This window comes from Podarcis vaucheri (genome assembly GCF_965113315.1).
Source record: "Podarcis vaucheri genome assembly, chromosome: 8".
Lineage (NCBI taxonomy): Eukaryota > Metazoa > Chordata > Lepidosauria > Squamata > Lacertidae > Podarcis > Podarcis vaucheri.
This window is the reverse complement of record NC_138766.1, coordinates 2,453,113-2,698,231: the sequence shown is the minus strand read 5'-3', so window position 1 is coordinate 2,698,231 and position 245,119 is coordinate 2,453,113. Positions and strand designations below refer to the sequence as shown.

At 44.5% G+C, this 245,119-nt stretch overlaps 1 protein-coding gene across 2 annotated transcripts; it reads right to left on the bottom strand.

The window, feature by feature from the left end:
- Positions 1 to 1,615: 1,615 nt before the first annotated feature.
- ADCY2 (adenylate cyclase 2) lies at positions 1,616 to 127,113 on the bottom strand (the record flags this gene model as incomplete). Of its 2 annotated transcripts, XM_082234240.1 has the most annotated exons (25): positions 1,616 to 2,392; positions 3,142 to 3,266; positions 9,672 to 9,786; positions 11,651 to 11,758; positions 13,446 to 13,592; positions 15,275 to 15,433; positions 34,259 to 34,343; positions 36,142 to 36,326; positions 37,159 to 37,281; positions 38,561 to 38,698; positions 44,968 to 45,052; positions 46,963 to 47,060; positions 49,041 to 49,110; positions 51,680 to 51,760; positions 55,090 to 55,133; positions 55,889 to 56,065; positions 57,355 to 57,487; positions 58,963 to 59,121; positions 61,106 to 61,233; positions 65,485 to 65,596; positions 67,801 to 67,949; positions 75,801 to 75,950; positions 82,901 to 83,062; positions 112,179 to 112,376; positions 126,877 to 127,113. In XM_082234240.1, the coding sequence occupies 25 exons, from the start codon at positions 127,111 to 127,113 to the stop codon at positions 2,240 to 2,242; spliced, it is 3,321 nt and encodes a 1,106-aa protein (XP_082090366.1). In that variant the 3' UTR covers positions 1,616 to 2,239. The 2 variants fall into 2 exon arrangements, with proteins under 2 accessions (XP_082090366.1, XP_082090367.1); XM_082234241.1 differs by lacking the exon at positions 112,179 to 112,376 and having other exon boundaries at positions 126,877 to 126,898.
- Between the last annotated feature and the right edge of the window lie 118,006 nt (positions 127,114 to 245,119).

Sequence of the window (245,119 nt, the reverse complement as noted above, 5' to 3'; positions counted from 1 at the left end):
ACTGCTTCAGTCCACTGTTTTCTGTGAGAGCTGATTTATAGTGATTTATAACAACATGTTTGTAACTCAATGCAGCTGCAGCACCAGCCTGTCTAGGTATAAAGTACTACAGTGGTCCCTTGGTTCTCAAACTTAATCCGTTCCGGAAGTCTGTTCCAAAACCAAAGCGTTCCAAAACCAAGGCACACTTTCCCATAGAAAGTAATGCAAAACGGATTAATCCGTTCCAGACTTTTAAAAACAACCCCTAAAACAGCAATTTAACATGAACATTTAAGGACACCATTGATCCATAAAATGAAAGCAAAAAACAATGCACTGTACTATAAAATAAAACAGTATTGCAGATGATAAAAATTCTTACTTGCACTGATGATAATCATTGTTTGGATGGGGGGGCTTTTATTCATTTCTGGAGTCACAATCAATCAATCGGTAGCTGAACTGGGTTCCACACAGTCACAAAAACAAATTAACCAAAAAAGCCTCAAAAACAAAAAATGCAAAATAAATAGCAAAAACAAAGGCACCAAAATATAAGCTCCAAATACCACCTCAGAACACTGCAATCGGAAACGGAAGCCTTGAATTACAATGGGGGGATGGAAATTAGCAGTACAACAGGAAACACAAACAGAAGGCTTGAATTACAATAGGGGACGCAAATTAGCAGCGCAACAGTAAAAACAGAAGCTTAGGACTCAAAACATGTTCGGCTTCCGAAAAAAGTTCAAAAACCGGAACACATACTTCCAGTTTTGTAGCGTTCAGGTTTCAAGTTGTTCATGAACTAAGCTGTTCGAAAACCAAGGTACCACTGTACTTAAAAGCTTTTCAGGGTTCTTGTACCTTTGAAATTAAACACTTATTTTTCGCAGGTCATCTGTTGTTACTGCTTCCTGTTGAACCCAACTGGGAGATTAGTGAGGAGGAGAGGAACACTGTTAGTTGCTACTTGAATTGCTTCCCCGATTTGCTTGATTCTGTTCCCAGTGTGGAGGAGATTTTAATTACTGATTTCCTTTCATTACTATTTTTAAAGAGTGAACTGGTTCTAACAAGCACTAGGGAGGCTATAGGGTGAAAGTAACCCACATGAAATAAGTGAAGTTGCTATCCAGTGTGGTGAGAGCCAGTGTGGTCTATTGGTTAAGAGCGGTAGTCTCGTAATCTGGTGAACCGGGTTCGCATCTCCACTCCTCCACATGCAGCTGCTGGGTGACCTTGGGCCAGTCACACTTCTCTGAAGTCTGTCAGCCCCACTCACCTCACAGAGGGTTTGTTGTGGGGGAGGAAGGGAAAGGAGATTGTTAGCCGCTTTGAGACTCCTTAAAGGGAGTGAAAGGCGGGATATCAATTCCAAACTCCTCCTCCTCCTCCTCTTCTTCTTCTTCTTCTTCATCCATAAGAGGGGTAAAGTATAAATTGCTGCACGGCCTCACATCCACCCTGGCTTGCCTGCCCCGTCTCTCCCCTGCCTCCTCTCCCTTCCTGTCAGAAGTAAATTGTGAACTTATTGGGTCTGCCTTTTTTAGGCTATAAAACATCACATACTTTGATGGTGCTGTATGTATTCATGCAAGAGTCGCAATAACCTCACATTGCAAGACAAAAGTACATATAAAGTTTTAATGAATTAAACTTACAAAAGACAATGGCATCAAAACATTTGACACATTTTGTACAAAACTGGTCCTGCTCATCTATAGTTCTTTTGAGAAGGTGGTTAGTCAGGGGCTCCATTTCCTGTCCCTGGCATCTAGTGAACACACCTTAGTTGTAGTAGATGAAGGGACAGAATTAGAGGTTACAAATTCAGGACTAGAAGGTGATATTGGGGAGCTACCATACTTCCCACAACTTTCCATGCAGTTCCAGATTTATTGCTATAAGATATATTTTTTTGTATTTTTCTTTCTTAAAACCGTCTTCCCCAAGGTCTCAGACCTTTAATATCTCCAACTCCTGTCCAAATTTTCTCTTTTCCACTGAAGAGTTGACAGTGCAAGTTCAGTCTTCCCAGCCCAGAGCATACCTTGTTTCGGCCATCCTAGAACATTTAGACTATTAAGGTCTCTGGATACAGAATGGTGAGAGGAGACCGTAAATATGACTACAGCAACATTTCTATGTACCAGAAAATTACACACATGTTCATGGTATGGGCTGAAAGAGACTTAAGAGAAAATGGGCAATGCTTCTTTTAAAATGCGGCACTGCCTGCAGCTGAGAGCCTGTTTCAGGACACCACGTTCCCTTGTGAGAGGGATTTTGTCATTTCAGTATGTACAAAATAGGTCTGCAACTCCCCTTTTCCTTTGACGTTAATTATGCCTCGGCAGGTGCAAATGTAGCCCAATGTTTGTAAAATGTTACTGGTCTCTTCTGTGACCTGCAATGCAAGAGACAGACAAGCACACCATACTTTAAGAAAAGGAAATCTCAAAGCCTCCCTCCCTCCCCCTCTTTGCCCTAAGTGACGTAGCAGTGAGGAAAGCCCTTCACACAGGGCCTCGTTTTTGCTAATCTTAATGGACAGGTGAGTGAATACAATCACAGAAGATCCACCACAAATAATTTACACAACAGGATAAAAACAGCACCTTGAACTGAACAGATTCTAAAAAACTTTGAAATATATAAATAAAAAGCATATCTACAACTTTATCAATTCACAGGAAAAAACAACAGCAGCAGCAACAACAGACAATGCTGTCATCTCTTGGAATCAGTTCGTCCATCACCACCCTGCAGCCGCCGCCACCGTCACAGCTCCAAAATTTGCTCCAGAGAATTATGGGCCCCTCAAAAGAAGAGATGGCGAGTGGATGGAGTTGGAATTACTGAAAATTGCTTTCCTCCCCATTCTGCCGATGGTAGATTCCCTGTCAGCTGAGCAACCCTGTTGGATACCCACCTAATAAAAAATGTTGAAGTATGATTTTGGATCAGATTTTAACCAATGAACCTTCAACTAACCTACAAGTTGTCCCCCCCCCCAGCTGTGCTGCTGCTGTCTTCACTTGATGAGCTTCCCCCATGTGTGTCATAGCCTGTATCTTTGCCTGCGAGGGACTTTTAGTGGGGCGATTCCCCTGCTGTGCAGGGGCACTTGAGTAAAAACACAAATAGAAGCCAAACCTGAATTTTATCTAGGACACCAGTGCTATCCATTCTGCTGGCCACATTGACAGTGTTGCCCCAGATGTCGTACTGTGGCTTCTGTGCTCCAATGACACCCGCAATTACAGGTCCATGGTTAATTCCTGTAAAGAAGATGGCAAATTAAGGGTGGTCCCCCTCACCAAATATATATTTTTAAATGCTACAAATTGCAGAGCTCCCTGGAGGAAACATAAATGTTTTGAAACACATATGCACATCTGGTGGCTTTGCTGTCAAATTTGGGGTCTGGAGTTATGCAGAATTTATTCCTATGGCTGGGATTCAGATCAAATTAATATTTAATTTATTAATAATAGTATTGTTCATTTAAGAAGTGCAAAATTCCATCAAATAAGCATTGAACAATTATAATGGGAAAATTGAGAAGTATTAATGCATTGACGGAACAACATAGGCAATACTAGGGAATGTGTTAAGATGCCAGCACAGACTTGTATGAGGCTGATGGTTATCTTTCTGTGGCAGAGCTGTAAAGCATTTGCTTTTACTCCAAAAGTAGTGGGTGGCTGAGGGCAACTTGGGGCTGGTCCACACTAGAAAGGCTGGGTCCAAGCAGTTTTCCATTTGTCTCCTGCTTTCTATGCATGGCTCATAGTAGTTCTGCCTTTGGCCTGCCACTTTCCCCAGAAAATCCGCTCTTCAGCATTAAATTGGAACAAAAGGCAATCTACAGAAAAGCCAACTGCTTTGTGTCCCTTAGTTTCAAAGCATTTTTCCACAACCTGCTTCTGCCACTAGGTGACACTATAAGCTAAAATGAACAGAATCAGCCAGTGAGCAAAACTAGAATTATACAAACTGGGGTGGGGGTGGGCGGCGAGAACCCCAGAAAGAAAAATACTGTTACATTAAACATGAAATATTTCATATTTATTTATAGGTTGGTTCCATTTTCTTGCATACATTTAAAACTTCTGAAGCCTTCAAAAATAAATGGCATTACTAAAAGGATATTAAAATCCTGGAATGACCCCTCTGTCAGTCAGTCAGGAATTTAATTTTCTGCTGTTGCATTCTACAAACCCTGGATATTTTGGGAAGATGGCAATATTTGAATTTATGTGAATTTGCTGCATAAGTATTTAAATGAAAATAAGAGAATGAAAAAATGCAGTTAAGTAGAACAGACAATTGTGTGGTTTGTTTTTGTTTTTTTAAAAAAAGGTTTAAGATTTCTGAGAGCAAGCAAGCAAGCAGGAGAGAAGAACTCGAACCTCCATTAGGTGGGATTCTGCCCACACCTCTAAGGTGATATGACACCCTCTTGCTTGGAAATGGATTTATTATCTCATTTTTATGTTCCTTTTAAAAAGGAATTACCAAGATAGGAAAAGAGGTAGTAAGGGAACACCAGGCTACTTTAAATGAATTCAAATCTCCAGGGTCTGATGAGCTGCATCCAAGGGGACTAAAGGGAGCTTACGGATGTAATTTCAGAGCCTTTGTCTATTATCTTTGAGAATTCTTGGAGAACAGGTGAGGTTCCTACAGACTGGAGGCAGGTGTCAGGGGCTGGACTGAGGAGGAATGGTGGGAGCCCCCACTCCTTCTCCTGAACCTTCCCAAGGGCAGGAGGACACTATTGATTTCGAACAGTGGTTTGCAGAAGAGCACAGTCCAGAGGGGAAAAGCTGGGAAATACTGGATGAGGAACAGCTAGAAGAGGAAACACCAGGAGAGAGAGAGCTGGCAGATTCATTGTCCTTGGACAGCATTCCTGACTCCCCCTTCACCTAAGACTAGACGGGCTTTGAGAGTGATAGAAAAGAAAGCACAATGGCAACAAGCTCAGATTAACTGACGTAGGAGTGACATAGATTAAGGGGGACGGAGGGGGTGAACCTTAACTGGGAGCAACACCATTTCTAGAGAGAGATGCATTCCTTTGTCTCTCACTGTGATTATTAAAGAAACTAACTGATAAGAACGCTACTTTTGTTTGATCTGCTTATTTACTGCCACTGGGGAAGGGATTCCCCAAAGCCTGACAGTGGGCAAATGTTGTCCCCATCTTCAAAAAGGGAGGAAAGGAAGACCCAGGTAACTACCAACCAGTGAGCTTGACATCAATACCAGGAAAGGTCCTAGAACAGATAATTCAACAGTCGGTCTGTGAGCATTTAGAAGAGGATGCTGTGATTAATAAGACCCAGCATAGGTTTCTCAAAAATAAGTCATGCCAGACCAATCTGATTTCTTTTTTTGGTGGAATTACAAACTTGGTGGATCAAGGAAATGCTGTGGACATAGTATATCTTGATTTCAGTAAGGCTTTCTTGTGGAGATGAGGTAACTGTGAGATGGATTTGTAGCTGGTTGACTGACCGAACTCAAAGAGTACTCATTAATGGTTCCTTGTCATCCTGGAAAAAAGTGACAAGTGGGGTTCTGTCCTGGGCCCATTGTTGGTCAATGTCTTTATAAATGACTTGGATGAAGGAATTGAGGGGATGCTCATCAAATTTGCAGATGACACCAATTTGGGAGGGGTAGCTAATGCCTCAGAAGAAAGAATCAGAATTCAAAATGACTGTAACAGATTGGAGAACTGGGCGCAAGCTAACAAAATGAATTTCAGTGGAGACAAATGTAAGGTTCTGCACTTTGGCAGGAAGAACTAGATGCACATATATAGGATGGGGGACAACTGGCTTATTAGCAGTACATGTGAAAAGGATCTAGGGGTCTTGGTGGACCACAAGCTTAACATGAGTCAACAGTGTGATGCAGCAGCAAAAAAGAGCTAACGCTATTCTTGGCTGCATCAGCAGAAGTCTAGTGTCCAGATCAAGGGAAGTAATAGTACCATTCTAGTCTGCCTTGGTCAGACCACACTTGGAATACTGTGTCCAATTTTGGGCACCACAATTTAAGAAGGATGTTGACAAGCTGGAAGGAGAGCAGAGGAGGGCAACCAAGATGATCAAGGGTCTGGAAACCAAGCCTTATGAGGAGTGCTTGAAGGAAGCTGGGTATGTTTAGCCTGGAAAAGAGATGACCAAGAGGAGATATGATAGCCATCTTCAAATATCTCAAAGGCCGTCACATGGAGGGTGGAACAAACTTGTTTTCTCCTGCTCTGAAGGGTAGGACTCAAACCACTGGCTTCAAGTTGCAAGAAAGGAGATTCCAACTAAACATTTGAAAACACTTTCTGACAGTAAGAGCTGTTCAGCAGTGGAACAGACTCCCACGAGAGGTGATGGATTCTCCTTCCTTGGAGGTTTTTAAGCAGAGTGGCCATCTCTCATGGATGCTTGAGCTGAGATTCCTGCATTGCAGGGGGTGGGACTAAGATTCTATGATTCTAACTTCCAAGAAAAAGAAGAGTGTATTACATAGCATGATTCTACATGCTCAAACTTTTAGAGTGTGTCCAAAAAAGAAAAAAATTTCGCAATATGAATTGAATTCCTCTTATTTATAACAATATTTATGCTGTCAAAGCAGTCTGGTTAATTTCACACACAAAAAAAGAAGCAACTCAAATCGGTGTTTCCCTTAGATGTTACAATATAGGAACTTGCAGAGCTCTGCTGGATCCCCCCATCTAGTTCCAGAGTTGTTTCCACCGAGATGCCTATGAGCAGCACATCAGCACAGCAGAACTCTCCCAGTCACATTTCCCAGATATCAGCATTCAGAGGCATATTCTCTCTGATGCTAAGGCGTTCATCTAACCATCAAGTATACCAGCCATTGCTTTAGCCTTATCCTCCAAGAATGTAACCATCTTTTTAAAAATTGTGTCAAGTTGGCACCTATCTCTATGTCTTGAGGTAGGAAATCTCATCATTTTAACTATGCACTGTGTGAAGAACTGCCTCCTATGGTCTGCCCTGAATTTCAGCTTCATTGGAAGACCCTGTGTCCCAGTATAAGAGAGTGAGAGACAAGCAGGTCTTTTAAAAAAAATTCTTCCAGGCAACTTCCCAAAGAAAATAAAACTGACAAGCTGTTTTTGCCTTTCCCTGCCTGCCTTAATTTTCCAGTTTAGGAACTTGAGAACAGTGATAACAGCAGCTTTCTCTATTAATATAATTTTATTTACTTTTAATATTTTTGCAGTGCCTTTTTGAAAGCCACGAAGATGGTGTACAACAGATCAAGTATGAAAGCAACGTCATGAAACATTAAAAAAAAGGTAAGGGTAAAGGACCCCTGACAGTTAAGTCCAGTCGCGAACACTCTGGGGTTGTGGCGCTCATCTCGCTTTACTGGCCGAGGAAGCCAGCGTTTGTCTGCAAACAGTTTTTCCAGGTCATGTGGCCAGCATGACTAAGCCGCTTCTGGTGAACCAGAGCAGCACACGGAAATGCCGTTTACCTTCCCGGCGGAGTGGTACCTATTTATCTACTTGCACTTTGACATGCTTTCGAACTGCTAGGTTGGCAGGAGCTAGGACTGAACAACGGGAGCTCACCCAGGTTGCGGGGATTCGAACCACCAACCTTCTGATCGGCAAGCCATAAAAAGGAACACTGATGAAAAATATATAAAAGGCCAAATTACAATCATATTTACTTTCTAGAATCTCTGTTTATAATGTTTAATTGTTCTTTAACAATGTTTAACTTTTTTAGTGACATCCTTCACCCTGTTTTTAGCTGTTTTTATTTTATCTGTAAGCCACTTTGAGTCCCTATCAGGGAAACCGGCAGATATAGATAGATTACAGTTTACTAACTTAATCCATTCTGGAGGTCCGTTCTTAAACCAAAGTGTTCTTAAAGCAAGGCACCCTTTCCCTAATGAGGCCTCCCGCCACCGGCGTTCAGCTTCCGTTCTTCCGGGGCAAAGTTCGCTAACCGGAACACCTACTTCCGGTTTTGCGGAGTTCATTGTCCGAAGTTTTCATTAACAGGGCTGTTCGTAGAGCGAGGTACCACTGTATATCCTTGATTTAATTCATTATGAGCCATTGTTCTTCAGAGACTGGCTGCCGTCACATGTTTTGGTAAGCCATAATGTACAGAAGTGAGTTATTTGTTTGTTCTGTGAGGAAACAAGCCATGACCCCCAACTTGTGTTAAATTTGAAGCAGCAATCGTGGACTGCTTTGCTCCCCCAAAGCACAAGATGTGCTCTTGACCTATTGACCATGGTTTGTTGGAGTACAACAGGCTAAGCTAGGAACCATTGTTTGTTCCCTCCCAGAGCAAAGAAAGCATAATTTGCTTGTACACAGTAAACAATTGTTTATGGCTTATTTTGATGTGTGATTAGTAGGGTTATAACTTTTTTATAACCTCATGTGCTGTAGCTTAGTTAGATTAACTTTTGCCTAAAAACAAAGCTAGCGGGAAGGTAAACGGCGTTTCCGTGTGCTGCGCTGGTGCCGGTTCACCAGATGCAGCTTTGTCACGCTGGTCACATGACCCGGAAGTGTCTGCAGACAGCGCTGGCTCCTGGCCTCTAGAGTGAGATGAGCGCACAACCCTAGAGTCTGTCAAGACTGGCCCGTACAGGCAGGGGTACCTTTACCTTTACTTTAAAAACAAAGCAATGAACTGTCATTTGAAAAAAGCTTACCCCAAAATCAATAAATCGATTTTAGTATATGTAACTGTCTAATGTACTGTGTCATTATTGTGCCATTATACATAATAATAATTATGCATTATAATACAGGAAAATAGCTTGCAAATTTTCCAATACTTGTACAATGTTCTGTACATTGTATATCAATTCTTATTGCTTAGAATCATCATCATCATCATCATTTATACCCCGCCCATCTGGCTGGGTTTCCCCAGCCACTCTGGGCGGCTCCCAACAAAATATTAAAAATAGAATCAAACATTAAAAACGTCCCTAAAGCCTTCAGATGTCTTCTAAAAGTCAGATAGTTGTTTCTTTCCTTGACATCTGATGGGAGGGCGTTCCACTGAGAAGGCCCTCTGCCTGGTTGCAATTCTTCTTTGTTTCTGCTGCAAGCGCCATAAAGTTCCCACATCACTTTAATTGCGCCTTCTGCACACTGCTTGCTTCTTGGTATCTGGAGGGTGGATGGCCCCTGCTTCCAGTGAGTCTCCAATACCCACAATGCTTTTTTTTCAAAAAAAGGGTTTCAATATTTCTGACAAGTTCTTGAAGTCATTTTCAATGAGTGGTAATGTTGCATATATGGTGATTCCCACTTTTCATTTTGGGGTGACCTTTTTTCACAGCTCAGAAGAAATAGTCCCTTTTCAGTGTTTCTAAGCAAATACTGAAAAGGGACTAATTTTTTCTGAAATAAAGTCCATTTTTAAAAATGGGAAAAAATCCATTTTTTGAAAATCAAAAAGTTATAACCCTAGTGATCACGGCCACAGCCTTACAATATTCAATGCAGTGATGTGCTGAAATTAGCAATGAGGGGGGAAGTTCTGCAAACACAATGCTGGAATAACAAAGTGGAGGAACTTGAACTGTTAGCACTATATTAAAAAAGGATATTATTGCTGTACTTGGAGACGAGACAAAATATTTATGCTGCTTACCTACGCGTAGCTTGAAGTCATTGAAGGAATGCTTGTTTATGACATCCAGTTTTGCTCCCAGGGCAAATGCAAACTCCACCATAGTCCCAATATGCATGTATTGTCTGTCAGGCTCCTGAATGTAAACACATAGACATATCCTGTAATGCCACTGCAATTATCAAAGAATCCTCAATAGAGATTTGCTCTCTGTAAATGTTGCAATTTACTGAAAACTTACAAGAAGCCAGTCTTTTAATTCTAGAGTTACAACCCTATATACTTTTACTTGTTCCAACAGAATCACAGTACTTTGGGTTTATTCCTGATCAAAGTGGGATATAAACTAACAAATATAAAAATTTAATTAATTAAATTGAGCTCAGTGTGATTTATTTCTGAGTAAACATGCATAGGATTGGGCTGTATGTTATTTACGCCTGCGCACAGCTCAGTTTTGTATCAGCTATGTCCTTGTGGAAAATCAATGTGCCTGGTCAAAATGAGTCCTGGAATGGCTCCGAGTGCTTGTTGGCCCCTGGGTAAGAGATCTGCTTTTGGTTCCCAGTAAGTAACAGACTCGCAGCTCCCCTTGCAAGAACAGGTCACTCCCTCCCTTCTATGATCCGTTCCCTCTTTGCTCCCCTGCTGGTCTCCTGAATGATGGGAAGTGCAGGAAAGAGGATAAGGAATGGTGCAGGGTCTAAAGCTGGACGCCGTGTTGGCCCTAGACATTTTGGCACCTGAGGCGAACCACAAAGTGGTGCCTCCTCCTGCGAGGGAAGAAGGGGTGAGTGAACAGCTACACTGGGAACAAGCGGGTGGGGAGGGGAGAGGATAAAGAGCTTCATTGGGAACCAGGGTGGGAGGGCCCAGCAGTGCCTCCTATTGGCTTAGAGGCTGCTGTACAAGTGGCATGGGGGAGGCTGCCAGGGAGGTGGCAGAGCTGCTGCCATCACCATGGGCAACACATTCCTTGGAGACTGGATTTCCTGTCTCTCTGGGTCAGGCCACCCAAGGCGGTGGCCTCGCTTTGCCTCCTGGCTGGGCCAGCCCTAGCTTGATGCAACAGGCCCTTCAAGTCTCGGGCCTTAAGACAACGGCCAAATGGGTCACCTGTGCACGCTCTCAGTTCCAGGTGGCACTGCCCATTTCATACCGTACAGACAGAGAGAGCCATCCCACCTGAGAGGCTCATATCCGTCCAGTTGTGAGAGGGGAGGGCCCAGCTGTTTTTTGTGTGCCAGGTCTTCACACACACTTAATGTACACCAGTGCACAGGACCCTCTGAGCTGCAACCGTGGACTGTAGGAGAATAGGATTGAGCTGTTTTAATGTTCTGTGAATATGAAGCATGATTCTTCAAAAATATCCTACTTTCTCTATAGGCATAAATCCATTCTCACTCAGAAGCTGAGTGGGAAGAGAAGGAGAAAGAAATAAAGGGTGGGGTTGAAGTGTGGATGTTTTTTTTTTTGGGGGGGGGGTAAAGTTTAGCACCACTTCACAAAATGTAGGTGAGATTCTTCAAATATTGGAACACCAGGGAAATTATGCAGGAATATCATTTTGCCTACCCACCCACATTAGGCATTGCTATATAATGCTGTAACAGCAATAAAGAAATAAAACACTGTTCTGTAATAGCAGGGGGTTTATGCAGGGAATGAAAAGCATATTCAGAGTTAGAAAATCCAAGTGCTTGAGTGTTGTGTTTCATTGGAGGGGAACTGTCTTAACTGTATTTCCTGAGATCAGGAGCCAAAAGTTGCACAGGCGCATGCAAATGCTTCTGGGAACACTGGCATAGCTGAAGTTGGCAAGCCCCATTTGGGATGCTCCTAATATTCCTCCCAAGTTTTGGGAGCAGCTTTTCAGAGCCTTTGAACCAGCTTGGTGGGGAGATGACTTAGAAGCTTCACTGCATTCCCAGATGTGGCCTTTTGCACCCCAGACAAAATATGGTCCCTACAAAGTGGACACAGTAACTTTGACGTACCTGACTATATTCCTGGCCGGGCATTGCACTTAGCCCTGTGGCTGCCATGTAAGTGCTCCCAATGGTCTTGATCTTTTCAACGCCGCTAAATTTGGGTTTCGACAATAGCTGTGAAGAAATAAGTCACTCAGGTGTCTGATAGCCAAATAATGCATCAGCAGTGTTAATACACACGCTTCCCAGGGCTGCTTCCGGGCTGCACTTGTTTGGAGCATCTTTCAAGCACATTTAGCAGATCCAGAAGCAGCCAAACTAGTTGAGACAGCAGTAAAGCCTTTTATTTAAGTTTGGCCCCATCTCACATAGGACACGGGTAGGGGATCATATTTTACAGCAAAAGGTGCTTGCAGGTGATAATAGCTCCCTGAAACCCAACACATTCTGAGCCTTAATGCAACTCTTGGTTTCACTGAGAAACTATTTTAACATTTTGCAAAAGGAGATCTGGCAATTCATTTTCTGCAGTCAGTGTTACTGCGACATCTGGATTTGCGGTGCTGTTCTCTTCAGTGGTGGCTTATATAAACTGCCTTAGGCATTTTGACAAGGTAGAGTGCTGCTTTTGTGGTGGGGGAGGGGAATCAACTGCACTTCTGAGCAGCGGACGCAAGAAGGCAATGACTTCTCTTCTGACCTGTCTTTGTCACAACCTCTGCTGTTTCCTCTCTGCTGCAGTTTGGCCTCCACCAAATTCATCTCCCTGTCCACTAGTCAATGTGATTTACATAGTTATTCATGTAAATTAAGAACTTAAATGTAATTAATGATGCAATTATTTCCACACCATTCATTTCAATAATGCCAAGGACATTCATCTCAATGCAAAGGAATCTAGAATGAATCATAACCTAGAATTCTGGTAAACATCAAAAACCACTACTGGCCATTTAGGAACACAAAAGTCATCCATGTGCCCCTTAAATGCTGCATAGAAAATTATGCCATTTTATGCAGAAGTGCCTATAAAGACTGCCTTGGTGTGGAATTCTACATTTCTACAGCAGCTGGTACCCTCTCCAATTCAGAGTGCAGCTTCTGCCAGTACAAGCCTCTGCCAGTATTGGCTGTGCTGGCTAGGAATTATTATTATTATTATTATTATTATTATTATTATTATTATTATTTCTTTCCTTTATGAATTGCTTCCCACAAAGCATCTCAAAGTGATAGTGATTTACAGTATAAGAAAAATATATTTATTCTATTGTATTTTATTATTTGATTATAGAAAAACCCCTCAAAGTGGTTTACAAAAGATAAAAAGTAAAATCAATGGAAGTTTACAACCCAAAGCTTAAAATATACAAAAGTTAAAATACTAAAACAGATTAAATCACATTTTTACATTCCTTTACCTGTCACAGAATTGCTCTACAAGTCACTATCCTGTGTGTCAAACCATAAACATTGCTGATTCTCCCTTGAGTCTTCCTAGGCACTGGTCAGATTTATAAGCCCCTCCTACATAATCTTACGAGACACCGGAGGGTCTTGTATGGGCTATACTTATAAGAGATGACTTAAAGGTTGGTGCAAAAATGTCTGTCACACAATTCCAAGAGACATGGAGGCAACAGCTTATTCTGCCTTAGAAGGATAAGCAAGTTTTAGGCTTACAAACAAAACATGGAGGCCATAGTCCAGGGTAGAGTTAAATGTGTTTAAGTTAACTGATTTAAATGGAATAAAATGCACTTAAATCTGTTTTGAATTGGGGACACAATGTGGGAAACTCTTCTGTAACGAAATAATTTCTTGTTTGTCCTTTAGCCAAACACAGACATGATGTACTTACATCATCAAAGTCAGCAATGATCTCATTTAGAAGCCGGAGGCATTCTAAGCCCTCTTTGTTGACATCAGATTCTGTATAAAATTCTTTGAAATCTGGAATGGAGGCAAACATGACGCAAACACAGTCATATGATTGATGGTATAAATCCTGTTCAAGAGAGAATGAGAAACCAGTCACAAAATGTTCTCAGTAGAAGGCGTTCATAAAATGAAGTACAGATTGGAAAGAAAAAGGATGGATGAAAAGTTTGTGTAAGGTGTGCTTGCACCTATTTAGTACAAAGATAATTTGCTGATGTTTACTACTTTTCGCTTTATAATAAGCCATGCACATCCATGAATAATTTCATCAAGTTACACTACCTAATTAACCTGTTTTATTCAGTTAAAGTACCTCTCTATATAACTGGCTACACATTTTACACCAGTGGATATATTGGAAACAGCTCAGTGATATTCAAGGAACAGGTTTACCAAGCAGGTGACAAAAGCCCTGAAGCCTTGCACCTGACGGGATCCCATTTCTAGCGCAGTGCAAAAGGACCAGGGCATTGTTCCAGGGAAACTGAGAGATTTCTGTCATTTGGAAGCCTGGCAACCATGACACTGTTTTCTCAATCTTTTTAATTAAGTTGGAAGTGCTTGAAAAATGCTACAGCAAAAGGAAGTCAAAGTTACTTATCATCATCATCATCAAAGTTCTTCATCACTTCTAGGCAAGAAAAATGGAAATGAATACTGTTCCAGAGGCCCATTTGCTCCAATGTACAAAAGAAGAGAGCTGCCAGATCAAGCCAAAGACCCTTCCAGCATCCTGTTTCCAAAAGTGCCAGCCAGATGCTGATGCCCACAAGCAGAACACAAGTGCAAACTCTTCCATAGTTGTCCCCCAGCAACTGGTAACTCACAGATAAAAACTGCTTGTTCAGAGCAGACATAATGCAAGAAGGTATCATTGAGAAAGCAGTAATCTCCTAACATCGTTAAATATCAACAGACTCTAGAACACAAATAATGCTATTTGGACTGAGTATGTTTGGTCTCTTTACGCAGTTTGTCACCAAAATCTTCACTGATGTTTCTCTCATATTGGTCATCACTGCAAAGGTCATCATTTGCTATGGCTCACGACATAATAGCTGGGGATGTTTCCTCAATAGGCTTTCTCCTCTCCCTTTTTTTTTATCAAAGATTTTCTTGTTTTACAAAAGTGTTTGCAATGTCTGCTTTCTTAATGGGCAACCTATGTCCAAGTGGGGCTAGGGAACAGTGTCTTTCCAGTGTGTTTGAGGGACTAGAAAAAAATATTTGGAGTTGGTACATAGACCTCAGGAGAGACAGAGGTCTGATTTTTGCAGCCAGCTTGCAAAAAGCAACCACAGAATTGGAGGACTCCAAAGACACATTGATCGCTTTGGAAAGGGTGGACCTGTGGCAGCTTCTCAAAGGCTTGCATTGCCTGCCTGTTTTCTCGTGTTTTGAAGTTATTTGCAAGCAAACAGTTATTATAAAAGGCAAAGTAAGGCCTGTGTGATCCACTCTGCAAAAGAAAGCAAAGCCCAGTAGCCTTGCCCTTGAAATTATCACTGGGCAACTGGGGAGTGTGTAAAACCCACAGTGCACACCAGAAATAATCTGTCACAGTCTATCTCTCTCCTGTTTTATTCTTGGAAACAAACTAGAAATGGAGGCAAGCTGGTATGCCAATTCTCACTTTCAGTGAGAGGGCAGTCTATAGTATGCTGTGTGTGCACTGGACCAGATTTGTTCCTGAAGGTTGTCAGTTTTATTTCAGAACAGCGAAGAAGCCTAAAGGTGGTGAGGACTGACCTCATTCTTCAGGTTCCTTGCCAAGAAATGTTCGGCCACGTGAGCAGGCAGCACGTTCTCCAGCAGCAGCCGGTTCAAATTCTCCATGGTCTCAATCTCCTCACGCTCTTTTTTGAACTTGTTCTTCCACAGGAAATCTAACCTACAGTAATATTCATTCTGTTACAAAGAGGACACAGAAGTAAAGAAACAATAGGCATCTTGTCCTATCAGATGGTTTTAAGAGAGAGAGAAAAACACACCCCTCCCCCCAAAACAATGAAGCAGTAGGTTAAGGTATTCATTCCATTCCATCTGAGGCCCAAAGACAGAGGCGGTTTTAGGGCAGTGCAACCAAGGCAGCTGCAACAATCCTGTAGAAGCAGGAGGGGATGCCAAACTTCAGTGTCACATAGGACGCTGCTGAAATCTGAGAGCCCAAAATCTGCCAATGTTAAACAGGCAGATTCTGCGCATGCATATTATTACCCAGCTTGATCCAGCAAATATGACAGTGTGTGTTTGTGTGTGTGTGTGAGAGAGAGAGAGAGAGAGAGAGAGAGCGCCTTCAGGTCAGCATCCTCATTATTATTTACTTAATTTATTTGTTAGTTGGATGGTGTCATGCAGCCAAGCTGGTGCTCAAACGCCTTGCTCTGCTTTCCTTTGGACCACATAAGCAAGGTCGAGAGAGGGGGGTGGTGGTCTTGTCACCTGGGCAGCCCAGGATCTCCCATACACACAGCACAGCCTTGCACCCCAGGGAGATCACTTTGGTGCTCCTAATGCAGAAAACAACAACGCAGGAGGCAGCAGTTACAAGTTACCAGGCTAAGAAGTCACAGCAGGTGCTGCGATACTCTAGCACTTTGACTTCACCCCCGGAGGCACACTCCATTGTCTCCTGAGACAGATGGATGACAATAACTATTTGTCACTTTTCACAAACTTAACTAGTGATCATCGGATGGGGAGTGAGGATGGGCTGAGTTTATAGGGCCAGAGGGACGATGAGAGATGGTCCACTGTGTGAACAGATAACAGCTGAACCATCAAGTGGTGCTACTCAGAGGAGGCCCCATAGCCGGCCCACACTCCCACTTGTCCCTTGCCTAGAAAGCTGTCAGAGTGGTTATCCACTTGCCCCATAGAGAAGAAGAAGAAGAAGAGTTTGGATTTGATATCCCGCTTTATCACTACACGAAGGAGTCTCAAAGCGGCTAACATTCTCCTTTCCCTTCCTCCCCCACAACAAACACTCTGTGAGGTGAGTGGGGCTGAGAGACTTCAAAGAAGTGTAACTGGCCCAAGGTCACCCAGCAGCTGCATGTGGAGGAGCGGGGAATCGAACCCGGTTCACCAGATTACAAGTCCACCACTCCTAACCACTACACCACACTGGCTCACCATACTTTCTAGATAATAATAATAATAATAATAATAATAATAATAATAATAATAATAAATCACCTGCAGGTCTCAGGGCAGTTCACAGGATAAAATTACAATATAAAAACACAGAATACATAATCAAAATATAAACAGAAGCAGCGGAATAATACCCCCCCCAAAAAAACCCTCTAAAAAGTTTAAAACTATTAAAATATTTTTAAAAGACAATTGAAAAGCAGTTTAAAAGAATGAAAACAGTCCTCTCTGCTTGGCAGCAGCAGTCCTTTTCTAGTCTGTCCGGCCCCTCCCTCGGCCTGGTGGAAAACGGCAGGAGCCGGACCCTCTCAACAGGGGGCTGAGTGGTTTTGCGTTTGCCCCACAGCTTGCCCCACAGCACCTGCTCCTTACTGATGAATCAGAACAAACGGGAGTCCATGGAAAACTCAACTGCTGTTTCTTTCAATCCAGCAGCAAAGAGTGAAAGTGGCAGAGCAAATGGAGGTGTGAATGAGCCCATCCTATTACACAGGAGAAGTTACAAAACAGTTTTTTGAAAGAGGGCTTCCAGCCCAGTGGAATGGGCCCTTTCTATTTGCCCCAGTGGAAACAGCAAGTCATGAAGGACTTGAGGGCGAGCCCATGTCTGGGTCTAATCTAGAGTCTGCAGACGAATCACTCCTGGTGGTTTGGGATAAGAGCCGAGGACGGGAAGTCTCAGAGGCCACAGGTGTCCAAAACCTCCTGTTATGCCTACCGGCGTGGTTGCTCGAGAGCGAACAGGCAAGATCCCCACTGGTCTTTTCAAAGGCTTTATTATTGGTGCAAAAACATTTACAGTGCAGAACATCTCAATTCCATGTCTTGCTCGGTCACTAGCAGAATCTGAGAGTGGGCGGTCCTTAAACTTCCCCCAGCAGAGTAGTCTCTTGACCCCCAGCCGACGGCTCCCCTCTCTGCGCGTAAACCTACTGCGCAGAGAGGGCGTGGCCAAAGGGGGACCTGCCTCCCCCCCCCGCTTTGCTCATGCACAGTTATTTGGCTCCCTTTTGCATCCTCCGAGCCCTGCATCTCTTCCCTCCTCCGCGGAGGAAGTGCTGCTTCTCACGATCTTTGGAGGCTCCCTGTAACCCAGCTGCCCTTCCACCTCTCGCCCCTGAGCGGATGGCAGTTCCCTGACACCTCCGGATCACCTTTTTAGAGCAGTGGAGCTGAGGGAAGCGAATGACAACGGCCAACAATATATTTGGGGATGGATGGGGCAGCCTGCCTTCCAGGCGTACCTTTATACCAGCCTCAATTCTGCAGCGACAGCATGAACAATGTTCAAACAGAACAAGCTCTAGTAAGGCGGGGGTGGGGGGGAAGCAAAGAATTGAAAATTATAACAAAAAGAAGAAAACCTTGGGAATAGTAGCTGTTATGTAGTGTAGTTTCACCCTGGGCCAACAGGGGGATATTGTATATAGTTTTCACTCAGGTCTGTAGATAGTTTTCACTCAGGTCCGCGGCAGTTATTTTAGGCGGGAACTCTGGGCTGTGGTGGTTACAATGTTGACAGCCGGCTGCCTATAAATACAGGCCGGCTGAGCTGTTCACAGTTAGTTCTGTTCCAGCTTACCTTAATAAAGAGCTACTTGAAGGAATCGCTGTGCCGGCTGCTATGTCAACCCACAACTTAATACTGGCGACGAAGGTGGGATAGATGGACATCAGAGCACAGTCAGATGCGGCCAGCCTCTGAACTGAGCGAAATCACTGAGCGAAATCACTGAGCGAAATCACTGGGCAGAACCAATTCAGAGCTGACTGTTCTGGCTAGAGCGCTGTGTTCCATCTATCGCCCTTCACGTCGGCATCGGAATCATGGCTTCACTTGTGCCTCTACCGCCGTTTGCGCCAGCCTCTGAATCATGGGACTCCTACCTCGCTCGGTTCGACTGCTACCTCCAAGCCAACGAGCTGACAGCAGTATCAACGGATCGGAAGCGGGGCCTATTCCTCAGCCTCTGTGGGCCTGAGGTGTTTGAGACGGCCCGAGCATTGGTTGCACCTGAAGCAGTCCAGGCAACACCATGGGACACGATCCAAGAGAAGCTCCGCAACCACTACGCACCGAAGCCGTCCAAGATTGCTGCCCGCCATGCGTTCTACCACCGGAACCAGGCAGAGGGGGAGTCAATCAACAACTACACCACCGCCCTGCGACAGGCTGCAATGCACTGTGAGTTCCGAGACTTAGACGATGCCCTGATGGATCGAATCGTCTGCGGGGTCCGGGACATCCATCTGCAACGGCGTCTCCTAGCCAAGCCAGACCTCACGCTACAGAAAGCCATTGAGGAGGCTGTGGCCTCAGAAGCTGCTGAACGCTCCGCCCAGGAGATCCGCAAGTCCAGCAGCCCGCGTCTTGCTAGAGAGCCAGTTCCGGTGCATCATGAAGAGGCCAGCAGTGATGAGGCATCCTCCAGTGAAGACGATGACGTGCACCAGACAAAGCGGGAGCGCAGGAAGTTCCAACAGAAGTCCAAGGGCCAACCGGAATGTGCTGGCTGCGGAGGCAACCATTCCCGTGCCAAGTGTCGATTCAGAGACGCCATCTGTAGGAAGTGTTCCAGAAGGGGCCACATCGCTAAGGTCTGCCGATCGGCTCCGTCTGACACCCCCCCTTCATCGACTCGCAAGTTCAAGTCTTCACTCCAGTCTGCCAAGGAAAGTTGTTTCGCTCTCACCAACTGCCGCTGCCCGTCTGGAACCATGATTGGCCAAACCAACTCGCCTACGCGACGCAAGCTGAACGTCACGGTGCTCATTGAAGGAGCTCCATGTGACATGGAGATCGACACCGGGTCTGCCCTGTCCATCGTGTCATGGAGCACCATCAAAAGACTGGTACCCAGAGTGTCCAAAAGGCAACTCGACTCTCACCGCGTACACCTGAGAGACTACCAGGGAAACGATGTTCCCGTGGTAGGCGTTGGCCGGTTCCGGATCGCCTTCAAGGATTTTTCGGGCCTGCTCCGGTTGGTGGTGGTCGAAGGTCAGCGGCCAAGCCTCCTAGGGCTAGACTGGTTTGATGCCCTCGGCCTGGAAGTCACCGGCATCAACTGCATCTCTAACGCAGAGACTGAGGGTCTGGTCAAAGACTTTGCCGAGGTTTTTGACGGCACCTTGGGACAATATACAGGTATGCCCATCTCCTTTAGCCTTGATCCACAAGTCGCCCCCATCAAGCTAAAGCCACGCCGGGTTCCCTTTGCGCTCAAGGCTAAGGTGGACGAACAACTGGACAAACTGATCGCCCAAGGAGTTTTGGAGCCGGTTGACCACGCAAAGTGGGAAACCCCCATCGTCACGCCTGTCAAGCCAGATGGGTCGGTGAGAATCTGCGCTGACTACAAGTGCACGATCAACAAGGCACTTCCGCAGCACGCTTATCCGGTTCCTGTTGTCCAACACCTGCTGCATTCCCTGGGTGAGGGTAAGGTCTTCGCTAAGCTGGACCTTGCCCAAGCCTATCAACAACTGCCAGTCGATGATGCCACTGCTGAAGCCCAGACGATCGTCACCCACCGGGGGGCATTCCGTTGCCGCCGGTTGCAGTTCGGGGTGAGTGTGGCTCCTGGCATCTTCCAAAGCCTTATGGAGCGTCTCCTGCAAGGGCTTCCTGGCGTGGTACCATATTTTGATGACGTCTTGGTGTCCGCAGACTCACACCAGCAGCTGTTCGAGCGCCTTCGTGCCGTGCTGACCAGGTTCCAGGAGGCCGGGCTCAAGGTAAAGAGGGAGAAGTGCCAGATTGCCGTTCCACAGGTAGAGTTCCTGGGCTATCTTATCGATGCCTCCGGCCTTCATCCAACCACATCCAAGATCCGCGCTATCCAGCAGGCCCCCACCCCAAAGAACAAAACGGAATTGCAGGCATTCCTGGGGCTGCTGAACTTTTATAACATGTTCCTGCCCCACAAAGCCACAGTGGCTGAGCCTCTTCACCGACTCCTTAGCACTAAGACGCCTTGGGCCTGGGGTCATCGAGAGACGGCGGCCTTCAACGCGGTCAAGGCCCTCCTTTCCTCAGACAGTGTGCTGGTACAGTACAGTGAATCCAGGCCGCTGGTCCTTGCCTGCGACGCCTCACCTTTTGGCATCGGTGCTGTCCTTAGTCACCGTTTTCCAGATGGAAGAGAAGCACCGCTCACCTACTTTTCCAGGACACTATCTCCGACGGAACGGAATTACAGCCAGCTCGACAAGGAGGCATTGGCACTTGTGGCTGGAGTGAAGAGGTTCCATGAATACCTCTATGGCAGGACCTTTGACCTCATCACTGACCACAAGCCACTCCTGGGCCTCCTCGCCGGTGATCGTCCAACTCCACCGGTCCTCTCACCACGCATGCTACGATGGACTGTTTTCCTGGCTGCCTACCACTACCGGCTCATCCATCGCCCGGGGAAATCGATGGGCCATGCCGACGCCCTCAGCCGTTGCCCTCTTCCAGCATTTGTGGAAGACCCGGCTCCAGCGTCATCGCTCCTTCTGATTGAGGATCTTCCGGCAGCGCCTGTATCGGCTGCCACTGTGGCCTCCGCGTCTGCCCAGGATCGCACCATCAGCCGGGTGCTCAACTGGGTGTGGAGGGGGTGGCCACAAGGGCCTTTTGCATCGGAGTTCCAGCCCTTCGCGACCAGACAACATGAACTCTCAGCTCATCGCGGCTGTCTGCTGTGGGGAGACCGCGTCGTGATTCCCCAGGGACTCCGTCAGCGCGTCCTGGAGGCTTTGCATGTTGGCCACCCGGGAATTGTCAAAATGAAGGCGTTGGCTCGGTGTTTACGTCTGGTGGCCTAATATGGACGATGCCATCACTGCCTGGGTGTCCGCCTGTCAAGCGTGCCAAGAGTCGAGGCCTGCACCACCGGCAGCTAAGGGACACACCTGGGAGACGCCAAAGACACCCTGGTCGAGGGTGCACATCGATCTGGCTGGCCCCTTTCACGGCCGGACCTTTATGGTAGTGGTGGACGCCTATTCCAAATGGCTGGAGGTCGCCCTGATGCCCTCCACCACTACCGAAGCTGTCATCCGGGTGCTGCGAGGCCTGTTTGCAACGCATGGGTGTCCTGATGTCCTGGTCTCTGACAACGGACCGCAGTTCACGTCAGGCACGTTTGAGCGGTATCTTTTGGGACTGGGCATCCGCCATGCCCTAACGGCACCTTTTCATCCATCCAGCAACGGGCAAGCGGAAAGAATGGTGCGCTCGACAAAAGAGGCACTGGCGCGCCTGGACCGGGGAGACTGGCATGAGCGGGTCGCCGAATACTTGTTCGTGCAACACATCACCCCTCATGCGGCCACAGGGAGGAGTCCTGCTGAACTGCTTATGGGCCGCCGCCTCAGGTCACCGCTTGACCGGCTACACCCAGACTTTGCCGTGGCCGAACCACCAGGCTGTGCCAACGCACCACGGTCATTTGTCCCAGGAAACCAGGTCTTTGCCCGGAACTATGTGGGGGACATCCCTTGGGTGCCAGCCACAGTAGTGGGAGTCACTGGACCTCGCTCGTACCAGGTGGCACTCGAAGACGGACGTTTGTGGCGACGGCACATAGACCAGCTTAGGCGCAGGGTTGGCGACTTGGACACTACCGAGGTGCCCCCAACTGCGCTTGCGGCTCCAGAAGAGACACGTACAGATGGCGAGGCCCCACCTACACCTCCCTCGCAAACTGCCAGCGTGGAGCCGAACCAAGCCGTTTCAGAACAGACTCAGACCACTCCACTTGCGGAGACTCCACCCACAGCAGCGGATCCAGGGGAGTTGGTTCCAACGCCACCTAGGGTCGCACCACAGCCTCAGCGAGAACTGTGTGGCCCTCCGGACTTGGCTACCAGTCCCCGGCGGTCTGGCAGAGTTTCCAAGCGCCAACTTATTTAAAGGACTATGTTGTTGGACAGGTATCACTGTTGGTCTAAGTATGGGAAATGTAACCGATATGCTTTTGTGCCTAATTGAACCATTACGCGTAGTGCTGTATATAAGGAAACCATTACGATTGTAACTAACGCCTTATCTCGGTGGGGAGGGGTGTTATGTAGTGTAGTTTCACCCTGGGCCAACAGGGGGATATTGTATATAGTTTTCACTCAGGTCTGTAGATAGTTTTCACTCAGGTCCGCGGCAGTTATTTTAGGCGGGAACTCTGGGCTGTGGTGGTTACAATGTTGACAGCCGGCTGCCTATAAATACAGGCCGGCTGAGCTGTTCACAGTTAGTTCTGTTCCAGCTTACCTTAATAAAGAGCTACTTGAAGGAATCGCTGTGCCGGCTGCTATGTCAACCCACAACTTAATAGTAGCTCTGCTCCATGGCTCCTATTTAACTCACGTCAGAGAAGGGAGATTTTCAAAGCAGGGCAGCTCCAAAGCGCAGCAGAAGACAGGGCAAATATGGGGAAAGCCCTACTAAATATATAGGCTGTTCTAAGATAGTAAAGGAAATGCTAAAGAACCACAAATCTGCAGCTGAATTAATTTACAATGACATTTTCTGTTGGATTTAAAGGATTGGGGAAGAGAGAAGGAAATCTGAATTGGAGAGTTTTGCAAAATGGAAGCCAAGGTTGTGCTTAAAGCACTGTACTGCAAGAAACTAGGAAGTCACAGTATTCAGAAGGCTTTCCTTCCAAAGACAAATTACAACTTTCTTTGAATTCCCCCTGCTTCAAAAGAGGTGTGGAGAGTCATACTGGTCTTCAAACTTGCTGCAGTCTTCAAAAGAGATATTGTACTGTGTTAAGTTTTACATCTTTCCTGTTTCCCTGGAGAACAGGTGCAGGGACCAAGGAGCAGTTGACACTTGAAAGACACAAAATAAAAGTGCCTGTACCAACTTTTATTCTGATGTCTCAATCTTCAATGCAGAAACCACAACTGTGTTCTTTCTCCCTCCCTCCCTCTTTGCCATTTCCTTATCCCTCTAAAAGCAGCCGTGGGGGTTGACCTGGTCTTTAAATCTGAAATTCAGAATTGAGCCCTAAATACACGCATCACATTTCACTTCACTATCTTGCAGATCATCAGTTATTACAGTGGTACCTCGGGTTACAAACACTTCAGGTTATAGACTCCGCTAACCCAGAAATAGTACCTCGGGTTAAAAACTTTGCTTCATGATGAGAACAGAAATCACGCGGCGGAAGCAGGAGGCCCCATTAGCTAAAGTGGTGCTTCAGGTTAAGAACAGTTTCAGGTTAAGTACGGACCTCCAGAACGAATTACGTACTTAACCCGAGGTACCACTGTACTGTGTTATTAAAAAATTAATGGAATGCCAAATGGATGACTTACCGGTAAACACTGAAGCTGATGACATTCCTATGCAGAGCCAAAGAATAAAAACCTATTCATCACCAAATAGGAAATATCAGTCTAGCATTATCAATGTACTCGTGATGCATATTAAATTACTGGATGCTACTCTCTTATAACTTTTATATTTAATAAATCCTTTAAAGACGGCCTCCTGGGAAATATGAAAACACTAACAGCTAACACTCGTTCAAACAGCCATGTCATACTTCCTGTTTAATGAGTGGACAAGTCCTCCTTCACCAGAGGTTTGCTCCACCCTCCCATCACCTCCCACCTCCATGTTCTGCAGGTGAGGAAGTGTGGAGAGGGGAGGGAACCTGAACTGCAGAAACGTCTCAGTCTTTTCTGTGGTGGTCTCCCTTGGGGTGTTAGGGGAAGGGGAGGACCTCTGCTGGAGAACACCTTGTGTTCCTCCTGGGGGAGTCGGTCCACCTTTGGTCCCCACCCGGCACTAGGACTGGTTGGCTAAACCAGGTGGGGGGAACCGATGGGTCTCAAACCCTCAATGAGTCAGAGACTCCCCTGCTTCCAAAGACAGGCTCCAGCAAGTGAGTGGACCAAGAAATTATAATAAAATGAATTTGGGGAAGTGGCAGGATTAAAATTAAATAGAAATAAAACTAAATTATTATTTAAAAATCTAAAAGAAGAGAAAAAAGATTTGGTGCAAAGCATTGAGATAGAAATCCACAAAAAGTAAAATATCTAGGGATATGGTTAACAATAAGGAATATAAATGTGTTCAGCCTGAAAAACACAGATATATTAGATCTGGAGGGGTTTGGAAATAGATACGGGTGGCATGCATACCTTTGGTAGGACAAGGTCGGAGTACACCAATACTTTTTAAATCATATTGTAAAAAGATCACTATATGAAGTTTGGAGGAGGTATAAAGAGTAGTTTGAAAGGAAAACACCATGGTGGCTGTCACCCCAAGAAGCCTTCTCAGTGAAAAAATTAAATATGAAAGGAGAATGGTTAATGTATAGAGACATGCTGCAGGAAGAAAATAACGTAATTAAGATCAGGCCGTATGAGGAACTAAAAGATAGATTATCAAGTTGGATGGAGTACCACCAAATGAATGATATTGTCTCAAAAGATAAAAAAAGCAAGAGGTTTTGAGCAAACAAGATCAATATTAGAAACTGCAGTAAAACAAAATAACACCAAAACACTGTCTTAAGGTTTATGAGTTTTTATTAGAATGGCACACAAAAGATGAAGAAATCAAGAGTGTTATGATTAAATGGGTAATGGATGTCGGCTATAACACTGAGTATGAGAAGTGGTCAAAATTATGGAACACTGGGCTAAAATTTACAGCATGTACATTGTTGAAAGAAAGCTGTTAAAAAGGTTGTATAGATGGTACCTCACTCCAATTAAACTGACAAGGATGTATAAAACAGGAAACAAGAATTGCTGTAAATGTGGGGTGAAAGAAGGTAGTTTCTTTCACATGCAGTGGTCATGTGATAAGGTGAAAACCTACTGGGAAAACACATACAATGAACTAAAGAAGATCTTTAGATATACGTTTTTGAAAAAGCCAGAGGCATTCTTGTTGGGAATGGTAGGAGAAGATATTGTTAAGAATGATCAGAAACTGTTTTTATATGCAACAACAGCGGCGAGGTGATTATTAGCTCAGGTTTGGAAACAACAGCAATTACCAACAGTAGAACAATGGCGACAGAAGGTAATGGAATACACAGAGCTAGCTAAATTAACGGCAAAAATTGGACAACAGGGCAAGGAAACATTTCAAAAAGAATGGGGAAAAATATGTTGTATATAGGAAAGATAAGGTGAAATAATGAAACCAGTAGAACTGAAATAATCTTCATAACGTGAAATACAAAGAAATTCATCGGATAATAAAAATAATAAGTAAAATGTATAATGTGACTAATGTAACTAATAGCAATCAAAATGAATATATATAGACAACAAGAATTGTGTAAATAGAAAGATTTATTCATGTACAAATACTCTATGGACAAATATGGAAGAACAACAATATGCAAAATGGATAAAGACAATGTGAAAAAGTTAGATGCGATACAAAAAAGCCAGAAGAAGGAAGGAAGGAAGCCAGCTCTCAGGAGCAAGGATAAATGTAAAATGTAATACAATATGTGTATGTGGAGTATGAAAGATTACTTTTTAAAAAAGGAATATAAATGTGTATAATGACAACTGCGAAAAAGTATGGTGTGAGATAAAAAGGAATTGAGAAATTTGGGGCAGAATGAATCTCTCCCTACTAGGAAGAATTGCTGTGATTAAAATGAATGTGTTGCCGAAGATGCTCTTCCTTTTTCAGACAGTCCCAGTAATGGTTAAGGATGATTGTCTCAAAAAATGGCAAAAGGATATTTCTAAGTTTGTCTGGGGGGCCAAAAGGCCAAGGATTAAACATAAGATACTTACAGACTTAGGGACTTAGGTGACGCAGGTGGCGCTGTGGGTTAAACCGCAGAGCCTAGGACTTGCCGATCAAAAGGTCAGCGATTTGAATCCCCGCGACGGGGTGAGCTCCCGTTGCTCGGTCCCTGCTCCTGCCAGCCTAGCAGTTCAAAAGCACGTCAAAGTGCAAGTAGATCAACAGGTACCGCTCCGGCGGGAAGGTAAACGGCGTTTCCGTGCGCTGCTCTGGTTCACCAGAAGCAGCTTAGTCATGCTGGCCACATGACCCGGAAGCTGTACGCCGGCTCCCTCGGCCAATAAAGCAAGATGAGCACCGCAACCCCAGTGCCGGTCACGACTGGCCCTAATGGTCAGGGGTCCCTTTACCTTTACCTTACTTATAGACACAAGAGAAAGAGGAGGCCCTCGCCCTCCCAGACCTTAAACTGTACTATGAGGCTGCATGCTTGGTTTGGATTAGGGACTGGATAAAACTGGAAAAGGAAGAAGCATTAGATTTAGAAGGTCATGATAACAGATATGGATGGCATATTTATGCTATGGAAAAGGGAAAGTACATAAAGGATTTTACAATAATTTCATTAGGAAATCATTAATGAGAGTATGGAAGAGATATAAAGATTTAATAGAACAAAAAACACCTTGGTGGCTATCACCAATTGAAGTTTCATTACTCAAACCGCTCGGTAAAAAGGGGAAATGGCCTGTGTTAAGCGATTCTTCAAACAGCTCTTGTTTATTCACAAGCCAGGACAGAACTGAACTGAAGGGCTCAGTCAGCCTGCTTATATAGAGCTCCAGTACCACGTTACTGTAACAACTTTCTAAAACTATCCAATCACTGAACGTCACTTTCGATCCTTCATTTGCATAACTATCTACAGTATCCCCCTGCTGGCCCAGGGTGAGAACTTCAGTACATAACAGCCTACATACAGAGACTTATTGAGAGATCAAGAAGGAAAATGGAAACTAAAAGATTATGATGAAATTAAAGACCATTTTCAGAGTTGGTTGCATTACAGACAATTAAATGAAATTTATAAGGAAGATAGCAAAAAAGGGTTTAGTTATACAATCTCTAGATTCCAAAAAGAGGTTATAGAAGAAGACACAAAGTTATTGAAGAAAGAATATAGTATACTGCTAGAATGGGAAACGAAAGACGAGGAGGTCAAATCGGTTATGATTAAATGGGTGCAAGATATAGGACATAATATACAATTTGAGAACTGGGAAAAATTGTGGAAAGTAGATTTGAAATTTACAGACTGTTCTCTTCTGAAGGAAAACTACAGTGGTGCCTCGCAAGACGAAAATAATTCGTTCCGCGAGTCTTTTCGTCTTGCGATGTTTTTCGTCTTGCGAAGCACGGTCCATCGCAACTGCGCCTCTTCAAGCGGCTTTAAGAAAAAAGCGCAAGACGTTCTCGTCTTGCGAAGCAAGCCCATAGGGAAATTCGTCTAGCGAAGCAACGCAAAAACGGAAAACCCTTTCGTCTAGCGAGTTTTTCGTCTTGCGAGGCATTCGTCTTGCGGGGCAACACTGTATATGAAAAAGATGTATAGATGGTATATCACACCAGTAAAAATGGCAAAAATGTATAAACTGTGTCAAATATATGTTGGAAATGTAAGGAAAAAGAAGGTACTTTGTATCATATGTGGTGGGAATGTAGAGAAGTTAAAAAAAATTGGAAGATGAAATATAATGAACTGAAAAAAATGTTCAAAATGACATTTGTAAAAGAACCAGAAGCATTTTTGTTAGGGATTTTAGGACAAATTAACATATAAACTACGAGAGAAGGACAACCGTGACTTCAAGGAAGAATGGGAACTTTTTACAAACTATTTAAAAAGACAACAAAAAGACTTGGATTCCTTGGCAGGTTTTGAATAAACATCCACAAATTTATTAGTAGAACATAGGATAGATAAGGTAACGATATGTATAACTTTTTAACATGCAGAGAATAATATGTGCAAACAAATCAGAGTGTGGAGCTGAGGGAAGTCTCTGGAGGGTGGGAGAGGAAGGAATGGGAGGGAATAAAAGGGGGGGATGTAATTGGTTATATTGATTGATAATTTGTCTGTTAAAACTATTCAATAAAAATATATTTTAAAAAAATTATAATAAAAGATGGCAAAATATTGTATACAGATTTTTAAAATAATCTAAATAAAACATTTTTTTGAAAGAACAAAGATTGCACTGGAATAGATGTGTGTGTGCGCACCGTGCAATCCAGCAGCTAACTGGGATAGCTCAGTCAGTAGAGCAGGAGACTCTTCATCTCAGGGTCATGGCTTCGAGTTCCACGTTGGGCAAAAGATTCCTGCACTGCAGGGGGTTGGACTAGATGACCCTTGCAGTCCCTTCCAACCCTGCAATTCTATGATTCAAGCACTAGTTGCCTATGAACCATGTTACATGCCAGAAGCTCAACGGCTGGAGAGGTTGAGGTTGTGGGGCTGGCGAAAGATTCATAAGATCTGACCTTTAACTGCAACTCAACAGCAAATTAAAATACTCCTCTTGCTCAGCACTAGCCACCAAATAAGAGTTAAAGTCTACTCACAGCTTAATAAGGTACTTTATCACAGTATTAATATTCCACAGTGGTAAGGAGAGTTTCAATTAAATTGCATTCCACAAGCACAATATTGACACAGCCCACAGGAGAACAATATCTGGATGGAATTAAACAGCCCCCAGTCTTGGGCTGGTTCCTGCTGGCCCAGCTAAGCCCCACTGGCACGGCCGTGCAAAATCACAGAGCAAGGCAAGGCAACAAATCTGCAGTCCTGCTGAGGCAGCCCTAAGGAGAGTCAGGCAAAGAGGCAAAGCAAAACAACAGCAATGCTGCTCCTTTTTTGCTCTTGTTTTAGCTGATATAAAACAGATCTGCTTTATGAATCTTTGGGTGACATATTTCTAGAGGGGATGGACTGGCAATAGGTTCAGGACTGGGAAAATCACAGTGCTTCACCACACAACACTAACACAAAATGTGGTAAGGGACAACATTACTTACTTATTTCATAAACTTTATACCCCGCTTGATTATAAAAAACCTCAGAGCGGTTTACAAAAAGATGAAACAGTAAAATCAAGTAGTAGTTCTGCTTTAAAACATACAAAAGTTAAAATACTAAAGCAGATTAGAATTACCTCAACTTTCCAAGCATCTGAGTAGGGCTTGTTTAAACAGGAATGTTATCAGCATGTGCCAAAAAGAGTGCAGTGAAGGCGCTTGCTTGATCTCAAGAGGCAGGCAGTTCCGAAGTCCAGGCGCAGCCACACAAAACAACAAATTTCTTACGAAGGCGCCTGTAATAGTGCCAAATCCACCGACCGAGGCAGCTGAGAGGGCACAGGCAGGGTCAGAGGACCTCGTAGGTAAACTGGCCCAAGTTGTTAATGGCTTTGTATGACGCACGGCGTAAATTAATAATGCAGAGTTTTAAAGAATAAGAGCTTTACTGAGTTAAAATAAACTTCTTCATAAACAACATGGTTCCAAACAGTTTGCCTGAGATTACACACTGCTCTGCTCACAGCTGAGGCAGACGGACTCTGACTGAAAACTTACAGAGAGCACAAAGAGAAACTGGCTGCCGAGTCCCCGGCCAGAGGGACTCCCCAGTTAGCCCAGTTAGGCCTGGAGAACTTGAGTAGGCTCAAATGACTGTGCAGTCCCAGCACCTCCCTGCCTGCTTGGCTGCTTCTGCTCTCATGTGTCTTTGTCCCATGACATTGTATACTGACAGTGACACCATGAACTCAGCCTGGCAGCAGATCAGCAACCAGTGCAGGTCTCTGAGCACAGGCGCCATAGCTGTCAACCGTCCCTTTTCGGTGGGAAACTCCCTTATCCCAGCGCCATTTCCCGCTGCTGTCCTGGATTGATGATGTCCCTTAAATTTCCCGGGTTTCATGCTCGCCCGGCTCAGGAGGGAAGCAGCAGCTCGGGGTCCTCCGCCTCGAGAGAGTGAGAGAGAGAGCACGCGCACGAGCTGCCGTGTCTCCGTCTCTCCCTCTTCCCCCTCAGGGGCGTGTCGTGAGGAGACGGGTGGCGGGGGGTGGGCAGGCAGCCCCTCTCTTGCGTTACTTCCGCCACGCTGCCAGGGGAAGCTGGAGGGGGCAGCGGCAGCGGCTGAGGAGGCAGCCTGAGGGAGGAGGAAGAGGAGGGGATGGGGAGGGACGCTGAAGGGCAGTGCTTCAGCGGCCGCGGCACAACCGCCTCATGCCAGGCTCACAGGCGCCATGGGCAAGAGTCTCTCCCTCCCCCCCCTCGGGCGGGGAAGGGCCGATGGAACTCCTGGCACCAGGACGACGGCAGCCCCGACATGCTGCTTAGCATCCCCTCCAACCAGTGCAGCATCTTAATGTAGTGATTTCCCCCTCTGCATCCCTTTCCTAACTCTATTTTTATAAATCATTTGTCCATCCATAGTTCAAATTTTTACTACAAGTTTTCTGTCAATCCTACCAATGTATGTAACTCTTTACAATAGCTTTTCAACTAAATTATAAACTTTCCCCATTCTTTATTAAAGAGATCTTTATTAAAGGGTTCTGTCTTGGGCCCGGTCTTATTCAACATCTTTATCAACGACTTGGATGATGGACTCAAGGGCATCCTGATCAAATTTGCAGATGACACCAAACTGGGGGTGGGGGGGTGGGGTGGCTAACACCCCAGAGGACAGGATCACCCTTCAAAACGACCTTGACAGATTAGAGAACTGGGCAAAACAAACAAGATGAATTTTAACAGGGAGAAATGTAAAGTATTGCACTTGGGCACAAATACAAGATGGGTGACACCTGGCTTGAGAGCAGTACATGTGAAAAGGATCTAGGAGTCTTGGTTGACCACAAACTTGACATGAGCCAACAGTGTGACACGGCAGCTAAAAAAGCCAATGCAATTCTGGGCTGCATCAATAGGAGTATAGCATCTAGATCAAGGGAAGTAATAGTGCCACTGTATTCTGCTCTGGTCAGACCTCACCTGGAGTACTGTGTCCAGTTCTGGGCACCACAATTCAAGAAGGACACTGACAAACTGGAATGTCCAGAGGAGGGCAACCAAAATGGTCAAAGGCCTGGAAACGATGCCTTATGAGGAACGGCTAAGGGAGCTGGGCATGTTTAGCCTGCAGAAGAGGAGGTTAAGGGGTGATATGATAGCCATGTTCAAATATATAAAAGGATGTCACATAGAGGAGGGAGAAAGGTTGTTTTCTGCTGCTCCGGAGAAGCGGACACGGAGCAATGGATCCAAACTACAAGAAAGAAGATTCCACCTAAACCTTAGGAAGAACTTCCTGACAGTAAGAGCTGTTCGACAGTGGAATTTGCTGCCAAGGAGTGTGGTGGAGTCTCCTACTTTGGAGGTCTTTAAGCAGAGGCTTGACAACCATATGTCAGGAGTGCTCTGATGGTGTTTCCTGCTTGGCAGGGGGTTGGACTCGATGGCCCTTGTGGTCTCTTCCAACTCTAGGATTCTATGATTCTATGATTCTTCCTGGTTTCTAATTCTGCCTGTAAGCTTTGCCATCTCTACGTCGTTCATCAGTTTTGTCTGCCCTCTTCTTTGGTGGGGGTTGTAGACCCTTAGGATCATCTAGTCCAACCCCCTGCAAAACCCAGTCAGTCACAGCCGAAGCAGCATGGCTCCATCAGTGCCGGATTTCTGCATAAGCTAAGCAAAATCCCTTATTTTGGCTGCTGATCCCTTATTTTTGAGGCTGCTGGTCCCTTATTTTCAAATCTGTAAGTTGTCAGCTATGACAGGTGCTGTATCCTGAAAGGGCCTCACTCCCGTCAGCAATTGTGCTGCAGCATCCTGCACCAAAAGTAGCCTCTGGGTCAAGTGTGAGGGAAGCCCCCCACACGAGTGCCTTGCAGTAATCCAGCCCTGAAGTAACCAGCGCATGAACTTTGGCAATGAGTGCTGTCAAGTAGACCTCTAGTAAAAACAAGAAGGTGGGGAAGTAGCTTGGCAGGGCACGTCCTATTTACACCCTCTTCAATTGGATCCAGGTGGACTTCAGAACAGAGTCACTAAGGCAGGCCCTATATTTTTAATAAAAGCCCTCAGAATTGATTATCTATGTGAGAATCAAGGAACTGACTTCAGTTTCTACTCAAAAGCATTTACAGATAGCGCCATGAGGCAAACTCAGATGATGAACCATTTTCCAAACTGACCTCATAATGCAAAATATAGCCAAGAGATGCTTTGTTCAAGTGCATATTTATCATGAGAATTAGAACTGTGGCCTTTCAATGCCTCATTTCTATCCTAGGCTAATTTACTGAGCAAAACAAAGAATGTCGCTCTCAGCTCTTGCTAGCAGAGCTCATAAAGTGAAAGAGCACCAACCGTTGTAACACAAAAATAGACCTCTTAGAAAACCAAACTGCCGAAATTACTGCAGTAAACTGGTCATTATCAGTAAATTGGTATGGGCAAACACAATCCTGAATTCATATTTAAACACCTCTCCCAACAGGTTATGAAAAACCTGTACTTTAATGGATAATAATGTGAGAAGCTCAATGCTATAGAAATTGTCATTTTCAAAAAGTTGACTGTTTAGTTTTACAAGTAACAACATACTCTGTTTTATATTAGAGTTCATCTACAAAAAGCAAGAATGTATTCATGTATTAATTGAAAAGGTTTACGTGCTACTTTTCAGAACAATAATCTCACACAGCAGTTTAACAAGATTTAAAATACAACAATAAACAACTCTGATTCTGATGACAAATAAATGTAGGACTAAAATGAGCCTTGGCCACAAGGCCCAACTAGTCTAGCCCAACAATCAACCTTATATTTTAATCACAGACTCATAGAATTGTAGAGTTGGAAGGGACTCCCCTACAATGCAGGGATCTAAAAAGAGCCCAATGCACAGCAAAGCACAAAGACAATCCTAAAGAGGTGTCTATAGAGCTTGTTTAAAGACGTCAGCTTGCCTCATTTAGCCTAGAATTAAGTTCCACCAATTGAGAGGGGGCACCACAGAAAAGGCCCTGCTCTTTGTACCTATAGCTGACTAGCTTTCACCAACAGCTGAGAAGCATATCATCACAGCATTTCTTATGGTGCCAGTGTGGGGTAGTGGTTAGAGGGATGGACTAGGAAAGCCCAGTTTTAAATCTCCACTCCACCATGAAGCTCATTTGGTGACCTTGTGGCTGGGGGTAAAATGTTCACAGAACCTTGAGATCCTTGAAGGGAAGGCAGGATATAAACGTAATAATAAATAAACAACTTTTCTTGGTCTTGCAACCTACACTAAATACAAAGCAACATGCAAACAAAATTCTTGATACTATGAATAGAGGTTTCCAGAACAAGTTTTTCTGAACAACACTGTATGATCAAGATGCTGTAACCAATAAAACAAATAAACCTGCGTGGCTGCTCACCACTATGGATCTAAACGGGGCGGGGAGGCAAGTTGTACACAAACAAATGGAATCTGAGCTAAAATCTCAAGGCAAGCTTCTAGGGTTTAAAGGTGTAAAAAATGACAATTTCAAAGAAGATTTAATTATTTCACACCTCAGAACCAATATGATATTCAATTGGGTTCTCTGGTGATTGTTTCATGCCACAACATTTTGTCTAACAAGCATAAGGCGATCCAGCTGTTCAATGCGAGAGGCAACAGTGACAATGCAGTAAGCGAGAAACAGTGGGAGCCTCCTAAACAAACGCAGAGCGAACCTTTCAAGTGGTATGAAAAGGTGGGAAAAGATGGAGGTTCCTACCTGCCTGCTGAGTACCAGCAGAGTGATGAAGAAAATGAAGAGGGACACCGAGCCCATTGTCTTGAGATCTTTCAGTATCCCTGGTCTGTGAAAGCAAATGCGTAAGTAGAATTGGCAGGAAAACAAAAATGCTATTCATATTCTGGCCTGTCCATCTTCCTTTGAGTTGCTGCGATGGAGGACCAGATTATACTATGAAATACAAGCTGTAAAGCATTTCTTGCACTATAACACTTCAGGCTGCTTTCTGATGTGAGCAAATGTATGAGAAGGGTTCAATGAAAGTAAGTCAAGTTTTCTCTCTGACTGACTAGTTTCCAACGTATTTTGGGATCTCCCCCTTGCCATTAGTTTTAGTGCAGCAAGATTCCAGACAACACATACATCTGCTGTAAAGAGGAACTATATAGGATACGAGGAACAATTTATGCTCTAGTGGGGTCAGACCAGGCGCACAAAGCTTTCAGACTGTTATTTGTTCCCATGCCCCTTTTCATAAAGAGATCAGATAACTAGAGTTATGATCTTTATTTTTATTTATTTATTTCATTTATGAATCACATTTCCTTTGAAGAAATTTGTATTGAGAGAATGAAATTTTGGTCACGGTAAAAAAAATTAAATACCTCATTTGTGGAACATATTAGTTTCCTATGAATAATGCCACAGTAATTGCACATATAATCACTAATGCTAGAGAACATTATCTCTTGCTAGCCTGACAAATCTGGAGACAGAGTTTCCATATTTAATGGGTCAATTCTGCAATCCTGAAAATTAACGCGTGCCCTGCTTGTTATTGCCCTTGCCTGCTTGGCGATATTTGCATTATTTTTATTTTGTCATGCTACTTATAAAACCTAAACCAAACAGCTGAACTGAACGCAATTGTTTTTTCCTCCCTCCTCCAGGAAGCAGGGCCCAAGGGAGACAGAGCTGCCACTGCTGAGCCCACGTGTGACGTGACACCGCCATACTATGGATCTCCACACCCCACATAACCAGCAGGCGAACACAGGGCTTGTCCACACTTCTGCTGGCCCCCCCCCGCTTTCCCAGGGGGGAAACCTGCTCTTTAGAGCTCCGGTAGAGAAAACATCCATTGGGTTTTCCACGGAGTGATGTCTGATCCAATTCAGCACTGTTGTTGGCATCCATCTGTCTCATGAAGCAATGGAGTGCATCTCCAGGGGTGAAGTCAAACGGCTGAAGGATCACAGTGCCTGCTGTGGCAGCAGAAACCGGCACCTTGTAACTTCTGCCTCCTGCGTTCTTTTTGCTCCGGTAGCAGTACTGAAGTGACCTCCCCACACTCACTGGACAGTGTATATGGAGGTCATGAGCTGCCAAGAGGACAAGACCCACCTCTCAGCTTCACTGATGTGGTCCAGAGGAAAGCAGGGCAATACGTTTGACACCAGCTTGGCTGATGGAATTACCAGAAGGAGGCACACAAGGCACCATCCAACTCCATTCTGGATTTGTGTGGAATTCACTCCTTAGCCTTTTCTTTCCCCAAAGATATCCCACAAGGCAGTGGAGGTATAGAATCAGTTTTCCTTCTCCCAGGTGGGCTCCCTTCCCAGCTTGAGAAGCCCCACCTGCCCCATCAGTGCTAAAGAGCAGGTTTCCCCGGGGAAAGCTCCAGGGCAAAAGGGAAACGGCTTGGATCCGTGCATAGAAAGCACAGGAGAAGCAGAAAACCTCTCGGCCCTGTGATTTCTAGGCACAGGACAATCAGGAGGGTGGATGAGCCTACAAAGTATGTTGATGTCATGCCACATTTGTTCGACTACTACACATTACCAGAGGAAGAGCGCAGTGCAGGCACCTAGTTTGATCCTAAGCAGCTCCTTCCCTGAGGCTCAGATTCGCTGGCCTACCTTTTCAGAGGGGCCATTGTATAGAGGGATTTGCTGTAGTTGTCCAGCACAGAGCCATGTGTGTGCAGAAGAATGACATTATAGGCCACCAGAGCAAGCAGCATGATTGCCATTTTCAGCTCATGATTTATCCGGAGGAAAACAGAACAGGAAATCAAGCCCAGGATGCAGCTATAGATGAAGTACTGGAAAAGGAAAGCAAATATTTGGATTTAGTTTGCAGCTAAGGCCTAGTTCTCACTAATCTGTGGTTGGGTTGTGCCCTCAAGTAGAAAATAAATAAAAATAAATTCACACATACAGTGTGTGTGTCAGGGTGAAGAATCCAAGTTTTCTCCATGACAAGTGAGTTTTCCATGCACAAGAGCCTATTTTCACATGCTCCATGAGATCGGAGGGGGCATTATCACAATGGTTTCTGTGGTTTCATCCCATGCCACTGTGGTGACATATAAAACGCTGGAACCACATAATCAATTCCCCAGGTCCATCCTGCATAATTGTTGTACTTGCTTCCCAACCAGGAGACAACTGGATGAGAAGGACCTACACAATAGCCCCTCCCTCTTGGTTCAGGACAGTGGAGGTTGCTCCATTAAGGCCAACAGGGCAGTGCCCCACCACGCTCAACATGCCCCCACATTTACAACCAACCAAAGGCTGGCACTGCCTGCTGGTTTCCTGCTCCTTAGTCTCCTTAATTGAAGAACCTGAAGGAGCATGGATGTTCATGCAAATGTAGTTAGGACTGGACTAAAAGACTCCAATCCTATGTACACTCACTTGGGAGTTTGTCCCAGTGAACCCAGCAGAACTTCTTTCCCCAAGGCCCTTTGCTAGAATGTCTAACAGCTCCTAGGAAGGTGTGACATTTCCTTGGAATGGAAACCTTTGCATAGCAGTAGCAACTATGGAGGGAACGTTAAGAGGTGCCTCCAAAGTGGACCTTAGTCTTTCTGGCTCTATTGACGGTACCGGAACAAGCTTATACAAATAAGAAATATAATATGAACTTACTGGAAGGAAAAAATAGTTGTTTTGCATATATGAGGGGATATGACTGCTTGCATTCAGAGAACTTGCATTTGATGTATTTAGCATGGAGAGGAATTCAAGCACACCATCATCGTCCAAGAAAAACTAGAACAAACATGAAATCTCTTAGGATCTGGAAAAACAAGACATGAACCTACCACCTTTAGAGGCAAAGGGGACACTAATTCATCTTCAAACAGCCTTTAATGCCCCCATGGGGGTGGGACAACAACTACCTCAGTCTATCTTGCTTTGGCCCAGGACTATGAACCTTCAGGTTCTGGAGACCTGAAATGTGCAGCAGTGCTTAGCAAGAAAGATTTGTTGTATCTGACGAGGTGGGAGGTAGTCCATAAAAGCTGATACCATCATAAATTTATAGTCTTTAAGGTGCCGCAGAACTCTTGTTGGTTATTATGCAACGAGAGTGACACGGTACCCCTCTGGAAATTGTCAAAGGTACAGCAGACTAGTTGAGGTCAAGATCATTGACCTAGCAACCATATACCCACTTTGCCACCCAGGCTATGGTCCACAGTTCTCAAATCTCCCTTGCTGGTCTAGTTCCTTCTTGCCAATGGTGTATAGACCCTTGTAAGATTTTTCTCTAGGCCTATTTCACCCGCAGGGACGCGGGTGGCGCTGTGGGTAAAACCTCAGTGCCTAGGACTTGCTGATCACATGGTCGGCGGTTCGAATCCCCGCGGTGGGGTGAGCTCCCGTCTTTCGGTCCCAGCTGCTGCCCACCTAGCAGTTCGAAAGCACCCCCAAGTGCAAGTAGATAAATAGGTACCACTTTATAGCGGGAAGGTAACGGCGTTTCCGTGCGCTGCACTGGTGCTGGCTCGCCAGAGCAGCTTCGTCATGCTGGCCACGTGACCCGGAAGTGTCTTCGGACAGCGCTGGCTCCTGGCCTCTTAAGTGAGATGAGCGCGCAACCCCAGAGTCGGACCTTTAAGATTTTTCTCTAGGCCTATTTCTTCCTCAGCACCTCCTTTCTTCAACTCCTTTGTTTCCTCAGACACTGGCTTTGCCCCATTTCTTTATTTATATTAGCTCTATTCAGGTGATCTGACCTCAAAGTTGCATCAATCCACAAGTGGAGCTCTGTCAACAAGCCAGCCCCAGCACCGGACTCTTTGGTAAGCCCTGGCCCCACTGCAAACATCTGCACAGAGAGGACTCTGCATGTACAGCTCTTTCCTTGCAGATGTCATCACCGTATGTGTGGACACCAGGGGCAAGGCTAACCAGAGTGTGCAACTTTGGGGGCAGGTTGAGTCAACCCCAAACCCGAGTGAAACTGCTGCATGTAACAAGCATCACAGAAACACGCCAGAAAAATAGAAAAATAGCAATGGAAACAAAATCCCGTTCAACTTACCATATTGAATACAGCCATTGTTAATATTATAGCTGTTGTTATCAAAGTGAGCAGGATACGTGGCCAGGGGTGGTTTGCGATGACTCCGGAGGACTTCAGAATCCACATCAGTGAGACCGAGACTTTCTTGTTGCACTGCTGTACACGGAATACAGGAAAATGCATCTCTATGAATAATCTGTTTCTTCCACGTTCGCTTCAAACAAGAATTCTCACAATTTTAAACGGCAAGAACATGCAGGCGATGCGCAGAGAGCAGATGAGGAGAGGCTCTCAAGCATTGCTCAGACACATTGATGAATTGTTCTTGAGTGGATTAAAATGTGCACTGAATTGCAACTATTTCCATATTGGAGCTGTAAGGTAGGAAATGACTGGCTAACCACAACAGTAGATAAAATGGGAATTAAGCGCAAAGGTCACTGATCAACTGAGTCTTATGTAGGATCAGGGGATCAGACAGTTTTTATTTCATTTTTTGGCAAATGCAGAGACTCCAGAGTAGCTAGCAAGTGTAGCATAATTTTAAAATTTGCAGTATATTAAAGAAAGGATCCAGACACGTTAAAAACCCATTAGCAATACTAAACATTAATAGCAGAATGATAAACGCAGTATTAAAAACCATTCGACTCACAGAGCCCTAAAGCCAAGCAGCATGAAAAGTTATTTCATTTGCCTTGTAAGGACTACAATAAATCTAACCAGGGAGACCTCTCTGGGAAGAGTATGACATCATAAAAAAATTAAACCCTAAAAGCTTTCAGTACTACAAAAGTCCCCACTATCAACATCTCAGTCTTGAGCACTTTTATTTCAGATACATGTGAACGGATTCTATAAAAACATTTAAAACTGAAGTTACCATAACTGCTTTCCACTTTCACACAAGTAAAACTCAGCTACAATTAAATTAAAAAACTGCTAAAATAAACTACAATTATTATGACATGATCAGCCCAGAAGGAGCATCAGCCATTTATCCATAACCTACTTCATTTTATTCTCTCTCAGTTTCTGCTTAGATTACTTGCCATGAACACACATTGCAAAATTCCCATGGGGGACATTTCTCTCCATCCCTTTAACTTTTATTTAAAAAGCAACGAACTAAAGGTAACTTCGGCTTCTTCCACATTTTCTTCCGTTTGTCACAGGGCACATGAGTAGCACCACAAGTTTTGTCTGGGTCCTTCTGCCACACCTTGTTGTTGTTTAGTCGTTTAGTCGTGTCCGACTCTTCATGACCCCCTGGACCAGAGCACGCCAGGCACTTCTGTCTTCCACTGCCTCCCGCAGTTTGGTCAGACTCATGCTGGTAGCTTCAAGAACACCATCCAACCATCTCATTCTCTGTCGTCCCCTTCTCCTTGTGCCCTCCATCTTTCCCAACACCAGGGTCTTATCCAGGGAGTCCTCTCTTCTCAGGAGGTGGCCAAACTCTTGGAGCCTCAGCTTCAGGATCTGTCCTTCCAGTGAGCACTCAGGGCTGATTTCCTTAAGAATGGATACGTTTGATCTTCTTGCAGTCCATGGGACTCTCAAGAGTCTCCTCCAGCACCATAATTCAAAAGCATCAATTCTTCGGCGATCAGCCTTCTTTATGGTCCAGCTCTCACTTCCATACATCACTACTGGGAAAACCATAGCTTTAACTATACAGACCTTTGTTGGCAAGGTGATGTCTCTACTTTTTAAGATGCTGTCTAGGTTTGCCATTGCTTTTCTCCCAAGAAGCAGACCTCTTTTAATTTCATGGGTGCTGTCACCATCTGCAGTGATCATGGAGCCCAAGAAAGTAAAATCTCTTACTGCCTCCATTTCTTCCCCTTCTATTTGCCAGGAGGTGATGGGACCAGTGGCCATGATCTTCATTTTTTTGATGTTGAGCTTCAGACCATATTTTGCACTCTCCTCTTTCACCCTCAATAAAAGGTTCTTTAATTCCTCCTCACTTTCTGCCATCAAGGTTGTGTCATCTGCATATCTGAGGCTGTTGATATTTCTTCCGGCAATCTTAATTCCGGCTTGGGATTCATCCAGCCCAGCCTTTCGCATGATGAATTCTGCATATAAGTTAAATAAGCAGGGAGACAATATACAGCCTTGTCGTACTCCTTTCCCAATTTTGAACCAATCAGTTGTTCCATATCCAGTTCTAACTGTAGCTTCTTGTCCCAAGTAGAGATTTCTCAGGAGACAGATGAGGTGATCAGGCACTCCCATTTCTGTAAGAACTTGCCATAGTTTGCTGTGGTCGACACAGTCAAAGGCTTTTGCATAGTCAATGTAGCAGAAGTAGATGTCTTTCTGGAACTCTCTAGCTTTCTCCATAATCCAGCGCATGTTTGCAATTTGGTCTCTGGCTCCTCTGCCTCTTCTAAATCCAGCTTGCACTGCTGGGAGTTCTCGGTCCACATACTGCTTGAGCCTGCCTTGTAGAATTTTAAGCATAACCTTGCTAGCGTGTGAAATGAGTGCAATTGTGTGGTTCTGTGGTGCCCCGCAAGACGAATGCCTCGCAAGACGGAAAACTCGCTAGACAAAAGAGTTTTCCATTTTGGAGGTGCTTCGCAAAACGAATCTCCTATGGGCTTGCTTCGCAAGACAAAAATGTCTTGCGAGTTCCTGTGGGGTTTTTTTCCTTTCCCCCCTTTTTCTAAGCCGCTAAGCCGCTTATCAGCTGATCCGATAAGCCGATAAGTCGCTAAAAGTACTAATCCGTCAATGGGCTTGCTTCGCAAGACGAAAAAACCGCTAGACGAAGAGAATCACAGAACGGATTCTTTTCGTCTTGTGAGGCACCACTGTAGTTTGAGCATTCTTTGGCACTGCCCTTCTTTGGAATTGGGGAATTGGGGTGTACACTGATCTTCTCCAGTCCTCTGGCCACTGCTGAGTTTTCCAAACTTGCTGGCATATTGAGTGTGGCACCTTAACAGCATCATCTTTTAAAATTTTAAATAGTTCAGCTGGAATACCATCACTTCCACTGGCCTTATTATTTGCAGTGCTCTCTAAGGCCCATTTGGCTTCACTCTCCAGGATGTCTGGCTCTCCAGGATGTCTGGCTCAGGATGTCTGCCACACCTTACACTGAACTATTTCAAGGGTGCATCCCTGAAAATGTTTGATATTCCACCCAACAATGCTCCACATTGTTAAGACACTGAAAAGCGTATGAAATAAATCTCTGCCTTCGGTAGCATGGCTGCTTTAACAACATACCCTAAATGTCTACATACCAGTTTTATTACACTAACACCACTTACCTAACCACTTTCATGGAACCTTTTATCAGCATTGATAAAAGTTACTTTTAACCAAAAAAGTTTATGTTTGAAGAGAGCTGCACCATTCAATAAAGGTACTGCATTAAGAAAGGGGGGATGATCTTTGTGCCTTTCACTAGAATGAATGCTTTATTTTTTCCAGGTTCCTCCTGTTCTTTTATTTGGCATTACTTGGAGTAGGAACAGCTCTGACCTGAAAACTATCTGTACATTTCAAGCTCAAGAGATATTTGGCATCCATCTGCTAAGTAACAATCAGGGACACATCAGGTCACATACCCTTTTTGCCTTTTTCCTCTTATACATCAAAAACCAAGTCGCTTTGGAAAAACTGTCCAGCTAGTAAGACAGTTTCATTTAACAGAAAACACAGTGGGCGAGAAATAAATTGCTTGCAGTCTTGACAACAGTGAGTGATGTGAACTCTAGAAATCACCACAGGTTGGTAAGTAAAAGTGAATTAACTCCAGGGAAGAAAGTCCTCAGCGATCTGTTTCCTTACCCAAGCTACAAAGAAGGATATTATGCTGAAGGAACTTTTCTTTATAAGGTGGTCTTCAATAATGTTGAGATATCACGGCCTCATTACTGGAATTGAGGTTCTAAGAAAAGCAACATGCTCCCAGCACCTACTGAGCTATTCAGCAAAACAGATAAACAGTATTACTGAAAGCAAAAGACAGGCAGCTGCAAAGGAGACTGGAATTAATATAAAAAATGCCAGGCCTCCCTTAAAATATCTCCTTTTTGTAATAATATGATGATGACTGTACAGGAAGGAAATGTGTATGTTCCTTAGAGGGAGGAACACAAAGCACCTTTGCAGTAATGTAATTACCTCTTCAGAGAAAGAAAACAATCAAAAGCCATCCTTTCATTCTGAGCACAACTTTTGTCTTAAGGCACTTTTTGTCTAGCGCAGTTTGAGAGCAGCCTCCGCTGCAGCACCTCCATCATGGCTTCATTTGATCTGATTTTGTCTTTTCTCTTTCTCATTTGTTCCTGGGTACTCTTTACCAACTTGTGGTGCAAGTGCACTCCACAAGGGACAAATCCATCCATTTGCATTTGCAAGTAGGTGCACTGACTTGCCAGCTTCAAGCTCCAAACAGATGCACAAAAGTGCAAGTAAAAGTGCTTGAGAGCAGGCTAGGATATAATGCCACTAACAATGAGGGACGTTGCCCTAGTTGTCCAAAGCCCAAAGTCTCAAATCCCTACTAAACCCCCCGTCAAGTTCTTCTTCCTAGCTGAGATGCAGGCTTCTTCAGCTGCTCTCTTCTTCTGAAACATTTGGGGAAAACAGGAGACAAAGTATGTTACTGCAATGTAGTCAGCACCCGGTGATACCTATATCTGGTCAGTGTTAGCTGGATTCCCTGCAACTGCAGGACAATCTCATTTCCCTCTTGCTGGGATAAGTAACAAAGAACATCACTCAGAGCCTGGATCTCCTTAAAGTAGTTTCTTCATTTTGATTCATTGTCCTGAGAACACTGACCCAAAGTTTTGATAAGCCGAGTTACCAGTGGTGGTGGTTGTGCTGCAATGGAACTCCTGGGGTCAGGATCCGGTAGAACAAGTTCTGTGTTCCCATAGAGACTTTAGACTTCTTTTTCTCAGTGCATAACTATATGTGGCCTTAACTGTGTAGTTCTGGCCTTGAGTACAATTTCTACGCACGCTTAGGGCCCAGCCATGTTTCCCCTTAAATCCAGAACTCTTCGTGCCATTTTCAATTTGGTCCAGGGCTGGGTGTTCCCACTTGCGATTTTTGCCTTGGATTTTACTTGGGAAAGACCCCCAAAACCCAGTGTTTTCCCCTTCATTCTTCATATAACCAATAGTCTGCTTTTCGTGTTGTCTTCACCTTCAGCTCCCCCCACCCGTGGCAGAGAGTCAGAGAATCAGAAAACCAGAGAATCAAACCATCATTTGACATATGCAAAAGGAGCTGCGACCCTTCCAATACCTATTAATTAACACTTATTTTTAAAGACAGAAAATAAAGCTGTGATTGGAATCATCACAACAAATCAAAGAAAACGAGCAGGAACACACATTTTGCACATGTATCATTTGACCACAGTTTTTATCAGCGCTAAACAGGGAAGAGTAATAAAAAATTAAGCACTCAGAGAAAACTGGAAGTGCACTGCAACCAGAGAAATTATCCTGTAGGTGATGGGGGGAAAAGAAGGAAAGGAGGGAAGAGCAGATTGCCCCAAACACAGCTCCCAGGAAAGCGTGCTTATTCCCCTTCAAGATCTATTTTAGGATTAGAAGAGGGACAAATATTTCTTCCAGTTTTCTGTAGACTAATGTTTGTCCTGATTCAGCAGGAAACAGCGCGTTTTCCTAGGAAAGGCAATGGGACAAGAAAAAACCCTACTGGACCCGTGATAATGGATAGATACAAAAGGCTAGAAATCACAGGACAAACAGCTGTGTGGACGGGCCCTTACTGTCGTGAGTGAAGACTCAAGCTGTATTAGGGGCCTCCTACTTGCAACTTGCCCTGTAAACAAGTCCCCTTACCCTTCCATGCTATAATCCCAAACTGAACTGGAGGCCCGGTGCTGTCCATTTGCGTGGGGGTAGAAACCTGCACTCCAGAGCAAAACTGTGCAGTTTGGTCCTGAAACAGCACCCCCTCCATCCCACACAGTAAACTGTTCAATTTCAAGAGCCACTTGTGACATGAGATGTGCGGGGTTTAGAACCTTTTATCTCAGGATGTTGTATATTACTTTAAATTCTTGATTGGTTACACTTTTTTTGGGGGGGGGGACTTAATTAAAAATTATTCATGCTTGTCAGCAAAGGTCATTGGCTATGACAGGTCAGACAAGCTACAATGCAAGTCTCTCAGTTTTTCATCTCCAGTAAAGGTCAGTACATAGCACTGCCTATATGAAAAAGCTTCAGCATTTCACATCATTGAGAAAAGTGTTAAGCAAATTAACTCCAAGAAAGGAAGTTCTCAAAAGGTTTATTTCTCACCCAGAAAACTAACAGGAAGGGAAAGTAACCTTGGCTGTATTGTATGGGCGTTAAGGCCTCATTGCTTATGCAGAACGAATTGTGTTGCTAGGGCATTCTCTTAATACCTACCAAAAGCTGTCCAGCAAAACAGATAAAAAGAATGAAGGAGAGCACAAGGAAGGCAGCTCCAAAGGAGATCCCAAGGGCAGACTTTCTACAAGACAGGGAGAAAGGCCTGTTAGAGAAACCAATGTACAAATAAAAGACACAGAAGGAATTCTGGTTGATGGATTGTTCAAGCACGTTTGCAGTCACTTAATGTGACTGCAACAGCCATGTGGGTCTGCCTCCTTTGAAAATTGCTTAAAAGGAAAAAAGAAAATGCATCATATATTATTGTATCTTAAAGAATAGGCAGAATGAATTCAGTCTTGATTGGTCTACTTTGGTTGTATTGAAATCCCAATGGTACATTCTGGTATGTTTTAAATTTTCAAAACAAGAGTGAATACTAAGGAATGGATCTTTTAATAATTGTAGGTTAGATTAGTTTTAGGTATAAGTAATCTAAATGAATATTTGCACTTGTTGAGGAACTAAGAAGTGGCTTGCTGAATAACACCAACTTTTATATTCCTGCTCTTTTCATCTTTCTTTGTTTTTGATTGCAAGCTGATTTGCATGGGCATTTGCCCAGAAAAGCAAGCTAAAAATTATATCTACCATCGATCTCCATTTGGCCCCAGATGGGAGTCAGAATGCTGTAGGCCCACCACTAACCCCTCCTGCAAACTTTCCTATTAGAGTACCCATGTGGATTTTGACATGGACTATGATCTATCCAACATGGAAGCAGCAAGGACGTTTACTCCTTCCAGGCAACACCTCTCATTCCATGTGGCAGCAATCTTTCCTGGAAGCCCTTTTGCCAAAACAAACATGCTTTAAGACTAGATGTGCTTATGTACTGGGTTTGGAGAAACGCAATGTACCTTCTCAAGGTTGCTGTCGTTTTCTTTTTTACATGAGTAGGAACAAAAAAGATCTGAGGGGCCAATGCTAGTGTATTGCCCAGGAACTCCCAAAACTGGAGCTAGCTAAGCAGTCCAGCATCCCAGAAACAAGGAGGTATTAAGTAGGCTACTACAAACTAGTCTGTCATTAACCAATGGCACCTTCTGTCTATCCCTGTTTTTAAGATTTCAATATATGTATGGGAAAGATGTTCATTGACAGATTCCTGCAGGGAGCTAATTTTTATCTTCAAGAGCTTCGACTTGAGTTTGATAATTTCAGTATCTTTCACTCTGTGGGGCTGGGTGTTCTTTTTTTTTTTGTTTGTACATTCATGTTTCAACAGATTTCAGTCAGTGCAGAGGCTTGGACTGCATAAGAGCTTCATTGTTAAAACATCTTTTGAATATAAAAATCCATGGCAGCCCTCCCTTTTCTTTTACCAGGTGCAGGAGAAAGAAAGCCCTTATAAACACGAGTGGGTTTTCTGAACTTCTTTCTTTCTTTCTTTCTTTCTTTCTTTCTTTCTTTCTTTCTTTTTTGTCAATTGCTTCCTGACAATCGATAGTACAAGTGGTTTGTTTTTTTGGAAATTCAAGTGTGCTGTACATACTGTTCTACTGCTCCCATCCCAATATTCTGAAAGTTTCCTATTTATAAATGCATAAAATTCAACAGCGGTTTGAATTGCACAAGGCTTTTGAGCAGTTTTGTATGACTTGAACTGCTCCCACCCAGAGGCTCTTTCCCAGAAACCAGTCATTTGTCTGTGTGTCACAACACAGTGTCCTATCCCAGTCCCATCCAGATATGCTGCAGCAATACCAGTGTTGGAAGGCCAGCTCTGTAGCTCTGTTCTAATGGGCACTGATGGGTCAGAAAGATGTAGGAGGGTAAAACCAGCCAGAATTACATGCCAGGATTTATTTATTTATTTAATCAGCCAGCCCCTTATTGCATTTGGGATTAATGGCACAACCTTCCCAGACCTGGGGTTGGACTCGATGGCCCTTGTGGTCTCTTCCAACTCTATGATTCTATGATTCTATGAAAAGGGTGACAACAACATGAATGGAGATAAACAAAGAGCTGTGCAAATTTCTTACTTACTTGGGTAGTACTAGGATCTGCACAAGAAAAATGCAGAAGAATATAAGACAAGCACAGGTCACATAGTACTTGAACGCAGGAAGCGTTGTTGCTCTATACTAAAACAAAATTAGAAAGAGATTACAAAAAAACCCTAATATAATTTTTAAACAGTTGGTAAAATTAACTCAGTTACTAGAACAGAGGCTTATTCTTCCTGAGCTGACGATTAACTCAAAGACTTTAAAGAAAAGAACTGGAAAAAATCACGGGGAGCAGGTTCATCAGCTGCTCTTAGCTATAGGAGCTAAAGAGACCCTCCATGTGCCACGGTGATGCACCTCTGCCGTGGCAGAGGGACCAATTATGGGAAATGGGTCTTGCTTTCATGCCCAGCTGATGGACTTCCTGGAAGCATCTCTTTGGTCAGGGGGCAGGAAACTAGATGGACTCTTGGACTGATCCATCACAGATTTTATATTGTTATATTGTACCTCTTCAATGGTTTTCCAGAAAGAAAACAGCAAGAGGAGGCACTGCCACTAACAGTTGTGCCTCTCTTGACCATTTATTTAAAAAATGTTTTACATAAACAAGGGGCTCAAAAACTGTGACTATTTGGGGTACGTAACTATAATTATAGGGACGTGGGTGGCGCTGTGGGTTAAACCACAGAGCCTAGGGCTTGGCGATCAGAAGGTTGGAGGTTCGAATCCCCGCTACGGGGTGAGCTCCCGTTGCTCGGTCCCTGCTCCTGCCAACCTAGCAGTTCGAAAGCACATCAAAGTGCAAGTAGATAAATAGGTACCGCTCCGGTGGCAAGGTAAATGGTGTTTCCATGCGCTGCTCTGGTTCGCCAGAAACGGCTTAGTCATGCTGGCCACATGACCGGGAAGCTGTACGCCGGCTCCCTCAGCCAATAAAGCGAGATGAGCGCCGCAACCCCAGAGTCGGCCACGACTGGACCTAATGGTCAAGGGTCCTTTAGCTATAATTATAGGAAACAAACCACCAATAAGTTCTCTTGCGCAAGTCCTATCGAACTGCACCTGATGCTCCCTTATGCTGCGTTTTAGTGGAGCGCTTCCCAGTTGATTGTAGCAAGGCCTACGGGGATAACATGTTTATCATGGAATGTTTCCCTTTCTCCCTGCAATGGAATATGGGCAAAACCAACTTGGCCCAGAAATCCCCAAGCAGCCCACTTCTAGCCTTAGAATAAGCTGACATAATTGAACCAGAAATGTTGAAGACGGAGCAGGAGATAACCACTGTGTGTTAGCACTGAAAACATTCAGAGCAAAAAGAGAAAGGAAGGACGACTCTCTCGTTTGGACCAAATGCTCTGATTTGTTAGGCCTGGTGGACAAGCATATATAATACACAGCAGTGGAAGAACTCAAAACCAACAAAGTTCAAGTTCTCTGGTCAGTCAGATGCCACTTCTATGAAATTTACAGTGCTTTGCAGGAAGAGCCGAAAGGCTGCAATCTGGAGAACAGGCATATCATTTACATTTCCAGAAGGAATCCAATTTTGCTCCATGTCAGGAAGGAGATTAAATAGAAGAACCGGTGAGAAAAACCGTTCTACCTCAACTTAGACACCAACAGGGCCACACATTCAGGTAAGAGGACTCCCATGTAACTAGAAACAACTAGTGCCATGACTTGCTTTTACAAAATGAACACAGAACCCTGATATTGTATGCTAAGTGTTAAAGGTAAAGGTAAAGGGACCCCTGACCATTAGGTCAAGTCGTGGCTGACTCTGGGGTTGCGGCGCTCATCTTGTTTTATTGGCTGAGGGAGCCGGCGTACAGCTTCCGGGTCATGTGGCCAGCATGACTAAGCCGCTTCTGGCGAAACCAAAGCAGCGCACGGAAACGCCGTTTACCTTCCCGCCGGAGCAGTACCTATTTATCTACTTGCACTTTGACGTGCTTTCAAACTGCTAGGTTGGCAGGAGCAGGGACCGAGCAACGGGAGCTCACCCCGTCCCAGGGATTCAAACCGCCGACCTTCCAATCGGCAAGTCCTAGGCTCAGTGGTTTAACCCACAGCGCCACCCGCGTCCCTTCTATGCTAAGTGTTACTTACTTCTTTTTCCAGTGCTTTGTTATAGAAGAGCAATGATATCCTTTGAATATCCTCAGACTTAAGCCACTGCCTAGAAGAGGAAGAAAGAACATACAGAATATTATACATAAAGCTGGATAATTATTTGCTTATTATACTTTTCTGAAAAGTTTAAGTAAGAGGCACAGGGAAGCCTGAGAAAAGAAACTATAGCCCTGTGAGGGAATACAACCAATTTCAATTTTTAATATAGGGAGTTTGCGTTTCTTAGTGCAGAAAGTATTGATGTGATGTGTAGAGATCTTTCCTATTCTGATTAATTCAAGAAGGTTCTGGAAGCTTCTCTGTATGAAAGAAGCTTCATGATTGTTTGGGTTATACCTTCTGGGAAGCTGGTTTGAACTGGTTCTCTTATCTCTTCTAATTAAGGTCATGCTGACTATAAATATAGACCAGAAGGAGCCTGGGTTTTACTTTCTATCTCTCTTCCTTTTGGTGTGGTATTCTGTGCATAGTATGCCTAGTGTTAAGGTTTAGTCTTGCTATAGGTTTATAAGTTTTGTAAGTGCTGCAACTGGATTTTTATGGACTGTACCAATCCTGAATGTACTGGTCTGTGACCATTATGTTTATTTGCCTTCAGTAGCAAGTAAAGCTCTTCTGGATGAAGTGCAATTGCCTCTGGTCTATTTTTGGGAATCTCTGCTACATGTTTAAGTTTTTTCTCTTTCTCTGGCACTGGCGCGTCAAATAGCCACGGTCCATACTGGCAATGAGACCTTCTGATTTCAAACCTTCTGAGTAAACAACACTATATGATCATGTGTTGGTGCTCTTAGTTGATCTAGTCCCAAAAGAATATTTGAGAGAGCAGCTTCTTGACATTCAACTCATTTAAGCAATTATAGGTTAAACCCAGACCTTGAATTATGTCCCCAAATTATAAACAGCCAGTGAGGATTCTGGAGCTCTGCTACACATGCTCTGGGCAGTCCACTGAACCAGAAGGCAAGAGGAACAACTGCAGATCAAATTTCACACTTAAATTCAGTTTAAGTAGCTGAGGCTTAAGCATGCAAAACAATACACATAAATAAAAAATGTTTGCATATGTATCAGCAACCTTAGCAAACAGAATCCAGCAAGTGATAGTATCTGTTATTAAGAATGACCAGACCAGTTTTCTAAAACAAGACAAGCAGCAGATAATATTAGAGAAGTGATGAATTTGGTAGATTTAAAGAAAAATAAAGACCATTTTCTAATTTTATGACTAGATGCTAAAAAGGCTTTGACAAAATTTATAAACAAAGGTAAAGGTAAAGGTAAAGGAACTCCTGACTGTTAGGTCCAGTTGCGGACGACTCTGGGGTTGCAGCGCTCATCTCACTTTACTGGCCAAGGGAGCTGGCGTTTGTCCGCAGACAGCTTGACTAAGCCGCTTCTGGCGAACTAGAGCAGCACATGGAAACACTGGCATGCTTTCGAACTGCTAGGTTGGCAGGAGCAGGGACCGAGCAACAGGAGCTCACCCCATCGCGGGGATTCAAACCGCCAACCTTCTGATCGGCAAGCCACAGCATGTTTAGACCACAGCGCCACCTGCGTACAGAGGTAGCTCTAACTAAATTTCGTTTTCCTTTGTGTTTTATAAAATGGATTAAAATATTGTATGACTCGCCTACATCTAGAGTTAAAGTGAATGGCAAAAGTCTGCTACTTTTCCACTGTCCCGAAGAATTGGGCAAGAGCGTCTACATTCACCTTAGAAACCCCACCCCCGGCTTGTGCTATTACAGGGCAGTTCACAATTCAGTTGAATATAAATTGGTTTTATCTGCAGATGATATTCTTTTGTGTATTTTGAAGCCTCATACTAACATTCCTATGTTGAGCCAAACAATAGATACCTTTGGTAAAATATCAGAATATTAACTGGTCCAAGTTGGAACGATTTTTCTTGCATTTTTGATAATTTTCTCTCTCTCTTATTCTTTTTCTTTCATCACTTTGTTTTCAATAAATGAAATTCTTTTAATAAAGTAAAAACCACCACCACCACCACAACAACAACCTATAGCACATTCCCCAACAATGAAGAGGACCAAAGAGCCTCACCTCATATGGTGTTCTAAATAGGTCTCTGAGTCATTTAGCATAGTCTTTGCTCAGTTCTCATTTGCTTCCAATAAACCAGACACCCCAGGTAACTAAAACACTTATTCCTCATCTATAGGAAATTCAGCAATGGAGTGTTTTGGTCCTTTGAACTCCTGACTTCCAAACACAGTGAATCACTGGACTTACCAGAGAGAGGGGTGGGGGAAGGACAGGGTGAAGAGAGCTCTGTGTGGAGTGGCATAGCCAATGAGGCACTCTTGCCATTATGTTGGCAGAACATGAGACAAATCTTCTCAGGGTCACATTGGGCAAGTTACCGGCATTGCAGGGGGTTGGACTAGATGGCCCTTGTTATCCCTTCTGTGTTTCTGTGTGCTTGCACAGTGCCAAGGTCTTGGTGCCTTGCCCCTCCCCACATTGGTTAGCCCCAGTGACATGCTGTTTTCGGAAGCCAGGAGAGCAGCAGTGCCTCACCTACACCACTGCACAGAGCGCTACTGGTGGTATCAGTATCAGGGCAACCTTGGGTGCAAACATACTTTTGAGCGTTTATTCCATCAATTGCTCGAATCATCCTTTCATTCAGTTCTTCTTCAAACTTCTTCTTCTGAGATTTTGTTCTGTGGAGGACAAAAGGGCAAATAGGAGTTAGTAGCCTTGGGGAAAATACCCGAATAAGGCATGGCAACGATTAGAGAGAACAAAGAGAACAGAGAACAAAAAGGAAGCCAGCTCTTTGTATTCCTGTTTTCCTGCAGCAGTATATAAAACAGAGTCTACACAACTTGCCATATTTGGACCTGCATTTAACATCAGCCATTCGTTTTGCAACATGAAGTTGACTTGTTGCTGAGATGACTTTAGAACAACATAACCAACAGTTTGACTTCAGGTCGTCCCAAAACTGCAGGAAACTAGAATTTAGGAATTCTCTTAGAATAACTGGGTCTGATATAGTTGCCCTCAAGGGGACTGGTAAAGTTACACATTTTGTTACCTATAAACTTGACCAGTTACCTTATGTGATTCTGTGGTATCGTAACATTTAGAAGTTTGCAAGAAATGGCTTATTTTATCTCTTCACTCTTCATGATGAAGCCTCTGAATGAATGAACCAAGTTTATCTGCACCACCTGAAGTCTCTGACTATATGCCTCCATGGGCATATTCTTCCTTTCACAAGCCCAAGGTAGCCTAAAAGCCCTAAGAGGAGAGCCTTCCTTTCTGACCCAACTCAGAGCACCCACCAAGATGAACATAGTTCACAGCTACATGTGGTAGGTAGCTCACTAAGAGAGTAACTCTTCTGCTTTTCTGTCTTGCCTGAAACTACAAAAGAGTCACCTGGCAGGTAGGTGTCATGGGACTGCCAGAGAATGCCGGGAGGAGGAGGAGGAACATTCAGAGGGAGGTGGGCAGGAAGGGGCGGATGGGGAAGGGGGAGAGAGCCAGGAGGCGGAAAGGCCCTTAGATGCAGAAGAGCAGAGCCCCAGCACGCACAGGAAGTTCTGGTACTGATGGTGAGGCGGTGCCTTTTCCGTCTGCCCAGGAGAGGAGAGAGTTAAAGAGGAGGGGCGAGAGGCGTCACAGGAAACTTCCTCGCCTTTTCTGTTGGAGGAGAAGCCGGCAAAAGCCACTCCCAGAATCTGAACTGGAGGATTCAGGTGCATGATTGTAATGTGCTGCCTGTACATATGTAAAATAAAGAACTGTAAATATCTCTGAATGAGCAGAGGTGCTTATTGCGAAGAGCATACATGAGCTATCACAGTAGGTCACAAACATTGTTATCTATTTATTGAGCTTGGACTGCTCTTCATCCATTCCAGATTTCAAGGTGGTATATGGGGTCCTACCAGACTGAATTTTTTTGCAAGTGTATTCTGCATTGGTACAATAATAGTACATTAGTGGTTGGATTTATAGTGGAGCACCATATATAACTCAGTTTTATTAGTTGTTCCCTAAAGCCACATTATTGCCATCTGGAAAAGCAGTATAGTGTGACAAAAGTGGTACCAGCCCACCCCCCAGAGCCCTTGTGGTATGAAGAGCTGCAGAATTTCAGCAGGAAGCTAAGGGACATGAAATGATTGGAAACAGAGCAAAATGTCTGCCCCAAAACTTTTGCAGGTGCAAACATTATTGAAAGTAAGATTATACATAAATGAGCACAGATCTTCAGGAATGGACAATAAACGATGCCTGGAGGGACCCACAAATAATATTTTAAACAATTACCATGTCCAATAAAAAATTAACAAGTTAAATAAGATATTAACAATTGGAAGCTGCCCTACACTGAGTCAGACCATAAGAGTTTGAGCAATCAACAACCACAGTAAGACTTTGAACCATCATGTATCTCCAAATGCCTGGCTAAGCCTGGAACTGGAAACCCAATAACATAACGGCCATCCATGACTCCAGGAGAAAGGAATTTCACAGTTGGGACATCACTGCAGAGAAAGCCTTCTCCTGCGTTGCCACCCATCAGGCCACAAGAAAGGCTGGCTGGCATTGGGAGGGACATGTCCTCAAGCAAATGGGTCCCAAGTCAGTTATGGCTTTATATAATGACATCATGAGAAGTAGCACATAGGATGTCAGAACAGATCCCATGTGGTTGGTTTTATGTGGGTGTACCAGGTAACAGGGACGCGGGTGGCGCTGTGGGTTAAGCCACAGAGCCTAGGACTTGCCAATCAGAAGGTCGGTGGTTTGAACCCCGTGACGGGGTGAGCTCCCGTTGCTCGGTCCCTGTTCCTGCCAACCTAGCAGTTCAAAAGCACGTTAAAGTGCAAGTTGATCAATTGGTACCGCTCGGGCGGGAAGGTAAACGGCGTTTCCATGCGCTGCTCTGGTTCACCAGAAGCAGCTTAGTCATGCTGGCCACATGACCCGGAAGCTGTACACCGGCTCCCTCGGCCAATAGAGCGAGATGAGCGCCGCAACCTCAAAGTCATCCACAACTGGACCTAATGGTCAGGGGTCCCTTTACCAGGTAACATCCAACAGAACTCTTGCATTCTGCACTAGCTGAAGTTCCCAGACCACCTTCAAAGGTTGCTCTATGTAGAGCACATTACAGAAATCTAACTGTGAGGTTACTAGGGCATGAAGTCCTGTGGCCAGACTATCCCAGCCCACAAAAGGCATTCTTACAATTACTAAGCAGTTGGCTGATTTCAAGTCTCAGGGCTGAATTAGACATGGCATCTGTCATATGACTTGACATTGTATAGTGGAGTTTCCCCTCAATGGTGGGGCAGATCAAGACCACTGAATAGGAAAGGGGGGCTTTGTCCTCACCAAGGTCCCCAAACTAGACTTCCTTCCACGCTTGTTATTCATAATGGAAGGAAAGCTTTTATTGTGAACTCCCCTCCCATTGTGAATAGCCAGCGTTTGCAGGGGTGGGGGTGGGGGGTGGGGGTCCAGTTCTAATCAGGACTGCAGCAGCAACAAAATGCTTAAGTCACCCTCCAATACTGTAAGTACTTCAACAAATCCAGGCCAATACAAAAGAGCAAATGTGCTGTAGCATCAGCTTGCCTGAGTCAAATTGTAGCGGAATTATATTATTTCAGCTTAATCCTAACTGCTGTTCAAAATGACCCTAGCTAACAAAGTGAATGCTTATATAGATTAGAATTGCTGGTTAAAGAGAGTACAGTGGTACCTCAGGTTACATACGCTTCAGGTTACATATGCTTCAGGTTACAGACTCCGCTAACCCAGAAATAGTACCTCGGGTTGAGAACTTTGCTTCAGGATGAGAACAGAAAATGTGCAGCGGCAGCGAGGCCCCATTAGCTAAAGTGGTGCTTCAGGTTAAGAACAGTTTCAGGTTAAGAACGGACCTCCAGAACGAATTAAGTACTTAACCCAAGGTACCACTGCAATGCATTTTTCTCATAGAATCAATGTCTGAAAAATCAACACATACCTTTCTCTACAACGCTGGAAATTATACTGACCCATAGGCATGTCCTAAGAGAAATTGAGAGAAAATGTCCACATAGTATTATAAAAAAAATTCTTGATTCTCAGTATATAAGGTTGTATTGTAAAGCAAATGTTGTGTCAGAGAACATTTTCTCCAGCTCAAAAATCCCAGTGAAGTATATGATAAAATCCTTATTAATTTTAATGGGCCAGGATTGCATCAGTGCAATTCCTTGCATGTCAACTCATAAGCAAAGTCCTACTGAGCTGAATATGACTTACTCCCTGGTCAATGTGTATAGCCTGAGTGGTGCAAGCCAAACGACGGCAACACACCCAGCTGAATTAAGCATGAGAGACTAATGATTTCAGGATCATATTAATACAGGCCAAGCTCTGACAGAGCAGAAGACAGGCTGATCAGTATCCTCTTTCTCAGTCAGACACTTGCAGGAAGTCCGCCTGACAGCCATGAAAGCAACACCAGTCCCTAGTTTATTTTCCCAGCTGGTCTTCAGAAGTGTCCCACCCTGGAATTAGGAGATTCCAGGGCTTCAGAGTCTTGTAGCACTCTATGGAGGCTGGTGGAGTTTGTCCATTTCCCTTATCTCCCCTTTCCTACGCTGCACCCCTTTCTTAAAGGGCTCGGGTTCAGGGCTGGTTGCCAGTCTCAAATCTGAGAACTGAATTGTTGTCTGGGGGTGGGGGAAGGAGAGAAATCTGGAGAGGAGGGAAGGGCATGGTTTTCCCTCTCCTCCACTGTGCTAGCGCTGATATATAACGATGCAGAAAACTCATACCATAGTGCTGATCTTGCCGTTTTCTGTAATCATGCTGTCCCGATGGTGCAAGTGAGCAAATGGCTTGGCTGCTCCCCATGACTCCAAGTACCGGGTCATACGAACAGATGCTCTCATTTTAGCTCCATCTAGAGTATTCCGGGGTCGGAAATGATGCTGCGGACTTCGTTTTTCTTCCTGGTTAGGGAATAAATAAACCCAAGAGGTACAGATAGCATAAAGCTTGCACAATTTCTATTATTTTGCCCAATTCATTCTAGTTTTGCTCATCATGGGGTGAAGCCGCGGAGAGCAATAAAACACAAACTACTGAAAATCTTATTTAGCCGCCTCCTGACTTTTGAGATTATAGCTAGTGTTGTGGACAGATAAATAAGGGCAAGGGACTTGTTCCTTAAAATCAAACAAACCAAGATCCTCAGGAAGACGACAATACCACACAGCCACCTAACATAAAGATCTACCGTATTTTTTGCACCATAACACTCACTTTTTTCCTCCTAAAAAGTAAGGGGAAATGTCTGTGCGTGTTATGGAGGGAATGCCTACAGGTGGCATGCCTACGGATTTTCCTCCTCTAAAAACTATGTGCGTGTTATGGTCGGGTCCGTGTTAAAGAGCAAAAAATACGGTAGGTAAGTAAATGCTCAGTGTTGCATTTCTTATTGTCGTGACAAAGCACAATCCAGAAGTGGTTCACCTGATGGGATGGAGCCACAAGAGCAGCTTCTCAGCAGGGATGCCACTGCTGCTGCCGGGAGGAGGTGAGCCACTGCAGGGCTCGCACCACTGCACCTGTGCTGTACCTGTCTCCCTGTCTACGCCGGCCTGCCCACCAGGCAGACTGAAGCAGCCACCTTAGGAGGTGAAATCCAGTGGGTGGTGTGTCCCCCCCACCATGCACATCCCCCGTCCCCTGAAGTGATGGCTTCCAGCAAGATCGCACAAAATTTCTGCAAGATCTCGCTATATCTCGTCGGAAGCCGCTGCAGCAAAACAACCCTGGTAAGCAAGGCTTTGGGGGGGGGTTTCACCTCAGATGGGTCACCCCTCCTCCCAGTCATCTCGACCCTCCCTCTTCTGGGAAGCAGGCATGACATACCTACCAAGAGGCGGCCGCTGTGGCTCTGCCCCACTGGGCAAGCCAGGTCTGGACATGGCCCAGATCACACAGCTGTGAAGCAGAGCTGTGAAGGCAAGCCTGGTGCACTTTTCTCCCCCCCCCCCCGACCCCATCTTATGGCTGTGCCAGAAGAAGAAAGCAAAAGCTTCCACTTTTAGATCAGGCACAGATTAGCCCCAAACCCTAAACTGCGGTTGTACTTAACTATGATTGCCTAAACTCATTTTCATGTCTGAACGAGCCCAATGTAAACCCTAGAAGCCACAGAAGCAAAATCATGGCTCTTGTCTGCTTATATCAGTTTCAAATACAATGTGGAGAAAACAAATGAAACATTACTAACCTTGGGGTTGATAATGAAGTAGGTTTTCACCTTATGCTCCTTGAGATACGGGTCCCTTGCGTCTCCATCCCCATCCTCCACTTGGTAAGCTCCATTCAAGTGGGCCAAGGTGACTGAAGTAATGTGAACACGGCTGAAATTATGGTTTATTTTAAAATGACCATTATACAACATTAAGAATGTCACACTGCTTTTTTTTTTTTTTTACTATTGGGAAATATTCCCAACAGCTATACAAAATGAAATACTTGTGAACTAAACAACACATTGTAAATGAATATATATATATTTGCAGGCAACGAAACTGGATTGCTGTGCACAAAAACAAATGCAAACTCTGCCCTCATTCACGCTGACGTAATCAGCCTAAACTTGTCTGTATTGTTTCAAACTTCAGCAGGAGCTCACGATTCCTGCATTCAAAAATAGAGAAATACATCTGTACACAGAATACGAGCACGTCCAAGGACTACATTAGAACCTCTCCCACCATCCTTCTCTAGACTTTTTATGTGGAGTGGATTCAGTCACTTGAACCTGTAGAACAGAGCAGTAAAACCCTGATTCCAGATGGCCACCTCAGTGAGAACTGGGCCCATCTTTCAATTGCACTCCAGAAAAAGATTCTTATCCCATTATACATAACTAAGCCATTTCTCACCTTTTCACCCCTTGCCTTTTCCTGTAAGACCTATTACAGTCGTTAAGAGTCGTCAACAGTCTCATCTCAGCTGTCTGCCAATCTCCTATTCCCACCACCCTTCTGAGTAATACCCCTCCCCACCTTCTCACTATATAGAAGGATCTGGCAACTTCTGTTTCAGTGTATCTGAAGAAGTGTGCATGCACACGAAAGCTCATACCAAGAACTAACTTAGTTGGTCTTTAAGGTGCTACTGGAAGGAATTTTTTTATTTTGACTATGGCAGACCAACACGGCTACCTATCTGTATCCAGAAAAAGAGCCAGTCTTTAACATTCTCATTTGTTCCAATCAAGTTATCCCTTGTGGGTGAAAAGGATCCAAGGAGCACAAGAAGCCCCAAGGCAAGTGGCTTCTCCATTCAACTACGGTAATACATTTGAAAGGCATGGAGCTGTTCCCTATCCACTTAAATGTTTCTCTTCTCAAGATAGATCAGAGCAGCTTCTATTTGGGGGGTCTGCTTTCTCATCAACTTATGGGAGCCAAACCTATATGCTCAGCAGTTGAACAGTATTGTGTGCCTTCCAAGACTATTGCATTTCAGTAAAAGGGAAAAATCTCTGTTTGCTCAGGATCAGAGCAAATAAACAGGGTAAAATGCATGAATTTTAATAGGGGAGTGGGCACAATCTAGCCACACCTGCAGGCCTACTACTTTCAATTGCAGAGTTAAACACATGGCTTAAAAGGACTTAACTTTGGTGGGATCACATCCAATGTTTAAAAGAGGTAATCAGGCCTATTTAAATCTAGAACATTCCAGTGGGCGAGGCAAGGCCATCCCCTTGGCTGAGGACTACAGGGCCCTCTTAACTGCACAGAGGCGTTTTGGGTGACCGTGTGGGCACCAATTTATTTGGGGAAATGTATCCACACCCATCTTAAATAGAGACTAGTCTTACCCAGGAACTCCTCCGGCTTCCATGTGATTGGCTAGTGTAACATCATGTGACCATACATCATACTGCCATTTCTGCAGTCCAATCACGCCACAAAGGACATTCCCAGAGTGCACTCCTACTCGCATATTAATATCAACTCCAGTTGCATCTCTGACCTTCCTATTGATGAGAAATTATTATCAATTGCAGCTGTTATTTTCTGGACTCTGAAAAAAGCGCACGGTGCTACCATTACCACACAATGACTTTTTCATATGCTACTGTTCATGTCTTAATTAAAAAGTGGTATTTATACTTTTATAACTAAGATATTTGCTGGTTAAAGCACAGCCATGTTAACATCAATATAAAAGTAAACAAGCTAAAAAAAATGGCCACAAATTCAATTCAAGCTCACAAGTATTATTTACAAAGAACTGTTTCTAAATAAAATTGAAACTTGCCTTTTATTTTTTGAGACGAACTGGCAGTTGTCATACCTAGCCTGATCTGGAATCAGATGCTGAGTCCTTGGGAGGACAAACCAAACACCCCACAGGCAAAGGACCTTGAGGAGCAGTCAAGGCGAGCTAAATACAGTGTTGAAGATCCTCTTTGAGGGGCCCTTTGCGTTAATACCTGACAAGGAACCCCTGGAATGGTCCGAGGAGCAGGTGGAGCCATCCTCCAGCCTTTGAGTGCTGGCGCCCAAGTCTTTGGGTTCAGGCCAAAGAGTGACAACACAGTAGAGCTGTGGACCCAGAGTCATTGGTCAACTCATGAAAAGGGGCTTTAGTTGTCAGTAAGCAATCCCTGATTCTCCTTCACTGCTGGTAGCTGTGGTTAGGATGTGATTTAGGAGGCTATGGTATATAAGGTTTCTTGTTCCTGCTGCAAGTCATCATCCTATTCCCCTTGCTATTGTCCATGGTCTTCTCCACCATCAAAATTCAGATTCTAAGCTTATTGGATCAGGGCCTTGTTTTGTGTTACTCTGTAAACTAGACCTAGACGACATGGTGCCCTCCAGTTACTCAGCCCTCAGCCAATGGTCAAGGATGGTGGGAACTGTAGTTCTCAACATCTAGAGACCACCACCTTGGCTACTTCTGCCATAAAGCACTATTTACATTGATGATGCTAGACAAATTTGTGGCTGCTCAAAATTATTGTATACACTCCAACATTGGGCCCTGTAATTTGCACATCAGCCAGCCTCTGCTCCAAGATGGGGGCAGTTAGCCCACTTTTAGAATATCTTCGGAAAATCTGGGAAAGTCGATTGCTGTCATTAAAAAGGTCTTAGCAGATCTAGATCTTCCAACATGGTCAGATAATATAGATCAGTGATGGCCAAACTTGGCCCTCCAGATATTTTGGGACTACAACTCCCATCATCCCTAGCTAACAGGACCAGTGGTCAGGGATGATGGAAATTGTAGTCCTAAAACAGCTGGAGGGCCAAGTTTGGCCATCACTGATCTAGATCCATAACGGGCAGGGAGTGGACACAAAAAAATGGGCAAATCAGTTTCTCGCTTTTGCAATCAAAAGTTTAGTTCTCCACATTTCCACATCAATTTGCTTTTTTAAAAAAAGTCCTCCTGCAAACACCCCAGCATTTTAGTGTTAATTTCGCCTAACATACACATTTGCAAAGCATTTCCCTCTAAAATGATGCTTTTTGTATGTTATGTTCACCAGTATGGACATTTTATGGATGCTTTATCTACATGCATTATTGCACACATTACCTAGCTGGACAACTGGGTTGCAAAATTCGGAGAAGTACAAATTCCCAAGGATGGCTGTACTTCATTTCTTGCATTGTTTGGGAAAGTCTTTAAATGCAAACTGAACAGAATTCTTTGCCATCTCTAGTGGGCACTACATCGTGAGGGAAAGATTGCCTTTTACCTCTTCTGTGTATTATCTTACTGCGCTGCAATGCTGTTTCATGTGGTATACCCCCAAATCCATACCATCCCTCACTGTTGTAGCTATGGAGAGAAACATCATCATCTCATTTGATATGGAGCTGAAAATGTTAAACATACTGAAGCACAAACCAGAGCAAAAGCTTCAGATTTAAGGCAACCATGTGAGGATTACTGGGAAGGTTCAAGGTAAGGACAAGGACAAGTTACAAACCGCCTCTACCTACTTTATGGCTTCACACATGTCCAGTCCCATTTTCACACAGTTCTTGGCATGGTTTTGGAGAGATATAGGGAGGCCGGACACACAGTAGTAGCAATCTCCCAAAATTTTAATTCTCATGCATTCATTTTCCTGAGAGGGGGAAAGAAGGTTCAGTTAGGAGATGGCCAGCACAGCAACTACTCTATTCCGAACTTAAAAATGGAAAGCGTAATGCTGGTGGTCAACAAAAGAGGTTTAAAGTCTCAAGGCAAATTTTTAAAAATGTAGTATAAACACCAACAATTGGGAAACAGTTGCCTGCGAGCACTCCCATTGGAGAGCAGCCTTTACCAAAGGTGTCATGGACTTTGAAGACACTCGAACTCAGGACGCAAGGGAGAAATGTGCTAAGAGGAAAGCACGCTTGGCAAATCCACACTGTGATTAACTCCCGCGTGGAAACCAATGTCCTCCCGTGTGGAAACCAATGTCCTCACTGTGGAAGGACGTGTGGATCCAGAATTGGGCTCCACAGTCACTTACAGACTAACTGTTAAGACTGTGTTTATGGAGTACATGACCCCCGTCAAGCTTGCAAAAATCTACCATTTGCCTGATAATAAATGTTGGAAATGTAAGGAAACTGAAGGTACATTCTTTCACCTATGGTGGACGTGCCCAAGGATTAAGACTTTCTGGGAGATGATTTATAATGAATTATATGGAATTGGCGGAAATGACTGGCAGAATCCGGGACCAGGGAGAAGATTCGGTGGAAGAAGATTGGAAGAAATTTAAAGACTATTTACAGAAATATTGTAAAATTAATGAATGTTAGAATGATGTTGGGTTTTTTGTTAAGGGATTTCTAGCTGTAATGGTATAAAAGAATATGAAAAAAATTGGATTCTTAACAGGTAAATTTAGGTTACAATATATCAAGATTAAAGATCAGGATAAAATAAGGAGGGAAAGGAATTGCTGAACTAATAAATTGAACTGGAATACAAAAAGGGGAGGTATGAGGAGGTCCGGGAAACAAGTAAATGAAAGATAAGTGATGAAAAGATTGAATTATTTTTAACTATTTTTATTTTGTATTTTTTCTTTTCTCTTTTTCATTTTGTAACATTGTAAAAACCTTAATAAATACCGTATTTTTCGCTCTATAACACGCACCAGACCATAACACGCACGTAGTTTTTAGAGGAGGAAAACAAGAAAAAAAATATTCTAAACAAAACAGTGGATGTATGATTTTTGTGGTTCATGCTGTGGCCACAGACATGTGATCTGACGGTGAGTTTGGGGTAGCCCAATGCAAAAATCCTGAGGATCCATGTGGATCCATGCTTTGTAACCACGTTTTTGCACCACTGCGGCCCCAGGCAACAGCGGGTGCGTGATTTTTTTGGTGCAAGCTGTAGCCATGGACATGCTATGTGATCTGATGGTGAGTTTGGGGTGACCCAGTGCAAAAATCCTGAGGATCCATGTGGCTCCGTGCTTTGTAACCACGTTTTAAGTGGGGAGGGAAGGAAAAGCACTCAAGGGACAAGGAGCACGCATGGGGTGTGTGGAGAAGGATGCTGCTAATAATGCAGAAGAGGGGTATAAGAGGAGAAGGCTCCTCACCTCTCCCACTTTGCTCCTTTAAAGAAAGCAGGCTTTGCTTCTCTCCCTCCTCCCCAGCTCGCTGAAAAACTTTGCTGCTATTTAGCCAGCTGAGTGGGGAGGAGAGAGGGACAGAGAGCCTGCTTGCTTTAAAGGAGCCAACTCGTGTAAGCAGCTCCTCTCCTCTCCTGCTTTGCTCCTTTAAAGCAAGCAGGCTTTCTGTCCCTCTCTCCTCCCCACTCAGCGGCTCTTCTCCCGCTCTGCTGTTTCAAAGCGAGCCACGAAGGAGGGAAGGAAGGAGAACCATGGATCTTCTGCTCACGACTGCAGCAGATCCCCCCCGCCACTCGCAGGCATTCGCACCATAACACGCACAGACATTTCCCCTTACTTTCTAGGAGGAAAAAAGTGAGTGTTATGGTGCAAAAAATACGGTATTTATAAAAAAAAAAGACTGTGTTTATGGAAGAGAATCTTACTCAGCTGCGAGTGATCACTCAAGAAAGAAAGACCATGCCTGGAGTACTGCAGAAGCACAATATTCTTGGTGCCATCAAATGTATTTCACATAACGATGGGGAGGAAGATAGCTGGGCTGGACATGCGGGATGAGATGCTCTGCCGAGAGCTATGTGCATCCCATTTCCACTGACCTACTTTTCCTGAAATGTGAAATCAGAAGCACACACAAGCTATGCAATATCCAGAGACCTAGGAAATTAAATGAAAACTCCTCCTGCCTGGTACAAAAATAGATATCTCTGTTGGGAGCACGGGATATTTGTTGTCATCCCTATTCCAGCACTTGCAGGAAGAGCAACACCAGTTCCTAGGCTTAGTCTTCAGATTTATATTGCCACTTTGCCGTGCTCCTTCACGACAACATGATTAGTCTTTTAAATTATGCCCACCAGCGTTATTTTTAATCCATTCAAAAGCAAATACTGTTCCATTAGATGTTAGTGATTTGCAAACCATTTATCATAAAACTCTAGGGTTCCTCAGAGGTTCCTCAGGGTTTTCTTGGTGAGATCAGTGCTATGGGCCAGTGCTGATCTTCCTCAGCAATGCTCACAGACAGGCAAGTCTCAGGTGCAGAGCGACTTTATCTGCAAAAAACTTTGCAAAAGCATTGCAGGAGATCATGTGGCCCATACTGGGTCCCGCTGGAGCAGGTGGTTCCACTAAATTGCAAACCACCTGAAAGAGTCTCTTGCTGCTGTTTTCTGCAGATGCAATGGAGGCAGTGAAGAGTCTTCTTCACCGTAGCTACCGCCACTTGGTAGGCTCAACATTGAGCTCTAGCCCGTGTCCAGTCAGCTTCAGAATGAGTTATCCGCCACTGGCGCTCTAGCCATCTCAGCGATTGTTTCATTACCCTCAGATCCATGGAAAATCACGGGGCTGTCCGGGCTCATGCAATCGGAGAAGGCGCTTTGGAGCCAGACAGTCAATAGCCCTGGTTAACTCCACATTCCAGTGGGCCACCAGGGAATCAGCTGAAAGGCCATCAACATGGGATAAAACATCCCCTACCACTCTCTGGAAACCATTTGGATCCATTAAGTGGCGGGGGTGGGCTATCCAAATCGGTCCCACCTCCCTGCAGAGGGGAAGAGTCAAGCTGACCATGGCACTTCTTTAGTTTCGCTTTTACTTAGTGTCAGATCACCCACGTCACTAGAGGTGAACACCAAGTCCAAGGCATGTCAGCGGCTATGAGTTGGGCCAGACTTATTCAGGGACAGCCCCATGGAGGCCATGCTTTCCACGAAGTCCCAAGCAGCCCCTTGTAAGGTCGTGTCGGCATGGATGTTAAAATCCCCTAGGACAACCAAACTAGGTGTCTCCAGAAGAACATCCGCAATGACCTGAAGCAGCTCGGGCAGGGAATCCTTGGTGCAGCGGGGAGGTCAGTACACCAAAAGGAATCCTGTAACTGCCCCTATTGCCCACTTCCAGAACATGCACTCAGAGAACTGGGTCTTCCCAATAGGACGCCTGGTGCAAACTAATGACTTCCTAAATATCACTGCAAGCCCCCCCCCCTGCCCACAAGGCCTGGGTTGCTGTGCGTAAGAGAAACCTGGTGGGCAAGCAGCGGCAAGGACAGGCCCATCTGCTTCATCCAACCAAGTCTCTGTTACACATGCCAGGTCAAGTCCTCCATCCATGATCAAGTCATGGATGGCAGTGGTCTTATGAATCATTGACCTGGCATTGTACGTCAGTACCTTAAGGTCATGTGGGTATCCCTTGCTGATTCCAGTATCCATCTGGTCAAGACCAGACCCCTCAAACAACGACTAAACCTGCCTCCTCAGTAATGACATGGTCTGGTCTTAGTGTAACTCCTCTTCCTACTCGTGATCACTGAAATCAGTTGTCCCAGTGCATCCCCCCTCCCCCCTGTGAAACCTGCCCTAGCCATTTTGTTGGCTGGGACCCATAGCAGATACACACAGAATTGCTGTTTTTATCCTCTTTCTTTGTGCCCTTCCCCCCACCACATTTGTATTAGCTTGTGACCAAAGGACAGTGCAAATTATAGATCAGGAACTGAAAGCCCCAGGGTCAACCTGAGAACTACGGGCTGGCTCCCCAATTTCCCATGGCACTCAGCATTGGCCCAGGATGTGAGGGTAGCCTGGTGGTTGTGAAAACTGCATTCGCAGCAGACCCCAGGTCAACAACCTGGCATGCCACTCTCACGCCACAGCTATAAATCTTAACATCAAAGACAATGATAACTTAACAGCCATTACTGAAGCCCTCAGGGGTACTTACTTTTGCAATCTGGTCAAACTTGCCAAAGAGCTCATTCAGCATGTGCACCAGTTCTCCAGGAGAGCAATCACTAGCCAAGCGAGTGAATCCCACAATATCAGCGTATAAAATGCTACAAGTGAAAAAGGGGATTTTACCATTTTGCTTAGCTTAAAACTATTCCTAGAGTTTCTTGGAGAAAACAAACAAGAGAAAAGGGAATGCACTAAATACCTCACCAGGAGCAGATACAATTTGTCCAAAACCATATGTTTGGATGCTGAGCTCATACATCCTTTTTGGATGGCCTGCTGTTGTGGTCTGACTCCCCTTCCATTGTGTCCACTCAGGCTGTGACCCTGCCAGGACCGCTTGCCTATAAAGGATTGTGCCTCACCCCGTAGTTTGCCGCACTGCGGTCGGAAGCTGAACTCCCAGCAGACCTCTTTGAAGAGAAGGGCAGGTTACCAGTCTGCAAAGAGGAGCTGCTAATATCTTCTGGTGCCTAAACTGAGCCACCCACCAGGCAAGATCGTTCTAGAGTTTCCACCGGAAAAGGCAGAGGAGACAGCCAGAGGTCATTCAACTGCTCCACAGTGTGAGACATAAAGCCAGAAGACAACCCTTAAAGCGTACTGCAACTCTCCTTATGTCAGGCACGGGTTGGGGGCTTAACCAATTACAGTATTAATTTCACGCAGAAGGGTGGGCCTACAAGGAGAGAAGGAAGGTGAGACAGGAGAAAAGGCAAAACAGGGGAGTCTTCTGCAAGGGCCCGGCAAGGGTGTGCTGCCCCTCATGAAGCAGTTCATTGGGGGGTGGGGGAGAAATGGGAAGCCCCATCTTATTTGAGCTCTGCCTCACACATCATTGGCATGCAACCCACAGCCTTTTACCCCTAGCAGCACCTTGAGGGGGAAAAGATTCCCTATTCCCATAGTGCTTTGTTTATTTTTCATTTTTGCTTGCTATTTTGTTAATGTTGTTAATATTGTTTTATAGATTATATATGTTGTATTGATTTGTTAACCATACAATATGAAATTTGCTTTAATTGTGCTTTGTTAACCATGTTTTATAGATTGCAATATGACTTAGGCTGTATTTGTGACATTCTATTATGTTCTGTAGGGACGCGGGTGGCGCTGTGGGCTAAAGCCTCAACGCCTAGGGCTTGCCGATCGAAAGGTCGGCGGTTCGAATCCCCGCGGCGGGGTGCGCTCCCGCTGTTCGGTCCCAGCGCCTGCCCACCTAGCAGTTCGAAAGCACCCCCGGGTGCAAGTAGATAAATAGGTACCGCTTACCAGCGGGAAGGTAAACGGCGTTCCGTGTGCGGCTCTGGCTCGCCAGAGCAGCGATGTCACGCTGGCCACGTGACCCGGAAGTGTCCCCGGACAGCGCTGGCCCCCGGCCAATAAATGTGAGATGGGCGCACAAACCCCAGAGTCTGTCAAGACTGGCCCGTTCGGGCAGGGGTACCTTTACCTTTACCTTTATTATGTTCTGTAAAGCTACTGTCATTTGTTGTTTGTAAGGTGCTTTGGGATAAAAAAGTATAATAAATCACATCAATTCAAAATCCCTTCTGGAGATGCCACAGTTAAAGCTCAGTAACATCTACCTTTCCTAGATCATCCACTGGTGACTCTCTCAGGTCCTTCGGAGTCTGAGGCAGCGCTGCCAGGCCAAAACTCGTACTCTGGGCATCAATGTATGGAACCTGCCCCCTACTCTTCTGTGACTTTAGCTGAAGGGCAGTATAGGGCATGAGAGGCCTCAAGGGTGCAGGAGGGGACCAGAGCCTGAATGAAACAGGCCAACATGACTTCCACCACATTTCTCATCTCCCACTTACCCGTCCTTGAGACTGAAACACATTCCAGCTTTGCCACACTGAAAATTGCCCCCAAATGACTGTGTTAATCAGTGCTGATGGCAGCCATACAACAAGTTAGCTTGTATCAAGTGCAAAGCGTGTTCGCTTTTTTTTTGCTTTCGATATTTACCACGAAAAATTTAAGGCCATTTGTTCAAGCAATAATATTTCAGCCTCTAGATTGCTTTTAAATTTGATATGCCTAATTGAATTCAGCTGCCTTCCCAAAATAAACATGTCACAAGATCCACAGAGGTTATCTATAGTCACAGTTCTATGGAATCAACCTGCAATATCTGTGTGCCTGAACACCTGCATCCAATGAAAGAAAAGAAAAAGGAAAGAACAAAGCAACCACCTCCCTCTAAACAATGTATAGCTGTGATTAAAACATTTTGCTAGTAATGGTAACTAATGGACTTCAGCACTGAGAATGGGCAAGTGTCTGTTCCAAACAATACCTTACATTGGTGTGCCTTTTGACATATAAATTATGAAAGTTGTTTGTATTTTCCAGCTGGCCTGCTTTGGGTCCTTGTAACCTCTGGATGATCTCAGCTTTCATCTCCATGGCTATGTGAGCAGGAAGTAAGGAAAGCAGGAGACGCTCCTGGGTTGGAGAGAGGAAAGACAAAATGGCCCAAGCTTCAAGTGAGCTTCAAGCAGGAAAATCTGCTAAGTAGTTATTACGAACACATTTTCTATGAGCAACAGTGGGATGGAATTTATTTCAAGGATTGGGAGGAAACTGCACACGACGCACTATCATTTGTGGTCCCCACCTCCACTTCAAGTTTTCTTTTCGTTATGAAATGCAGCTGCAAAAGATGAACTCTTCTGTGGAAAGCTGACCGGGGGTGGGGGTGGGGTTATGTGAAGAGGAGCATGAATGGCTTCAGCGTCCTTTCTCCTCCAGGGCTTTAAAAAAAAATTAAAAAATGGGTAGAAAAGCAGTGAGAAGGAGGGGGGGGAATGGGAAACACACAAACCTGCATCAATACACACAATCTGCTCAAAGTTAGCTCTTACAAAAGAAAAATTATTTCATGTCCTCATAACTCTACAAGCACTTGCCTCCAGGACTCTGAATGCCTTTGTTGGCAGGGTCTCCTCTTACTTCCTCCTTGGCCCTTATTATCCACCAATTGTCTTTCTTGTTTGTCAGTTGCTCTCTGTGCACATGAAGAACACGCATGCATAGGTCAGGACAGGAAACCAAGAGGATAAAGGGACCAACAGTAGGCTGAGAATCCACCGTACAAGTGCATCAGTTCACAAACTAGAGAGATGTGGCATCCCTGCACAATGTACCTGCAGGAGGCAGACTGGGCATTAACGCACAAACAGATCTACTTATAGGCAGGTGGACCAGCTTCATATTTCAACTGAAGGAGATTGTGAGGGACATCAAGAATATATTTAATCAGGTAAATTCCCATAACAAAACTGGCGCTTGCTAATGACTCCATGGATAGGTATTCTGCTGGCAGAGCCTGCCCCCCACAAAGTTACTGATCCCACGGGCGCAGCTTTGATGTCCACACCTTGGCTGCTTTTATCATTCATGTCAAGAAGGAGCCAAAGGGCTCTGTTAGCTTCTTCCACACACAACGTAAAAACCTAAGAGGTTTCGACAGAGTCCTCTTGTCTGACTTCTCTCTTCTTGCAACTTATTTCAGGGACAAAACAGAAGGAAGACGGGTCTACAAGTAGATTGGAAAGGATTTCTGACTTCCAATTGTTTAACAATAGCAACAACAAAATGACTCCCCCCCCCCCAAGACAAATCTGCAGCAATGAAGAAAGCTAGAGGTGATGAAGAATGGGTTTGGGTTGGGTGTTGTTGTTTTTTAGCAGGACTGTGAGCCCAGCTCAGTTCTGGCACTCAAAACAGGTCAGCAACTGCTCAAAAGCACCAAGTTCCTTAATTCTATGAGGATGTCATTTGCTCCTGGCTCCGACCAGTGGATCACAAGGTTTCCAGCAAAACAGAAATGTAGGTCCTGCAAGCCAGAAGTTTGTCATCTGCTGTGTCAGAAGGGAAGCTAGCTGTTCTAACAGCAGATACTCATAGCTGCTGTTGGTCACAAGGAAGAAGATAAGGAAGAGCTCACCTGGGAGGCCTCTGTCAAAGCTATGCTTGCTCTGGAGAAAAGCTGGTTTCAGTTGTATAGGAGTCAGTGGAAACAACCAATGGTGCTGGCCTTTCAGCACTCATCAGGTTTTCCCTTGTAAAAAATCAGCCATTGACCTGGTGTCTATGTGCCACCCTGAAGCCTTTCAGAGCTATCCACCATACTCTATCGCATCTTCCTTCCTCAGAAACCATCCTGCTGGTTCCTGATGCTTTCAAACAGGGAGAGGTGCAGCAAAAATGGGAGTTAGCTGTAGTCATTCTGTCTCAGTTGACTTTGTTTTCCAACCCTTGAGGTTCTTTTCAGCACAATAGTTCTGTGTCAGCTCTAATGTGGGCAACACAAAACAGGCTGCATTTCCGACAGATACATGACAAGACCTTGATGTGCCTATTTATTCTCCATACCATACTAGGCAAAAAAACAACAACAACCACCACAATCTTTTAACCCGCACACCACTTTCTTGGAACCAAAGCACAGCTCTGATATGGAGGCCAACAAATTTCCATATATCAATGCTAATTCATTTAACATCACTGGATAAATCACAGAGTTGGGGAAACAGGTTGGTTGGCTTGGTACTGACTCTCCTAACAAAGCATTACAGCAGGGAGAAGTGAAACATATTCCTTTATACACAGGTTTTAATCACTCCCACTATAATCTCTCTGCCCCCAGATATCCCTTCCTGCTTTGATCCTCCATCTCTCCTACCAGTAGCAGATGGCAAGGTGGGGCAGAGGCACTTATGGCTGACCTTCCCGCCAGTAAGTCACTGTTGTTTACTGGGAAGGGGAGTGGCAAAGCAGCAGAAACAGCAGAAAAGCACTGGCAGGACTGCCCAATGAGCTCTGTTAGTGTTCTTGCCTTGTGCTCACCTCACTGCCACCTTGACCCTCCTCCTCACTGCTGGGAGGTTAGGTAAGTGTCTCCACCCCACCAAGCTGTCCACTACAGTATATTACCACAGTCAAACAAGTTTCCTTCTTGTTCATCTACTCTGCTCATTCTCCCTCACTGCCCCTCATGCCGGGAATTCCCTCCCAGAACGTTTGCGTGGTGCTACCTCTCTCTTCTCTCAAAACCCATGTTTTCAAGTGCTGTCTTTGGTTTACCTTTTTACTCCTCATGACCACAAAAACGAAGCACCTTAAGTGTTTTTGTGGATTCTGTCCCCACTATCCTTGCCTCCGTCTCCCCCATCCCCCCCTCTTGCTTTCAAAATTGACACTAAGCTCCTCAAGGAGAAAGAACATGCCTTTTCTTGCTTATGCTACTCTGCAAAAATATTGATCAAGTTATATAGAATAAAGAGTTCTACCACCAGTTTTTTAAACCTAAATATTTCAGTGCAATCCTGAGCATGTTCAGTGAAAGATAAGCTCCTCAGAGTAGTAACTCAGGTTGCACCAGAAATGCAATTAAAAAGAGTGTTTGCTAAACTTATCCCACTGGGAAGACAGAGTCCTTGGCCCTGACACTTTTGTGCAGTAGTGACTCTGCAGGGGCCCGATCCTATTTGTACAAGAAAATGCTCCTTCCTTGCCCCGCCTTGTAAAATGCAGACCAAAACAGTTTGCTGGTGTTTTTCAGGTTGTCTTGAGGGCTTTCCTTTGGCTGTCCATGAGGAACTAGCTGGCTAGAAAGACACTTGGCCCAACCCCTCAATCTCCTTGAGGGCACAAGGCAGAAGCAGCAGCTTTAAAAAATCCCAGAGCATGGTCTGTGCAGGCACTAAAGCCTGTATGGATGACTGCACAGGTGTCCGGCTCAGTTACAGGTGAGCCACCTATTTCTGCCTGGGCTTTAATAGGAGCACGGGGGATTCATAAGATCTTAGATGGAAAGGGGGAGGAGCTTGGGAAGACACTTTTACTGAGAAAGTCACACAAAGGTTATGTTAGGCCAGGGGTAAAAAAAGAAAGAGAAAGAGAGACATTCTCGACAGCTTGGTAGCCTTTCATTATGTACACCAGTTCTGAAAGATGCTGCTAAACCTGTGCCATTGGTCTTTTAAAAGATTTGGACTAGCAAAGGACAAGAACTATGCAGACTATGGAGATGATGATGGAGAGATAGATAGAGAGATATTTACACACACACAGTCTTACTTTATTGTTTTGGGGTTTATTTTATTTTGGGATGGGGTGTTGGTGTTTTCTGGCCCAGATTCCATTCATGAGATGCTCCTCCCAGACTCAAGGGCAGGTTCAAAGGGCATGGGAGGACATTGTGGTGCCCATGGGGGGGGGTGTCAGCAAGAGCACTGCAGGGCTAGGATCAGCCTGTACAGAACAGGAGGACAGCTTGCTGCTTCTGGCCGCAAGAGCCTCTGTGCCAAACGGTGCCTTCCTTGGCTGGAGACTTTTGCTCCTCTTGTGAAATCTCTCCACAATTAAAACCCTGCTCAAGGCAGCGTACAGCAAGAAGAGATTTGGGCAACTGCAAAAATATAATGAAAGCAGACTTAAGCAAGAAATAAAAACATACCAGAACGTATGTGACAAAATTAAACCACCCCAACATAAGCCATAATGAGATCTAAAAATAAAAATACAAAAAGCCAATGGCAATAGCAGCAAAATTAATGTCTCCGAAATGAAATCTTCACCCCAATGAAAACTCCTAAGCAACACCCCAAGACGCAGATCTCGAAGGACGCCTCTCAAGCAGGCCTCCACTCTTGTGGCTGGAGTCTGGGTTGTGGGGCCAGAATGTCCTTGCGTGGTGAGTGCTGGCACCTTTTTTCTGGATGTTGGAAATATTATCAATACATTTTCAACTTCTTGGTACACAACGACAGCCCAAAAGACCTGCCCAATGTTTCCATATGTCTTACATCTCAACCCCAGTATTCCCAGCCAAAGAGAGAGAGTTCTGAGACAAACAAGAAAGGTCCCTCAACTGGCAATCTGAAATGAAAAGGACTCTCCTAAGCCAACACCCTATCAGCCTGGCCAAACCATATCTAGTTCTCCTCCTCCTTCCCCTGCAACCATAGAACTGAAAAGAAAATCTGTTTCTGATGTCCTGAGCATTAACCTGACTGAAATAGCTTTTCCTCTCCAGGTATGAGTGAAAAGATAAGTCATTTAAAAAAGAATAAGCCAATGTACACTAACACTCCAGGGGAGCTATTTTTTCCTGAAATGTGAAATTAGTGCATTGTTTTATGTAGGCATTAATGTTTACAGCATTGCAAGTTTGAGTGACCTACTAACTATGAATGGCTGCTCAGAGCCCATTTAACAACGTTAATGTTTCTTAATGGCTGTGGGGGCTTCTTGAATGCTCAGGTAGGGCAGAGATCAAGGCCTGATAAGCACATGATACAGTCAAGTTAAAGCTAAATCACATTCAAGTGGAATACATATCTGACATTTCAGAGGAATACATTTCATTCAAACAGCAGCCATGCTTGCCTTCTTCCTGATGAAAACTCTCTGCCCCATTAGCACAAAACTACAGGCACACAGACTCCCAAAAGGATCTTCTACCTGCACTGGGCGTGCCTGTTTGGGCCTCCAGTTCAATACTGCTTCAATATTGGCAAATAAAGTAAATACCTAATAAATCTTCCATTCCAAATCCTATAGCCCTGCCCCTGGACTTCCTGCTGCTCAGAAATGGACAGCATGCCACTTCTACAACTATGAATTAATCGGATGTACAAGTTCAATACAATAATGCTTCACTAGCAATTAACAAGCTTTCTTCCTCCATCCCAGTTTATTTAGAATGAAGATCTTTCCTACTGGATTCATTTTCTCTTGCAAGCTGGAAAATGCTTTTCACCATAGTAAAGAAAGGCATCGCTTCAGTTACACATCTAGTGTAACCACTCGGTTACCTTCTTCATTTAAACCTGTCACAGCTCCTGACTCCAGTTTCTAATCCCATTATTATTATTATTATTATTATTATTATTATTATTATTCGGATCCTGCCTCCTCACTGAGAGTGACATTCAGTTAGCTCTCTCTGAGAGACGTCTGCCGCCTCCTGCCAGAGTCTTTCAAAACATCTTATAAGTCATAAGATGCAAAACACCTGAAATGAACAAGGCTAATTATGCTAACTACTTCTCAATGTCAAAACCAGGCATGCAAGCTTTGAAAGTGCCTTAGTTTATTTTCTGCAACAATTTATCAATGGGGCAAACATAGGGTAGCTGAAATATATGTGCTAAAAGAGCTTACATACATATATATTTAGACACACATATATACATACAGAGCATGCATCTATTTTATATTTGTCATAAAAGCAATAAATGAGACAAAAAGATATATAGACACATGCTCATTTTACTTTTTTAATATTTTTTTATTAAATCTGTATACAGGACAGTTCACAGCTTAAAAATACAAAATTCTAGCAAAGTGTCAGGAGAAAGCCAGGGTGCAGGCAGCGTCTGAGGGATGAGGGAAAAGCTAAGAGCAAGAAAGCTAAGAGCCACGCTTTGCCCTTGCCGTTTGTTTGTTTGAAAGTCAGGTGGTCCCATTTTGCTTGGATAGCAGGACACTCCTGGGGGCAACAATCCCCTGAGATATATGACAAGCTATTCTGTTCTGATTATCACCCTTAATCATTTTAAAACCGATATACTAACTAGACCAGAGGAAACCCAAGCTGCTCTGGGACAACCACTGAAGAGTCCTGCGAATTCTTCTGCTTGAGGAAACAACTCTTTCAAATTGCATCTGGATTGATGCAATGCTCACTAGCTCATCTTTCAGGCAAAATTCTTTATCAGTAAGGATTTTAAGAATGCATTATGACATTTTTCATTGCCTTTTTAAAATCTGCCTTTAAATTTATCAGAAAGTTATGAATTCGGGCTTCTACTTTGATTATTAAATTATTAATCTATCACATGCACTAACACCTGACACAAAAGCCAGGGTTGTGCATATGCTAAAAGTCTAAGGAAAAACAGACAGAGTAATGGTATAAGGTACTGTATTTTTCGCTCTATAGGACGCACTTTTCTCCCTCCAAAAATGAAGGGGAAATGTGTGTGTGTCCTATGGAGCGAATGCAGGGGGGGGGAGGCAGGCAGGAAAAGCCCCCAAAAGCCGCACACAAGCTCTGCGTTGCTCTTGCGGGCTTTTCCTCAGGAGGGACAAGGGACTGAAGCGGCCAGTCAGTCCCTTCTCCCTCCTCGTAGAAAAGCCCACAGGAGCCGTGCGCTCCTTAAAGGGTGCTTTTGCAGGAGGTGGGAGTATTGCCATAGCCACACGCCACCTCACCAGCCGGGAGAGGGTGCGAGGGGCTAAAGAAGCCATAGCCCTGGGCTTCCCCGGCAGCCCCGAGAAGCTCGCGGAGCAACGGGAAGGCTGCACACCTTTCCGCTGCTCCCCGACCTGCTCTTTGGGGCTGGCGGTGGGGGAAAGCAGCACTTAGCCCCACAAGCTCGGGGAGCAGCAGAAGGTTGCGCGCCATTCCGCTGCTCCCTGACGTGTTCTTTGGGGCTGGTGGTGGGCTTCCCCCCGCCAGCCCCAAAGAGCAGGTCGAAAGGAACCTGAAGCCTGGAGAGCAAGAGGGGTCAGTGCACACCAACCCCTCTCGCTCTCCAGGCTTCCAAGGTAGCCGCCTGAACACACCTTGAACGGCACCTTGTTTTACAGGGGGGAAACAAGGGGGGAATTCTCCCCCTCTCTGCGCAGCACCTCCTGCCGCTCCGTGCGTCCTATGGTCCGGTGCGTCCTATAGAGCGAAAAATATGGTACTTCCTGTGCTACTGGGAAGTTTTTAATGTTTGACTGTGGTTTTATGAATTGTTGCAAGTTTCTATAGTTTCTATAGCCCTGAATTTATCTGAATAAGACCTTCTATTTTCTCTAATTACAAAACAGAATCTTCTTGCATTTCCCCAAGGCTTCTGTAAATCACATGATCCTTCCACCTAAAGGGAAGACTCATCCATTAACAAGCTATGTCCATTAGTCTGGATGATGCTCCTTGAAATTGCTCTTCAGCATAAAGGATGAATGGCCATTGATGTTCCACAGCAAAAGACCATACCAAAACAAGAACTTTGATGATATCAGCCTAATATTCCTTTTATCTCACACTTTCTCTTATTACTGTTTTTTCTTCTTCACTTATTTTGGATTACAAGTGAAGGAGGGGAAAAAGCACAAGGACAGCAGCAGCAATTACATCTCTACGCCTGGGTGGAAATTGCAAGTCGTAAATGGATTTCTGAAGAGCTTCTTGCCTCTCCTGCCTAATCAATAATCATTTCCACACACCCAACAAAGGAAAACAAAGAACTGGACAAAATGGAAGGGTAAATGAAATCCTGAGAAGAGCTTTACCTGCTGCCGCTTCTCAAACTCAAGCTTGATCCGGGACTTGATGCAGTTACAGGTGTCCTGATATGTTTGCTGCAGAGCAAGTTCCATTAATTGTTTGTGATACGCTCCTGCCAGGTTCCCGCAGATAAAGATGATAACATTGGCCAGGATCTAAGCACACAGACACATATACAGACACACAAAGAAAAGAGCAATGAAACAGTCCGATGTCACTGTCAGACAGTACAGACATACCTTGGAAGTTGAACAGAATCCGTTTCAGAAGTCTGTTCGACTTCCAAAACATTCGGAAACGAAAGCACGGCTTCTGATTGGCTGTAGGAAGCTCCTGCAGCCAATCAGAAGCCACGGAAGCCCTGTCGGATGTTCGGCTTCCAAAAATAGTTCACAAACCGTAACAAACCGGAACCGGGTTGTGGCGTTCAGAAGCCAAAATGTTTGAGCACTAAGCTGTTCAAAAACCAAGGTACAACTGTACTTGGTTTATTTGTGAAGATTTTATAGTTTCCTGCATCCTCACAGTCTGGGCTTTCTTTCAGCTGGAACTTGTTGGAACTCAGTCCCAGCCCCTCTCAGGTGGGGCCGTTGCCATTCTAAGCTGTTCGTGAAATAGCACTGCTCACACTCCTTGTCACAAAAGCTATCAAACAATATTTGGTATTTTGCCATGACCTTCCCTTTTCTAGGCAGACAGGTTTATTTTTCAGCACAGGAGAGTTAAAAAAATACCCCCCCCCCCATGTCACATACAAGTGAGATTTCACCTGAAGTGGCTCAGTCTGAAGCTTCTGACACCGTTAAGTCTGCCATCATGTGCTCCCTCTGACAATGCATTGGATAATGTACACCTGTCATTTATCTGCACAAGAGAGTTGTTTCCCTCAATCTGCCCTTTGTAACTGGCTTTTTGCACTGAGGCCTATTTGGGGCATGGCAGGGGTGCCCAAGCTTTTTTCAAAGAGAGCCAGATTTGATGAAGTGAAGATGCGTGAGGTCCAACCGAAGTTCTTGAGCTTTCTTGAGGATTGAAGATCTTGAGCTCTTTTGGGGATTTTACCATAGGAATTAAACTGCCGCAGGGATCGGATTAAACCAACCGGCAGGGGCCAGATTGGGCCCCCAAAACGGACTTGGGCATGCCTGGTGTATGGAGTTCTGGGTGGGGATAAAGATAAATAATAGATATATCAATAGGCTTAGAATAGTTTTTATTAAAATAGATTTACAAGATACAGTTCTTTATCTTGGCCTTTGACAGGTATGATGTACATTTTAGGACCCACTATGTTTTCATAGAATCATAGAATCATAGAGTTGGAAGAGACCACAAGGGCCATCGAGTCCAACCCCCTGCCAAGCAGGAAACACCATCAGAGCACTCCTGACATATGGTTGTCAAGCCTCTGCTTAAAGACCTCCAAAGTAGGAGACTCCACCACACTCCTTGGCAGCAAATTCCACTGTCGAACAGCTCTTACTGTCAGGAAGTTCTTCCTAATGTTTAGGTGGAATCTTCTTTCTTGTAGTTTGGATCCATTGCTCCGTGTCCGCTTCTCTGGAGCAGCAGAAAACAACCTTTCTCCCTCCTCTATGTGACATCCTTTTATATATTTGAACATGGCTATCATATCACCCCTTAACCTCCTCTTCTCCAGGCTAAACATGCCCAGCTCCCTTAGCCGTTCCTCATAAGGCATCGTTTCCACGCCTTTGACCATTTTGGTTGCCCTCCTCTGGACACGTTCCAGTTTGTCAGTGTCCTTCTTGAACTGTGGTGCCCAGAACTGGACACAGTACTCCAGGTGAGGTCTGACCAGAGCAGAATACAGTGGCACTATTACTTCCCTTGATCTAGATGCTATACTCCTATTGATGCATCCCAGAATTGCATTGGCTTTTTTAGCTGCCGCGTCACACTGTTGGCTCATGTCAAGTTTGTGGTCAACCAAGACTCCTAGATCCTTTTCACATGTACTGCTCTCAAGCCAGGTGTCCCCCATCTTGTATTTGTGCCTCTCATTTTTTTTGCCCAAGTGCAATACTTTACATTTCTGTTTTGTGATTGCAATTTTTAAAAAATTGTTTTTAATGTCATATTTTAAAACACCAATATATATATATCAACTGAAATTATAATGACAGTCCCTCTCACCCACGAAAGGACAACTGCAGCACACAGAGGGATAAGAAGGTAACAAAAGAAGAAGAAGAGTTTGGATTTGATATCCCGCCTTTCACTCCCCTTCAGGAGTCTCAAAGCGGCTAACATTCTCCTTTCCCTTCCTGCCCCACAACAAACCCTCTGTGGGGTGAGTGGGGCTAAGAGACTTCACAGAAGTGTGACTGGCCCAAGGTCACCCAGCAGCTGCAGGTGGAGGAGCAAGAAATCACTTCTTTGGAAACTGAGGAAAAAATAGTTCCGAGCTAATGAAACAGATCCCTGCTGAGATTAGGGCTGTGTACACACTATCAGTTTAAAATGAATCTAGGTCCTTTTCCCCCCTCAATTCAGGTTGAAGCTGGAGTCGGGGGGGGGGCAGTATTTCAGGCAAATCTGAGCGTCCTGGATGAAATAATATTGTTAATGCAACTGCTTTTCGAAAGTTTTTAACTGAAACTGTTTTTAGGTATTTTTAATTGTTTTAAAAATGTTTTAACTATTTAGCTGTTTTGTTTTTTGTTTCTGAAATGTCTCTGTGTTTGTCACTCTGGGCAACTTTGGAGGAAGGGTAGGAGGATATATACTCAATAACTGAATATTTCAGTAGGAACAACAATTGCATGTGCACCGCTTCCAACACCAGCAGCAGGAGCACCTGGATGCAGGGGAAACCGGAGTGTGTATTTTTATTATTTATTGACTGGTTGAATTTATATACCACCCTATACCCAGAGGTCTCAGGGAGGTGCACCGAATAAAATCAAAATATAAAACCACAAATGCATAATCAAAATAAAAACAATAACAACCCAATTGCCCCCCCTCTAAAAAACACACATTTTAAAGGGTATAGGATGTCAAACAGATCAACCAAAGGCCTGGTTAAAAAGGAACATTTTTGCCTGGTGCCTAAAGGCGTATAATGAAGTCGCCAGGCGAACTGCCCTGGGGAGAGCATTCCATAGACAGGGAGCCACTGCAGAGAAGGCCTGTTCTTGTGTTGCCACCCTCCGGACCTCTTGAGGAGGAGGCGGCACACAAAGAGGGGCCTCAGAAGATGATCTCAGGGTCTGGGTTGGTTCACATGGAGAGAGGCAGTCCTTGAGGTATTGCGGTCCTGAGTCATTTAAGGCTTTGTAAGTCAAAACCTGTACTTTGAATTGGGCCCGGAAACTAACTGGTAGCCCGTGCAGTCGAACCAGGATTGGTGTAATATGCTCAAACCGTCTTGTCCCGGTGAGCAACCTGACCACTGAATTCTGCACCTCTGAACCATCTTCAGAGGCAGCCCTACGTATAACACATTGCAGTAATTTAACCTTGAGGTTACCAGAGAATAGACAACAGGAGTCATGAGCGCAGGAAGGGGGGGTCACAGTGGGGGGGCCCGGGTGTCACCACTGAGGGGGGTGACAAAATGCTGGCTGGCACTCACCGCAGGGCCTGTAGTGCTCCTGAGCCACATGTCTCTCCTGGGAGAGAGACAGTGGCTTCGGCGCATGCAGGCTCCGTGCTGCCCAAACGGTCCACTCACTGCCTCCCCCCAGATGTAGGGGGGCTGAGTGGGAGGAGGCAGGCAAACTCTGGAGGCCCCTATGGGTGGCTTGCCCCGCCCTCACCCTGCCCCTAAGCATGCCGCCCCAGGCGCCCAAGCGGCTTCCTCCACCACTGACAGTAGGCAGGCTATTCCTGTCCAGGGAATATAGGGGCATAGCTGGGCCACCAGCCAAAGCTGAAGGAAGGCACTCCAAGCCACTGAGGCCACCTAAGCCTCAAGCGACAGCAAAGGATCCAGGAAGACCCCCAAGCTACACTGCCTAAGTTTATGTTGAATCTTCCTCTGTCACCCCCAAATAGCGATGGACAGATCTGTCCATTTCAGTTTCTCTCGGTTTCTTATTTTTCCATTCTTGGGTTAAGGTCACCATGTTTTTCACACCAGTATGCAGATATTTCAGAATCTCAATTCTCTGGTAAATGGTAGCTACGAGTTTCTCTTTCAAATTTCACAGAGTGCTAGATAGCTATTCCAAGACAAGAATATTATGTCACCTAAAAAAAAAAAAATGCAACCTGACACTGGGCAACAATTTTTTACTTTTTGAATGTTGTCTAGATTTCTACAACTGATTTAGGGTATTTTTGCACTGCTGAATCAGGAAATGGCATCCGTTTCTCTCCATCAGGTCAGGTTTTTGTGTTATGTTGATTTGAAAAAAATCAGATCTTGTGACAAAATCGATTACATTTTTGTGGCATTATCAGCTGATTTTTGTCAACACATATCATCCTAAATATGTTTTTAAGAGAAAAAAAATGTTTTTCCAACAACATATATTGATTACCTGATAGAAACATCGATTACTGTAAACTGAATGGTGGGCATTGATAAAGGTAAGTCCACATAAATTGCATGTTGCTTCACCATTTTTCAAACTTCAGGGCTTGAACTTCCATTTCTTGGAACTCCTGGAATGCTCAGCGGCAGGGAGGTCTCTCTTCAGAGTCCAACAGTAGTCAGCCATCATGACTGTGTCCCAGCGACCCTGATACCTGGTCTCCATCTCTTTCATGTCCTGATGGAATCTCTCCCCCTGCTCGTCACTCATTGAACTCAGGTTCTCAGGAAACCGGTCCATATGTGAAAATAGGTAGTGCATCTTGACGCTCATGTTGCAGCCCAGGTTTCTGAAAGCAGTCAGCATGTTGTTGACAAGTTCTGCGTAGTTTCTGGCCTTATTGTTGCCCAGAAAGTTCTTCACTACCAGAACAAATGCCTTCCACGCTTCCAGTTCCACTTCGTTCACTGAGTTTCCGAACTCTGGATCTCTGATGAGCTGGCGGATCTGAGGACTGTCAAAGATGCCAGCTTTCAACTTCTCGATGGTCAATCCTGGAAAAGCCTGGCACAAGTAAGTGAAGCAGTCACCATCCTTGTCCAGAGCCTTGGTGAACTGCTTGATTAAGCTGAGCTTGATGTGCAGCGGTGGGAAGAGTATTCTGTCTCTGTCCACCAGAGGGTCGTTGATGACGTTCCTTTCTTTGCAAGGCACCAATTCCTCCTGCACAGGCCAGTCCTTCTTCGTGTAATGCTGAGCACGGTCCCTACTATCCCACATGCACAGAAAACATGGGTACTTGGTGAAGCCAGACTGTTGTCCCAACAAAAAGTTCACCATTTTCAGGTCAACACAAATAAACCACTTATGCTGATCATAACCAATTTTCTCCAGCACATACTTCACCGCTTCATAGTTCTCCTTCAGTGTAGTCGAGTGAACCAGGGGTATAGAGGCAAACTGGTTGCCATTGTGTAGCAGAACACATTTCAGTGATCGCTTGCTGCTGTCAATGAACAGTCTCCAATCTTTGGGTTCGTACTGTGGCACTCCAAGCTTGAGCAGAAGCTGCGCAATATCTGCACAGTACACCAAGTCCTTCTCTTCCGAGAAAAAACCGAGGTACTCTTGATGCCTCTTGCGGAAGAAGCTGATGCGAGCACTGTCAGAGAGGAGGTTTTTCCCCTTCAATCTGGATGCCAACAGTTCGGCAGAGTCCTTTGACAAGCTGAGGTCGCGAACTAGATCATTCAACTCCTTTTGGGAAAATGGATGTGGAGCATCATCTTCAAGAACCACTTCTTCTTCTTCATGTCCTTCAACACTGGAGGCATCTTCGTCACTAATGTCAGGAAGTTCTCCGAAGATAGGCACTGGAATTTCATCACAATGAGCTACAGGACAACGTGCTGATTGAAGCTCAGGATACTTGAGGCTGCTCCGGTTCTTTCTGTTGATCCCAGTCACATCAACAGCGCAGAAGTAGCAGTCAGTGACATGGTTTGTCGGCTCCCTCCAAACCATGGGAATTTCAAAGTTCCATTGGTCCACCCACGTAGAGTCTCGGTGCATGCCTTGCACACCATGTGTGGCACCCAAGCTTTATCCTGGTCACAAAGTTTAATACCAAAATAACTTTATGCTTTGCCGCACCAATTTATGGACGATTTCGAGGTTTTATGACTTCCAACTGATCCCTTTTCGACATAATCACCCAGAACTATCGGACCTGTTACTTCATGTAAGCTGCTGAATTGCAACTCATTACCAAACTTAAAACCATGGAGAGACCTGGTCTGAACAAAGACATTGGATTCTTATCTCATTATACATGACTTAGCCATTTTTCACCTTCTCACCCCTTGCCTTCTCCTGTAAGACCTATTGCAGTCGTTAAGAGTCGTCAACAGGCTCATCTCAGCTATCTGCTAATCTCCCATTCCCACCTTCTCTCTATATAGAAGGATCTGGCAACTTCTGTTTCAGTGTATCTGAAGAAGTGTGCATGCACACGAAAGCTCATACCAAGAACTAACTTAGTTGGTCTTTAAGGTGCTACTGGAAGGAATTTTTTTATTTTGGTATTGAAGTAGTTCTAAGAAGGACCAGACACTCTCTAAATCAATAGGACCACAGCTTAGGGGTTCTCTTTGATCCAGCTTTGTCACTGGAGGCCCAGTTTGCCTCTGTGTTGTGGAATGTATCATCGTAAGTAGCAAGCCTTGATCTGTGTGCTTTTTAAAGGATCGTATATTATCCTTGGTAACCATGAGAAGTTTTGCATGACATAAATGCTATGAAATGTGCACAGGCCCATCCATGTAATATTCTTAAGCATTCTACATCCTTTTAAAGTTGGAAATATGAAACTGCAATTGCCCCAGTGCAGCATCTCCTTGCATGCAAATGGCAACCCCAGGGCATACAAAGAGCTTCTACAGAGTTTAGGAGCTGACTGTCCCAATGAAAAATAGGTGAGTAAGCAATGTACAGTGCAAGGAGACAATTATGCTTCTAATCACAGACCACTTATGCTTGATGGTAAGGATGATCATCAAGTCATTCACAGCACATAATGACCCACATCACTGGAAACATACCTGCCAAACCAAGTGTTCCTTGATTATGTCTGTTGATGACAGGCAGATACTTAGCACAATGGTATGTGATGCAGAGGTGAAAACGCTGGCGATTATAGCATCCTGCATGTTGAAGGGCAACATGGTATAGACCACAAAAATGATGAATAAGAAAAATGACACCTGTGCAGAAAAGACAAAGACAATACTTGTCAAAAGTGATTCTAAAAATATTTCAAGTACATGTTATCTAAAATTACAAAAGAGCTATTTTAAGTATGCACAGGATTTCTTAAAATGATTTTTTAATGTGATCAACAGATAAACTTACACGGCCTTATCACCACCAGCTTTTTTTAAAAGTCCTGTTTGTTTCAAAAGCAAATTGCTATAGGGTATGGTTCAAGACCCATAAGCCCTCTCAGCCACACAGAACTAGCTGCACTGCTCAGCATCAATAATCTTGTTGTGCATAAATTCAGGAAGAGGTTTTAAAACAGGGGTATGTTTGCCAGGTTTTCTGGCTTACATGTGTTTGGGGATTTGTTTTTACTGCAGTCTGCATAGTCTGCTGATGTGCTTTAAGTTTACAAATTTATTCGGGATTTCTTTGCAGTTGAGCCATAATAACTAATCTGTGTGAAAAAGAGGCTCTGTGGTAAGTGGTCCTGCTACTTAAGACTATAAGCAATCCCTTGCTGAATCAAACAATGGTCAACAGAGTCCGACTTTCATTGCAAAACTCCCAGCAACCAATCTGCTTGTGGTCCATCACAAATTTTCCAGTGGTTCACCAATAGCTCACATTCTACTTTTAGTTTTAAAGGGATAGAATCATAGAATCATAGAATCATAGAGTTGGAAGAGACCACAAGGGCCATCGAGTCCAACCCCCTGCCAAGCAGGAAACACATTGCACATTGTTGAAGAAGTATGTGACATTTAGAAACACGGAATGTTGTACGATGCACCCATAATCATATACATATAAATTAAAACGTCAGCAACCAGTTTGCAAAGCTGGAATTAGTCACTGTAAGTTTAGAAGATTTAGCTTTGATGTCTCAAATATTTGACAAGCAAGAAATATGCAGCAAGAAAGACAATATCCTCTTCAAATATTGAATAGCCACCCAAAAATGTGGATATGAGATATGGGGAACATTATACTTTTCAATAAGAAATGCCACTGTGTGCTAGAATTACCGTACTTTTCATCCCCAGCATTCAGCTTCATTTGGGGAGATTCGGAAATGAAAATGGGATTTCATATGTGAACTTTCTCTAATACCACGTCAAGTCTTAAAGAGAATGTAGAATAATTACTCCATCCTTCTGTTCCAGAATGAAAAACAAAACAAAAACACGTTTATTGGAATGCTGCCTCCTTCACACCATTGGGGGAAGGAGTAAGAAAATGACACTTTGCACATCGCCAATGGCCTATAATTATCCAGGTGGCATACTTATTCAGAGTTAACACATTCTGCAGAATTAAAGGTGATTCACAAACAGCACTGGACAGAAATACATAGGATTTCTATTTCCATCTGTCTCAGACTGTGCTATATTAGAAGGCTGTGCAAATTCTAATGATTAAAATTCTAAATTTAGCCTAGAGTTTCTGGCTATCAGTGTCCAGCTTGTAATACGGGTATGGAGCAAAGCTCTCACCACAAGCTCAAGTGTTTTACAGTGCAATTTGATATATGTATGATCAGAAAAATTACCCCATTGGGTTCAACAGGACTCCGTTCCAGAGAAGAGTGTACATGTTTGCATTCTACTGGCCTAGGCCCTCTCAAACGAGAAGAGCTGTCTCCCTGCACCAACACCAGCCCCGGGAAGCAGCCTGATCACTCCCTTTCCTTGGTCAGGATTTATTTCCCATGGCAAACCTTGCTCTCTAGAATTCTTTGCTCCAGCATCTCCACTTGCAAATCCGTTTGAGCACATTGAGGCACCATCTGAATCAGCATTATTTTAATATAGCCTGGCAGGCTGGTGTAGTATCCTATCTCCCTTGACTTACTGGCTTGATGATTAGGCAATGTTAAGGTCTTCTTTTTTATATATATATAAGATATTTATTAAGATTTTCAAAGTATTACAAAGTAAAAATAAAAAATACAAAATAAAAAATAAAAATGGTTAAAAACAACTCATTCTTTCCATTACTTATTTTTCATTAGCTTATTTCCCGGACCTCCTCACGCCTCCCTTTTTTGTATTCCAGTTCAGTTTGTTAGTTCAGCAAATCCTTACCCTCTTTATTTATCCTAATCATTAATCTTAAAATATTATAACATTAAATTTTTGCCTATTAATAATCCATTTTTCATATTCCCTTATCGTATTACAGCTGAAAACCACTTAATTTCTATCCAACATCATTCTAACATTCATTAATTTTACAATATTTCTGTAGATAGTCTTTAAATTTCTTCCAATCTTCTTCCACCGACTCTTCTCCCTGGTCTCAGATTCTGCCAGTCATTTCCGCCAGTTCCATGTAGTCCATTACCTTCATCTGCCATTCTTCCAGGGTGGGTAGATCTTGTGTCTTCCAATATTTTGCAATAAGTATCCTTGCTGCTGTTGTAGCATACATAAAAAAAGTTCTGTCCTTCTTTGGCACCAATTGGCCGACTATGCCTAGGAGAAAGGCCTCTGGTTTCTTCAAGAAGGTAATATTTAAATACCTTTTTCAGTTCATTATATATCATCTCCCAGAAAGCCTTAATCCTTGGGCACGTCCACCAAAGGTGAAAGAATGTACCTTCAGTTTCTTTACATTTCCAACATTTATTATCGGGCAAATGATAGATTTTTGCAAGCTTGACTGGGGTCATGTACCACCTGTATACCATTTTCATAATATTCTCTCTTAAGGCATTACATGCCGTAAACTTCATACCTGTGGTCCATAACTGTTCCCAGTCAGCCATCATTATGTTATGTCCAACATCTTGTGCCCATTTAATCATAGCAGATTTCACCGTTTCATCCTGAGTATTCCATTTCAACAGCAAGTTATACATCTTTGCCAAAATCTTAGTTTGGGGTTCTAACAGTTCTGTTTCTAATTTTGTTTTTTCCACCTGGAAACCAATTTTCTTGTCCGAATTATATGCCTCCATTATCTGATAATAATGAAGCCAATCTCGCACTTGTTTTTTAGTTTCTCGAAACTCTGCAATTTCAGTCTATCTCCCTCTTGTTCCAGAATTTCCCAATATTTCGGCCACTGGCCACCATATTGAGCTTTTTCTGTGCTTTTGCTTCCATCGGTGACAACCACCTTGGGATTTTGTTTTCCATTAAATCCTTATATCTTATCCAGACATTAAACAATGCTTTCCTAACAATATGATTCTTGAATGCTTTATGTGCTTTGACCTTATCATACCACAGATATGCATGCCATCCAAATACATTGTTAAAGCCTTCTAAATCCAAAATGTCTGTATTTTCAAGAAGCAGCCATTCTTTCAACCAGCAAAAAGTTGCTGATTCATAATAAAGTTTAAAGTCCGGCAGGGCAAATCCACCCCTTTCCTTTGCATCAGTTAATATCTTAAATTTTATTCTGGGCTTCTTGCCCTGCCAGACAAATCTAGAAATATCTCTCTGCCACTTCTTGAAGCAATCCATTTTGTCCACAATTTGCAATGTTTGAAACAAAAACAACATTCTTGGCAAAACATTCATTTTTATCGCAGCAATACGACCCAGCAGTGAAAGCTTCAAGTTTGACCAAATTTCTAAATCTTTTTTCACTTCGGCCCAGCATTTTTCATAGTTGTCTTTAAATAAATTCCCATTTTTTGCCATCATATTAATCCCCAGGTATTTCACTTTCTTAACCACTGTCAATCCTGTCTCATTCTGAAACCTCTCTCTCTCAATCGGTGTTAAATTTTTCTCTAAAGCCTTGGTTTTTAACTTATTCAGTTTAAATCCTGCAACCTGACCAAATTCTTGAATCAGTTCTAAAACCCTTTTAGTACTAGATTCTGGCTCCTGTAATGTCAATACTAAGTCATCCGCAAATGCTCTCAATTTGTACTGTTTAGCTCTGACTTGTATACCTTTAACCAACTGGTCCCTTCTAATCATATTCAGCAAAACCTCCAGGACCGATATAAAAAGCAATGGAGAGATTGGGCAACCTTGTCGTGTCCCTTTTTCTATCTTAAATTCTTCCATCACTACATTATTTACAATTAGTTTAGCCTTTTGTTCTGAATAAATTGCACTTATACCATTTTCAAAGCCTTGGCCTACCCCCATCCCCTGTAGGTTCTTCTTCATAAAACTCCAAGAAATATTGTCCAAAGCTTTCTCCGCGTCCACAAATATCAAAACTGCTTTAGTATTTATGTTCACTTCTAGTTTTTCCAAAATATCAATTATATTCCTCAAATTGTCAGACAAATGTCTTCCCGGGAGAAGGCCGGTTGGTCTTTATGAATCTCTTCCATCAACATTTTTTTCAATCTCTTGGCCAAAATGTCTGCAAAGATTTTGTAATCCACATTGAGTAGTGATATGGGGCGGTAGTTCTTAAGCTGAGTCTTTTCAGTCTCTGTTTTCGGTATAAGTGTAATGTACGCCTCTTTCCACGACTCTGGTGCCCTTTTCCCTTCCAATATTTCATTGCAGACTTCCTTTAAAGGCTGTATTAACCACTCTTTCAAGGATCTATAATATCTAGAAGTCAGCCCATCCGGTCCTGGAGATTTTCCCAATTGCATGTTTTGGATGGCACCTTCTACTTCCTGTTCAGTTATTTTATAATTCAACATTAATTTACTTTCTTGAGAGATTTTTTGTAATCCATTTGTCTTCAGAAATCAGTGTATGTCCATTTCTTTCGGTGGCCCTTGTGTGTATAGTTGTTTAAAATACCTCTGGAAACAATTTCTGATCTCAATTGGATTGTGTATGTTCTTTCCTTCCACTTCTAAATTTGTGATAGTATATAATTTTTGCCTTTTTTTTCATTTGCCAGGCCAGCAATTTCCCACATTTGTTAGCTGATTCAAATGTTTTTTGTCTCATTTGTTTAATTTTCCATTCTATTTCCTGATTCATCATTTCCATATATTGTACTTGATATAGCTTTATTTCTCTCAAAATCTCCTGCGACTTTGGTTTTGCTCTCAATTTCTTCTCACTTTCTTTTATTTTCCCCAAAATTTTATCTTTCTTCTCATTTTGACTTCTCTTCTTTATTGCATTCTGTTGTATCAGAAACCCTCTCATGACAGCTTTGCTTGCGTCCCAGATTACTCTCTTTTCCACATTGGTGCTCATATTTATCTCAAAATAATCTCTTAAGGTTTTTTGGGCCTTCTTAAGCACTTCTTCATCTCTGAATAAGGTGTCATTCATCCTCCATCTAAAGGAGCCAGTTGGTGCTAGTTTCATTTCCATCTTAACAGCATTATGGTCGGAGCAGGTTTTTGGGCAGATTTCCACTTTTCTTGTCTTTGGTGCCATTCCTCTAGTTACCCATATTTGGTCAATTCTAGTCCATGTCATCTTGGCTTCAGAAAAGAAAGTTCCCTCTCTTCCCAAGCGATTCTTTGTTCTCCAAATATCGACTAAGTCCAAGTTGTCTGTCATCTCGAAAAATGTTTTCAGTAGTCTACCATCCTTGGTGACTACCTGTCTTTGTGCCTTATCCATATTTGTAGATACTACTCCATTCATGTCTCCCATCAAGATCAGATTGTAATCCAAATAATCCAATAAGGTCTCATGCAACTTTTTAAAGAATTCAGCTTTCCCCTCATTCGGTGCGTAAATTCCTACTATCAAAAATTTCTCTCCTTGGACTTGAATTTCAATTGCCAGAAATCTTCCTTGGTCATCTTTAAAAATAAATTTCGGTGATAGTCTCTCCTTTGCATAAATCACAACTCCTCTTTTTTTAACTTTGTCAGATGAAATAAACTCCTGTCCCAATCTCTTGTTAGTCAATAGTTTCCTATGTAACCTTGTTACATGTGTTTCTTGTAGACAAATCAAGTCCAATTGTTCCTTTTTTAATAAATGGAAAACACTTTTTCTTTTCTGAGGAGAATTTAGACCATTACAATTCCAACTTAACAGTTGCAGAGCCATGATGGGGTTACTTCGCTTTACCTCCAACTGCACCAAGTGTCTGTTCTTGTTCTGTCAGTGGTGTCACTTTCTCTGGACCATGCAATCCAAAAGATAAGTTTGCTATATCTAGTATTCCTTTTTCCAGTGGTTTTGGCTCTTCTCCGGATTCCGCTTCTTTCTGTAGATCTTCTCCGTGGTCCTTCAGAAACCTATCTTCATCATTGACTGATCTTATTTTTATCTTTCTTCCTTTATATTTAAAGGACAGGCCTTGAGGGAATTCCCACCTAAAGATGATTCTATTTCTTCTCAACAGGGCAACCAGATCTCCATAGTTGAGCCTTAAATCCAAAAGGTGTTTTGGAATGTCCTTGAATATCTCCACACTTGAGTCGTAAATTTCTAAGGTCTTTTGGCAATGCAGATCCAAGATTTTGTCTCTCTCCTCTTTTGTACGAAGGGTAATCAAGCAGTCTCTCACCTTGTTCCTCCTTCCTCCTCTTCCAAGTCTAAATGCACTCACTATCTTAAATTCTTCCTTCCCCAAATCCTATTGCCAAAAATCTGCAAATTCCTGCGTAAGAAAATCAGCCAAATTGTCTTTCTCACATTCTGGTACAGCCCTGATTCTTAAATTTCTTTGTTTCTCCTTCAATTCAATCATAGACAACGTCAAACCGTGGTCCTCAAGTTGCTTATACACCGGTGGTATCTTCTCTTGAGTAGCAGTTGCTTCTTCAGCTATCTTTCGGGTCGAAGCAGATTCCTGTAGTAATTTTTCAATAGACTCTGTGTTGGTATTCACCTTTTGTCCCAAATTATTAATGCTTGTGGTATTCTGGTCAATTTTAACTGATGCTTCGGCTACTTGTTTATTTGTTTCAGCTACTTGTTTAGCTAAGTTTTCCAAAGATTCATTAATTTTTCCAAGTGCCTGTGCCAAAACATCTTCGGACGACATAACTTTTGATTTAACTTGTGGAGGTGCAGCCCCTGGTATTCCAGATATTCCAGAAGGACCAGATGTTGAAGCCCTTTGCTGCAACGCAGTATCTGTCCGATAGGGTCTGCCAGACCTAGTAATTTTTTCCTGCGTCAACTCTAACTTTCCTCTTCCATCTGCCATAACACTCTCATGAGAGTCCAAGGTCGATCCCACGGCTGGAATTTATTTTGAAATGGAAAATTCCTCTAGCCCAGTTGTTATTGTAACAATGTCAAGCCTCCTCTAGGGGGACACAGTAACGGCCAAAGCTTGCAACTTTAAGAAAGGAAAATAGTCCTTATAAGTCCCCCAGTTGACATAAAAACAACAGTTTCAGTTGCACTTAATCAGTTACTTTAAAACCAGGAGAGGTTCAGAAACACTGTATCTCTTTTGCAGAGTTAACTGTCAAAAGTCCTCTGCTTACTGATAGGCTTTCCACAGAGCAGTATTTCTTATCTCGGGGCAGTCTGTTCCCAGGTTTTAGGCGGTGGATTTTAGCTTCCTTTCCCCCCTTTTTTGCAGATAAATACAGTTCAAACCTTCCCCCCCCCCTCTCCTGCAATCCGGAGGGGAGATCGCTTTCCTGATGTTGAGATTTAGATCTTTTTTTCAAGCATCTTTCAGAGTTTCCGCTTACAGTCTCTTTGCTTTGATCTATTTACAAGAAAGGAAGGCAGACTTCCTGTTTATACCTTCCCGCTTTGGTGCCGAATTTACTTGTTTTTCCCTTTAAATCCAATTTAATCCTACTCACGGGTAGTTGCTTTCAAAGTCAAATTGTCCCAGGAAGAAGTCAGCGCTCTCCGATAACGGCTATGCGGCTTCACTCCGCGGAAGAAGCAGTCGACTCTCAGCAGCGCGCTGCTCACCCCGTCTTGCTCTGGAGCCCTTAAAAGGGTTCCTTTCGCAATTTGGGGGGCGCAAAAGGTGCCCGCTGAGTCCCCACGTTCACAGGCTTCACCCGCCTGTGATTTTTAAATGGCTCCCGCTTCACCGCAGCGGTCAGACCCGATCCCGCGGAGCTGGTCCCTCAGAGACTCAGAGGGAATCTGCCATTATCGATGGCGCTGACCCGGAAGTCGCAATGTTAAGGTCTTCTTCTCCAAACTGAGAAGAAGCCATCAGAGGAGATGCCAGCATATTCTTTAGCCTGAGTAGAAACCAGTGCATGAACTTGAGGAGGATTAGAGAACTGCCAGCCATTTAATTACTACCACTTTGGACCTACTCTTACTCTCTTTATAAGTGAAACAGTCCCCCAGAACATGTTGAGTTGAAACCAACAATCACGGTTAGAGGGAGAATGCTGTTCTAAATATTTGGGATGATGTCCACTGGATTTTCCGTTTTCGAATTTCCAGAGCTACTCTCTTCAAGATTGCTAAAATCCCTTGGCCACATCTCCAGGGACAGAAAATGATGATGAGGGAACTAGTATCTGCTGTGAAGCATGCTGCTTTTGCTGTGTGGTGGTTCTATGTGCTCAAGTGATATGGTTAAGTTGCACTGAAGTTTGGCCTTTGGAAATTCACTGTGGACGAGATAGGCCCTGGCATGTGCTTCACCACAGAGCCCTGTCTGCTGCTGCACTCCACTCTGAAGTTAGAGGACTACCGTAAAGTAGTTGCAAATTGAGTTGTATTCGTGCAATCTCTCTCTCTCTCTCACACACACACACCCCGTGTGTCTTGGTCATACTGATACCCTGAAAAAATGATATTCCATTTCTTCCACCTTCATGGTTTCCCCCTTCACTTTCCCCTTTCTTTTGATAGGTGTTTCAATAAAACTTATTTTATCCACTTTCTTTTGGTTGGTAATTTAGAGGTCCCAGTAGTCTCACCTTGATGGTTAGTAATAAAACTGCACAGCTGATGTCTCCTGGGAAAAAATGTATTTGCTAGGTGCATTCTTCTATTACACAGATCAAGGACAGACCTGCCTAAATGGGGTTCCAGCATACAATACAGATTGTGGGCAGGTGCTACTTCCCTATTATTGCTCCAACTGACAATAATAGGTCACCTCATGAGTGGGGCTGTGTAACATGGGTGAAACTAAGAGCCTAACTAACTAACATTAGCTGATAATGGGATTATTCCTTAGGATGTGGCACTGCCTCCTTATGGCATAGAAGACCAGCCAAATGACAATTAATAAGCCCAAGAGGGAAAGTGTACACTTGTCTGGCTTTTGTCTGCAAATGTATAGCTTGCTTTATTGAAGTCTTGTTTGCCTTTTGTTCATTTATTAAAATGCTGACTCCTGTAAATGTGTTTAGAATTTTAAATACATAGTAAATATTTTTATTTTCAAACCTGCTAGAACAATACGTTATGGGAGGAGGAGTGCTCAGCAAAGAGGCTCTGTACGTTCTTTCCGAGTGAAGGTTCAGGGGAGTAAGCAAGAAATTGGGACTGCCTGTAATTCCAATAGAGGCCCCTGGTGTGTAATAAAGGCATATCTAAGATCCGGACAGGCAGTCTGCTTACAAAAAGGATTTTATTGTAGAACTGAGGAGGTTTGGCAGCTGCTTTTGCTGCTAATGGAAATGGGAACAGCAGAAAGATTTATAGCAAGAACTCCTCTTCTTGTTGCTTCTGTTTTTAGATAGGTTGCAAAGCAGCTGGCCACATTTGGATACAAATGGATGGCTGACCAGGTTTGATCCAAATCCAAAAGGTTAAAAGCTAGATGCGTTTCAGGGCTACAGACAAATATGACGGTGATTTTTGTCCCAATAGCAAGCATTATACTGCATTTTACAATTTTTAAAAAGCTATGGGAGACAGTTTGAAAATCAAGCCGCATGGCCTCCAAATAAGTGTATAGTAGCTGCAACAAAGGGATGATAAGAGAAATCAACCAGAACAGCAATACAAATGACTGCCACTCCTGTGAATTCTATAAACAAACAGGACAAATAGAACTATAAAAGGTATGGCTGGAAGAGCCCATGGAGAAAACAGGAACAGGAAAATGCTATTGTCTGTCCAACTGATTATTCACCAGGGAGTATTCACCAATTCTCCGGATAATATTTTGACACCAATTAATTTCAGCTCTGCAAACAGACATCAGAACAATGCTGTGGCTTTCCAAGAGATTGTGCAGCGTACAAGACTTCACTAAAGGATATAATTACATGTCACATACATACATACATATACACCTGCAAACAGATTAAATGAAGGCAATCTAGGGAAAGGGATTTAGAAGTGGTGCACAGCTATGTGTTTGGCATGTGTGTGTGCGCACCTAACTCTTTCCCTATCCACTCCAAACCACCAGCACCCAAGCCATCCCCCACATAGGGTACCAAATGTGCATTTGCCATTCAGTAGACCTATTTGGAGTCTCCAAGTGAAGAACTTTGGGACAAGTATGAGCAGAAATAATGGGCAGAAATGGCAGGAAGCTCCTCATCCCCCCCCCAGCTCTCTCCGTGCTCCTATCACCAGCCTCACAGTGCTGTCAGGATTGTGCTTGGAGAGGCAGGTTCTGATGCAGGAGGAGGAGGGATCTCCCCCCCCCCCCTGACTCAATGCCAGCTGCTTCAGAAGGAGGTGCAGGGATGCCGGCACTCCCCCCCCCCCAGCAGCCTTCCTGTGGAGTGCAAAGCCTCAGTGTAGCCTAAGGAGGGTTTGTGGAAGCAGAAGTGGGAGGCGGAAAAGGAGGCGGCGGCAACCAAACAGAAGCCAGAACTGGAGAGTGCAGTCCTGTCAGCAGAACAGGGCACTGCCTTCGCAGAATGGAGCAGACCCACCTATCCCGACTGAATGTGTGTTTCTGCGTGCATGCACACGCACCATCTCAACATTCCTGCAAGGTGAGCAAGTCCTCTGAGCTAGCGCACCCCGCCTCATATATAAAAGCTTGCTGGACAGGATGTGGAAACTTGTTGGGAGATCTATGTCATTTCCGTCCTGTTCTTAACTTCTCGCTCTGCTCTGGAATACCTGAACCATGACTTCTGAGCCCTGTGTCTGCTGCTGAACTTGTACCATTACTTGCTTAAATAACAACTGAATTCATATTTCATATTTTTGCTTGCATCATTTGAGGCAGGTTAGTCCCTGCCCTCAAATGCTGCTTTTCCCTATTCAAGATTTTCAGAGGCTTTAGAAGGGTAAGATAAGGATGAAGGAGTGTTTGTAAACTACAGGTCTCCCAAAGTGATATCAACTGACAACAAAATATTTTAAGGTGGAAAGAAGTGGATTGCAAAAGAGGATGAGAAGAGATGGAAAATGACCCTGTAATACAGTACATCTCTAATTTATTTATTTTAAAGTGCCTTTCCCTTCTCACTGACAGTTTTGGCCATAAAATATTGTGTTGTCTGTTGCTCAGAGACTGAGATAACTTAATTCTGAAATTTAAACTGTTTTCAATACATCAAGCAGACAGTAAAGAAAAGCAGCCTGGACCAAGATATTTTACAGAAATGTTATTTCACTGGTGCTGTTGCCCAACTGACACACACACTTGCCTGCTCTTTACATCAGCGAGTCAGATTAACCCAAATGATTAGGCAGATGTTAGAGATCTGGGTTTTAAAACAAAAATTATGAGATGTACCCCCGATTTCCTCCTTCGAAAGGGCCAGCTTTCAGCACCAGCAAAACAACAACTGCTTCCCCCCTTCTCCCAGGCAGCAGGGCACTGCCACTGCCAAAAATAGCACATGAAATAGGAATGTATTTGGTTTCATATGCTACACAGAAACAGGTAGAACATCTTGGTGTGGAAAGATTAACTGGTCTGCTTTGAAGCTCTCTGCGAACTGCTGGGCCACGGGAACTCAGTGTGGAGTAAACACAAATAGAATCAGAAGTACTCGCTCTCATTGATGTCTGCATGAAATGTAGAGCTACTGAATAAAGTGGCCACCTTTATTCCTTCAGTGCAGCATGCCTAGCTACCGCCCAATATATTTCTATCCCAAACCCTCAGCCACAGTGGGGGCCTCCCTATGTTTTGAATTGCAGGCCCCCTCACCCCTGACCACTGGCCCAACTGGCAGGGACTGATAGGGGTTATAGTCCAAAATATTATTTGTTTATTAAATTTATATGCCACCCTCCATCCGTAGATAGAAACACATCATAAAAACACAAAATACATAAACAACAAAATAAAATCAACTCCCTCCTCCCACAAACACATCTAAAAGGAGTACATTTTATTTATTAAATTTGCAGGGCCCCATGTTTCATAGAATCATAGAATCATATAGAATTGGAAGAGACCACAAGGGCCTGTCAGGACTGGTCGTTGTCCTCTTCAGATCACCACACAAACGCTTCTTGTTCTTTTATAACCTTTTATTGCGTATTAACAAAACATTCTTATAAACGGTTCTTAACTCTTCTTCCTCAGCGTCACTTCTTTCAGCTACCTTCTGAGCTCTGCTTCTCCATGACCAGCCACCTTCAAAATGGCGAAGGCGCCCTTCCCTTCGCTTTCCCGCTCTTTTTCCTACCCTCCTGGCTAGAGCTGGCCTGGATCTCCTCTCCTCCCAATCTGAGCTAGAACTGAACCCTGGCCCTTCCTGGGAACAGCCGGTCCCTCCCTGCCGCTCTCCTCTCTTCAATTCACTGCTCTCCTCCCCCCCCCCCCCGGGGAATGCTTTCTCCCTCTGGGAAACTGGAATCTCCTAACTCTAACTCTTCCCTGACAGGGCCATCGAGTCCAACCCCCTGCCAAGCAGGAGACACCATCAGAGCACTCCTGACATATGGTTGTCAAGCCTCTGCTTAAAGACCTCCAAAGTAGGAGACTCCACCACACTCCTTGGCAGCAAATTCCACTGTCAAACAGCTCTTACTGTCAGGAAGTTCTTCCTAAGGTTTAGGTGGAATCTTCTTTCTTGTAGTTTGGATCCATTGCTCCGTGTCCGCTTCTCTGGAGCAGCAGAAATGTTTGCTACTGCTCACCTAACCTAATTAAGGCTAAAACCCTATGCACACTTAACTGGGAGCAGGTCCTACTGAAATTCCAAGTATAAGTGCATAGGATTGCACTGTCTGAATAATACCTCTTCCATCCCATTTTAAAGACTATTACTTACTGCAGCTTGGCTTTTCTTAGTCCCAAACAATACCCTCTAACCTGCTGTCTTTTTTGTTGTTGTTAAACATCCAGTTAAAGGAGAGTTCTGGGAAATTCATAGCACTAAAAAATAATACCACTAAAAAAAAGGTATTATTCTACTGCTTCTGTTTAAATAATAATTTAAGGAAACCCTCCCAGATCTCATGAAGACTTCAAGCCCTTTGCTCCTCCAAAGGCAGGGAGGCAGTGGGAGTAAGCAAAGGTTGCTTTGCCATCACATAAAAAAGTTGCAGTCACACCCTGCTCAGGGCCAGCCCAAGACATTTTGCTGCCTGAGGCAAAGGACAAGATGGGTAGCTGACTCCTACTCCAACACTGGCAATGTGACAGCATCCTCCACTGCATTTGAGAACAACAGATAGCTTAGGGGGCACAAGACAGGACACATGGCACAGATTGCTCTGTTCTCTGCCACCCAACATTGTCCCACTCTGCAAGGTAACACTACTCCACTTTTTGTAAAAACCAGTATTTTCTTCAATGCTGAAATCCAGGTATCACAAGTTCATTTTCTTTTTCATGCAAAAAATCTATAAGGGGTTTCCAATCTTCTGTAAATATCAACAATGATTTTTCACTACTTAAACACATTCACTTTGTCATCTCAGCCAAATCCATTAACTTTAGCCACCATTCCTCCAAGGCAGATAATGTATCTTTCCATCTTTGTGCATATAAAATCCAATGTGATGATATACTGAAATAATGTTCTATGGTTCTTTTCTAACTGTATATCCTTTATTCCTAGAAGGAAAAGTTCTGGCTTCAGTTGAATGTTAACCTATCCCCAGCTCCCCATTCTGTTTCTTCAGTCTCATCCATTTGCTTGAATTTTTCCATAGTCTCTTGTTTTATGTACCAAATCAAGTCAAAATCTTTCTAATTAAAGGTAAAATCACTCCGTCCAGTGTGTCCAATCTTTTCTGCTTAATTTTATTTGTTATAAAGGAGTAGCCTTTTTGTTTTACGGAGTATCCTCAGTGGAATTTCTTTCAGTATACAGTTGTACCTTGGAGGTTGAATGTAATAATAATAATAATAATAATAATAATAATAATAATAATTTATTTATACCCGCCCATCTGGCTGGGCTTCCCCAGCCACTCTGGGTGGCTTTCAACAAAATATTAAAATACAGTAATACATCAAACATTAACAGCTTCCCTAAACAGGGCTGCCTTCAGATGTCTCCTAAAAGTCTGGTAGTTGTTGTTCTTTTTGACATCTGGCAGGCTTTCTTTATGGCGTATTTTTATTGCATGTGGACACTTGATAATTAATTTTCTACTTGTAAAAAACTTATTAGGCATTTTGGCGTTATATAAATTAAATAATAATTGTTTTTCTTTTTCCTTCCTTCCCTCCCATTGTTGGAATGTTTTGTTAATCTTGTTACATAAAATAAAGCATTAAATAAATAAATAAGCAAGCCATTGTCGCTGTGGTGAAGTGGCCATGAGGAACCAGCCCCCTCTCACTTCCACCACCTCCAGAGCCTGCTGTTGCGTAACAATCGGATCCACTGTGCCAGCAAGACCTGTGCCTGCTCCTTGGTTTGTCTGCTTTGCCTTGTCCTAAACCACATAGCTGGTTTTGATATTTCAACCTTCTTACTGGGATGCTTGCAGAATTCAGACCTGACCCACACACCTCCCAGACTACTGTGCAGACTAGAACACAGATCTCCTACAGATTGTGGAGTTTTGCAAAATACTGCAATGTAATTCTCAGCTCAAAGCTTGCACCAAGCTACACAGGAATGCGTACATTTAGGACAATTTAGGAATTAGAATAAGAAAATACGTAATATTTAAATATTTATTATTTTTGTTTCAATTTTTAAAGCAAAAATCCCATTGATATGAAAACAGGAGGCAAATGGAATTATGAAAGGAACGCATGTGCAAATGACACTGACTGGAATTTGACCTCTCTCGCTGCCTGCCTTCAGATTTGGAAACACTTTCCCTCACCCATTATCAAGGGATCTCTCTTAGCCCTAAAAAGCCTCATCAGGCTCAGTTGACAACTGGCTCCAGAACTTTCATTCTTGAGCCAATTGCTTCCAACTCTGGACTGTGAGACTCCCCTGTTACCCTGTTGCTTCAAGGTTATCCCTGCTGCTCTCACACTGGCCACCTTGAGATCTTTTCCTAAAAAAAGATTTATGGAACATTAATGTTAGCTATGCAAAAGGGTTGACCTGAGCTTCTGGAACCATGATTTCCATACCTGGCACAGAAGTCACAGCATAAAGCAGTAATGAAAATTTTGACCTGCCACTTCATTATTTCTTCACTAATTTTTCCAAGCAGCTTAGATTAAAATGCTTCCATGACAAAATGTGCTGGCTATGTGACAAAAGCATAAAGAGGAGCAGTCAATAAATGCCACTTCTCCGTATACTTTTATTGTGGTCTGAAGGCTTAATAGTCTTCTCCTAAGACAGACACAAAAGCTATCAAAAACTGCAATAGCTTTGGCTCCTCAGTTTTCAACTTTATCTGGACTGTTCAGATTAATGAGGATGTGCATTAATCCAACACCTGGAGGAAAATGACACCTAGCCGCAATTTCTGGCACAAAGCAGTATCCTAAGCAAGGTATTATGCTCATATTGAAAACAACTGAAGGCGATTGCTGCAAGCTACAGCCTTCAAGCTATGTTTCATTTTCGAGAACAACTCCGAGCAGATTGACAAGCTATGAGTAGCGTCTCTTAGACACTGAGTCTAGCTGAAGAACAACAAGCAGCTCCGAGGTTGATCAAAACTACCATACTTTTCCGTGTCCAACACGGCCCCTATTTTGGGGGACTCAAACTTAACAAAAGGGGGGGGGGAGATTCCCTGAAGTTGTTGCGCTTTTGGGGGGGAGGATTACCCGCAGTTGTTGAGCTTTTTGGGGGGGTGCCAAGAGTTGCCCACCTGCTCTACCCATGTATAAGACGACCCCGAATTTTGAAAATGATTTTTGAATAAAAAAACATAGTCTTATACACGGAAAAGTGTACATAAAGCAACCACAGCTACAAACAGTTCTTTACATCACTAAAAAAAGTGATGACAAAAAGATACAACCTTCAGCACTGTGTTTTGACTCTGGTACTAACATTTTTCATTTGCTACTTACATACATTTTAACAGATTTTTATGGGGATGTGAGTTCACATTTCAGCTTGATATGAATTCGTAAAAGGATGTTATGGAATAATGAAATGTTGTGTGTGTGTCTGTGTATCAGTGGTTGCACACATGCCAAACACATGCAAATGGAGAGCTGCCTGTACTCCCAAACAGAAGAAGGTAGAGCGCTGGACAACCCCTAGTATGGGAGGTCTTATGGGCCTTTTAGACACCAAGAATACAGCACAAGACTTTGCCAGCTTTTTTCTGCAACCTAATCCAAGGGATGTGGGTTGGCATGGCATGTCCCCATCACCACACCTATAAAGAGCCACACAATCAGGTTGGAATGGGCTAAGCAAGCCTTTCTTTCACTTCTGTATTCCAAAGGTGGTCTTTCAATGAAAAATCCCTGGTGACTTATAACAATCTATCTGAAACTTTAAATGAGATTTATTTGAGAGAGATATTTGGATTCTTTGATAACACAAAGCAGATGGAGTAAACCAATAATAGAACTACAGTTTTTAAACTACTCTGCTCTTGTCCCTTCCCCCACCTTTCCTGCTCTGCCGTTTCCCGTCTCATTAAACACTTCACCAAACAAAGCCTTTACACCATCTAATAAGAGTCCCAAGACAGCAAGCCGCAAATATATCCATCACAGAATCTGCATGGATTTCTGAATTTGACATTCTTAGCGCACGTCCCCATTGCACAGAAGGCTTGGAAAGGAAGTTTGATTGGGAAGTTGGTAGGTGAGATTCTGAAATAATTAAAGAAGGACTTAGGTTTCAGGGTGGGCAACCTACCAAAGGGGAGATTGGTTAATTGATGGCCTATGCACACAGCTAATGTGGAACAACGAAGATACAGTTCTCTACCTCGAGAATCTACATTTGGATTTGTGGAAGGCTTCAGGGTAGGGAAGACCGAGCAGCAAGAGCAAATGGGAGTGAATAATCCGCACACTCCTTGAGTGATTTCACCTGCTGGGCATGATCCTTGAACTACAGTAAGTGGATGGACCATGGAAAGATGTGCATTGGTGTGCATGCGCAGAGAAGCCACTGACTTTTGTGGGAGGTAGAGTGCAGCTTACAGTGAAAAGCAAAAGTGACACATGCTGCTCTGCTCCCTTTTGCCTCTGGTCTACCGCATCAGTCACATGTGGCCCCCAGAAAATTGCCCTCAGGCTAGAAAAAATGACTCACTCCTGGAGGACAGCAGCCTCAATTGTGTACTCCGTAAAAAAAAAAAAACCCACTGGGAAAGCATTGCTACTATTGTTAAATCGCTTGACATAAAGTAATTCAAGAGCTACGCAATAAAAGTTACACTAACAACTGCAAGCAACACAAGGCAGACTTCAGCCATGTGCCCAAGTTGCCTTTTGCTTAAACAGCAATACAAAATGGAAAGCTATAGCTAAACAAGCTGTCTGAGCCCAATATAGTGCAGTTTCTGGCCCTTATTTGCTTGGCATAACAGCAGCAACACCGATGAACATCCTCAGGGGTTCCCCTTCAGTCACTCAGCTGCTATTCCCTTTGCATCCACAGAAAGGGATTCCCATTACATCAGGAGTCAGGGTGGACTAGAAGAGCTGCAGGAAGCTGGCGTTCTACAGTCATACTTCGGGTTGAATATGCTTCAGGTTGAGCACTTTCGGGTTGCGCTCCGCGGCAACCTGGAAGTAACGGAACGCATTACTTCCGGGTTTCGCTGCCCGCGCATGCGCAGACGGACAAAATGACGTCATGTGCATGAGTGGAAGCGGCGAATCTCAACTCGCGTACGCACAGATGCGGGTTGTGTTCACTTCAGGATGCGAACAGGGCTCTGGAACGGATCCCGTTCGCATCCTGAGGTACCACTGTACTTACAACTTACAACTGCTCGTCCTGTTGAATGATGAATCATGACAGCATCAGGCCAGCAGGCATCCTTGTTCACAGAAGAGGACGTGATAAGATTTTTGCCAATTCCCCTTTCTCTTTTAACAACCCTCCCCCCCCCAATAATCTGCTTTGGATGATTTGGGGAAATAAGGGGAAGTCATCTCCCTTCCTCTTCTGTGAGCAGACACTTCCCACTGGCTCAACAGCTCTTGCAATTACGCAGCAGCGCAATCAGATATCACCCCGAGACCTTCCTCCACTCAATAGCATCATATATAACAAGATGTACAGAGACTGGAGAAAAAGAGATTTGTGGATGTTTATGTCCATAAAGATGTTGTCAGACTGAGCAAAAGTTATGTATGGGTTGTAAACATTTATCTGCTTGGCAGGGGGTTTCCTGCTTGGCAGGGGGTTGGACTTGATGGCCCTTGTGGTCTCTTCCAACTCTATGATTCTATGATTCTATGATCTCTGTTGCTGCATTTGTAGAATATCAGTTTGCTACAAATCCAGAGGACAGGATCACACTTCAAAACGACCTTGGCAGATTAGAGAACTGGGCAAAAACAAACAAGATGAATTTTAACAGGGAGAAATGTAAAGTATTGCACTTGGGCAAAAAAAATGAGAGGCACAAATACAAGATGGGGGACACCTGGCTTGAGAGCAGTACATGTGAAAAGGATCTAGGAGTCTTGGTTGACCACCAACTTGACATGAGCCAACAGTGTGACGCGGCAGCTAAAAAAGCCAATGCAATTCTGGGATGCATCAATAGGAGTATAGCATCTAGATCAAGGGAAGTAATAGTGCCACTGTATTCTGCTCTGGTCAGACCACACCTGGAGTACTGTGTCCAGTTCTGGGCACCACAATTCAAGAAGGACACTGACAAACTGGAACGTGTCCAGAGGAGGGCAACCAAAATGGTCAAAGGCCTGGAAACGATGCCTTATGAGGAACGGCTAAGGGAGCTGGGCATGTTTAGCCTGGAGAAGAGGAAGTTAAGGGGTGATATGATAGCCATGTTCAAATATATAAAAGGATGTCACATAGAGGAGGGAGAAAGGTTGTTTTCTGCTGCTCCGGAGAAGCGGACACGGAGCAATGGATCCAAACTACAAGAAAGAAGATTCCACCTAAACATTAGGAAGAACTTCCTGACAGTAAGAGCTGTTGGACAGTGGAATTTGCTGCCAAGGAGTGTGGTGGAGTCTCCTACTTTGGAGGTCTTTAAGCAGAGGCTTGACAACCATATGTCAGGAGTGCTCTGATGGTGTTTCCTGCTTGGCAGGGGGTTGGACTCGATGGCCCTTGTGGTCTCTTCCAACTCTATGATTCTATGATTCTATGATTCTATGAAATCCTGCAGACTTGAGAGTTATAGCCTTTCGGGTATCTTTTCAAAACATGCTGGGCTAGGAAATGCAATGAAATTCCCATGAGATGCCTTTCAAAGCTAGAATAGTTCCCTTAATATGTCCTTTGAATCTTTGAGTAGCCAGTACAAACTCACTATATTTCATTTCATCTAATCATTTCCAACATGTTTGCAAAAATATCAGTCTCTAATGCCCCATGAAAACCTCCAGCAGAGTCAAGTTCTTCAAGCTGGAGAAACATTCATTTATATTCCACGTTCAGAACACCTTTGGTTTATGTGAAAAATAAAGACTCTTTAAAAAAAACCACTTGTGTACTAAAAAGCATAGGATCAACCTTCAGCTCTAAAATGTGCTAACTGGAAAACAGTCTAGAATCTCACGTATTACAACCCAGCCTCCCATGCAGTCACATTTTACTTACATTAGACACAGGATAGAAATGGCAGGATCAATGTGAGTTTCTCTTACGCACACACACAGATAGAGAAGCAGCCCCAGAAGCAAACAGCACACAACACGAAAGCATCCCCCCCCCCCCGACTACAGACTTCTGTGGGTATCTGCCAGCTCAGTTCAGCAGTGACCATTTTTCCCTTGGGAAGGAAACTCAACAAACAGACATGTGCTCATAACTTGCCCTTAATTAAATGGTTGATTAAAATGGGATTTTTGAAACCTCAGAACATTACGAAGACACAACAGATTTTCAACAGACCAGTGGAGCGCACGCCACTGCAATATTTGTGAATGTTTGACAAAGCCCAAAGCAATGGAAGGAGAAATTGAAGGTGGTTACTATAATGGCCACAATCAGAAGATGCCCTGAACCTCAAAGCAAAAATTTAAAACTGCTGCAATCCAGCCATTCTTCACTGGACTCTGTTCTGAATTTAGGCCAGATTATACCTTTCACCAAGTGGATTCTCCTTGTCAAAGACAAGCCATCCCATTCTCATAACAAATTGAATTTGCAGGCTCTGCAATGGCCAGAGACTGAAAAAGTCAGCTGCCTCATCTATACTGCCCTTCCTTTTAATGTATAAATATAAACGCCTGTTTTCAACAATCCATCCCGATCTCTTAACATTCAGTCAAATTAAATATATATACTATTTGTTCAAACTTCTGCTGTCTTAAAGGGTTTGAATGAAGCAGGCCGGGCACATGCTTCATGACTGAAGGGTTAAGGAAGCAATCAACTATGTTAACTAGTGCAAATGCAAAAATGTTATGTTTTATTTCATACATGATTTATAATACATGATTATGATTCAGACTTAATGCTCGCTGAGGTGGTAAATCTGTGTATGGGCTGCCACATTTCCTACATCAAATGGAGGTTCTTATAACTGAATGCCCCTCCAAACAAAAGTGACCCCCCAAGTGTCAGGGGAAAGGGTCCTAACCTAATGTTCTCACTGACATTCTAAACTTCCACACATGAAGAATATCTGCATATCAAGGCTATTTCCAGGTAATTTGGTTTTGTACTATTCTGCACACCATCGCTGTAGCATGAATCACTGATTTTGAACATGTAAGCATGAACACTTAATTTTGTATATGTATACAGCCTGATGGTTGCCAGGGGGTGATTTACAACAAAACTCCCAAGAGGAGGCGTGTAGTGGTGATAGGGGATTCCCTACTGAGGGGAACAGAAGCAGTGATCTGTGGGCCTGACAAGATGTCTCGGGAAGTGTGCTGTCTCCCCGGGGCTAAGATCCAAGATGTAACTGAACGACTGCAAGGAATCATAAAACCCACTGACGAATACCCCTTCCTCTTGGTTCATGTGGGAACCAATGACACTGCAAGCAATAGCCTCCAGAAGATCAAAAGAGACTACGAGGCTCTCGGCAGGAAAATGAAGCAACTAAATGCACAAATTGTCATCTCGTCTGTCCTCCCAGTTGAACGACGTGGCCCAGGGAGAGAGGGGAAAATAGTGGAAGTGAACAGCTGGCTTCGCAAATGGTGTAAACAGGAACGGTTTGGATTCTTAGATCACGGACTGCAGTTTCTTGAAGATGGACTTCTGGCAAGCGATGGGCTGCACCTCACAACGGTTGGGAGAAATGTTTTTGCCAAAAATCTCAGAAACCTCATCAGGAGGGCTTTAAACTGACTAATGTGGGGGAGGGAGACAGTGCTCCTGAAGGTAGGAGTCTATCAATTAATGAAGATGATCATCCAAATGTCATAGACCAAATGGAGCAAACAGCACGCGGACCTAGTGGAGGGAGGAAAAAATCCTTAAATAAGAGACACGGGGGAATGATTAATGGACTTCAATGTCTGTACACTAATGCGCAAAGCATGGGAAATAAACAAGATGAGCTTGAGCTCTTGGTACAGCAAACTAAATATGACATAATAGGCATCACTGAAACCTGGTTGGATAAGTCCCACGATTGGAATGTAATAATGGAGGGATACAATCTATTTCAGAGAAACAGACCAGACAAGAAAGGAGGAGGAGTGGCGTTATATGTCAGGGGTGTGTATACCTGTGAAGAGATCCAAGATTTAGAACCTCAAAGCCAAAGTGAGAGCATTTGGGTCAAAATTCAGGGAGAGAAGAATAACAGAGACCTCATTGTGGGAGTTTACTATAGATCCCCAAGCCAAACGGAGGACATAGATGATGCCTTCCTGGAACAGATGGCCAAGCATGCAAAAGGAAGGGAGATAGTAGTAATGGGGGACTTCAATTACCCGGATATTTGTTGGACGTCAAACTCAGCCAAGAGCATAAGGTCAAACAGATTCCTCACTGGCCTTGCAGACAACTTCATTGTCCAGAAAGTGGGAGAAGCAACAAGAGGAACAGCCATTTTAGACCTGGTCCTAACCAATGTTGATGACCTGGTTAGTGGGGTAGATGTGGAAGGATCATTAGGCGCGAGTGATCATGCTCTTCTGAAGTTTACTATACAGCGGAAAGTAGCAGCCAAGCATACTAGGACTCAATTTCTTGACTTTAAGAAAGCCGACTTCATAAAACTTAGGGAAGTGCTGGGTGAGATCCCATGGACAGCAATACTAAAAGGAAAGGGAGTTCATGATGGCTGGGAGTTTCTTAAAAGGGAGATAGTAAAAGCACAACGTCAGGCAATACCAATGAGACGAAAACATGGAAGGTGCCTAAAGAAACCAGGGTGGCTATCTAAAGAACTTTTAACTGAATTAAGATTAAAAAAGGATGTGTACAAAAAATGGAAAAGGGGGGAAACCACCAAAGAGGAATTCAAACAAATAGCCAGCACGTGTAGACACAAAGTCAGAAAAGCTAAAGCACAGAATGAACTCAGGCTTGCTAGAGAGGTTAAAAGCAACAAAAAAGGCTTTTATGGGTATGTTCGTAGCAAAAGGAAGAACAAAGAAACAGTGGGGTCACTCAGAGGAGAAGATGGTGAAATGCAAACAGGGGACACAGAAAGGGCTGAACTCCTCAATGCCTTCTTTGCCTCAGTCTTCTCCGATAAAGAAAACAATGCCCGACCTGAAGAATTTGAAGCAAATGATTCAGCAAAGGAAACACAGCCCAGAATAACTAAGGAGATAGTACAAGAATATTTGGCTAGATTAGATGTATTCAAGTCTCCAGGGCCAGATGAACTGCATCCAAGAGTATTAAAAGAACTGGCAGATGTGATCTCAGAACCACTGGCAGTCATCTTTGAGAATTCCTGGAGAACAGGCGAAGTCCCGGCAGACTGGAGGAGGGCAAATGTTGTCCCTATTTTCAAAAAGGGGAAAAGAGAGGACCCAAATAATTACCGCCCAGTCAGTCTGACATCAATAGCAGGGAAGATTCTGGAGCAGATCATTAAGCAAACAGTCTGTGAGCACCTAGAAAGGAATGCTGTGATCACCAATAGTCAGCATGGATTTCTGAAAAATAAGTCATGTCAGACTAACCTGATCTCGTTTTTTGACAGAATTACAAGCCTGGTAGATGAAGGGAACGCAGTGGATGTAGCCTACCTTGATTTCAGCAAAGCATTTGACAAGGTGCCCCATGATATTCTTGTAAAGAAGCTGGTAAAATGCGGTCTTGACTATGCTACCACTCAGTGGATTTGTAACTGGCTGACTGACCGAACCCAAAGGGTGCTCATCAATGGTTCCTCTTCATCCTGGAGAAGAGTGACTAGTGGGGTGCCACAGGGTTCTGTCTTGGGCCCGGTCTTATTCAACATCTTTATCAACGACTTGGATGATGGACTCAAGGGCATCCTGATCAAATTTGCAGATGACACCAAACTGGGAGGGGTGGCTAACACCCCAGAGGACAGGATCACACTTCAAAATGACCTTGACAGATTAGAGAACTGGGCAAAAACAAACAAGATGAATTTTAACAGGGAGAAATGTAAAGTATTGCACTTGGGCAAAAAAAATGAGAGGCACAAATACAAGATGGGTGACACCTGGCTTGAGAGCAGTACATGTGAAAAGGATCTAGGAGTCTTGGTTGACCACAAACTTGACATGAGCCAACAGTGTGACGCGGCAGCTAAAAAAGCCAATGCAATTCTGGGCTGCATCAATAGGAGTATAGCATCTAGATCAAGGGAAGTAATAGTGCCACTGTATTCTGCTCTGGTCAGACCACACCTGGAGTACTGTGTCCAGTTCTGGGCACCACAATTCAAGAAGGACACTGACAAACTGGAACGTGTCCAGAAGAGGGCAACCAAAATGGTCAAAGGCCTGGAAACGATGCCTTATGAGGAACGGCTAAGGGAGCTGGGCATGTTTAGCCTGGAGAAGAGGAGGTTAAGGGGTGATATGATAGCCATGTTCAAATATATAAAAGGATGTCACATAGAGGAGGGAGAAAGGTTGTTTTCTACTGCTCCAGAGAAGCGGACACGGAGCAATGGATCCAAACTACAAGAAAGAAGATTCCACCTAAACATTAGGAAGAACTTCCTGACAGTAAGAGCTGTTCGACAGTGGAATTTGCTGCCAAGGAGTGTGGTGGAGTCTCCTACTTTGGAGGTCTTTAAGCAGAGGCTTGACAACCATATGTCAGGAGTGCTCTGATGGTGTTTCCTGCTTGGCAGGGGGTTGGACTCGATGGCCCTTGTGGTCTCTTCCAACTCTATGATTCTATGATTCTATGAAAACAGAATAAAATCAAAACCGTATTGGGGGGGGGAGTCACACAATCAATTTTTAAATCACAAAGCAATTAATAAGAGCAGCAATTTAGACAGAAGTTTACAGCAAAATTCAGAACTTAAAAGTTATGGGAGAATAAAAAGGTCTTTGCCTGGCATCCAAAACACAGCAGGGCACGCCTCTCTAGGGAAGGAACAGCAATAATGGGGTACCATTGCTGAAAGGATTGCTTTCCAGGTCCCCACCTCAAATGGTGTGGCTTGGGTTTGAACGCGGGAGACCCAGCAATCTGGGTGGTCTTGGCAAGTCTGCTACATGCTAATCTTTCTCAAAGTTTTTACAGAGGTATAAAGAGCAGAAGATGTGTTGTAATCTTGCCCTTTGGGTAGATGAGAAGGTAATGTAAATTAAAGAAAAATATTGTTAATAATATCACATACAAAACCAGAAAAATATACCCTCGCTGGAAGACGAAAGACATCTCAAGTTCTATAAGGTAATATGTTTGAATTTCCTAATCCCTCTTAATTCAAATGTATAAAGTTTAAGGATAGAGTTAGTACAATCACTGGCTAGTTTCAGCTTTGGGGTTTTTTGCATTAGCCTTTGACAAATGCCAGGTGACCCACCTTACTGGGGGGGGGGATTGCCTTCCCTCATTTACGAGCCCCTTTCAGTTTTGACTTCCCTTCTTTAAACCTGGACACATTTCATTTTTAATCCACTAATGTTTGTTCATTTCAGTGAGTCATTGGAAAGCAATGAGGGAGATGGTTCCTGCTGTCCGGCTGGTTGCAACGCACTCCTGCAGCTGGCAAGAAATTCCTTGATGGTTGCCTAAAAGGCACTTTTAAGACATTCTACTGAATTCCAAAAACGATACTTCAAGCAGAGATACTTTGCAATGCATTCCATCTTCTTGGCCTGCAAAATCTTCTGACAGTTAAATGAGAATCACAGCTTGATTTCAGCAACCTGATAGGCCTCCATCAGATCTTCGGATACCAAATGTTGACACACTTGTGCTCCTTTCCATCTCCAACCTGTGCCATTTCCCATATAATCCTGAATCTCCTTAGAAACCTCAACACTAAAGAAAATATTTGCCACCACTGGCACGTGATGTCTGTGGCCAGCACTGGGAAGACTAAAGAAATGAACACAGGAGACTGGAACTGAGTTGAATTAGGCCACAACTTTAGTGATTAAAGGTAAGAGTATGTTTGGTTGAGGCACCAGACATGCATCCGGCATCTGGCAAGCTGCCTGATAGGAACCCAGCAGGGTTAATCCTGTGCTGACGAGTCACTGCCGACATGGATCAGGTGCCACAACCCCGCACAGGTGCTGTGGTCAACCAGTAGACTCCCAGATAGAGTCACACACCCACACCCGGGCCACCTTAACAGGGTACCCGCATTATCCAGCCCAATGCCTTATCTGCCAGAGTTGTGACGGTTCTCATTAGGAGGCAAAAACTTGAAAACCAGCCCATTTGCTTGCAGGACAAAATTCCACCCTGGCCCCAAATATGGCGACCAAGTAAACCATAGCAAGGTCCCTGCACCAACTTGCCTGCTCCCTCACTGAGTGGGTGGGTGGTAAATCCCACACCAGCCAGCAAAGAGGGCGCTCTGCCCACCCAAGCCCCTCCTAAATACAGCAGAAGTAGGCACGACCCATGGCTGGAGGAGGGTGGCATCAAGGGACCAGCCCTCTCCCGGCCTCCTGAAACTGCCACTCTCCCAGAGTCTCATCTGAATGACATTTGCTTAGGCTTTTCATAATGAAAAAACAAACTAACGTAAACAAAATTTAAAAAACAAAAACAAAGAAGGGTTTCTCCAGCTCTGCAAACAGGCTAGGGCAGTTGAACCTCCTTGCTGACATCAGCAAGACCCTCATCTGCACATGGGACACTCTGTCCTCACACCAACTAGACTAGGAGGAACTCAAGGATGTGCTCATGCACCAGGGAAACATGTGATGACAAAGGGATAACATGAAGAAAAGGGCAATGAGATCTACAAATTTAAAAACCAAGCCAGATAAATTACAACTGAAATAAAGATTTCCTAAAACTTTACACATCGTCTTACAAATGTCATTTAAATGCATCCAAAAACACTGCATAACATAGTCATATAACTGTAGTGCTGACCCTGAGGGTTATCCAATCTCTGCAATGCAGGGATCTCAACTAAAACATCCATGGCAGATGACCATCCAACCTCTGCTTTAAAACCTCCCAGGAAGGTGAGTCCACCATCTTCCAAGGGAGGCTGTTTTGCTGCCAAACAGCTCACACCATCACAAAGTTCTTTCTGGTATTTAGTCAGAATCTCCTTTTTGGTAACTTCATGCCATGGGTTCTGGTCCTGGCCTCCAGAACAGGAGAAAACAAGCATGTTCCACCCTCCATTTGGCGGTCCTTTTGATATTTGAAGATGACTCTCCTATCCATGGCTGAGTGGGGATTCCAACGCTGCTCTCTCAGGAAGAACATTAGGAAGAACTTCCTGACAGTAAGAGCTGTTTGACAGTGGAATTGGCTGCCAATGAGTGTGGTGGAGTCTCCTTCTTTGGAGGTCTTTAAGCAGAGGCTTGACAACCATATGTCAGGAGTGCTCTGATGGTGTTTCCTGCTTGGCAGGGGGTTGGACTCGATGGCCCTTGGGGTCTCTTCCAACTCTATGATTCTATGACTCTATCTCCTCGCAGCCTCCTCTTCTCCAGGCTATGCATCCCCAACTCCCTCCACCGTGGTCAACGTAATGTAACCGTCTTCTTAATGGCTGGTGTAGCAACAAGGCATGTAAACGGTAAGCATCCGGTTGTGTCCCTGCTTCAGATCTCTGCCTGTGTTAGGGCTGAAGGTGGTTTGCCCAAATCTAGAGATGGAGAGAATCTCCTCCAGTCCAGGGTCCCTCAGGTCACTGACTGAAGCTGCAGAAGCTGAAGCCTGAGCTGCAGCACCCAGAAAGCGCTGCTCTGTTTAACAGGCAAAGTCTGAAGGCCAGCTGCCCATTCATTTCAATTGCGCTTGTGCAAGAATACAAGTTACAGTGGTGCCTCGCAAGACGAAATTAATTTGTTCCGCAAGTTTTTTCTTCTTGCGAGTTGTTTGTCTTGCGAAGCACGGTTTCCCATAGGAATGCATTGAAAATCAATCAATGCGTTCCTATGGAGACCGTCCGGGGACAGAGGGGAAGCGCCGCGCGCCTTCCCCTCTGTCCCCGGACCTGTTTTAAAGCAAGGGAAGGGGCAGCGGGGAGAATCGCTTCTCCCCGTTGCCGCCCCTTGGTTCAAAAGAGGTCTGGGGACAGAGGGAAAGGCGCGCACACCTTCCCCTCTGTCCCCTCTTTTGAAGCAAGGGGTGGAGGGGAGAAGATCGCTTCTCCCAGTTGCCGCCCCTTGGTTCAAAAGGGGTCTGGGGAGAGCGGGGAAGGCGCCTTCCCCTCTGTCCCCGGAGCATGCAGGGCAAGCTTCGTTTTGCGAAGCAAGCCCATAGGGAAATGCGTCTTGCGAAGCGGCTAAGAAAACGAAAAACTCCTTCGTCTAGCGAGTTTTTCGTCTTCCAAGGCGTTCGTCTTGCAGGGTACCACTGTACAGTAAATGCCTCTAAACAAAGCCCATTGAAACAAATGGAACACTGTATGTTTGTGAGTGTATTTGCGTACACAATAAAGTAACAGAAAAAGAAACGAATGAAAATCAATGCATTGCTGCAGCTGACCATTAATATTTGTCTTTGTCTTTTACCATACTTCTGCAATCTTTCAGAAATTCATGGAGGAAAAATGCGCAGCATAATTATATTTGATACCTGCTTAGTTATCCGTGGAAGACTATGACCTACGGCTATTACACCTTTACAGGCTGTGTTTATTCTAGGTAACCATAGAATAAATTAAAGGGATTTATCAATTTATGACAATATTTCCCTGTGAAAAAATGTCAAATACATCCACTCTACATCTCTTTAGGACTTTCTGCATATTAGCCATTGCCTTGCTTTAAAATACTATTTGAAATTAAAGAGGGATGTAGAAAACAAAGCAGACTATGGTGTGAGCAGCCCCCCTTCCAGATTATTCTATGACTCAGCTAGCTGATCTGCTGACCCAAAAGGAGAATTCTTCTATCACTTGACCAAAATTCTAATAATTAGCTCTTTATAATGTTAGAGACATCACATGGGATGTTTTAAAGGGCAGTCATCAGACCGGCATGCCCTTCTCCAGTGCCCATTTGTTTCAATAGGGTTTGTGCAGAAGACTTTCCCATATGATTGTGTCCTACTTAAAATACATAATTATTTCTATCTATGTTCTCTAAAAATGTTCTTTGGGAATGTTGGATTTTCAAGTAGAGATCTGCAGCCTTTGCACTGGATGTTTTCCCAACTGGATCAAGGAGTCTTAAGTGTCAATTCTTGAAATCCGTGACCTTTTTTTCCCCTCCTTCACATTCCTGGCAAAATAATATGGCCCTCTCAAAACCAGCAAGAATCAATTTCATACAAAAACTTACCTGGTCCCATGGACAGATTATTCCACCAAAGCACATGAAGAGATATCCCATGGCAACCAGACACACCCAAACGACCAAAGAGAAAACACGAAGGAACTTCTTGAATAATGGCTCTATACAGGCAAGGATAAATATGGTGAAGAAAATTGCCAGGGCTGTTGGAACAGTTACTAAGAAGGCCACATGGTCCTCCGTTTCCTGAAAACAAGAAGAAAGGAAAGCTTACTACTTAACCCGTGCAACAGGAAACCAACATTTTGCTTTCATTACAGTGGTACCTCTAGTTACGAACTTAATTCGTTCCGGAGGTCCATTCTCAACCTGAAACTGTTCTTAACTAGAGGCATGCTTTCGCTAATGGGGCCTCTTGCTGCCGCTGCGCCACCGGCACACAATTTCCATTCTCATCCTGGAGCAAGTTCTCAACTTGAGGTAACTCTTCCAGGTCAGCGGTGTTTTTAACCTGAAGAATTTGTAACCTGAGGCGTTTGTAACTCAAGGTACCACTGTATTATGAATCAAGTAACCACCAGATTTGCCAGTTCATATCAATTGCCTAATTAAGTGTGAGACTTACAAAACCTGGAATTAAGTTTTCAAGAGCAAACTATTCTCTGATTAAATCAAGAGGTGGAGAATGACAAGGTGTACTGATTTGGTGAGAGCAATTTAAGTCACTGAGGAGGGAGGAGCAATTTTGTAATTCATAGAAAAACTTGTAATTATTTCCTGGTTGCTTGAACAATTAAAAACATATCAGTTTGCAACTAATAGTGCATAGCTGTCAACTTTCAGATTTGCAAATAAGGGATCAGCAGCCTCTCCTGTCCCGGGGACAGTCTATGGGATATCTAACAATGCGAGATAGCAGCGGGAAGCAGCGGGAAACAGCACTAGAATAAGGGAATTTCCCGCAAAAAAAGGGAAGATTGACAGCCATGTAATAGTGCAATCCTGTATTTGCATGCTCAGAAGCAAGTCCTACTATGTTCAATATATGTTACTCCCAGGCCATTTCTATACAACTTCTTTATTTAACAATCATCCTGATTTTGTTTCCAAAAATTTTTGCAGGAAGGTCAAATTGTGCCAGCTATTTATTAAGCACTCATCCTGGTTGTTTGCAGAGAGGTTATACAACATCAAGCAATTGTTATCTCACACTTGCCGGCATTTTCTCCCATTATTGCTTGATTTACCACAAAAAGTAGCAGAAGGGGGGATGTGCTTGCTGCACAAGAACACCAAATCAGCTTTAACGGAACAACCTGCTTCTCTGCCCCAAATTCACTCAAATCTCTGCCATTGTTTAAAATTGCCATTTTAAAACCTGCCTTCATTTTTGCTCCCTCCCCAACTTCATGCAAATCCAGGATTGTGATGAGGCACTACAAACCCTCCCATGGGGGCTGCGTGATGACAGCCTTAGATTTTTCTGTGTATAGGAAATCACAGAAAAGCAGACTAACTCATCAATGTTTGATAGTTTCATATGGGTTCACTAATTTCCCACTGATCCCTCCTGGAGTCAGTTTTTTGGAAGCTGCTGTGGTGAAAGAGATGCCCTGCTTTTGATCTAAGCCATTTCTTCCATATGTATTACTGCACTGATTCTGTCAGAGGTTTTTAAAATACCAGCTCTTAAACCATCTGAACCCAGAACCTTAGTGTTTCAAATTGAGTTAACCACTTCTTCTGATAAACTAATCCATAAATTCATTGACCATCACTTGAATGTGGAATTAATATAATCCATTTAGGAAATTATTAATATAACTCTGTCTTTTATGAATATATAATGATTCTCAATAATCAAATTCCTCTCCAGTTCTTTGTCTAGAATAATCTTTTTACAGTCACATCCAATCTTCCGTATTTTTTTAAATTTATTTGCTCATTTAGAGGCAAGTACGGTAGTTTTCTTGAGCTCCCTCTGCTTTCAAAAGTACTTTAATTTAATGTACAGTATATTTCTGCAAACTAAGTAGGGATCTTTAACATCCAATATTCACCAAATATTGTTTGCACTAACCCCCCCCCCGAAATGCTTATTTCATTGTGCTTAGGGCTGCAATTATATACTCTGGGAGTTGACATACATAGGATTGCATTGTAACTGTTTATTTCTATTATCTTACCAGATAGTATAATTTGTGCATACAAAGACTTATAACCTAATAAATGAAGATTCCACATAGGAAGCAAGCGTCCTCAATCTTTCCACTTTCTAGAACACCCTTTCCTACTCCTGATGTTGTAGACTACAACTCCCATCAACACCAGTCAGCATACGCCAGCACACACACAGCATGGCCGTGCTAGTTTGGGATGATGGGAAGTGTAGGGCACAATAGCTGGAGGGCACTGGATGGGGGAAAACTGTTTCAGAAGTTGGCAGACCCTGCATCCTCTCTTAAATAACAGAATAGGTTAAGCATGGCAGAGCACAAGAGCTTGAGAACTCCACGGGGCAAGTTAAGCAGAGGCAGGGTGGCCATCTGTCATGGATGCTTTAGTTGAGATGTCTGCATTGCAAGGGGCTTAAACTAGATGACCCTTGGGATCCCTTCCAATGCTACAGTTCTAGGACTCTATTACTGTAAGTCTGTGCTGCTTACTTAGAAAGGGCAAGTCCCACTAATGGGGCGTGTTTCAAGGAATGTGTGTCTATGACAGCGGCCTAATTCAGCCAAACTTCATGCAATTCATGTTTCATGGTGAAAACACTGAAGAGAGATCATATACTTTTGCATCATAGTTAATTTATTTGTTTATGAATCTTATACACAGATAGCTTGTGGGACCAGTGAAAGGCACCTCAGTTTGCTTTGCAACCTCCTGAGTAAAGGATGTCATGCAAAGCACTGGGGGCAAGAATGGCTCAGTTTTATATTTCCTTGCTCCAATTACAAGCAGACCCTGACTTGGGCAATACTCTTAAGCCAGGGATCTGTGGCAGAATAAGCACGTCCACTGCAACCATTGCAGGGGAAGACTGTCCTGCGCACACCTGTCTATGGGCATCAAAGCATCCGGCCGACCACTCTCAGAAAGACCAGGCTGAATGAGGCAGACCTTCCATCTGATCCAGGAATGCTCTTATAAATATTGACTTGGCTTGCTTACTAGGCAGCCTCTGCTTGTCCTGCCAGCAGGGGAACGTTCCCACTTTACGGGGCTGAATAAGCTCCACTGCTACGTGGTAAAAAAGAGAACTTAAAACCCCTATGCACTCTCATCTTAACAGTAAGCCTTCTATCCATTCCTTCCAAAAAGTTACTAGGATATCCCCCTGAACGTGAAGCCACTCAGCCTGGGCTGCTTCAAAAAACAAAGCTGGATGTTACTCAACTTGGCAATTGTATTAGAAATATGGCATACAAATGAGTTAGTGAAGCTGTTTAAAGCACCGCTGATTTCAGTGGGAGACAGGTATGCTTACTTTAACTTCCCCTCTGAAACAGTGGCCATCAAAATGTTCATGCCTCCTCACATCTAAAATAATAACTGTCAGTATTAGGCAAAGTCTAAGTACTGGCACACTTGCACACCTCTGCTTCCAGGAAAAAACAGCCTTTATTTTACTGTTTCATCATGCCAAGAAACCATGCCCTCCAGCTATTAAGCAAGTATTTTAAAAATCCTAATTAGAATTACTGTATATTTGATCAAGTGTTACTAAATCTATGCATTATTCAATAAATTTAATGGGAGCAATAAATAGTACTGATTTCATAGAATATTATAAAAAAGAAGACAAAAATGCATGTTTCATCTTATACCACAGCAAAATAAAACAATATCTATTAAAAATATTTCTCTATAATTCTGTATTTAGGAACCCAAATCCGCAGTGGAGTCCCTAAGATGGTTGGACGGCGCCTTGTACGCCTCCTTCCAGCAACACCTGCAGCCAAGCTGGGGCCAAACATATCGCCCTGCTTTCCTTTCCTTGTGTGTACTCTTGTCATCTGGCCAGCCCAGAACCCCCCCACACGCTGCCCAGGCTTGCACCCCAGAGAGGCCACTTTGGGGCTGCTGATGCTGTGGTTTGACTTAACCCCCAGAGGCGCCTGCCATAGTCTCTCAAGACCTACCCAATGCTACTTCCACCAAGTTGTGATAATGAAGATGAGACATCTAACAAAACTGCAGCTACCCACCCACAGAAAGGCGAAAAACCTTTGAACCCAGGGCCAGTTGCAGTTGGGAGTAAAACTCTTTTCCAGCACTGTTCACTAGTAGCCACTGCAAGCACGTGGGAGCCCCTATTTGCAGTGGGAGCCCCTAAACAGAGAAGGCGGAGGAAGTTTCCCCTACAGGAGGGGAGGAGAGGGAGGAGGAGGCTGGAGAATATGGAGGCCAGTCTTCTTAAAGGTGAGGTGCGAGGTGCCCCCCAGGATCCTGCAGGAAGATCCTCCTTCCTCTTTGGACAGGGTGGCAGCTGCAGTGCCCCACAGACTGGCTGTTGAGTTTCTGAAGCAAAAGGCACCCTCCCTCCTTTGCCTGTCTGTCAGCATCCCCTTTCAGATATGTGTGCTCAGTTTCAACTCCATACCAAGGAGGTGACAAGCAGATACAAATAAATTATTTTTAAATGATGGATGACTATGTGTTTTCATACTATTTTGTTTAATATCAACATTACAGAGAAACGGAATACGCAAAGCTAATCGCTGCAAAAGTGTCACACTTGGGAGGCTTACAAATTGTGTTTTTCTCTCTCCAGGGAAGCTTCTCCCTGCACCAGTTTCCAACAAGATGAAGAAGAGGCAGAAAAAGAGGAGAGGAAAATGATTGCAAAGTTCTACTTTATTCTCCTAATTCTCTTACTACAGACCAAAATGTATGCAAATCACTTATTGAATCCAAACACATGCAATCTAATAAAGGCTTTCAGAAGGATAAGGCTGGGAAAGGCATTTGTTGTGGCAGAGCACTTGTTTCACATGCAGAAGCTACCAGGTTCTAACCCCCAACACATTCAGGCAGGGCTGGATATTGTGGAGAGCTACTTCTGGGCAAGATGGAGCAATGGTCTAGCTCAGGATAAGGGCAGGTGCTTCTATTCTAGCCAAGTGGACACAAATGGCCACAGCTCAGCCTGGAACTGAAGGTGCGCCTTGGAATTTTATGTGCCGCACACAGGTGCCAAGACTGAAAGGGGTCCCTGAAGTTGTTGCAAAATCACAGGCCCACATTCCTACATCTTGTCCTGTTCTTAGTGTGAGCAACTGCTTCTGCTCTTCCAAACCCCCCATCAAGTGAGCTTTCTCATTTTATTGCCGCTGTATCCCATTCTTTCAAGTTCTCCCACTTCATTCCCACCACAGCCACGCAAAGCAGCTCAGCAGCCCAAGGTCAAAAAGTCAACTTTGTGCTTGAGCAGGGATTTAACCCAAAGGCTTCCCAAACAAAGTCTGCCTACTAAATAATGCTGGGGGCCTTACTTTGCAATGAAGAGAATACAGTGGTGTTCTTAATTCAAACTTAATTCATTCTGGAGGTTCGTTCTTAACCCGAAACCATTCTTAACCTGAGGCGCGCTTTCGCTAATGGGGCCTCCCGCTGCCGCCGCACAATTTCTGTTCTCATCCTGAGGTAAAGTTCTCAACCCGAGGTACTACTTCCGGGTTAGCCAAAGTGTTTGTAACCCGAAGCGTTTGTAACCTGAGGTACCACTGTACAGGATGCCATGCATCTCCTACCAATGGCAGAAAGCTAGGCACTCACACTGGGAAACTCCTTTGGGAAACCCAGCTGACACTTCCCTCTGCATCTTTAGGCAACAGGTAAAAACAGCAGGGTCCCGATGTGCCCCTGTTTCAGTGTGCTCCCACAACATGAAGGAGCCTGGCATTATTTATTTGCTTTCTGCGCTGATGTACCATTACTGTTGCTTTGGTGCTTGTTCCTTTGTTCTCCTATTGCCTTATTGAGATTTATGTTCTTTACGAACCTGTTATGGGAAAGTAAGGTGGGACTGAAATATTTTAATAAAACATGCTGCTGACTCATGTTTAACTGATTGACAACAAGCCCTGTACAGAATATGTCTCACAAGTGCTACTGCCCTAGCCAGTTAAACTCTTTCTTCCTAATTTGTAAGATTCCATACTCTTATTTTCTCTGCTCTTCAGGTTACTGAAAACCACCAATGCCAAAAGTGCCTTTCTCATGTCACTCAAAATATCTGTGCAAATTCTTTAGCGACTAGAGTTAAGACAAGCACATGAAAAATTCTAGTTGTACTCCTGTAAATAATGGAATCGCAATCCAAGAATATGTCATGTATGTGTAAACACCCAAGCCACCCAAAGAATGCCTCCCAGCAGCAGCTATCAGTTATTGAGAAGGGCCCAGAAGCCTCAGCCCAAGCTCCCTCTTGGGCCTTCTTGGTGGTGGCGCCCGCCCTGCGGAACGCCAGGTGTCAAGGAAATAAACAACTATCTTTTAGAAGACATCTGAAGGCAGCCCTGTTTAGGGAAGCTTTAATGTCTGATGTTTTATGTAAAGTATTGCACTTGGACAAAAAAAATGAGAGGCACAAATACAAGATGGGTGACACCTGGCTTGAGAGCAGTACATGTGAAAAGGATCTAGGAGTCTTGGTTGACCACAAACTTGACATGAGCCAACAGTGTGACGCGGCAGCTAAAAAAGCCAATGCAATTCTGGGCTGCATCAATAGGAGTATAGCATCTAGATCAAGGGAAGTAATAGTGCCACTGTATTCTGCTCTGGTCAGACCACACCTGGAGTACTGTGTCCAGTTCTGGGCACCACAATTCAAGAAGGACACTGACAAACTGGAACGTGTCCAGAGGAGGGCAACCAAAATGGTCAAAGGCCTGGAAACGATGCCTTATGAGGAACGGCTAAGGGAGCTGGGCATGTTTAGCCTGGAGAAGAGGAGGTTAAGGGGTGATATGATAGCCATGTTCAAATATATAAAAGGATGTCACATAGAGGAGGGAGAAAGGTTGTTTTCTGCTGCTCCGGAGAAGCGGACACGGAGCAATGGATCCAAACTACAAGAAAGAAGATTCCACCTAAACATTAGGAAGAACTTCCTGACAGTAAGAGCTGTTCGACAGTGGAATTTGCTGCCAAGGAGTGTGGTGGAGTCTCCTACTTTGGAGGTCTTTAAGCAGAGGCTTGACAACCATATGTCAGGAGTGCTCTGATGGTGTTTCCTGCTTGGCAGGGGGTTGGACTCGATGGCCCTTGTGGTCTCTTCCAACTCTATGATTCTATGATCATGTTTTTAATATTCTGTTTGGAGCCACCCAGAGTAGCTGGGGGAACCCAGCCAGATGGGCAGGGTATAAACAAACAAACATTATTATTATTATTACCCAATCCATCCTTTAGAGAATTGGTAAGAACAAGAAATGAAAGATATTGGAGAGCGGAGCGGTAAAATTAATGGGAGGACATTATTACATTATATTGTTGATCAAGTTACTTTCTGAAACTCTTGCCTGATTGTTTTGCAACAGGGACACTTCCATTTGAGAAGTCCACATCCAGCATCCTGCTGAGAATATACTAAACTGGCCTCATATTTTTCTTGATCATTGTTATGGAAAGGCAGATTATGCTCTCAGCAACACAAAGCACATATGGAGAAAAGCAACTCTGGTTCTGTTATACTGCCTTGAAATGTACACTTGAATTTACAGGGGAATTAAGAAAATCAGGAAATCAGTGAATTCTTATTTATTCATAAAAAAATCAAGATTATAAATAAGCTGCCCAGATGGAAAGCAAGACACTTTTATTGCTTATTTATAGTAAGTAGTTCTTTAAATACAGACCTTGCCAACAAAGGTCCGTATAGTTAAAGCTCTGGTTTTCCCAGGAGTGATGTATGGAAGTGAGAGCTGGACCATGAAGAAGGCTGATCGCCGAAGAATTGATGCTTTTGAATTCTGGTGCTGGAGGAGACTCTTGAGAGTCCCATGGACTGCAAGAAGATCAAACCTCTCCATTCTGAAGGAAATCAGCCCTGAGTGCTCCCTGGAAGGGCAGATCCTGAAGCTGAGGCTCCAAGACTTTGGCCACCTCATGAGAAGAGAAGACTCCCTGCAAAAGACCCTGATGTTGGGAAAGATGGAGGGCACAAGGAGAAGGGGACGACAGAGGACGAAATGGTTGGACAGTGTTCTCGAAGCTACCAACATGAGTCTGACCAAACTGCGGGAGGCAGTGGAAGACAGAAGTGCCTGGCGTGCTCTGGTCCAGGGGGTCAGGAAGAGGCAGACACGACTAAACGACTAAACAACAACAAAGTTCTTTAAAAAAAAAAAGTCAGGAGGAAATCATGGGTTATAAACAGAGTAGCCCTTGGCCATACATAAGCAGAAAATAAAAGTACACTTCTTTGTTAGTACTGTACAGTGGTACCTCGAGTTACAAACACTTCAGGTTATAGACTCCGCTAACCCAGAAATAGTACCTCGGGTTAAGAACTTTGCTTCAGGATGAGAACAGAAATCTCGCGGCGGCAGCACAGTGACAGCGGGAGGCCCCATTAGCCAATGTGGTGCTGCTTCAGGTTAAGAACAGTTTCAGGCTAAGAACGGACCTCCGGAAGAAATTAGGTTCTTAACCCGAGGTACCACTGTAGTGAGCTTCTGAAGAGGCTCAGAGGGAAATGCTGCTTGCTTTCACTTAAAAAATATGTAAAAACCTGAAGCCTGATTTCCTCAGTGTGCACTTTATTATTCTACTGTAAATCAGTAATAAAGAGGCAATGCAGGTACTTGGTCACAGAGAAAGTAATATGATGGTTCAAAAGAATGTCATTTGAATGCATGGCACTCCTAACCTTGAATGTTCATTTCCAAAGTTGCCTCAGGAAATGTTATATTTAAGAAACTGTATATAGAAAAGTGTTACATTCTTAGAAGCAAAATTGATTAGTAAATTTTCAAGCCATTCTGGATTTGCCAAAGCTGCACACTGATATTTTAAAGAAGTAGGCTGAAATCCTATACACACCTACCTACCAGTAAGTCCCACTGAACTCAGTGGCTTTACTTCCTCTTTTAAATGCTGTTTCTCTAGAGTTATGATAGACTTTTAAGTATAAACTAGTCTGCCTAGTTTATACTTAACGCAGTCAGAAGGTCGGTGGTTCGAATCCCCGCTACGGGGTGAGCTCCCGTTGCTCGGTCCCTGCTCCTGCCAACCTAGCAGTTCGAAAGCAAGTAGATAAATAGGTACCAAAAGTGCAAGTAGATAAATAGATACCGCTCTGGCGGAAAGGTAAACAGTGTTTCCGTGTGCTGCTCTGGTTCGCCAGAAGCGGCTTAGTCATGCTGGCCACATGACCCAGAAGCTGTACGCCGGCTCCCGCGGCCAATAAAGTGAGATGAGCGCCGCAAGTCGGTCACAAGTGGACCTAATGGTCAGGGGTCCCTTTACCTTTACCTAGTCTGCATCACCATACCTGGCATTCTAGAAGGACATATTGAATAAATATTTATTTTTAATGGCCTGTTATATATTGTGGAGCATTTTGTGATATTTGGGTTGATATTTATAATCTGCACATTTATTTGAGGCAATCCAACTAAAATTAAAGCCGTTCTGATTTTAATCAGGAGGTTTGAGCTTAAACCCAGGGCTAAATGCCCAAATCCATTGCCAGCTGGAGTGTCCTTGCTATTTGTAAGCTGCATCTTATGTTTTATTTCCTTTGGAACTGCCAGTGTTACATTTCTCAGAAAAATTAATGCACTCACAGACACAAATCAGGAATGATATTATTACAGTAGACCATTTACTGCAAATTTCAAAAGCAACGCAGAAGAATAGTCTCATTATATAGGAATATGAAAATGCTGAATAATATGTTTCAATTTATGCAACAGATGTAATTGCAGGATTTACATTGCAAATAATTTTGCAAATTATGATATGAAAATCAGCATTATTATCATAACTTTTTATCTTTTATTACCATGTAACACCTATGGTCAGTCAGTGAATGAAAATGTAGTTTGCATAGTCTTACAATTTATAGATAATCAGCCGTTCTCTTTCATCTTTCTGATTACCACTTAGTAATTATGAATTCTCAGACACAGCAAATTGCAGCACAGTACATTGTAAACAATAAAAGGAAAATTATACCTGATAAAATACTTGACCCTTGATAGTATCTAGGGTAAGAGAGACTGGGGGGGGGGAGCTTTGAAGTATAAAACGTCCAGTGACCTAATGGTTCTGGTTCAGCAGCCAATGGAAGATGAACACAAGGACAAATATTATGTTATAAAGCAAACTTCATGGATAAAACAGTAAGTGGCTAGTTCTTTCTCCCTCTCTAGATCCCATTTTTCACTGCTAGCCATTGGGAAATAAAGCCTCCTAAATACATTATAAATGAGCTTTCTCCCCCTTCCTATGGCATGCCTGGAATGCCAAAGACAAACTAAACTATAACATTCTTTCTGGTGGTGAGAGCAGTTCAGCAGTGGAAAGGACTCCCTTGGAAGGAGGCAGCCCCTGCTTTCTAGGAGGTTTTCAAGCAGAGGTTGGGTGGCCATCTGGCAGGATGCTTTAGCTGCAATTCCTGCATTGCAGCGGGTTGCACTATTCTATTTTTCTGTGATTCACAGCCTGTCTCTCAGCCTGCCCAGCCTCTGCCAATGAAAACCGTGGCTTACATACCACTCAAGAGCCCCTCAGTTCAGAGCTGCAGCCATGATGACACACTTGCAGCGAGGAAAATGTTTAAACTAGCCTAAGAATGTTTCAGATGCATGACAAAATCAGGATCAAGGGGATTGTGCCTTTTCAACACAGGCTCTTTAAGTGCATTTCAGTTCTATGACGTCCACAATGGAAGCTTTGGATTTCGTAGGCAACACCCTCCCTCTAATTATTTTATGCACTGGACTTGAACATATCACAGAATATTTAGAGCAGGGTGATGGGAGAAGACCATCAGTCTAATCTGAACAGAAATACTACTGCTCTAGCTTACCTCTAGCTATTTCACTGGCTTCAGTGTTTTTGTTTTATATCTGCTCTGAAATTGACATAGCTCTGTATACCACAGAAACGTTTATAAACTTTGAAGGTCTATTAAAACTCAGAAAGTAACTTCCAATGGCTCATGGCCATTCCTGACCCAGGTGACCCACTTCTCCAGCAGAAACCTCCTTGACCAGAATGCATCCCCCCACCTTCCAATTTAACACCTCTGCAAAACCTTCATAAAATGGGAGACGGGTGCAGAAGAAGTTTCTAGGCAGTTCCTCCATAACAGTCTGCTCCAAATGTGAAGCACTCAGATTCCCAACTGACTAACCACTATGGTAAAAATCAAGCACCCTTCCGGTTTACAAATGCATCCTCGTTGCAACAGAAAATACTGCTTTGGAGGTGTGAAGAGTCATCTTAGACTTCATACCAACAGTACAATTCTCACATCACCTCTGAGTGTCATAGAATCACATTTCTATTATCCTCTAGCACCTAGTCTTCTTGTATTTTGTTTTCACTGCCTATTTAATGTTGTTTCAATGGCATTTTATGCCTGACATATTATTGTGGATTTTACGTTTACATGAACATAATTGCCTTTTGTACATTGTCCTGCTATCAAACTGATGTAAAGTGGTTTTTATTTATATTACATATGCCTTCAAATGCAATGTTTTTGAATAGAGTCCGCTCATACATTCAATTTATTATTATTATTATTATTATTATTATTATTATTATTATTATTATTATTATTTATTACTTATACCCTGCCCACCTGGCCATGCCTCCCCAGCCACTCTGGGCGGCTTCCAACAGGGGATTTAAAACACAATAAAACATCAAACACTAAAAACGTCCCTAAACAGGGCTGTCCAAATCATCAAGTATGCAGTAATCTTATTTTATAAAATGAGGGTGGGATGGGGAAGAATCAGATTTTATTTGCATATTAGTGAGAAACTATTTAAGTTGTACTTCTGGAAACAATATGTGAACCAAAACTGAAGGCATCCTTCAGAAATTAGCACTTCTCCAAATTTTGCAATGTCTACAAAAATGCATAAATTAGGGAGGAGTGATTGCATGAGAATACATATATGTGATTGAAAAAAACATAAATGCATGTATTGTATTACAGAAAATTGCTTGCAAAAATGTGCATACTGTATTAGTCAAAACTGCATACCAAAGGTGTTCATTAGGGGGAAAAAAGGCTAAGGCTAAGGATAGGACATAGCTTAGTGGCAGAGCACATGGTTTCAATGCAGAGTCACCCTGAGAGTTGCAACCTGGAAATCCGCTCTGTGCCTTTAAATTCCCCACTGAATCAGGCAGTCAGTGATGAGGCAGCCATGCCTTCTCCCACCTAGTTTCCACAATTGGTTTGCCTACTCTCCTCCAAAGCAGGGGAATATGCCAGGGATGTGGAGAAGGATAGGCAAAAAAGGAGTGTGTGAGAGTTTCTTTCTGTGCGCAGAGAATGGGTAGGAAAATCCTCATTTATTCCAACTCTCGATTCAGGGAGAAATTAATAAGGTGTAAGTGCAGCTCTTCCGTGTGACGTTCATTGATAAGCAAGATTGCAGCTCACCGTGGTTCACAGCATTACATTCTGAACATGGAAATACTTCACAAGAATGGAAATCTCTTTGACTAACTGCGGCAATCAGGAGGGGGAAAAGGAGCATTTTGGCTACACCTGATTACGGTTTATTTCCCTGAACTTTAGACTGAGGGTGCAATCCGGCTCCTATACAGAAGTCAAGAGCAAAAACTCCCATAGATTTTAGTGGAGAAGAACTGGAGCCCTGGAACAAGCTAATAAGGAATTCGACAAATGGCACAAAGTTTTCCTCTGCTGAAAATTAGAGGGTTGTTAACTACAGTCAATCTTGCATGTGTAGCAAATGATGTGAGCAACAGACTACCTTTTAACTGTTTGAAGCAAATGAAAAACGTGGATAGCGAGTGTGACCTGTAACAAGCTGTTCCCGTGTGCGGTGCTCCTTATTCACTGTTCCACTCAGCCAGTCAGACCTTTTCTCTAGAATCCTCCATTCCAGCCTGTTCCTGCCCACCCCCACCATCAGTCAGCATTCTGTCCCATGGCGCCCCCCCAGTCCTCCCTCCTCCTCCTCTCCCCCCCCCCCCGCCCCACACCATCTTTTCCTGAATATTTTTCTCACTTCTGCAAACCTTGGGGTTTTCCCCAGCCTGCCCAAACTTCTTCCTGACTGTGGGTGCTTGTCCTTTTTGCCACATTAGCAATGGCACTCATGCCCAAACATCAAAAATGGAGGGAGGTGGCTCCTTCAACTCCTGTTTTGAGGTGAAAACATTTAAGTGTTAGTTAAAGCTCTTTTGTAGCTTTAAAACCTTCACCTGAACAACAAATACCAATAAGGTTAATCTGTCAGCAGGAAGGAAAACAAGCAAATGAATTAGAGGTATTAAATTTGGACTGCAAGCCTAAGCACACTTACTCGGCCAGAAACTCTGCTGAAATCTGCGGGAGGTTTCCAAGTAGCTATGTTGAGGACTAGAGGCCTGGCAGTTTTATTCCACTTGTGATCCATGAACAGAATATTTAACTAAAAGGACCCAGCAGCCTTCCCAAGCAGGCGTGTCCTCTGCTATTTACATGAATACATGCAAGTTGCCCAAGAGATTGCACAAAGTAATTTTGTGCTGAAACAGATCCGAAGGCAGTCACAATTCAAACCTGCTTTGAAAATATAAAACTGCTAGAAAGTGCAGGGGTTGGGGAGGCCAAGGAGAGTCTCTGCTTTGCCAGACACACCATGAGGTAACAATTGCAGCGGCTTATCTGAAATTAACTGCATCTCCTGAGCAGAAATGGGTTATGAAGTTATCTGCCAGTATAAGAAATGTAAAAGGAAAACGCAGCAGAGGCTCTGGAGTACAGAAAAGAAGGGATAAATCCAGACCAGAACATTCCAAATAGCTCCACAACGGGATTACAGCAGAGTAGAACAATCCTTTTTTAAAAGCAACCTGAAAAAGCTGAGATGGAAGTAAGGCTACAATCCCTCACAAACTTTCCTTGGAGTAAATGCCACTGTATAAAGTGGGACTTCCTTGGCGTGGGATCAGGCTGCCCGACTAATCAACTGTGGTAGGTCGCAAAATGCATACATTAAGCATGATCATAATGTCACTTGCGTTTCAAAGCAATACAGGCAGGGCTACGTTTGAATTTCTAATCACATGAAATGCTTTTTTACAAAACATTTCTCCATCGGCCCATCACCTCTGGATCGTGGTATTCCGGCAAGTTTGAGAGCTGCCAAATCTGTAAGCCACTTGCACCAAAGTTGTCCAGAATTGAGGCTTCCCATTCATTAGAAACGCAAAGCTACAAAAAATGTGTACCGTTATGTGTGAAACTGAATAATCATACATTTTTTAAAAAAGAAAAATCAATAAAGCTCCAAATTAAAATCCAGCCCATTCATGTGAGAATAAAACGAGACGATTTAAAAAGAAATCATCGATGAAACTATTCATATATATATATACACGGTATATATATATGGAAGGAAAATAAGCTCTGCCTATGCTGGAAGCCTTCCTTTCTCTCTTGGCAAGTTGAGGGGGCCGCAGCCCAGCCTGCTCTCGGCTCCCCCGGGCGGCGGCGGCGGGGGAGAAGCCCCTCTGCGCCCCTCGGACTCACCATCCCGGCGGCGGCGAAGAAGAAGACGGCCAGCAGCGCCAGGCAGGCGCCCAGCACGATGAGCAGCAGGAAGACGAGCAGCGGGTGCTGCTGGCTCAGGCAGTAGTACGACTCGTAGAGCCAGTCGCGGCGGCGGCGGCGGGGGCAGCACAGGCGCAGCCGGCACCGGGGCCCCTCCGAGCCCTCCGGGGCCCCGCAGCCCTCGCCGCGCTCCGCCGGCTCCCGCTGCCTCCGCATGGCGCGCGGGCGCCGCCGATCTGGCCGGCCAGGCTCCGCTCCTCAGGACGACGCCGCCGCCGCCGCCGCCCCCCGCCCGCCCCCGACGGCGCAGCGCCCCGGCCGCCTCCACATGCCGCGCCGGGAGCCCGAGGGCGCTCGCCTGCTGCTGAGGCTGCTGCGGCTGCGGCTGCTGGCGGCGGCGGCGGCGGCGGCGTCCCGGCGGAGAGGCGAGCGGCCGAAGGCGCCCCAGCCAGTCCCCGAGTGGCGGCGACGCGCGAGGAGAAGGCGGGCTCCGGCTCCGGCTCCGCCGCCCGCCCCCTGCCCGCCCCCCCCCCGCCGGCAGCCGCCTTGGGCGCGGGAGCGCGCGCTCCGCCGGCGGGAAGGCCGCGTGGCCCTGCCGGGGTTGGACTAGATGACCCCGGGGAGCCCTTCCAGGGCCACGCTTCTCTGCGGTGAGCGCTGCACTGGGCGACGGGGGAGGGCAGCTGGGCGGCGGGCGCAAGTGGATCCATTCCGGACGCCGACAGCCAGGACAAGGACTTCGCGGGTTCGAGGTGTTATAGAAACGGGAGAGAGTGGAAAGGGATCCCGGGGGACATCTAGTCCAACCCGCCGGAACGCAAAAATCTTTTGCCCAAGGTGGGGCTCATGCTTTACTGACTGAGCTCTCCTTCAGCTGCGTGAAAGGGGTCGCCTTGCGCCGGAGCGCGCGGGTCGGAAGTGGGGCCAGGCGCCGGGCTTCCCGCAACTAGATCCACGCCCCAAGCAGGACAACCCTGGGCAATCGCAAGAAAGTCCCCGGGGCTTACTCCAGAGTAAGTGAGTACAGGCGTGCAGCCCAAGTGCCACTTGCTTGGGTGACAGTTGCATGGGATGGATCGCAACCTCTGCAGGCGCGTGTTGGCTCCGGACCAGGAGGAAGCCTCTCTGGATTCAGGGGCGCTTACTCCCCAATGTCCAGGGGAGCAGCTTTCAAGAGATTTCCTCCGGCGGCTGGGAGACGCCTGTCCCCAGGGCTCTGCCGTCCTCTGTCTCGAGCAGCGCTCAGGCAAGCAGCTAATAGCCGGGTGTGCGAGCGCAGCGAGGCTGCCGAGTTGGCTCCTGGTGAAGGCGCAGCAAAGCAGAAAGACAGACTTGCTCCCCTCCTGGAGCCCCAGCGGGGGCACCTGAACTGCACAGGTGGGGGGGTGTTTGTTTGGGAACTTGGCAGCTTACAGATAAAAATAAGAACAGCTAAAAACATTGAAAATAACAGTCATAAAAAATAAACACTGATAGAGTTATCATTGTGTATAAACTTACAGGCTCAAGCAGTATGTGGACCGAGAACTCCCAGAAGTGCAAACTGGATTTAGAAGAGGCAGAGGAGCCAGAGACCAAATTGCAAACATGCGCTGGATTATGGAGAAAGCCAGAGAGTTCCAAAAAGACATCTACTTCTGCTACATTGACTATGCAAAAGCCTTTGACTGTGTTGACCACAGCAAACTATGGCAAGTTCTTACAGAAATGGGAGTGCCTGATCACCTCATCTGTCTCCTGAGAAATCTCTATGTGGGACAAGAAGCTACAGTTAGAACTGGATATGGAACAACGGATTGGTTCAAAATTGGGAAAGGAGCAAGAGAAGGTTGTATATTGTCTCCCTGCTTATTTAACTTATATGCAGAATTCATCATGCGAAAGGCTGGGCTGGATGAATCCCAAGCCGGAATTAAGATTGCCGGAAGAAATATCAACAACCTCAGATATGCAGATGACACAACCTTGATGGCAGAAAGTGAGGAGGAATTAAAGAATCTTTTAATGAGGGTGAAAGAGGAAAGCTCAAAATATGGTCTGAAGCTCAACATCAAAAAAACGAAGAACGTGGCCACTGGGCCCATCACCTCCTGGCAAATAGAAGGGGAAGAAATGGAGGCAGTGAGAGATTTTTCTTTCTTGGGCTCCATGATCACTGCAGATGGGGACAGCAGCCACAAAATTGAAAGACGCCTGCTCCTTGGGAGAAAAGCTATGGCCAACCTAGACAGCATCTTAAAAAGCAGAGACATCACCTTGCCAACAAAGGTCCGTATAGTTAAAGCTATGGTTTTCCCAGTAGTGATGTATGGAAGTGAGAGCTGGACCATAAAGAAGGCTGAAGAATGGATGCTTTTGAATTCTGGTGCTGGAGGAGACTCTTGAGAGTCCCATGGACTGCAAGAAGATCAAACCTCTCCATTCTGAAGGAAATCAGCCCTGAGTGCTCACTGGAAGGGCAGATCCTGAAGCTGAGGCTCCAATACTTTGGCCACCTCATGAGAAGAGAAGACTCCCTGGAAAAGACCCTGATGTTGGGAAAGATGGAGGGCACAAGGAGAAGGGGACGACAGAGGACGAGATGGTTGGACAGTGTTCTCGAAGCTACCAACATGAGTCTGACCAAACTGCGGGAGGCAGTGGAAGACAGAAGTGCCTGGCGTGCTCTGGTCCATGGGGTCACGAAGAGTCGGACACGACTAAACGACTAAACAACAACAATAAACTTACAGATAATTACAATAAAAACAGCATGGCACCAGCCCTTTCAGTAAAAGCCACCTGTCCCCCAGAGCCTGCTGTTCTTCATCTCCAGGCAGAACAACAAGGAGGGAGTCAGTTTGACTTCCCCAGAGAGAGTTCCATAGTCTGGGAGTAGCCACTGAAAAGGCCCTGTCCTGCATCCCCACCAAGTGTGCCTGGAGAAAGGCCTCCATGGAAGATCTCAGAACCTGGGCAGTTTGGGATGAGGGAATACAGTCTTTCAGATAGCCTGGACCAAAGCTATGTAGGGCTTCATAGCGGTGGCATAGTGTGAGAGGATGGGAGGGGCACAGTTTTTTGGGGGTGTATTCCTCACAATGCCCTGCTGTGTTGTGAGCTGTCGCGTCCTTCTCACACTGGAGGGCACCTTGAGAAGGATGCAACAGCTCACGGTGCTCTGCCACACAACTGCCATTTTTGCAAGTCTCACGAAACAGCACTGGGCTCACAGGGCACCCTGAGTGCACCCCTCAAAGTAGGGTGTCGTTGCCTGGGCAGACTCCCCGTTGTGCGGCCAAGCAGGTGGTGCAGTGCTGCCCTATTTATCTCCAGTGGGTGGAGGGTGCAACATATCCAGTGGGCTGACATATGCAACTTTTATGACTTGACGTGTGGAAAACCACATGAATTTGACCTTTGGAGAGTTTGTAAGTAAACCATTTTCTAACTTACCAAACGTGGTCTTTTCCTATGCTGGGGGAAGAAGGAAACTTGGAAGGAACTTTTAAACGGGACAATTTTGGAACTCATCTGGAAAGGCCTTAAAGCAGGGGTCAGCAAACTTTTTCAGCAGGGGGGCGGTCCACTGTCCCTCAGACCTCGTGAGGGGCCGGACTGTATTTTTTTTGGGGGGGGGGAATGAATGAATTCCTATGCCCCACAAATAACCCAGAGATGCATTTTAAATAAAAGGACACATTCTACTCATGTAAAAACACGCTGATTCCCAGACCATCCATGGGCCAGATTGAGAAGGCAATTGGGCCGGATCTGGCCCCCGAGCCTTAGTTTGCCTACCCATGCCTTAAAGGTTTTACAGCCTATATTTCCACATTTTACTTTGCTGCCTTTTAAAACATTTTAAATCTACTGGGGTTCTTTGACCAAAGAGTACTTGCTTTGCTCTCAGGCGGGTAGCTAGCTCCTCCAACACCCGGAGCGGCCAGGGCGGGGCGACCCACCCACGGGGGCGCTGCGGTGAGCTGCCCACTGAGTCCGCTTGGCAGACGCAAGCCCCACGCTGCCATTTTGGGCAGCGCAGGGCCCTGAGCCACCGCGTCACTCCCAGGAGAGACATGTGGCTCAGGCGCGCTGCAGGCCAGGCCCTGTGGTAAGTGCCATCCCCAGTGGTGTGCCATTTCGTCCCCCCCCCCAAGGATGATACCTGGGGCAGACTGCACTCCCCGCGCCTCCGTTCCTACGCCCCTGTTTGCTCTGTACTTGGATCCTGGCACCCACAAATTCTGTTCCCAGATACAGATACCAACTCCAATACCAAAGGTAATACAGTGGTATCTCGGGTTACATACGCTTCAGGTTACAGACGCTTCAGGTTACAGACTCCACTAACCCAGAAATATTACCTCGGGTTAAGAACTTTGCTTCAGGATGAGAACAGAAATCATGTTCCAGCGGTACGGCAGCAGCAGGAGGCCCCATTAGCTAAAGTGGTGCTTCAGGTTAAGAACAGTTTCAGGTTAAGTACAGACCTCCAGAACGAATTAAGTACTTAACTCAAGGTACCATTGTATATATTAATAATGGCAAGCAGGCATTGACAGCTTTCTCTTCCATGAATTTGTCTGAAGTCATTCCTTTCAAACTGTCTCAAATTTGTAACTGTTACTACATCTTGTGCTGGCAAATCCCAGTGTTTTTAATCTGGCCAGAGAAAAGAAAATAGAATCAGAATTCTCGAATCCTTTCGGAGACAGCGTCCGAGAGTTGGGAAGGTGTGTTGCGTTGTTGTTCCTGGGAAGGGGCGTCTCATGCTCCACTGGTCTGCTTGTTCCCCCTGTATTATATGTGAATAGTGGAAAGGTCTTTGTAGAATGAAATTTAACCCCTAAAGCCGTCACTCAGAAAAGTCGAGAGTTTGAAATAAAGTTTTTGGTTCTGTGCAGTCTGTCATATAAGGCATTATTCCATGTACCGGAATAAAAAAATACTAAGGGACTACCTGCAGCAGCATTAAATTTTCTCCTTTAGGCACCTACATTGTTGGCCCCAAACATGGAATGAACTCTGACGGCTAGCTAGCATTCCTTCCATATAGCAGCCGAGAGAGATGCAGTCTTGTGGAAGGAAAGGGTGAAGAAAAGAAAAGCTTCCATCATGCTTACATGTGAATACATCAGCACATGATCAAGTTCAGGATTTATCCTTCCAAACCATGAGGTGTAGACAAAAGTGAGCCTAATGAGCTCTAATCATGTATTTCTCCATATTGAAAAAGGCTATTAGGAAAACAAAAGGAGAGAGCGATAAAAGGCAGCAGGAGAAGAGAGACACGAAACACTGTGTCGCCCCATTATTGTGCTTGCTAAAATGCAGACCAGCCAGGCATGTAATCAGGAGGAAAAGGGAGAGAAAATATAGGTTAGGTGACATCATTTATTGAACCAACATCTCCCGGCAGAAGAGCATGCAGCTCCCTTCTTCAGTCTCTCCTGAGATAAGATTCTGGGATAAAAGGAAACCTGAACAACAGGTACAGGAAGGGCTACAGCTCAGTGGAAAGACACACAAACCTGGGACCTCACATATTCCCATCTTTGGTCTCTGGCATTTCCAGCAACAATGATCTGCAGTAGCAGAGCTAAGAGGGAGTGTCGAGAGAGGCTGAATTTGCCCATTCCTCCTGCAAATATAGGGATGGTGGTGAGCTACATGTGGTTTAAGTAAACCATGATCAAAGTATCCAAGGCAGCACTTCAGTGAAAGGATGAGACAGGAACCAGCATGCGTGAGCCCCGTCAGTAGCACCTCTCTGTCCCAGCCGGCAGCAGAAACGCAGCAGCAGGAGGGAAGCCAGCTGTTCACCCTTTAAAACATCCATGAGCAGAGGACAGCTGGAGGCAGAAAGACACATTGGGACCCAAGATAAAGACAAATCAGGGATGGGCGAGGGGGTCCATTTCATTTTCTCTTTTTTCCATTATTCACTTCAGTTCTCCCCACTTCCTCATCAGTGTGCAATTGGAAAACAGTCCTGAAAAATTATCAGCCTTTTACAGCAAATTTCTCTCAATATGCATATTTTTGTGTGCAGTTTTGCCTAATATACACAGTTTTATAAAGCAGCTTTGCCAAAGGTAATGCATTTTTATATGTTACTTTCAATAGCATATTCATTTATATGCACAGTTAAGTATATGTATCTTTCTACACATTCCTTGGCTAAAAACTGCATTGCATAATTTCAAGATGTGTGACTCTCATATTTCAGAAAGTGTGGATTAGGTAATTTCACCTTTACATTTCACCTTTAAAGGGAATTTCTCCTCCATATACCTATGTCAAGCAGTGGGGGGCAAAGAGAGGAATTCCCCATCCATATGCTTTTGTTAGTTGTGGCATAGAAGGTGCAGGAAATTGGGCAGGAGAAACTCTTGACAGATGTTGAAATGGAAAGTGTTGCTAACAGAGGGACCTGTGCAGAACCCACAGACTCAATAACAATACTTTTGCCTGTACAGTTTTAAATCTGTGCCCATTCTGAACTGCCCGTGCTGTTCAACTGTTAGCATAAATTGCAAGCTTTCACTAAGCCCATTCCCCATTTTTCTTCTTTCATAAATGAAAAGCAATTTTGTCCTTGATGCAAATTAGTATTAGTAATAACATTCTCTCTATAAAGTACATTCAGGCTGGAGCTATACATGCAAGGAAATGAAGTGATAAGAGTCTGGAAGGTATAGTCTGTGTATGTGTGTGTGCGCGTGTCTTTGCATGGTGTGGAGGTCCCTAACTCACCAAGGGTTTGAGACATGTTGGCTCCCCTCACCCAGTTTAGCCAGCCAGTCAAAGCTCTTCCTGGGATGTGGCTGCTGCCCCATGCTGACAGCTTCCAGGATCATAGAATCATAGAGTTGGAAGAGACCACAAGGGCCATCGAGTCCAACCCCCTGCCAAGCAGGAAACACCATCAGAGCACTCCTGACATATGGTTGTCAAGCCTCTGCTTAAAGACCTCCAAAGTAGGAGACTCCACCACACTCCACCACACTCCTTGGTGAGAGCTGAGTGCAGGGTGGGGACCGAAGGTGGACAATGTATCCCAGAAGAAGCACAACATGCCCCCCACCAGAGGTACCACCACTCCCCTAACACCAATAAACCACAATGTTTTGTGTAAACCCCTGTAAAATTTATCTACTTTGTTTTTTTTTTTATAATATTTTTTATTAGTTTTACAAAAGTTTTTATAACAGACAAACACAAAGAAGAAAACAAACAAACAAACAAGTATACTTTCATAATGTCATTTCATAAACTTCTTTCCTCGGACTTCCCCATACCTCCCCTTTCTGCATCCTCATGTCCAAATTTTATAGCAACTTATAAATGTTTTTTCCAACTCTAATTCATCATAGTCCTTTCTTATTCTAATCTTATATTACTGCAGCCCTTTCTCTCTATAGAATCTCGACATTCTAAGCTTCATCAAGTTTATAATAGTCCTTAAGATAAATCTTGAATTTCTTCCAATCTTCTTCCGCAGTCTCCTTTCCCTGGTCTCGAATTCTGCTCGTCATTTCCGCCAATGTCATATAGTCAATCACTTTCATCTGCCATTCTTCCACGGTGGGTAGATCTTGTGTCTTCCAATACTTTGCGATCAATATTCTTGCTGCTGTTGTTGCGTACATAAAGAATGTTCTATCCTTTTTTTGCACCAATTGGCCGACAATGCCCAAGAGAAAGGCCTCTGGTTTCTTAAGAAAGGTATATTTAAATACCTTTTTCATTTCATTATATATCATCTCCCAGAAGACCTTAATCTTCGGGCATGTCCACCAAAGATGATAAAAAGTACCTTCAGTTTCCTTACATTTCCAGCATTTATTGTCAGGCAAATGGTAAATTTTTGCTAGCTTAACTGGGGTCATGTACCACCTGTATACCATTTTCATCACATTTTCCTTTAAGGCACTACATGCCGTAAATTTAATTCCGGTGTTCCACAACCTTTCCCAGTCAGCAGACATAATATTATGACCAATGTCCTGTGCCCACTTAATCATAGCTGATTTAACTATTTCATCTTGTGTGTTCCATTTCAACAGCAAGTTATACATTCTTGACAAATTCTTAATATTGGGTTCTAGCAGTTCTGTCTCAAGTTTTGATTTTTCCACCTGGAAGCCAATTTTCCTGTCTTGTTTAAAAACCTCCATTATTTGATAATAGTGGAGCCAATCTTGTACTTTGGGTTTTAGTTTTTCATGGCTCTTTAATTAAAATTTATCTACTTTGGTTGGGAGTACCTAATACAATATATTCCCAAGTCTCAAAAATAGCAAAAGTTCTTGAGTGGTTCAGAGATAATCATTATAAATTTTTACTTGGGGAGCAGGAACTATACAAGATACAACTATGGGAATTACTTTTCTATAAACCAAAGAAGAACATAAATCACCACATTCTACTCACTTAAGCAAAAGCAATATTAAAAGTTTGGAGCAGCAGCTCACAAAAAATAACTCCAAGTTTATCCCCCTTAATGTCAGTTCTAAAAAAAATGATTGTATAACACAAACTGACTATTGATTTGTCTACTTGGGATAATCTCCTTCACTATGGTTTTACAATTTCCTATGAACAGGCCAAAAAAGTAACAAACACACCACTATTTCAGTTTTTGTCAATGAAATCACACACTGGGAAAATTGAAAACAAAATATGGTATACATCATCCTTTTATGGCATTTGAGAAGCTTCTGTTAAAAAACTGATAAAAGCAATTGCAAAAGCATTCTCAGTACCAGTTGACAAGAGAATGTTTACACCCATCATATAAGAGGGAAAGGGATCTGTCAAAATTTAATTTCACCATCTTACAAACAGAATGGGATTGGATGTTTAAGATTTTCACTTAATTTTCACAGTTGGGATATTTCAAAAGGATGTCTTTTCCAATTTCAATGGAACCTGACTCCTGATTAAGCAAAATTCACCATCAATGGAAGTACTGCTGGAGGTATAAAAGAGCAAGAGCAGCTTTCATGTCTATATTCTGGAGCTGCAGGGTTCAGGAACTAGAAGGGGCTCAGGCAAACAGCCCACACACCTCCCAACTCGGAACATCATGCACCTGAAGCAACGTGGTGTGGTTTATGATGTACACTGTTTATTATGAAGGGACTGTTGCTGCTTACTTGGAAAGCTAAGTATGCTCTAAAACTGACCAGTGGATGAAAGAGACGTTGATTTTGGCCATGAGGAAGTGTGTGTATATTAGTTACAGATAGGTAGCCGTGTTGGTCTGCCATAGTCAAAATAAAAAAATTCCTTCCAGTAGCACCTGAAAGACCAACTAAGTTAGTTCTTGGTATGAGCTTTCGTGTGCATGCACACTTCTTCAGATACCTCACCAAGAAACTTGCACAGGTACAGACTGATATCTTCTGTATCTGAAGAAGTGTGCATGCACACAAAAGCTCATACCAAGAACTAACTTAGTTGGTCTTTAAGGTGCTACTGGAAGGAATTTGTGTGTATATTAGACACAGTTGAAGAAAGGCATGAGATGCTTCTCTTTCCATGTGAAGGAGGTTCAGAGAGATGCCTTGCTGGTGAACCAGTAGAAGGACACTGAAGCAACACCACAATCACACTAGAACAAGGGAAAGAACTGTGTGTTCCTTCTATTCCTTATCTCCCTTTTGTTTCAATACACACATGCACACAAATAAAACCTTTCTCCAGCTCCTTACTATAGTTTGGGCTTTATTTTCTATTGACTTTTTTGCTATTAATACTTTTTGCAAAAATGTAACAAGATCCAATAAAACTATATATAAATCTGTATAATAAAAATAGCCAATAGCCCACACCATTTGCATGATTCTGAGGAAAGAATTTGTGTTTTCTTGGAGTCAAACTGGGTTGGTTTTTTTTGCAGCCCAAAAGAGCCCCCAGCTTCTACTGAAGTTCTCTAATTTAGTAAGAGAGTTTCGCTACTGTGAAAAGATTTTAAGGAGATGGGGAAAGCGCTGTATTAATATGTGATGTGCAAAAGCTATTTTGATACCCTAATCTGCATGAGGCTTTCTAGATGATGGGCCATCTGCTCTTTCAATCATTGTTCCTTCTTATCCTTTGCATTGAGCCTGTAGATGCTCTATAAAAGTCAGCATTCAATTGTGAAATTATCTTACAAGCTCTTTTCTCCTACATCAAAATGATTTCTGGATCCTTTGCTAGAGTATCCCTAAAAATCTTTTGAGTGGAGTCATCCACCCCCCCCCCATAAATGATGAAGATTAGAATCCTCTTTCTCAAAGGAGATACTGCAGAAAAGAGGCAGCCAGGAATAGGAAGCCAGAATTGCCAGATGAACAGCAAGTTAGAAAGAAGCAGAGCTAACGTGCTAGTGATGTCAGGACAAATGGACTGGCAGAAGAACAGCAGCCGTGTCTGTAGAATTAGAGGATAGGCTACAGCCCACAATGAGCCAAAGAACCTTGCATCTAGAAAGGCATTATCAAGGGACTGTTTAGAGAGTGGCAAGCTACCCTGGCTCTCCCTGATTTTTGCAGTGATAAGATATAGCCTTCCAATCTCACATCCACGTTACCTTCCTTAGTACATGCTTGAAAGTACCTTCACAGTACATCCATCATTTACGTCCCTTTCAGATTTGGTTTCTGGGGCACTGTGCAGAAGGACCAGATCCAATTATTGCGTGAACCAAAGTTTGGTTTTGAGAAGCCATGATGGTCATTATGCCTAGATTGAAGACTAGGTAAAGGTAAAGGTACCCCTGCCCGAACGGGCCAGTCTTGACAGACTCTGGGGTTTGTGCGCCCATCTCACATTTATTGGCCGGGGGCCAGCGCTGTCCGGGGACACTTCCGGGTCACGTGGCCAGCGTGACATCGCTGCTCTGGCGAGCCAGAGCCGCACACGGAACGCCGTTTACCTTCCCACTGGTAAGCGGTACCTATTTATCTACTTGCCCCCGGGGGTGCTTTCGAACTGCTAGGTGGGCAGGCGCTGGGACCGAACAGCGGGAGCGCACCCCGCCGCGGGGATTCGAACCGCCGACCTTTCGATCGGCAAGCCCTAGGCGTTGAGGCTTTAGCCCACAGCGCCACCCGCGTCCCGATTGAAGACTGTAGAAGCAGAAAAGATGCTGGCTACATGGGCCATGTTTGCTACCACATGAACTTTGAGATAAACACAGTGACTATTCCTTCCTTTGAAGATGGCTGTCTTGACAGTTGGCATCTCTCTCTGATAGCTGCACCAGATGGACCACTAGACAAGAGAAACCCGGTTGACCATATTCCAAGGAAAAGCAAGACAAAGTAGAGAATTTATCTCCGTGGCTGATTTAAGTCTGTGATGAAACAACACAGAACTATTGTTTTATTGGGAATTAAAAGTCTTATTACTTCAATCCACTGATATAGTTGAGTATCTTTTGGTTTTCCTTTTATTTTATGCTGTGAACCATCCTGTGATCTGTGGATGAAGGGTGGTATACAAATTTAATAAACAATATATAGAATAATAATTACCCATGTTTCTTTTATATCAAACCAAGAAGCAACCCAATTATAAACTCTGGGAGATGGAGTGAATGAGGCGGTGTAAAATATCAACTGGACACCTCAAGGTTGAGGTGAATAATGTATTTTTCTGCTGTCTCATAATTACGTAAGTGTGTGCCTTTATGATAAACTCAAGGATGGTGAGTCATCTCTTAGAATGTCCTGGTTGGTCATGAGACAGAGCAGATCACTTTTAATTAATACATTGTCATCATCATCATCCTTTTATTCGACCGTCAGTCAGAAAAAAGTACATTTGTCAATACACGGTTAAAACATCCAAGAAGATTTTAGACTTAGCCAACACTAAAATGGGCTAAACAGATAGCCCCATATCAATACAGTCAGTTATAGTCTTGCGGCGCTTAAAAGCTAAAAAAATAAATTTGGCCACCAAGGAAGGTATAGCTCTAGCGACATTATTCAGCAAGTGTAAAACCTGGTTTTCTCCGGATAGGAAGCTAGATTGACATAGGAGTGGGTCTATAAAATTTTGTCTAAGCTCTGCATAAGAAGGGCAAGTCAAGAGAATGTGTTCAGTGGACTCAACCACACCTACGGCACAATGACAGGTTCTCTGGGCGTATGGTACTCCCCTGTACCTTCCCCACAATATCGCAGAGTCAAGGACATTTAATCTAGCCGCTGTAAGAAGTCTACGGTATTCCACATAGTGGATTTCTGCAAGGTAGGGGGCTGGTATGGTCCGATAGATCTGGTCCCCTAGGAACATCCCTGGTTTTACCTGGGCTATGTCCTCTTGTCTGGCAATGTCACTCAGTCTCCGGGAGATCACAGCTCTAGCTTGATTGTACGTCATAGACTCAAAGTAAAGATGAGACAATCCACAGGATTGAACCTCGTTTGTGACCTCCCTTTCCCACGATGATTGGAAATCGTCCCTCAATATCAAGGGGACAATACCCACTGGTTTAAAACAAAGCTTGAGCCATAGCCAGAGCTTCGTCTTCAAGGCCACATACCGTAGAGCTTGCCAGCCGACCTCTAATCTCATAACCGCACCCGCTACCGAGGGGGGAATCCTAAGGATGGCTCTAAGGAATCGCGTTTGGATAGAATCCAGTTTCAAAAAGTCCCTACGGGAGCCTAAAGAGATGCCCACCAAAAGAAGGGGGAGGACTTTCATTTGAAAGAGTCTCAAAGCTATCTTCACTGATTGAGCCTGATTCTTAGCATATAGAGATCTAATCTGGATGGCTGCTTTAGATGCATTAGTTGTTATATAGTCTCTATGGGCCAGAAAAGACCTATTTGACCGTATTACTTGTCCCAGATATTTAAAGCAGTTAACCTGCTCTAGGGGGATCCCGTTCATCGACCATCGATGGAGTCTCGGTCGGGCAGAGAAGACCATGATCTTGGTCTTAGCATAGTTGGGTTGGAGCTCATGCTGATCACAGTATTCATGTAGAGCTCAGTCCAATAGGGGATCTAGCAAGAAGTGCGGCGTCATCCGCATACAGAAGAACATTCAGAGATCGGCCTGCTAATTTGGGGGGGTGGAAAGCATCATTGGCCATGTGAGTCACCAGTGAGTTAATGTAAAAGTTAAACAATGCTGGGGCCAATAAACAACCCTGTCTTACCCCTCTAGTGGTGGTAACAGGGTTGGAGACTAGGCCTTTATTGTCTAGCCTGATTCTCAGAAAGGTGTTTGTATGAAGGCTGATAATCAGATGAAGGAGACGACGATCGATCTTTGTTGCAGCCAGTTTTGTCCATAGCTGCTTTCTAGAGATTCGATCAAATGCCTGCTTAAGGTCAATAAAAGCCACATGAAGGACCTTTGGGGCTTTGCCGGCATACCTTTCCGCCAGATGATTAAAGGTTAATATTTGGTCTGTGGTAGATCTTCCAGGGCGAAAACCCGCCTGTTCATCGGCAATGATATTGTCGTCCTCCATCCATTTCGATAGTTTGTTTAGCAGGTACCCCGAGTAAATCTTCCCAATGACATTTAGCATGCTGATTGGCCTAAAGTTGCTTGGCTCTGTACGTGGGCCTTTCTTATGTATTAATACAATCAACGCAGAGCTCCAGCTTGAGGGAAATTTTGCTGTTTTGTTTATATGCGTGTAAAGTGCTGCTAAAAGTGGGATCCACCAATCTTTATTAGCTTTGATGGCATCAATGGATATAAGGTCGTCACCGGGGGCCTTGCCTGCTTTAAATCGATCTATGAGAGTTTCAACTTCAGGGCATGTAACTGGGTCCCAATCGGGCAGTGCTTCCGGCTCCACCGTATCTCCGCAGGAATCATGGGCTGCATACAGATCGGCGAAGTATCTTTCCCAAGTGTCCGCTGAGATGTGGGGTTCTATTCTTGCAAGCGGCCTACCCAGGTATCTGGAAATTAACTGCCAAAAAGAGGCTGGATTTCTATTCTCTGCAGCTATCAAAAGGTTGTTCCAATTGTTTCTTTCTGCCTCCAGCTTCTTTTCCTTTAGTAGGGCTTTATAACTTCTCCTGAGGGTGATAAGACGGTTATTTGGCATGGGGTCATTTGATGCTCTGTATGCCAACCATTCATTGTACAGATGATTCTTGAAGTTTTTGCATTCCTCATCGAACCATTTTTTGTGGAAAAACTGTTTACCATGCTTTGTGGGGGACCGAGCTAGTGTTGGTTTTAGAAGTTCTACTATATCGTCATATATTGGTAGAGGCTCATCCGCCTGCATAAGGGAAGCCCTTTTTATTTGAAGCTGATCAGACCAGAGAAGTTCGTTCAACTGCTGGGCCGAATTGGAGGTCCATTTCAGGGCTGTAGGTCTTATCTCCAGATGATCATTTGATAGGTGCACAAAGGAGTGCCTATCAAGTTCGTCAGCCAGAGTCAGGGAAATTTCTAGAGGGAAGTGATCACTCTCCAATCTTGTAGCCACCTTAAAGCTGGATATTTTGGGGGTAAGGTCAGGAGATATCCATACAAAATCAATAGTGGATGCACGTGAACCTGACCAATAGGTGAATTCGGCAGGGTAGTCCGAGCTGACTGCCCCATTTAGCAGAAGGAAATTGAGGGCCAGCAAGGTTTGCCTGCATTTGAAACCTGCGTAGGTGGCTATGTTATCTTTGAATTTCCTTGGTAAAAGATCTGTAGTCACAAGAGGTGAAGAAGGGTACTTGCAAAATTTAGAGAATAAGATTTGGTCAGTATGTGACAGGCATCCATTAAAATCTCCCGCCAACAAAAAAGTGGCTTCGGGGTATTTATCAAAAAGTGTTTCCAATGCCACTTGGATTTCCTGCCATCTCAGATCAACCAAATTTCTCTTATAAATTGGACATAAGTAGATATTGATCACTACTATCGTTTCCTCTGCTGTTTGCAACTTTATAATCAGCATGAGTGACGACTGGATGTCGATTTTTTCGGCCTGAAAATTTATGGCTAAGGAAACAAAAGTAGCCAAGCCTCCTTGCGGTCTACCATGTGATAGCGAGTTCTGCATGGCATTCAGGTAAAAGCCCTTGTATCCTGTTAGATAGAAGTCCTCACAGGCCCATGACTCTTGGAATAGAAGGATGTGGCTGCCATTTATATAGGCAACAAATGATGGATCTGTCAGTTTGGATTTAATACCAGCCACATTCCATGATAGTAGTGTAAGGGGCCGCTTTGTGTTTCCCTCAAGTCATGATTTCTCTTGCGTGGTTAATCCTGGAGAATCCAAATTGGGGAGCACGCTGTGTGGAGGGGCAGTAGGGTGAAAAAAGGCGGTGATTTTTGATTGTTTGCATTTCAGGTTCAAGTTGTCACATGTCACAGGAGCAGCCAGTGGCTGGGGCGAATTTGTAGATCGCTGTAAGAGAAAATCTTGATACGAGGGGGTGTTACTAGCCGACAAGTCCATAGACTCGTCGTTTGCCGTATGCTCTGTAGTTGCAGGAGTCGTGCCTTGAGGATCGAGGCTTGTTGATGGGAAAGCACTATGTAAGACAGAAGAAAGACATCCTTTTCGGTTAGCTTCCAGTAGCATGTTTAGCCTTGCCACTGCCTCAGTGTTTGTCCAAAGGGCTACTGGATCTCCCAGTGTCTCTTGCATCGTCATGGTATCAACACAAGGAATGCAGCCATTTTGAGGATTGGAGATCGTTATCGCTGCAGGGGAGTCCACATGGGCTTGTGTCTGGCAATCTTTAGGAGCATCTATAATGGCCGAAGCTGGGCCCGTCAAAGCTCTACCCCTTAAGGCAGTCCCTTCTTGCCGGTGGGATGGTCGGTTAGTAGATCGTGGGGAGGGGTTCATAGGAAGGGTCCGTTGCTGGGAATTCCGGTCATAATCCTCAATGCTCCTTGTAGGCCGGCTAACCAAATTTGCTGAGTTTGGGATTTTCCCAATAGTGCCCCTACAGTTGTTAAAGAAGCATCTTTGTGGGAAGATTCCAAACCAGTTGAGACGATTTTGAAGTTTGCTCAAAAGTGCAGGAAGCCTGGGAGAGTCGAACTTGAGCAACAAGCGCTTAAATTTTGGAGTCTCTGGCAGCCATTCATAGAATCATAGAATCATAGAATCATAGAATCATAGAATCATAGAGTTGGAAGAGACCACAAGGGCCATCGAGTCCAACCCCCTGCCAAGCAGGAAACACCATCAGAGCACTCCTGACATATGGTTGTCAAGCCTCTGCTTAAAGACCTCCAAAGTAGGAGACTCCACCACACGCCTTGGCAGCAAATTCCACTGTCGAACAGCTCTTACTGTCAGGAAGTTCTTCCTAATGTTTAGGTGGAATCTTCTTTCTTGTAGTTTGGATCCATTGCTCCGTGTCCGCTTCTCCGGAGCAGCAGAAAACAACCTTTCTCCCTCCTCTATGTGACATCCTTTTATATATTTGAACATGGCTATCATATCACCCCTTAACCTCCTCTTCTCCAGGCTAAACATGCCCAGCTCCCTTAGCCGTTCCTCATAAGGCATCGTTTCCAGGCCTTTGACCATTTTGGTTGCCCTCCTCTGGACACGTTCCAGTTTGTCAGTGTCCTTCTTGAATTGTGGTGCCCAGAACTGGACACAGTACTCCAGGTGTGGTCTGACCAGAGCAGAATACAGTGGCACTATTACTTCCCTTGATCTAGATGCTATACTCCTATTGATGCAGCCCAGAATTGCATTGGCTTTTTTAGCTGCCGCGTCACACTGTTGGCTCATGTCAAGTTTGTGGTCAACCAAGACTCCTAGATCCTTTTCACATGTACTGCTCTCAAGCCAGGTGTCACCCATCTTGTATTTGTGCCTCTCATTTTTTTTGCCCAAGTGCAATACTTTACATTTCTCCCTGTTAAAATTCATCTTGTTTATTTTTGCCCAGTTCTCTAATCTGTCAAGGTCGTTTTGAAGTGTGATCCTGTCCTCTGGGGTGTTAGCCACCCCTCCCAGTTTGGTGTCATCTGCAAATTTGATCAGGATGCCCTTGAGTCCATCATCCAAGTCGTTGATAAAGATGTTGAATAAGACCGGGCCCAAGACAGAACCCTGTGGCACCCCACTAGTCACTCTTCTCCAGGATGAGTGAACGACTGAACGACTGCAAGGAATCATAAAACCCACTGACAAATACCCCTTCCTCTTGGTTCATGTGGGAACCAATGACACTGCAAGCAATAGCCTCCAGAAGATCAAAAGAGACTACGAGGCTCTCGGCAGGAAAATGAAGCAACTAAATGCACAAATTGTCATCTCATCTGTCCTCCCAGTTGAACGACGTGGCCCAGGGAGAGAGGGGAAAATAGTGGAAGTGAACAGCTGGCTTCGCAAATGGTGTAAACAGGAACGGTTTGGATTCTTAGATCACGGACTGCAGTTTCTTGAAGATGGACTTCTGGCAAGCGATGGGCTGCACCTCACAACGGTTGGGAGAAATGTTTTTGCCAAAAATCTCAGAAACCTCATCAGGAGGGCTTTAAACTGACTAATGTGGGGGAGGGAGACAGTGCTCCTGAAGGTAGGAGTCTATCAATTAATGAAGATGATCATCCAAATGTCATAGACCAAATGGAGCAAACAGCACGCAGACCTAGTGGTGGGAGGAAAAAATCCTTAAATAAGAGACACGGGGGAATGATTAATGGACTTCAATGTCTGTACACTAATGCGCAAAGCATGGGAAATAAACAAGATGAGCTTGAGCTCTTGGTACAGCAAACTAAATATGACATAATAGGCATCACTGAAACCTGGTGGGATAAGTCCCACGATTGGAATGTAATAATGGGGGGATACAATCTATTTCAGAGAAACAGACCAGACAAGAAAGGAGGAGGAGTGGCGTTATATGTCAGGGATGTGTATACCTGTGAAGAGATCCAAGATTTAGATTCTCAAAGCCAAAGTGAGAGCATTTGGGTCAAAATTAAGGGAGAGAAGAATAACAGAGACCTCATTGTGGGAGTTTACTATAGATCCCCAAGCCAAACGGAGGACATAGATGATGCCTTCCTGGAACAGATGGCCAAGCATGCAAAAGGAAGGGAGATAGTAGTAATGGGGGACTTCAATTACCCAGATATTTGTTGGACGTCAAACTCAGCCAAGAGCATAAGGTCAAACAGATTCCTCACTGGCCTTGCAGACAACTTCATTGTCCAGAAAGTGGGAGAAGCAACAAGAGGAACAGCCATTTTAGATCTGGTCCTAACCAATGTTGATGACCTGGTTAGTGGGGTAGAAGTGGAAGGATCATTAGGCGCGAGTGATCATGCTCTTTGGAAGTTTACTATACAGCGGAAAGGAGCAGCCAAGCATACTAGGACTCAATTTCTTGACTTTAAGAAAGCCGACTTCATAAAACTTAGGGAAGTGCTGGGTGAGATCCCATGGACAACAATACTAAAAGGAAAGGGAGTTCATGATGGCTGGGAGTTTGTTAAGAGGGAGATACTAAAAGCACAACGTCAGGCAATACCAATGAGACGGAAACATGGAAGGTGCCTAAAGAAGCCAGGGTGGCTATCTAAAGAACTTTTAACTGAATTAAGATTAAAAAAGGATGTGTACAAAAAATGGAAAAGGGGGGAAACCACCAAAGAGGAATTCAAACAAATAGCCAGCACGTGTAGACACAAAGTCAGAAAAGCTAAAGCACAGAATGAACTCAGGCTTGCTAGAGAGGTTAAAAGCAACAAAAAGGGCTTTTATGGGTATGTTCGTAGCAAAAGGAAGAACAAAGAAACAATGGGGTCACTCAAAGGAGAAGATGGTGAAATGCAAACAGGGGACACAGAAAGGGCTGAACTACTCAATGCCTTCTTTGCCTCAGTCTTCTCCGATAAAGAAAACAATGCCCGACCTGAAGAATTTGGAGCAAATGATTCAGCAAAGGAAACACAGCCCAGAATAACTAAGGAGATAGTACAAGAATATTTGGCTAGTTTAGATGTATTCAAGTCTCCAGGGCCAGATGAACTGCATCCAAGAGTATTAAAAGAACTGGCAGATGTGATCTCAGAACCACTGGCAGTCATCTTTGAGAATTCCTGGAGAACAGGCGAAGTCCCGGCAGACTGGAGGAGGGCAAATGTTGTCCCTATTTTCAAAAAGGGGAAAAGAGAGGACCCAAATAATTACCGCCCAGTCAGTCTGACATCAATAGCAGGGAAGATTCTGGAGCAGATCATTAAGCAAACAGTCTGTGAGCACCTAGAAAGGAATGCTGTGATCACCAATAGTCAGCATGGATTTCTGAAAAATAAGTCATGTCAGACTAACCTGATCTCGTTTTTTGACAGAATTACAAGCCTGGTAGATGAAGGGAAAGCAGTGGATGTAGCCTACCTTGATTTCAGCAAGGCATTTGACAAGGTGCCTCATGATATTCTTGTAAAGAAGCTGGTAAAATGCGGTCTTGACTATGCTACCACTCAGTGGATTTGTAACTGGCTGACTGAACGAACCCAAAGGGTGCTCATCAATGGTTCCTCTTCATCCTGGAGAAGAGTGACTAGTGGGGTGCCACAGGGTTCTGTCTTGGGCCCGGTCTTATTCAACATCTTTATCAACGACTTGGATGATGGACTCAAGGGCATCCTGATCAAATTTGCAGATGACACCAAACTGGGAGGGGTGGCTAACACCCCAGAGGACAGGATCACACTTCAAAATGACCTTGACAGATTAGAGAACTGGGCAAAAATAAACAAGATGAATTTTAACAGGGAGAAATGTAAAGTATTGCACTTGGGCAAAAAAAATGAGAGGCACAAATACAAGATGGGGGACACCTGGCTTGAGAGCAGTACATGTGAAAAGGATCTAGGAGTCTTGGTTGACCACAAACTTGACATGAGCCAACAGTGTGACGCGGCAGCTAAAAAAGCCAATGCAATTCTGGGCTGCATCAATAGGAGTATAGCATCTAGATCAAGGGAAGTAATAGTGCCACTGTATTCTGCTCTGGTCAGACCACACCTGGAGTACTGTGTCCAGTTCTGGGCACCACAATTCAAGAAGGACACTGACAAACTGGAACGTGTCCAGAGGAGGGCAACCAAAATGGTCAAAGGCCTGGAAACGATGCCTTATGAGGAACGGCTAAGGGAGCTGGGCATGTTTAGCCTGGAGAAGAGGAGGTTAGGGGGTGATATGATAGCCATGTTCAAATATATAAAAGGATGTCACATAGAGGAGGGAGAAAGGTTGTTTTCTGCTGCTCCGGAGAAGCGGACACGGAGCAATGGATCCAAACTACAAGAAAGAAGATTCCACCTAAACATTAGGAAGAACTTCCTGACAGTAAGAGCTGTTGGACAGTGGAATTTGCTGCCAAGGAGTGTGGTGGAGTCTCCTACTTTGGAGGTCTTTAAGCAGAGGCTTGACAACCATATGTCAGGAGTGCTCTGATGGTGTTTCCTGCTTGGCAGGGGGTTGGACTCGATGGCCCTTGTGGTCTCTTCCAACTCTATGATTCTATGATTCTATGATTCCCGGACAATCCATGGGCTGGATTTAGAAGGTGATTGGGCCAGATCCGGCCCCTGGCCCTTAGTTTGCCTACACATAATTTAAAATCTTCTGATTCAGGAAAGCATCAGCTTGACTGATTAATGTTGTTGTGATGGCTTGCTTTTGCTGTTCCTGTGTGTGATTCTAATGTTTTATTGGCATGCATCGGAACATGGCTGCTATTGCCCTTTAGATAATCAGATAAATTAAGGTGCTTCTGCATGGTAAATTGGGCTGTGAAGTAGCCAGCTAAATTTGTAAATGGCACACAGTTTGCATTATTACTATCAGAGCAGCTGGATAAAACTGGATTTAGCATGTCAGCTCTGTGGGAAGGGGGTTACATTTGCTACTAGCAGGCCAAGCACCATGTTTGAAGCAGCCCTGGTCAAGCTGTCCTCTGGGCACCCCCAGCACCACCTTGGTGGGTCCTCCCCAGGGAAATGGAGGCTGATTCAGTTGGTGTTCATCTGATCAGCCAGCCCCCCCCCCGGCCAATGCCCGCTGCTGCTTCCCACAGCCCCTCTGCCCCCCACCATAAGCCTGCGGGGCCGTGGTTAGCAGAAGCAGATATGTCAGACCAAGCACGGAGGGAAGTATCCAAAGCACCCATTTCTCTGGCCTCTCACAGGAGGGGTCCATTCAGGAATCACACAATTCAAAGTTGGAGTTAACTCATGATTAGCTAAAGCATGATCTCCACAGACGTGGCTGAGAGTCAGGCCAAATGAGCACAGCAGCTCATTCTCGGTGGTCTTACTCCGTGAAAGCCAGCTGCCAAAAGCCCCTCCTCCCCACAGTCCCCTCCTCTCCAGGGATTTTTCCAAGCAATCAGAGATTGCACCTATGTGCAGCCAACCTCTCCTCTGCCCTTTTCATGGCTCTTCTGGTTCTGGGAGAAGAGGGGAGAGGGAGACATCTGTGACTCTTCCCCAGCCTGGCCCCTCTTGGCCTCTTGGCCCCCTTCCTCGCACTCTCCTGCTTCAGTGTCTGCCCTGGATTCTGACTCTCCTCGCCCACTAAGCCTTGTTCCCTCTTCAGCTTCTGACCCCTCCTCTTCCCCATCTTCTCCCTCTGGCCCCTCATCCCACCCCCAGCCGTCTGCCCTGGCTGCTTCCTCCCACCATTCCTGACATGACCTGAGAATGCTCCTGAGCTCCAAGAGAGCATCCATTGGGACTCAGAGGCCTCCTGGGGTAGCAAAGATGGCAGCAGCTGTGGCCAATTTGCTCAGCACTTCTCTGTCCTGCTGCAGCTGTCACCAACCAACACACAGGAAATTTACAAAATTTCATTCCATTTTTTTAAAAGGCATGACACCGTTAGCCCTGCTGGACCCAACATTTATATTGGTATTGCCTATTCTATCTTTGGCTCTTATACTTGGTTCAGGTTTCTGGTAAGGTATATATTAAAAATGGGGACGCGGGTGGCGCTGTGGGTTAAACCACAGAGCCTAGGACTTGCTGATCAGAAGGTTGGTGGTTTGAATCCCCACGACGGGGTGAGCTCCCATTGCTCAGTCCCAGCTCCTGCCAACCTAGCAGTTCGAAAGCACGTCAAAGTGCAAGTAGATAAACAGGTACCACTCCGGCGGGAAGGTAAACGGCGTTTCCATGTGCTGCTCTGGTTCGCCAGAAGCGGCTTAGTCATGCTGGCCACATGACCCAGTAGCTGTCTGCAAACAAACGCCGGCTCCCTCGGCCAATAAAGCGAGATGAGCGCCGCAACCCCAGAGTCGGTCACGACTGGACCTAATGGTCAGGGGTCCCTTTACCTTTACCTTGTATATTAAAAGGTGCAGATAACATTTGTGGGAATAACTCACATCCAATGTGAAAGTCTTGTGAAATTAGGTATTTTTTATTAGAACAAGGATGATTTCTAACAATATTTATAACTCAAAGGGGAAAGTGAGAGCAAATTGAGCATGAAATGTGTGTTATGGCTGCTGTCACCCAGCAGATGTAAGTACAGACACCATGGGAAATTACAGAGTTTTAGCCTTAATAGGAGCTTTTTATAAAGTAGCTTTGTGTTTGCCAGCTGGCATTGCCACTGAATGACTTTCACACTCTGTATTGAATTTGCTCTGCGCTGGCTTCTGAACACGCTTGCATTTAGGCGAGGCTTTGCAACTGTGCTCAGATGCAGGAGCCTATTAAAGTGCTCTCTGCTTCTGCCCCAAATGCTGGAGACAGGGCCAACATTCACATCTGGCAGCTACTGGAGCATTTGCAAAGTGCTTTGAAGCTCTATGAATCTATAATACTTAAGATAAAAGCAAGCCCAAGAAGGCAGAAGTAAACGGCATCTCTGCTGACTTCCCTGTCATCACAGAAAATGCTGCCCTTTGGAAAATATCCAGCACCTAAAAGATAAAAGCTTGGTTAAAATGTTCTCCTTCCCTAAATCCCCAGTTCTTAAGAAATTTCATAACCCCCTCAAGGATGCTCAGAGACGAAAGAATGTTTCTTCTGCCAGTTTGAGGTATTCAGAAGCCCCTTCCATTTGTTCTTTCCTCACGTAAGCTGGGGGTGGGGGTGGTGAGGGGGTCTACACTGATGGCTCCTGCCCAGAATTTGCTGCACCACACAGGTCTATTATACACGACCAGGAATTGCTGATGGTGCAAGGGCCGTCACCATCTCAGCTCTCAAACAACTTCTTTCTTCTCTGCACCCAAACAGGGTTTGTGTGGACGTAACACAAATCCCTGTAGCCAGTGCTCCCCCACCCCGAAAAATAGGTGCTGGTACTCACCATGAAGTTGTTACAGTAAATGCCACACTTTTAAACAACAACAAAAAGGTGTGCCAGTACTGCATACCCTTGAGTACCCCCTGGAGAAAAAGCACTGGCTGCCACCATCATCAATGTAGGACACTGAAGTAAGCAACAGGGTGGCTAGCTCTTCCCTCGATGCCCCATTCTCTGCTGTTGTTGGCATCTGTCTGTCTTGAGAGACAATGGCATGCATCTCCAGGGTGATGGGAGCCCTTGGCTCTGCCCCAGCCTGACCGCTCTCTCCCTCCTCTGGCACCTTTTCCCACTCGCCCATCCTGCAGCTTCTCCTGCCTCTGCCTCTTGTCTCCTGGGTGGTGCAGGTTCTTCCAGGTCTCTGCTCCCTTCTTCCAAGCCCTTCTCTTCTCCCCGTGCCCCCTCCTCAGTGTTCAGCCAGTCCCTGACAGAACTCCATCCAGGAGCCTTTCACTGGCATGTTTCTCTCTCCTTTGATAATTTTCTCCTTTAATTGATGGAGAGTGGTAAAATAAAAATAAAAATTCAGGAGACATTTTCTTCACAGCACTTGCACCAGGTAAGCAGTAAATACGCTCAGCAGCCTCTCACATTGTGCTAACTTCCAAACCAAGAAGTATAAACTTACTAGCCCACAACCATGCACAGCTAAAATGTGGGTACTAATTTCAAAAGAGGTAGACTGTTCAGTTAGTTGCTTGGATTTAATTACGGGGGAGATATGCTTTCAATGCAGCATGTCAGAATAGAGCCATATGACTCCCCACCAATGCTATTGAAAGCAGCATGACTAACTTCTGTATGTTATACTAAACATCTGGCCCACCCCATCAAACCAGCAAATAATGGAAATAACATTCTGTAATGCTTCTGTAATGCACAATCAACCGATTCTCTCAATAGGAATGCTCCAGAAAACTTGATTATCTCAGCGTGACACTGAGGATGCCAGTGTCAAAATCATGAAATTATAATTGTAACTTATACTTTAAAAAGGGAGCTGAGCTAAAGGCTTGTTTTATAAATAGAATGGTAAAGATCACAGAGCTCCAGCTTTCAGCTCACCTGCCATTGACCTCTGATTATGATTTCTGCCTAAAAACTATCTCCTGCAGGGCTAAGTTTCAGCAGGAGCTGAACAAGCTAAACTTGCAGAATGATTAAAATGAGTTTTCCAGGTTACAGGAAATGGAACAGAATGTGATCATTTCCCTCTTGCTCATTCTACAGACACTAGTAAAATATTATAATATTGCTCTCTGTAGGAATGGTTTTATTGCATTTAGAATTTGTGGATTTTGTATTTATTTATTTATTTAAAAAACTTGTGGCACACCATTTTGATGACTTTAGGCTATAAAATACAGTGGTACCTCAGGTTACGTACGCTTCAGGTTACATATGCTTCAGGTTACACACTCCGCTAACCCAGAAATAGTGCTTCAGGTTAAGAACTTTGCTTCAGGATAAGAACAGAAATCGGGCTCCAGTGGTGCGGCGGCAGCGGGAGGCCCCATTAGCTGAAGTGGTGCTTCAGGTTAAGAACAGTTTCAGGTTAAGTATGGACCTCCGGAACAAATTAAGTACTTAACCTGAGGTACCACTGTACTTTATAAATTAGTTAAATAAATAAAATAATTGGTCCCTACCCTGTACTCAGCTCTCACTTGTGGCTCCTAGAAGCTTCATACACACTGCCTAGACTTGCGCCCTGGAGTGGTTTGGCTTCACCCCCAGACATGCACTCCATTGCTTCTCGAGACACACAGATGCCAACAAAAAATCCCCAAACTGTCCTTGGAGATTTTTGCTTCTTTAATAGCAAAAGGAAATACAAAGAATCCCTCATGAATTTATCTTAAACAAAACCCCAATTAAAATTATTCACCTTCCCAACAACCCACAGGAATGATTTTTCAAGTTATTTATGCACTGTGGGGGTGGGAAGCCCATATTTTATTTTAAACCTTCTGCCTGTTAATACATTCAAATACACTTAATTGCCTTCAGAAATTTCCTGTTAGCATGCAGATTTCAAAGTGCTTGTATATAAATGGCAAACACTTTTGCTATACAATCAGCATTACTAAAGAAAGCTATGCACAAATGTTATTCAGATGTTCTTGTGAAACTGAATATGCATATTCATAAGATGTTTTAGAAAACGTAAGTAGAACAACATTAAACTTGCTGAAGAACTTATTGTAGATTACCATGACAGATCTATAAGAGCCATCTGTTTGGTAGGCTGCAATCCTTTGCACACTTACCTGGGAGTAAGCGCCACTGAATTCAGTGTGTCTTACTTCTCACGAGGCGTGCATCTGACTCAGCTCCCTTTCCAGCCCAAGCAACATCCTGGCTTCTGATTAGATCCCCAAATGTCCCTATTTTCCTGAGCTTGGGGGGGGGGGGAGGAGGAGCTGGCACTTGACCTGATCAGCCTGGCGGCTGCAAGGCTCCGTTCCGTAGCTTCTCCATGGGGGAGAGGCTGTCACAGCTGAGGCCCAGCCCCACATGAAGCACAGGCTCTGAGGGGCAGGCCGAGGACAGAGCTGCCCTGGGTGGGAGGACAGGGAGAGCAGAGCAGAGAGCAAGAAATTTTGCTTATTATTAATCAAATGCTTTGCGCATCTAGATGGGTCATTGGCCTGCATAAGACTCACCTTATGAGTTCAACAAAACTTACTCCAAGTAGGCACGCTGAGGAATACTGTAAGTGAATTGATACACTGGAAGAAAGTTGGGGATGGGATGATTTCACAACACTGTTCTGAAATTACCAGGTGAATTTCATCCATTTTGGGGTGAAGTCAAGTGCTTCAGATTAAGTGGCTGGGTTGTAAAGTGAGGAAGTCAGGGTATTTCTCCCGCTCACCTCAGGTTGGTACATTCTTAACCTCTGGTAACATCACTAGTGCTGTGTATTATGAATTACTCAAAGCTGCAGAGTGGCTCAGAGGAGAGCGTAAGTACAGTACTGCCGACTTCAGGTTCCATCTTCCCACCCGTCCCAAGACAGATCCCTGCTTCTCCCTCACCTGGCTTGGGCCTGCCTAGGAGTAGGCAACTGGGGGCCCTCCAAATGTCGCTGGGTTGCATCAGTCCCAGCCAGCTTGGACAATGGTCAGGGATGACAGTAGTCATAGTTAGGGCTGCCACGTTTGGTTGGGCAAATAAAGGACAGGTTGGGCAAAATACGGGACAGTCGGAGGCAGCGGATTGAGGGGCTAAAAATCACCTGGTGCAGAAATTACTTCAAAGCAATCCATTACTCTCTCACGCTCTCTGACTCCAAGTCTCCTCCAACCACCCTGCCTCTGCCTGCGCGAAACCTCTCTCTCCCGCACCAGACCAGGCCCCTGCAAAGCCTCCCTCTCGCTCTCCATCCCACTGTTACAGACCCATGCCTACAAGCCCCCTTTCTCACAGTCGATGGCCCATCCTCTGCCTGAGCAAAAACTCCACTGCTCTTTATATCAGTCCTTGAGGTTTTGTTAAAAATGATTAGAAAGGACCAAGAGGTTAAAGGTATACAAGTGGGAGCTAAACAGTACAAACTGAAAGCATTTGCTGATGACTTAGTATTGACTCTACAGGAGCCAGAATCTAGTACTAAAAGGGTATTGGAACTGATTAAGAATTCGGACAGGTAGCAGGTTTTAAGTTGAACAAGATGAAAACTAAGGTTTTAGAGAAAAACTTAACTGTGAATGAGAGAGAGAAGTTTCAGGAGGAGACAGGACAGGTTAAGAAAGTGAAATATTTAGGGGTTAACATGACTGCCAAAAATGTGAATTTATTTAAGGATAACTATGAAAAATGTTGGATTGAAGTGAAAAAAGATTTAGAAATATGGACAAATTTGAAGTTATCATTGTTAGGCCGAATCGCTGTGATAAAAATGAACGTGCTGCCAAGGATGTTGTTTTTGTTTCAAACATTGCAAATTTTGGATAAGATGGATTGTTTCAAGAAGTGACAGAAAGATATTTCCAGATTTGTTTGGCAGGGCAAGAAGCCTCGAATAAAATTTAAGATATTAACTGATGCTAAAGAAAGAGGTGGATTTGCCCTGTCAGACCTTAAGCTTTATTATGAATCAGCTGCTTTTTGCTGGCTGAGAGAATGGCTGCTTCTTGAAAACACTGATGTGTTGGATCTAGAAGGTTTTAATAATGCATTTGGCTGGCATAGAATCATAGAATCATACAGTTGGAAGAGACCACAAGGGCCATCGAGTCCAACCCCCTGCCAAGCAGGAAACACCATCAGAGCACTCCTGACATATGGTTGTCAAGCCTCTGCTTAAAGACCTCCAAAGAAGGAGAAGACTCCACCACACTCCTTGGCAGCAAATTCCACTGTCCAACAGCTCTTACTGTCAGGAAGTTCTTCCTAATGTTTAGGTGGAATCTTCTTTCTTGTAGTTTGGATCCATTGCTCCGTGTCCGCTTCCCTGGAGCAGCAGAAAACAACCTTTCTCCCTCCTCTATGTGACATCCTTTTATATATTTGAACATGGCTATCATATCACCCCTTAACCTCCTCTTCTCCAGGCTAAACATGCCCAGCTCCCTTAGCCGTTCCTCATAAGGCATCATTTCCAGGCCTTTGACCATTTTGGTTGCCCTCCTCTGGACACGTTCCAGTTTGTCAGTGTCCTTCTTGAATTGTGGTGCCCAGAACTGGACACAGTACTCCAGGTGTGGTCTGACCAGAGCAGAATACAGTGGCACTATTACTTCCCTTGTCTAGATGCTATACTCCTATTGATGCAGCCCAGAATTGCATTGGCTTTTTTAGCTGCCGCGTCACACTGTTGGCTCATGTCAAGTTTGTGGTCAACCAAGACTCCTAGATCCTTTTCACATGTACTGCTCTCAAGCCAGGTGTCACCCATCTTGTATTTGTGCCTCTCATTTTTTTTGCCCAAGTGCAATACTTTACATTTCTCCCTGTTAAAGTTCATCTTGTTTGTTTTTGCCCAGTTCTCTAATCTGCCAAGGTCGTTTTGAAGTGTGATCCTGTCCTCTGGGGTGTTAGCCACCCCTCCCAGTTTGGTGTCATCTGCAAATTTGATCAGGATGCCCTTGAGTCCATCATCCAAGTCGTTGATAAAGATGTTGAATAAGACCGGGCCCAAGACAGAACCCTGTGGCACCCCACTAGTCACCCTTCTCCAGGATGAAGAGGAACCATTGATGAGCACCCTTTGGGTTCGGTCAAAATAATGAAAATAATGTTTGTCCATCCCCCAGTGCTGCAATGCTGCAATTAACTCCCTAGTGAATTTCCCTAAAAAAGAAAGAATCAACCCATAATGCCCAAAGACTTAAGGGGTCACCCACACCTCCCTTTGCCCCATCACTTCACCCTGGAGAAAAAAGCAGGCTATATGCTGAGTCAGAAGAAGCCGCCATTGGGGGTTCTGTGGATTGCTGTTTGTTCTGATAGAGAGCTGGACCGTGGGCTTTCTTGGGGAAAGCCATGGGTGAGGGCAAAACTGCTCAGCCTCATGCCTAGAAAGCACAGGAAAAGTGGGAAACTGCTCAAACCTGTGCTTTCTAGGCATGGGACAAGCAGAATTGCTAGCTCTCCTAGGCGTTGCTGCTTCGTGGAGAATTTAGCTTCTCAACCCCACCCCACCCCACCCCCCACCCCCCGTCCTGACCACAGGTATTCCAGCTATGCTCCATGGCTTCCTGCCTGGTCTGCTTGTACCTCTGGCTGCTGAGGTGCTATGGCAGGCATTTGGTTCCTCTGGCTTCAGGGAAGTTTCCCAGCTCTGACTCTACGGGCCCCGGGTCCATCTGAGGTTATTCTGAGGACTTCAATCTCTGTCAGCCTGAGTCTCCCTGGTCTCTTAATCTCCAGCAGCAGACACAGAGTCCTGAACCTGGTTTAGCTTCTTTGCTGGGGACTCTGGAGACTCCGAGTTGTGATGGCTCTTGGACTCATGACTCCTAGAACTCAGCTACATCGGCAAAGAAAAAGCGCTTTATATGCATTGAATATGCACTATAACACTGTGACACCAGATGGCGCTGTGGAGTTCTGTTTTTGCCAGCTTTCTCATACAAAGTTTACAATGTGTTTAACTGGAACACCTTTGACGCGTCTAGATCCAGTTCTGCATAGATTCAGCAAGGTCATGGCCTAGTGCACCTCTAGAACAGATAATGCATGATAAAATCTTGTAGTATCTCATCGCAGGACAGAGAAGGTAAGTGGTAAACCAGAGGAGAATAACCCTTACACACAGGAGAAGGGAACTGGCTTTGGGGGCATCCTTCCCAGTTATCTAAATTGAGCTGGATGAGTTAAACTATCATTGAATGAAGATGCCACACACATTCCCTTTTACTATAGAAATGACATGACATGTCCATGAATGGTTGAACATCAAATTGCAAGTCTGGCTCAAAAAAAAATCAGGCAATTTATGCAGGTGTTATGCAACTAAAAAATTTGTAATGTTCATAGGGTTGCCATGCGTTCAGAATACTGCATCTGGCAGAAGCATCCGGGTGGAAATCAGCAAAATGCTCAACTTGGCAAAAAAAAGGGGGGAGGGGAAAAGGCAAGCCTATTTTCTATAAAATCCACACAAGGTTTTTAGCAAGGTTTTAGGGGACGCAGGTGGCGCTGTGGGTAAAAGCCTCAGCGCCTAGGGCTTGCCGATCGAAAGGTAGGCGGTTCGAATCCCTGCGGCGGGGTGCGCTCCCGTTGTTCGGTCCCAGCGCCTGCCAACCTAGCAGTTCGAAAGCACCCCGGGTGCAAGTAGATAAATAGGGACCACTTACTAGTGGGAAGGTAAACGGCGTTTCCGTGTGCGGCTCTGGTTCGCCAGAGCAGCGATGTCACGCTGGCCACGTGACCCGGAAGTGTCTTCGGACAGCGCTGGCCCCCCGGCCTCTTGAGTGAGATGGGCGCACAACCCTAGAGTCTGGCAAGACTGGCCCGTACGGGCAGGGGTACCTTTACCTTTACCTTTTACAGCAAGCAAAAGACCAATCATGGAGATGACAAGGAGGAAAAACTGGCCAAATCTCAGGAATGTCTGAATTGCCAGGCTAGTTTCATATTAGTGAGAGTTACTTCACATCCTATGGGCTTGAAATGGGTCTCTGAATATCTGCTTTTGTGCTCCTGAGCAAAAGGACTAAGGAGAGACAAGCCGTCCCTCTTAAGTTGGAGTAGTACAAAAGTGGAATTGTACATTGGGTCTTCATTTCTTCTTGTAATGTGTAAAGTGTGTCTGAGAAGGGAGGACACCTGTATCCCCAACAGTAAAAGGGATTTTGGATTGGGGTGGAAAGACAAGAAGCTCTGTTCAAACCGAAACGTTGGTGGCATATCAAGGAAAAAATGTCCAAAAGGCACTTTGTTATATGGGAGTAAACAGACTTCTGGAACGCAAGAGAAACAGCAATGTTAAGGACATGATTATGAAATGTGACAAAGGTGATGGGGAAAACCAGGGAAGTGTGGGACAGCAGGTCTTCCACAGAGAGCATGGGGGATACAGAAGGACATCAGAGAAGGCTAAGGGATTATGGGCTGTCCAGAAAGGGACCGCATCATGGAAGCTCCGTCTAGGGCCAGAGTGTGATTGACAGTGCCAGAGGTAGCAGGCAAGGCAACAAGTTTGAGAAAAGACCTTTAGATTTGCCAAGCCATAAATCATTGAGAATAGTGGAACCAAATCTTGTTATGTTTGATATTGCATAACATTGATATTTGCAGGCTTCATATCCAGGGTGGCATTAATCCAATGACTCGCAACTGACATGCTAGGAATAGCCTCCTTTTCTGTGAACTACCTTTTGCAATGAATCCTCATGTTTGCCAAGCCCCGTCAATCAAATACCCGCTTGCTTATCCTTAACATTCATAATTCAGTCAGGCTTCCACCTACTCTTTCCCCCCTCGAGCTATGGCTACTGAATACATTATTTAATGAGAACCAAACATTTCCAGAACATCTCCCAGCATCTCCCACTACTCCACATAGTTCACATTCTGCAGGCAAGGCTATTTCTTGTGTTACTTTGTACTTAGGTGCACAGTATAAAGTGTGCTTGGCAGAATCACTCCAGGACACTCATTTCAGAGACACAGGCAAAGTGTAAAATTCTACCCAGAGCAGAGCTTTGGTTGAAAATCCCTGTTGTTGTTAATAATAATAATAATAATAATAATAATAATAATAATAATAATAATTTATTATTTATACCCCGCCCATCTGGCTGGGTTTTCCCACCACTCTGGGTGGCTTCCAATTAAACACTAAAATACTATAACCTATTAAACATTAAAAGCTTCCCTAAACAGGGCTGCCTTCAGATGTCTTCTAAAAGTTTGGTAGTTATTTTTCTCTGACATCTGATGGGAGGGCGTTCCACAGGGTGGGTGCCACTACCGAGAAGGCCCTCTGCCTGGTTCCCTGTGACTTGGCTTCTCATAGTGAGGGAACCGCCAGAAGGCCCTCGGCGCTGGACCTCAGTGTCCGGGCAGAACGATGGAGGTGGAGACGCTCCTTCAGGTATACTGGACCAAGGCCGTTTAGGGCTTTCAAGGTCAGCACCAACATTTTGAATTGTGCTTGGAAACGTACTGGGAGCCAATGTAGGTCTTTCAAGACACCGGTGTTATATGGTCTCGGCGGCCGCTCCCAGTCACCAGTCTGGCTGCCGCATTCTGGATTAGTTGTAGTTTCTGGGTCACCTTCAAAGGTAGCCCCATGTAGAGCGCATTGCAGTAGTCCAAGTGAGAGATAACCAGAGCATGCACCACTGGCGAGACAGTCTGTGGGCAGATAGGGTCTCAGCCTGTGTACCAGATGGAGCTGGTAAACAGCTGCCCTGGACACAGAATTGACCTGCTATAGTTGTGACAGAGCAATTTCTGTATTTCCAGTCTTGGAGAGTTGATTTTTGAAGTATGAGAGTTCATCTTGACAGCCATGAAGAAGAGCCTCCAAATTCTGGCAGTTCTGCTGATCCACCACATACAATCCAAGAGCAGCAGGACACAACAGAAATACCCAATTATTAGAATCAGTCATAGAACAGCGAGACACCTTCAGTGTCTAACTTTCTTTATGCTAATTTGTCACAGACAGTAGGAATCTTTGGTTCACTCATTTGCAGTAAGAAGGTGAATCTGTCAAATAACCTGCTGCTCTGACAATACTGCTCCTAATCTGACATCTTTTCAGAACTCTGCTCCACCACATTCTACATCAGTAAGGTAAAACGGTCAGGACACTGTGGTCTAAACCACTGAGCCTCTTGGGCTTGCTGATCAGAAGGAGACGACCGAGGGGGGCATAGTAACTCTGGTTTCCACTCAATTGGCGTCACAAGTTACTGGGTGCTCAGTTTTCGAGCAGCTGGCACTGGGGATCACTTTGCATCTGGAATCCAAGAGTATCATTCTTGTTTCAGCTTATATCCCACCATATACAGTGCAAACACAGATAGAGAGCACGTGGCGTAAATTCCATAGTTTCCTTTATTCCCTACAAAGTAAGTACCCCGGATCGCCATTTTACCTAATAGGAGATATGAATGCCAGAATGGGCTCAAATGATGATAGCCTGGAAATAAAATTCCCAATATTAAGAGATCTAAAGGAAAATAGCACCCTCTTTCTAAACCCACCCCCTCACAGACATTTGAAAGATTGTCAAATCAACTCGGCTAGCTTCTGCCTGGCTTTTTTACAAATAAGTCTTGACCTTATCATTGCTAATGGGGCGCTCCCCGGGGACAGGGAAGGCGAGTACACATTCATAAATACAAATGGAGCCAGCACAATAGACTACTGTCTCACTAACAGGGAGGCCTTCAAATCAATTAAAAATTTCAACATAGATAATAGGACTGAAAGCGACCACCTACCTCTAATCGTCTCCACTACTGGCCAAAATTCAATTCAGCGCTCTTACATAGAACATGAGGAAATAGACAAAGCAAATGATCTAGCACTGTGTAGAAAAAAATGGACACCTGAAATAGCAATTACAGTTGAGAATAGATTGAATTCACAAACTGCAATTAAGTTAAGATCACTTATAATAAACAATTTATCAATAGATTCCTCCCTGACGGCTTACGAAAATCTCATTGAGTCCCTGCAGGATGTGGTCTCTGTCAACATAAACTCAGCCGGCAAGCAACGCACTGCTAAAGGGCGCTGTAGGTTTGACCAAGAGTGCCGCACAAAGAAGGAAGCCTTAAGGAACGCTTATTTGGCCTATAGAAACGCTGGAGTAAATTACTTACCTCCATCTTATCTCAAAATCAAAAAAGAGTATAAAGCCCTTTTGGCCTCAAAAAAAAGGGCAGTCTGAACAAAATTCCTGGAGCCTGCTATTGAATGCCTCACTAAACAATGAAACCAAACTCTTTTGGCAACTGGTCTCCGACTCAATGAAAAATAGTTCCTCAGCCCCCAGCTGTGCCATTGTGATCAGATTGTGGCAGATGTGATCTCAGAACCACTGGCAGTCATCTTTGAGAATTCCTGGAGAACAGGCGAAGTCCCGGCAGACTGGAGGAGGGCAAATGTTGTCCCTATTTTCAAAAAGGGGAAAAGAGAGGACCCAAATAATTACCGCCCAGTCAGTCTGACATCAATAGCAGGGAAGATTCTGGAGCAGATCATTAAGCAAACAGTCTGTGAGCACCTAGAAAGGAATGCTGTGATCACCAATAGTCAGCATGGATTTCTGAAAAATAAGTCATGTCAGACTAACCTGATCTCGTTTTTTGACAGAATTACAAGCCTGGTAGATGAAGGGAACGCAGTGGATGTAGCCTACCTTGATTTCAGCAAGGCATTTGACAAGGTGCCCCATGATATTCTTGTAAAGAAGCTGGTAAAATGCGGTCTTGACTATGCTACCACTCAGTGGATTTGTAACTGGCTGACTGACCGAACCCAAAGGGTGCTCATCAATGGTTCCTCTTCATCCTGGAGAAGAGTGACTAGTGGGGTGCCACAGGGTTCTGTCTTGGGCCCGGTCTTATTCAACATCTTTATCAACGACTTGGATGATGGACTCAAGGGCATCCTGATCAAATTTGCAGATGACACCAAACTGGGAGGGGTGGCTAACACCCCAGAGGACAGGATCACACTTCATAGAATCATAGAATCATAGAATCATAGAGTTGGAAGAGACCACAAGGGCCATCGAGTCCAACCCCCTGCGAAGCAGGAAACAAAACGACCTTGACAGATTAGAGAACTGGGCAAAAATAAACAAGATGAATTTTAACAGGGAGAAATGTAAAGTATTGCACTTGGGCAAAAAAAATGAGAGGCACAAATACAAGATGGGTGACACCTGGCTTGAGAGCAGTACATGTGAAAAGGATCTAGGAGTCTTGGTTGACCACAAACTTGACATGAGCCAACAGTGTGACGCGGCAGCTAAAAAAGCCAATGCAATTCTGGGCTGCATCAATAGGAGTATAGCATCTAGATCAAGGGAAGTAATAGTGCCACTGTATTCTGCTCTGGTCAGACCACACCTGGAGTACTGTGTCCAGTTCTGGGCACCACAATTCAAGAAGGACACTGACAAACTGGAACGTGTCCAGAGGAGGGCAACCAAAATGGTCAAAGGCCTGGAAACGATGCCTTATGAGGAACGGCTAAGGGAGCTGGGCATGTTTAGCCTGGAGAAGAGGAGGTTAAGGGGTGATATGATAGCCATGTTCAAATATATAAAAGGTTGTCACATAGAGGAGGGAGAAAGGTTGTTTTCTGCTGCTCCGGAGAAGCGGACACGGAGCAATGGATCCAAACTACAAGAAAGAAGATTCCACCTAAACATTAGGAAGAACTTCCTGACAGTAAGAGCTGTTGGACAGTGGAATTTGCTGCCAAGGAGTGTGGTGGAGTCTCCTACTTTGGAGGTCTTTAAGCAGAGGCTTGACAACCATATGTCAGGAGTGCTCTGATGGTGTTTCCTGCTTGGCAGGGGGTTGGACTCGATGGCCCTTGTGGTCTCTTCCAACTCTATGATTCTATGATTCTATGATTCATTCCAGCTCAGGTTTGGGAGAACCACTTCAGAAATATATTTATGGAAAATCCAAACCTCCCTTCCAGCTTCCAGGATGTTGACAGGGCAGAATTGTCACTGCTCCCTCATTGGAGGCCGGTTACTGTGGAGGAAGTCCATACATTAATTGGGAATCTGAAGAGCGGAAAGGCTCCAGGGAAAGGCTTTATCCCAGCGGAGCTGATCACATCAAACCAGCACTGGGGGCTCCGCTTCTGGCAGCACTCTTCTGGCAGCACTCTTTAGTAAATAACTCGGGGAAGGTACCATATAGCTGGAAACATGCTATAGTAGTCCCAATCTTTAGGAGAGGCCACCCAAATGTACCCTCCAATTATAGGCCAATTAGCCTGCTCTCAATAATTGGGAAGCTGTATGCCTGATTCCTCAGTAGCAAACTGACAACTTTTCTAAATGAACATAATATACAATCTGAAGCTCAGGCAGCCTTTCGTCAGAACCATTCAACATCAGACCACTGTAATGCTGTCCTTCCTAGCCGAGAAGTATACCAGGCCTCTACAGGGTAAACTCTTCGTGGCCTTCATGGATCTGAAAGCGTTTGACTCCATCCCCAGATCCCAGCTATGGTCCAAATTATATCTGATTTTGCAGGATAAATGACTCCTCTTGCTTATAAAAGCCCTGTACAATGGAACCAAACTGCAGGTCTGATGCGGTCGGCAGGGACAGTTATCGAACAGTATTGAGATGACATGGGGGGTGAGACAGGGATGCATTTTGGCCCCCACATTGTTTTGTCTATTCTTAAATGACCTAGAAGAGAGCTTAATGGACCCAGATGGACACATTCCAAAAATAGGAATGAGAAGGACCCCCTTGTTGTTATATGCGGATGACGCGGCCATCATCTCACGTTCCAGACCGGGTTTGAATTATCTGCTGAGGAAATTTTCTGATTACTGTTCTGGAAATGGTTTATCCATTAATTATGAAAAATCTAAAATTTTAGTTTTCGAAAGAAGCTTCTTCCGGTCTAAATGGGTGCTGGATGGCCATAACCTTGAACAGACCAAATACTTCAGTTATCTAGGGCTCATCATACAGGATCTTGGAAGCACCACTGGCAAACCTCCCTTCAGAAGGCGGAGATCACAAAGCTAGCCATACCCAGATTCTTTTTCACAAAGGGCAGCAAATATGTTCCAGCAGCCTGAAGGGTTTTCAACACAAAACCCGTTTCCCAACTCCTGTACGCTGCAAATGTCTGGCATAATGGGGACCTGCCAAAGCTAGATGGCTTTCAGGCAAAATTTCTACAATCACTGCTGCAGGTACCCAACTGCGTCCCCAACTCCATACTTCTGTTAGAAGCTGGTGAATGCCCAATTTCAGCTAGAGCGTGGTGGGCTGCCCTAAAACATTGGCTCAGGATTTCAGTTTTTGATCTAGGGAAGGGTTTGTACCAACACCTGACCAATGAGGAATTTGTCAGCAAATGGCAGAAAACCATGGCTAAAAAAGCCACCTCTATTGGTCTGTCACCCCCCCCAACTGTATTACCTGGGTTATGAAGGTGCCCTAAAGACGTTAAAGCAAAGATTATGGGATAATGCACACAGTGACTTGCGATCTCGATCACACGCAGTCTGTAGTCCGCTGGCAGTAGGAGTACAATATGGGCATGTCTTTAAGTTCACATCTTACATTAAAAACCTGACAGTACCAAATTATCGAAGGCTTTTCACCAAAGCCAGACTAAACATCTTTCCTTCTGCAGTGTTGGATAGCAGATTGAGAGGAGTTCCCTACCAGGAGATACTTTGCTCGTGTGCTCAAGACATTGATTCCATAAAACATATTTTGTTGCACTGTGCAAAATATGAGCAAGCCAGGGCTGAACTGATATTACCCTTGCTGGTACCTTTCCCGGGAAAACCAGAGGCTCACTATGTCAGGTTCCTATTGGAAGACCGGACAAATGCTAGAACATTAGCAGTGGCCAAGTTTTTATCGGTGGTTGCAAGAACCAATGATCCTTATATTCTGAACAAAATGCTTGTTTAACCTGGAGGTAGGCTGTATGAATTATGTATTGCTTTGTAACGATTTGTTGGATCTCTGGACCGTAATAAAGGTTGATGATGATGATCAGAAGGTCAGCGGCTTGAATCCCCGCGACAGGGTGAGCTCCCGTTGCTCTGTCTCAGCTCCTGCCACCTAGCAGTTCAAAAGCACGTAGAGACCGCTGTCGCAGGAAGGTAAACGGCGTTTCGGTGCACTCTGGTTTCTGTCACGGTGTTCCATTGTGCCAGAAGTGGTTTAGTCCTGCTGGCCACATGACCCAGAAAGTTGTCTGTGGACAAATGGCTGCTCCCTCGGACTGAAAGTGAGATGAGCGCCACAACCTCATGGTCACTTTTGGCTGGACTTAGCCACCCAGGGGTACTTTACCTCTACCAAGTTCTGGTAGGATTGATATCTGATCCAGGAACAAAATAAAGGGGGAGGCCTCACATGGCCTGGCAACATCTCCTTGTGGCATCAGACCTCATCTAGCATGCTGTCTTGGGTACTTGATGCTTGTAGAGGAAATACATAGAGCTCAGTGAAGTCAAGTTATGTCCAGGGGTGGAGGAAGGGGGGTGAGGTGGGGTAGACCACCCCGGGTGTCTTTGCTGAGGGGGGGTGACATTTGGCAGTCGCGGGCAGGTGGTGTGCTGAATGTCCGCCATCAGCGGCTCACTCCGCCCCGGCTGCAGGGCATGCGCACCGCTCTGTGCTCCCAAGTGGCTATCTCTCACCTGGGAGGGCACCCTCCACGCCCTGCCCCCCTCGGGAGCACACTCGCTGGTTATGGCAAGTAAATGTAAGTCTACTGAATGTCAGTGTGAAGAACTGCCCTATGAATGCACAGATAATGCATTTGATGGTTTTGATGTTGATTTAACTTTGTGATGAGTATTTTGAGACACCATCTGAAAGAATACCCTAAATTTGTGGAAGTTTCCTTCCTTAAAAAGATAACCTGGAGAGTAGTAGTTCTCTTTAATCATTAAACATCAGCTCCTGCACCTGATGACTGCACCTTAGTCTAATTACAAGGTGCAACTGAAACAAAGTTACATTTTCTTCCTCAGTCTGTGTCATTAAAGTAGATTAAATGAGAAGCCCACAGTGTAGATTATGCTCTCTTTCTACACTCCTCTCAAATTTAATCTTATTTGAGATTATGCTCAGTGTGTGGCGTCTGAGCTCAGCAGTGTGTCAATATAAACTATGGTAATTGAACTTAATCTGCCAGGCAGCACATTTCATCTGGCAAATTGAAGAATAGGTGCCAGAGGCTTCACTGGCTACGGAAACTGCGAGAGGCTTTTCTGCACAGCATTTCAGTCACCAAGAAGTAGCTGTGAATGCAAAAGGTCACAATGCAGATTTCATTCACTCAAGGTAGGAGGGAAGACTTAGCCATGCCACAAGAAAGCAGAAAAAGTAACACACACAAACCGAGAAATGGTAGGAAATGGTGAGGAGGCCTGGAAGAGGGAGAAAATAGGGCAGACAGGAATCGGGTATATGACCAGGAGATGGCCTGTGGCCTTGTGATAATTTTTCAGCATTAATATCTACTAATACATGAATTAAAACATAACAAGTTGCTTTATGTATTATCCGCTGTGCACAAGCTTGCACACTGGACCCTGTGACTGGGTGTGCACTGTGTCATTAGTGTATTGTTGCAAAATATGTACCTCACCCACACTTTTACCATTGCTTTCAGAATGTTCTTTTAAAAAGCTTTCATATGTTGGAAAGTTCCAGACAGGTTTCATTCAAGTGTATCAACTTTCTGCACAAATATGCAAAAGAAATATGTATAATATATAATTTGTCATTCTTCTGCTCCCTCATGCCTGCTCTGTATTGCATTAGGAAGCATACATTTCAACAGCTTATAAAGACAAGTCAATTACCACTGGCAAATTGAGTGTGTAGAGTTACAGTCCATTTTTCAAATTTGATATACTTTCTGCAATATAAGGACGTCATCTGCATTAACCAATGCTAACTGGCAATGCCAACTTGGAAGTTCAGCCTCAACAAACACTCCTACAATCAAGTGTGTATGTTTAAATCCCATCCCCTCCAAAAGCACTACAGTGGTACCTCTGGTTATGAACTTAATTCGTTCTGGAGGTCCGTTCTTAACCTGAAACCATTCTTAACCTGAGGTACCAACTTTAGCCAATGGGGCCTCCCGCTGCTGCTGCACCGCCGCCATGCAATTTCTGTTCTCATCCTGAAGCAAAGTTCTCAACCCGAGGTACTACTTCTGGGGTAGTGGAGTCTGTAACCCAAAGTGTTTGTAACCTGAGGTGTTTGTAACCCGAGGTACCACTGTACTTTCAACTTGAAAATGAAACACTGTGAGAAATGGAAATTGCCAGTTTAAAGACTTTCAGAGATTATGTTAAATGAAAGCCAAAAATACACTGAGAGGTTAGTTGTTATTAGAAAATCTAGAGGAAGGCAAACCATGAGATTACATAACGTCTGCTCATTATTTCGTCTTCTTCCCCATTTCCCCCCTATCAAACAAACAAAAAAAGTCAGACAAGAACAGGGAATAGAATTGCCACTTCAGAAATTCTAAGGCAAATATGAAAACATTCCAGCTTGGGGGAAGAATCCAAGAAATTTTGCAGGAGGCAAGAAAAGCTTTAATTACATTTATACCATTCTTTAGGGAAGTTTCTCCTGTCAGAAAAACACCCTGGGGGTGGCTGCAAGCCCCCAAAACTCTGAGCGTCCTCTGGTATGCACAGCACTGGAAAAGGCATTTCCCTTCTTCTCCAGGGCGCTTCTTAGTGACATATACCAGCTGGTATATGCATACTAAACTTCTGGCAAAACACAGCAAAAAGAGTGAGACATCGTAGATCTAATCTACTATTTGCTTTCGTAGATTTTCACGGGTACAGGAATGCAGGTTTTGGTGTCTTCGGGTGTCTTCCCGTGTAAGAGTCGGGGTGTCTGGGCGACGTTTCGACGAGGTCTCACTCGTCATCTTCAGGCTGGTGCTTTCGGCTTCTTGTTACTGGAACAGAGCAGAATCTGGTGTTTGAGTTCCTATAAATACTGTTGAGGGGTGTGGTGTATAGCCTCCAACGTTCTGGGCAGAGAGGAAGTTCCTGGATTAGTGTGCCTTTTCTTCTTTTGTTCCTTAATTACTTGAGGGATATCTTGAGTGATTTCATGAGTGATATTCTGAATACCACTGGGTGGGTCATTAAGTGTAGATTAGTTGCTAAAGCTTTCGTGTCTTGACCTCTTGAGCTTGTGAAGAGTTTTTCTGAGAAGATGGCTGTGCTGCAGACTCTCATCTCCAGAACCAAACGCCTGGCTGACAAAGACCACTTGACAACTGAGTTACAGAATCTCTCAAATGTGTTAATCGCCAATGGATACCAGAAAAACAAGGTTACGAAGCTAATCCAAAAAGAAACACCCCCCAAAAACCAAGACACAGAAGAAAACAATGGCATGGCCCTCCTTCCTTATATCAAGGGCACTACAGACAAAATTAGCAAAATCCTCCATAAACACAATATCAAAACAGCCTTCTGCACCAACCAAAAAATAGCCAATATCCTCAGAAACCCAAAAGACAAAATCCAGCTGGAAAACCAAGGGGTCTATGAAATACCCTGCAAAGTCTGCCCAGCCACGTACATTGGACAAACAAACAGAAGAATAAATGCACGTATCGCAGAACACAAGAATGCCGTCAAAAAAGAAGAAAAAACTTCCTCTCTTTTCCAACACATGAAAGAAACAGGACACGAAATTAATTTTGCAGATTCCAAATTGCTCTTTAACATGGAACATCACCACAAGAGAATAATCATGGAAGCCATCGAGATAGAGAAACACCCTCACAACATGAACAAGCGTGACGACACGTCCCGCCTGCCAGACATCTGGAAATTAGCCCTCCCCACAAAAACCGACACCAGAACCAGAGGCACACAGAACGCCGTCACCAATCAACCACACCAGACCCAAACCCAGACCCTCTCCACAGACATATTACAGACTCCATCCAGTAGCCAAACTATAGTGGCACCTCCGGATGCTGCACCCCCCTGCAATCCCTACACAGATCTGGCTGGCACAAGGCACGAAATCACAGCTCGCCCCTATACACGAAGCCAAGCCAGAGCACAACTAAATGCAGCACAGCCATCTTCTCAGAAAAACTCTTCACAAGCTCAAGAGGTCAAGACACGAAAGCTTTAGCAACTAATCTACACTTAATGACCCACCCAGTGGTATTCAGAATATCACTCATGAAATCACTCAAGATATCCCTCAAGTAATTAAGGAACAAAAGAAGAAAAGGCACACTAATCCAGGAACTTCCTCTCTGCCCAGAACGTTGGAGGCTATACACCACACCCCTCAACAGTATTTATAGGAACTCAAACACCAGATTCTGCTCTGTTCCAGTAACAAGAAGCCGAAAGCACCAGCCTGAAGATGACGAGTGAGACCTCGTCGAAACGTCGCCCAGACACCCCGACTCTTACACGGGAAGACACCCGAAGACACCAAAACCTGCAATCTACTATTTATTTACACACTATGTACAGACAAAAGCATAATGGCATCCGTTCTCTCCAGCTCCAAGAGAACAAACAGAATGAAATAAAAGCGAAAGTACAGTGTAATAGTACCCACAGCGGAAAGTCGTCCCAGACAGGTATGTGATTTACAACAATCTCATCTGCAGCATCGGAGGAGTGAAATTGCTAACATCTCCCACCCTTTCTGAAGTGTAGTTTGGTTCCCATGAGGCAAAACATAGGGATAACGGCAAGAACCTTTACTGAACTACATAACTAAGAACAGGGGCAAAGCAACTGCTTATATACATTTCTGAAAGCCTGGGCCACTCCCACTTCCAACATGATTGGCTAAACTTCCAAGCTGCGAATTATGACTCAGCATTCAAGAGCCAATGGCAGAGGCTGAAATGTTCTGTGATTGGACATCATGTATCAAATCAGAACACAGGAACTCAGAATCCTTAGTCCAAGCTCAGGCAAACACAGACCACTGAATACACAACACTTTCCTGGGGCCCATATAAAATATTGATGCAGCCAAGTTGCTGTGGATTCTTTCTGCGTTTGTGACTTAGCCAAAAGTACTACCAACTGCTTTTCATGAATATTTTGTCAGGTTGAAAAGTACTCACTCTTGTGGCCATTTCTCAGCCAGTCTTTCAGAAGTTTCAGAGGACAGGATCACACTTCAAAACGACCTTGACAGATTAGAGAACTGGGCAAAAACAAACAAGATGAATTTTAACAGGGAGAAATGTAAAGTATTGCACTTGGGCAAAAAAAATGAGAGGCACAAATACAAGATGGGTGACACCTGGCTTGAGAGCAGTACATGTGAAAAGGATCTAGGAGTCTTGGTTGACCACAAACTTGACATGAGCCAACAGTGTGACGCGGCAGCTAAAAAAGCCAATGCAATTCTGGGCTGCATCAATAGGAGTATAGCATCTAGATCAAGGGAAGTAATAGTGCCACTGTATTCTGCTCTGGTCAGACCACACCTGGAGTACTGTGTCCAGTTCTGGGCACCACAATTCAAGAGGGACACTGACAAACTGGAACGTGTCCAGAGGAGGGCAACCAAAATGGTCAAAGGCCTGGAAACGATGCCTTATGAGGAACGGCTAAGGGAGCTGGGCATGTTTAGCCTGCAGAAGAGGAGGTTAAGGGGTGATATGATAGCCATGTTCAAATATATAAAAGGATGTCACATAGAGGAGGGAGAAAGGTTGTTTTCTGCTGCTCCAGAGAAGCGGACACGGAGCAATGGATCCAAACTACAAGAAAGAAGATTCCACCTAAACATTAGGAAGAACTTCCTGACAGTAAGAGCTGTTCGACAGTGGAATTTGCTGCCAAGGAGTGTGGTGGAGTCTCCTTCTTTAGAGGTCTTTAAGCAGAGGCTTGACAACCATATGTCAGGAGTGCTCTGATGGTGTTTCCTGCTTGGCAGGGGGTTGGACTCGATGGCCCTTGTGGTCTCTTCCAACTCTATGATTCTATGATTCTATGATTCTATGATTCTAAGTGTTTACTAGAAGCATTGACTTGACTCTGCTCAACTTCATTAGCATCAGCTTGTAGCCAAAGATGACTGGCTATGAAGCACTGCGATCTCAATATATTTACTACATAATCCCCAATTGGTTGGCATCACCTATGTCACTAATTCAAGAAGAAAACAGGTTTAGATACAAAATTGTCCCGAAGCAGCAGGAAATAGGAGAAAAAATAGTAGTTAATAGGTTGGGAGGAGGGATGAACTAGTTTGAAAAGTTGCAAAAGTTTTCTTCAAATCTAAGCTTTGAAACCAATAAAATAAAACAGATTTTCTTACAAAGCTTCAGAAACACTCCTCAGGATTCACACTGGTAAATATTAAAATTGAATATGCTCAAAATATTCTTTGGCTGTAAAACACTCCAGACAAATTTAAGCTAACAAGTTGGCAACAGAAAAAGTGGCTTTGATGGGAATATGGAACCAACATATTTGCAAGGCTGATGATGCTCCCTGGGGTGTATGGGGAGTTAGAGGAGGGGTAGTTCCTCTGGTGGGGGACACCTTGTGCTCCTTCTGGGATACATTGTCCACCTTTGGTCCCCACCCTGCACTCTGCTCTCACCTGTGGCTCCTAGAAGCTGTCAGCAGGTGACAGTGGCCACAATCCTGGGAGCTGCTTTGACTGGCTTGCTAAACCAGGTGAGGGTAGCCAACGGGTCTCAAATCCACAGTGAACTAGGGACTTCCCCTGTATGCAAAGACAGGCTCTGGAGGATTGAGTGGATGAAGCCAATTGTGGGTCCAATGGTCAAGTTTCTACATGTGCTGTAGAAGGAAGTGAGGGGCCGATGGGGCTCGTCCACCTGGGAAGGGAGCCCATCAAGGAGAAGAAAACTCGAATCCTAAACCTCCATGGCCTTGAGGGACATCTTCAGGAGAAGAAAAGTCTAAGGAGCAAACCCAGCACAAATCCTGAGTGGAGTCCCTAAGATTGTTGGACGGCGCCTTGTACACCTCCTTCTGACAACTCCTGCAGCCAAGCTGGGGCCAAACGTCTTGCTCAGCAAGGCTGTCATCTGGGCAGCCCAGGACCTCCAGACTCACTGCTCAGGCTTCCGCCCTGGGGAGGTCACTCCGGTGCTGCTAATGCAGCAGTTTGACTTCACCCCCAGAGGCGCACTCCATTCTCTCTCGAGACAGATGGATGCCAACAACAAAGATGGCGCTTCCTGCAATCTATGTCCCTAACCCCAAGCCTATATGTACTAGGAAATATAATACCAGCCACAGTGTAATCAAACATAGATATAGCAAGGTGGTGGCACTTGGTCAATGTGCAAATGCTCCGTTGTTTTCAGGGATGAAAATATGTTGGTGAAAATAAACACATAAATTTCACTTACATTAAGTGAAATTGCTTTGCAAAACCATATGTATTAGGTAGAATTCCACATAAAATGTGCATAATGGTTCAAAATTTGCACTAAAATGCTAGTGAATTTTCATAAGGACTTAAAAAAAACCCCAGTTTGCAAACTGATGGAGAAATGTGTAGAACTGAACTTAAAATGGGGAAAAGGAGAAACCAAGAGAAACCAAAATCGAGATATTCCGCCATTCCCAGTATTCTTTCACTAAAGGAATTTGTGCTGGTGCTAAAAGCTCTGGCAGTGATTGGCTGAGTTGCTCAGTTGTGAGGCACAGGTTAAAAAAGAAGAAGACTCTAGGAGAGGAAGGGGAAGGGGGTGGTCCTAGGAAAGGAGGCAGAGGCACAAACACACAGTAGGTCAGTTGACACGGAGTGATAGAACACTGATAGAACAGGGACAAGAGAATTGCCTCCCTCCCAGATTCCATTCCTTTTGCATTCCTCTCCTTCTTAATTCTATAATTGATTTCTAAAATCAATTCCAGAATTGTGCGGTTTGCCACAGCTTTCTGTTCCTTCAGTGCATTTGCATGTTCCCTCCCCATGCTGTCAATGCACACATATGTACTGTTCAAATGCTGCCAAAGAGAGAGAGAAAGTGATCTAGATGCAATTATTTTTGTGTGGTGTTTCATTGACATGCACACATGTGATAATGTATCAAGATTACCATCTTGATTACACCAAAGAAAAAAGGCCATATGTATTGCTTTTTGCAGTATTTTATTGAAATGTATGAGTATGGAATGGTATTAGGGCAGGGCGGGGGTGGAGAGGTACTGAAGGGACTCAAATCTACCACAAGATGCACGGGCACGATATAAGGTTTTGAAAGAAAAACAAACAGAGCAACAGAAATGCAATGGCTTGAAAATAGAGGGAGAGATTGGAAGCATCCCTGTGTTGGAAGAGCGCTGGGCCCACCTGGGCCCACCAGAACATGGGGAGAGGAGTGAAGACCAGAGGAAGAAATCCAAGGGGGAACTTGGGAGAGAAAATGGGCAGCAAGGAGACTTGCACCTGGCAAGTTGCTGCAGAACTGAGGAATTCTAGTTCACATACTGAACTACGCATCTCATTTTCCAACTGCACAACCCTATATATATCTACTCAAACGTAAGTCCCATTGAGTTAAATGGGGCTTACTCCCAGCTATGTCAGTAGAGGATGGCAGACTAAGTTTTCTATATTTCTAGCAGGCGTCATCTGAACAGACTGCAGGATTCAGGCCTGGGTAGCAATTTGAATGGATAAAAGAAAGAGTAATGAAACACTCTGTCCCTTTGTAATCAATGAGATGTTGCAGTATTTGTGCTCAAATTTCTAACCTTTACGGGCATGAAAATATTATTGAAATGTTCTGTGGGTCATGTCCTGTGAAATATCAAAAGCCAGAGTACAGTGGTACCTTGGGTTACAGACGCTTCAGGTTACAGACTCTGCTAACCCAGAAATAGTACCTCGGGTTAAGAACTTTGCTTCAGGATGAGAAATCGCCCGGTGGCGGCGCAGCAGCAGCGGGAGGCCCCATTAGCTAAAGTGGTACCTCAGGTTAAGAACAGTTTCAGGTTAAGAACAGACCTCCAGAATTAATTAAGTTCTTAACCTGAGATACCACTGTAATTGCCCACTAAGACCAGTGGTCAGAGAAGATGGATATACACTTCCTTGCTCCTTCCTGTGACCAGAGGAAGAGGAGTGTGCTATGCAAAATATTGCAGATTATGAACAGGATTTGCAAGAAGGTAGGTCAAACTTTTATAGAGGATTTTTTTACAAAACCAAACAAAACAAAAGTCTTTTTGCCAAGGCTCAACAAGCTTACTCACCGTTCTCTATATATTAGCAAAATATAGATATATATATTTTAGCTGATTGTTTTCCCCAGAGTAGGTCATGACTGGGGTAGAGACTGCAGCCTTAAAAGCACCATTCTTTTCTGTTCTGGTTTTGCAAAATGAACAGACTTCAGCGTTATACACGCAGCACTCACTGTAAGCTGCCCACCATTGTTTTGCAGCCCTTTGCATTGCCTCTTGTTCTCATGTTCCAAAGAGTTCATGGCTTGCTTGGGTTCATTACCAGCCTCTTAATTTAGAGTGCCAGTGACTCTACAGCTCGATAGCCATTTGATAATTACATGTAGTTGCTGTATGATTATCAAGTGATGCTCGATTGCTTTTGCTAATGGATTTGTTTTTCATGTTGGCCTTCGTGAGCTTCAAAGCGGCAATGGCACAGTCCTAGAGCATTTTGATGGGGATGAGAAGAAAAGAATATGGCATACAGAGAGAATATACTAGAATTATGTTCCCCAAACAGAGATATATGTCCAATATAGGACTTTGCTTCTATTTGTGCATTTTAATCTAATGCCATTATTAACAAGAAAACTCTGAATCAACTGATTCAACTAATCCTAAATAATTAAAACGTTAGTTAATTGATCTGCTGATTAAGTTAGTTAAAATCAGCTGAGAGGGTTTTAATGGTGAAAATGTATGTTAAGGGCACTCATATTTATTTTAGGCCAGGGCTGGTGAACCTCGGGCCCAGGGGATAATGTGATATAAAAACTCAATCAATCAATCAATCAATCAATCATGCTGAGGTCCCCACTGAAATCTGATGCTTGCCGTGTGTCTGACAATACAGATGCAACCATTCTCCCAACTTTGTTCTTATGCACCGAACCTTAATAACTTTCACAATTGCAAGAAGACAATTCACTGAGCAAACTATTCATAATTGAGAAGAGGCTGAGGAGAACCAAGCTTGACAACAGGATGTCTTGTATGAACACCAGTTCCCATCATTAGGCAAGCTATTTCATCATCATAAGCCAGGTGGAACTGTGTAAATGCAACCAGACAACCCTTCCTGTGTGGGTTCTTTCTTGGTAAGATTATTTGTGACTTAACTAATTTTTATTTTTTTGTAACTGATATATAGCATTAAGCTTCCTTACTAATTTTGTTTACAGCGGACCATCACATTGCTTAGGAATTTACTTCAAGACATTTTTCAGAATTGTTGAAAGCCATATAATCCCAAAGACACAGAATGCTGGGTGTTATGTAGCACAGAGCCCAGGAAAACTCATCAGGGGACAGATTGCTAACAGGTAGCAAGGCTTCAGGAGCACGCATGCTGGCTTTGCCACGGCGTTGAAAGAAGATAAATGCTGAAAGAACTGGGTTCACAGATTATGTGGCCCTCCCAAGGCACCTTGCTCCCATTTCTTCTGCTCACCATTTTGTTACTTATAAATAAAATGTCCTCCAAAAGCACTGAAAGCTGGTAAAAAAGTAAGTTCTGTGATGCTTCTGCATTAGCATTGACACTGAACATTTGGAAATAACTGTTCTGATTAAATTAATTCAGGTCTGAATGTAAATCCAGGCAAATAGAGTATAAAGCAGAATTGCCTTATAAAAATGAGATAATTTCTAATTAAGTAAGTCAAAGATTTAAAAACTCTGCCTCAGATTATTGAGATAAATCCAGATTTAGGTACTTAAATGGTAAGTGCTGCAGGGAATAGACAAACAATTTCTGATTTGACAAATCAGCAATATGTTTCTGTCACAGATTGAATCTGTATAATACTTATGATCCAAAGAAATCACTTAGGATTTGATAACACAAGCAAAGGTTGTATTATAGGAGCACAGGAGTGCTCTTATAGTTAAGGCAAGTATCAGGAAAAAAGTTTCATTGTTATAGCCTCAAAATTCTATATAGTAGTTTATAAAAATAGTATCTCGGAGGCTAATAACTTAAGGCTTGATGTATATGACTGACCTAATGAGGTCTACCCAGCAGCCATATTTAAAACTTACCTGATAAAAATTGCCACAAATACAAATCTACCACAAAAGAAACCATATCACATAATTCTTTACAACTTTGAAAAAATTACTGCTGTTTTTTTATTCAGACTTGTTGCAGAGCCTGCCCTCTTACTGATTTGGTGAACCTCTGAGTAGCAGTTTAAAAGTTACTAAGATTTCCATGCCCCAGAGGAAAACCAAAAATAGTTTTCTGTTTGCTGACAAAAATAATGGCATGCATTAACTAAAAGGAAAAGTGACGCCAAAGGTCTTGCCCTAGTGCAGAATTTGTGGAGGGGATGGCACGTGCAATTTAACCATGCAATATCACATCTTGCACACATTGAACACGCATGATATCAACTTTACACAGTTGAAAGGCTGGCCAGTTGAAATAACAGAAATTAAATGCACAGAAGGCAGAGAGCTTCAAACCTTTTTTTGTGCAGGGCTCTCCAAGCATGGAAATAGATTTTAAGCTCTCAGACTTGCTTGCCAGGCTCTGGGAGGCTCTTGTTAGATCTTGGACAGCCTCACAAAATTATTGCCTCCCAGAGTCCACTAAGCAAGATAGAGAGCTTGAAAGCTCTCCCCACTTGTGCATGATTTAGAGGTTTGTCTGTCCCATTTGCAGGAGTACGCCAGCCAGGGCATGCTGGTTGTATATAGGTCTATGTGGGAGGACTAAACGACAACAAGGGGCTGCTTTCGTTTGCTAGTGCTTTGGGGCCCACTAAGTATCTGAAATGGGCCTTGATGGCAGCTGAGTATGTGAGTCACTGGGAAAGCCTTGCCCTGTGAGCGATATGAGAGTTTGTCTGCAGTGTCAGATCTAAGATGACTCATTCACATATGTCTGTCATCACTTGGTTTCCTATTCATAGAATCATAGAATCATAGAGTTGGAAGAGACCCCAAGGGCCATCGAGTCCAACCCCCTGCCAAGCAGGAAACACCATCAGAGCACTCCTGACATATGGTTGTCAAGCCTCTGCTTAAAGACCTCCAAAGGAGGAGACTCCACCACACTCCTGGGCAGCAAATTCCACTGTCAAACAGCTCTTACTGTCAGGAAGTTCTTCCTAATGTTTAGGTGGAATCTTCTTTCTTGTAGTTTGGATCCATTGCTCCGTGTCCGCTTCTCTGGAGCAGCAGAAAACAACCTTTCTCCCTCCTCTATATGACATCCTTTTATATATTTGAACGTGGCTATCATATCACCCCTTAACCTCCTCTTCTCCAGGCTAAACATGCCCAGCTCCCTTAGCCGTTCCTCATAAAGCATCGTTTCCAGGCCTTTGACCATTCAAAGTGGGGAACATTCATGTGTGAGCCAGCTCTTTAAATCAAACCTGCAAAGTGTGTAAAAGTCCACAGGAGAGAAAAAAATGAGGAGCCACAGAGATGTTTGGAGCATGGCTTTTGCCTGCCAAATCACAACCGATAGCCACAAGTGAAGAACACTTCTGCAAAGCAAATGATACACATTAAATGCACATTTGTTCCTATCATCTAGGGATGCATCTTGTGCCTGGAATTAATTGGAAGGTCTGTATTTATTCCTAGACCTTCATTATTTCACTCAACTCAATGATTTAGAAAAGTGCTTTGTGACACCAATTTAGTCGCTGCCAGGGTTCAACTATGACAAACTCACATGAAAGAGCATTAATTTCAGCAAATGAATTGTCAGGTAAAAATAAAACAAGAAATAGATGGTTTTGTCTCCCCATCCTGCAGTCCTGATCATTTAATAATTATGGGACAAAGAAAGATGCCCTTATCTCAAACTAATAAAATTAACCATGTATAAGGCTAAATTTGGTCAACATCGAACATTAATTTCAAAAATACACTAAACCTGCACTATAGTAGTCTTAATTATGTAGTGCAATATTAGTAAAAAAAATAGTGTACTTTTTGTTCTTGCTGCATGGCTGCTGCCTTGTATATTTGCATTGTAGTAGCCTTCTTTAGAATGGGAAGGGTGCTGTGGCTCACCAGATATTGGTGAACAACCCCTCTCATCAGCCTGTGGTCAAGGATGATGGGAATTGCAATGCAGAACCACCTGGAGAGCCACAGATGAAAGTGATGGACTACATGGAATTGGCGGAAATGACTGGTAGAATCTGAGACCAGGGAGAAGAGTCGGTGGAAGAAGATTGGAAGAAATTTAAAGATTATTTACAAAAATATTGCAAAATTAATGAATGTTAGAATGATGTTTGAATGAAGTTAAGCGGTTTCTAGCTGTAATGATATAAAAGAATATGGAAAAATTGGATTTTTAAATAGGTTTAAAGCAATGGGAAGCTCTGGATTCTAGTTTATGCTCACAAACCACATTATCAGGTGGTGTTAGTCATACTGCTATTCTGTCAAGCTCCAGTCCCACAACTACAATATAGGCCAGAACGGCATAAATTACAGGGTTGTTGTACTGATACAACATTAACATACAACTGCCCACCTTGGCATGGGGCCTCTGGTAGATTGCCCAGAATGGAATGTAGCCATTGAACTGAAAATGGTTCCACACTCATGGTTAATGGCATTACTAAACTTGCCCTTTCTGTATCTATTCACTTTTGTCACTAAAAGAAGAAAAAAGGTCACTATTGAGTTGTGGGTGTGGTTCAGCTGTAGAATGATAGCTGAACCATGACTCTAAACCCTGATGTACCTCCTCAAATTATACTGAAAAGGATATATCAAGAACTCTGGCCAAAAGTTTCAATATAAGGAATAATTCCTACTCAAGAGTTGAAATGAAAAACGTGTGTATTCTGCTAAGAATAACAGTTTGAAGCTAGTAGTAAATTTAAACACAACGTGTAAGTACGATAGTTTTAAAGTAATGGTAAGTTTGGATACAACGTTTAAGTACAGAGATAATGTAGTTTCAAATATACAGTGATATAGTACAAAGCTACATGAACAACAATTGTTTTATACAAGTCTCAATAGCAGTCAAAAAGAGTCCACATATATAAAATCAGAATAAGGAATAAAGAATAAAGGATCAAATGGGGCCAAAAAGGAGTATCCGGAGTGTGAATCAGATGTACGACTCAGTAGTGGTAACCAGGACTGGGCCCTGTTTCGGAGTACACGCCTTCTTCATCTCGGTTTTTTGACGACTATAAATCTGTTGGAAGTCTGTATCATTTAGTTCTTTTATGTTTCTTTTTCGACATGCGTCTTAGATAATTGCATCCAAGTTTTCTTGCGTTCCTCTGTGCGTTTGCCCTTTCTGTATCTATTCACTTTTGTCACTAAAAGAAGAAAAAAGGTCACTATTGAGTTGTGGGTGTGGTTCAGCTGTAGAATGATAGCTGAACCATGACTCTAAACCCTGATGTACCTCCTCAAATTATGGCTGAAGAGGCAGATCTTTTTTAACCACCCCATCTTCTTAATAACAGGCAGGTTCTAGGGCCAGCCTGAGTTCAGATCCGCGTTATAATGCCCTAGAGGAGGATCCCACTGCCACCCCCAGCTCAGACTGGGACCCACTGATGGACACTTCAAGGCTGCCACCCCACGCAAAAAGAATCAGGCGAACAAAGTTTCTCAACTGGTTCCTTTCCCAGTTTTGTACCTTCCTCCAGGAACCCAAGAGCAGAGTCAGCAAAAAGCCTGAGATCCAAATGCAAGTGCACATCTAGTGTGTGCAACCTGCCACCAGCTCTGGAACAGGAGCCAGCTGGTGCTCCAAGAAGGGATGGGGAAGCTGAAAAACTACTCTGTTGCAGTCTGGCTGGTGCTGCTGCTCCTTGTGAACTTGGACTGACTCATTGGCTGCACAGGTAAAAAGGTAAAGGACTCCTGGACGGTTAAGTCCAGTCAAAGGAGACTATGGGGTGTGGCACTCATCTCACTTTCAGGCTGAGAGAGCCAGCGTTTGTCCACAGACAGCTTTCTGGTTCATGTGGCCAGCATGACTAAGCCGCTTCTGGCGCAACGGAACACCATGACGGAAGCCAGAGTGCATGGAAACACTGTTTACCTTACCACCGCAGCGGTATCTATTTATCTACTTGCACTGGTGCTTTCGAACTGGCAGAAGCTGGGACAGAGCAAAGGGAGCTCACCCTGTCGCATGGATTCGAACTGCCAACCTTCCGATCGCCCAAGAGGCTCAGTGTCCCTTTCCCTTTACCAGTGACTGGACAGCTCCTCTGCTGATTCAACATATCGTACTTTGCCTTTGACCTGCTATTCTTGTGCTTTAGATGGCTCCCTAGTCATGCCAGTGTAATGGAGAATCCAGCGAAACCTTTCAGGACTGGCAGCAATGGGACAGAAACCATTTATCACCCCAGCTTCTGTGTATGCTTTGCTGATCCATAGCTTTTTAGTTAGCTGGAGGCAATACTGAAAAACTGTAATTGCCTGCAGTCCACTTTTTCTTGCCCTGCCATAAGGCTATTTCATGCATGCATGCTCAGTGCTTGATTACTGAAACAGTGAGTGGTGCTTATCACTTCCCAGTTTGCCCTTTATTGTCACAGGACTACCTGTGATAAGAGGGAGAGCTGCAATAGCTCAAGGTGTAAGAAGCTGCCTGGTACTATATCAGACCACATTTCCATTAGCCCTGTGTACTTCCTAACCCAAAAGGAAGCAGTTCTCAAGTGGTCATCTTTTCTAGTCCTGCCACCTGAGTTCCTTTTAAGTGGACAAGCTAGCAACTTTCATGGGGCAGTTATAAACAGAGCTGTGTAGCATTATCTTCCACAGAATCAGAATATGTTGCAGCAACAGAAGCCTGCAGAGAGATCGCCTGGCTTGGTCAACTCATAAAGGACTTTGGGTTGGTGAGAAAAGGGCCTGTCAGCTTGCTAGAGGACAATCAAAGTTGCCTGAATCTGACACAGAGTGAGAAGTTCCTTGCCAGAACAAAACACACTGGGGTTAAATACCACTACATACCCCAGATGATCCAGGATGGACTTGTGGAACTATCCTACTGCAGCACCCAAGAGATGACTGCTGACATCCTGACGAAACCCCTACCAAGAGAGAGTTTCCAGAATCTACGTGTCAGGCTGGGACTCTGGGTGGTTGAATAAAGTTTTTTATGTTTTGTGTATGTTGTATTGCCTGAAAAGGGGTATGTGAGATGTAAACACAGGAGCAGTCAATGACAACATTCCTAGAGTGTACATGTTAGAACATGGGGAGGGATGTCTGTCTAGCAAGCAGGTAAACTTCCTGGGGACGGACTTCCTCCGCATGTGACCAGAGGTAGCTGTGGCCTCACCTGTGCAGGTAATGACAAAAGCACAGGGCAGGTAGCCATCTCTCTCTCTCTGCCATCTTCCTTCGAAGAAGCAACATGCCCTCTTGGCTCTCAGCCAAGAGAGGAGGAAAGGACTATCTTCCTATAAAATAGATTCTAAATGTATTTGACCTTTTTAAGCCTGTCTGCCTTCTGGGATCATATTGTGAACAGAACGTAAGTAAACTCTTTTATACTTTTATAAACTGTGTCATATCTTGTATTTTAAGAGGGAACAAATGGGGAAATTACCAGAGTAATTATTATAGAGATTCTAGCGAACCTGTGCAGACGTTACCATTGTGAACTTTAAAAGGGAATGTTTATAAACTGCTGATATTTTGGAAACTTGTTAGCACAAGTTGGATTAGGATATAATCCCACAATATATCCTCTCCTGCACCCCAGAACATTCCCACAGCAGGACCAGTGCTCAGGGATGATAGGAATTGTAGTCTCAAAACATCTGGAGAGATGAGGTTGAGGAAGCCTGATCTAGGACAAGAATTTGATTAGCCTCATTTTTATTTATGCAAAATTTTCAGGAATGAATGAACAACTAAATGGCAAGCAGGGCAGCAAAAAAGATTTTGCCTAACCATAAACTGCATTACTCATAGCAAAATAAATTAGAAGGGAGGACAAATAATGGAAGCAATTGTCCTAAAATGGTGAAGTGTATCAGCAGTAATCACCCTAGGTTTCCTAATACAGAGTATAATTTTCTCCCTTACTGAACTGGAGCAATTTTTTGATTCTGCTTCTTGCTTTCAACATTCCAGCAAAACTATATGTGGATATCATATCTCGTGTTCTATTCCTCTACCTGTCACTTCAACCACCCACTGTATTAAGCAGGTCTCTGGTTTTATTCCTTAGCAGATTATTAAGGACAGTAGACAAGCGTGGGTAGAGGAGAGGAGAGAATGAGTTTATATGTCAAATAAAACTTCCTCGGGTCTGTCCTGAATCTGCTGCCAATCAATTTGATTGTGTGATCCAGTTCTATCACGAGAGAGAGAAAATACAAATTCTCCTGTTTTCCAGTAAAGAGCAAAGCCCTTGCACCTTGTACCCCCAAGCAGAAGTTTCCAAATAAAGCCCCTCCCCCTCTTGGGGGGTGTGGCAGGCAGGCCATGTGCTCTCCCCATGTACAGGGGCGGGGCGGGTGGGCGGGGCAATGCCACCCATGTCGCAGGGAGCCCCGGTTGCGTCATGCCCCACAGCCAACCAATCCGGTCGACTGGGGGATGTGTCTTGCGCTATTTAAATAGTCACAGGGCCGGGGTGTGTGTGTCTTCTTGCCTTCTTTCTCCTCTGACGGATTTCCTGCCCTCCCGCCCTATTTCCATGCGTTTGCCATCTTGGCCTTGCTATGGACAATGGTTGGTCACCTGTTGAGGGGGCCAGGTAGGAATTTTCTCACTTGGCAAATTGGCAGCAGCCATGTGGTTTTCGCCTGCCTCATAGCAATCGTCACAACTTTGTAAGGTTTGGAGGTTAGGCATTGGTAAAACCTGGTTTATGTGGATCACGTCCGAAGCCCGGGTCCGAAGCCCGTGCCACGATCCCAACAGGGACCCTGGGGGAGCCCTCAGTTGATGTACATCAACAGGGCTCCCCCTACTGGTTGGTTGACCCTTTCGAGACTACCTGCGGTTCAGTTCCATTGCCAATACCACTCACATTCTGTAGCCAATAAAGTTTTGACGTGCTTTTGAACTGCTAGGTTGGCAGGAGCAGGGACCGAGCAATGGGAGCTCACCCCGTCGCGGGGATTCGAACTGCCGACCTTCTGTTCAGCAAGTCCTAGGCTCTGTGGTTTAACCCACAGCGCCACCTGTGTCCCTTTATCTGTATAGTGGTTTGCAAACATGTGGCAGCAAGTTTCCAAGCCCTCCCCTCTTTTTTCCTAAGAGCCAAGCTGAACCGATGCAAAGAACTTTTCATTGCTTCAGTGGGCCCCTCATCCCATAGTGCAGCTGTGCTGGATGGCAGTGAACTAATGCAAATAACCTTTCCTTGTAAATATCATTACTATATCAATACAAATATCATTACTATTATTTCTTAGTCACTTTATACAAAAAAGTCTCAAAGCAACTTAGCAATATACTTAACAATTTGCTTTGGAAATATGTGCATCATAGGCAATACTGTTTCTGGGGGACAGGAGGTGGGAAGGTGTGGGGGATTCCCTGGTCCTGAATGGGGTAACTGTGCCCCTGAAGGACCAGGTGTGCAGCCTGGGAGTCATTTTGGACTCACAGCTGTCCATGGAAGCACAGGTTAAATCTGTGTCCAGGGCAGCTGTGTACCAGCTCCATCTGGTACGTAGGCTGAGACCGTATCTGCCCACGGACTGCCTCGCCAGAGTGGTGCATGCTCTGGTTATCTCCCGCTTGGACTACTGCAATGCGCTCTACGTGGGGCTACCTTTGAAGGTGACCTGGAAACTACAACTAATCCAGAATGCAGCAGCCAGACTGGTGACTGGGAGCGGCCACCGAGACCATATAACACCAGTCTTGAAAGACCTACATTGGCTCCCAGTACGTTTCCGAGCACAATTCAAAGTGTTGGTGCTGACCTTGAAAGCCCTAAACGGCCTTGGTCCAGTATACCTGAAGGAGCGTCTCCACCTCCATCGTTCTGCCCGGACACTGAGGTCCAGCGCCGAGGGCCTTCTGGCGGTTCCCTCACTATGAGAAGCCAAGTTACAGGGAACCAGGCAGAGGGCCTTCTCGGTAGTGGCGCCCTCCCTGTGGAACGCCCTCCCACCAAATGTCAAAGAGAACAACAACTACCAGACTTTTAGAAGACATCTGAAGGCAGACCTGTTTAGGGAAGCTTTTAATGTTTGAATTATCATAATATTTTAATATTCTTTTGGAAGCCACCCAGAGTGGCTGGGGAAACCCAGCCAGATGGGCGGGGTATAAATAATAAATTATTATTATTATTATTATTATTATTATTATTATTATTATTATTATTATTATTATTATTATTATTATACAACAGTGTTATATTAGGAGAAACGCAAGTGAAATGCTGGTGGACCTTCTAAAAAAATCTGAAATTGATGTGGAAATGTAGCTGGGCCTTTTTGGTGGTGGGATCTACACTGTAGAATGCCATCACAAAAGGAAATTTGCCCTGTCGCTTTATTCTTTTAGATACCTACCAAAAACATGGGCGTTCTACCTGAATGTTCTACCCACCTTAATTTAACGGTGTTGACCTACCTGACTATTTTATCATTTATTGCATGATGTGCTATTATGTAAGCTACCTTGAATACAGTTTGTGCGGTGTGGGTATGGTGGGATATTAAAATATTTTAAATAAAATAAATGTGCAAGAGCATAGCAGAAAGGATTTTTCTGGTTAATTGGCAATTTCCCCCACAAGTATTCATACTTATTACTTTTGTCCCACTTTTGTCTCTGGTCAAACAGGTTTTCATAACAATACAAAACCTGCAAAGCTACATTTTCAGAGGCAAAAGGGTCCACAACAACAGTAGTAATTGCTTAAAAAAAACTACCCTCAAAACTATCCTTCAAATTGCTGCAGGAAAAAATGGTCTGCTTTCAACCTCTCTTTGGTAGGATGTTGTAGAAAGAACTGGATTTTGAGGGTAGGCTGGAAGCTACGTAAAGTATCTTGACAAAGTCCAGCAACTGGAGGAACGTGTAGCTACGCTCCAAAGAATTAGAGAGCTGGAGCTCTTCTTGGAAGCAACAGAGCACACCGTCTCCACCAAGGAGGAGACAGGGGACTCCCCTGAGAAGGAGTCTAGTTCACCAACACAGGAGCCAGATATATGGAGAAACGTGACTCAAAGAAGTAGGAGGCCCAGGGTTCACTCTGATTGCTTAGAAATACACAATCGCTTTGAGGTCCTCTCCCCTAGCATGGAAGACGAAGAGCAGACTCCATTTGAGGATCTCTCCCTCATTACAGTCGATCAGGTATATGAAGACGAGCAGCAAAATCAGTCCTCAGGGAATGTGCAGGCGACCTTGGAACGGACAGCTCACGGAAGAACCCCGACCAAGCCCAAGAGGAGGCGTGTAGTGGTGATAGGGGATTCCCTACTGAGGGGAACAGAAGCAGTGATCTGTGGGCCTGACAAGATGTCTTGGGAAGTGTGCTGTCTCCCCGGGGCTAAGATCCAAGATGTAACTGAACGACTGCAAGGAATCATAAAACCCACTGACAAATACCCCTTCCTCTTGGTTCATGTGGGAACCAATGACACTGCAAGCAATAGCCTCCAGAAGATCAAAAGAGACTACGAGGCTCTCGGCAGGAAATTGAAGCAACTAAATGCACAAATTGTCATCTCATCTGTCCTCCCAGTTGAACAACGTGGCCCAGGGAGAGAGGGGAAAATAGTGGAAGTGAACAGCTGGCTTCGCAAATGGTGTAAACAGGAACGGTTTGGATTCTTAGATCACGGACTGCAGTTTCTGCTCCTGAAGGTAGGAGTTTATCAATTGATGAAGATGATCATCCAAATGTCATAGACCAAATGGAGCAAACAGCACGCGGACCAAGTGGAGGGAGGAAAAAATCCTTAAATAAGAGACATGGGGGAATGATTAATGGACTTCAATGTCTGTACACTAATGCGCAAAGCATGGGAAATAAACAAGATGAGCTTGAGCTCTTGGTACAGCAAACTAAATATGACATAATAGGCATCACTGAAACCTGGTGGGATAAGTCCCACGATTGGAATGTAATAATGGGGGGATACAATCTATTTCAGAGAAACAGACCAGACAAGAAAGGAGGAGGAGTGGCGTTATATGTCAGGGATGTGTATACCTGTGAAGAGATCCAAGATTTAGATCCTCAAAGCCAAAGTGAGAGCATTTGGGTCAAAATTAAGGGAGAGAAGAATAACAGAGACCTCATTGTGGGAGTTTACTATAGATCCCCAAGCCAAACGGAGGACATAGATGATGCCTTCCTGGAACAGATGGCCAAGCATGCAAAAGGAAGGGAGATAGTAGTAATGGGGGACTTCAATTACCCGGATATTTGTTGGACGTCAAACTCAGCCAAGAGCATAAGGTCAAACAGATTCCTCACTGGCCTTGCAGACAACTTCAATGTCCAGAAAGTGGGAGAAGCAACAAGAGGAACAGCCATTTTAGATCTGGTCCTAACCAATGTTGATGACCTGGTTAGTGGGGTAGAAGTGGAAGGATCATTAGGCGCGAGTGATCATGCTCTTCGGAAGTTTACTATACAGCGGAAAGGAGCAGCCAAGCATACTAGGACTCAATTTCTTGACTTTAAGAAAGCCGACTTCATAAAACTTAGGGAAGTGCTGGGTGAGATCCCATGGACAACAATACTAAAAGGAAAGGGAGTTCATGATGGCTGGGAGTTTGTTAAGAGGGAGATACTAAAAGCACAACGTCAGGCAATACCAATGAGACGGAAACATGGAAGGTGCCTAAAGAAGCCAGGGTGGCTATCTAAAGAACTTTTAACTGAATTAAGATTAAAAAAGGATGTGTACAAAAAATGGAAAAGGGGGGAAACCACCAAAGAGGAATTCAAACAAATAGCCAGCATGTGTAGACACAAAGTCAGAAAAGCTAAAGCACAGAATGAACTCAGGCTTGCTAGAGAGGTTAAAAGCAACAAAAAGGGCTTTTATGGGTATGTTCGTAGCAAAAGGAAGAACAAAGAAACAATGGGGTCACTCAGAGGAGAAGATGGTGAAATGCAAACAGGGGACACAGAAAGGGCTGAACTACTCAATGCCTTCTTTGCCTCAGTCTTCTCCGATAAAGAAAACAATGCCCGACCTGAAGAATTTGGAGCAAATGATTCAGCAAAGGAAACACAGCCCAGAATAACTAAGGAGATAGTACAAGAATATTTGGCTAGTTTAGATGTATTCAAGTCTCCAGGGCCAGATGAACTGCATCCAAGAGTATTAAAAGAACTGGCAGATGTGATCTCAGAACCACTGGCAGTCATCTTTGAGAATTCCTGGAGAACAGGCGAAGTCCCGGCAGACTGGAGGAGGGCAAATGTTGTCCCTATTTTCAAAAAGGGGAAAAGAGAGGACCCAAATAATTACCGCCCAGTCAGTCTGACATCAATAGCAGGGAAGATTCTGGAGCAGATCATTAAGCAAACAGTCTGTGAGCACCTAGAAAGGAATGCTGTGATCACCAATAGTCAGCATGGATTTCTGAAAAATAAGTCATGTCAGACTAACCTGATCTCGTTTTTTGACAGAATTACAAGCCTGGTAGATGAAGGGAACGCAGTGGATGTAGCCTACCTTGATTTCAGCAAGGCATTTGACAAGGTGCCCCATGATATTCTTGTAAAGAAGCTGGTAAAATGCGGTCTTGACTATGCTACCACTCAGTGGATTTGTAACTGGCTGACTGACCGAACCCAAAGGGTGCTCATCAATGGTTCCTCTTCATCCTGGAGAAGAGTGACTAGAGGGGTGCCACAGGGTTCTGTCTTGGGCCCGGTCTTATTCAACATCTTTATCAACGACTTGGATGATGGACTCAAGGGCATCCTGATCAAATTTGCAGATGACACCAAACTGGGAGGGGTGGCTAACACCCCAGAGGACAGGATCACACTTCAGAACGACCTTGACAGATTAGAGAACTGGGCAAAAATAAACAAGATGAATTTTAACAGGGAGAAATGTAAAGTATTGCACTTGGGCAAAAAAAATGAGAGGCACAAATACAAGATGGGGGACACCTGGCTTGAGAGCAGTACATGTGAAAAGGATCTAGGAGTCTTGGTTGACCACAAACTTGACATGAGCCAACAGTGTGACGCGGCAGCTAAAAAAGCCAATGCAATTCTGGGCTGCATCAATAGGAGTATAGCATCTAGATCAAGGGAAGTAATAGTGCCACTGTATTCTGCTCTGGTCAGACCACACCTGGAGTACTGTGTCCAGTTCTGGGCACCACAATTCAAGAAGGACACTGACAAACTGGAACGTGTCCAGAGGTGGGCAACCAAAATGGTCAAAGGCCTGGAAACGATGCCTTATGAGGAACGGCTAAGGGAGCTGGGCATGTTTAGCCTGGAGAAGAGGAGGTTAAGGGGTGATATGATAGCCATGTTCAAATATATAAAAGGATGTCACATAGAGGAGGGAGAAAGGTTGTTTTCTGCTGCTCCGGAGAAGCGGACACGGAGCAATGGATCCAAACTACAAGAAAGAAGATTCCACCTAAACATTCGGAAGAACTTCCTGACAGTAAGAGCTGTTCGACAGTGGAATTTGCTGCCAAGGAGTGTGGTGGAGTCTCCTACTTTGGAGGTCTTTAAGCAGAGGCTTGACAACCATATGTCAGGAGTGCTCTGATGGTGTTTCCTGCTTGGCAGGGGGTTGGACTCGATGGCCCTTGTGGTCTCTTCCAACTCTATGATTCTATGATTCTATGAAAAGTTATTCTACTCTGAGCATTCCTCTTCTTTGTTCTGCATGATCTCTTCCTGTGTAAAGGGGAAGTGGAGAGGGGAAAGGGGGTGAACAACTGGAGCGTCCCTAGACTATTGAAACCAACGAAGCACACCCACCCACCCCAGTGCAAGGAAGAGGGATGGAGCGTGAAAAAACCAATCCCAAAGGTGTACACTCTAAGGGGAAATGCATTTAAAGCAGCAGATAATCAAAACTATCTCTTCTATTCACAGGTGACAAAAATATATATGCAGAAGTGAGATTACAATACTACGTCCCTTCATGGTCCTCAATTTATTAAAATATCCAATACAAATACATTTAAGACTGAACTTCCTTAAAAACATCCACACCTCAGGGTAGGTTATCTCCAACTAATTTCTGCTCAGAGTAGACCCAGTGAAATTAATGAAATTAAGTTCGCTGTGTCCATTAATTTTAATGGGTCTTCTCTGAATAGGACTAGTTTCAGAAACAGTCAAGTAGGAGACAAGCTGAAATGTTGTTTTAAAATGTAGCATGTGTTTAATCTGTAAACTTGGCAAATGTATAACAAGACTGAGGCAGAAGACCAGAAGTTGTGAGGCTGGGGAAACACTGAATAATATCAAATCTGGAATTGATTCTACAAATGTCTATGGTTTGCAAGACTAAACAGGATTCTGTGGACCTGATGGGGTCAGCAAACTATGGCCCGGGGGCCGGATGCAGCCCCCAGGCTCGCAAATCCAGCCCTCGGACCCTGCCGCCCGCTCGGTCAGTCCCCGTGCGCTGCGGACCCCTCGCTGGCTTGGGCCTCAGGCAGAGGGCTGCTCTCCTTCTCCCCATGGTGAAGCGGAGCGTGCAAAGCAGAGGGGATGATTGTTGCAAGAAGATTTGTGTGGCGTTTGCAAGGAGGCAGCAATTACGCACGCACACAGAGACCTTGCCACAATATTGTTGTGACCATTGCATGGTGCGCACTTACCCAGGAGTTGTTGCGCTCTGGTGGGATGTGATGTCAACTTAACTTTTACACAGAGGGCAGGCCTGCTGGAATGAATGGACCTGGGCTAGGCATGGCCACATGTCAACGGGTCTACTCTTGAGTAAAAAAATAGGGGAGCGACTTCCGCATAAATACGCATTAAAAAAAAACTGTAGTCTGGCCCCCAACAGTGTTTGAGGGACAGTGAACCGGTCCCCTGTTTAAAAAGTTTGAGGACCCCTGATTTTGGTTCACGGTATTTTGATATTTGGTATTTTTCCTTGCAGTGTTTTCTACGTATAGTGTCTAGTTTGCAAAATAAACTAACAATTGATTCATCAACATAATGCCATCTGTCAGATGCTGCTAACTCTGGGAAGTCATCCAAGAACGGCTTCCCCCTTGAGTTCTATTATGGTCAGGGATGGGATTCTGACTTGCCTTTGAAAATCCGTCTCAGTTATGCATCCCTGTTTGTGATGTGGAAATGGTGGAAATGGTTAGGAAAAATACTGTCCCTTCTGCTTTTCCACATTCTCCTTGGGGCAGAGAGCATCCAGTTTCTCAAAATGGTGATGTTTCACCTGACCCAATAGGTAATATTATCTTGCTCACTAGTTTAATTAGCTGGGGGCACAGGGTATTGTTTCTGGTCTGGTGGTGCCAGTTCTTAAACTCCTTTATTTAGATAGGCAACTGGGGAATGGCTGCACAGGTTTCTGGCATCCACCTTGCATAAGGCACATGATGCAAGGCAAAGAACCAGGAAAGTTCCCTTCAAGACCTCAGCAGACTGCAAGAAGTCTATCTCTGTGTTTGTTCTGATGAGGGTGAGAAGGTGCCAGTGGCGTAGCGTGGGGGGTGCCAGGGGTGCCGGCCGCACCGGGCGCAACATCTGGGGGGGGGGCGCTCGCTGCCTCTGGAGTCGCCGAAGAGCCTCGGGCGCAGGCTGTAGCAGAGCCGCATGTCTCGCGGAACCGACGAGCTGTGCGCGCGTCCGGGCTGAAGGCGCCCGGCAGGCAGCGGCTCTCAGCGCTCGCCGCGGAGGACGCGCCAGGCAGCCCCTCTTCACAGCCCCGCCTCCGCCGGTGCTGCTGCAGCTGCTAGGCCGTTGCATTTTCCTCGCCTCTCTGCCCCCCTCCTCCTCCTCCGGGCAAGCGGCGTCGTTTGGGCGGCAGCGCCAGCGGCAACTTGCAGGTTAGGGGTTAGGGGGGGCGCAAATTACTTGCCTTGCCCCGGGTTAGGGGGCGCAAATTACTTGCGTTGCCCCGGGTGCTGACAACTCACGCTACGCCGCTGGAAGGTGCATTGTAGACAAGATTCCAGTTTATGAAGCTGGGACTCTTGGTGTGTGTGCCATTCCACCAGACTTCCCTGTAATATTTATGATGAGACTCCTCCAAAAGGAGAAAGGCACAGCTACAGTTGATGAAAGACAGGAGAGTGACACTGGAAATGCTTCTTTGCTGCATTTTCATACTATCCAGTAGCTGATGTTCTCAAAAAAAATAAACCACAAAAATAAAATCTTTTAAAAAGCCAGAACTAAACAACACAGCAAAGAACCAGAAAAAACTTCTTACAGATAAAACAGCAGTGCAGTGATAACAAAGCATCACAAACACACTTTCTAAAAGACCTCAGAGAATATATTCACATGGCACTGGAAAGACCACATTTTGAGTAAGAAGGGCATTGCACACTTGTGGTGCCACCTTTGAAAAAGGCCCACAGCAGCCACTTGCCTTTCCCATTTGCTTTTAATCATGTGGGGGCACACCTTCCATATTGCTGTAAGCTGCGTTGTGGAGATGCTCTCTCGAAAAGTGGCTTTATAAACACACAGACACAAGAATATCTGGTCACTACTGTTGTACAAACTTTGGTAAAGCAAACAGAAGTTGGCCCAGAGTGGTTACTGAGACTTCCTGTCAGGTTGAGAAAGAATTTGCTTTCTAAGAATCCATGCCATGCTTAAGCCTGGACAGATCATTTTTCACAGAAGAGATGTAGGAAAACACTCAAAGATAGAAGGTATTCTATAGGACCTTTATTATGCATTTTATGGCTGAATACACCAATTTAGTCTGAATGTTCAACCAATATTTCCATGCCCTGTGCAGTGCGAACTGAGCCCTGGAAAGTGATAGGCAAAATATTGTACATGCAGTTCTGCACATATCCACTTATTCAGTCTGGACATAATATTCAGAGCATTATAGAACAAACAGCTAATTTAGTGAAGCATCAGCAGAACTGATTACCAGCGACACCTGTCTAAACACCTCAAAAGTGGCAGTACTAGATGCAAAAACAAAGAAATTTTTTTGTCAATAATTTTTATTAGTTTTCAATTACAAAAATCCTAAACAAACTTCATTATATGCATATCAAATCGTAATACCAATCAAATAACAATTAATCAAATATTCATTTTTTCCTCCTTCCAAAGTCTTATTTATTCTAGTTGTATTCCAATCTTAATCATAGTCCCTTGTTCAACAGCTGTGATGTTTGTGACTTCCATTCATATTAACATATTCAGTAATTTATTAATCCACAAGTAAAGATCTATATAGGGACGCGGGTGGCGCTGTGGGCTAAAGCCTCAACGCCTAGGGCTTGCCGATCGAAAGGTCGGCGGTTCGAATCCCCGCGGCGGGGTGCGCTCCCGCTGTTCGGTCCCAGCGCCTGCCCACCTAGCAGTTCGAAAGCACCCCCCGGGTGCAAGTAGATAAATAGGTACCGCTTACCAGCGGGAAGGTAAACGGCGTTCCGTGTGCGGCTCTGGCTCGCCAGAGCAGCGTTGTCACGCTGGCCACGTGACCCGGAAGTGTCCCCGGACAGCGCTGGCCCCCAGCCAATAAATGTGAGATGGGCGCACAAACCCCACAGTCTGTCAAGACTGGCCCGTTCGGGCAGGGGTACCTTTACCTTTACCTTTAAAGATCTATATCCCTTTTTCCTGCGTATAATAATTATTTGTCCATTTTTTTTCTTCCCCCAAAGTTCTGTGTTGATCCAGTCATTCTCCTCTCAATTATGATTACAATATAAGTGCTTCAGCTTGGGGAAAGAGTTAACTGGAAGCTCACCAGAGCTCTAGCGGGTCTCCATTTCCCTTTCTTTGTCCATACAGCTAAAGATGGTTCCCTGCCAAAGTCTTGGCGCATCTCCAAAATTCTATTTCTCTTACATTCTGAGATAACACCTTCTCTTCTTCTCACCAAATAGTTGACCCAGACCAGCTTGTTAATTCCACATCCATTTAAGATTATTTTCTTTGTTTTATTTTCCTTACACACAGTTCTTTTTCTTCTTTTTTGTACTCCATAATATAATTTAGTCCACTTTTAACTTCCCTTGTTTTCTTAATGTATTAAATAGACTTCTGGGAAGTTTACCACTTCTGGGAAGTCCCCCCCTCTCCATTTTTAGGCTCCCCCCACATACTGTATTCATACCGAATAAAGTCTTCCTTCTGATTCAAATCTTAATGACCTTGCAGCTGTATCATTTCAACAGCTTGTAATCTTCATAGAATCCTAGAGTTGGAAGAGACCACAAGGGCCATCGAGTCCAACCCCCTGCCAAGCAGGAAACACCATCAGAGCACTCCTGACATATGGTTGTCATATATCTTGTCCTGACTCCTTCAGCCAGCGTCTGTACTTTAATCCTAATTAATCTTTTAATGAACAGAAGAGCCTCTGCTTCTTAATGGTGTCGTAATGGAGGGTTACTGATAGGCGATGTGCTTTTTGCAGTCAGCACTTCCCTGCTCCCATATTCCTTCCTGGAGCGAAAGTCAGGTATTGAGACGATCTATGAGTGAAGCCTGTTCTCCCGGGCCCTGGGGGGGACTTACAAGGACAATTACCCTCAAACATCCTTATTTACCTTTGCTAACAATCTCCCACTGTCCTGGGAGCAGCATCCATTAAGGCAGACCAGCACCGGAAGTCCGCAAAAACAATACAACCTTAGAATCAAAGAAATGTAGCGTTGGAAGGGACCCTGAGGATCATCTAGTCCAACCCCCTGCAGAGCAGTTTTCCCGTACAGGATCGAACCTGCAACCTTGGGATTATCAGCACCACGCTCTAACCAACTGAGCTATCCAAGCAAAGAAATTCAAGTTGATTCTTGCATACCAAATAGAAATTTGCTGGTCTGCCCAAAGATTCAGTACTATGAGAAATATTCACAATGTTTTCATTCATGGGTCAAATGTATCCATTTCCACAGGAAAGCATTTCCCCTCCAAAACACGGATAGAGTGACTATTAATCTTTTTGCAAAATATATTGTTCAGTGCCACTGTTTCACCTGCTTGGGGGGGGGGGCTGTTGCTTCTGCACCATTTGCCATCCAACTACCAGTTATTTCTGGATTAGTCACATGGGTGATCGTAGCCCCTGCCATACAGTGAATGTTATGGCTATGCAATCTCATCACCAAGGGCAACTGAGTGTGAAAGCAAGCAAAGGTACATGGACAGGTGGATGTTATTTGTAATAAGTACCAAAAGTAAAATAAAATAATAATGGTTAGAAACAAGTGTGATTGACAACACTGCTGAAAAAGTTTGTGAAAACTGGTACAGTAAGTACTTTTGGATTACCTCCAGAATTCAACAATCTTTCTATTTAAGCAACTTGGATCTGGAAATCCTCGCCCCCAAGTTGGCCTCGCCTGTCTTATCTCAACCAGCCTATCTCTCACTACTTGCGAGGAAATTAAATCTTCCCCTTACTTTCTTACTATAAAGATCCATCTCCCAAAGACCAAAAGCCCATGGTTGATAACTACAGTATATCTGCCCCCAGTAATTAACGATTCCGACTGCAATGAAAGGTGGTCTGAACTTTCGTCTTGGCTCCATGATCTTCAAACAACTAACCCAGGACTTCCTCAAATCCTCTTAGGCGACTTTAATGCAAGAATAGGTCCCAATGACGATGATATAGTATCCCCCGCAGCACTCCTGGACAACCCCCTGCAGCCCCCTTGGGGAAACAGATGCTCTCTTGATCCTATAACAAACGCGTCGGGGAGACTGATGGCCCAATTGGCCATGGAAAACGATCTCTACATCGCGAATGGTAACATTCCTCCCCTGTCCTCGCAGCAATTAATGTGTATCACTTCCCGGGGAACTAGTGTTGTCGACTACATTTTACTGATGCCGGAGCTATTTTCAATTTCTACAAAAATGGAAGTGGCTGAATATTTTGGTGGTGACCACCTTCCATTGACTCTATTGTTAAACCTAACAGAGCCACTTTCAGTCCCCTCAAACTATAGAACCATGGTACAAAGCCACCCTGTATACAAAACAAAGAAATGGACAAGCCTCAGCTCCTCTCTTGCCCTGGACATACAAAAATCAATTGATATGTCTGCAGCTCTCTCTGATCCAATCCTGCCTGCTGTTCAATACCGGAAATTACTTGATGCTTTCTCAGCAACTTACATAACCACCACCTCGCCTACTCACCAACGCCTTTTCTCTGAATCGCCTTGGTTTGACAAGGAATGTAAAGCCCTAAGAAGGCGAATTAGGAAAATGGTCAGAATCATCAAATTTTCCAACGACCCCCAAACCCGTGCAAAGCTCATAGAGATTAAAAGGACATACAGAAACATGATTCATTGCAAGAAGCAGCAGCACATCTTTAAAGCTTGGTCCACTCTTCGTTCGGCTGTAGAGAGGCATGACTCCCGCTCCTTCTGGCGCTTAGTTAGACCTTCGGCACCATTCAATCCAGCTACCCAGATTTCCCCTGATGAATGGATTACCTATTATTTAACCAGTTTCGCTTCTCCAAATCATCTTACAGATTTCCTTCAGTCCCCGTCGGACCTCGGTTTCTGTTCTCTTAGTTCCACTTCCTCAATAAACTTTACCTCAACCCGCATTTTCAACATCATAATGTCAATGCGAAGAAATAAGGCCCCCGGCCCAGACATGGTCCCGTTGGACCTTTTCCTGACTGATCCTCTTTGGTGGAGCGAACACCTGACTCCTGTATTCACCGCTATCTCCTCTGCTCTAGACATCCCCGACTCCTGGAGAGAAGCTATAATAGTTCCGATCTTCAAAGGCGGCCAGCCAAACATCCCAAGGAACTATCGCCCCATCAGTTTATTATCCATCCCGGGGAAAATATTTGCCGCTGTTTTACTGGAGGAACTTCTCTCATGGGTCCAGGAAAGGAACATTCTACCGCTAGAACAGATCGGTTTCCGAAAGTCAGCGACAACCATGGACCACTGTCTAACTCTCTATCACCTTGCCAGTAAATACACTGCTCCAAGGCAAGGCCACCTATTTGCTGCTTTCATGGATCTGGAGGCCGCCTTTGATTCCATTCCTAGGCAGAGATTATGGTCCAAACTTGCCCACCTGGGAATTGATCCGCACCTCCTCTCCCTAATTATTTCTCTTTATTCAAACACCACAGCTCGCATCCGAAGTGGTCCCAACGGCTCCCTCACTACTCCATTTCCAACGGCCAAGGGTGTCCGACAAGGTTGTCTTTTGGCCCCTTTACTATTTAATCTTTATCTTCATGATGCAATTTTCACTCTGAAGCTAGCGTCTAAGTATCCTCCTCATTTAGCAGGCCACCCCGTTGCCTCCCTTTTCTATGCATTTGACAAGGTGCCCCATGATATTCTTGTAAAGAAGCTGGTAAAATGCGGTCTTGACTATGCTACCACTCAGTGGATTTGTAACTGGCTGACTGACCGAACCCAAGGGGTGCTCATCAATGGTTCCTCTTCATCCTGGAGAAGAGTGACTAGTGGGGTGCCACAGGGTTCTGTCTTGGGCCCGGTCTTATTCAACATCTTTATCAACGACTTGGATGATGGACTCAAGGGCATCCTGATCAAATTTGCAGATGACACCAAACTGGGAGGGGTGGCTAACACCCCAGAGGACAGGATCACACTTCAAAATGACCTTGACAAATTAGAGAACTGGGCAAAAAGAAACAAGATGAATTTTAACAGGGAGAAATGTAAAGTATTGCACGTGGGCAAAAAAAATGAGAGGCACAAATACAAGATGGGGGACACCTGGCTTGAGAGCAGTACATGTGAAAAGTACCTAGGAGTCCTGGTTGACCACAAACTTGACATGAGCCAACAGTGTGACGTGGCAGCTAAAAAAGCCAATGCAATTCTGGGCTGCATCAATAGGAGTATAGCATCTAGATCAAGGGAAGTAATAATGCCACTGTATTCTGCTCTGGTCAGACCTCACCTGGAGTACTGTGTCCAGTTCTGGGCACCACAATTCAAGAAGGACACTGACAAACTGGAACGTGTCCAGAGGAGGGCAACCATAATGGTCAAAGGCCTGGAAACGATGCCTTATGAGGAACGGCTAAGGGAGCTGGGCATGTTTAGCCTGGAGAAGAGGAGGTTAAGGGGTGATATGATAGCCATGTTCAAATATATAAAAGGATGTCACATAGAGGAGGGAGAAAGGTTGTTTTCTGCTGCTCCAGAGAAGCGGACACGGAGCAATGGATCCAAACTACAAGAAAGAAGATTCCACCTAAACATTAGGAAGAACTTCCTGACAGTAAGAGCTGTTTGACAGTGGAATTTGCTGCCAAGGAGTGTGGCGGAATCTCCTTCTTTGGAGGTCTTTAAGCAGAGGCTTGACATCCATATGTCAGGAGTGCTCTGATGGTGTTTCCTGCTTGGCAGGGGGTTGGACTCAATGGCCCTTGTGGTCTCTTCCAACTCTATGATTCTATGATTCTATGCTGATGATGCCGTCATCTTATCCAGAACAGCTGCGGACCTAGCAAATGCAGTTAATGCATTTATCGCCTACTGTAAGGCGGAAGCTCTCAATATTAATTATAAAAAATCGAAAGTCCTCCACTTCACTCGTTCCCGCAAACTCAAGTTGGAGCCGCTTAAGGTGGCTATTTAGAAAAGGTAAAAGCCTTTAAATATCTAGGCCTAATATTCACTTATAATCTCTCCTGGTCCACCCATCTACAATCTGCCTTTCTTGCTGCAACCACGACCTCTAACGCCATTGTCCGATTTTACCACCAGAAGGGCGGCAAACACCTTCCAGCACCAATTCAAATATTTAATGCCAAAGTTGTCCCTAAATTATTATATGGATGCGAAGTATGGACTACAGCAATATCAGGCAACTTGGATCGCCCACTTCACATGTTTCTGAGATCTCTTTCCGGCATCCCGAGATGTGTCTCAGGTGCAGCCTTACGACTCGAGTTCGCCCAGCCCTCAATTGTTAAACGAGCATGGAGTCGAGCCATTTCCTACAGCCTCCACCTATTAGCATCGGATGCCCAAATTAGAGGTGGTTTTTCCAATCTGATCCTAAGAGATATTCATAACTCCCCTTGGAAAACTACAATTAACCTCAAATTCCGCTCTCTTCTCAATCTGAATTGTAAGACTGTTCTTAACTTAGAGTGTATCAGCCCGGCGGCCCTACCTCTAATTAAAAAGAAACTTCAGCAACTTGACTTCTCTAACACAGCTTCCTATGCAAGAGGACCGTGTTCAGGCCTAGCCCTAGCTATTCCACCCCCTGAAGGGATCCCTCTATACTGCTTCACAATTTCTTCGGAGGCTAAGCGTAGGGCCTTTACCTGTGCCCGTCTCAACTGTTTTCCTACAGCAGTTCTCTCGGGTCGTTATTCCAGAGTTCCCATCGCAAATAGAACATGCACCTGTAATGACACGTTCCTGGAGACTATGGAACATGTAATGCTCTTCTGTCCCAACTGGACAGATGAAAGATCTCGGTTTTTAACCCCCCTAGTGAATAAGCTTCATCTCCCAATCCAGCCTTGGATAGTGTCCCTCTTTTTGCAGGATTCTGATTGTTGGATTACCGAGATGACAGCTAACTTCCTGCTTAGTGTGATGAAGAGGAAAGCGGCACTAACTTTTTCCTTAACACCACAGCTGTAGTCGACACGCCGCACAATTGAACGAAACTCCAAGTAGCCTTATTGTACAAGGACAATCGAGTTAGGACAAAACTGAGGAGCTGAAGGACCCTTTAACGGTCCTCCTCCAGCCTCAGCAGTTTTTTTTTCTTTTGTTTTTTTTCTTTCTCTAAGTAATCGCCCAGGACGATATCTACCTTTACCTCCCCACCCCCATTTTATGTTGTTATTTTAATGTATATCATGCTATGGCCACACGGCTAATGCAATATATAAATAAATTGAATTGATCTGGAAATCCGTATTTGCACATAACAGCTGGAGGGGAAAATGAGTCTGATGGAATACTGCCCCTCCCCACCCGCTGGGAAGCTAAAGGAAGGAATGTTTTCAGACCAACAACTTGACGAGTTTTCAGACTAATTTTAGCCTGCTACCTTGATATTAAACTTAAAATCCCAGAGCCTGGCCTTTCATTTTCTTTTTTTCTTCTTTTTTCAATATATTTATTAAAGTTTTTAAAATATAACAATAAAAATGAAAAAAAATACAACATAAAAACAATTAAAAAACAAACAATTTTCCATAACATATCTTTCTTACGCTTATTTCCCCAGACCTCCTCATACCTCCCTTCTTTGTATTCCACTTCAATTTGTTAGTTCAGCAAATCCTTACCATTAAGCTTTTACCCATTTGTAAACTTTTTTTCTTTTGTATCTGCATTACAGCTGGTTTCTGTACAGTTTATTTCCAACATTCTTCTAACATTCATCAATTTTACAATATTTCTGTAAATAGTCTTTAAATTTCTTCCAGTCTTCTTTCACCAACTCTTCTCCCTGGTCTCAGATTCTGCTAGTCATTTCTGCCAATTCCATGTAGTCAATCACTTTCATCTGCCATTCTTCCAGAGATGAAAGAACTTCTTTTCAAGTTATTAATTGTGTCAGGGGTTCAGGAGCAGAGGCGAGGGCAAGGGAGGAAACAGAGAGTGAAGGGGAGGAGTCCGAAGGAAAGATGAGCGATGACGACGACCCGAGATCTCCGAGTCTTTCCAGTGAATCGGAAGATTCACAGAAAGGAGCGCCAGTGACCAGAGCAAGGGGGGAGCTTAGGGGGACACCCCAGGAAGAAGGGACAAAAGGGGGTTCAGAGAGCAGCAGGTGGAAATCGGGGCCAACATCCCCAACAGAGCGCAGTGGGGAGGAAGGGCGCCAGGCATCGGGATCAGGCGGCTCGCCGCAGGGGGGAGGACATGAGTCAGGAGTGGCCACACCTCCATCGGAGAGAGAAGAAACGGTCAAACGGAAAGTGGGAGGTTGGGTGCGCGCGCCAAGTTCAAATGCACAGGAAGGCGGCACAGTAAGCAGCCCGGAAAGGGAGCCAGGTCCTAAAGCCCGCCGCAAGGAGACAGAAGGGTCCGGGGGGTCAGCGTCAGAAGAGTCCCGGAAGGAAGAGACCACGGGGGGCAGAGGGACCCAGAGAAGAACGGTCAGGAGGAAAAGGTGGAGTAAGGCTAGGGTATTAAGTTGGTGTACAGGAGGCGGAGACTCAGACGGAGCTTCGCCGGTCTAGCTTATAAGACGTAGAGTTGCGCGCTACAGCTTGAAAGTGGAAACTGTAAATCAATAAAGACTTTTATACAGTGAATGCTGGCTAGCGTGATCCTCTGTGAGCTCGGATCTGGAAGCAGCTCTGACAAATTGTCTCTGTTCTGTGTGCCCCTTTACCACATGCTATCAAGCTTCTTGGTGCTTTTAAAGTTTTCCATCCGTAAGTGGATCCAAACAAATGCACTTCAAAGTGATATATTCGTTAATGTTTGTTGAACATTAAAAGTGTAAAGTAAGATTAACTGCCATTACTCTTTGTGCATAGATATTAACTGCAAACTGTGCTCTCCACTCCCCTAGCTCCCTTTAGGTAAGTATTCTGTGTTAGTTATAATTTATCTTGAATTATACTGACCTTCAAATTGGCAGGGATTCTTAACATTTTTGTTTGGAATATTAAGAATTTCCTTAAAAACCCAACTTTAGGAGGATATAACCAACTGACTTTTCTGCCATGCTGATATCCCTCCTCAGTCATTCTAGGAAGGTCAGTACAATATTTTTATTTATTTATTTCATTTATGAATCACTTCCCACAAAACATCCCCAAACTAATTTACATTCATTTTGAAAATGAAGGAGCCCAATGAAGGGGAGAGATGTTGGTGCAAAGTTAACAAAGGACAAATGGCAGCAAGTGCAAGAGATACTTACTCAGGCTGCAATCCTACACACTCTTACTTGGGAGTAAGTCCCACTGAGCTTATACAATTGACTAACTTGTTTCTGAGTAGACATGCCCAGGGTTGCTCTCTTGTGATGTGTTTTATCTGGGCGTCAAGCCAAAGACTTTGCGGGAAAAGTGCAGTTCCAGAGGAGAAGTGAAGGCAGAGCGAGCGAGCGAGCCTTGTGTGGGCATTTTGGGCAGAACAGGAAGAACCACAGAAGGAAACTCAAAGCACCTGTGGCTGGGAAAGGTGAAAGCATATCCCTTTTGGGAGGGAATTTGGGGCACCCCACCACCACCCCACTGACACCGTCCCTGCCCCCTCCCTGCAGCCGACACCCCTTCCCCCCCTCTTTCTCCATTTGCCCTCCTCCGCAGCCTCCAGGAGCATCGGGAGATGTGGCGCTGGCTGGGCTGATGTTCCGGCAGGCTGTGCTTTGCCTGTGCCCCATGGCTTGCCAGGAGGCCACCTTGGCCTGGCCTGCATCTCCTGATGTGGCACAGACTGGACCCGCCTCCGCCTCCTCCGGCACCTAAGATGAACTTCTGGAAGAGGAGGTCAGGTCAAGGCAAGTTTTCTTTCTGTTTTTTGGTTACATTTCTGGACTCTCACCACAGCAGAACCAAAAAACACCTGTCTTTTGGTCCCTCACTCTGGCACAACCAGTGGGGGGGGGAGGAAGCAAAATTGGGACACTGGGGATTGGGAGGAGAAGCAGAGGCATCTTCTGCCAATTTGGGATGCCTTGCGGGGTCTGGGAAAGCTCTGAAGGGAGAAAGAAAGGACTGTGATCCTCTTGCATTAAGCTCTGCTAGGCCCTGCCAACTGGAAGAGAGGCATCCTCCTGAATTATGGATGATTAAGAAAAGTTATGCCCCTGCATTACCATTTTACCTCATAGGGTAGTTTATGTTATACTATTATAGCTGGAGACTGATGCATTTGTAACTAGATGCTCAAAAGTGTTTTGAAGTTTTGATAAAACCCCTACCATGTGAGGGCTTATCCCCACTTGTCCCACTGCTCTCCCCTGGGGGAAACCACTCTTTAGTGCTCAGTGGGAGCAAACAGCAATTTGGGTTTTCTCCAAATTGAAATTTGGAGCCAAAACATGGGGTTTTCCCTGGAAAAGGAGCTGGGCAAGCAGAAAATCTCTTGGTCATGTGCTTTGTAGGTACGGGACAGGTGGGAACATGCACAAGCCCTAAGTAACAGATGGCCATAATTTATCCAGCAAAAAAGGAAGGCAATCCTAGTTTCTCTCCCTCACCATTTTCCCAACCCAGATTACCAAGGGTGAAAAGGAAGCCTCTGTTCCCAGGTGTCCCACTCTGTCCCCTGAAGGCTGGCACTGGCAATTGCAGAGGACAAAGCAGGGCTGAGCTAAGCAAAGCAGGCACCACACTTGACTTCTCCAAAAACAGTGGATGATTTGGCGATACAATGTGAACTTTCACATTGCGGCAAGCAACACTTTTTTCTGTGGGTACTCAAGGGCACCTTTTTTTCTAGAAGAAAAGTACTGGCGGCAATAATGGGAAATCAGGGGCCAAATCTGGGATGCTCCAGATATGGATGATCTTCCAAACCCCCACCTACCCCAGGCACCACGGCCAATGGTCAGAGATGATGGGAGCTGCAGCCCAATAACATCAGGAGGGCCATATGCCCCCCATCCCTGTACTATGGGAATCCATGTCTAATGCATTCCATACAAAATACCAGAACTTGCAACAGCATCCAAAAACCCTGCTACAAGATTGAAGATCTGACTATTATGCAATTCACCTCCTCTAACAGTACATGTCTGGCTTCTTTCTTGCTACTGGTCTGCACCACAATGGTTCGCTTTGCGTGCTCATCAGTGCTGCATCGTCTGTTGAGTGGCATATTTCATGGTTGTTGCTTAACCTCTCTGATATGAAGCCACCCTTATTTAAAATGATCACAAAAAACAACCTTCCTATACTGTTGATTACAAAAAAGAAAGAGGCTATTTAAGATTTGGTGGTTTGCAGGCAAAATTTCTGGCTTACAAAGCAAGTAGCTATGAGGAACTATGTTTCACTTATTAAACTATTTCCCATCCTGGGAAAGGACACACTAGCAAAATGGTGTGAAAAGGTATCTAGCAAAGGACTAGGACTAGGGATGCATGAAATACTGTGTACTATGACTTTCAGTTCTCAAATCACTTTTTATTATCATGGCCATTTATTATTATTGCAATTATAAAATAAGACTGTGACAATGCACAAGAAGGCATCAGACCAGCTAAAACCAAAAACTTTTGTAATGCAACAGCAATGCCCTATAAGAATCAGTTACAGCACATCTCATCCAAGCCCTCTCCCTCGTCTGAAATTAAGTCCAAATCCATGTCCCCACATTTCTTCAAATTCATCCCTTGCTTTTTGCACCTCTTTTGCTTTGATGGATTGCAGGGGTGCACACGTGATTAAAATATGGGGGGAGGTAAGCCCCACCTCACATAATCGATAGCATGAAATGGCACATGTACACCATTTGAAGGGCAATGCCCATCAACTGGAGAAGGGGGAGCCTCCTCAAATATTTTATGGGGGGGTGTCAAAGGGACCTCAGCACCTAGGAGTTGGCTCCTATGATTGGGTAGTATCCAGCACTTCCCCACTGCTCACTGAAGGCATTCCTGGATGGAACCTGGATGCTACCACTCAGTGGATTTGTAACTGGCTGACTGACCGAACCCAAAGGGTGCTCATCAATGGTTCCTCTTCATCCTGGAGAAGAGTGACTAGTGGGGTGCCACAGGGTTCTGTCTTGGGCCCGGTCTTATTCAACATCTTTATCAACGACTTGGATGATAGACTCAAGGGCATCCTGATCAAATTTGCAGATGACACCAAACTGGGAGGCGTGGCTAACACCCCAGAGGACAGGATCACACTTCAAAATGACCTTGACAGATTAGAGAACTGGGCAAAAACAAACAAGATGAATTTTAACAGGGAGAAGTGTAAAGTATTGCAATTGGGCAAAAAAAATGAGAGGCACAAATACAAGATGGGTGACACCTGGCTTGAGAGCAGTACATGTGAAAAGGATCTAGGAGTCTTGGTTGACCATAAACTTGACATGAGCCAACAGTGTGACGCGGCAGCTAAAAAAGCCAATGCAATTCTGGGCTGCATCAATAGGAGTATAGCATCTAGATCAAGGGAAGTAATAATGCCACTGTATTCTGCTCTGGTCAGACCTCACCTGGAGTACTGTGTCCAGTTCTGGGCACCACAATTCAAGAAGGACACTGACAAACTGGAACGTGTCCAGAGGAGGGCAACCAAAATGGTCAAAGGCCTGGAAACGATGCCTTATGAGGAACGGCTAAGGGAGCTGGGCATGTTTAGCCTGGAGAAGAGGAGGTTAAGGGGTGATATGATAGCCATGTTCAAATAGATAAAAGGATGTCACATAGAGGAGGGAGAAAGGTTGTTTTCTGCTGCTCCAGAGAAGCGGACACGGAGCAATGGATCCAAACTACAAGAAAGAAGATTCCACCTAAACATGAGGAAGAACTTCCTGACAGTAAGAGCTGTTTGACAGTGGAATTTGCTGCCAAGGAGTGTGGTGGAGTCTCCTTTTTTGGAGGTCTTTAAGCAGAGGCTTGACAACCATATGTCAGGAGTGCTCCGATGGTGTTTCCTGCTTGGCAGGGGGTTGGACTCGATGGCCCTTGTGGTCTCTTCCAACTCTATGATTCTATGAAACAATTTCCTCAGATTTGCTAGAGGGAGATGGTGTCACAACACTTGCCTCCATTTCCACAGACGCCCCTGTTGGCAGAGGAACTCCTGGTAGATACCTCCTATTGTCCCCCCCCCCCGGAGACTAAATTGCAGATTCATTTGGGAAGGAACCTGCCCTTTCACTTCTACTGCTCTGTCAAGGAGCCATGACTCGTGTTGATGGAAGCACAATGAGATGCAACTCAATTGAGAGAACAAGAGACTCTTAATCTCAGGGTTGTGGGTTCAAGACCCATATTGGGCAAAAGATTCCTGCATTGCAGGGAGTTGGACTAAATGACCCTCGTGATTCCTTAAAAAGGTAAAGGTAAAGGACCCCTGACAGTTAAGTCCAGTTGTGACCGGCTCTGGGGTTGCGGCGCTCATCTCGCTTTACTGGCCGAGGGAGCTGGTGTACAGCTTCCGGGTCATGTGGCCAGCATGACTAAGCCGCTTCTGATGAACCAGAGCAGCGCACAGAAACACCGTTTAGCTTCCCACCAGACTGGTGCCTGTTTATCTACTTGCACTTTGACGTGCTTTCGAACTGCTAGGTTGGCAGGAGCTGGGACTGAGCAATGGGAGCTCACCCCGTCGTGGGGATTCAAACCACCAACCTTCTGATCAGCAAGTCCTAGGCTCTGTGGTTTAACCCACAGCGCCACCCGCGTCCCCATTTTTAATATATACCTTACCAGAAACCTGAACCAAGTATAAGAGCCAAAGATAGAATAGGCAATACCAATATAAATGTTGGGTCCAGCAGGGCTAACGGTGTCATGCCTTTTAAAAAAATGGAATGAAATTTTGTAAATTTCCTGTGTGTTGGTTGGTGACAGCTGCAGCAGGACAGAGAAGTGCTGAGCAAATTGGCCACAGCTGCTGCCATCTTTGCTACCCCAGGAGGCCTCTGAGTCCCAATGGATGCTCTCTTGGAGCTCAGGAGCATTCTCAGGTCATGTCAGGAATGGTGGGAGGAAGCAGCCAGGGCAGACGGCTGGGGGTGGGATGAGGGGCCAGAGGGAGAAGATGGGGAAGAGGAGGGGTCAGAAGCTGAAGAGGGAACAAGGCTTAGTGGGCGAGGAGAGTCAGAATCCAGGGCAGACACTGAAGCAGGAGAGTGCGAGGAAGGGGGCCAAGAGGCCGAGAGGGGCCAGGCTGGGGAAGAGTCACAGATGTCTCCCTCTCCCCTCTTCTCCCAGAACCAGAAGAGCCATGAAAAGGGCAGAGGAGAGGTTGGCTGCACATAGGTGCAATCTCTGATTGCTTGGAAAAATCCCTGGAGAGGAGGGGACTGTGGGGAGGAGGGGCTTTTGGCAGCTGGCTTTCACGGAGTAAGACCACCGAGAATGAGCTGCTGTGCTCATTTGGCCTGACTCTCAGCCACGTCTGTGGAGATCATGCGTTAGCTAATCATGAGTTAACTCCAACTTTGAATTGTGTGATTCCTGAATGAACCCCTCCTGTGAGAGGCCAGAGAAATGGGTGCTTTGGATACTTCCCTCCGTGCTTGGTCTGACATATCTGCTTCTGCTAACCACGGCCCCGCAGGCTTAAGAACTTAATTCATTCTGGAGGTCCGTTCTTAACCTGAAACTGTTCTTAACCTGAAGCACCACTTTAGCTAATGAGGCCGCATCCTGAAGCAAAGTTCTTAACCCGAGGTACTATTTCTGGGTTAGTGGAGTCTGTAACCTGAAGGGTCTGTAACTCGAGGTACTGCTGTAAATGATATGATCCCTTACCTACGCAATATAAACTTCCATCCTCCAAAACCTGCTGGAAATCACATCTTGGTGCTACTTTACATAGATGCTGCTGCAATCCTCTCCAGAACACCGATAGGCCTTAAAAGAGCTATCAAAACACTCACTACATACTGCAAAGAGAACCAATTGAACCTCAACTACCAAAACACCAAAATCATAGTCTTTGCTAAGAGGCCTAAATTAGATTGATGGGCATAAGATCAAGCAGGTCACCTGCTTTAAATACCTGGGTATAGCCCTTCATGTTGGTTTCTATTTCCCTCACTGAGCAGCAACTGCAGTCACAAGACATTGTTTTGCATTCCACAGTCCAAGTTACTGTTGGATTCCCATGGGAATGGGAGACTGGATGGTTTCCTGATTTTCACTGTTCTCTTGGTGTTCTTTGTTTCCGAGAGGAGTTGCTTCTCTGCTCTCACAGAGGCAAGATGCATGTTTGTATTCTCTCAGCATAGAGTGGAAATAAAGTTAAGAATGTGGCACATACTGCTTATCCTTCTGCTGTGTGGACTACTCTGCTTGGGCTCAAGATAAGACGAGCCTGTATCAGCTTCAGTTGGGCCGAAGCTGGTCAAAATCTCACACTTCATTTATCGGGAATCAGAAAAACCCATGACAACTATGTTGCAGGGAATGCAGTGCTAACACCATCCTTAGGTACCTTTAGGTCCAAAGGGGGACACTGTCTGAGGCCAGATTGATTTCACAATTGTTATACGGTGCCCAATTAGGCCCCTTCGCCAACTGTGCTCCATTAGAATTAGTGCAATCTAAATTCCTAAGATCTGTTCTACAAGTACCTAAATATGTCTCCAACACAACTATACACCTCGAAACTGGATTCATAAGAATCGAGGCCAGAATGTGACTCGCCACTCTTAATTACTGGCTGAGACTAGCCTTTCTTCCAAGTGGCCTTGCTTCCCTGACTATTATAGATGAATTTCAGTCTACATGGAAATGAGCAGTGGAAAATATAATACCAAATTTAGGATTCATTCCACAGAACCTACTCAATATGGGGCACGAACAAGCAAAAAACAACATTAAACAGCGTGTGGTAGACACAGAATGACAGGTAGACCTAAAAAATTAATTAGCGAAACTAGAAGATACTTGACTTCCCAAATGCTATACATAACTAATCTTGAAATACCAAAACAACAAAGGGCTTTCACTTTGGCCCGTTGTCAGGCCCTCCCTTCAGGAGTTCAGGAAGGCCGTTATAGGAAGACACCTTATGAGGAGAGGAAATGCCCATGTGGCTCTGGGCAGCAGGAAACAACGGAGCGTGCCCTTCTTCATTGCCAGTATTACATAGACATTCGAACTAGGTTTATCCATCCCACCTTACATAAGTTTCCTGGGTGTTCAGAACACCACAACATCTTCCTATTACTACAGGACGGAGCCCAGAAGTCACATATTCAGTCGCCAGATTTTGCGCTGCCATGATAAATATTCAACGAAGAATGTTCTATGCTATAATTCAATCCTAAACTGAAGGCACATATTGTTAGATCTGCACTTCTGAAGCCTACTCCATATAGCTATGTTAACAGATCTTTTAATTTTTCTTATAAATTTTTACTCACCCATTATCTATGCTTAATTAAGTATTCTATGTATATGTTTACATCTACGTTTGGTTCTTGCTCCTATTTATTTAATAATTATTTGCTTAGATTCATACTGTTGTGCTATTTGTTTAGATGTTTTGCTTATGCTGGTCTATGACTGTAATAAAGTACTTGAATGTCAAACGATCTTCGTGGCCAAGTCCAAAACAAGAGATGTCACCTAGAGCAGTGTTTCCCAACCTTTTTTGGGCAAAGGCACACTTGTTTCATGAAAAAAATCTCGAGGCACACCACCATTACAGCCCCGTGACGTCAGCGCGCAGCGTCACACCGGGAGGGACATGAATTGCTAGCAAATTACATAATCACCTCCTTGAGGGCTGGCTCATCTTCTCCGAAGGCAGAACCCCATTAATTAACAGCACAGACTCATACCATAGCCAAGACGCGGGGGGAAAAACCCCAGTCATGCACAGTCATGCACATGTGGGGGCTAAATGAGGACGAAGACCGGGCAGAGAGCAGGGTTCAAATCACCCCACCTGGCCAGGACAATCCCTGGGTGCCACTCGCCTGACCTACCTCGCAGGGCTGTTGTTGCGAGGATAACACGGGGAGAACCACGCGCGCCCCCGGGAGCTCCTTGGAGGAGAAAGCGGGCGATGAATGCAATGCACGAAATATGAGAGGCGACCAGGTTTTGCAGGTGAGGGGCCCCCGCCAGCCTCCGCTTCCAACACCCGGCGCAACGACGCCGAAGTTTCCCCCCGGGCTCGGCTCGGGGAGCAGCGCTGCTCCCCCCGGCTCCCCTTCGCCCTCCCGGCTCTCTCTGCCGCCCACTGGGGACCCCCCTCACCTGCCAAGTCCGGAGCGCCGGTGGAAGTTGCATGCATGCATGCAGGGCGCCGCGTTGCCACTGCATTGCACTGCACTCCATGCAACGCCTGCATGCATGCATTGCCTTGCACGCCCGCCAAGGGGTCTCCCCGCGGTCCGATGCGTCCCCTCCGGCGCGGATGCAGCATTGCAAAAATAACACCCCCCCGACGCAGCCCTACCTGGGGGGCAGCCCCCGCCTCCGCCGCTCCGCCTCCGCGGGGATCCCCGGGCTCCATCCTGCCGCCCGATCTCCACGGGGACGCAGGCAGGCTGCGCGGGGTCTGCGCGGAAGAGCCCCTGCCCGCCCGGCCACTGCCGCTGCGCTCATTCCATGGCCGAGAGAAGAGCGCTTCAAACAAAACGCCCGGCCCCCAGGCCATGCTGGGAAACGTAGTTCACACGGGCGTGGAGCCTAAGGGCGAGGGGACTACGGATCCCGGCAGCCCCCGTGCCGGGGACGGAGGGGGAGAGGCCGGGTGCAGGGATGGAGGGACGGGTGGGCGAGCGAGTGAGTGAGTGGCAGCCGCCAAGCCTTGGCCGAGAGCCAGGAAGGGCCTCCCCGGAGGAGGAGGAGGAGCGAGGCGCAGAGCGGGAGGGAGGGAGGGAACCCCAGGGGTCATCTAGTGACGGCACCCCAATCGAAATTTTGACTTAAAAAAAGAAAATCTTTCGAATTTTTTGATTTTTCCCACGGCACACCAGGCAACATCTCGCGGCACACTAGTGTGCCGCGGAACAGTGGTTGGGAAACACTGACCTAGAGGACTTGTGTTACCTGGTGGCAGGAAAATGTAAATAATAAACAAACATTTGAATGAAGAAATAAAAAGCTTAAACAAAAACATAGTATGTGTGAACGTATAGTGATTCTGACCAGTTTTTAAATACAGTCATACCTCAGGTTACAGATGCTTCAGGTTGCGTTTTTTCAGGTTATGGACCGCCGAAACCCGGAAGTACCAGAAGGCACTACTTCCGGGTTTCAGTGGTCGTGCATGTCCAGAAGCGCCAAATCGCAACCTACGCATGCGCAGATGCGCAGATATGGGTTGCAAACGTGTATTCCGCACGGATCACATTTGCAACCTGAGCGTCCACTGTATATTGAATTAGTTACAGCATTACTAGACAGAAATCTACTGTGGTTTCTCTTCCACAAAGTGGGTCCAATGTTGCATAGGACACCTGCATTCCAAAGTCTATTTTTAAAAGGTGCCACTTTTCTGTTTACACAGTTTATTTGCTATGAAGTCTATTCCATCAAGCAGCTTAAGTGCCTCTGATGTCCCACAAGACCTGTCACTCCAAAATGCTGTCAGTTTCATCTTGAACTGCACAGCTGTAGGATACTGATAAGACAGCCAAACACACATGGCTGCAAAGCACAATATCCCCAAGCAGGATTTCATTATATTCAGGAGAATGCTCACATTAAGCTTTCTATACCTTTCCAAGAAGTGGAATTCTGTCCTCTTCTTTTGAAACCCAGCCTGAGACTTGGGATAGAAAGGAGGTGATGTTGTTGTTGTTTCATGTAACTAGCAAAGCACCAGGTCCAAGAGGCCTTGCTTCAGATGCTGTATTACAGCACATATTTCACATTATAATTTTTCATCTCTGCATCATTCATTGCTCCCCACATGAAAATGGGTATGTTGGTTTTATCTGAACTTTATATAAATAATTGCTTCAGAATCATACATGCCAAGTTGCACTGAGATATATCCATTAATCTCAAGGCTGAAAATACAAACATGGGGGTTGGGGGTTTTTTTGTTTTGTTTTTTGCCAAAGTTGTTGAGCTGACATGAGTTGCCATACGTCCAGATTTTCCCAGAGATTTTGTTGATTTCCACCTGGACACTTCTTCCAACTGCAGTATTCTAAGTATGTCCAGGAAATTACAGACGTATGGCAACACTAACAAATCACAGCTGTTGCCACCCTAGCCAGAGCTAACCCATGGCTTCTAAGTATTACTTCTGAACCTGGGTTCATGGTTTGTGTCACTCCAGGCAAACCATGAGCTGTAACCAAAGTTTCCTCCAGGTTTGCCATCTGTAGCTTGAAGGGGGGGGGGGGTAAATCATGAACCTAAGCTTGGACACAATACTCAGCCAAACCATTGCTTAGTCCCAAGTGGTGCAGTTGCATCAAAGCCACAATCTTTCCTCTAGGAAGCCACGGGTTTGCTCATTCACACTAAGCTATGGTTGGGCATAGTGTTATGTATGAACTGGGTCAGGGTGTTTTATTTTCTGGCCCTCTTGAAAATGGGTGTAGGGACCAATGAAAGAGAATTGTGCTATAAATATGGATATCAAACTTCAAGATAAATGTTGTGCTGCAAAACACACACACACACACACACACAGAGAGAGAGAGAGAGAGAGAGAGAGAGAGAGAGAGAGAGAGAGAGAGAAAGTACACAAAATTCAGTACATGTAATTTCATCTCTATCACTCTTTTTTTAACATCTCAAATTTCTTTCTTCAAATGCCCGGGGCTCTAGAATGCTGCTCTTTCAGTTTCTGTGAGTGATTCTCGATTGGATTACAAAACTGTATTATCAATGGGTGCTGCAGTGAAATTCTTAGCTGTATAGGAACCAGCTCCTAGGGCCTGAGGGGGCTTTGGGGCCCCCTAAAATATTTGAGGGGGCCGCCCCCTCAAGTTGATGGGCATTGCCTTTCAAATGGTGTGTGTGACCATGTCATGTGATCGATTCTGTGTGATGGAGCTCACCTGCCTCCCCCACCCAATATTTTATGCAAATTGGCACCCCTGCTTAGCTACATCCAGTGTTCTCACACATTATCTGTGTCTTGTTCATGGCTGTGGGAAGAGGAACATGATTGAATTCTGCCTTCTGTACAGGATATCACCAAGTGCTGTTATTGGCAAGTTAGTAGACATACTTAAGTGCTTGTGTTGAGTATCTCTATAATAAAATTATAAAAATGTCATTGCACACTCCACACTGATTGGTAGTGCTGTATCACAGTCAGTCGTGTGTGTGTGTCTGTGAGAGCGCGCACTCACCCTCTTAAGTTTATGTCTTGAATTTGCTTGTTTAGTTTTATCCCAGCGATAAAATTCTGCAGTCTGTTGCAGGAAGATAAATAAGTCTTGTGGCATCTAAAAACCAAAAGTTTCTCTGTAGAAAGAGACTTCATGAATTAGAGCCTTGATTAAGTTTATCTGGGGAACTGAGTTCTAGTCCATAATAATGTCATAATAAATCTGGCAGTCTTTAAGGTACCAGCAGACTCTTTTTCCATTATCATCTGTTATATGGTTAAGAATAACTAATCCCTACTTCTTCAGGGTTTAGGCCCTCTACCAATAAGGGCCTAGAATACATTCATCACACCTGCAGCCTGTGTCCTGTCCTGGAAAGGGAGAATGGAGAAATGGGCAATCCATGGTTTTGTTCCGTCTGCGTCTGGCAGCCCCCCCCCCAGCCTGGTGCCCACTACAGCTCTCCTTGGCCTCAGCCTGCCTGGGAATCAGGTTTGGGGGGCACTGCTCTATGGGGAGAAAAAGATTGCGATTGCTCTCACTGGTAGATTCACAAATTCATTTTATTTCACTAAAGCAAGACTGCTTCCTTTTAAAAAAAGAGAGCCCCCCCCATCCCTTTATATCTGTTCTTTGAGCTCATCTTAGAAACTAAAGCAGCAGGAGCCACCTCTGGAGTAATAGCTGATGGAATTGCTTCCAACATATCACAACAATGACCAGCTTCAATTTCATTCTGCTGAAGTCCTGCAGAGCAAATGCTGTAATGAAGCACAACAGCAGAAATGCCAACCTCTCCCCACACACTTCATTTGGTACCCAGCTTCTTGCAATCCCCTACGGAGATTGGAAGGATTCAGTAAGGAGCCTATAATAAGCTATACACAATTTATTTGGGGGTATTAAAAACAAACAAATCTACCTACCCTCCAGTGTCACTTTTCAAATAGAAGAAATGCCGCCCCCTCCCCAAGAACCGCCAACATTCATTTTGAAGTCAAGAACCAACACCAACAGCAATAGTAGAATCGCAGAGTTGGAAGGGACCCCGAGGGTCATCTAGGCCAGCCCCCTGCAATGCAGGAATCTTTTGCTCCATGTGGGGCTCACATCCACGACCCTGAGATGAAGAGTCTCATGCTCTACCAACTGAGCTATCCCAGATAATTAAAAGCAGCTCTGGTCATTTTTAAAATAGTGAGGTCATGCAGAAGCCGGTGCAAACTGGCTCAGGAGAATGGGGAGAATCCACAGAACAGTGCAGAGTGAAAAATGTTTGCAATGACAGAACAATCACTTAGTGTGACATTGAATTCCTTGCCGGGGGGTGGAAGCTCCACCACTGATATCTGCTGGTCGCCTCTACTTAACATACTGTGTTTATATTTGTAAATAAATAAATAAAAATGCCTTAAGTCATACAAAGAAAGCTAAATCCACTGCAGCGCTGCTTTCTGGAACTTCTCAGTGTTCAGGAGTAGGAAAAGCATAGCTCTATACAGTGGTACCTCTGGTTACGTACTTAATTCGTTCCAGAGGTCCATTCTTAACCTGAAACTGTTCTTAACCTGAAGCACCACTTTAGCTAATGGGGCCTCCTGCTGCTGGAGCACGATTTCTGTTCTCATCCTGAAGCAAAGTTCTTAACCCGAGGTAATATTTCTGGGTTAGCAGAGTCAGTAACCTGAAGCGTATGTAACCTGAAGCGTATGTAACCTGAGGTACCACTGTAATGAGTAGTAGTAGTAATAATAATAATAATAATAATAATAATAATAATAATAATAATAATAATTTATTTATACCCAGCCAATCTGGGCGGCTTCCAAGCTTCCCTAAAGAGGGCTGCCTTCAGATGTCTTCTAAAAGTCTGGTAGAATCATAGAATCATAGAGTTGGAAGAGACCACAAGGGCCATCGAGTCCAACCCCCTGCCAAGCAGGAAACACCATCAGAGCACTCCTGACATATGGTTGTCAAGCCTCTGGTAGTTGTTGTTCTCTTTGACATCTGGTGGGAGGGCGTTCTACAAGGAGGGCGCCACCACCGAGAAGGCCCTCTGCCTGATTCCCTGTAACTTGGCTTCTCACAGTGAGGGAACCACCAGAAGGCCCTCAGCACTGGACCTGGCACTTTTTCCAGAAGATGTCAGGTTGCCATTGGTACCTGCCCTGCTTTGCTTCCTAAACATGTGTCACGGTTTTCTTGGATTCATAATGAGTATTTGTTCAGTATTACAGAAGGATGCACAGCTGTGTCTTTTGCCTCATGTGGCAGCAGCACTTGGTTGACAAATTCACTCATGAAAGCATCATTCATTACAGTGGTACCTTGGGTTACAGACGCTTCAGGTTACAGACTCTGCTAACCCAGAAATAGTACCTCAGGTTAAGAACTTTGCTTCAGGATGAGAACAGAAATTGTGCTTCGGCGGCACAGCAACAGCAGGAGGCCCCATTAGCTAAAGTGGTGCTTCAGGTTAAGAACAGTTTCAGGTTAAGAACGGACCTCCGGAACGAATTAAGTTCTTAACCCGACGTACCACTGTATTGTGATTAGCTTCACCAACACAACCAATAAGTCATCACGATTGCTGACACCACATATTCCTTTGGATGTTACATTCAGTCACAGGGGAAGAATAACCACAAGTGATTAGGTGAAGTATATACTCAAACCAGTGCAGTGAGAGCAAAAAGAAAGCCATGCCATTCCTTGTTGCATAAAACATCTGGACTGTTTGTTATACTGATTTTCAAAAGCAGGCAGGAGACAATAAAATAAAACTAAGCATAGTGAATGGCACAGGAGTGATTCAATAATCCAACTCATCAATCATATACAGATGCTAGTTTGGAGTGCTGTCATATTCTACCATCACCCCAAGAAACAAAGTCTGGGCTGGAAATATGCAGAAACAGGGAAACTCACATTTTCATGCCTCTTACTCCAGTCTTGTGGACACAGCTGGAGAGGGGGGGGGGAGAAGCTACACTACTTCAGTAGAGTAGAGAGAGCATGAGGCTCTTCATCACAGGGTCATGGGTTCGAGCCCCATGTTGGGCAAAACATTCCTGCACTGCAGGGGGTTGGACTAGATGACCCTTGTGGTCCCTTCCAACTCTACAATTCCATGATTGTATGATAAGGTGCTGTTGCCACCAGGGCCAGGATGAGGCAGAGTTACTTCCTGTTCCAACAGTGTCCCCAAATATACTTACTTTATGTTTCTCAATCAAAACTTTATTAGCAAAGCCAACAGGCCACAGCTATACAAGAATTAAAAATAAAATAAAATAAACATAAAGAGGGGATAAAAACAAACAAAAGGAGGTCCGTCAGGTGAACACGTCTGTCACTCAGATGGTGGCCCTTAATTTCACAGCTCTCTCAATGTACCTTGCGACCTTCTCTGTTGTCTGACTGTCCGTATCAGATAGGAGAAAGAACAGTATAATGTCTTGTGGACGGCCGGGGTTGGGGAGAATGTTTCTTCCATATACACAAATAACCACCGCTCACTCCAATGGGAGAAAGAAAAGTGCTACCCTTCCAGAAGGGCAGCATCAGATGTTGGAGAGCATCTCCAAGGAAGGCACAAGGTGTCCATGTACAAAACGTAGAGACAAGTTGTGCTCCAGGGAGGCCTGCACTGGATGGACCCCTTCTGCCAAAATGAAAAGCATTTTGTTAGTTTGGTTATGAGTGACAAGTTCAAAGACTGCCCTTTGTCCAAAACAACCAAATCAACCCATCCCTTCACTTCCCAGCTTGCTGTCTTCTCAGTTTTTTAATTCTTCACTAGGTCCTCTCCTCAGTTTGTCTTTCAGACACAACAAACTCTCTTCCTAACAAGTGCAAAAAGATTTAGGAGACGAAATAGCGGTGTGGCATGTGCTATCTCTGTCAAGCAAACTGTCATGCCACTGGGAGGTTGGATGCGCCCTCGCCACACTCTTTGCGGGATTTCATTAAGCACAGTTCTTTTTGCAATTATGCATGGGGGAGGGAAATATTTTATTTTCTTCTTTTAAAGCTAACCTGTCAAGGAGTTTATAACGCTGTGGAATGTGGGAAGAAAGGCGCTTCAAAAAGAGCTTCTTGGAAGCTCTTTTCTCTGCTTTGTTGTAGGCAGAGAAGCAACATTGATAAATGAACAATTGTGACAATAGGAGAAGAAAAACAGGATGACAAATGGAAGCGTCAAGGACTAACAAGGCAAATGCAAGTTATGTATTCCAATTCTTCTTCAAAACATAAAAAGCAAGAGGAAACAAAGCATAAAATAGTACTACCAATTAAAATATTCCACCGTCAAAAAACCATCCTGTATAAAGGTTGGGCATGACCCAAACAAATTTAAAGTATTGTGCAGCCTATTATATGCATATTTACTCAGTGCAAGCCCCAGTGAATTCACTGGGGTTCAGTTCCCATTTAAGAATGCATACAGTTCCATCCTTAAAGTCCCATTAATTTCAATTTATGGTAAGAAGTACAGCTTAAATCTCTTCCACTGAAAGCAACGGTGTTTAAAATGCTGTAATTTGGTTCTGGCTGGATCAGGCCCAATGTCTTTAAAGAAACGGCATGTTAGTCTGCTTTGGTGCAAGGCCTGAAGAGGCAGCAGGCACATTACAGACTCCAGCACCTTTAAAGATGGAACAACACGTATTTGCAGGCTTCTGGCGACTAAGACACACAGTGCTCACCTTAGTTTTTAAATGACGTAAACCTCAACTATTTGAAAGACGGCTTCCTTCCCTACAGACCCACTTGGGTGATAGATAGATAGATGTGCATGTGCGTGCGCACACACACACACGTGCACACACACACACACATATTTGAGACCTATCCTGTGATTGTAATTTGTTTTGTACTGTTTTTAATATTGAATTTTACATTGCTGTAACCCACCCTGGGGTCTTATGGTAAGTACTGTAATCAGGAGTGCTCTGATGGTGTTTCCTGCTTGGCAGGGGGTTGGACTCGATGGCCCTTGTGGTCTCTTCCAACTCTATGATTCTATGATTCTATGATTCTAAAATAATGATGATAATGATAATAGCAATATAGATAGTCTGAAGATACCAAGCTTGACTGAATATGTCATAGACCAAATGGAGCAAACAGCACGCGGACCTAGTGGTGGGAGGAAAAAATCCTTAAATAAGAGACACGGGGGAATGATTAATGGACTTCAATGTCTGTACACTAATGCGCAAAGCATGGGAAATAAACAAGATGAGCTTGAGCTCTTGGTACAGCAAACTAAATATGACATAATAGGCATCACTGAAACCTGGTGGGATAAGTCCCACGATTGGAATGTAATAATGGGGGGATACAATCTATTTCAGAGAAGCAGACCAGACAAGAAAGGAGGAGGAGTGGCGTTATATGTCAGGGATGTGTATACCTGTGAAGAGATCCATGATTTAGATCCTCAAAGCCAAAGTGAGAGCATTTGGGTCAAAATTAAGATAGAGAAGAATAACAGAGACCTCATTGTGGGAGTTTACTATAGATCCCCAAGCCAAACGGAGGACATAGATGATGCCTTCCTGGAACAGATGGCCAAGCATGCAAAAGGAAGGGAGATAGTAGTAATGGGGGACTTCAATTACCCAGATATTTGTTGGACGTCAAACTCAGCCAAGAGCATAAGGTCAAACAGATTCCTCACTGGCCTTGCAGACAACTTCATTGTCCAGAAAGTGGGAGAAGCAACAAGAGGAACAGCCATTTTAGATCTGGTCCTAACCAATGTTGATGACCTGGTTAGTGGGGTAGAAGTGGAAGGATCATTAGGCGCGAGTGATCATGCTCTTCTGAAGTTTACTATACAGCGGAAAGGAGTAGCCAAGCATACTAGGACTCAATTTCTTGACTTTAAGAAAGCCGACTTCATAAAACTTAGGGAAGTGCTGGGTGAGATCCCATGGACAACAATACTAAAAGGAAAGGGAGTTCATGATGGCTGGGAGTTTGTTAAGAGGGAGATACTAAAAGCACAACGTCAGGCAATACCAATGAGACGGAAACATGGAAGGTGCCTAAAGAAGCCAGGGTGGCTATCTAAAGAACTTTTAACTGAATTAAGATTAAAAAAGGATGTGTACAAAAAATGGAAAAGGGGGGAAACCACCAAAGAGGAATTCAAACAAATAGCCAGCACGTGTAGACACAAAGTCAGAAAAGCTAAAGCACAGAATGAACTCAGGCTTGCTAGAGAGGTTAAAAGCAACAAAAAAGGCTTTTATGGGTATGTTCGTAGCAAAAGGAAGAACAAAGAAACAATGGGGTCACTCAGAGGAGAAGATGGTGAAATGCAAACAGGGGACACAGAAAGGGCTGAACTACTCAATGCCTTCTTTGCCTCAGTCTTCTCCGATAAAGAAAACAATGCCCGACCTGAAGAATTTGGAGCAAATGATTCAGCAAAGGAAACACAGCCCAGAATAACTAAGGAGATAGTACAAGAATATTTGGCTAGTTTAGATGTATTCAAGTCTCCAGGGCCAGATGAACTGCATCCAAGAGTATTAAAAGAACTGGCAGATGTGATCTCAGAACCACTGGCAGTCATCTTTGAGAATTCCTGGAGAACAGGCGAAGTCCCGGCAGACTGGAGGAGGGCAAATGTTGTCCCTATTTTCAAAAAGGGGAAAAGAGAGGACCCAAATAATTACCGCCCAGTCAGTCTGACATCAATACCAGGGAAGATTCTGGAACAGATCATTAAGCAAACAGTCTGTGAGCACCTAGAAAGGAATGCTGTGATCACCAATAGTCAGCATGGATTTCTGAAAAATAAGTCATGTCAGACTAACCTGATCTCGTTTTTTGACAGAATTACAAGCCTGGTAGATGAAGGGAACGCAGTGGATGTAGCCTACCTTGATTTCAGCAAGGCATTTGACAAGGTGCCCCATGATATTCTTGTAAAGAAGCTGGTAAAATGCGGTCTTGACTATGCTACCACTCAGTGGATTTGTAACTGGCTGGCTGAACGAACCCAGAGGACAGGATCACACTTCAAAACGACCTTGACAGATTAGAGAACTGGGCAAAAATAAACAAGATGAATTTTAACAGGGAGAAATGTAAAGTATTGCACTTGGGCAAAACAAATGAGAGGCACAAATACAAGATGGGTGACACCTGGCTTGAGAGCAGTACATGTGAAAAGGATCTAGGAGTCTTGGTTGACCACAAACTTGACATGAGCCAACAGTGTGACGCGGCAGCTAAAAAAGCCAATGCAATTCTGGGCTGCATCAATAGGAGTATAGCATCTAGATCAAGGGAAGTAATAGTGCCACTGTATTCTGCTCTGGTCAGACCACACCTGGAGTACTGTGTCCAGTTCTGGGCACCACAATTCAAGAAGGACACTGACAAACTGGAACGTGTCCAGAGGAGGGCAACCAAAATGGTCAAAGGCCTGGAAACGATGCCTTATGAGGAACGGCTAAGGGAGCTGGGCATGTTTAGCCTGGAGAAGAGGAGGTTAAGGGGTGATATGATAGCCATGTTCAAATATATAAAAGGATGTCACATAGAGGAGGGAGAAAGGTTGTTTTCTGCTGCTCCGGAGAAGCGGACACGGAGCAATGGATCCAAACTACAAGAAAGAAGATTCCACCTAAACATTAGGAAGAACTTCCTGACAGTAAGAGCTGTTTGACAGTGGAATTTGCTGCCAAGGAGTGTGGTGGAGTCTCCTACTTTGGAGGTCTTTAAGCAGAGGCTTGACAACCATATGTCAGGAGTGCTCTGATGGTGTTTCCTGCTTGGCAGGGGGTTGGACTCGATGGCCCTTGTGGTCTCTTCCAACTCTATGATTCTATGATTCTATGATTCTATGATTCTATGATTCTATGATTCTATGAATAGGGAAATAGAGGATTTGTGTAAGTTGCCTAACAGTTATTTAGAAAGGCCTTGCTAGAATTTACTGAACTAGTAGCTGAGCATCCCTTGTCTCCCCTTTCCCCAATTCTTTTTTTCTGCGAAAGTTTCAACTCATAGAATCTGATGAGCTGTCAAAGGGGGGGGGGACCCATTTGCTTAACTCAGCCTTTCTATGTCTGCCATTCTTAACCAAGCTATAAATTCACAGGATGAGGAGCAAGGCCTGGGGAAAACTTACTTTGAACAGGAGTCATCCAGCAATGAGAAGCAGATTGTGCTGGAGCTTGGAGAGCCCTGAAGGTGAGATTGATGTTGTTTCAACAGTTGACTGAACTCAGCTGAGCACCTAAAGAGCCAAGCAGGCCTGCTGAGTGCCCAAACTGCACCTATTAGCTAGAAGCTGGGAGGAATTTAAGGGGGCAGATAGGGAGGGAGAAATTCAATTCAATTTGCATTTAAAAGAAAGCCCAACTAAGTAGCACAGTTTAGAACAATGTGTTCTTTTTTTAAAAAAAAAATATTGATACAACAAGAAAAAAGAAAAAAAAACATAAATACCAAATTACACACACGAATAACCATAGACACATAATTTTCTTAGCAAACAATAAAACATATATTGGTCTTAACATTAAAGACCCAACCTCCTGTCTATTCCATATTTCAATTTCATATTACTTATTGCCAATACACACTTTTATCATAATTGAACTTATTCTTAATAAATCTACCGTATTTTTCGCCCCATAGGATGCACTTTTTCCCCTCCAAAAATGAAGGGGAAATGTGTGTGCGTCCTATGTGGTGAATGCAGGCTTTCGCTGAAGCCTGGAGAGAGAGAGGGGTCCGTGCGCACCGACCCCTCTCGCTCTCCAGGCTTCAGGAAGCTATCCGTAAGCCTTGCAAGCCCGGCGGGAGGTCCCACGGGCTCCCAAGGCTTGCGGGCAGCAGCCTGCAGCCCACAAGCTCGGGGGACAGCAGGGAGGCGCAGCGCCGCCACCCCGCTATTCCCCAACCTGATCTGAAGGCTGGGGGGGGAGGAGCAAGCTTGATTCTCCCCCCCCCCCGCCAGCCCCACAAGCTCGGGGGATAGGGGGGTGGCAGAGCGCCGCCACCCCGCTATTCCCGACCTGATCTGGAGGCTGGCAGGGGGGGGGGAGAAGCAAGCTTGCTTCTCCCCATCGCCAGCCCCATTAGCTGGGGGAGAGCGGGGCAAGCCGCTGCCCCACGGAGGCTTGGGAGGCTGTCCCTGAAGGCAGAAGAAAGAAACGGAGCGCTCCGTCTCCCTCTTCTAGCTTGGGGATGACTGTGCAAACCGGGGGGGGGGGAATAATTTCCCCCCTTGATTTCCCCCCCCAAAAAAAAAACTAGGTGCGTCCTATGGGCCGGTGCGTCCTATAGGGCGAAAAATACGGTAATTTTTTATATCTACCTTGCAACTATTACTGAAGTTCCTCAAATGCTGCAACAGATTTTAACCTACTATATTTATTTTTCAGATATTCTTTGAAAACCTCCCATTTTGAAACAAATTCCTGTTTTGATTTATTCTTTTTTTTTCTGATAGACTATCTAATTTGGCATATTCTGTCAGCTTTTGGATCCAATCTTGTATAGAGGGGATTTCATTACTCTTCCATTTTGCTGTGATCAAAACTCTTGCTGCCACCGTCGCATATAAAAAGATACCCTTCCTCTTTTGTGGAATATCCAAATCTGTTATTCCCAGGAGGTAGGCCTCTGGTTTTTTATTGAAAGAGATCTTTAGCATTTTTTGCAGTTCTGCATGGATACTCTCCCAGAATACCTGTATTTTTCTACATATCCACCACATATGATAGAAAGTTCCTGAGTCTCCGCATCGCCAACAATTGACACATTTTTATACATTTTTGAAAGTTTCCATGGTGTTAAATACCATCAATGTTGTATTTTTTAAAAGTTCTCTCTAATCGTGTAACAATTTGTGAATTTCCAATTGATCTTCCATAAGTTTTCCCATTGGGCCATGGTTATTGAATGGCCAAAATCCTGGCACCACCTCACCATTGCTACTGTTACCTTCTCCTCCTTGACTGTCCAGTCAATAAGTCAATAAGTTTTGGAAAGAGTTTTTCTTTTAGAATTTACAAGATCAGATTCGAATCGGGAAGCTACTGTTGAGAACCCCCTTTGTTTGTCAGATTTAAATTTTTCAAATAACTGATGATATTGGAACCAGTCTGAGATGTCTTCTCTTATTTCCTCAAAGTTTTTTAATTTTATTTGGTTATCTTCATTTTTTAGAAGTGTTTTATATGTTGGCCAGCTTTCCTGAGTATTTTTCCTTTTTACTGCTATGGCTTCTATTGGAGATGTCCACCACGGCACTTTAGGCTCCATCAGGTCTTTATATTTTTCCCATACAGCAAAGAGTGACTTTCTTATTATATGATTGGTAAAATTTTTATGAATTTTCGCTTTTCCATATATCAGGTAGGTGTGCCATCCCCAACGGTTTTCAAAACCTTCCAGGTCCAGGAGGTCCAGATCCTGCAATGTGCACCAATCTTTTAGCCAGGTGAAACAGGCTGCCTCGTAGTAAAGTTTAAGGTCGGGTAGAGAAAAGCCTCCTCTCTCTTTTATGTCTATTAAGATCAGGTGTTTAATCCTAGGCTTCTTCCCTTCCCACAGGAATTTGGAAATTTCTCTTTGTCATATCTTGAGACAACCTGCTTCACCCAGTATTGGAATCATTTGAAATAAAAAGATTAATTTTGGAAGCACATTCATCTTTATAATGGAAATCCTACCCAGAAATTTTAATTTTAATTTACTCCAGGTTTCAAAGTTTTTTTCTAATCTCTAACCAAGTTTTGGTGTAATTATCCTGAAATAAGTTTATGTTCTTGGAAGTGATCCAAATACCCAGGTATTTCGCTTTTGAGGAGATTTTCAGGCCCAATATTTTTTCTATGTCGTCCTTTTCTTCCATGGTTACATTTTTAACAAGCTTTTTTTTTTTTTGTTATGTTCAGCTTAAAGCCTGCCACTTCTCCAAATTCTTTAATCAATTCCAGCACTCTTTTCAGACTTTCTTTAGGGTTTTCACTCATAACAAGTAAATCGTCCGCAAAAGCTTTAATTTTATATGATTTGTTTCCCAGAGTGATACCTTTAACAAGCTGATCCTTTCTTATCTGATTGTTCAAGACTTCCATCACCAAGATAAATATCAGTGGTGACAGTGGGCAGCCCTGTCTGGTTCCCTTGTTTATTTTGCACTCCTCAGTAATTCTTCCATTGATGATCAATTTTGCATATTGTTCTGAATAGATGGCATTTATTCCTTTACAAATATTTTCTCCCAGTCCAATTTCTTCCATTAATTTTTTCATAAACTTCCAGGACACGTTGTCAAAAGCTTTTTCAGCGTCCATCAACATAATAGCTGCTGGTTTATCAATTTTAATATCCAGATATTCTAACACATTAATCACACATCTAATATTGGATTGCATAAATCGTCAGGGAAGAAATCCGGTTTGATCTTTATGAATTATCTTTTTCAGTACCATTTTTAATCTATTCGCAAGAATGTCTGCAAATATCTTGTAATCGTTATTTAACAGTGCAATGGGTCTGTAATTGGCCATGTTTGAGGCATCTGTTCCCTGTTTGTGGATAAGAGTAATAAAGCTGTCCTTCCAGGTTTTTGGTAGCTTTCCATTTGTCAGAATATTATTCATTAGGTCTTTCATAGGAAGAAATAATGCTTGTTCTAACTTTTTATAGTAATTAGCTGGGAGACCATCTGGGCCCAGTGTCTTTCCTAATTTTGATCTCTGTATAGCTTGTTGCACCTCCATAGCTGTTATTGGTGAGTTCAAAATTTCAGTTTTTTCCTTAGGTATTATTGGTAGTTTATTTTTGCCCAAATAATCAATTATTTTTTCTAGATTCTCTGGACCTTCTTTATATAGATTTCCGAAAAAACTAGCAAAGTTTTTACTAATTTCCTTCGGTTCTTAAATCCACTTGTCTTCAATTTTAATTTTATTGATAATTCTATCTTCCTTTTTCTTCTTTAATTGCCAGGCCAGAAGTTTGCCAGGTTTATTTGCAAACTCAAAATTTCTATGTCTCAGCCATTTTATCTTCCATTCTATCTCTTCATTTATTATCATGGAGAATTGGAGATTTTACATGATCACTGCAGATGGTGACAGCAGTCACGAAATTAAAAGACACCTGCTCCTTGGGAGAAAAGCAATGACAAACCTAGACAGCATCTTAAAAAGCAGAGCCATCACCTTGCCAACTGGACCATAAAGAAGGCTGATTGCCAAAGAATTGATTCTTTTGAATTATGGAGCACCCTGTTGCAACAGTTTTAATAAAGATCAGACTTCTCTGGTTGGCCTCTGTTGTTTTCTCCTACCGATAGGGAACCCACTTAAGGACTCTATACGGGCTCTTGGGTACCCGATAAGGGGAAAGGGGCAGATTTTGTTTACAACATTGGGCTCCATGATCACTGCAGATGGTGACATGAAATTAAAAGACACCTGCTTCTTGGGAGAAAAGCAATGACAAACCTAGACAGCATCTTAAAAAGCAGAGACATCACCTTGCCGACAAAGGTCCATATAGCTCAAGCTATGGTTTTCCCAGTAGTGATGTATGGAAGTGAGAGCTGATCGCCGAAGAATTGAGGCTCTAGAATTATGGTGCTGGAGGAGACTCTTGAGAGTCCCATGGACTGCAAGAAGATCAAACCTATTCATTCTGAAGGAAATCAGCCCTGAGTGCTCACTAGAAGGAAAGATCCTGAAGCTGAGGCTCCAAGACTTTGGCCACCTCATGAGAAAAGAAGACTCCCTGGAAAAGACCCGGTGTTGGGAAAGATGGAGGGCACAAGGAGAAGGGGACAACAGAGGACGAGATGGTTGGACAGTGTTCTCGAAGCTACCAACATGAGTCTGACCAAACTGTGGGAGGCAGTGGAAGACAGGAGTGCCTGGCGTGCTCTGGTCCAGGGGGTCACGAAGAGTCGTACATGACTAAATGACTAAACAACAATAGAACAATGTGTGAAGCAAACCACAGCCATCCCTTGAAATTTGCACTTCTCCAAATTTTGCAAAGCATTTCTCCTGCCATGTAATGTGTACAAAAGCACATGCTCATGGAAAGGTGTGCATAAAAATGTGTATATATTTGAAAATAACATTAAAAATGCATTGTATTAGAAAAAAATGGTTTGTAAACATGTGTACATTAGGACAAATTTACACAAAAATGCAGGTGAATTTTCATGAGGACATTTTTTTGTTTTTTTTTTATGGTAACCTTAAAGAGAAACTGAGAGAAACTGAAATTGACAGATTTGCTCATCTCCAAGGGAAGAGTCCTGGTCTGGAGTGTGTGATAGCACTGCATGAAGGTAGCCTTCCCTAGGAAAGGAAATAGTATCTTGCTTGTGCAATGACATCCATTTCTATCCTCAGTGTAATAATGAGGGCCAGCAGCCCTCCTGTCAAGCCCAACCCCCACCCAGTCAGCCTCACCAATGGTTATGCATTGGAAGTTTGTTGCAACTACCACCCAGTCATAAATACCCTCTTTCTGGGAAAGGTGGTCAAGAGAGATAGGATAGGACAGTTCACCCATTCCAGTCAAGATTCAGGTCTAGCTATGGGACTGAATCGGCCCTGGGTACCTTTACAGACCCTCCAAGTGCCCCTATTTTCCAGGGGCAGTCCCTGATTTAAAGAAGCCATCCCAATTTCTGATTTGATCCCGGAATGTCCCACTTTTCCTTAGGATGCCCCTATTTTCATCACAGAAATGTTAGGGGGTATGAAATTATGCGACTCCCTGAGCCAAGGAGATAAGCAATTATACAACCTTTAGAAGACACCTGAAGGCAGCTCTGTATATGGAAGGTTTGAAATGTTTTGTTATGTTCTTACATATGTTGGAAGATGCCCAGAATGTCTGGGGCAACCCAGCCAGATGAGTGGGGTATAAATAATAACATTATGGTTATGATTATGGTGGAACAGGGTGTCCCTATTTTCATCAGAGAAATGTTGGGGTGTATTCCTTTATCAGGAGAAGGACATAGGGATTGTGACCCTGTTATCATTCCTTGATCTCTCAGTGACGTTTGATACTGTTGCCACCCCATCCCAGTCTCTAAGTGGTGCGATATTCCAGGGGTTAAGACACACTTACCCAGGGTCTATGTTACATTTTTGAAAATGAGGCCCAGGAGAGACTGTGGTGTCTTTAGGATATATCATTTACTTACACATATATACAAACCTGAGCCTATTATGATGTACTTGCTGTACAGTGGTACCTCGCAAGACGAAAAACGCGCAAGACGAAAAACGCGCAAGACGAAAGAGTTTTCCATTTTTTGAGTCATTCCGCAAGACGAATTTCCCTATGGGCTTGCTTCGCAAGATGAAACGTCTTGTGAGTTCTTGCAAGTTTGTTTCCTTTTTCTTAAAGCCGCTAAGCCGTTAATAGCCGCTAAGCCGCTAAGCCGTTAATAGCCATGGTTCGCAAGACGAAAAAACCGCAAGACGAAGAGACTCGCGGAACGGATTAATTTCGTCTTGCGAGGCACCACTGTACTATGGTCAATGCTTTTCCTGACAACAGCTAAGAGTCTCATCCGTCCACACCAGCACTTTTCCCTCTGGCCCTGCCCATCACTGATATGCACCCCCAGGAAAGTTCCCAAGGACAGGGTGAGGCCCTTGGACTGAGAAAGGTTTCCAACCTCTGTCATATGGCAGCTAACCCAGCTGAAACTCCACATTCAACACCGCTGTTAAAGCCTTTGCATCAGGCTGCCCTGTTGTTGCAGCAACTGCACACCTCCACCCTGGTCAGTAAAGGTCTGGTTACCCGTTTAGTGGCTGAAGTGCAAGCTGCATAGATTTCTTTTTTGTGCTGACACCGTGAAATTTTTAACTCCTCTGACTTTCATTCTTTTTTGTTTTCTGTTTCAGTTAGGATATATTCATCCATTAAGTATTAAATAAATGTTCTCAAGCTCGGTCTCACAGTAGCATATATTAATGTTTGATGGGGCAATGCCCACAGAGGGTTGCAAAGGAAGAAGAGAGCAACAGTGGGAACAATCGTGCAAGTTAGCAGAATGTGGGTTGAATCTATCACTTCTCTAGAGCATCTCTCACTCCCCTTGGCTGGTGTAGCTGTAAGTAGTCCTCCAAAAGCTAATAATAATAATAATAATATTTTTTTATTTATACCCCGTCCTTCCCAGTTCAGAAACCGGGCTCAGGGCGGCTAACAACAAATTTAAAACACTTAATTGATGCAAAAAACAAAACAAAACACCAGCATAAAATACAGTATAAAACGCGAATAGCAATAAATTCAGAATTCAAAAATCAATTTAGGGGGGAAATCCATTCAATAAACATTAGATGATCACCAGGGCTAGCTGGCTAAATTATTCCTATTTGGGCCAGCGAGGAGACTAGGGGAGAATAGCTGTGGGATCCCAGAGCGGGCAATCGGCATAAAAAGGGAAGGGGAATAAAAGATCAGGCTAAGTTCAAATTGAAAGCCAGGCGGAATAGCTCTGTCTTACAGGCCCTGTGGAAGGAAGTTAAATTCTGCAGGGCCCTGGTCTCATGGGACAGAGCATTCCACCAGGTCGGAGCCACCACTGAGAAGGCCCTGGCCCTGGTAGAGGATATTCTGACTTCCTTAGGGCCCAGGCCCTCTAAACTATGATTATTCATGGACCTTAAGGTCCTCTGTGGGGCATACCAGGAGAGGCAGTCCCGTAAATACGAGGGCCCTAAGCCACAAAGGGCTTTAAAGGTCAAAACCAGCACCTTAAACCTGACCCGATACTCCACTGGGAGCCAGTGCAACTGGTAAAGCACTGGGTGAATATGCTCCCATGGCAGAGACCCTGTGAGGAGCCTCGCTGTAGCATTTTGCACCCGCTAGAGTTTCTGGGACAGCTTCAAGGGCAGCCCTGCGTAGAGTGAATTACAGTAGTCAAGCCTGGGGCCAGATCGGGAGAGGTAAGGGACCAACTGCTTAATGCGACGAAGGAGGGAAAATGTCGCCTTGGCTGTTGCTGAAACCTGTGCCTCCATGGAAAGGGAGGCATCAAGACTGCCTAATTAAGACTGCTTAATTAGCAAACAACTATTTATTGAGATTTCAGACTTTAATAGGCTTAATCAGAAAATCAGAAAAAGCTTTACGTTCTCTGAACCCAAGCAGAGGCAAGTGTGCCTAACCTTATGGAACTAAACGGACTCTGGTCACAGGCCTGGACCATCAGCATCTGGCGCCAGCACGTCCCCACAGGCGCTTGCCCTGATGCAAAAGTTTGAGGGTGCCGGGCCCCTCCCCCCACCTGGTGCCTATGGTCTGTTAAATTTGTTATATAGGATGGGGGGATGTTCCTTCCCTTCTCATATATATAGAATCATAGCATCATAGAACTGTAGAGATGGAAGGGACCCAAGGGTCATCTAGTCCATCCCCCTGCAATGCAAGAATCTCAGCAAAAGCATCCCTGACAGATGGAGAACCAACCTCTGCTTGAAAACCTCCAAGGAAGGAGAGTCCACCATCTCTCAAGTGAGTCTGTTCCACTGCCAAACAGCTCTTATCATATCTGAAGAAGTGTGCATGCACACGAAAGCTCATACCAAGAACTAACTTAGTTGGTCTTTAAGGTGCTACTGGAAGGAATTTTTTATTTTAGCTCTTATCATAGAATCATAGGATCATAGAGTTGGAAGAGACCACAAGGGCCATCGAGTCCAACCCCCTGCCAAGCAGGAAACACCATCAGAGCACTCCTGACATATGGTTGTCAAGCCTCTGTTTAAAGACCTCCAAAAAAGGAGACTCCACCACACTCCTTGGCAGCAAATTCCACTGTCAAACGGCTCTTACTGTCAGGAAGTTCTTCCTAATGTTTAGGTGGAATCTTCTTTCTTGTCGTTTGGATCCATTGCTCCGTGTCCGCTTCTCTGGAGCAGCAGAAAACAACCTTTCTCCCTCCTCTATGTGACATCCTTTTATATATTTGAACATGGCTATCATATCACCCCTTAACCTCCTCTTCTCCAGGCTAAACATGCCCAGCTCCCTTAGCCGTTCCTCATAAGGCATCGTTTCCAGGCCTTTGACCATTTTGGTTGCCCTCTTCTGGACACGTTCGAGTTTGTCAGTGTCCTTCTTGAACTGTGGTGCCCAGAACTGGACACAGTACTCCAGGTGAGGTCTGACCAGAGCAGAATACAGTGGCACTATTACTTCCCTTGATCTAGATGCTATACTCCTATTGATGCAGCCCAGAATTGCATTGGCTTTTTTAGCTGCCGTGTCACACTCATGGCAAGCTCTGAAATCCACCACCATCGTGGAGAGTGAGGAGCAGTTACTAGGCTTTTGACACTTCAGCTGTACCCACTTTGTTTCTATAACTCTACATTGTTCTGAACTGTTTTTAGTGCCATGTTTGTAATTGTGGTAACCCACCCTGGGCCCTTGGGATGAAGGGTGGGTAGTAATTTTTAATTTTATTAATACTGCTTTTGTTTTAAGCTGTAACTTGTGTGTGCGGTGCTCATGCTGCTCTTTACAGATGAAACTTCCAAGTTCTGGATATCATTGTGTAGCACCGGGAAAACGTCAGATTCTGCTGTGTCCTTTTCTTCTGCTCTGTCTCACTGGAAGGAGAAGGGGAGGGTGATGAGGTGCAAAAATCACAGTACAGTCTGAGGCTTTGGATGCTCAGTGTATTCATTTGTGGCATTTATACCCAGCTTTTTCTCCAAGGAGCTCAGAGTGGTGCCCACAGCTCTCCCCCTCCTCACTGAATTCCCCCGACCACCTTGGTAGGCAGAGAGGCAGTGACGGGGCCAAGGTTGCCCTGTGAGCTTCATGGCCGGGAGGCGATTATGAACCCTGGTCTCCGGAGTCCTAGTCCGACACTCTAACCACTACACCACAGAGGGGTGCACTTTGCCACTCCACAACTGGGAGTGATGCCATTGGCTCCTATGGGGCTCAAGGCTTCAGCAGCAGCACCAGTGTGACCCAGGGGCCCCATCCAGATTACTTCAGGCTATGCATGGACTTAGGAAGGACTGGCATTCAGAGGAAGAAGAACTCCCTAAAGCCGACCCAAAATATGGAGTTTATGGATTGTCAGTTTCTTTTTCTGCTGCCTTATTCTCTGGTGAAAATCATGACGATCCCATGGAGGTAAATAATTTCAAAATCGAGATGTTTCTGATCAGTATCCAACCCATTAATCCTCATTACTGTGACATAAATGGAATAATTTTTTTAAATAGATAGTGATTAGCATCATTTGTTAATCTAAGCATTCTGGGGGTGTTTAATCAAAGAACAGACCTCCTAATTATTCAAATTATAGCTGTCTTCTGCCTTGCAGAAAGTAACCAAGGAGACGTCCTTACTTATGCAGAATCTAAAATATAGCAGACAGGATCCGAAGAACTGCACAACCAATTTCGGACATTGAAGAGGGATTTGGATTTGGATTGCTCAAATGGAAAACCCTGTCACATTTCTGGAGGTTGCTTTTGAACCCAAGAAAAGCTTCAAAGTATCTGCTTTATATACATTATTTACACAATGGGCTGCATGTGATTGGCTAATTCCGGAATTCTCCTGTAGGCCAATCAGGTTGTGGATTCACTTCTATCTGGAGCATGATTGGGTGGTTCCTGCCGACCAATCATACTGCTGCATTGTTCTAGGACCAATCAGACTGCTGCAATTTGGATCCTATTGTTCTAGGACCAATCAGACTGCTGCATTTTGGATCCTATTGTTCTAGGACCAATCACCGACGACTCAGGATCCGACAGGGAGGAGGTGCACCGAGTACAGCAGCACACTCAAACAGTGCACAGACCACAGCTGTCTCGACGAGAAGGAGGGAACTGCGTAAGCTGCGGGGAAAGTCACGAGAGGAGGACCTGCCGTTTACGCAACGCAGAGTGCAGGCAGTGCGGAAAATTGGGACACATCGCCCGGGTGTGTCGGGCTCGGCCCACCCGACGCCAGGCATCAGATGACGGATCCAAGAGCCCCAGGGCCCAACGCACCAAGGCAACTCAACGGAGCTCACGGACTTCTAGGTATACCAGTTGCCCCACCCCAATGTAGAGAAAATTTATGTAGAGGTACAGATAGAGGGGGCCCCGTGCCGCATGGAGCTTGACACGGGTTCAACTCTATCCATAATCTTGGCAAGGACCTTAAGGAAATTGTGTCCTAGTGGGGGTCCCAAACTCAGGCCGGCCCCATTCACCCTCCGGGACTTCCAGAAACGTAAGGTCCCCACAATGGGGGGGGACCTTCAGGGTGCAATATCGAGGGCAGACACGGCAACGGGACTTGCTTGTGGTCAAGGGCCCCTACATTAGCTTACTGGGATTGACATGGTTTGGACCACTGGGGCTAGCCATCACCGGGGTGAACCACACTACCTTACAAGTGGACGTGGACGCCATATGCAAGGAATTTCCGGGGGTTTTCGATGGGAAATTGGGACAGTATACGCCCCCCCCCATTGCTCTACAGCTTGACCCTGCAGTACAACCTGTCAGGCTCAAGGCCCGCCGGGTCCCGTTCACCCTGAAACCCCATATAGACAAGAAATTGGACTGGCTCGTGGAGCAAGGAGTGCTGGAGCCGGTGCCTAATGCCCCCTGGGAAACCCCAATCGTCACACCCATCAAGCCTAATGGTTCGGTCCGCATCTGCGCAGACTACAAACGGACCATAAACAAGGCCCTCATGGCCCAAGCATACCCAGTGCCAGTGGTCAGCCATGTCCTTGCCACCCTGGCTGGTTCGAAAATTTTTGGCAAGCTGGACTTGGCCCAAGCATATCAACAGCTGCCAGTGATGAGGCCACAGCAGAGGTACAGATGATTGTGACGCACAGAGGAGTGTTCAGGGTAAAGCGGCTGCAATTCGGGGTCAGCGTGGCACCAGGCATATTCCAGAATCTAATGGACTCTCTCCTTAAAGGGATTCCTGGTGTCACCCCCTTCTTCGATGATGTGTTGATTGGCGGGCCCACACCAGAGGAGTTCGAGGACCGCCTCCTCACCGTTCTGCACCGTTTCCAGACGGCGGGTCTCAAGGTGAAGCGGGAAAAATGTCTACTAGGAGTGCCTCAGGTGGACTTTCTGGGATTTATGGTGGACGCAGAAGGGGTCCACCCGACTGGGGACAAGGTACGGGCCATTTGTGATGCCCCAGCGCCCAAGAGCAAGACTGAACTTCAGGCCTTCTTGGGACTATTGAACTTTTACCATTCCTTCCTTCCCCACAAGGCGGTGGTAGCGGAGCCCCTACACAGACTCCTGGACAAGCGGGCTCCTTGGGTGTGGGGCCAGCGCCAGGAGGCCGCATTCCAGGCAGTCAAGGACTTGCTTGTTTCAAACTCGGTCTTGGCACACTTCGACGAGAGGCTGCCGGTGGTGCTAGCATGCGACGCCTCACCCTATGGCATTGGCGCTGTCCTGGGGCACCAACTCCCGGATGGAAGAGAGGTACCGGTGGCGTACTTTTCCCAGACACTCAACGCAACCGAGCGGAACTACTCGCAAATCGACAAGGAGGGTCTGGCAATCGTGAAGGGAGTAAAAAAATTCCATGATTTCTTGTACGGGCGTCCCTTCACCGTGGTGACTGACCACAAGCCGTTGCTTGGCTTGTTTGCCCCCCAAAAGCAGACCCCCCCAAGTGCTGTCTCCTCGTGTCCTCAGGTGGTCAATTTTCCTTGCCAGCTACCAGTATGCACTGATTCATCGCCCTGGGAAGGCAATGGGCCATGCAGACGCCCTCAGCAGGCTACCACTACCGGAAACAGGCCCCGACCCAGCACCTGCACAAGAGATTATGAGCCTGGAGCTGCTTCCTGACCACCCCATTCAGGCACAAGAAGTTGCACACCATTCCAAGAAAGACAGGGTCATCTCCTGGGTCCTGGACTGGGTGTGGAGGGGATGGCCCAGCAGCAGCCCCAGGCCAGAATTCGCCGGCTACACAACCCGCAAACATGAACTGTCGGCCCACAAGGGGGGGCCTGTTATGGGGAAGCAGGGTCGTTGTTCCCCAGCCCCTCCGCAAAAGGGTCCTCACAGCCCTACACGAGACACACCCTGGGGTAGTAAGAATGAAGGCCCTGGCCAGGAGTTATGTGTGGTGGCCGGGGATCGACAGAGAGATAGAGGCCTGGGTCAAACACTGCCAGGCCTGCCAAGAATCCCGCCCAGATCCCCCAAGGGCCCCAGTCCAATCCTGGGAGTCCGTCCGAGCACCATGGTCACGCCTGCATGTGGACTTCGCTGGCCCCTTTCAGGGGAAAACATTCTTCATAGTGGTGGACTCCTACACCAAATGGCTGGAAGTCGCACTGGTACCGTCCACTTCTATGGCCGCAGTCATCTGGGTACTACGTAGGCTGTTTGCAACCCACGGGCTCCCTGACACTCTCGTCTCAGACAACGGGACTGCATTTACGTCAGGAGAATTCCAAACCTTCACAGCGCAGAACGCCATCCGCCACATCCGTTCGGCGCCATTCCACCCTGCCACCAATGGCCAAGCATGGTGCAGACCACCAAGGACACCCTCCGCCTCATGACGCAAGGGGATTGGGAGTACCGCCTTGCCACATTCCTTCTAGCACAGCACAGCACCCCCAGCTCAACGATTGGCCAGAGCCTTGCTGAACTACTAATGGGTTGGCGCCTTGCAATCAGATTGGACCGCCTTCACCCTGATAGAGCTCAGGTTGAGGTAGTGGGGGTGGGGAAGGCAGGAACCCCCGGACCTTCGAGGCCCAGGACCCAGTGTACGCAAAGAATTTTGGGGCAGGCCCAGCATGGGTACCCGCCACAGTCACCAGGGTCACTGGCCCCATGTCGTACGAGGTGCTAACGGATGGGGGGCAATGCTGGCGCTGCCACTGCGACCAGATACGGTGACGATTCCCGGGAGAAAACCAGGAGGAGGAAAGGTCAGAGGAGTCCCAAGGGAATAGAGGGGCAGTGAGGCCCATAGAGCAGGAGGGGCCAGCAGGAGAGGCAGAATCAGTAAATACAGAGAGGACCCGCGAGGCCGAAAGGACACCGGAACCAGAACCACGACTGAGCGAGCTGGTTGCACCAAACCCAATGGCCCCATCACAGCCAGCATCCTTGGAACATGAGCCAGAACCTGAACCCCAGACCAGGGAACACCCCAGGCCGCAATGCACACGTAGGCCGCCAGCGTACCTTGAGGACTATGAATGTGACCTCCTGGACAGGACTGGAACTTAGGGGGGAGGGGTGTTATGTACTGAGTTGAATAGGATCCAAAATGCAGCAGTCTGATTGGTCCTAGAACAATAGGATTCAGAATGCAGCAGTCTGATTGGTCCTAGAACAATGCAGCAGTATGATTGGTTGGCAGGAACCGACACTGAGGTCCAGCGCCAAGGGCCTTCTGGCAGTTCCCTCACTGCAAGAAGTGAGGTTACAAGGAACCAGGCAGAGGGCCTTCTCAGTAGTGGTGCCCGCCCTGTGGAACGCCCTCCCACCAGATGTCAAGGAAATAAGCAACTACCTGACTTTTAGAAGACACCTGAAGTTTAGGGAAGTAAAAAAAAAAAGAAAGGAAAAGATTTGGTGTCATCTTTTGCTGGGAGCTGCCCAGAGTGGCTGGGGAAACCCAGCCTGATGGGCGGGCTATAAATACTAAATAATTATAGTATTATTATTATTATTCTGCTCTGAGACTAAGATCTACCCAATAAGGTGTTTGGGGTTGTGTACTCAGAGCCCCCTAAGGTACAAAAGGGAATATGAAGGTGCAACATCAGGCACTACGATTGGCAGGCAGTATGAGATTGCTATAAATACTAGGACTCTAGCCCTCTGCTGTCACCTGGTCAACAAAGCAGTGTGTCATCCCTGTTGTACCTCAAGCTCCCCATCCTCAACATTCAGCAACAGAGCACAGGGACTCTCCCCAAGGTCTGGATTCAGGTGTGGCTGCCCAGGCCCCAAACCTTCCTCTGACAGATATGAGCTGATGCAAAAGCCCTCTGTGGTAGTTGATGGTTTGCAATGACTGCTTCACCCATTCATCCACTTGCAGTTGCTGACATTAAGCTTTGGCCAGACATGGGCAAATCAGCCTTCAGGTTTGATGGCTAGAGTCCTTTCAAGCATTCCCACATGGTATTCCCAGAATGCAGAAGGTCCAAAAGGAAAGTGTTCAAGTTAATTGAAAATCAATAGTAGAAGTGTTCTGTTTCTGAAATAAACACATTAGATTGCAGCTGCTCTATCATCGCAGCCATGATAAATTAGCCTACCATTCATGATATCTCAGTGGGCTCTGAAGAGGGAACACAAACGAAGCATGAGCCATGAGAGGGAACATCAATCTACTTGGCAGCTCTAAAATGACACATCCAGTTCTGGAGGCAACTGTTTTGCAGGGGGGATTCTTTGCTCAGTTTATTTCAGGAGATACAGGCCAAAGCAGGCTTGGTGGGGACTGACTCAACTTTGGTCTTGCTGAATCTGTATAAAGGGGCGAAGTGATAATTGAAAAAACAGGGCAGACGAGTGGTTTGGAAGAAGCTGAATAATAATAATAATAATAATAATAATAATAATAACAACCCCACCTTTTTCCGTGATGGGACTCAAAACAGCTTACAGATAAAAAGAAGACCAACTAAAAACATAGGGAAAAATAATCATTAAAAAATAATTAAACACTGAAAGTATGAAAACTGTGTGCATACCTGTGTATTTGTCCCGCAACTCTTTGTCAGGATCAGTTCCCTTTACAGAGCCCTAGTAGGTAAAACCAGCGCAGGACCGGTGGATTAGCACCGGTGTGGGAGGTGTTCAATGTCCCCCTGCCCGTTCTGTGCTTTAAATAGACCCCATTCATCTCACCCCTCTCTCTTTGTATGGATTTGAGGACAAACCCAGTTTTCACATCCAGACCTGTTGCCATCACCTCCAGGGCCATCTTAAGCGTATCCGGCGCCGTGGTGCAAAGATCCCTCCGGTGCCCCCCCAAAATTTCCCCTTTTCTAAGCAGGGGACCCAAAAGTTGTTGACTTTTTAAGGAAAGGTTCCCTCAAAGTTGTTGACCTTTTTTTAGGGAGCTGACACCACACTTACACATTATCTCTGCTTGGGAAAAGAAAACAGGAATTATATTGTAAGCTTTTTTTAGTTGCTCATTTATTAACAATGCACTTATACAGTGGTACCTCGGGTTAAGAACTTAATTCATTCTAGAGGTCCGTTCTGGAGGTGGTATATACAACACCACCATATTTTGTTTTTTCTTGTTTTTTCAGATTTAAGACAAATTATCTTATTATGTATCACCTTGTTTTTAACAATGTTGATTTCTTTTTAAATTCAGATCTTTAAAAAAATAATAATAATAATCTAAATGACTGCAAAGTCAGTCCAACAGTTCTTTTTTCATAAAAACAACCCAAGAGGCTCACAGCAGAGCAAAGCCAGAAATTATAGATAAAGCCTAACTTTGGCAACTGACAGGAAGGGGTTTCCCCCCTTAACCTGGTGTGTGTGTTCATGTATGCATGTGTAAAAGAGAAAGAAATCTATAAGCAAGGGATGCTATGCAGCAAGAACGAGCTAATGTGATCTGCACAGAAACAACAGAATTAGGAAGCATCTTTGTTTTAAACAAAAGCAAAATATCCAGAAGGAATTGTCAGCTAGTATAGCAGTGCAACACTTGAGGGCAATTTTTTGGCACAAAGAGGACAGATCAGTGTGATTTTTTATTCTAAGCCCTAGCAGGGCTTTTGTTGCACTGCCCACTGTGATCCAAGCCAATTTTGCTTGTGTTCCTTTTACCCACAATAATTCTTAAGTACACACTCAATATCAGATTGCAGAACTAGCTGTAACATATCCAAGGGAAAGCATATTAAGAGATTAAAGGAAAATAAACACAGAAAAAAGGATCATCTTACATAAATTATATGAGATAATTCTCTGTTAAAGCCCCTGATAGGATATACTAGTAGTGGCTTATGGAACACAGGAAGCTGAGTTTATTGTCTACCGTGACCAGCAGTGGTGAGGGTTTCAGACAGGGGGCATTCCCAGCTCGACCTGAAGATATTGAGGATTGAACCTGGGATCAATCTACTGCATGCAAAGCAGCAGCTCTACCACTACATGGGAATATATATATGGGGTTCAAGACAGCCTATGGGCCGTGTTCTGAGGTCTCAGGTGCATGTGGGCCAGCCAAAATCTGACAAGTCACTCCTGGCCTTAAATTGTCCAAGCAAAATGGCATAGCTTCACCTGAACTTAGATATACCTCAGTCAGTAAAACATGAGACTCTTAATCTCAGGGCTGCAGTTTCAAGCCCGATGTTGGGCAAAAGATTCCTGCATTGCAGGGGGTTGGACTAGATGACCCTGGTGGTTCCCTTCCAACTCTCTGAATAGTTCTATCATTCTGTTGTATCTGAAGGCCTGTTCACAGGGAAGATGGAGCAAACTTGTTTTGTGAGAGATGCTTGTGCTGTGATTCCTGCACTAGCGGGGGGCTGGTCTAGAGGACCCATGAATCTCTCTCTCTCTCTTAGCTGGCTCCCAGTGGGACAGGGACAGGGGGGAAATCCCTCTCTTGAGTCGCCGCTCCCGCATCCCTCCAGCTCCTCACTCAGGACACCGGCAAACCTTCCAAGAGCTGTGAGAGTCTGGGGGCGGAGTCTCAAGGGGACAAAGGAGCAAGTGATCTGGGAATGGCCCCCGATTGCACCCGCCAGGCACCCAGGCAGCCCCGGCGGGAGGGGATGCAAAGAGGATTCCCTGAGCCGGACACAGCGCGCTCTGATGGGCAGCTGAGAGGAGGGGACTGGGCTGCCCCAGAGCGGGGAAGGGAGCGCGCCCTGACTCTCCTTCCTGGACACTCAGCCTGTGGCGCCCTCCAAAACCCTGGCGCCCTGGTGCCCAGTGCTACTAATGTCTATGGGTAAGACTCCCCTGATCACCTCTCCTCTCTGATGGTCAACTAGCAAAATGTAAAACAAAAACCAACAAACAAGTCAAGCTGGTGTTGGGAGATCTGTAAGAATTAACTTAGTTAAATTATCTTAACAGGTATAATTTATGTGCAATATTTTTTTTTAGGGAAAATAATAAGATAGATGTGAATAAGTTCTGAACTAGACTAAGATCTGGGAATGAAATGAAATCTAGTCTGAACCAATTTTGCTCTTGCAGCTCTGTCCCATGGCAAATCACAATCTCTTTCTCTCTCTTTTTTCTCTCTCTCTCTTCAGACAAGCAAAAAGTCAGTATTACAGTTCAAGGACACATTCCATCCAAAGAAAAGCACTCCAGGAGGGCCCAGACAAGGGCTAGTAGGAAGTGTGCCCTGGGGAAAATCCTGACCAGTTTGAGAACTTTGGGTGGCCATGTTTGGTTCCTGGACCTGAAGTTCTCCACCCTGGCTACAGATGATTCAGTCTCAAGATTCACCTGATTTCCAGGACAGGGATGGGTCTGGTCTGAGACATTAATGTCTCGGCTTAAATGTGCTGTAATATGCAGATACCGACTTAAACTTGTGTCCATGAATGAATGAGTTAACCTGAGCCCTGAGCTCTAGTTACCAGAGTGGGTGTGGCTTAGCAACCTCTGCTCCCTCTCTTTTCAGTCTCTTCTCTTTGTGGAACAAATGAAGAAGGAGACATGCAGCTTGGCTCCCAACTCAGCAAATGCTGCAAGTGAACTGTATCTCTCCAAAAGGGAAATTTTATAGCCTGCATCTTTGCTAACCCAAAGATTGCATGATCTTTTTTGTAAGGTAATAAAGTTCTTTTCTTTTGTAAGTCATATGGAACCTTGTTTTCACCTTTCTTTTACTGCCAGTGGATGGGGATTTGTTTGCTGTAACTTCTGGAAACTCTGAGTAAAATCTTATCTTATTTGCACAGCTGTGAATCATTCTAGCCTATGTATTTTTGTGGGAATGCTGTTTAAAATTGAGTGAGGGCAGATGCAAAACTAACCAAGTTTTAATGGAGCAATCACCATTGTGCTACTGGAGAGTAGGATCTCTTTTCCAAACCTCTCTCTACAACATAATGAATATCCTGCTGTTCCTTTTTTCACCCTGTGGTAGTTAGATGTTCTTTTCAAAGGCAAGGCAGTGGTACAGAAACACTATAGTACGTCATGACTGAGTGTTCAGAAAAGCAAACAATATTTTTAAAAAACTGTACAGTTTGAGACACATTTGAGATACGGCTGTGCTGTGTGTACTATATTGCTATTATTTCTGAAGGGAGTTAGCTAACCAGTGTTGCAAAACAGGGTTTTAGAGCATTGAGCTGACTTTTTATGATAATATTGTCCCAAGGTAATTTTCTAACTCTGCACTGTTGTTTGAATTCATCCCTGCCTAGACATTCTAGGATGAATAATTAAAATTGAATTCCATTGTATTTCCTAAAAATAATTAAAGCTGAGCTCAGTGCAACTCATTTATGGAAATGCAATTCACAAATTTTCTTCTAATTTTCACTGACATCCTTTACAGGAGGAAAAAAGATTCTGAGATTTTACATAACAAAGTATGCAGCATAACGCAAGCAAGGTATTCAATCAAAGATGAGATTCATTTTTCATCTCAATAGTATTCCCCAAGCATCCATGGCCTATTTTTAAACTCTGATTTTTCTGAAGATTTTTCTCTTACTGTTTCAAAGGCAAGTAGCATGAAGGATGTATCTTCACTGAGGTGTGTAAAAGCTGTGCTGAATTTTTTCAGGTAATGTTTCTCATTTGCTAGCAGAAAGACAAAACTATATGTAAACCAGGCTGGATGCATCTGATCAGTACCTCAGTGGCAGATAAAAAAGCGCCACATAAATATTGATTGGACTTTGTTAACTCTGCTAGAGATATGTTAACTAGCCTTGGAGAATATATAAGCCAGCTGCCAATATGCAGTTCCCCACAGCCTGTCATGATAAGTCAGACATGAGATGAGTGGGGACTAGGCAAAGAATTCTGCTGTGACATCATGGCAGCTGAGCAGACCCTGCTCCATCCACCTGGAGGGATTGACAAATCTGTCCATTTCAGTTGCTTTCAGTTTTTCCATCTTAAAATCAGTTTTCCACATTTTCACATCAGTTTGCATTTTTTTAAAAAAAGTTCATGAAAATTCATCAGCATTTTAGAATTAATTTCTCCTAATGCATTCATTTCTATGCAATTTTGCCTAATACACACATTTTTTGAAAAGCAATTTCCCCTGATAGAATGCATTTTTGTTATGTTCACCAATATAGTACATGCATTTTTGTGCATGTTACTTGGCTGGAGATTTGGAATTGCAAAATTCAGAGAAGTGTGAATTTCAAAGAAGGACTGTGTTTTCATTCAGAAGTGAAATTAGCTCTTTGAATGTGATCTGAATTGAATCTCTCCCCCAAGGGTCTGACGTCGCTCCTGCTCCCTCCTTTCCACACTTTAGCCCAACCATGTTGCTGACAGTGCATTGAATTGAAGTGAATGGAAAGAAGGCTTTATATGGTTTCAGGCTGATGCTAACATGGCCTGGGTACTCTCTGAGGGTGGGGTGGCATATAAATATTTGTAATAATACATGTGGATGCCTGACAGCAGGCTGGGACTACTCATGATGTCTTCCTTGTATGTTTGGCTTATAGCTCCAGAACAGGCCTACACAGAACCCCAAGGGGGATTTTGTCACCAGGGAGAGAAAGATGGTTCCAGGCACGTCAGACAACGTTTCTACATGTATCACGTTCACTTTATACTTCATAAGTGAATACTTGCCATTTATCTCTATAAACAATAGATGACACTGAGGCAATGAGAGCAAAGCTGGGACACATCTGATTTGGGTGGGGTACACAGGCCAAGGGGACTTTATGATACAAACCTCTCACGCATGCCACCCATCGTGATGTTGAGCAGGTAATCATAATGAGAACTGACCTGCTCTTGTGGTTAAGGGAATATGCTTTGTGCCAGGAGGTCCACACAATATTAGAAATTGTTAGTATCTGTCTGTCTCAAGAGACAAATGAGTGCGCCTCTGGGGGTGAAGTCAAACTGCTGACCTGATCAGGCTGCAAGCCTGGGCAGTGTGTACGGAGGTCCTGGGCTGCCCAGATGTCCAGACCCCCTCTCAGCCTTGCTGGTGTGGTCCAAAGGAAAGCAGAGCAAGACGTTTGGCACCAGCTTGGCTGCAGAAGGAGGCATATGAAACACCATCTAACTGACTTAGAGATTTCCTTCAGATTTGTGTAGGGTTTGTTCTTTAGCCTTTTCTTCTCCTGAAGATATCCTACTAGGCAGCAGAGGTTCAGGATCAGAGTTTCCTTCTCGTAGATGAGCTCCCTTCCCAGGTGGATGAGCCCCATTTGCCCCTCACTTCCCTCTACAGCACATGCAGAAACCGCCTCCTTGACCATTGGACCCACTCTTGGTCTCGTCCACTCAATCCACAGGAGCCCATCTGTTTTCACATGCAGGGGAAGTCCCTAACTCACCGAGGGTTTGCGACCCATCAGCTACCCTCACCTGTTTAGCTAGTTGAAGCCATTCCCAGGATTGTGGCCACTGTCACATACTGACAGCTTCTAGTAGCCAGAGGTGGGAGTGGAGTGCAGGGTGGGGACCAAAGGTGGACAAACTACCCCAGAAGAAGCACAACATGCCCCCCACCAAAGCTACTACCCCTCCTCTAACACCCCATACACCCCAACATTAGGAATAAAAATAATAAATCTCACCTTAACCATGAAGCCCTTATTTGACCTTAGGCGACTGCTGTTCTCTCAGCTGCCTCCTCTGTGTTATGGAGATAAATATCACTGACCTATTTTCCACAAAAGCTGGGAAAATTAATTAGATAAGGGGTGTGAAGTGCTTTTGGAAACTCAGAAATATATGAATCAGCATTATTGTCATCTGTTTTAATGGATGAATCCTGGATAGATGCAGAGTCATTCTTTCAGGAAAAGCACACTGGGTTTTTAGCCATTTAAGTTGTTGAATAATATGATTCCATTCTGCATTATTCCTCTGTAGCATGAAATTGCTTTTTGCTCCCTCTCTATAAATACTTTTACACTCTTTTGTCTAGGGGATAAGAGGAAGCTGATTATTTCAGTGTCTGGAAAGGAGTGCTTAAGTATTGTGCTGCTTTGGTTGTCCAAGCAAATTAGAACGGCTGCCTGCAGAGAGAAATTTCTCATTGACCAAACTGAACCCAAACATCTAAGTTCAAAATCTATGTGACGACTGCTGCTTATGCCCTCCCCTCTCTCTGGACCAGATTAATCTCTGGTGCCATTTAAACTGGCATCCACGAAGGGAGAATGTCCCTGATGTGGGATGGGATGGGGGTAGACCACAATTTGAGTTTTGCAGCTGGTTGGAAAGGAGAAGCTATATGCAGACTGTGGGGCCTCATATGCCCTGATTTAAAGCAGTGTGAGGACCAGGACAAAGGCTAAAGCTACCTTCTGAGTGTCAAATAAATGAAGCAACATTATATTGAAGAAATCAAATCCTTGTCTTTACCAATGAATCTGAAGGAATATCACACTTTGTGTTGAACAGATATACATACATACATACATACATACATACATACATACAGTGAACAAAGCAGAATCAAGACAGCAGAGGCAGAACTGGAGTTCATTGACAACTTTGATTAAAAAGAAAGGAAAAATGAACAAGAAATGGAAGAGTCACCTTTTTCTGAAGTGGGTGCAAGTTTTAGCTTGCAGGCTTAGGCAGCAAAAGTTCCAGGAAATGCAATCACAAATTCTAGTTAATTTAATTTAAAGGTAACATCATGCCAAGGAAAGACAATTGAATAGAAGAGTCCCAGTGAAGATTACCATTAATGCTGCAGATCTGTCACTGTGGCAGCAGTAGCCCATGGGCCAGTTTATGCTAGTAGCAGGGAAAGTACCTAAAACTGTAACCTGGTGGCTTACAGGGTGCATTATCAGCAGGGGCACCCCATGCCTCTGTTGGACTGTAGCATTTCAGATTGGTAGGGTAGAAATGAATAGCCAAAAACCTCCCGGAAAATACAAAGCTGTCATGTCAATGAGAAGGGTTCCTCTTTCATGTAGCAGAGCTCAAATCTGTTTGCAGGGAAAGTGAATGCTATCATTGCTAAACTTGGCACTTTCACTGTTTGGCCCAGGACTCAAAAGTAGGGCATGGCAGCGCTCTCTTGCTTGAGACTAAAATGGGCACAATTATGAGTGAATGGGCAGGTAAGCTGCCCATAGCAGAGGTTAACAACTCATCCTGAACCAGGCCTGCAAAATCTGTGACCCACCAAACTGAATGCACGTCCTATTAGTGGCCCATTGGACCCTGTCAGCTGCTTTGTCTTCACAGTCCCCTCAAAGCAAACATTTATCAAGCTTCTGCTATACTTGGTGCTCTGCACACAGATTAGTAGGTTACAGGTTATACAGGTGTGGCTGGTGAGTTTCAGCCCAGAGATTTGCTCTGCATACTTCATTTCCTAATGAGGGAGAGGATTCAGCAGCTGAGGCTTTTCCTCCCTGTTCTGTTCCACTCATGTTCTCCTTGTGGTGTTCTCAAAGGCATCTGGTTGGGGCAGTCTGAGCTATATAGGGCTTCAAATGGCATAACCAGCACTCGGAACTGTGCACAGAAATGGCTCAACAAGGGGCTCACATGCTCCCTGAAAGCAGCACCCATCAGCAGTCTGGCTGCAGCAGTCTGGACCAGAAGAAGCTTGCAAATGCTTGTCAAAGGCAGCCCCACATAGAGTGTGTTACAGTAGTTTAGCCAGAATGGGTGCAGTTGGAGCCTAAGCCATAATTGTGCAAATGCTGTCCTGGCCACTGGTGAAACTTCTCTTCCAGGTTCAGGACATAATCCAGAAGGACCCTCAAACTGTGAGACTAAGTCTTCAAGGAGAGTAGAACCTTATCCAGTGCCGGCTGGATCCCTCTTCCCTGATGCACCTTTTGACTGACCAGGAGAACCACAGACACTCCAAACATTCTGGATTACCCTAGAAGAGCAGTGGGCAGAAATGATAATATATTTGGTGTCTGTCTTTAAAATGCTGCCTGCGCTGTACAAAGACTTTGGATTGGACAGAACAAATTATGGCCTATTACCTCCCAATAGATCCTATTAAATTACTTCAAAGAAGAGAGGATGACACCTAAAATACGAAGGAAACTAATTACCTCTTTTCTATTAGTGGCTAAGTTCCAGTAGCATATGAATGGAAATTGAATTAAATCCCATACTCAGTGATTTGGTAAAATGTGGGACTTAATGGCGGCAGAATATGGAGCCAGTTGAAAGCAGCACAGAACTAATCTGATCCAGACAAGCTCCTGGGCACTTTGTGGCCTCTGGGCGGATGGTGGGTTGTTTGACCAATGAAGGCTAAAGTCATATTCTTCTTTCAGCATACTCCAAAAGCTGGGGAATACATAACTATACAGCACAGGAACTACCAGACAAATTGCAGATCACAAGATTTTCTCTTTAGTGCTACAGACTTTTTTTTCCTCGTTAAGGTTTTGCTGTAACATGGATAAAATCCCCAGCTGCTTTTTGTGAGGCTGTGTGCATGAATGGCTTAGTGCATGGAGATAGCTTCCATTTCATGTGGCCTCTACCTGCATCTCTGTCCCATCTTGAAATGTTTCTGGGCATTATTGTTGTATGGTTGATTTTATTATACTGTTATTCTCTTCCGTTAAGAATTTTCTGGATCTAGCTTCCATTAGATGAAACAATACAAGAGACTTATGGTGTTCACATAATCTTTGCTTTATTTTCAAATATACAACCAGAGCAGAATAGGCATTCCTACAGCATGCAGCAAATTCACTAACCCTGCATTTGATTTCCCAGAGAGACAACCTGCAACCTAAGTCGCTTCGCCTTCAGCCATTTCACATACTATTGCATTCTCTCCAGATTCAAATTGCAAAACTGGCTCCTACTATTGCCTGTTCCTTTCCCTCAGTCAGCATGGTATTGCCTTCCCCAAGCTCTGATGGGAATCTCAATCCAAAAACTAAAGAGAGATTCCCTAGCATCAGGAGAATATCTCTTGCCACTAGCTCTCATTCATCAATCAATCAATCAATCAATCAATCAATCAATCGCTGAAGCCAGACATCAGTCGTTTTCTCAGTAAACATCTGCAATTATATCTCTTCTCCCTTGGAAGGCTCAGAGTTACAGTATATGGGGATTCCATCTGTTTCCTATTCACATCTTCCTCCCACCCCTGTTAAGTTGTGGGTGAACATATCAGACGACACAGTGATTCTTCAAACAGCTCTTGTTTATTCACAGGCCAGGGCAGAACTGAACTTTGGAGGTCTTTAAGCAGAGGCTTGACAACCATATGTCAGGAGTGCTCTGATGGTGTTTCCTGCTTGGCAGGGGGTTGGACTCGATGGCCCTTGTGGTC